General features: G+C 44.8%; 14 protein-coding genes across 39 annotated transcripts; 6 read left to right on the forward strand and 8 right to left on the reverse strand.

The window, feature by feature from the left end:
* Positions 1-297: 297 nt before the first annotated feature.
* cfap300 (cilia and flagella associated protein 300) lies at positions 298-2,053 on the forward strand. The gene is made up of 7 exons (XM_037475023.2): positions 298-494; positions 576-657; positions 836-905; positions 1,039-1,196; positions 1,282-1,454; positions 1,598-1,664; positions 1,741-2,053. Exons 1-7 carry the CDS (start codon positions 385-387, stop codon positions 1,870-1,872), a joined length of 792 nt encoding a protein of 263 aa, XP_037330920.2. The 5' UTR covers positions 298-384; the 3' UTR covers positions 1,873-2,053.
* Positions 2,054-2,127: 74 nt separating this feature from the next.
* On the reverse strand, positions 2,128-38,485 carry LOC119219683 (potassium voltage-gated channel subfamily KQT member 4). Of its 2 annotated transcripts, XM_037475022.2 has the most exons (15): positions 37,628-38,485; positions 16,813-16,903; positions 16,021-16,147; positions 15,725-15,900; positions 15,034-15,159; positions 14,498-14,608; positions 14,285-14,380; positions 14,116-14,204; positions 13,185-13,310; positions 12,122-12,178; positions 10,210-10,439; positions 10,021-10,120; positions 5,953-6,084; positions 5,688-5,826; positions 2,128-5,337 (listed from the first exon to the last, which is right to left on the reverse strand). In XM_037475022.2, the coding sequence occupies exons 1-15, from the start codon at positions 37,927-37,929 to the stop codon at positions 5,140-5,142; spliced, it is 2,100 nt and encodes a 699-aa protein (XP_037330919.2). In that variant the 5' UTR covers positions 37,930-38,485; the 3' UTR covers positions 2,128-5,139. The 2 variants fall into 2 exon arrangements, with proteins under 2 accessions (XP_037330919.2, XP_037330918.2); XM_037475021.2 differs by lacking the exon at positions 12,122-12,178.
* Positions 38,486-43,082: 4,597 nt separating this feature from the next.
* nfyc (nuclear transcription factor Y, gamma) lies at positions 43,083-63,244 on the reverse strand. 9 transcript variants are annotated; one of them, XM_037474935.2, is made up of 12 exons: positions 63,135-63,244; positions 52,960-53,066; positions 52,714-52,782; positions 51,396-51,509; positions 49,707-49,802; positions 48,635-48,811; positions 46,890-46,931; positions 45,654-45,722; positions 45,246-45,404; positions 44,828-44,932; positions 44,679-44,738; positions 43,083-44,274 (listed from the first exon to the last, which is right to left on the reverse strand). In XM_037474935.2, exons 2-12 carry the CDS (start codon positions 53,056-53,058, stop codon positions 44,155-44,157), a joined length of 1,110 nt encoding a protein of 369 aa, XP_037330832.1. In that variant the 5' UTR covers positions 53,059-53,066; positions 63,135-63,244; the 3' UTR covers positions 43,083-44,154. The 9 variants fall into 9 exon arrangements, with proteins under 9 accessions (XP_037330832.1, XP_037330829.1, XP_037330831.1 ...); XM_037474932.2 differs by having other exon boundaries at positions 52,714-52,785; XM_037474934.2 differs by lacking the exon at positions 63,135-63,244 and adding an exon at positions 59,979-60,102 and having other exon boundaries at positions 52,714-52,785.
* Positions 63,245-63,686: 442 nt separating this feature from the next.
* On the reverse strand, positions 63,687-71,324 carry si:ch211-13c6.2 (uncharacterized protein LOC100000125 homolog). 2 transcript variants are annotated; one of them, XM_037474929.2, is made up of 13 exons: positions 70,952-71,324; positions 70,529-70,597; positions 69,053-69,077; positions 67,078-67,164; positions 66,853-66,992; positions 66,614-66,733; positions 66,464-66,509; positions 65,169-66,093; positions 64,963-65,056; positions 64,804-64,869; positions 64,601-64,702; positions 64,226-64,478; positions 63,687-64,103 (listed from the first exon to the last, which is right to left on the reverse strand). In XM_037474929.2, the coding sequence occupies exons 1-13, from the start codon at positions 71,003-71,005 to the stop codon at positions 63,862-63,864; spliced, it is 2,223 nt and encodes a 740-aa protein (XP_037330826.2). In that variant the 5' UTR covers positions 71,006-71,324; the 3' UTR covers positions 63,687-63,861. The 2 variants fall into 2 exon arrangements, with proteins under 2 accessions (XP_037330826.2, XP_037330827.2); XM_037474930.2 differs by lacking the exons at positions 69,053-69,077; positions 70,952-71,324.
* Positions 71,325-71,436: 112 nt separating this feature from the next.
* LOC119219634 (regulation of nuclear pre-mRNA domain-containing protein 1A-like) lies at positions 71,437-79,217 on the reverse strand. The gene is made up of 7 exons (XM_037474942.2): positions 78,788-79,217; positions 75,870-75,999; positions 75,266-75,372; positions 74,938-75,032; positions 74,603-74,729; positions 74,031-74,206; positions 71,437-72,453 (listed from the first exon to the last, which is right to left on the reverse strand). The coding sequence occupies exons 1-7, from the start codon at positions 78,936-78,938 to the stop codon at positions 72,355-72,357; spliced, it is 885 nt and encodes a 294-aa protein (XP_037330839.1). The 5' UTR covers positions 78,939-79,217; the 3' UTR covers positions 71,437-72,354.
* Positions 79,218-79,407: 190 nt separating this feature from the next.
* On the reverse strand, positions 79,408-85,052 carry LOC119218732 (uncharacterized). The gene is made up of 12 exons (XM_037473331.2): positions 84,970-85,052; positions 83,662-83,731; positions 83,273-83,350; positions 83,049-83,191; positions 82,835-82,957; positions 82,682-82,739; positions 82,484-82,576; positions 82,260-82,396; positions 82,034-82,150; positions 81,867-81,924; positions 81,510-81,575; positions 79,408-81,394 (listed from the first exon to the last, which is right to left on the reverse strand). The coding sequence occupies exons 2-12, from the start codon at positions 83,684-83,686 to the stop codon at positions 80,457-80,459; spliced, it is 1,836 nt and encodes a 611-aa protein (XP_037329228.2). The 5' UTR covers positions 83,687-83,731; positions 84,970-85,052; the 3' UTR covers positions 79,408-80,456.
* Positions 85,053-96,530: 11,478 nt separating this feature from the next.
* Positions 96,531-121,578, reverse strand: LOC119219254 (uncharacterized). Of its 4 annotated transcripts, XM_037474320.2 has the most exons (50): positions 121,398-121,578; positions 120,999-121,067; positions 120,091-120,115; positions 119,957-119,974; positions 119,397-119,462; positions 118,882-119,009; positions 118,689-118,805; positions 117,298-117,355; positions 117,166-117,213; positions 116,833-116,901; positions 115,727-115,866; positions 115,000-115,131; positions 114,850-114,907; positions 114,669-114,749; positions 114,265-114,327; positions 113,450-113,484; positions 113,248-113,316; positions 113,132-113,153; positions 113,009-113,032; positions 112,801-112,869; positions 112,569-112,708; positions 112,238-112,354; positions 111,996-112,053; positions 111,783-111,827; positions 111,641-111,697; positions 111,413-111,558; positions 110,939-111,040; positions 110,810-110,858; positions 110,654-110,734; positions 109,628-110,173; positions 109,457-109,534; positions 109,105-109,238; positions 105,618-105,701; positions 104,525-104,582; positions 104,317-104,399; positions 103,648-103,780; positions 103,111-103,452; positions 102,893-103,014; positions 102,706-102,819; positions 102,457-102,514; positions 101,507-101,638; positions 100,969-101,136; positions 100,580-100,747; positions 99,980-100,054; positions 99,743-99,894; positions 99,507-99,662; positions 99,027-99,084; positions 98,859-98,939; positions 98,668-98,736; positions 96,534-98,572 (listed from the first exon to the last, which is right to left on the reverse strand). In XM_037474320.2, the coding sequence occupies exons 1-50, from the start codon at positions 121,422-121,424 to the stop codon at positions 97,080-97,082; spliced, it is 6,417 nt and encodes a 2,138-aa protein (XP_037330217.2). In that variant the 5' UTR covers positions 121,425-121,578; the 3' UTR covers positions 96,534-97,079. The 4 variants fall into 4 exon arrangements, with proteins under 4 accessions (XP_037330220.2, XP_037330216.2, XP_037330217.2 ...); XM_037474323.2 differs by having other exon boundaries at positions 96,531-97,624; positions 103,111-103,780; XM_037474319.2 differs by having other exon boundaries at positions 96,533-98,572; positions 103,111-103,780.
* A 1,114-nt stretch (positions 121,579-122,692) lies between these two features.
* Positions 122,693-130,980, reverse strand: fkbp9 (FKBP prolyl isomerase 9). The gene is made up of 10 exons (XM_037474359.2): positions 130,621-130,980; positions 129,495-129,640; positions 128,315-128,504; positions 128,059-128,204; positions 127,474-127,663; positions 126,534-126,679; positions 125,925-126,114; positions 125,403-125,548; positions 124,984-125,147; positions 122,693-124,880 (listed from the first exon to the last, which is right to left on the reverse strand). Exons 1-10 carry the CDS (start codon positions 130,821-130,823, stop codon positions 124,704-124,706), a joined length of 1,698 nt encoding a protein of 565 aa, XP_037330256.1. The 5' UTR covers positions 130,824-130,980; the 3' UTR covers positions 122,693-124,703.
* Positions 130,981-131,565: 585 nt separating this feature from the next.
* On the forward strand, positions 131,566-138,851 carry crtap (cartilage associated protein). Its single transcript, XM_037474360.2, has 7 exons — positions 131,566-132,420; positions 132,879-133,028; positions 134,004-134,175; positions 134,365-134,493; positions 134,579-134,724; positions 138,002-138,085; positions 138,427-138,851. The coding sequence occupies exons 1-7, from the start codon at positions 131,956-131,958 to the stop codon at positions 138,502-138,504; spliced, it is 1,224 nt and encodes a 407-aa protein (XP_037330257.2). The 5' UTR covers positions 131,566-131,955; the 3' UTR covers positions 138,505-138,851.
* A 731-nt stretch (positions 138,852-139,582) lies between these two features.
* Positions 139,583-149,646, reverse strand: susd5 (sushi domain containing 5). Its single transcript, XM_037474358.2, has 5 exons — positions 149,295-149,646; positions 148,369-148,546; positions 145,644-145,753; positions 144,611-144,799; positions 139,583-143,983 (listed from the first exon to the last, which is right to left on the reverse strand). The coding sequence occupies exons 1-5, from the start codon at positions 149,374-149,376 to the stop codon at positions 142,110-142,112; spliced, it is 2,433 nt and encodes an 810-aa protein (XP_037330255.2). The 5' UTR covers positions 149,377-149,646; the 3' UTR covers positions 139,583-142,109.
* Positions 149,647-153,961: 4,315 nt separating this feature from the next.
* fbxl2 (F-box and leucine-rich repeat protein 2) lies at positions 153,962-168,296 on the forward strand. 2 transcript variants are annotated; one of them, XM_037474751.2, is made up of 14 exons: positions 153,962-154,576; positions 158,721-158,782; positions 161,483-161,537; positions 162,085-162,159; positions 162,591-162,685; positions 163,163-163,327; positions 163,603-163,729; positions 164,259-164,333; positions 164,417-164,547; positions 164,986-165,046; positions 165,160-165,204; positions 165,400-165,456; positions 165,567-165,779; positions 166,165-168,296. In XM_037474751.2, exons 1-14 carry the CDS (start codon positions 154,547-154,549, stop codon positions 166,270-166,272), a joined length of 1,299 nt encoding a protein of 432 aa, XP_037330648.1. In that variant the 5' UTR covers positions 153,962-154,546; the 3' UTR covers positions 166,273-168,296. The 2 variants fall into 2 exon arrangements, with proteins under 2 accessions (XP_037330648.1, XP_037330649.1); XM_037474752.2 differs by having other exon boundaries at positions 164,420-164,547.
* A 369-nt stretch (positions 168,297-168,665) lies between these two features.
* Positions 168,666-211,069, forward strand: clasp2 (cytoplasmic linker associated protein 2). Of its 6 annotated transcripts, XM_062558356.1 has the most exons (45): positions 168,666-169,585; positions 172,839-172,917; positions 174,843-174,946; positions 175,472-175,563; positions 176,995-177,070; positions 177,868-177,965; positions 180,705-180,775; positions 187,902-188,042; positions 189,611-189,684; positions 189,777-189,869; positions 189,962-190,107; positions 190,294-190,429; positions 190,558-190,628; positions 190,739-190,798; positions 190,901-190,978; positions 191,146-191,313; positions 193,058-193,098; positions 193,475-193,627; positions 194,188-194,202; positions 195,431-195,532; positions 195,691-195,717; positions 196,791-196,817; positions 197,883-198,056; positions 198,319-198,363; positions 199,307-199,414; positions 199,734-199,796; positions 200,376-200,482; positions 200,627-200,650; positions 200,820-200,975; positions 201,195-201,286; positions 201,372-201,435; positions 202,145-202,204; positions 202,462-202,464; positions 202,937-203,100; positions 203,366-203,444; positions 205,217-205,360; positions 205,499-205,642; positions 205,740-205,846; positions 206,273-206,414; positions 207,842-208,037; positions 208,127-208,320; positions 208,410-208,538; positions 209,041-209,247; positions 209,375-209,491; positions 209,628-211,069. In XM_062558356.1, the coding sequence occupies exons 1-45, from the start codon at positions 169,388-169,390 to the stop codon at positions 209,703-209,705; spliced, it is 4,647 nt and encodes a 1,548-aa protein (XP_062414340.1). In that variant the 5' UTR covers positions 168,666-169,387; the 3' UTR covers positions 209,706-211,069. The 6 variants fall into 6 exon arrangements, with proteins under 6 accessions (XP_062414340.1, XP_037330084.1, XP_062414339.1 ...); XM_037474187.2 differs by lacking the exons at positions 202,145-202,204; positions 202,462-202,464 and adding an exon at positions 194,727-194,744; XM_062558355.1 differs by lacking the exons at positions 194,188-194,202; positions 200,627-200,650 and adding an exon at positions 194,727-194,744.
* Positions 211,070-211,804: 735 nt separating this feature from the next.
* On the forward strand, positions 211,805-223,521 carry ubp1 (upstream binding protein 1). 6 transcript variants are annotated; one of them, XM_037474205.2, is made up of 16 exons: positions 211,805-212,334; positions 215,813-215,964; positions 216,494-216,570; positions 216,660-216,765; positions 216,906-217,012; positions 217,142-217,294; positions 217,387-217,497; positions 218,788-218,895; positions 219,212-219,315; positions 219,389-219,485; positions 219,725-219,818; positions 219,907-219,997; positions 220,236-220,354; positions 220,440-220,582; positions 221,140-221,191; positions 221,310-223,521. In XM_037474205.2, exons 1-16 carry the CDS (start codon positions 212,267-212,269, stop codon positions 221,345-221,347), a joined length of 1,620 nt encoding a protein of 539 aa, XP_037330102.2. In that variant the 5' UTR covers positions 211,805-212,266; the 3' UTR covers positions 221,348-223,521. The 6 variants fall into 6 exon arrangements, with proteins under 6 accessions (XP_037330102.2, XP_037330097.2, XP_037330098.2 ...); XM_037474200.2 differs by lacking the exon at positions 211,805-212,334 and adding an exon at positions 213,512-213,643; XM_037474201.2 differs by lacking the exon at positions 211,805-212,334 and adding an exon at positions 213,512-213,643 and having other exon boundaries at positions 219,728-219,818.
* Positions 223,522-225,240: 1,719 nt separating this feature from the next.
* Positions 225,241-237,466, forward strand: pdcd6ip (programmed cell death 6 interacting protein). Of its 2 annotated transcripts, none has more exons than XM_037474588.2 (18): positions 225,241-225,562; positions 227,801-227,855; positions 227,940-228,009; positions 228,627-228,754; positions 229,331-229,484; positions 229,984-230,084; positions 231,122-231,253; positions 231,359-231,581; positions 232,040-232,163; positions 232,509-232,686; positions 233,873-233,984; positions 234,089-234,258; positions 234,668-234,916; positions 235,050-235,184; positions 235,302-235,396; positions 235,600-235,717; positions 235,812-236,002; positions 236,380-237,466. In XM_037474588.2, the coding sequence occupies exons 1-18, from the start codon at positions 225,357-225,359 to the stop codon at positions 236,618-236,620; spliced, it is 2,682 nt and encodes an 893-aa protein (XP_037330485.2). In that variant the 5' UTR covers positions 225,241-225,356; the 3' UTR covers positions 236,621-237,466. The 2 variants fall into 2 exon arrangements, with proteins under 2 accessions (XP_037330485.2, XP_037330486.2); XM_037474589.2 differs by having other exon boundaries at positions 231,137-231,253.
* Positions 237,467-248,162: the final 10,696 nt, after the last annotated feature.

Raw genomic sequence — 248,162 nt, forward strand, 5'->3', positions numbered from 1 at the left:
GTGGAGGTAACGTTAGAAATTCGATACATTTCGAGGACAAAAACCATGCAGACAAACCACAAGGATATAAATAAGTCAAATGTAAGGACGATGTCAACGCTAGATTAACTTTCTGTCAATTTTGCGGGAGAAAAGTGTCCGTTGCCTAGGCAACAAGTACACAAATCTTCTGAGACGAGGGGAAAAAGCAAGGCAGCCACTTCGCCAGCATTTCCGGGTCACCGGAGCAAACCGTCCGGACGGGACGCTGATTGGTCAATCGGGAGCACACCTGCTGCTGATTGGTCCGCAGACGCCTAAAACTCTCCGCTTATTTGCGAACATGAGTGTGTGGTCGCTGTTTTCTCTGTAGGTGAAACAACAACTAGGAGCAAGAGTTCAAACATGGCAGGAGAAAATTGGCCGTTGGAGAAGAATTTTTCTTTTAATCACCTTCCCTCAAAGACGCCGTCATTCCTACAGGACCGAGACGTTTTAAAGCTCCTAATGAAATGGTTAGACGTTCTCTCCTTCCTCCGTTATGCAGTAACAGTAGCTGTAGGTCACTATGATCTCGTAACGGATGTGTGTTTTAGGTCCATGCTGGGGAGGATTTCAGCTCAGTCCTACAGCTTTGACCAGTGCTTTTACCCCTACGACAGTGAGACATTTGTACTGGTAAGACCCTTCATGAGCTGCAGTGTAACCAGCCGCTGACCTGAAAAACTGAGAGTGAAGCGGATCCTATATTCCACCGTCATCCATGTGTCTAAACCACACGTTGCCTCTTCTGATTAAGTGTCAGTGTGTGTTTGATCATTGTTGAACGCTTCTGATGTCCCTCCGTATCATGCAGTCTTTCTTCAGAGATCCCAACGTGGTATCCACTCTGAGGAGGATGGAGGCCGGAGCCTGGCTGCCCCTCGGTATGTCATGACCCCCAGAAAGCCTTTCATTACTCACAGTAGGAAATTCATCTCATCTGCTGGATATCATTTTCCGTCAAATCTCAGTGGATTGTTTTGGACGTGTGTGTGTGTGTGTGTATTTGTTGCGTAGACAAGCCAGTGGTGTCCGTCGATGTGGAGCCGGTGCAGTGCACGCAAGTCTCCATGGAGCTGTTTGACCCGTTGTACTCTTGTGGGATTGTGAGGGCCTCAGGACATCTGGTTAAATGCTTTCATGATGTTTACCCCGACTACAATGAACTAAGACTGGTCCCTCTCTCCTATTACCAATCCACTCACCTGTCCCTATCTTATTAGACATGGGGTCATGGAAAGTCTCCCTCTGTTCTCCTAGATGTTGCACGAGGAGGACTCTGAGCATTACCATGTGGTCGGGAGAGAGGAGCGAGGGGAGTTTCTGTTCCGCCTCTTCAAGCACCTGTGTGTCGGGGGAGAGCTCTGTCAGTATGAAGACAACATAGAGCCTTACATCAACACAACAAAGCAAATCTACAAAGACCTGATCAGGTGGGCCGAATCTTACTGTGTATTCGCTGCCTCACTTCAATACATTCTGTCCAGCAATATAAACACTTGAAGCATTATTGATCATGTCATTAGATGCGTCAAATTCTAATAATAACACTGTAATTCTGCCCGTTACTCTGCAGTGTTCAGAAGGATCCAGAGACAAAAAAGATCAGCGTTGTCTCCACAGTCTTTAAAGTCTGTGCCTACGTAAGTGACTGATTGAACGCTGTCCTCAGAGGCTTATTATTTACTCCGGTTTAAGGCATTAATAATCCCTCTGCAGGATGACTCGGGACGATGTTTTCCCCAAAGACGAGAGGAGGAGCAGACGTTCGCCTTTGCGATTGTCGACCCCTTCAAGCGACACATGACTTTGTTCTACCACTGCTACGGCGTAGGAAACATGTGCACGTAGAAGCGGTTGAGCTGAGGAGTTGGAGACGTATCCAGAAGCAATGAATTCCCCGGTTGAGTTTTAGTAGTTTTCTTCTATTGAAGTTTGTCAATGCAATGCGGTTGAAAAGCCATAAAATGACTCTATGCCTGATTTTACAGGATGTTCAGCATGTTGTTTGTGATTAAAATATTTAAAAAGATACCACCAGCAAAGATTTCACTCTAACCACATGTTAGAAACCTTAACGTCACAAAACAGTTTCAGGCTAGGATTTAGAATGTTTTTAATCATATCACAATTTTGACACAATGGTCCGACATATGGATTGACACGTCGTAGCGGGGTTAACGGGTGTTATTGATCATCTATTTGTGTCTCGCAGCCACCCCGGGAACGCAAAGACATGTCAAACGGCTTCTGTGAAAACAGGCTCTTTATTCACTGACAAGAAGAGACCAAAGTCAATGTACAGTCCAAAGAACTTTATTCAAACAAATAAATTAATAAGTTAGTCAGGTGAGCTAATATTATCCTCAGTAGATACTCATTTTTGTTTCTCTTTAAAAGATCAAATTGAGGTGTCCATTTGATTAGAAAATAACATATGCGCCATATTTCATCAACCAGTAGCTACATCGATTGGAAGACTTTGTTGGCTTTAGCATTTTTCTTATTGCTTTGATCAGTTTCATTATACAACAGTTCCAATACCTAAAAGCAGTTAAAGGTCAACGAGCTGGAATGTCAAATGGCAGCAAGTCCGTGAATGATGGATGGAAGGGCGTCATGAAGAAGGAACAGCGTGACAGAGACAACGTGCAGATTGAGTCATGCATAGCATTTAGTCAGTTAGACATTCAGTTACTGTTTGTCATACTGGGTTTTCTAGACTAGCGCCCCCTAGTGGCCTCAGAGGTAGTTGTGTGGAAGCCTTACTTCTTTCTCTATGTGACATGCTTATGAAAGGACGCATGCCTGCAGAGTTCCCTGTGACCAATGCTGTAAGGGCCTCAGTGCGACAATGATGTGCCGGACGTACGGTCAAATTCCCAGAAAATATCAAAAGTTGCAGCAGTCATGAAAGACTAATTCCAACAACAATTACGTCATGATCAAATCAATGATGATCTTTCTTTAGATAGAGCGACGTTTGGGGAAAACAGGAGCACGGCGGTTCTTGTGTGAAACTCCTATGAAACGCTTCTTTTCAGTATGAGACAGGAAGCTGCACCATGTTACAGAGCTACAGAACAAGGACATAGAAGGCACAGGTCATTTCCTCTTATCTCTATCTTTTCTTCTAATACTGGGGCCACCACTAACATGCAATTCAGTGGTCTCATAGTTTCATGAAGCTCAACATTCCAGGTGACAATAAAGTGACAGCCCTGGTCAGTCTAATAATGCCTCTATTGAGTTTGCTATAGTTCAGGCTAAAGAATAAATTAAATGAATGCAAAGAATGATGTTCCATTGGATTCCCCGTTGCATGAATAGATCTAAGGAGATCAACCAAGTAAGTACATTCACTGGAAAATGGAGCACCTGAGTCAACTGGTCGGACTGGAACATATAAATGAATCACTTCTAAAAAAAAAAAAAAAAAGGACTGCTCTTACTTGTGAAAAGCTGGCATCAATTATCTGATGATGGGAAAAATAGTGATGAGTGGTGAGCTTGAACCTGATCAGCTGTGTGTAGATACAGTTGTGTCATCCATGATTTGATGTGTTAATCAATATAACTGAATGAAATATATTAACAAAAATCCTACATTCACTTTAAGAACCAAAAAAACAGCTTTCTGCCATTATAGTTTACAAAATATGGAGTGTTTAACATAATTACAGTAATTAAAATCAAAACAAAAGGAACATTTTCATCAAGTGCCAAAGTGTTTAAGTAAAGGAATTTCTTTCATTGTGAATGTGTGTATGTGTGTGCATTTGTGCACAGTCCAGTTTTGTCCATAAGCGCAGAGCGTTAACTGTGCTTTAAACACCTCCAACAAAGAACCAGAACAAACAGAAGAGAGGCTGGCAACGACAGTCCGTGACACCCGTGGGTGTCAAGCTTGCACCCTCTTATAATAGTGGAGCTGTGAGGCGGGAGCATGAGGACAACGGCCTGGGGTTCATGGTTAGATCCAGACACCTTACACCTAAGAGTTTCTACATCAAGTCCAGAGCTGCTGCGTGATCACAGAGGGAGGGCTATCGTGAGGGAGACCAGCTGACATGGAAAACCTGACCCGAGGTTAGAAGTGATTGACGAGGAGCGAGTGCAAAAAAATGTGACGTGAATGGAACCAAACTAAATTGGGAAGCCATGAGGTTTTATCTAACGTAACATGCATATCTGGGGAGTGGGCTGCAAGACAGAGAGGTTTAAAGTGGGCATGTTAAAAAACACTATTTTAGCATTTCGTGGGATTTTGGACCTGCGAAAAGCTCCATCAAATCCTAAATAAGCACAGGCCTCCCTTACTAGCTATGGTAGATAATGTCTTTGGGGGTATTTTTGCAAGTGGGCTCATTGGAGAAGGAACTTCTGTGCGAGGGGATGGAGATAGTGACACACAACCACGTGCACTCCACATCAGTCACTCCGACGCATTCTTCCAGCTCAGGTATCACATCACCATTTGGAGCGATCAAAGCATGGTGTCAAACCCATTCTTCCCGCCGAGCAGATCGCCTCCGAGTCTACGGCTCCGTCTGATGCATAACCGTTTATCTGGTGGGGGGGGGGGCGAGGGGGGTGTTTGCAGGAGGGACCGATTACATTCATCAGAGTCATCCTAAGGTGGACGGATGACTGGCGTGGCACTTGCAGCACTGTTTATGACAACTGAGTCAGCAGACTCATTCATTTCATTCAAGCAGCCAAGAAAAAATACTAAATGACAAAGTGTGGGGGGGGGGGGGGGGGGGACAAGATTTCCCCAAAGATTTAGAAAACGTCAAAGCCTAAAGTCTGATTATCTACAGTTGACGAAGGAGAGGAAAGTGAAGGTGGTTCAGTAGTCAAGTCATGTGCCGTCTCTTTGCATCGTCCTCCTCATCTAGTGAGAGGTGTGTTCGGGGGGAGCAGCTTTGGCTGAGGCTCCTTGACAGGTGGAGCCCCCTGGTGGCCTCTGTTTGCATCAGCTCTGGGAACACATCCGCTCTCGGGAACAAGGTTCGGGGGTGAAAGATTTGAGATGGAAAGGTAACAACGATCCCGGACGGATATGAAAGGGTTGATGCCAGGAAGACGTACTGTAAAGGGTCTGGTGTCTCACTGTCACTCCAAGTTGCCGCTCTCAGAGATGTTGAGCGTGTTGGCGGAGGGGAAGAGGTCTCTTTGGTCCGTGGGGCTGTGGTAGTCAGATGTCAGGTCGGGGTCCAGGAGGGACGACAGGGTGAAGTGGGACGAGCCTTTCTTCAGGCACTGGGAGTAGAAGCTGAGCAGGAGGTCCAACTTGTTCTCTATGGACTGTACCTGAACAAACGCATAGATGGATGTGTCAATCTCCTTTGGTACTCCACTTCATCTTTTCATGTCCAAGTCTTTTACTGTTGTAACTGCACCTTTCAGTTGTGTAACTATTAATACTACCACTCTAAATAAATATATTTACACTACTTCTATTTCTATTTCTGGTCTTTGGTTTTGTTTCTGTTTTTTATGTTTCCTCCTTATGTTCATTCTTTTGTTTTACACCGACTACCAGGAAAACTCCACAACCTCTATGCACTGTAATGCTGCATATACATGATTGGCAACATAGAGTCTCAAAACTCTGGTTTTATCTAATGAGTAGGCAAACTTAAGCACCGTTCCTCCGTTACCTGTTTCTCCACCTTAACAACGCGGCCCATCATGCTCAGCTCATCCAGTGGGTCCAGTTCTGGAGGCGTTTTCTCTCCCTTTTCAGTACGCGCTTTCTTATCGGGCTGAACGGCTCCTCGCCCAATTATCTGATCCACCCTTTCACACAACAGAAAGCACATTACCATAAATATAATGAAGACATCTATAATCATAGAGAAAGATGACCGTTTAAACTGTTTATACTTATACGATGTCTACCATTTCTTCAGCACTGAAACATACCGCATCTGCAGGCTCTTGATGCGGCCCAGCATGTCCAGGTGGCCAGCCGAGTACTGCTCTATGACGTCCTTCACATCGTACGGACGCAGCGTCTCCTTGAACTTCCTCTTGGCCACAAGGAACTTCAGGATCCTGCACGGCACACGGGACACACTCGCTGTAATCACTCCTCTGAACACCACCAACACGCATGGATCTACAGTAAACCTTTGAAAAATGCAGGAGCAGGACAAACGATGCAGGAGACCCTGAAAGTAACATGATTAATTACCGCCAGAGTGACCTTATCATCCGCCAACAGCCCCACGAAGAGAGCAGAGCCTACTTAACCGTGTGAATGTGTTGTGGTGATGACACATCGCACACAGGCAGATGCTTTTCAGTGTTTGCTGTTTCAGCAATTAGCGTAAATGAGAAATCAAAGAGAAGAGCAACAGTTCTTGCTCTTTTGTTAGTTGGTGCCGCTGGTGGACCACAGCTGCTCCTTCTCCCGGTGCACACCCACAACCCCCCCCCCGCCACCCACGTCTCAATGCGGGGGGAGTCACACCGAGGAATGTTGAACCGGCACCAAACTACCCGGCAAACATATCAGTGACGTCCTCCTCAGCCGGAGTACGTCTGGCTGGGCGTCATGCTGTAGGGAGTGGAGGATGTGCAAGAGATAATGGTAAGGGAGGGAAGGAACGTCTGGGTAGTGTGTGTTGGCGTCATTTCCCTTTCTTATCATCACTTATGACAGTAAGAAGCACCAGAAACACCAAAATGCATGCGGGACAAAACGTGCACACTGCAGCTGTCACCTCAGCGGGTGAAGGACTGTGCTACCAGTCAGCTGGGGGAGACGGAGCGAGTGGGAGCGAGTGGAAGAGCAACGGAGCAGGGGTTTTATTTTCCTTTTTTTAAGTAACAAATCGTATCTCACACAACCAGAGGACTAAATCCACTACGACACTCCCACTTTCCTTCACAAGAGGAAGAAAAGGGATCACATCAAAGGTCTGGCAAGCAGAAGAGATCAGGAGCACTCAGCTGTTCTGAGGCAACGTCACACTTACACACACCTATCTGTGTACACAACTGTACACACACACACACACACACACACAAAGTGAAATCTGAACTTAACAGTGGGGTCAGCTTCTGAAATAATCATCGTAACCTTTGTTGAGGTCTGCAGCGCTTGCACACACAGCAGTCACTTATAGCGCACAGTTTTGTGTGGTGACCCATGCGGCAACAAAGAAGGAAAGAGGGTGTGACGGGAAGGGGGTAGAGGACCGAGAGGGGGAGGAGTGGCGGTCTCCTGCCGGCGCCATAACGGCCGTCAGCGCACTCTTCCCCTCAGCACTCGCTTTCTTGATGACTTCAGCATATGGGGTATTTTTGCAGGAGGTCTTATTCTTATTTTGCTGGTAGATGCATTTTTCTTCAGCCAGGGAGGGTCTCAGGTGCGGGTAAAAAAAAGAAAGGCGAGGGTTTGATTTGTTTCCTCCGAGGGTCTTTTTGAAACACGGACTCTTTTTCTCGTATAATTGAATGGCCTCTGGTCTGAGTGCCATCTTCCTCGAGAATACTTCCACCTGTAGTACAACAGCCATCAGCAGTTGTAAAATACAGCTCACAGAGACATTTTATACCTTCCTAATGAAAGGAAGTTGAGACGTAAAAACACATCAATAAATCGGGGCACAGCAAGTGTCATATGTGCACCAAAATGCTTACATGGCTAGTGCAAATATATTTTGCAATTCAGCAACGGTGGATCCCTGATGGTCTCCGATGTCAGGGTTTAATCTGCGCCTTAACGGTAAATGTTATGCTGACACCGATCCTGAGGGGCAGGAGCTGATTCTTCGCCCACTGACCTGCTAAGAAAACCACACCTAAACAAGCTACAGTGTGCGTATTCAATCCTTCCGGCAAAAACTGATGACTCAGGCTGGAGATAAAAATTGTTATAAATGCTAAGCATGTTGAAACTATTAGTTCTATAAAATATGACCTTCATTCAAGACTACAAACGTTCAGAAGGTGTGTGTGTGTGTGTTTTGTGCGGTATTGGATTTGTGCTTGAGGGGATTCACAGTAGAGAGAGCACAGACAGATGTCAGGCCCTTGGTTTCCCATCCTCCTCCACTTCTTCTCTTGCTCCCTCCGTATATCACCAGAGCACTGTACACATTTATGCGGGAAACCAGGCACTGATAAACCACGTGTGCCCTTTTCAAAGTGAAGCCTCAGCACTAAGGCCTGCATGCGAAATTCAGTGTTTCACGAACATCAATCATGGAACTCGCCGAGGCGAATGTATGTGCGTGTTACCACGGTGGAGCACCTGCTGTTTACACACCTGAACTATCTACAGGAACTCCCTCTCTTCTATTGTCTGCAGCACAGAGCAGCTGAGGTCATAGATATCTGCTGAGTCAAGTGCAAACCAGAAGTGAAGTCATATTATACACTCTGTGGCGTAATAATGAAAGCAAGCGATTTTATCAGGCCCGAAAATATCTACAGTACCTCCCGGGTTTCCACGAAGAAGAAACGTTGGCTTAAAGGGATAGCTCTGATTTCTCTGAAGTATTTTTCTTTATGTGCACTCAACATCCTGCCTGTGACATATCAAATAAGTGTATGGATTCCTATGTTCTTATAAAATTGCCTGATTTTTAAAAAACAGAAACACTAAAATCCCATTTTTACCTCACAGGAGACAGGACATAATAGTGCCTCAATTGCTTGGTTACTTTGTAGTATTGCATGAATATGATGTTTTGAAGTTTTTTTCGTAGAGCAAAACAATCCCACATACTAAGTGAATGAATGAGGCCGCCGAGGAACAGCAACTTCCTACGAGGGAGGACAGGCCAGCTGACTTGAAAAGACAGACATGGAACGATATAACAGCTTCAGTTCCGAGATGTTCTTATTGTCTCCACCAGAGGGAGGGATGATGATTCTGCTGCTGCAAATTCCATAATATTTTGGGTGCCGGGTGCAGCTGCATGCTCGAGGACCTCTCTTGTTGGCGGTGACTTACGCTGACGGCAACACACACACACAGCGCATCGCTGGTATGAGAAATGCTTTGAGGGATCAGATGTGACATCAGGGACCCAGAAGAAGGTCCATATAGGCCTAAGCCATTCTCATTAAACCTCCCTGGGGACCAGCGTGGCCCCAACACCAGATGTTTGCTACCAATTGTAGTTTTTTTCTGCCACCATCAGTAAAAAAAATACTCTACACTACTACTCTGGGAGGGAGTGTATGTGTGTGTGTAGATGTGTGTGAATGTGTAGGGTTGGGGGAGGCTGTACTTGTGATATTTTTGGTAACCAAATGGGAAAGCTGCACATTTCAAACAGTAACTTCTGTATTTTTTCATTTTGAGTCATTACTAATTATTTTGATTTTGGTGTAGATTTGCAAACAAAGCATTTCTTTCCTCGCCGTGCATGATTTATGAGAACCAAGTTTATATGTGCAGAGTCTCTGCTTCTCTACATGAATGTACGCTGAAGGAGGAAGGTCATCCATCACTGACACGCTACTGTGTCATTACATCAACGCTTGTAATCGAAAAAGAGATGACACAATGGCAGCAATCAACGTCCAAATCAGCAAAGATCGGTAAAAAAGAAAGACGGTATTTGCCCGTGTGCGAATCACACCACATGTCCGGTCTGAATGAGCTATGCTTGCTGAGCCACAAGGTCACCCAAGGGAACGAATCCTGCCGGCACGAGGGCTCAGTTCCCTCTCCTAAGATTTCTACCTCATCAGCCGAATCTGCTCACGTCGCCCGTGTCTAAATACTTCAAAGTGAACTTATTCTTTCAACAACTACACGGCCAGCAGCTCCAGCTGTCCAAACCTAAGCAGCCAGGTGTTCAAAAAAAGGAGAGAAGGTTTTACTGCCCCCGAAAAAATTATTGTACTGTTATAATAATTAATTTTAGTTTTAGTTTTTGCTCCATTGCTTTGACCGTAACAGAGTAGCAGAAGGACCACGACATGTGTCCACCTTTATGACAATAACAAACTGTTGATGGCAGCACTCACCTCACAGCCCGAATGAGTGTCTTCACTGCTGGGATTACCTCCTCCATGGACACATCACAAAACGGTTTGTCTTCCACACTGTCCTCCCCGACCCCCTCCACTGAGCCGAGACAGAAGGAGAAACATTACCATGCAGGGAACATCCTCGAAAAGTGCTGAAAAGTGTTTGGCTTTGTGTGCGTTGGCTACCGTCGACAGGAGGGCGCGTTTTGAGGCGAAGGGAGGTGCGAAAGCGCGTGCGGTCGTTGAAGCTCCAGCTCTTCTGGACCTTCCCCGGGCTGATGGCCTCGGGGACGTTCTCCTGGCTGGGAGAGCCCCGGACCCCGGAGCTCGTGGGCAGCGGTGACCCTTTGCTCCTGATGGTTTGGGAGGATCGGGAATTGTTCATCCTGATCCGATCCCGGAAGCCCATTTTACTGCTGATAGTGAAGATGAGAGGGTCAAACATCCGTAGGGGGTTGTAGTGTTCTTTTTGGATCAATATAGGTTCTTCTCAATGATCACAATGTCCATGCGTTTGACCTTTATGGAAAACTAAGCTGTTAGTTTAGTGGAGCAGCAGAACGGAGCCTGAGTTTGTTAGAAAAGAGTTAGTTAGTTAGTTAAAGTGACACAACAAAACACGGCCTACGACTTTTACAAAAATCAGAGAAACTTGTCAACGAACACTCGAAATAGGGACACAAACAGAAATCTATATTAAGTGTCAACCGAGGACAGACCAGCTGACTTTTAATGAAGGCAGTGTGACCACAGGGACACGCAATATTGCAAAAAAGAAAAATTCTGCCCTGCAGATTTGCTTATTTAATGTGCCTATCAAAGCACCTGATTCAGCAAAGTCCGATTGAAATCTGATTCCAGATTGCTGTAGTGCTGGACCGGCGGAAAATATTTCACTCACCATCACACTAAAGGACACGCTTTCTTAATCCCTTCAACGGAGCGAAAAAGCGTGAAAACATCAGCTTCAAAGTGCAGCCGTGCAGAAAGTGTCTCTCATTAAGTGCTCTGTGCCACTCACAGCCGCCCCATTGACGGCTGGTAGGTGATGTCATCTATTTACAGGAGGAAAGCTATTTGGCACCCATTCTCCCCAGCAGGCTGCTATAGCATCCGCTTGAGAACACTCCTTTTCCGTAGCCACTTTCATGTGACACATGGTCACGGATCCGTACGGCGAGGCGAACATCATGCACCACGGAGCCGTTCCTGTCCAGTTGTTCACTCCCACATGTTTACGATGATATACTCTTTGTCGTGCGTGTGTGTCAGCTGGCCATTTAAATTAAAATTTAAATAGTTATGGGGGCAGGGGGGGGGTTAGTGGTAGTGGCATTTTATACAAGCAAGCTGAAATGTTGCAAGTAGACTGGAGGAGAAGATATTGTGAAAAGGCTTTGCATGCAGCTGGGAGCGCAAGCAAATTATTTGGATGCATTCGGGACGACGAGCTTGACTGAATCTTTCCAAAATAAACAATGTTGCATGCAAACAAAAACATTTTTGCACTTAAAAACCTTTTAAAAATACACAGATTTTATTGAAAGGTTACATGGATAATCTGAAATATGAAAGCATGCTGAATCATTTAAGCCTTCTCTCCAAGAAGGCACTATGAATGAGCCAAAGGACTGTATTGAAAACATAAAGCAAGTCAAGAACGTGGAAATTCCTTTAAAGACGCAAAACATCGAATGTAAGTTGTAACTAGGAACAGATGTTTTAGTCACATTGACATACACCATTGAGGACTTCCGTTGTGTTTTCAACACATGGCGAATCCTGACTTTCAAGCAAAACCAAGCAAAACCAAGCAAAATCAGCTATAGTTTGTCCAGAAGTAAAGACTTTACTGGAAATGGAGATCAGAGCATTTCTTCATAGCGGAGGATTCACTCAAGTATTTGTGCACCAGAGAACAGCGCCTGTTTGAAGTATTTCATTGATAAGTGCAGGATATGGTTGAAAAAGTAAGATATTTTGAAAGCTGCTGCACCAGTCCACAAATGTTTAAGTGTATAGGATGTGCGCTCAATGAGTACGAGTAGTGTTATCGATTTCTAGCGTGCCGCGTGCACAAGCTTGTTGCCATGGATACCTCTGCTTGCGGCCAGCGTGAATCCGGAAGAAACCCCGTTTTTTAGAAAGGAGTTGACTGAGAAAACACACAAGGCAGAGGGAGAGAGGGTGAGGGGATGAGAGGAGTGGAAGAAGGGGGATCTGGGATATGACCTGGGTACGTGTTCATCCCGGGACGATAAGATGGTGGAAGCCAGGGAGAGAAGATGAGGTGCAGGGGTGAAGTGTGAGATCTCAATAATCCTAACAGCCCTTTTCCTTCCTGATCTCGTTCCTTTACCTTAAACCGAATAATGATCTTGTGAAAGGCAGTTTTGGATTATGTGAGGAGGTGGGGTTTGAACCGTAGGTGGGGAAGATCATGCAAAGGCAGTGGGCAATGTTTCAGCCGAGTATATTCATCAAGACAGCTGATTAAACATGATGGTGTGACAGCAGCTCCTCAGATCAGACAATCTTTTACCGGATAAACGTTTTTTATTATACCTTTGCATGCAAAGGTCTGATACAATTTACATAATCAGCCCTTTACTATCCTTTTTTTGTTTCAGGTTTATGCTAAAGATTTTATGAATCCAACAAGAAATACCCTTTAACACACAAGCACAGCTCATGACTTGGAGAACAAACCTGCATGGAACTTCTGCCTTCCTGAGAACAGATGGAGGATGGATGGCATAGAAAAGACACAATGGAAATAAAGGGAAAGAAAGAGGAAGACAGGAAGAGGCAACCAGTGAGTGAACAGCGGGAAGCGGCGCAGAAGAGTTTGAGCTAAGCAGACAAACAAGTAAAAGGGAGGGGGGAGGGGAGGGTAGGGGGGGGAAGCCTGCAACACAGTGGTCTCAAATCAGCATTAGTGAAACATTGTTAGTTACACAACTCATCCGTGCAGAAAGCTCGAGAGGCAGTCAACGTTTATTCCCTATGTGCACCTGTTGAACGTATTCTGCTGCAGGCCCCTGTTGTTGTGTTGAGTGTGTGCGCGTGTCTGTGTGCGCGGGGGGGGCTCGAGTGTCGTCGGACGTCCGGCCACCCGTCTGTGTGTGCTGTGAGGCTGTAAGAGGTGGCGGGGTGCGTACCTGTCCCCTGACAAGTAGGGGAGGCTGTAGGGCCGCAGCCCAGACAGCAGCGTGTGGTAGGAGTTGGGGAGGACCTTCTTGGTGTTACGCTGTCGCTGGAGGTGACTGAACAGGAGCGTCAGTTCTCTGACACCCCCACATGCACAAATAAACAAAAAAAAAAAAAACAAATGACAAATGTACAAAAAGAAACAACATAATATGAAAAAACACACAAAAAGGCCAAATCAATGGTCCAAATATGCTCAAAAGAAGAGGAATGATTGAGTGAAATATAACGTGTGTGAAGACTTTTATTCCAAGTAATGCAATGTGAGTTTATCATGTTCCCCTCCTTTTAAGCAAACGAAAATTAGTCAAATTAATAGATGAATGCAAAATATACAAAACCACTGCGTACATTGAATGTAAAACATAATTGGATAGTGGTGGCAGAAGCATCAAAAGGGCCCAGAATTAATTAAGAATGATTTATAAATTAGAGGAAAAACATTCTATTTTACTTATCATGCTCATTTTCTGAAAGGCTCTCTTTCAGTGCACCTTTGCAAAGGCAGTCCTCAAGCCGATGTACACAGGAGGTATATATACGAATGAGACGGCATGTGCAAGTCAAAAAGGCTGGTTGAATATATGTTTGCTGATATGGACAACGTGCAAAATGGCTAATTCACCGCCACAGTGAATGGGGTTCTTTAAGGCTATAAGGTTACATGTCTAATATGTGTGTATGTAAGTTTGAATAGTATAACAAATGTACACGCAGTAATGACAAAACACTGCTTATTATTCAGAATCCACTGTTGTGATGCTGCTCTCAAATCACCGTCTGCATTTATTACACACAACACGTCAAACAATTGACCAAAGACCACGACCTAATTCTCACGGTTGAATCCACTCAGCTCTGAGCATGTAGACGGATGCTCACCTGAAGGAAGGCAACATGCTGTCATAGAAGTACCATGTAGCTGTCAAATAGGAGTGTTTGGCATCCGTAGAGTAGAGACGCCATGCGGCCTGAAGAAACAAAAACATAGTGGAACACGTTAGAGCGTTGCCATATTACCACAGAACAAATGACTCACTGTGGCTGTTACCTGTATCAGGTTGGCCGCTGGCATCCTCCTCTTCTCAAAGTGCTTCTGTCGATGCTGCTCTTGAACCTTCAAGGCAAAGCCTGACCCCAGAATTCCCTGAGGGTCAGAGGTCAAATCGGGTCAAGTCAGGGGAGCGACGGTCGCCGGGCGCAGAGGGACGCCACCGACAGGGCTGCGAGTGGACGTGTGGATGTGGACATACAGGGGACTTACAGCAGGCAGGGCAAAGAAGGAGACTCCCAGCAGAGCGAAGCCGGCGGCGAGGAGCCGTCCCTGCCAAGTACGAGGCGTCTTGTCGCCGTAGCCGATGGTTGTGAGAGTAATCTGGATGGATGAAGACATTCTGTGGGCACTTTGTAGGAAACTATAACTACAAATAGAGACTTGCGCTTTGTATCATTCGAATTCTACAGGAATATTTTGTCCCGTGTTTTGAGTGTGTCAAAACTAAAGTAAAGAAATAAAGAAAGAAATACGGTCATGCTTTTCATTGAAATTTCTGGCAGCAGAAATGTTTTCCTCTTAATGGAGACTTTATTTTAGGTGATACTTTCCTTACGCCCGGCAACCCCTCTGTGCGGACACAACACAACTGCGATCAACGTTTTTTGTCGTCATACTCCCAAATGTCTTACGCACATTATTTGCATCTTTGTATTTACTTTGCCTGTCTACCTCGCTTTATGTTAATGATACAGTGTTGACGACCCTCGGCCCTCAGGATCCTGAGGGCAATATGCAGTACTCACCGTCCCCCACCAGAGGGAGTCTGCGTAGGTGTTGAAGTCTGAGTTGATGTCTTTCTCAGCCAGGTACACCAGAAAGGAGGCAAAGATCAGGACCAGGAAACCGATGTACCAGGCGGTAATCAACTCCTGAGAGAGACAGAGAGGAGGAATCCATCATTTGTCATCATTCGGCCAGCAACAACAGCATATCCACCATCATAATTATGGCTGCCGTCATTATCACATTTGGAATCTACTTTGACTCGGCTGCACAGATCTGCTGAGACCGCTGACGCGTCAATTCATCATCATCACCACAGTCGCTCGAGTTCTGCAGCTGACCGGAGGAGGTCAGCTATCAGGTGTTAGGCCAGCACAAAAAACACCAACTAATTACTCAAAATGCAGCAAAAGGAGAGCTTGGTTTTTTGAGGGCAGTGAACGTAATCAAGTTACAGATGGTCATCAGTTAATGCAGCAAAAGTTATTCATCCCATTAGCAGCTATTATGACCATCATCGTCAGCTTTTTAATGAAAATCCCCTTGGGCGGAGTGTACAGATGGAAAGGTATGAGGCTATTATGACTAATCATACTTTCTCTCTATATTTCCTAAATGTAGGCATTAAGAATGTAATGTAAAATTAAGAAAGTGTGTCTTCGTAGTGGAGCATGTGCTGAAGGAGGGCTACGTTTATCAGGTCATTCCCACCTTGCTGTGGGCGTAAACCACTGAGCCCAGTAGTTTCCAGGTGCCTCCGCGACGGTCCATACGAACCATGCGCAAGATCTGCAGGAAGCGCATGCTGCGCAGGGCCGACGTGGCGAAGATGTTGCCCTGCGTCCCGGCCGCTATCACCGCCAGCGATGCCACGAACACTATGAAGTCTGTGGAGATGAACACACACTAAGCATTCTATACACACACAGGACTTTAAGGTGGGTTTTTATACTGCCCACCCACTCACACGGTCACACACACACAAACACACACACAGAGACACCAACCTATGACACAGAAGGGCTTCCTGGCAAATCTCAGCCGTCCCTGCCATCCACGGTATCTGCAGCAACAGCCAGCCGCCCAGATCCTGATGAAGTACTCCAACCCAAACACCACGATCATCACAAACTCCTACAAATCACACACACACACACACACACACAGGTCAGTGACATGCAGCTGTCAAGTGACCGTAGACTTTGACAGATGACTCAAACAAATGAATAAATTCAAGTTAATAGTTATATTCAAAGCATCACGTTGGTATTTATCGAGAGAACGTGCAGGTGAATATGGCAGCATAGAAAGTAACACAGCGAGCATCAAAGTTAGAAGGTACATTTACAAATAACTGATACCATTTTATTGCATATTATAGCATATTATTTCTGTTATGCACTTGTTGAGCATTTGTCATACCATCATTTAGCTGGTGAAATAAAGCCTCAAATATACAAAGCAAGGACTATGCTGTTACATTTTTATAAAAGATGACCTTTACCTTCCACTAAAGCAACTGGATTACGGAGTATGGGGGGAATCTATGGGATTGCTATCAGGATTACGTGTGTGTGTCTGAGATTTCCTTCACAATCAACACCTGAATCCTCCCACTCGCTCCCTCGGCCGACTGCGCCTCCACAGACACGCGGAGCCTCTCGTACCCGAGCACATATGAACGCACTGCAGCGGGCGAGACGCTGTGTATAACAGGGAGGCGTATGGATGGGAAAGTTGTGCGTGTGTCTGTGTGGGTGCGTTTGTGCAGCTTAGGAGAGGGAGGTGCAAGGTCGTACCAGGATGAAGAGGCCTTGGTTGGCAAACTTCTGGTGGTCGGGGATGGTGGAGAACACAGACAACACCAAGCAGCTGAACACCAGCAGAAAACTGAAACACAGAGTTACAGACATTTCAATACAACACTCGCGGGGTTCATAAATCCCTGCAGGGCAAAAACAAACGGACTAATTAAGACTCGTTAAGATATTGTTTGTTTGATTGAGTGATTAACAAACAGAGAAAAACAAGGTTGCACATAAGCAGGATAAGATTTGTTGATCCGTAACACCGAACACAAGCACCCTGTGTCTAATATGTTGCACATGGATCGGAACAATGTCGACAAGTTGAGTTGTTTTACGCGACTGAATGTCAAAGGGTCTTGTTTTTGTTGGATAGGCCTATAAATGACTGGAATAGATTACCGTTAGTTCTTTCGCAGGAAGACTGGGACAGTGCGTCTGTACTGGGACAAAAATAATAACGTCCCTCAAACCTAATGGCCACTTCAGTTTGAGAACTACTCAAAAAAACACAACATAAATTCTGGTAAAAGGGGTCTTACGTTGGAGGTGCTTTTACGATTGTATAAACACTTTTACCTCTTCCGTGAAGAGAGGGAAGTCTCGAGTAGACAATCTTAAATTGTCAACATCCCTTTAAATGACCAATAGTGATTACACACACAGCTCTTGCTAACAGTAAAAGTCTGATGTACAGCTGTTCCATGATGTGAAATATGTGCAAGTTCACTTGTGGTTCAATCTTTTTAGGATCAAACCACAAACCTACCTCAAATAAACTAGGGATGATGCATTAAGTACAACTTCAAACTAAGAACATTTATGTTAGAAAGAGTGAGCTGCTGAAATAAAAAAAAAATGCTGGCACTTATGATGCAACCGCCACACTCTGTCCCACTTAAACAGTGGAAACGGTTTTTGGGAGAGGATTCAGAGGAAGTAAGAAAGAGGTACCAGAGAGCAGGGTTCTTTTTGCAGGATCAATTGAACTACAGACGGCGAGGATGTAAAGTCCACCTTGAATTTATGTTAATAAAGGTATAATTTCTGTTATTTCTGTTTTTTGTGAATTCAAGTGTTTTATCTCATCAACTTTTGTGAGAATCATATGCGATGATAATTGCAACAGTAGATAGATTTGTTTGGTCTTTTCCTGTATTTATTTTTCATATAGTCCAGAGCCTTTATTCTTTCGTTACATCACATCAACGTGCTGGCTTTGGTTTGGATTAGTTTTGGAAACAAACATACTGTGAGAGATGCCCGTCCGAAGCAGCTTAACAGCATATCTTTGACCGGTGCTGTGGCACGACAACATGTTTGGTAAAAAAGATCAAGAGCCGAGAGAGGGCAGGGAGTCTCACAGAAACACACAGAAGCGCTTCCCGTCTTCGGTGGCGTGTGAATAGCTGACGGGCAGAGGGGATTAGCGGGGGGGCAGCTGCCGGTCCAGCTGGTCTAGATGTCACAGCCCAAAATTACAGAACACTTGCTGGACGCGGGACCATTTCTCATGCCGCCACACAATGGTGCCCTTTCTCTGCGCTTAGTAATGCGATCAACTTACCATTACTTGTTTGTTCCTGTCCTCTAATACGACCCGCGGAGGGTTTCCTAAATGCTGCCCCCCCCCCCCCCCCCCCCCTCCCAGTGGCAGGAGATCAGCGTGCCTCATTTACGCGTCCTCGAGTTCCAAACACGGCGTCAACATTGTGAAACTGTCCCACAGCTTGGAAAAGATCATGAATATATCCCATAAAAGATCTCACGCTGTGTGTCTTGTGTTGAAGGACTAAAATCAACGTTTCGTTATTTTTAACCACGTACATGAATACATACGCAAAAACATACTTAACTTGCAACATGTAAGTCACATGCAGAGCTTTTATCAGGTGCTTAACCAAACTCAAACTGGGGTTTGTGAAATAAATTAAAAAACTTATTTGGTGCAAGTCAAGAAAGCAGAAGCTGCTGCTGGGAGAAAAAAAACGAAATACTGGGCTGTCGGTAATCTATGAAATAAAATTCCTCAATTTAATAGACAAATGTCCATAGAATAAATGCAGAAGTTACAGAAAACCAGAAGTGAAACTTGCAACTTACCGACGAAATACTACACGAGCAATCATTTAGAAGAGAAAACATCAAGAAAGACTCTCAGACAAGCAACCACGATCGCCGGTTTGTTTTGTCTGCCCGGCTGCCACAGTTTCCAGATGGCAAGTCACAATTTAGGTAGATTTTAAGCCATCTAGAAAGATACCTCATACAAAGCGTGAATAAACAGACTGCCCCCAAATCACTACCTCACTGTACTGTCCTCAGCCCGGGGCCGCATGCACGGTGGATGGTTTCAGCCGCAGAGGAGTTAGTTTGGAAAAACACACTCGGATAACTCAAACAATGCATTTTGGTCGTTCATCAACTGAGTAATGTGCTGACTAAACTGTCTGTCATTTTCCTCTCAATTAACTTCAGGCGCTGTGTGGATTTCCATAAGGAGGTGATTAGTTGGAGCAGCATCTTAGGTGGTTTCTTTCATGCGAGTTGTGCTTTATGACAGGAAACGAGCCGCAGCACAGACAGAGCGATCGACCGTTTGGCTTTTACAAAATGCAGACGCAACATTCCCGTAGAATTAAGTTACAAAAAGCAACTTTACATTTTCCTGAATGAAGTGCTATTGCTTTCTTGCAGCTACTCCAAAACACAGTGCTGAGTTGCTGCCGGCGCGGGTCATGATGCATGAATAGTGCAGCGGGTTTGCATGATCTCAATGTAGACATCTACTGGTTTTCGTTTTTAACAAAGCATCCAAACCTCATCTCACAGGCCACAGGCCATCCTCAAATCACCATAACTGGCACATGTGGCTGCAAAACACGCCACCATTTATGTGGAAGTCCTCCAACTCAGTGCGTGTTGGTTTGAAGTATATCGCAGATGACTTTGGATTATTCATCTGGTATTCCTGTCACTTCTATTTCATTATTATAACTTCAAATCATCCAAACCAACCATCTCTCCTTATTTTAAGGATTGGTTGCTAATGAAACATCCGCCAATTCTAACCGAATGTTAAATTTGGATTTAAACAAAGCGACCTTTCCACCGTTTATGAACGGATATGGCACATATGTGGACCCCTTTTAATTTGTTAAGCTGAAGCACCTTGTACTGAATGTAGTTAATTCCCAATGAATAAATATATGAAGAAAAATACATAAATTAATAATAATGAAATAGATAAATAACTGAAACGGCAAGATGATACTCAAGTCAATTACGAATGCATCTGAAGAGGGAGTCACATTTCTGCTGAGGGCACACTTTCACCCCAGCACACCCGTCCACCACCCCTCCCTCCGAAGTAAAAGCAAAGCGTCAGTCAAAATCCACCAAATCAGCGAGGTTGGTCTCAAGGGGAAAAATCGGAGTGCTTTATGACGCGCGTCAACAAAACGTATTCAATCTCAATTAAGACATCTGGAAATGAATCCCAATTCAGGATTTAAAGATGAGAGAACAGATATCAGCATGAATAATGCGCTCAAGGCCAAGACAATAAAATAAACCAATGAATATCTCCTTAGAGTCAAAGATCACAATGCCTCGGCTCCTGCATATTCAATACGAGGTGCAGGGTATCATCCGCTTCAACTGAACATGTGGCCACACCTGGAGTGAAGGGAGGGTAAAGTGGGGTAAAAGCCTCTTTCTTTATACGCATTCTGAATGGACACGCTGATGTGTGGATACACTTTTGGTCATGTAGCAAAAGATGATACGATGAATAAAATAAACATTCAGCAAGTTTACTTTTAGAAAGATGAATGCTTAATCTGCGATATCCACAGAATATCGGACTTTTCTCCAAAAAGCCGGCAGAGTGTAATTTGTCTCATGGACACTGTGCAGAATCAGGAAAAGTGCACAGTGAGACGAAAAGAAAGGAAGAGAGCACATAACTCTTCATCCGCACCATGCAATTGTTTCTCATGTTACTCATTCACATCCCAGATACAGTATACAGTACAGTATCAGTAACCGATCACTGCCACAAATCCCAACACTCTGTGTGGAAAAAGTGCACACAACTTAGCTCACGGCCCCTGAAGCTCCAGAGGGCCATCGGACGGCTTGTGGGGCAGACAACAAATACATGTAGACTAACAGGGCGGCCTGATTGCTGTTAATGGAGGCTGGGCTGGGTGCTTTTACTGCTGTTTTCCTGTAAGGGTTCATACGTGAGACAGGGAGCTCTCTTCTACATTACTTGGACTGTGAGATGAATAGGCTCTGTGCTCATACACATATATGACATTGTGTATTGCCGCGTTGCACGCCGTGTTTTTCTCTGTGTGTTTTTCTCTGTGTGTTTTTCTCTGTGTGTTTCCAATGCCGGGGTGAAGCGGAGCTGCATTGTGGGAGAGTGCACCTTTGATTCAATCAGCTGTGGATGATAAAGCAGCTATCAGTTACACACAACAGAGGAGGTGGAGGCAGAGGAGAGAGTGACAAAGAAAGACTGAGAGGGGAAAATACAGAGAAACGGATGAGACCCAGGTGGAGAGGTGTGAAGACGGATGGTCGACGGGTTCCAAGAGGAAGAGGGAATGATGCCATGAAAAGAGCAAAAGAAAGAGCGGGGGAAGGATGAAGTTGGACGTAAAGTGAAAGCGGGGGCTGCGTGGGGGTCATGTGACTTGCGCGTGAACGTGCGGGCCAGATCAATGAGGCTCTGACGACCGCTCAGGGATTGACCCGCCACCTGTGCACACGCTGCAGACGCACAAAAAATAAACACGCTGAGTTATCGAACTCACACTTGCAGTGACACCTTCCACAAGGACACACGGGGGTAAACACATAGACCCGCAAACAGCTCAATTACAACAGGAGCGCTTCTTTATTGGCACAGTCTGACAGACATATATATGTATGGACCGATGTCAAATGTCACCTCGGGAATGCAGGACTTCCAACACACTGTGTTTACAAAAGTGTGACACTTTACAATGCTGACAGCAGCTAAGTGCTAACAAACCAGACATATAGAGAGATACTGTTATGCTCTGTCCCAAGAAGGGGGAAAGGGGGGAAAGCGGGTGAGCATGCAGAGAGCGAGGAGGACGAGTGAGTACGTTGAGCGCAGAGAGAAGAGGGAGGGAGGGAGGGAGGGGAGAAAGAGGGGAGAAAGGTGGAAACAGTAGAAAGATATTAATAGCATTCCCCTCGCCCCAAATAGGAACTGCAGGCAAGATGTGCGCAGGTATACCTGCAGAGCACAACGCAGCACAGCTCAAAACGGGCCGGCCCGTTAGTGCCCCCCCTCCCCCGTCCCCCGCCCCCCCTTCCTTCTTCTTCTGGGACAGCAAACTTTTCACGGCGAAAACAAAAAGTCTACACACAAACAAATATGAGATGAAAGTGCTTTTTCATGAGGAAATAAGCTGAGTAAGCAATTCAGGGGCTCTAGTCGGAAGAGGGAGTGGGGGGAGGTGGGGGGGGCGTTTTCCTCTGAATGCCACGCACTTCAGAAATATGACACGAAGGGATCAATTATTCAAAGAAACGAGATAAACAGTGGTGCGTCTCAAAGGTGCGACCCCGGCAGTTTGCGCCACAAAGCAAATTATTTGCTTTATGATATAAATGGGATTTTCACTCGCCACAAAAGTGCCACGTGCTCTCCATCGCAGGCACACTACTACTACAGACGATCTCTCACACACACACACACACACACACACACGTATTCAGACACCAAAGAGCCACACACTGCCACGCTGTTCCATTTTCTGTCTGTAGATGATACATTTCAAACAGAGTGCCAATTAGACTGATACATTTTCCTTGCTGGAGAATGTCACCATCCAGTCGCACGAAAACATCTGCCCCAACGCACACACGCACACACAAAAACACAGTGCCTGCATACGGTCAGCCGTTCACATCATAGTTGAGTCCTGTGTTCCTGTTTTTTTCATTCTTTGAAGCTGTACTTTTACCAGGTAAGCGAAGGGCTGGTTGAGTGCTTGTTGTGGCCTGACCCTCGTGCGCTGCCATATTGAAGCATCAAACACAATGGATCAGGACTAGAGTGCTGAAAAACAAAGTTCCTGGAGTCGTGCGCAGCTGTGAGGATTTTGGTGATACATTGGTGCTTTTAACCATGTTACTCAAGGAACCAGTAATAATCGTTCCAACTGCAGTCAGAGCCAATGCATGCGTTTAGAAGCCTCAGCAGCCTCCACTGACAGCGTAAAACATCCAATCCCGTGTGGACACAAGTCCACAAGCTGGACGAAAAAAGACAACTGGGCCAATGGCCAGTGGATCTCAGACAGAGACGTTGGAAATTGTTTAGTTTTTTTGCTGCTTTCTGAAAACGATAATCCTACAAACACACACATCCAACACAGCGACTGTCCAGGTGAGTGGATGCGAAAACAAGTCAGGGTTTGAATTTTTCAACTCATGTGTGTTCATAGGCGGTGAAACTGTGCACGCTGTCATTCAAATATATACTGAGATTTAATAATATACTGTCATTTAATTGATTAAAAAAGTCCTACACCACAAACTGCGGCCTCAGAAATGACAAGAGTCTCTTTGGCCTGTGGCACCATTCACTGCATGTGTTATTGTATCTTTTATGTGCATCATGAGTATATAATAAAGCCCTCTATTATTGAGCAGGATTTATGAATCATAATTAAGCAGCATTTCATAGCTTCTTGAAACACATACCTTACATGTTTGTATTGGTGCAGAAGGCGCCCTGCACACACAAATAATATGTACATTTTAAACTTTCGTACTACACTCATTGTGAGTGCTCTTGTCGATGGTGGTTTCCTGTGCCGCAGTGACATGACTAAGTATATGTGGTACAGATTGTTAAAGACGGAGGTAATCTCATATCTATCCAGTAAATGGGGCAAAATGAAAATGTAACCACAGAGGAAGGATAATCCATATTGTAAGGAAGGTTTCATGGTTGCTTGTGTGTCCAACGGGAACTGGATTAATAGCAACAACACACAATTCCTTGCTCGTTGCTGTCGCTTTGACCTGGTGGGAGGGTCAGATGGGGGAGTTCAGGACATGAGGACAATTTTGTGTAAAACTGTACACATAAATGATGTGGTTACGGAAAGAGAGGCTAGGAAAATGATTTATTTGCACAATATTGAAATCAATTGTCCACTAAGAAATAGTGTCCCCTGTGAGGACCTTACAATCAGGCGTAAGCAACCACACACACACACACACACACACACACTGTCACGGTGTGGGTTTGTGTCCTGTTTTATTTAGTAGATTCCTGCCTCCCCCTGATTGTTTCCACCTGTGTCCAGTCACCTGCACCTTCCCAGTGTATTTAATGTTTAATGTGTGTCTCTTGTCGCATCATTGAATGTCTTGCGTCTTGAGTACGCAGAGTGTCGCGCTACATTCGTCATTTTGATTTTGGAATTTTTTATTAAAGTACCTTATTGTTAACTCTGCATTTGAGTTTCTGCCTACCCAACACGCTGTGACACACACACACACACACACACACACACACACACACACACACACACACACACACTCACACTCCATTGTTTCGGATGCCTTTTGTTTTTACTTCTACTCTTCAGTACTAATGGACTTGAGAGCTCTTGACATTTAACTGTGGTGTTGTTAGCCTCCTTCAGTAGGTGTCAGGGCCCACACTGTACACACCAGCCTGCTCGTGTAGCGCTGACATTTCACCATTGAACCAGTGAGTGAGCTCAACCTTCACACAGTGCCGGAGGCTGGGGACGTTCTTTGTGGACACCAAAACGGAAGCAGAGAGATTTTCGGGTACCCCTGGAAAAAACAGACATATTTTGCACCAGCTGAACAACTTGAAGTTGAAGAGATACACCAGCAAACCCACCACAGGACTTTGTTGGAAGTGTTGGGATCGGCAAAACTCTGTTAGCTCCCTCCTTGAGCAGAGCTACACCCTTGAGTTTCAGGCCAATCATCATTACTCTGCAGGTCTAACGTTGTTACCATAGCAGCGGGGATCTCCGGTGATGGATTGCAGAGGGTCAGGGGCATCTCTCGAGGATTAAGAAACAACAAAAAGAAAACGGTGACTGTAACATTTTAACTCGGGGGGGTAAATGGGATTGTGACCACCAGTTTGGAGCAAGGGGTGTGTGAAAAAGTGAGCGGGGGTCACGCACAATCCTGCTGGTCAGCAGATCTCGAGGAAGAGCGGGTGTGATTTACTGAGGAAACAATGGTTGTGGAAATGTTAGGGTCAATATTACTGATCCCAAGGTTTCAGATAGTTGACTATACAGAGACATTAATTATATGATAAAAGAGATCAAATTCAAACTAAACCACTTTCATTTTTGCAGGTTCCATAAAATCCTGGACGTTGCATCCACATAGCACCCAAGGACAAGAAGATCCTCAGGCATCAGTGCTTTTATCTAACCCTATACAAACATTAACTAGCAGTACCTAAACAGTCTGACTCTTCCCATTGTTCTCACTGAGCACACTTAATCTCAGGGGCTTGTGTGGACCAACAGTAACTAAACAAGGCTAAATGTGAAGCTAAAGTCTAAAGTGGTTCCTGTGGACGGATAACATCGCATTCCGTCCCCACTGAAAAATAACATCTCTTAAAAAAGAAAAAACAACACCATCTCTACCAGATCCCTCTGTTGTCAGCTGGTAACCAAGGCAACAACCCCATGACCTCAAAGCTGGCGTTCCTTCCTCGATGGTGGACGGTAGGTTGGTACGGGACAGATATGCAGTAGCTGTAGGGGACTTCTGTGCCTGCTTATCCGTCCGCTGAGGTTATCTCTGCCGTGATTGAAGCCAAACACTGGTACCCAGGTCACATGACACGGACGGGCTGCTCCTCCTCGGTGTCTATGCTGCACGCTATCCCTCCCTGACGGACTAACTGTTGGAGCGCCTGTCCCTGCGTGTCTGTGTGTAACTGTCAGTGTCTTTATGCTATGTGTATTCATAAGACAGAGTCCAGATCCACGTGAGAAAAGCTTACACCACCCAGAGGACCACTGCAAACACCGCCACTTACAACCGGACCAATTTTCTCAAATGCTTGAATCTTACAGGTTTTTTCAAATACCTTAAATTGTGAATCATTTCTCCTTATCTGTTACTGGACAGCAAGTGAATGAAGCAAAAGTTCATTCTAATTGGGATATTTAAGCATCTATTTCTGGAATAACATTGTAATGGGAGCTGTTTTATATTACATGTACTAATTCTACACTTTTTAGAGGTTTTATGACACAATTAAATATATATACAGTATTACAAAAGTTGCAAGAGTAGTGATTCTGTGTAAACCTAATTTGTACATTTGTATGTAATGTCATTTAGAGTACACAGTACATTGAGTTGTCATGAATGGGAAACATATCTAAGCCTATGCGTGTGATGTCATTTAGCTGACGCTTTTATCCAAAGCGACGTACAATGGGTGCATTTACACATAGAGATACAAACCCAGAAGAACAAGTAACAAGAAAGTACATTTTTCATCATGACTACCTACGGATCCGCAGCTATTGGTCAACACTGACACGTTGAGGCTGGGAAGGTGGATTTATTTTTTTATTACTTGACTACTTTCACAACATCTAAGACAGTGTGCCAAAGACCACAGCTGAAAAGAAAAAGTATTGGGCTAAAGGGATGTTCTCCCCACGTACCGCTGCTTCCGCTTACAGAAAACACGTAACAATGTTTTTATCAAACGCAAACTGCACCACTACGGTTCATCACCCTGTTGACCCTTGTTCAGTTACTGAATATAGCACAGGAAGACGTGGCCTTCTGTTTGCCGGCATGAATATCTCATCCATGACCAGTGTTATTTTTCCCCCTCTGCCTCATGTAAAAACGAAGCATATTTGCTTTTACACTTTTCCTCTTCAAGTCTTTACTTTGAGTTACTGGACATGACTCATTGCTCACCACACAAGACTGCAAACGTCAACATACGCCTTCAAGGTTCTAGTATTATTCCAGCCCCACAACAGCTGATTATTTGGAGATTGTGAGTAAATTACAGAGATAATAAACAGAACCTTTGACCCTTCACTCGACTCACATCATGTTTTTTCCTGTGTAACGTTCCCCTTCTCACCCTAACTTCTCCCCTCTCTCCTCCCGTCTTTAGTGTACCTTAAGCAGAGACAGGACCAGAGTGGACCACTTGTGGTCCTCTTAGACACACCCTCTCCCCTCTTTAACTCATTACAACCGATTATTTGACAGGCCATGGAGAGGAAGGAGAGATAACGCTCTTCTGAATTATTCATCCCTCTGCTGAATCTCATCGTACCTGCTGCTCTCTCTGTCTGCGCAGACGTCCCGGATCTTAGATTCAGTCTCTCACTTGACGCTTTCTTATAGACAGACTACTTACACATTGAAAGATACTGAAGACGCTAAAGTTGCTCCTAAGCAGCCCCCCATTTCAACGTCTCCAATGGGGTTTTATACCGCAAGAGCGGCTGATTATTTTCTCTTTGTTTGCCTTCCTATTAAAACTAAACTGATATTTCTCACAACTGATAAAAAACGGGAGATGAAAATTAAAAGCGTGTTCAGACACAGTTGGCCCCCAGTAAGTCACAAAATTGAGGAAGGCAACGTGCCGTCGCTCCCTCTGTGATCATCAAACATCCGGCATTGAGATGAGTTTATGGCATTTGTTAAACCCGCAGATTGTAAAACGGTGATTTGATCGTCTCATTTTCGATTGTTTGCTAGACGTGGTCGTAGTTTGGTACACTCCATCTACACTGGATGCGACACGCGTTAATCTGGCATTGTGCTCCCATGGCAACGGCGTGACGCCACGGTGGGCCAGAGGGCGGCGTTATCAGTGCTGACCTCTAAATGGGGGCTGTGCAATGCTGCGGCGATTTGCTGGCCTGTGGGACACACACACACACACACACACACACACACACACACACACACAGCTTCCATTCACGTGAGGTATTATCAAGTACTCTATTAGCAACTGTAACACTTTAAAGGGATCAGTATTGGCACTGGTATCAAATTGTTTAAGAATAGATAGTCCTAATCATTACAAGCCTCCTCTACCGTACAGGAACAGAATGTCTTCCTTACTGCTTCTTTCAGTTTTATTGGCCTTGTCTAAGGTGCACGGGACGCTTGGACATCAAAGGACACCACGGGCTCTGCCAGCCTGTGATATTTGGCAAATAGAGAACAAGGAAAAAGAGAGAGAAGAAAGAGAGGTGAAGACAAAAGTGTCCGTGGCCACAAGTAGCATCAGTCTGACACGGACAGAGATAATGTAAATGGTGGACAGGAGACAGAAAGAAGTGGTTGAATAATGTATTGGAAAGACGAGGGGGACAGTGAGTCGAGGAGAGCCAGAATGGAAAAGAGCAAGAGATGAGGTATTGTCTGTGAGGTCTCATCACACACTTGCTGACATTGCTTTAATCTCAGGGCCAAGAGAAGACTAGCTGGCCCACTGACACACACACACACACACTCAGTGTTGCCGAGTGAACATGGTTGCTGGCATGCGGGGACAGATTTACTGTGTGTTCGTGTGTGTGTGGAGCAGCTGGGTTTTTTGCAAAAGGAGATAAAATAAAAAAAAGTGTGACAGGGCTCCTGCATGACATCAAAACATACAAAAGTGAGGACAGTTTGATGTGGCAGGTGTTTGTGTGTGAATTATATATTCAGCCAAAGTCAACTTTGTATTTTCAAAAAAGAAAACATGCTTCGACATTGACTGAAACCTTCTCATCGACAAGGACCGTTATTATTTTCAATACTCGTTTTAAAAGGAGAGGCAATTACTGAGATGTGAGGCCAGAGTTACAACAGAAGCGCCAGCAGCAGATGTTGGGGACATGGGGGAGAGGGGCAGCTAGTTTTTCCCCTCCTTATCGCAGAGCCTGCTGTCTTCAAGTAGATATTAACCCGGATGAAGATAGAGAAGGAATAAAGATACGAAGAGGAACAGAGGGAGGAAGAAAAAACAAAGAAAAGAGAAAATAGTAGGCCGAGAAAGAGATGAAGAAAAAGTTCTGATGTAAATAGAGGGAGGAAAACCAAGCAGAAAAGCGGAAAAGAAGAAATGACACCGGCTCAAGAGAAGAAATTGCGTGAATTAAGCATTAACAGAAAGAGCGGACGCAGTGTAGACAAAAACAATCTCACAAGAGCATGATTATATTACAGCTCTGTCGTTAACATTTGATTATTGTTTAGGCTCTGTCCACTAAGCAACTGGCCACGCGCACACAAACACACACACAAACACACAATCTCCATAAACCGACACATGCATGAATACACACAGGGTTTGCAAATCGCGGAATGCCAATCGAGGCCTCACCTGACAGCATGCACCATCAGCCACGTGAGCAATGGCACAGCAACACACACACACACACACCTATATGTATACAAACACTGCAAAGCGCTCTCTGCCGGCGAGGCAGACCTTGTTAATACGCTCCCACATTGTGATTTTGTTTGAGCTCTGTCTCCATGGTGCTGCTTCCTCACATGTTTATAGTGACTGCCGTTATAAATTAAAACGATCTTAACAACACTTAAGATGGGCCTCGCATGCTGGTGCAGCCCCGCAGGGACAACAGGAGAAAGGCACAGAGACCTGGGCTATCCCAGGATCTGGAGAGACGAATGACAGAGACAGACAACAAGCACAGAGAGCAGGAAGAGAAACTGGAAAAGAGGAATAAAGAACAAGGCTTGCTGCAACCTGCAAGTGGGACATGAAGCAGCTCTTGACAACGGTGTGTCGCCAAACCTGAAGACGCCTCCACAACCAGGAGTACACTGCAGGTATGCCTGCACAGTGTTGCAGCCTGGTCCTCATCCTAAAAAAAACTCCATGCACAGCGCTCACATGCCAGATGGGTTAAAGTTACACTACACTAACACTCGGAGAACGGGGAGAACAAAATCCCATACCAGAAAAATAATAAGCCAAAGAGACGGTTTGATGTACGGAAGCTGATTGGACCTGAACCCACCAGAGAGACTGAGGCCAGCTTGCAGCCTCTTTGGTGGTCGGGAGCCACTGCTTTATGGCTTCAGACTCGCTGTCATGTACAAAGGTGAATGAGACAAGAAGGAGCGGGCTTTCCCACGTTGAATAAACTAACGCGGTATGTCCTTATCAGCGCTTAGCTACAGTTAGTTTCAATATTATTCAGCTTTGGCGGTGTGCAGCTGCAGACACCCATTACGGTCAGGCCTTAAGTGTGCTGCATGGCTAGAGCTATTGATTTATCTTCAGCACGCCGGTCTGGGCTTCCCAGCCACTTGGGACACACAGACCCGGGTTTCCCGAGCCCTCTTAGTAACTCTTATTCACCCATGAAAACCTTGATGAAGGCGTACACCCTGCTTACCTCATTCATTCAAGGCCCTGAAACATCCTTTCACTGATAATAAAGGTTAAAAAGGTGGACGTGGATCATGTCAAGTGATTGTGCACAGAGATCCGAGTGTGGTGCGGATCCTGGATGGTAACAGTACAGACGGAGGCACGGTGCTGCAGGCTGAGGAAAGTTCTCTGGAAACGTAAGATTTAATAGAGGAGCACTCGGCAGGGCAACTGCGTATTTACAGAGCGGGCGACGTTACAGGGCAGCCTTCCCATTGCTCGTGCCACAATCCCTTTCCAGTCACGAGACAGGACTTTACCAGCAGAGCCGTCTGTCGAGAGAGAGGTGTCTGATGAAATGTTGCAGTGAAAGAAGAACTAACTATGCCTACAAGCTCTCGCTAAATTTGCAAATGAGTGAGCATAGCCACAGACATTTGTACAACTGGAAGTGGAAAAAAAGAGTCCTTTGTTGATTTTGGTCTCTCCTCTGAGAGCTGACTGGGCCGCTCACAACGATAATTACATGAAAATAAGGCTTCTGATGCGCATTTGATTCCTGGTTTCAACCCGTTCCATTCATCTCAAGTATCAAAGAACATTTCTATTAAATCATTTATGAATTACAACCATAATTTTGGAAAACAGGCTGTGACATTTAGGTGTTGTAAACCCTTTTAACATTTCTGTCAAAGAAATCATTTATCCCAAGCAATTTATTGCAGCACTAATGATTGCAGTAGTTGTTTATTTCTATCCTAAAACCAAAGCTAGATTTATTGCACCTCCTCGGCGTCATTGTATACATGGAAATGTGTCAGCAGCTAAGAGGAACGTGTAGTTTGAACAATATAGTCTCCTGAGGACGCCCAGGGGGACACTCTGGCAAAAATCCCAGAAAAATAACTAAAATCCCCCACCAACGCTGTTTTGTTTAAACGAGTGACTGCTACGAGAAAATGACACAACAATTTGTCAGTATATACAGCACCTGTTGTGCATCTATTCGAGCAGAATTGCCACCTCTGCATAAATCACAGCTGCTTTATATTGCAGAGAGACACAGAGCCGGGGAGCAGGGACACCGCTTCTGGATTTTTCAGATTATTAAAGTAGATTTGATTTTTAGAGGGCCTTGGCTACTCAAAATAAACTCTTGGCATTTCCCTCTGACCCTCCCGAGCACATGCCACCGTATTCCTGGCCCGCCTCAGCGACAATAACATTACATAAACACAGACTACTGCAGATTAGATGGTGTCAACACCGCTGCTGATCGGCCATCTACAAGAGAATGAAACAAGACCATTATCTGTGACTCGGGGTCTCTGCAGTTTCCATGTTTCATTTTTTAATCTTTCTTTTACACTTTCTGGGCTGTCACATAAATAAACACCATCATGATAATGGTGTGGGTGTGTGTGTGCGCATGACCTTTCCCTGTATAAACGTGAGCAAAGAGAGCAGGACTGGATAGTGAGGGGGAACCTGATGCCGGGTATCTCAGGACAGACGGTTCCCTCTCCAGGGAGACATATTTCGCTCTGAAAGGAGAAATGAATACAACAACTAACCTCGACTCCCTTCTCTCCATCTTACTCAGATTCCCCTGCCCTAACCTTCCTACCCACCCAACACAAATCACTCGCACCCGTCCCTCCTTTGCAGGACGACGAGGCCATCGACGCCTCCAAAACGCATGTTTTCTTTATTTCTGAACACGCTGTATGTATGCTGAGGACCTGACAAATCCTTCTTCTCTCCCTGTTGGCTTTAGAAATGCACACATGTGTATTTTAAAATAAAACTGAAGGGCAATTACAAAAATGTTCAGCCACAGGAAAATGCAGCACCAAGACATCTAGACCCAAAAATGACCTTCGGTCTGTATCCAAACGCATGTCTGTAAAATCTGCCCCCTTTACGTCACTCTGGACTTAATCTCATTACCAGCTCGACTGGACGTTGGTTCCTCCTTCACTCAAATCAAAACAAAGGCTTCAGATGTTTTACTGAAGAAGAATGGTGAGGGCACTACTGGGTGTATTTACTGGGTAAATAAGTATGATCCTTAAAGGTTCTCCAACTTTTCTCCAATCCAATCCAAGTGACTGTTTAGAGTAAGTACCAGTCAAAGGTACTACTACTCGTAAGCGTCAATTTTTTTAAAGACTTAATAAGAATTAAACGATTATTATAATTAAAATGATTATTTGCAGGAAAATAACTAAAGAATAATTCCAAGCCAAACCCAAACAGCATCAATATACTACCGCATCAAAAGATAAATAATCTGTTCTAAAAATAGTTTACAGTAAAATGTTTTTAGATTTACTAACTTGTAACTTAAATGAATTCAACCAATAATTAATTTATTTTTCTATTTTCTTATTTGTCCATCCTCCATGTTTTCAAGGCATGGCTCATCTTACCTATCACACACACACAGACCCTTCTAAGAAAAGACATGACCAGCCAATGAGGGCGGAGAGGAGGAAAGGGGAAGAGATAAGAGTGCCATGGAGGGAGGGGAAGTTAATTAAACAAAAGAGAGATTACATTCCCGCTCAGCAGGAAGGGATGGAGGGAAGGACGGAGGAGAGAGAGAGAGACTGACGGGAGAGCGAAGGCGTTTGGGCCATAAATGATCCTTAATGGAGCAGAATTTACACGACCCGCTGAGGTGAACAGATTAAAAAAAAAAACAGCCGTGGTAATTGAACAACAAGCATGCAATCTGCAGCCCTGAGCCGGTTAGAAGCCCCGCACTATGTGCCGAGTGGCTTTCACCCTTCACCAATTCATTGCGCCACCTCTTGCTCCACTACCCCCTTATTTTCTGAGTCATCAATAAAAACACATTCATGCGTGGACGGAGAAACAAACGACCAAACAGAAAGCTATTTTCTGACACACTGACATCAATAATTAAAAAACTTCATCACCAAATGCGTCATGTGATTCTTGTTTTTGGGAAGGATATCAAGGCGATGGATTTTTGTGAGCTTTCAGTCGCGTGGTTGAAAATCGGGAAAAAGCAGACCAGACTGTTTGCATGACCGAGGTGAGAAAGTAGATCAGCTGACTTAAACCGTCTACAGTGGGTGGGAAAAGTGCAAGGATAGAGGGAACACATTCTGCATACTAGCTGCCTGGGCCAGATGAGTTTAAGACTGACAAAAAGGCTCTTCCCCTTTTATGCAAAGATTGCAAAGTGTGTTTAGTGTGCAGCACCGTTAGCACCCAGGATGCATGGAGAGTTAACCACCTACAGTAGATACGTCAAACTGTATTTTCAGTAGATCAAGCAAACTATTAGCAGGCTGTGGGTCTTGTTGTGGGTATCTCCCTCCACATCTATAAATAATGTGGCTTTAGGCTTTTCATAAACATTAAATGCCATAAAAGGTTAAAGTGAAGGGATTCCCACACGTCATGGCGACTCTAATCTGCGTCCGGGCAAAGATACATGGGAGGCTTATTTTGTTCAGCCACTGTTCAGATTCCAGGTAGGTATTCCTGCAATTACTGCAGATGTTTTACAGCCAAATGTGCAGCTTAGAATACAAGCAACTCATTTGAAAGAGAATGAACACAATCAAACCAGCGGAGTCTGAAGATATTCTCACTTCTTGCCCCCCGGTTTTGGATAAAGCTCCACTAGCACCTGGTCCTACATTTTCTTTAATGCTCATTTAGGTCCTTTTCCTTAATATCCTACTTCCCTGGTATACGCAATATTATAACCCATTTTAGCACGTCATCACAAGGAAAGAAGGCCCTCTAAAGCTGTAGTTTCTCAAAAGCCTCGCAACTGGCCCCTGCAGGAGGGTGAGCACAGAGCTCCTCCTTGTGAAGACATTTCTCTCCACGTCACTAATTCTTATGCTCGAGGTCATGTCTAAAACCCTAAATAATACATGACCGGTATATTTTCACCCTCCTTAGAACCATCAATCATGCCGGCTGATCTGAGCTCGATCCTTCATTTGGCCTATGCGTCCACGCGCACTATTACTGAATATTTAAGGCCGGGGGTGCAGGGGGGCGCTCCATAGAGCCGGGGACTAAGATGGGGGTGTGACAGCATGGCGTGCTGGGTGTTCATTAGCTGGCACAATGCACTGCGACCTGATTGGGAAGTAATGTTGGACTGGAGTTCAACGGCCCCAAAGGACCTCCTTCACGGGCAAAAAAAAAAGAAAACGGGGGGCCTCATGTGATGTCTATATGTGGCACTGCCTTTGGTGGGAGGGGGGTCAGAGGTGAGGGGAAACACTGAAATCGATCCCTTTGAATCTTGTCGCTCATCTGGGAAGCTCATCTGGGAAAGGTCTACGGACGCGAAGAGCAGGGGACCAACAGTAGAGCCGCAACGATTATTTGATTGATCGATTGGTGCACAGTTCCAAGAAGCAATCATTCATTTAGAGTAATGGTTGAGACAAAATTGCTATCACTCTTTGGCTCTTTTGTCTTTTTCATGTCATTGTAGACTTAATTTCTTTGGGTTTCAAATTGAAAGTTGGACAAAAGAAGACATTTGAGAATGCAACCTTTCCTGTGGGGAACGATAATTATCACTATTTCACACTTTTCGTACACTAAACGATGATAAATTATCAAACAATCAATCATGAAAATAATCATTGGAGGACGTCCTTGACAACGGCTCCTCAGAGATGTAGTGTTGACATGAAGAACAATACAACAGAGGTCCAGACCGTCTTGCCGGGCAGACATGCCAACCCTCACGATTTTTCCGGGAGACATCCCCGAATTTCAAAGCCCCTCCCGAAAATCTCCCGGACCGACCTTTCTCCCAAATTTCTCCCGATTTCCACCCGGACAACAATATCGCTACACCATCCGTCACTGGGCGCGCCGTTTCAGACCGAACAATAATAAAGGTTACACCTGCAAAGAAAAAATAGATCGTGGGCAAGCCCGGCCACCGACCGCTCGCACACCCCCCCCCCTAGCAGCCGGGTCGCTGCTGGCTCAAACCGCTCGGACAAACAGACCAATACCTCCTGCCGATGTTGTAGTTTTACAGCAGGTGACTAAAAGAAGTGATTCAAAAGCTGACAAAGAGCGATTTTACTGTGAGTGAGTAAAAGAACCATAACAAGACGAGCGGCACTTAACATTTCACGGACCATTTGAACAAGAGCATCGGCAAACGCAGGATCCTCTCATGTCGTCTAGGCAACGGGCCGGTCTGGAGACAATAGGAATTCTTGTTAACATAGATTTCCAGTAACACTTTTTAAGTTACTGCAAACTTAGAATTCCTCCACCCCTTTTTTTCTTAGTTTTTTTTAGTTGAGTGTCTTTATCCAGCTAATGCCAAGGTTCCAGGAAAGGAGGTGAGGAAATGAGAGGAACCGAATTAGCATACTGTCTCTTTGAGGGTGCATCGTTGTGTGCAGCTGTGACAGCATCGAGGAGTCGGGACGGGTGTGGAGGGACCTAAGTGGGCGCCCGTGGAGACACATTACATCGGTGAGCTACTTCACCCGTTTTCCCCCATACAAGCTCCAACACACACCTGTGACGATAGGCCCTCTACTGTTTAAGAGTCCCCCATTACAGCGCAGGACTAATTAAAGGTTCAGTGGAAGTTAGCAAAGCGCAGCAGTGTACGGCTTAATTTAATTACAATAGATCAACGCCGCCTTAATTGAACTTCACCACAGTTCATTTTCCTCACATGTATATACGGCTCTCAGCATGGCGAGCGCCTCGCGTGTAATTAACCAAAGCAACTGCAAAGCTCAGGATGATACACCACGACGGGAATGATACACTCAGATAGACATATGTGAACTTAACATAAATTATGTCAAAGGAGGATTATTTTGAAATGGCTGGTATAAGATTTTAGACATCGGTGAGGCAACTCACTTTCAAAGTCGGCCCCGGCTCGCTCTTTGAGGCCGAGGCATCTGAAACATGATCTGGGCACCTCAGAGGGCCTGCCCTTCCTCTCTGGGAGAGAAATAACAATAAATGCCAGGGCTCCCATCCACTGCCAGACGCCCGGCTACATCAGGGGGAATGTCACCCGCAACTACGCCGCAAAGGCCACGCTCCTAGTGAGAAACACACAGACACGGCACAGCATGTTGGGTTCGGTGTCCGTGCGCTTATGTGTTCGCGGGAACCTGAAGAAGGCAGAAACAAATTGAGAGGCATGAAAGAGCTGAAGGGCAAATCGAGGCTGGCGACCGCTGATCTGCACTCACTAATATGATGAGAACACATACGAGACATCCGCAGTGGGGTTTCCCTGTTATAAACACATGATGGCATTGGCAGGGTGGACCGCTGCTCTTCTCTAAACAATGACGGTGAAAGCACAGCCCGCTCCAAGGAGCTCCCACACATAATGCTCCGTCCGTTATATGCCAGATGCAACCGCCAGCTGCCGGGGCACAGCTGTCCTGGGCTTTGCTTGAAAACAGAGCGACATACAATGACACCCATTAAATAATCACTGAGGGAACTGAGTTTTTTTCCCCTTTTCGCCGTTCATACAATTGTTTAGATTCAAATTTAAAATCCGACCAGGAGTACACGTTCAACCAAATAATAACTCAGTGCAGTTTTGGAAAAATAAGCTCACATGTTAGTGTGGGCCCCTTCCCGTGAGCTCATACTTTTTCCAGTGTTTACATGTTGTATACATTATGGAGCATGTGGCACACGGGTACTTTAAATAGTACACGGACTGCGCTTGTAAAGTGCTTCAACACAGTATGGCATTCACCCTTCACACTTTAATACACCGATGGCAGGGGCTGCCATGCAAGGTGCCACCTGCCCATCAGGATATCCAACATTCATACACTTCCTCTGTCTCTTCATATAGTCAAAAAGCTACCGTGTAATAATGAATTCTGAGGGGATTCAAGTATTATTTTTCCACCAGCGCATTTACTTCACTCGTCATAAAAATGCTGCAACGACAAGTTTAGTAATAACGTTTTTAAAATTCCCCTTCACATGACCACCCTGATGTCGTTTTTCAGATTGGGTTCATATAGTGTTCTCCCGATGATTTCATCACACAAAAGAGGGGAAATGAAACAGAAGACCGCGTGTTGAGATGATGTATGTCATGCAACTGTGCAATCTGCCGCACGAGCAACTCTGCTCGGTTAATTGGGAAATACCTCAAGAGACGCCTCGCGCATCTGTTTGCTCACTTTAATACACCTTTTAGTCGTTAGAAAGTCCAAATGTTTTGGGGGTTTTTTAAGTTTTAAAACTTAAAACTTAGCTTAATTTCGTCACTCATCAAAACGATGACGAAGAAGAAGAAGAAGAAGAAGAAGAAGGTGGTACACTTACATGAACGCGTGGTAGATGAACGCCCATCCCCTCGGTCTCTCCAGCACGTTGTACAGGCAGTTTTGCAACTTTCGGTAGCGCTTGTTGGAGGCGGACGTGTTGGCCCGGGGCCCGGGCGGCCCGGGCAGCGGGGTCCCCAGCAGACCGGTGCGGTTCGACGGGTGTCCGCGCTCCGGGCTGGACGGTTCGCTCCTCTCCGTGTGGACGGCGGTGAGAGCCACGAACTCGACCCGCCTGTCGTCGCTGGAAGTCGGTGGCGCGAGCATTCTGACGCCGCCGTTGTTCGACGGGCTTTCTATCATCCTCCGCGGGGGCTCGGTTTAACGGAGTGATCGGACGCCTCTCACTGGGTCGTCCGCGGGAGCGCGCGCCAAAGTTTTGACCAAGTCATAGTCCGGTTTGTCTCGCCTGTGAAGTGGACTGAAACTACTCTGCTGGTCAGAACGCACGAGTTATTACCATCACTGCGGCCTCGGTTTACTCACTCGAGATGTCAAAGTTATCTGTGAATCAAGTCACGGTTGCAAAAGAACAGACGCACATGACCGAAATGAGTGCGTCGCACAGGCACGCGACCTTCGGCGATCATTGTTAATAGGAGGAGGTGAGAGGCAATCAACGCCGACTAATGATTACATCTGCGATTAACTCCGAGACCAGAGGGAAAGTCCCGTCTTTCCTTTGCAGAAGTGGCCCAAACTGGACTCAATCATCAAGCATTGCATATTACCATAAACACTAGAAACGTGCAGCAGTAAATCCCTAAAAAGCCAAAGAGCAGGTGACGCGCGCGTGCGTTCCCCCGCGTGTGTCTGCAGAACAACTACATCCAAGTCTCCCCGATGAGCGCGTCTGAGCTGGTCTTGTACTTTGAATTTGTCTGGAGTGAGACTCGCCCAGTCGCTCACAATCAGCCGTCTCCCCCTCTCTCTCCCCTCTCTCTCTCTCTCTCCCTCCTCTCTCCCCTCCTCCCGGTGCGTCTCTCTGGTCCAGCGCTCCGGCAGGCGGGGTGGAGCGCGCACCAAGTGGAGACCATCGGCACGGTGCCAAGAACCGCAAGATCGCCAACTCTTTTAAAACTGGTGAAAAGACAGATAAACGCGCACCTTGTCCGCATGGGGGAGAGGGGGGGGGGGGGGGGGGGTAAAACTCTCTCTCAGAAAGAGAAGCGCGTGGTGGGTGAGTGCGTTGGACACACGCATTGACCGGGGAAAGGATGACCGGACGGGGATTTTCTGGTTTCACGAAGCTTTCCACCGGAAGGATGGGGTGTCTGATAACTAGAACTGCTGCGTGTGCACACGCTCAATGCTAAAACTATCCAGGCCGTTTAAAGCACACTTTTAAACGGCACCTTAGCCCATGGCTTGGCTTCCATACCCTAAAACACATCTGTTACACAGAGACAGGTGCAGGGGGCACATTGACAGGTCCACAGCAGCTTTCTGGATCTGGGCCAGTGCGTTACGGAGAGATCAGAGGGCCTCCGGGGAATGCATTGTCGAGGTGAACCCCAAACTCCTGCTGGCCTCAGTGAATGATGCCCACCAAAAGTGACATCAGCATCAGCAAAGCTAATTCACAAGGATGCGTGTCTTTAACCTGATATCTTTGTTCAGATCGAGCAGACGCACTCAAAAGTGATCCGGTCTCTTTTTAGACTTGGTCTACTTGTCCTTATTATTATGAAAGTTAGTGCTGAGTAGATATACACATTGTTTCTACCTATCAAACCAAGAAACGGACCTGCGTTCAGCATTGGCAACGTTCTACAATGTGACAGAAGAGGAAGGTCACTCATGTTGACTATGTGCGTTCATAGTGGTGGCCGCAGGGCTGTGGAAGGGCGAGCAAAGGGGAATGCAAAAAAGATAACCATGAATTATTCCCAGGGCCCACTCGCATTACATAACTTAACATCACTAGTCCTTAACTCTTCACTTAGACGACTGATAATTCAATTGGTGGTTATGAAATACAATCAACAGCTGCAGTATTGAAACAGCAACGTTTAAATAAAGTTTGCAGGCTGGTTCAACTGAAACTTGAAAAGCGAAGATGTTGTTAGCTTAATTTCATCATCTAGTATTTTTGAATTTGGAGAGGTCGAAAAGCATATAAACTGCTGATATTGAATCTATAAATTAAACTAGTTTTTGTGAATTAAGCTGTAATTTCCTTCTGCAGAGTCCTGCAGAGGCCAACAAGCCATGGATGAAAGGCGGAGGTCCAATCCAAACATCTAATCAACACAACTGCATCCTGTACGGGGGGGAATCCCCCGCCACCACTCTCTCTCCCTTTGCTTGGTTTCCTCTCTTCCTCCAGTCCAAACCAGGCTGGGCGGAGGAGGTGGGGCGGGATGAAGGTGCCGACGGACAGGTCGACCCAACTCTTACCCTCCGGGATTTACATCAAAGTTCCAGCGAGGCAACACCATGCACCCCCCCCCCCCCCCCCCTTCGTTCTATAACAGTACCACCCCTGCTGCAGTGTTGCTTTCACCCAGTAATCAACACTCAGAATCCGACGTGGCCTCTGGGACAACGGTGACAACACGCAACAGCTGAGCAAGGTCAGACTGTAAAATATGGGAACGTAAAACGGGCAGCCGGCTGTGCAGATGTATATTACCAGAAGACGAGGAGGGCTGTAAACTGTCGTGGACACAGATCTGATGGTGTTCAGGGTGGAGCCATAGTCAGCGGGGGGGAGGGGAGAGGGGGTTTAGGGGTGACCCAGGGGCTCAGCGGTAGCAGGCGGGCCGCTGTGTTCCCTTCGCGCCCCACCTTTTACCCCCTGGCCGTGGTTTTTCCACTGCACTTCTCACTCCGAGCATTCACTCACGCCCCAAAGAGCCGGCTGAGCTGAGAGAGTCGACAGCCACTCAGGGAATCTATGGGAACTTAAAAAAGACTCGCATCAGCAAATGGGAGCCTGCACATAGTACAGTACACACCCGCTGCGTCCGACCCCGACAACCTTTGGTTTCCGCTGTGCCCTCGGACGTTTGTTTACGCCACTTAATGACTTTCCCAGAACATACTTGTTTGCCTTCATTTCATGTCGTTCCTCTTCTTTTGTAAGCGGTTTCTACATGGAAAACATGGGCATGACTAAAAGAGCAGGAAGGAACTGTCGATGTAGTGTTTTTGTTGTTGCGATACAGTCAACCTGCCATTCATCGATATATTAAGTGTCAACCACTGCAGCCAGTGAGCGAGGCAGGAAATTGCACTGGTTCACGCCGTGGCCCATTCACGAGCAGTGAAAGGATCCTTTGTGGCTCCAGCGGCGTGTGGTTAAAAGTAGTTTTAGGGGGCAGACACTACCTCATTTCCGTCAGGCGACAATCGTAACCCACACAACCCAGAGCTGTACATGTGTATTCATTATTATATCATAGTGTAATTATATATTATAATATGTAATACAATAATATTCTGTATAATATAACACATATCTAACTGTCCCTGTTGTTTTTAAAAGCTAAGCATGGGGAGTATGTCGTTAGCATGAGCGCATCAAGCTAGCCGAGCTGCCCTGGTGTGGTTGGACGTCTCCAGAAGCTTCTCGCTGGTCCGTCTCACTGTGAGCTCACGTTGATCAGGGTCCTGCTCTCTCAGCCAAAGTTTTGCATTCAATTTACTCGCACTTGCCATGGTCATTTGGGGCCATACTGGTTTGTCCCCGAAATGACGCGTCATCGGCGCGCTGATTGGCCAAATTGTATGTCACAATTGAATACCTTTAGTCAGCAATTGGCCGAGCTGCTTCATTGACCCGCCTCCTTTGGGAACGTGCAGGAAAGGCATAAGGCTTTTCTGAAATGAAAAGAAAGAGATTACAAAATAATCCAGAGCAGAAAGTTACTCAACTGCTAGTGTAAGTCTTCCTGAGCGATGTATTTGGGGCGGGTTTTGCTTTATGAACACAATGTTTTTTATTGTCCTGAATTAACATGGATGATGGAGGCAGTGGTGCATTAAGAAGGCCACAGTGGACTCACCGTCAAGGCTCCACGTCAGCGGCTGCAGGTTTATCGTCATTCACCATTGTGCAAAGAATATTATCACTTTTGTATCCAAACTAAATTCAGATACAACGTATTTGTGTTTTTATCGAAGGAAGTGACAGCAGCCTCCATCTGCATGAATACATGAACATTCAGTCCTTTTCTTTTCAGTCGAGAATCAAACTATTTCATAACCCCGTAACCAAAGTTTGAATTCATTGCACTGATTGATACACATGTTGCGTATCTCTTCCATTAGGGAGCTGCCCACTAAGAGGATTCCAGCACGACGTGGATCATTGGACATTACGCTTACACAAACGTGAAATGCCAGGACCTGGGAAACGCTTACATTTACGGTTTTATCGTGATTAAAACAAACTCTCCTGACACCTCAGCGAGGCCGAGAAACCAAGTGGACGTCCACTCCTGTTATGGGCTCGTCTGTGACTCTGTGAGACCGGCCGGCGGTGAGGCCCAATCACAAGGTCCGGACTGCAGCCAAGGCAGCCAGCACTAATTCATCTCGCCAAGGTTGCCTTGATCTGACCAGACGAGCCGGCCAAGAAAAATATCAGCAGACAATCCTTCTCATGCTCGACTTAAGCTCAAACATTCTCACAGTCCCCGCTGCTCCTATTAGAGAGAGCCGAGCCGGAGTCTGCCCTCATTAATGCCGTTATTGTTCGGTGATTAAGTCCATTAGGAAAAGGCCCTCTGGTTTGACAAAACTCGTGGCTCCCACCACCGTGGCCTAGCCAGACAATTGAGTGGTGAGCGGGCAGGAGGAGCGCACACACACACACACACAAAGTGATACTCCACACTGACTTTTCTTGAGGTATCTCCCTTGGTGTGAAGTGATCCCCCTGCCCATCTACATTTCGGTTTCACCAGAAGTATTCCTCCTCCTTTAAAGCCTTAGGTTGGGTACGGAATGCAGCCTGATCTCGCAGGGGCTGAGCCGTCTCCAGCCAAATAACTCGTGACTACTGTAACCGCTTGTCCTTTGTTCCAGCGCTCGAGGAGGGAACAGCAGTGTTCAAAGGGTTCGGCTGCAACATTAGTTACTTATTGATTGCATATTTTTGCTAGTGCCTACAATGATCTTTGGGAAATAGTTGGGATTCAGGCGCTCTGAGACAGTATTGCAGAGGCCCTCAGTTTGCTAGATCAGTGCTGCCCTCCTCTGGTCATTTGAGGGAACAACACAAGGCTCACACCAATGCTTTTGGAAGCACCAATATTTTCTTGAACATTTAAAATACTCAACTATAAGAGCATTGGTATTTGGGTGGCTCCTGCAGAAGGTTTCTCTCCTGTCTCTGTCTACACACCATTAAAGTGCTTAATTCATCGTAAGTAAAACAGATGAAAACAAAGATTAGTTCTCGAGGCTGGAAATTCAGAAAAAAAACAGACAAAAACAGACAATTTGAGTTGTGTTTTTTTAATTTTTTTTCTCACAAACTGTTTACAAAAAGGAACATCAAAAATAAAATTGTACCTATCTATTGCATGTCATGCTGGCAGTTTAAACTACATGCAAAAACAACAATAATAAGAACATTGACAATAATCAATTACTGTACAAAAAAAATGAGCTGGAGAATATGAGGCCAAAACATCATCTTGAAACCAAAAGACAATCAATTGTATTGAAAAAAGGAAGTTCCATGAAAAGGTTTTTTTTGGTAAATGAGACTTAAAACGGGGCACAGGACTCAAAAAGCACCCGGTCAGAGAGGGCTGAGTGAAGCTGCATAGAGGCAGAGAAGAGCTCCCCTGCTCTGAAGACCCTCACATACAGTGAACCTACACAGTTTAAAGTCATGCTTCATTGTCAATGTGTCGGAAAAAAGACGAACGAAACTACATGAAATCGTTGAAACGTATTACCTCTTCTCAAGATCTGAGGTATATGGCTTCACTTCATCCGTCAACTACATGGAAAACAATATGGAGGGTTTGATTCAGAAGGTCAAGGATTTTAAGGCCTCCATCAACCACAAAAAGACCAGGAGCATATCATGGAAGAGAGAGAGAGAGACACACTTTTCCCAATTAATTTCCAAATAAAGCAGAAAGAAAGGGAGTAAAACACTTTCTTCTGTTTGAGAGATCTTTGAAGGCTCGGCATGGCGGTATCGTTGAGTCGGTCTGCAGAGAGACGGCTATCAGGGGCCGCGGCAGTGGCTGCATATTTTCTCCACGGGCGGTTGGTCACAGAAGTAAGAAGAGTCGACCGCATCTAAGTATGGATGCAACTTTACATGTCGATTTGAGACCGTCAATCGGTGTCCTTTGGTTTCCGTGTTGAATCCCGCGTACCAAGTTTATTAGAAAGAGTGTTATAAGATGTCAGCTCCCCCCGTCTAGATGAGCAGGGCCTAATTGAAGTTTATCGAGGGTCCTTTCGTCCAGGTCTGTGGCATCTGTAGGCTTCGAATGGGCTGGTGTGTGTGTGTGTGTGAGTGAGTGTGTGAGTGGAGAAAGGGGTCGCCTGCTGGCCTCATTCGGTGGTGACCTGCGTGACCTGTGCATCGACTGTCTGGTTGGTGGACTGAATGAACATCGGTTGGCTTAACTCCTGTCCCGCCGGCATCGTCACCTGCTGGATCTGATACAGCTGCTGTGAAACGGAGAGACGGAAGGTCTGTGTGCGGTTGGATTCAAACGAAACCACACCATTGGGCGCAGGTTTGTAACAAGGTGCTATTTAGGTTGTAGCTGAAATGACTGTTTTCAACTTTTATTCATGAGTAAGACATTTCTGACAGTTTGGGTCTCCAGTCTGACGACGTCTGTAGCTCAATGTTATTGCAGCTTTTTAGCCGGTTTGGTCTTGAAAAAAAGATTTATATTAATATCTTAGCAAGGCTTTAGTGGTTTGATTAATTGCATTTTACTTTAAGGAGCCCATGTCAGCTGATTTATAGATAAATGCGTGCACTAGTTAAATATTAAAAATACATTTAGTTTCAAATGTTACGGCCATTGCAACCGCTGTGATACAATGGACATCAAGTGTGTTACCTGTCCATCAGTGAACTGGTTGAATTGCTGCTGTCCTTGCTGTACCTCTGCCTGTGTGATCTGGAAACGAAACAAGAGGAAAATACAATAAAATAATGAAATGAGATCATTTGCTTTGTAAATGGTAGTTTTGTCACCGATGTGATTACCTGCTGAGCGTTGGCGAGAGTCTGGATCTGTCCTTGGACCACTTGAGCCCCGGACACAGGCTGGGACAGACGGATGTATTGTAGCTGACCCGTGTTTAGCTGCACCTACACTCACCCGACGCAAGGGGGAGACAACGTTTGAATTGGAGCAAAGGTCATTCAAACCCAGAGGTCACAGCCATTTTACTTCTCAGGAGAAGAGGAGCGAGAATCGGTCACCCGCCTCTGATGAATAGTTAACTTTGTAAGACTCGATTCCCATCAAGCAGCGAAGGATGGATAATCCAATAGAACACCATGTTTGTGTAGTACAACAATGTCGAACATGCAGCAGCAAACAAAGCGATTTTAGCCATTTCATTAACTGATTTAACCTCTTTGTCCCCCCCCCCCCACACACTTGAAACTCATTTCTTACTGGGATTTGCTGGATCTCCCCTGTGTTGGTGATGATCTGCTGCATGACCTGCATGGTCTGACCTTGGGCTTGAGCTGTCTGAGCTTGACCCTGGGCAGCCGAAGCCTGGACAATTTGTACTTGTTGGCCCTCACCCACCTGCATCGCCACAGGCGCACTCTAAGAGGAGGAAAAGACACGGGTGAGCCAGAAGTAACACATTGTGATCTTACATTTAAAAAAGTCTGTAAACTGTTATCATGCAGGGACAAAAGATGTGGGGGCTGTGAGGTGGCAACGCAGTATTCAAGACCTCCGTCTGTCATGGTACCAAGGAGAGGCCACCCCTCGGTCAGCTGAGCAGGACACAAGTAGCCGGCTTTGCTTGTGTTTGTGAACATAGAAATGCAAAAGTCCATGTGTGTTTACCGTGATGGGTGTGCCCTGTGACTGCAGCTGCACATGCTGTAGCTGCTGCATGGTTGCACCTTGCAGCATCTGATGGCCCGACAGTAGAATGAGAAAATGAGAGAAAGACACAGTGAGAAAGCAGCGATTGCAAACAACTTAACTAGTTGACATAAGCATGTGTGGAGTGTGTGCGGGAGGGGGGGGGGGGGCTTTAATGTTAGAATAGACAGAACACAAGTGGCACATGACATGCTTATGAATGATGGAGAAGGCAAGGAGAGAGTCAGAGGCAGGTTAATTTAAGTTATGGAGGAGTTTGGACAGATTTAGAAAATGCAAAAACGTCACAGTGGCATTTACTGCAGCTTGAGTAAAGCCAACCGTGGTTTCATAAGCAATTATGAGAGAGTTGATGCCTTAAGAAAAGAGAATCATTACAACAGACACCTGGGGGCAGTGAAAGCTCTGCACACGGACACCAGGCGCATAAATAAAGTCTCTTAGCGGGGCTTAAACTCCAGGATCTAACGGAATGAATCTGCGCATTATATTTTCTCGGCCTGCTTTTCCTTCCATTCTAAGGATTTTTCCTGGCGACATTTTACTTCATAGACCAAACATGGCATGCGACGGGTAGGTGGCGTAAACCTAACACACGCATGTGTCTGTAAAAGCCTCACAGGTGTGATCGAGCTAGTAGACCAAATAAACATGTCCTACGCAGAACTGCAGGAAATTATTTAAAATAAACTAGCAGGAAGGATTTGAGGTAAAGCGTATGACAAGTACGAGAAGTATTTAATGTCATCTCAAAAGCACTTCAACGAACCAAATGACCTCTTTTGGAAGAGTCACGTTTTCCACTTTCACTCATTCCCTCTGGGCCCACCTTCTTAAGTGCTACGTTGTAAATAGCCTACAGTCAACGTGAGGTTCAAACTGTGACCCCCCCCCCCCCCCCCCCCTCTCTGCTCTCAGCTAAGACTGCAGCAGTAGCAGGGAATCAGACAGGGCCCCAAACGAGCTGACTGCTGGAGGCGGACCGCTGAAGCAGCACGGCTACATGACATGCAGCGACCACGTTGGAGAAAGACAAGAGAGGCAGAGAGAGAGAGAGAAGAGAGAGAGCACTCGGCAGCAAAAGAGTAAGGTCATTAGAGAGAAACACAATGGAAAGGTTTTCCCCAAGTATGCATGTTCATTATCTTACGGACTGTCGGAAATGGGTGTGATTGTTGTGCCCTGTGACTGCACCTGCAATTGCTGTAGCTGCTGCATGGTGGCCCCTTGCAGCATCTGATGGCCCGACAGAATAGAATGACAAAATGTGATCCGGAGTTGGAAGCACACTCTCCCCAAAACTCATGTGCATGTGACTGAGTGAGCGTGTGTGTGTGTGTGTGTGTGTGAGGGGGAGAGAAACTGTGTGTTTTTGTATGTGTGCTAGAGATCATTAAGAACCTGCGTCTGCATTTTTGTGACATTGTAATTAAAGAAATAAAACATACTGTAAAGTTGGGAAAGGGTAGTAATATTCAGGGAAAAACCCAAGATTTAAGTCATAAATTTACAAGAAAGATTATCTGAGATTATTGTGTCAAATTTGCATATTACGCAAAATCATAGATGCACCAGCCACGTTTACTCTTATGTACTCTTATGTTAAGTTTAAAATTATTTCAAACTTAATGCAGTACATTTTATTTTGAAAATGGGGCATCGGATAAATCCTAGGAATTTCCGATGTCCGCCGGGTGCAGGGTGAAGAAAGAAACACAAACAACTTCTCTTTCATGTTCTGCATCCTTTTATGAACATAATTCAAGTGGATTCAGGCGTCTGCAGTGGGATGAGGATGATCCAACCGTGCAAGCTTTATATTCTCAGTTAATTGACTTTTTGTCATATATTTATGCTTTTTCTTCTTGTTAATTAACCTCTTAAACTCGGGAGGATATCCAAGCTTTTCTATTCTCAGAATATTAACCCCCTCTCCCAGCTCAGTAATGCCTGAAACCTACAATGGATCACTGAGGACATTGCAAGAAACATTTGTTGATTCAGTTTATGTTTCTTTCGGCTCATTTCTTTGCAGCCAAAACCAATAGCACCATTCTGAGCATTTGATAATGTTGTTTTTAATGGTTAATGCGTTTTCTCTGTGTGCGTTACGTGTAAAAAGCCAAATGTACACTACTGACTATAGGATTTCAGTTGACCATGGGATGACATGTTTAAAGTTGGGTGATGAGGTGCAAAATTAGACAAGGAACAGAAATGCATGAATTTCAATCAATCAGTTACAGAACATGTATATAAACATCTCATTTGATCATGATCATTAAAAGTCATACAAGTAAAATAGTTCAGTTCAAGGGTTTCAGAAGGTGTGTGCACCACTAACTATGCATCCTGAGTGTGTTCTGGGGCTCGGATGAATGTGAGCTAAGGCTACTATCAATAAAGCCACGTGTGATGACTGAGAAACGAGCCTTTTGCAGCACGATTCCAAAAACAAGGTGGAGTTGAGAATTTTCGACATAATCCTTCATGCGATACCCATCCACAGAAACCCAGTATCCTAAAGTTCAGGTTTCATGTAGCGGCATCTTTTGTGGGAGCAGTTAAGCCCATCGGCTGAAGTCAACATTACATGTTATTTAGCTGACGCTTTTATCCAAAGCGACTTACATTGCATTATAACCCATGCATTACATTTTTGTCTGGGGAGCAATTAGGGGTTAGGTGTCTTGCTCAAGGACACTTCGACATGGCACATGGGGCAGCCGGGATTCGAACCACCAACCTTGCAGCCCCCAGCGCACTGCACTACTCCATGCGCCAACATGTTTCTCCACCTCGCCATTATTATCCCCAAAACCTCCCAACCTCCCTGCTGTGGATTCATTTCGGTGTGGCGGCTTGATTAAATCTCTGTGTTGTGTGCTTAGTGGCAGAAAACCCTGTGCTAGGCTCATCAAACGGGGCGTCGGTGCTACCTGTCCTTGCTGTGGCTGAGCGATGATGATCTGTCCGGGCTGGATGGTCGTGGCCGTCTGTGCGCCGGGCTGCTGGCCCTGCTGCGCACCCTGCACCTGCACAGCGCCGGGCTGCTGGGCCAGCGTGAAGTAGTACTGCACCGGCTCCGCTGGAGCCACTGACTGGCGCATCTCCTCCTGATGGTGAGAACAGCCGCAAACACACACCGGAGAAGGCCTATCAGTTCATTACATCTCCATGAATTATTTTTGCAGGTGTAACGGTAGAGGTCTGATGAATAACTGATGGGACGTGGGTGGAGAAGAGTAATGTAATCTGGACGCATGATCCATTACAAGCTCTTCTGGACTGAAGGCCCAAAGGAGAGAACAATTTACACCAGAAAACAGCATCAACCCTTTGTGACTAATAATGCGACAATGACGACAAACATAAAAAAAAAAATCAGCAGCATCAGGGTTTGTTTGCTTTCGTTTTAATTAGAGGTTTGGTCGGGTAGCTGCTCGCCGGCATGGGGGCTTGGACCCAGCTCTGACAATTATTACAAATCATCTTAAGACTAAACGATAACCCATGTCCTTCTGTGTGATAATTGACTAATGGGCGGTGCTTCGTCTTGATGAGGTTTCTCCATCACCAGAAGAGTAAACACCCTTCTCCCAGCTCCATGACAACACAGCTGAGAGTGTAGGATGTTTACATGCCTGGAGACAGTCTACTTAAATACCACTTTTGCATGAGAAAAATGTTGGTGCAATGTGCCAAGACTGCAATTGACTCGAACCTCATTGAAGTGGCGCCTCTGGTAGGGGACGTATTCAAAGGCTTAACAAAGTTGTGCTTTTGTCCGATTCCCGTTCGCTGCAGTCGGAGGCAATAAGATGCTGCAAACATCCGACTGAAAGCCCTTGACGTCCAAAACCACAGCTTCCAGTCAAGGATGTTTACAGCACCTCCAGGTTGCCGACAGCGGGGAGACCCTCGCTCTCCTGCGCTGGCTTTAAAAACTCTGAGCGCCTTGGGAGAAACCTGCTGCTGCCCCACGTCACTGCGCAGCGTGAGATTGCGTACCTGTCGTTTAGGAGGCTTCAGGTCGTCTCGGGGCACGATGTCGATCAGGAAGTCAAACTGGTCGAACTTTGTTATTGCCATGGCAATATCGTTCCTCTGAAAACACAACAGACGCAGAGATTGTCGAGGGATGAGGTCGCACTTCAATGATGCCAATTCGATGTATGCAGCTATAAATGAACATGCCTGGGGGCCTACGGACAACTCTCCCCAAAATAGCCACACGAGAGGCTGCTGTGGAATTGAAATGAAGTTCCCGGTGGATTCAAACAGGTATTATTAGCTGTTTGCACAGAGCCTCTACTTTTTGAGCTCAGTTATGAGCTAAATACACCAACATTAGCTCGTTCCTGTAAGTGTGAGCATTTCTCTGGATTTTTTTTTTCCCCCCCAACAGTCAGTAAAGGTTAAAGGGTTCATAAATTACAATCAGGGAAGCATCACAGTCGTTAACGTGGGTATGTGTAATGTGTAATGGGTGGAAATGAACGAGGATGACGCTTCCTGCCCTCATAGGCCGAGGCTCTGTGGCTACACGCTCTCCCATGACAGCAGCAGTGTGCCGTCTCCGTGGAATTTTCCACAGGATATTGGCTGTCGGGACCCCCGGTTATGGCCCTCCCTTCACTAGAGTCTATTATTAGCAGCTTGATTAATATCTAGTAACATCAGGTCACATCCACTCTTGGTTCTATTGATGAGCGTTGCTATGGTGACCTATTGGCAGCCCTTTCAACAATAGGACTAGGGCTCTGCGTGTGTGTTTAAGCATGTGGAAATGGAGGACGCCGTTTTTCCTCGTTTAGGGACATCTCACATCCACGCGGCTAAAGCGTCATTTGGGGTGTAAATTGTAATTTGCATGTAAATCTGCACCGTAAATTAAATTTCTATTTATAGCATGCGGTGTAAAGTTTTTACACTTGAGAGTTTACTGCTAAAAGAAAGTACTCAGATAAAGATTAGCCAAGACAACAGAAAAGGGAACACACTTCCAAAGTAGGCCTTCAATTTAAGACTCTTCCCAGACCAACTACCGTGAGGGAGATTAGACTGCCTTTTATCCGGTCTCTTTTTCTACCTGCTTGGGGCGCACACACACACACACACACACACACACACACACACACACACACACACACACACACACACACAAAATATCCATGGGCTGCTAATCTCTCAGAGGTATGTGAATGGATAAAGTAGACTTAAGGGCTTTCATGTTCTGCTCCAGCGTTCTTCCCTCTTGACGTCCAGGTGAGACTCTTGTCTACATTTTCTCCCTCACATCATCCCAGAGTCCATCTTGTTCAACTTTGGAACAACCGAGCAGGCAAAATGGCACCGCAGGGAAAAGTGGGTCACGGCAACCCGGCCGGCTTTGCTTTCAAAGTCAGCAGAGGGAGAGAGAACTAAGCAGAGGAAATAGTCCTCGGGGGGGGGGGGGCTCCGCTTGTATGTACGTACACAGTCCTAGACAACCAGGGAACAGAAAGTAACGAACAGAAGAGACACCCAGAGGAGGCAAAAGTGTGGGAGAGGTGTTAAAAAGAAAGTCACAACAGGAATTATTACACTGGACGGATGCATCCTAAGCAAGAAGAAGACACGAGAGAAAGTGGGACATTTTTGGTTTCCTGATGCAAACACGGGTCGCACAGGGCTCGCGCGTCTCGGCGGGTGTCTGACCTGTAGCGTGCGTCGCTTGTTGTCCTCGGTGTGGATCCATGCTCTGAGGGTGAGCTCTGTGATGAAGATCTGAGCCGCTTTGGCGAACAGCACAGGAGCCTCTGCACTGATCATCTGTACGGAAAAGGGATGACGTTACACCTGCATGAATACACCCACGGGCCATCCAACATGAATCACGGCAGCTAACACATGAATCACTCCGGACCGAAGAGACACGTGAATTGCATTCATAGGATTCAAACGTCGAGATGATAGTTAGTTAGTTCAGAGCCCGACGCATCAGCTCATAAACAGAAGTAGATTGCTCTGCAGGTTAATGTCGTTATTCACCAAACCACTTGTGTTTGCATTACAGCGAGTTAACTTTAAACCTTTGCTTTCCCCCCAACAACGCCCCGTCAGCTGGCCTCTGGTGGCAAATAGCTCAGCTTGTCACGCCACGTCTTCATATCGAGCAGCAGTGAACCCCCGGGCGGAGCCACGCGATCACGGGTTAAGTACACGGAGATATATGTGAAGGCTTAAATGTAATACGGCACCACTCGCATGTACACATGCGGTCGAAAGCTGCTGTGTCAAGAGCTGACAGAAGGGTCCTGTCCCCAGATACGCTACTGATCTCATGATCTCTTCACCTCTTTAAGCTACAGCTTAACTAAAAGGATAGTGCTCTCGCCACGTCACATTCAAAGGCAAACACACACAAAGGCTTTCTCGTTGCAGTCGTGGATGCTGGTCGGGTGTAACGGAGATAAAACATCACTCCCTGTGCCTAAACTGTTGAGTTCAATGCACAAGTGTTGGGAGATGAGTGGATTTCTCCAAATGAAGTTTTAAAACGTCAATAGCCGATCTGAGAGATTGGGATCAGTATCATTTTAAAATTCAGGTGATTGATATTTGCTATTATAAACCCAATGAAATTAACATTATTAGTTGATTTTTAAACCAATCGTAGTAACTTCTCTTGAATATAATGCCTGTGTTTCACAGTGGTTTTAGCAGCTATAAAACTTGTTTTGTTATCATGGCCCATAATGCGCTTGGATGTACACCCATTTGATATAAATAATTAACTTCTTATAGACCCTGCTGGATCTGTTGGAAGAGCTGATATCCATTAAAAAATAACTGGTCTGACCACCAAGTCTTAAACCAAGTATTTGACCACATTAGTGACCATTAGGCAATAAACAAGTATTTTAAAGAACTAGTTTGAGCATCTTTTGGTCCTCAACATGGAAATATGATTACAACATTTTGTGCTAAGTGTCTTATGCTCTTACAGTCACACATTTTCTCAGAATCTTCTTACCTTGACGTCCTCATCCAGCTTCATGATTTTTTTGATTCGAGCGAGAGGCAACTCTTGCACACGGAAATCCTTCTAGAGATAATGGACGGATGGTCGGTTAGAGGTACAGAGTCGAGCAAAAGGAAGTTGGGCTTTTTTATTTGCATGCATGTATGTTTGAAAGAAACCAAATTAAACCACTGAATCGTTTGTTCTGTGTGTGTGTGTGTGTGTGTGTGTGTGTGTGTGTGTGTGTGTGCAGCATACCACAGTTAAGTTCCTGATCTCCTCCATGACGCGAGGCCAGAAGGACTGCAGGGTCTGCTGGGCATCGCTGCCCCCGGCTCCGAAGGCTTCTGCAGACATCCTCTACTCTGTTTAACCAGGCAATGACAGGGGGAGAGAGGTGGGTTAATTCTTTACAAAATCACAGAGACGTAATGGGATCATTCAGACACTCAAGGCAGGTCATCCCTTTAGGCCGATAGGACACGAAATACAGGGTGGGTCCATGCCAGGCGAGCCTCACATTCCACCAGGGGCTATCATTAGAATACAGTGAACTCTAAAATAACGCCACAACAGACTTCTATTCTTGTCCTTGTGGGATGTTGACATGCCCGCGAAAACCCCAGCGGACTGGCTGCACACTGCCCGATCACGAATGGCCCGTCCTTGGCACAACGCTGCAGCGCCTTTCGCGTTTAAGTTGACCCTGCGAGCCGAGGACAGCGAGAACGTGACACGCGTGTTTTTTCCGTGATGGAAAAAAAAGAAAAAAACTCCCGACAGCAGCGGGATTCCATGGGTCCACGAAAATAAGTGAACGCACCATGAGCTTTGAAGTGAAATAAAACCAACCGCTACAAAAACAGACCCACGTGGACATAAAAGCCAGTGCTATTACAGGGAGGGGAGGGGAGGGGGGGGGGAGGCGTCTGACGGTTTGAAAGAGGACCCAGCAGGTTACTATGGCATGCCAGGAATCTGCTGGGGGAATATTGGCCTCCCTGTCTGAACACGCGGGGCATTGGAGCGTCGGGATCGCACTCCCTCACTCTTTTTCCCCTCCACCTCAGTTGAAAGATTTGCCAGAAGGAAGAGGAAAAGAAACTCGCGGGGAGGGGAGTCAGCATTAATCCAGCGCTAAGACAAACGCCGGAGGCTTTAACAGGAGGAGGTAAGAGACAAACCGGCCCAGAGTCAGACCGCTGTGCAAACTCACTATGTGGGTCAAACAAGACGGAAAGATCTCTGCCTCTCTGACAGTTTTGGGAATAATATAAGAAGCTCTGCTGCATCCCGTTCTGTCATTCAGTTTTTTGACAAAGAGTAGCCTAAATCAATGAGACAGGATGGCTGTGGGGGGGTGGGGGGGGGGCTTTATATAAATCAATCAGGCAGCTTGTAGCCATGGCATGCCAGGCTAGTGATTGACCTTGACAATGTCTCCATTTCTCTGCCCGACGCTCCAGTGTCCAGTTGCATTTCAAGGTTGATTGAAATCCTGCAGTCACTAGAGCAATCCCAGCATTCCAAGCGGCAGGGCTGACCGATGGGAATTGTAGTTTTTTTTTTTGCCTCTGCCTTACAGGTAAAGTGACCTCTGCGCACTGTGCAGCACTGTGACCATGCAAAAGGGGGGAGAGGCTCTTTTCCAGCTCACTTGATCTTGTGATCGGTGACTCGTAAACGCCACCCGTGTGCATCCGCCGGCGCACTACTGCCTCCCATCGAGTTGACATAGTGAATAAAATAAAAATAATGAATCATTATTAGACAACAGGCTTCTTTCCATGGTAACAACAGTGTGGCTGAGAGCAAACAGGACAGGAGTTAAAATAGCAAAGGATTCAATTAATATTTTTTTTTTAAAAGGACACTTAAACTCTTAAACAGCTGCCTTTTCTTTTTTGTTTTTGTTCAACACTTGTGGCGAGAGAGACGTTATTAAGTCACACATCCGCCCAAACCCCCTCGCTCTGACCCTGCGACCTTCAATCTAAAACCCACAGCCACCCACCCACCAACAAACAGCAGCAGGCGGGGGGCGGGAGGGAGGGGGGAGTGCATACATGAAAAGAAATGAGAAAGAAAGTGTTAAGCAGGCTGAAACGTGAGATGGGGGGGACAATGCGAGTGCCACCTACTGTGCACCAGCGTCGTCTCCCAGGGCTTCGGCTCAGTGGAAAGTTTGCGTGGGAGCCGTTTTCAAAACTCAGCGAGCAAACGCAAAACCTACAGAGGTTGCAAAAGGGTCTCAAGGTTGACACGGGAAAAGTGGAGAAAGATTGATTATTCCGTCAATAATTTTTGCTTCTTCCTATCCGCTCTCCGATCTATAGAAGGCTTGGAAGTTGAAATCTGAACTTTAAAAATCTATTAAAGCTTTTAGGCCCTTTTCACCCCTTCATGCTCCCGGTCAGCACTGCAGGTACAAAATGTAATGGCCGTTTTGTACTTTGATGTGCGCTTGCTGTTCTGAATAACATTGTGAATCATTGCGTTGTAATGAGCCCGAGCTGCTACTGTGTGCTGCATTAGTGTACATTGCGAGGTGCGCCCTCCTCCTCCTCCTACCCCTTCCCCCCCCTGCGGCTCTGTTGTCCTTCATCAGGCCATTGAGACACACAGAGATGCCGGTGTTGGGTTTCCTTTCCAACTCCGCTGTGCCTGTCTCCGAGGACAAATGTGATGTCTGAACTTTGTCGACAACACAGCGACTTACTCATCCTCCTTCTCCTTCAATCTTCTCGGTCTTTTAAACAGCACTTATCATCTCTCTCAGTCACCCAATGTCTCTCATGTTCCTTCTTTCTTACTTACTTACTTACATACCGCCCCCCTTCTTAACCATTTCCCCTTGTCCACAACTTCTCGGAGAAAGTCAATGCTGCTCAGCTTGCTGCAGCTGAATCAGCGCTAACGTTTGTTCAGCCAGGACCGGTCCTGCATCGTGTGTCCTCGCTCACTCGCTCCCTCAGTCTCGCTAACTGACGCGTCACATCAATTGGTCACTCACAGCAGCATCAGCAACTTGGACCAACTAACATCATGACACTTACAAAAAGACGTCAAGTTCCTGTTAGCCGTAAAGTCATAAGATCAAAACTAAATCAAAATGAACAAATAAAAGATCACGTAGTCTTCTGCCGATGTATGCTCTTTTAGATTAGTAAAATAAAGAGTCAAGTTGTCAGTGCAGTTGAGCAAATTAATTGGTCTCAGATTAAGGCGTTAATTGCCCCCTTAATGACTCAACGGTTGGTGTGAATTGAGGTTAATTTTGCCGAGTGCATTTCATAGGTAATTAGGCGAGGCAGCTTAGGACAAACTGAAGGACCTATTTGAGGCAGAAGCGTGAACCTTTCCCTGAGGGGTTGCGGTATCACACTGTCATTGTGCTGAAGAGCAGCTCATCTCATCCCACATCTTTCCCCGAAGCAGAGCTGACACTTCCCATTGAAGCAGATGTGCACTGAGAGGATCTGACCTGTACAGAAATAAAGCACCATATTGGGTACCAAATCTAATGTGTTACAATCTGAAACAAGTGGGGTCTTTTTGGTCCTGGAGGACCTTCAGGTTACATCTCAGTTAAAACAACCATTTTACCCATTTCATTTGATTAGTTTCTTAATCTACCCGTGTGAAACGCTGCAAGTGCAGTTTGGGTCATTTCAGATAGATAATAATCAAATGAATTGAATTTTAAAATTAATTGAATTTTATTGGAAAACACTTTCAATTCCATATGGCTGTTGGTTAAAAAAAATATTAAAAACGATGGAGGTCATTTTTGTTGCAAAAAGACAAATGGGTCCATAAACAGGAGATGCCACAAAGTAAAGGAATTTATCTTAACATACCGTGACCTTAAAGCACCGCTATGACCTTATACATTTTTGCCCTTCAAAGTTGCCAACGGTCAAAACATCAGGCCGGAACAACAGCAAACATGTAACCACATAGACGGTCAACTTTCCAACTTCCCACATGCTGCTGTGTGAAACTGTCAATGACGCAGAATGGGCAGGTCTGTAGGAAGGTCAGTAAAGGTTTAAGTCTGCTAGGTTTTACGCAGAAAGTTACATAACGGACGTGACCATAAACCAGGACTTATCATTGGACCACTCGATGTTTAACATTCCGTGTGGCAGTTTTATTCTTATTTATTGTACATGAAGCGACAGTATGAATAAAGCTTTGGTGACAAACGTCCGACTGTCAAACATAAACGGCGGCACTAAATCAAAGGGGGTTACAAATCCTGAACTATTACAGTGTTCTCCTTGATCAAAAACAAACAAACTGGCAGTTACAGCATGCAGGGTAAATGATCTACTCAGGCAAAACAGAAAAAACAAGAAGTTCCCGGGCCAGGAATTACAGATTAACTCCACGAGCACATACACAGACACGCAGAACAGTTTTCACAGATGTTGGTGCAAATGCCTTGTGATTAGAGGAGAACCGACAGGGTTATAATGGTGGACGTGCTCGCCGTGACGGGCGATACAACATTCCTTTCTGGCGTGGCCGGACCGAACCAGCCAACCAACCAACCAACCAACCAACCGGGCCTGCAAACTTTGCCCTTGGTTCTGCTTCAAGCCAACCGCAGGAAGTGCTAGTCACTGATCTCCCAAGGTCATTCGACAGTGGAGGGAGAGAAACCAGAGAGGGAGGAGGGAGAGAGAGAGAGAGATGAAAGAGAGAAGCGGAGGGAGAGGGGAGGAAGATAGAAAAAGGACAGGCTTTGCAACTTTCACTGCAGCACTTAAGTGACCCCAGTGGGCCGGGCTATGCACTTTCCAAGAAGCTTAATAAAAACACCACATACTGTACATATTAGCGATGGTTCGGCATCTCCCTTTGGGTTTTTTTCGCTTCCACTCATCTCCCTCCACATGTTTCTGTGTCATTGCTGACGGAGAGAGACCGCATGAGCCAAGCTCACATTCCTGTGACCTTCATCCATTGCTAGGCCCGGTCCCCGGCGTAGAGGTAGGCAGGGCTAAAGCTACCTGCATATTACGTGCTGGAACACAGCTGACACCAGCCCCCACACCGCCTTTACCATATTTAGTGACAGTGTACACACGCAATAGCAAAAAAGCGGCAAGGGCAAAAAAGCCAATGTGCGGAGGCAGTGGTCACCTTAGCGCTAAGCTGACAGGCCTAGCAGTGTCCAAGTGGTTCTTCTTCACCCCGGTGTGTCTTTGATACGGAATGGGGCACAAATATTCAAATCTCATGCAGACAGCAGCCAACCCCTGGGATTTGGCAGCAATGGCTTCGACTTGGGTTATTTTTAGTCTCCCTCTCTCACTCATGCTCCCCATTGGGACTTCCTTTGTCGAAGGCACCAATGGAAACTTGGGGAGCAAGTAAGGGAACAAATAAATCCAGTTCACGCAGCAAGGGAGAGAAAAGGCACCGTCCAAAGAACCCATCAGAAGAGATCAGCTCAAACAATTAGCCTGCTCCGTCTACGAAGCTGACAATCTGTCCCATCTGGGCATCTGCCGCTGTCGGGGCAAGAGGGGGGGGGGGGGGGGTGTAAGGGGGTCCTGAGGTCACCGCAACCAGCTGCCCCTCCACCCCTGGGGGTAGCTGCAACAACAACAACCGATATGCTATGCTCGCAGAGCTCTGCGATGCACAACATCGCATTTTGACGTGGTTGCCATTTTTGGCTCCTAGCTCTGCGTCACTGTCTGGCGCTGGCGTGTAAACAAGGACGTCAGTGGGTTGGAGGGTGGGAGGGGGGCGGGAGACTGAGTCGGGACAAGCGCCGTGTGCACTGAAGCCCGGAGGCCCCCAGGACGTCGACACCACCGAGACAGTGAAGGGCATCTGACCGCAGAGTCAGGAGTCTGACAGCCGTGCAGCTACACGCCGTCGTTAGCGGTGGGCAAGTGTTGACGGGATTGTTAAAAAGGTGATCGACAGTCAGAACTAGTGGCAAACAGACACGACTCTCTACTCACAATTTAATACATTACATACAAGATTTTAAAGTTTTTATAGATGGCCTATTTCTTTTATAAAGCATCAATGCCTTGCTGAAGTGACAACTGAAGGACACAGATGAGAGAGACACGCGCACACACACACACTCTCTCTCTCTCTCTCTCTCTCTCTCTCTCAAATCTTCCAAGGAGAATACTAAAGGAAAGGGAGGGAGGATTGAGGACAACTGTAAAGGACATGCAGTCCCTCATCGCCGCAGAGCATGATGGAGAGATTACTCAGAAAGTCAAAGCATGACCAACTTGACAGGTCTTCTCTTGGACGGTGTTTTTCGGCAGTCGGACTTACCGCTGTGCCCTTCATGTGGAGCGCTCTGTCGTGGCTGAGCAGAATGCAGGCAAACAGACGGCCCAGCTCAAGTCTCCTCGAGATCAACAGCAGCAGCAGGAAGAAGAGTCACAGAGGTTAAGAGAAAGACTCTCTCAAGCTCCTTCACTTCCTCCGGTCCCCTGATCGCATCAACAGACAAAAGGCATTCTAGTTCCACTGGACTGCTCTTTTAAAAAAAGGGGGGCTCAGCCTGGACAGAGCAGCGCAAGGCCCCCTTCTTTTACCCCTCCCCCTTCTACATTGCCCCGTATCCTTCAGCAGCGCCCCCCCCCCCCAACGTTCTCCTGCCAAACCATGCAGCCCGGTCTGTCCTGTTTCTCTTCTGACCAAGTCCCCTCAACGAGCTGACCTTCTCTTTTCTTGTGCACTTGCACTCTCTCGCTCCTCTCCCCCTCTCCAGTTGTGACCCGTGCATTTGTCTTTGAGATGACCCCTGGCCCAGCGCAGAGAAGCGGGTGAGAGAGGGAATAGATCATTTGAGGGAAAAAAAAACAGCGCAGCAGCAGGCAACAACGCAACAGCAGCCGCACTCCTGACTCTCAGACAAAAATCTCTAGCCTCCTTCCCCTTTAACGTTCAAGAGTAATCAATCTAGCATGCTACGTAAAACTCAAATCCCGCCTCACACCGGGCTCCCGCCTCGCTCTCACACTTGCAGCCAATGAGCAGAGACGGTCCTCCCGTGCCATAGGACGCTGCGCACATCAATCAGGACAGACACATCCCCTGCTCCTCCCCTTCCCTCCGCTCAACCCCCTTTCAGCGACAGCCAACTTCCTGCTCTAAGTTACCTTGAGCTGCAGGATAGGGGTCAGGGAAAAGAAAAGGGGAAGAGAGAGTAGAGAAGAGAAGAGAATAGAGGGGGGGGGAGACTATAAAGTTGTTGAAAGCTCTTCAGGGATTATGTGAGGGTTGCTTGCCTCGGCATTGCGTGTCCTTGGGCGGTCCGTGCGTCTCCTGCTGCTGCTGCTGGACGGATGAGAAAGGTTCCACGGGGCTGCTCTCTCTAACAACTGCTCTCTGCTTATTTACAATGTCAAACTAAATGTCTCCCTCCGCCCCGCCTCCTCTCTGCCGCTACAGGCTGACAGCAGTGATGCAGGCAGCCGCGCCGGCACTCACTGGCTAAAACAGGTGCCAGAATAGATGCCGCATGTTGCATCCACACGATTTAAAGTACAAAAGCAGACGAGGCAGACTCGCTGTCTCATACGTGTGCACAGGTGTACATGCACATCTCCGCACCCACGCGTGCACACACTTTGTCCTTGCTTTCTCATTCATCCTTGCTCACAGTCTCACATTGCAAAGGTCAAGCCTGTAAGCAACCAAAATGTTATGATAATGGTTGTGCATTCAGGTCATCATTTGCACAGTTCTAAGTAAAACGCACACTTTGACCTATTGTCATTTGCTTAGAATATGAATTAGTTGGCTCTGGCTTTATTCAACAAATGCCCGTGAGTCACGGGACAGGGGTCAGGAAAGAGAAAAGAGGAATAGTAAGCAATAAAACATTTGGTTTTATTGAAACCACAAAATGAATAAACTATTGTGTCAATCAACATTACACAAAATCTAATTGCTGGAAACAAGATCATCGTAGAGCCTTTGTACAAGATGAAGAAGAATCAGCTGACTGGTGAGCGAGCAGCCACAGGGGATGGAGAAAAAATAGTAATAAAGAGATTGCATTTGATTGCTGTCCTATTTGTGGATAAACAAGACATAAGATAGGGGTGAAAGTCTGTAAACAAAGACAATGTTGTCTTGACCCCAAAAACGTATGCGTACAGCAACTTTCACTATTAAAACGTCATCGGAAAACGTCAGCAATGTCATACAATGCCCTTCCTGTTAACTCACCACTGCAGTCGCCCCGACACCGTAACCTTTTCTTTAGAGCACCAAAGCACGACATCACTGCTCATTTGCCTAACACATTGTGCATAACATCCTATTGAACAAATCAGTATTTGTACATTGAGTATGCAAGCTCATCAAGACATCAATTTTAGGACACAAACCATTGGAAAGGCACAGAAATGGTCAGAACTGTGGCCAGTGCCTTTAACTGAAGTCTTGGGCCAAGGATAGAGGTACGACCTGAAGCTGTTTGCTGCAGTTTACTGCAAATCCCGACTGTAGTGAGGAACACAAGATGCTTGTGAGAGAGAGAGAGAGAGAGAGAGAGAGAGAAAGAGAGCAAACCTGCCCCATCAATGAAAAACTTAGAAGGGGGAGGGGAACCGGAAGGATGGAGAAGGACAGAGAGGAGAGCTTTTATAGGATGGGAGGGGTAAAACAAGGGGAGAGAGAGAACAAGATAGAGACTCAAGAGAAACAAAGCGATATGTTCCCTTTACTATTTTTGTGAAGAGCACAGGGACTGGGAGCAGGTACCACCGCCATCTAGTTAATGATTAGAGCAGAGCTGCACAAAGATTAATCTCTCCAGCAGTTCTCCATAGCAAATGGATTCTGGCTACCCAGAATGCCTCAGTAATGACACCTGGCAAGGTCACCCGTACAAGTGAGACCTTCCCATGACCTGTGCTGCTCGCAGGGACATGTTTGCGCTCTCTGGCGCTGTTTAGAGACAAACACACGCGCGCACACACACACACACACACACACACACACACACACACACACACAGGCCGTGAGTTTCATAAACACACAGCAGCATAAGGGTAGCTGGGCCACAGCGTGCATTCACCCAGTAAAAAACCGCCAAAAACACGTGGACACCTGCATGGACAAATGGTAAACAGACTAGACTTGCTCACGGGTCATTCAGGTCGAGCTCCCCATGGTATAAACCAGCCTCGTCCAGTGTTATTAAATGCTAGATTAAAACGTACAACCGTATAATGTGCACAGTGAAGTAATACTATTCACTGGGGATGAAGCAGAGGCGGTGCGGTATTCTTGTGAACGTCTTATGAAAATAATGTTATGGGTTAGTGTTATTTGCGGGGGAAAAAGCATAATTAAGAGGGGTGGGTTTTTTTTGTTTTTGCATTTTGTATTTGAGATTGTAGTTTAAACTCTTTCAAGCATGAATAACAAGGTTATTTAAATTAACTTTCTTCAAGAACACGAGTGTTGCTGGCACTGTAAGGAAACAAAGAGCCGGTTGATACTTGCATTTAAAGATGCTCTTTGATTCACACTGGAAGCAGAGCACCGTTGCTCTATAAAATACTTAAACGTTATATAAACGGACTCATAATCTCACACTTTAACTGGGTCGCTACAGCAGTCATACGTTAACCAGAGAGCACGAACAAAAGCGGCTAGCGTGAGACGTTAACCCAATGCCACATCATAGGGCAGCAGACGGTTATTCGTAAAACTAGGCGCGATAAAATAAAATTACAAAGCTAAAATACACCGTAGCGTTAAACTGTGAGCAATCGGATGGCTTAAGACGGGACAACAGCGATCGACACGCACACTTAGCACCAGTGCCTATCGGCATTATAACGCGTGAGCCGAGACTTCGTGCTAACGTGAAGTTTATGTTAGCTTGTTGGTGCTGCAACACTTGTGATTGTTGCACAGCTTAGGTGCCCCCCGCAACGGTTCTGGGGATTCTAATAACCAGCGGACGACCAGTCCGGAACATCAAGTGAAAGTTTTGCGAGGCTTTCCAACGCGAGGAAGAAGCAGTCTAACCAATAAAGGCAACGTTTGGATCTGTCCTTCAGACCAATCAAACCTCGGACTAGATTCCACCAATCAAGGTTTTTAGGGCTAAGTTCGTTCTGCAACTGGCGCCATTCGGGCTCCAGTTGAAATGGCCAGTCCGTCTGATAAGAACTCATACAAGCGCCAACATGGCGGACACATAACGTCAGTTTCCTGAGCGCCCGTGATCCCTTCAGCGGGCCACCAATAAGCGCCTCAGAGAGCGGGGAGGGAAATGGCGCCTATGTTCATCTTCCAAAACAATCGTCTATTGGTCAAGAACAGCACACGACAAGAAGCTAAATATTCCTTCAAACTTCCACCAACCGGGCTCATTTAAATTAAACGTTCTACACACAAACTGCGTCTAATTTCTTACTCACTTTGTTTTACGGGTTCGAAGTGAAGTCCGGATCAGCGTATTATTTATTTTATTTAGCAAGCAGGGGGAAACAAGATGGCTGCAACTTGAACCGGAAATAGTTGGATGCACGAACGTGATGACGTAGTCGTTACGTTCCCTGGGTAACGGCGTCAGTCACCAACCGCAGTACATTACATTAGTAATTACATTAATTGTTATGTGCTATCGATTAACATAAGAACTAATAGTAAAAAAAATAACGAGTAAAAAATACAATGCCATTTTTACACCAGCCAGTTTAGCAATTACACCATATATTTGTAACAATTATACAATAAAACATGAAGGCAGTATGCAAATGATATTGCTGCTAATAACATAAGTAGAACTGCTGTGACTGATTCCCAAACAAAAAATTACAAATGTCTGCATGACATTGAAACACAAATTAGGTTCAGTTAAATTGAGTTGGATATAGTCAAAATAACTGTACGGAATACTATCGCAATGGGCATTATCACTTATTGCTGGTGATAAATGTGATAGGTAGAGAACAGAATGACGTGGCAGCTGCAGTAGACAAATGTTTTAATGTTCACAATTAGACATTTTTCGAACCAAATGTCAGTAACACTTAAAAAAAAAAATCAAACACTGCAGGGAAGAAGCAGTTTGATAACATGTCTGCAAACCATAGAGTCTCATCAAATCTATGGAAGTATATGCTGACAAAACTTTAATGTAAATTATTTCCTCGTGACCAGCTCCAAGAGGGTGGAGGTGATTTTGTCTAAGTTGTTGGAGTACCGAAGGCCCCTGTCCATCCTGTGTCCTCGTTCCATGCGGAGCGGAGGTGCAGAGGATCGGGAGTCCATGAACTCGTCTGGAGCATTTGGGAAGTCTAGAGGGTGCCTCGGTTCTCTTTCAGGATAACGTGCTGGCTCATCCGGATAGCTGGCATGTTGCATCCTGGGCAACCCAAAAACCTCTGGAAGAAAAACAGCAAAAACATTGTAAAAATGTATATTTATATAGTTGTTAGAGTTCATTTTTGGTGATGGAGATCTTCCATTCAAGACTTTGAACCATATATGTATATAAAAAGCATACCTTCATAATGTCTTCTGTTGGACTGTCCAGGCACCCTGCGTACAGGATGGTGGTATTCATCCAGCTGCTCCTCAGGTGTTTGCTCATGCTGTCGCCAGCCTCTTCCTCCCTGCTCTTCATTAAAGTAGAGTTCATCTGGTCGTCTGCGGTCTAAATCTTCTCTCTGCGTTGTGTCAAACTGATGTTTTGGGGACAGCTCCTGGTCAAAGCTGTTGCAGTTTGAGGAGATGGCCACTCGACCATGGCTATTTTGCTAGAGCAACAAAAACATTTTTGTCTAAAATCAGGCTCAGTAAAGTTCTTCAAACACACTCATTTAAAAAAAAATGTAGAGACAGTAAATTAAACTACACGCAGTTAGATAGAGACCCATACCAGAGCATTCTCTGATTTTTTGTTCTTGAATTCCTTCAGAAGATCGCAAAGTTTGTTATTCAGGAAGTCGGCCTCTTCTGCATTTTCAATTTCAATGTTTTTCTAGCGACAAGGGAAAAAATACATAGTTAAGAGACCCTTTAATAAATGGCTGCATAACAAACGCATTATTGCCACGTGGAAATACAAAAACACAACCTTACCAGCATATCAAAGACACCCTTAGACTCAGAGCCTTCTTTAAGGTGGCTTTCAGCACAATGCGAGCTCTAAAAAATACAACATTTTCCAGATTAGTTGACATTTGAACATTTTGACAGTTAGTTAATCAAAACAAATAGCCTAATTTCCTTATTAACTACCTGCAGTTCTCTGTAATAGTCAGGATGTTGAGTTCCATAAGCTGGTCCAGGACGACTGCCAGCTGTTGGAACTGAAAATCCGTACTCGCGAAACCTTAAAACATAAAACAAATATGTCCACAAAAAAATGGTAAGACGCAAAGCATTCAGTCAGTTTCATAGAGATCCATCTTTACAGGAAAGGCAGGAGGCGAAATATCACTCACATCTCCTTTGTGGTTTCTGCCTCCTCTGCAGTGGCATCAGAGAAGCGACTCTTTCTTTTTCTTTTGCCGTATCCCTCATTATTAGCGGCCCCTTTTAGGAAACGCCTGAACGGCTCTGGAATGTCCGACAGGGCCCGGCTAGCTTCCACTTGTCTCTGGGCGGTGAGGCTTCCTGCTCTGCTCTGCCTGGGGTTCACGACTGGCTCCTCCTGATACAGTTCTCTCATTTCCTGACGATATTCTCTGACAAAATTAAACAAATGGCCTTCGGTCGTCTGGTCCCTCTCCAAAGACGCGGGAAAGCTCCTTCTCTTTGCCTCGGGTTCGCTCGATCCCTGCCGGCCGGCCCCATTCAGGCCTCCAGGGCTGCCGGGTTCCCAGTCCAGATGACGCCGCCCGGCGCCTTCTGGGTGCACCGGCTGCGAGGCCGTGGACTCGGGACCAGCGAGCCCACGCCTCCTCACTTCGGCAGTGTAGAACTCCCTCAGTGGATCTCTTTCCCGGTAGTGCGATCTGAAAGGAGGAGCCTCGTCTGGGTAATGGTCGGCGTGGCCGCGCGGCATCTCCTGCCTTGGATCGTACCTGGGATCACCGGCCGGATCCGGTGCGGCTCTCCTTTGTGAACCCTCAAAATATTCCTCCTGGTACTCCGTACGATAATCTGGCTCCATGTACTCCCGTCGGTTTGTGAGGCGGCTCCCGCGATCGGCCCTCTGCAGGTCCTCCTCCATGTGGCCGTGGCCGGGAGGGTCCCCCTGTTGGTACATCGAACTGTCCCTGGGCGACATGTAAGCGTCTTCTGGGCGGAATGGGGCTGTGGCTGGGCGACCCCTCGCAGGAGACCCCTCCCGTAGTGGTGGCCCACCTCGTTGGGTCAGACTTTGTAAAATGTTCTGATTCCTATTTTGCGTCTGCCTTGGGGGAGCTAGTAGAGAAGTAGAGGAAACGTAAAATATGAGGTACTGTGTTTCTGGTATGAGCTGTCATTTTCTGTTCATGAGGTGACTTTGATGTATCAGATTGGCGTAAAAAAAGTATTAAAAGCAACTTTAAAACACTCAAATCACAGTTTAGCACGGAGTAAAATTCAGTCAAACATCCTGCTGCGCACATATAAGAAAATGAGAAGGATTGGCTAATGCATATTGGATGTATATGAACATGTTCAGGCTGAAAATCATTAATGTAAACAAAAATACAACACACTACAATAATATAAGTGAGAAAACAATAACGTATATTATATGTGGGCATGTCATTATCATGTCCAATGTCTATTACGTCACAGAATTTACCTCTTGACATGTTCAATTGGGCCTCCATCCCTTTTCCTGACATGAGCTGAAACAAAAAACAAAAGGAACCCCAAAAAAATGATGTCACTCTCAAAGAAGTACACATCACTTTAATATATTTTGCAGGTCTAATTGCCAAAATTGTCGCACCACTGGCGTTCCTCGTCCATCCTGCCTCTCGATTATCTCCGCTCTGGCTCGTACGGTCTTTCCCCCGTGGGTTACTAAGGACTGTTTATTCCAGGTCACCAAGTCGGGCCGTTTCAGTTCCTACAAAAAAAAAAAAAAAAAAAAAAAAGATTATGGCATTCCTCAATTTGTTTCTCCTTTTCAATTAAAACACTCAAAAAAGTTTAACTAGCGTGCTGTAAGCATTCACTATGCTTTACCACATATTTCTGCCGGTGTTTACGTCCAATCACATGATGGACCATTTCCAGCAGGTTTGCCTTCTGATGACAAAGCCTACATGTGTATTTGGGGCCCGTCTGAGGGTCATTACAAGGCAGCTCCTCCAAATAGTTCAAACCTATGAAATTAAAGCAGAAATAGGTAAGTAGGATTTAAATCCACATGTTAAAATATCCTTTTTTTAATGGTATCAACTTAATAACCAATGATGGGCTCGTCCAGCTTCATGTAATCCAGATATTGTAATATGTCCTCAAATTCCGGTATGCGGGGATATGTGACAGGATGCCCTGAGGAACATAAACACAGTTAGCAAAATAAAACATTACAGCAGGCAGTGTTTTTAAGATAATACACATGTAGTGCACTGTTTACTTTGAGGTAACTGTGAGGAGCTTTTATCCAAATATCAAACATGTATACAATAGTGGTGCCTTTATATGACCCGAACAATTAACCGTGACCATCAGTGAAGGGATTGGCTGAATCTATGCAGTGATTCTCAATGCTCGTGGTCCGGGTCGCATTCACCGCAACATCAGATGGAATCCCGCAAAATCCCCAGAAAGTCCTGGGACTCGCCCTTCGACAGCGGATACACTCAGATGCTGATCCTGCCGCAGAAGGTGTTGCAAAGAAAAACCCGGGGCTCTTAACCGCTACAAGGGTTCTCCCACCCTTTGAGGTTACGTCACATCATAACGGAAACTTAACTTCCCGTGTCGGTTAGATCCCTGTGCTGTACAAACAGCACCGCATCGCTCCATTATCTTTAGTGTAATTCAGTGGTTCATGATGTAACTACACCACCATTATATTTAAAATGCCAACCCATCTTTTGGGTTTCCCTTGCTGCAGAAAACCGTAACCTGTAGGACGAAGGACTGAGGTCTATTAGAATGAGATTGGTTGAGAACCCAGTTTGCAGCATGAGCATCCAAGACGGACTAAGCAGCCAAAACGTGTGGAATTCTCCACTTGACGTACTGACGTCACGAATGAGTCACCAAACATGTTATTTTGTATGAACTCCAACGCTTCACCTTTGAACGCTTCAGTCTCTACTTAACTTCCGCTCTACTTAAATCAACAGAGAGGTCGTCTCTCGTGATTCTTTGGTGCCGCTTTGCAAATGTGGAAACGAGGAGGATTTTATTGTCAACAAAAAATGACGTCCTCGACATAATGTGACACCTCAAAGACAGAGGCTGTTGCCTGCTTAAAAAAAACACAAAAAAAGAAAAATCCCTTTTCCCCCTCACTCCCAAAAAAAAAAAGAAATCCCCAAAAAGAGTGGCAAATGGCTGTGTTTTGACCTTAAGCATGAGCACGCACAGCGCTTGGCCCAGTCTAAACACAAGTCCACCTTTGGAGCATGAAACGCATTCTGCCACAGCTAAAAGTGGAACAAGCCTCCACACGCCGAGTCTCTTGTAAATGCAGCAAGCATAAACACACTTTTCTTGGAAGTTGGATTAAGCAATCGGCTCGTTAGATGTGTGGGCGGCGTGCGTCCCCGCAGGCCTCGGCCCCCTGCAGTGACCCGTGACACCCTTCTGTGCGTTGAACCTCGGAGGCGGTGCAGGTGCACTCTCTGAGGATCTGCCACCACGCGGATTTCGGCAGCCGCCATATTTGGTACGTTTTTGGGGCGCCATGAAGGTATTGGTGGCATGCAAGTGCCCCCTTCCACACCCCCTCCTCTGCTAATAATGGGTGAATTAATTTCTGTTGACTTCAAAGGACACCAGAAGGTCGGATGAAGGCCCACTCGACAAAGTGAGGAGCATTCTCAGAGTCCTCAGAGTAAATCGAGATTCACCTGAACTGGAATCAAGAAGCCTTATTGAACGCATGACAACATCTGAGGACAAAAAGAACACAACTTAGTTGTGTAGCGTTGTTTGGCAGCTCAGCGACGAGATCAAAAACCTGATCGAAGTTCCTACATCTGACAAACTATTGCTTACATGTCACAGAAAGACGCAGTCCAACCAGCAGCATCTCTTCTGATTTGAGCGCATAGTAATTCCTAAGAGGATCAGAGTCATTGACGCTGTCCGTCACAACAAGGACACAACCAGTGACCGTGGTTACTTTACCAATTCCCCTGCCATAGACAGGCAAATATACTCCACGCCAGAATAGAACAGAATGCGGAAGATGAAGTCTACTTACCCGAAGCAACCAGGACATCCTCTTTCTGCCAGGGATAAAAGGAGAGCAACAAAATTAAGTCAATCAGTGGTTGGCGAACAGGACATTGGCCCACAACTGCTACAAACAGAGAAAGGGTTATATCATGGGTGAATATTACTTGACCAAGACAACAGCTCACTCTAGGCGCAATCAAAGTAGGCCTTTAAATCGTCGTGAAGATCTACACGCAGAGAAGCAGTGTCTGTTTTTTGTCGACACAACCAAAAACAGCAATGTCCGAGAAACTATTGCTGTGACTGTCACTTCAATCCCGTCCAACACTCTGTCTTCCATGAAAGAGTCAAGAAATTCTAGTAATCCGCAAAATGACCCACAGGAAACGCAAGATCCACAGAACTCTTGAAAAGTACGTCAGCCTCTTGTCTGAGGGCATCCAGTGTAGACAGTAGAAAATGGGTCTGTACAGGATGGATAATGAGTTAGCATCTGCAATGCTTAACTGTCAAAATATTCTGCATTTTCATTTTCATTCATTCCCAGCCTGACTCCATGAGGTCGCAGTGTGAGAGAATTGAGTTGGAGATCAGCTGGGGAAGCTTCCCAAAAGCACATGAATATCCAGAGTTGCTTGTGATTGGCTTCCTCGCACACAAAAAAAAAAACTTCTACTTGTTTTTCGTGGGAGTGCTGCAATCTTTAGTGAATTAAAAGCCATAGAAGATTTACAAAAAGTCCTCGAGCTGGCGGGTTTCTAGAGGGAACTGGAAAAAAATGTTTTTCTGTGCAAGACAGGCAAAGGAAATTGCCAGAATATGTTTACATAATAGTGCAGTGAGATGTGCTCAATCAGTGAGGATTGAGCACATCCTCCAGGTGACGTCACAGAAAAGGACTTGCCAACAAGATGCTCACAGATGATTGTTTCCAAAATGATTGGACCAGACTCCAGTGAAGATAGATATCAAGCTCATATCAGTCCAGTGGTCAGTGTGCAAACCATCAAAGGAGTGACTTAAAAAAAAGTTTTTCAAAAACAGGAAACGTGCTGCTCCCGTTAAAGCAAAGGTTGGGTCCATCAAAGTCACCCACAAGTGATGATTCGAAACAAAAGGACAAAGGAAACGCAGATCAAGTCGTATACTTTTTCTTATTTGCCAAAACTTTACTCCACAAAGACACAAGAGTGAGCTTCCAGCATGACCTTGACAAAGTCTTCAGAAAGGTCGACAAAGCATTTCCCCTGGTTGCTTATTGCTCAAGGAGAGACTGAACAGTTTACATTTCTGCAGTCAAGATATGGTTCAGCTTCCAGTCGACCAAAGACAAAATGTAAAATGAACACCTTCAGGCTACTTATAGCCTGACCAGATCATTTCACTTTTGCTTGCTTACTACCGATTAACTTATATGTTTTTATAAATTAGTGCTACATTAAAATGAACAATGTTTTTCCATATTTAGTGTGACTCTGCCACACTAAACTGTGACGTGTACCTTTCTGTGTCCTGGTGTGGTCAGGTGTATCTTGAACAAGGTTTCACCCCTTATGGATTTATCACAGACCTGGAGAGAAAACACGAATCAATCAGTATCACAGCTGCTGAATTGATATACAGACTGTTACACAGAACCATAACCATAGCCTGACTCCATGAGCCCATCTACAAAGGTAGATGAAATATTAGAAACATGTAATTTTGCAACGCTGTGCCAGTCCGTAGCAACATAAACTGCAGCCACAGCAACCGGGGGGGGGGGGGGGGGGGGGGGGGTGTTCGCGCAGGGGTGCATTGGGTACATTACATCTGATCTGATTAGACCGGAGTGTAGACAATTATTAAAATGATCGTGATCTCTTTCTTCCAACATTGGGTCGGCAACTTGACGAAGTGCACGAGTAACGTCATGCTAGCTTACCCTGCACACAATAAATGTAGACTCCTCCTCGTATGGTGTTTCGAAATGATCCATTGTCAGATGACTTACGGGTTGTAGCGTTGTATCCTCAAGAAACCACGTAGTTTTAACAAATCTGAACCATAACGATCGAAGCTAACGCTAGCTGATTGCTAAGCTAACGTACGTTTCACGGAGTCCGAAAGCTAAATTTAGTTCGATATTCGCTCAGTTTTATCTTGCCAAACACAAGCGAAATCCCGTGTTTTTTTACTGGATATATTGTATGAACTTAAGCGTAGTTTGTTTTTTCTCAGTTGACGAAATTGCTTGAAAGGGCTGCTGACGGATGACTACAGCTACTTCCGGTGCTTGTGCATATCTGTCCGTCGGAAACACGAGTTAACCGCTTTCTGGTACCGAGCCTATTGTCAGGCGCCCGTTCCCGCCCCCTGTTGGCCGGGACCAATACGCGCCACCAAACAAGACCACACACTGTCAATGCGAACATTTTCACATTTTCTATTTATTTGGTTCTAAGAAGAATTTGCTTCAAATGTACAAAAACAACAGCTTAAGTCTGGCTTCGGGTTTTGGGGGCACCTATTAAGCTGTGTGAGGCATCTGCACAGCATTCAGTAGAGTTAATGATACATCTATGAAGCAGTGTGATACAGTAAACAGGACAACAAGCTCCTTCAGTCATCATTTCAGTACAGTGGAAGTCTGAGCAGCAATGGAGACGTAGATTACAGTGAGATACCGCAGTATTTTGTGTGAATAACCATTTCACCACAATCCATGGCAACATGGACACATATCGTTCACAGGCAAAACTCCAGTCATATTTACATGCAGATGTGAATATGTACATTGACCCATGACTTACAAACCCCTCTCAGAAGAAGGCTTTAAGTAAATGATGATTACACATTTCAGTTTGTTTTTAGAACATGACTCACTGCTCAGCTTTAGAATATGGTTTCCAGTTTACATCACACTGCATTAAACAATTCTTATATAACCAAGAGTTAGACTTATAGGTTTACTGGTAAAATAATTACATGAAAACAATCCAAAACACTGAACATTTGATAAATCATCACACTCGGGGTGTATTCTCTGGTGCATTATCTTAAGTCACTTTAAATACAAAAATATCACACCAGCATCACCGATGACACCTTAAAGGGACCAAACCAAGAGGGGCTTGAGTCTGGTGAGTATGAAGCTATGAACTCACAAAGAAGACATTCTGTTAACAAAAGCGACAGGGATGAACAATATGTTAAAAAAAGACTGAGAACAACAGACACCTTCCAAAATCATGAGAAGAGAACTGAGGCAATGTCCATGAGCAGATATCTAGAGACGGGTTGAGAAGCAGGACGGTCAAGTTATCTGATCAGGAGATGAAACGGGAGTCATTTTGAAGAATTGTAGAGTCCTCCTGGAAGATTGTTCAGACGCACTCGCAGCTCCTTCCGGACCTGGGTCACCCTCGCCAGTTTGCGTTTGTACTCCTGAAAATGCCCACAGCAAAGAAACAAAAGGTCCATCAGGGATTAAATATCTCATAGCTTGAATGACACTTTTCTCAACAGCCACTCTGGTAAAACAATTTGTCCAAATAAACAGATGTAAGGAAGTTACATAATCCAATTGGAAAATGTCAATACAGGGAGTTTAAAAAAAAGGTAAAAAAACAGAAATACAGTCATGACATTAATGCATTAACTTTGTATTGCATTGTGTAGAACATAATGGGATGTTGGTTAAGTCTAATTTAAGTCTAATTACATATTTAATATTGTGCATATTCGGCCAAACAAGTTGTGTTGCCACCCCCCCCCCCCAAGTTCAGTCTAATTAAAAAAATACACCATTACACAAACATAAAATATAAATTGTGTGACCACATTTAACACATTTAGCCTTCAATCTTTATTCAACTCTTTCAAAACCCCCCCAAATCTTATATTTGTCAGTAATGCCACAACTAACTTGCTGCATGGTTTACTTCAATTTGTAAGATTATCAAAAATGAAATTAATTTTCTACCTCGGAATGTTTTTGGGAATAGAACATAAGGCGGGTTCAAGTTTTCAGGTTTATTTTTAGTGTCCGTACAACACAACAAATCTGTGGGGAATTGAGTGGACGATTGAACTAGAACAGGATTTATAGATCATGTTTTACTCCTTAAAAACAACATAACACGTAGTGTCTCCCAAATATGTCATATTTGCTACATGCTTGTTTGTTTTACATCTTTACAGCTGATGAATGCAGTGGATTTGTGCAAGAAAACACATTTCCTCACCAAATTAAGGGTGTGGTCACACTGCATAATGGCATTGGTCTAATAATAATAATAATAATATACTAATCATTCAAATTGTCTTTGTTTGACTTGTAATAAGCGGTTACCCTGTATTTGAGTGATTTTAATGTTCATTTAAATAAGCTCAATTTAACTTAAGAGTATGTAAATAACGTGTACTGTTTAAATACTATTTAAAAAAATGATATTATAGAACATCTGAAATTTTAAATGTAATAGCAAAATAAAAGCACTCACAAAATCATTTTTATTTTTTATTTTCAGTGTTTGTTTTATTACAAAAGACTTGACTTATCATAAATACAAATATAAAATACTTTATCCTCATGGTATCCTGTGGATAAAAGGCTGGACAGTTATGGTCAACACAAAAAAATTATTACTACAAAAATAATTATTGTAATTTATGTGTATTTGAGTTTTATCAAGATCAAATGTTTTGGTTGATACTTACCGTTAAGAGTAAATATTGAACTGGGTTAAATGGCAACGGCTAAATGAACAACATCTACTACTAAGTGCATCTAATCAGGAATCTCTGCCTTTTGTAAGGCCGACAGGCCTGACCACCAAATGGAAACCTACGGTGTGAAACTAAAGTACACAACATGCTGAAATACATTCAAACAAAAAGGGTTAATCAAAAGAAGTCTGGGCACACAGCTACACAACACAGATGAACAATAATAAAAGACACAATAAGGCGGGGTGGACAGGACGTTTAGTCATTGAAAAAGAAAAAATAGATTTACGCACGTCAAGTTTCTGCTCGTTCTGGGTCAGCCCGTCTTTCTGGCTCTGTAGGAAGACCGTTAGCGTGCGCGTGAGTTGCCTCCGATCATCGATCTCCGCCGCCAGGCGGCCACTGAAGTCCGCTAGCAACATGCAGGCCTCCTCCACCAGCCGGGAGAGACGCTCCCCCGATTCCTTATCTGAAGCACAGAAAGCACATGGAGAAAATAACCAGTCCAGAGGGTTCAACTGGAGCTCAGTTACGCATCAATACTGCACAAAGGAAACAGCTGCCGTTTACTCACCGGCAAAACAAACACTGTTTACAATGCAAGATAGAAGCCATTTTTATCTTTGGGCTTGCCGTTTCCTGCTCGAGGGCCCTTCAGTTTGTTTATAATGGGGTTTTTCTGTTTTTAGGTGTAGGCAAGGAAGCTGTTCTTGGTGCGCTCTTAGTCTACGGTACGTCAAAGCGGTTAAACAACGTTGTCTCAGCCTCCACAAGATACGATTCTCCAGACAGATCATTACTGCATTTTGAAAAAGGACATTTGAGTGCTAGTTGGGCCATGAGAACAGAAGTGTGATCCTCCTACCTGTAATTCTGTGAAGCAGCGACGTGTCCTGCACCTCAGCAGGAAGGGACGAGATGCGCTGCCGCAGCACCGAGTCGCCAGAGGCCGCGTTCTCCAGCTCCTGAAGGGCTCGGATCAACTCTGCCGTCTGAGGGAAGGATGAGAAACAGTGAGAGGGGGGGGGGGAGGAGAAAATTTAATGTGTAATAAATGTATTTGTCAAATACAAAACACATAGCACAGCAGAGAAAGGTTGTGCGGTACGAATCCATCCAGAGGGAGCTGTGTATTCTTAAAGAAGCATCCCTTTTTAAACATTTTTAAAGGACTTCTTCGGGGTTCTGAGCATATCTCACCTGAGGGGGCTCGGCTGGGGAACTCTGGGAAGCAAAATCTTCATCATTTGGTCGGATCTCCTCATACGGTCTCTTCTTCGCCTTCTTTTCTCCATCTAGGTTTCCAAAGAAAACGGAGCTTTCTAAAAGAGTCGGCTGCTAGCCGTACAGCCATCCAGATACTTGATTACGTTCATTTTGTACTCTAGTAAGGGAGTTGTTTCTTAAATCAATACGAAGACACTATGCATGTAACATTTAGTTACTAATCATAACTGGACTGATGCTTTTTAACGCTCTTATGACTCATGCTCTTACAAACATGACAGAGAAGGTTCACACAACTTACAGAGGACTTGGGAGAGCTGCTCCAGCAGGTTGTTCTCATACACAGCTCTCTCCTGCCAGATGGAAAGAACCCGACCCAGCTGTTTCTTACAGCCCTCCTCGCCATCTCTGGACAGGAAAACACAAGACAGGACAGGACGGAGGTCAAACCACTGTAGTACATTATAGGGGAAAAAATGAAAAGGTTTATTATTCCTCTTGTATTTTATTATTAATTAATAAGGTTAGTCCCATCCAAGAGATGGAAACTACATTAAAGCTTTAAAATCTCTAGTTTCCACAATCAGACTTGCATAAATCTGACAAGTCTTTGTATTAATCATTTTGAGAGACAGATATGTGTGCGACAAACGACGCACATTCGTATCTCAGCTTACTTTGCATGTTTGGTAATCAGGTTAAGTGATCAAGTTCCTTGTAATTCCACATTTTAGTACTTGGATTAAGTAACTGAGTACAACAGACGGTTAATAGCTGTATCAGTAACCCTCATAACCAGTTACTAACCCTATAAATACATAAATTACAGTTTAACCGTAACCAGGTGAGCCGGTCCTAGCTGAGTGATTCATCAAAATGTAGCTTAAAAACGATGGGAGCCTGACCTGTATACATGTTTGAATGCGTCCACGATGACCGGAGCAAAGTCCTGTGTGAACTCTGGGCCCTTCTTCTTGCTGTTCTGAATGACGTCATTGGCCAAGTAAAGGAAGGTCAGCTTGCGTGATACCTGAGCTGCGTGCATTGAAATGTACACATACACGTATTAAAGGGAGGCATTTGGTCAGTATTTACACGACTGAACTTAAAACACAATGAGATCAGTAACCAAACTAAAATGAAATGATTACAATATGAACATTTTAAAAACGGATGATGAAGCAAACCAGATCATTGTATATTAAGTTACTCTTGCATGACTCAAAGCTAAAAACAGCATCTGTTGATGAACAACCACTAAGTCACACAGGTCAATGTTCCCTGTAGATTCACTACGTTTCAGGTTAGGTTGGGAAACAATTACATTTCACACGTCATTTTTATTTTCTGTGGCATTTATCCACCAATCATTTTGTAATAGTCACATTCTAGAACAAATGGAGCACATCTCTTTGTTGTTTCAGGAAAGTAACATTCAACAGTGAGCAGAGCGTAAAGCTCAAGAGAAATGTGCCACGTCTGCGCCCAGCGGTGTTAACACTACACACTCCATCTCTTAGAATACGTCCATCTCATGAGATATCATTAGGCTGTCAAATGGCACCAGAGGGAAAAGTGGGCCATTATTAGCTACAACAGTAATAACAAAAATTAAAACGATACGTTGAATGTTTGATGTTGCAAAAAGGAGTGCATTTACACAGTGAATAATAAAGCGGCATGTTATTGGATTAGAGGTATGGTTAGCAATCTTAAAAAGAAAAAAATTAAAAAAAAGTTTAGATTTTTTAAATCCTCCACACTTTCCAACGACAATAAATGAAAGACATGCTGACCAAATGATCTGTTGCTGTTGCAGGACTGCAGCAGACCCAGCCGATGAATCCGTTCGGCCCAGATCAGTTGCGTGCTCATTGCTCATCACTCAAGCGGCGAGAACTGACCACAGCCATGTTTGCTGCTTACATTTATTACGATGATCATTTGGAGGGGAAGGCCTTGGAGTGAGGGCCCAAGGATTCGGCTGTGAGTGTTGCAGACTTTGAAACGTCCTGGTTAGATTTAGGGACTTTTGGAGGCATTGCTGCTCACTACTTTCATTGGAAAAGAGGTGGCGAGACAGGGCCAGATTTTTTTTAGACTTTGTTTTTTCCTTTTATGTGGCGTGTTCTCTCTATTTTCTCAGGATTACCAAACTTTAACAAGAAAAAGAAGGGTTATGATAATACAATTCAAACAATGCCTTGGCCTTTAAGTGTCATGACTTTAAGTGTCAAAAGACAGTGTAAGTGCGAGTGAGAAAGAAATAAAAGGAAAAAATATTGATTGAGAAACCTCTTTTGGGCTAGCTTTTTTTTTTTTTAGCATCAGCTATCCCACATGGGTGACCTAGTGTTCATTGTTTAACAGACAGATCAATGATGAACTACCCAGCAGACCGTGGGAGAGAGAGAAAAAGGTCAATGTATGGTGAACATGAAACTCACAATAATGCAACTACCAAGGTTTTTTGGGCCACTCAGAAGCCTCAAACACACATACAGTGGTTACAGAGCAGCATTGTCTTTTATTTCAAGTGGTATCAGGCAAATGTAAGTCCAATAAACATTTCCGACGTGTTCACTAGCTGGCCACCAACTGGGTCTGTCTGCTGAGTCAGTGCGAAGCGGGCTTTCAGATACTAAAGCGAAAAAATGAGCAGAAACTTGCTAGAAAGACCCATCGAGTTAAGGGGCACTGCAGCCCAGCGATGATTCTCAGCAGGTGCATTGCTACGAGAAATCCACTTGTAAACAAGTTGTGCAATTGTTTTCACAGTGCATTTTATTTTATAACGGCGATGGTGACGCATGGAGTAGTGTGATGCGCTGCGAGCCGCAAGGTTGGTGGTTTTAATTCTGGCTGCACAATGTGCCATGTCGAAGTGTCCCTGAGCAAGACACCTAACCCCTAATTGCTCCCCAGGCAAAATGTAAGCCATGGGTCAAAATGCAATGTAAGTCGCTTTGCATAAAAGGGTCAGCAAAATGACCTGTAATGTAATAACAATAGATATAAAATACGCTGAATTGATTTGTGCGCACATCTGGAGGCAGTAAAACAAGCTGTAACTTTCAAAAGACACTTACACATCCCACAGATGTGGAGCAACAATCACATTGAAGGTGGAGTCTTGACACTGAACATCTGGACTAAAGTATCAGACACATGTTAATCGGGGCTACAGTTCATTTCATCCATTCATTCATTCATTCATTCATTTAGAAAGCCACACAGAGGGCGACTGAGTCAGTCCTAACGCAACCACTAAGCAGGCCAACATTAGACTGATATCGTTAACTAAAGTTAGGCCTAAACCGAGTTAACTTATACCTCAAGTTTCCGTTTGCCGAGGCAGGGGAGTCAACACCTTTTACAGCTGCGTACGTTATTGCTCAAATTCTAGCACTTTAAAAATTGTACTTATAATGGCTCTTATCTATTGTAAATCGGCGTATTCGATGCAATTGCACTCTTGTTCTTCTGAGTTTGTATCCTTATCGTTGAAAAGCACTTATTGAAATTCCCTTTGGATAAAAGCGTCAGCTTAATGGCATGTAATGTAATGTGAAGCTCTAAGTGGGACTAGCGTTAGCATTAGCTGTGCTCACAGGGACACTATGCCCGACAGCTTTAGAGTTACCGTAGCTCTGAAAACCTGGAAATTAAAAATAAGCCTTTAGCCATAGCCAGTCGGCTCCTGCAGCCAAAGGCTACACTCAGAGGGAGGTGCGCGTGCGTTGCAGAAGCACGTCGTCCTGTATTGACGTTACTGTGGGGAACTAACGTTAGTTAGCTAACCGTTAGCTTTAATCGACCTTACCTTTTTTTAGTTCGTTGATCCACACGTTGACAATGGTCCTGGCGTGTTTTCTATGATGAATGAGCCACAGCGACAGCGTCTGCACACTTTGCTGCGAGTTGCTGAGCTCGGACAGTTTCTTCTCTAAAGCCGCCTCAGAGAAGGCTGACATCTTGACGAGATTAATTAACGTTAAAACGGGGCTACGACACTGGGAGACGGGGCGCTTTACGGTTTCTCCCCAATGTGTTCGGCAAGTTAGCCGGTCACTAACCTGACACAAATTTTAGCCATCCAAATTGAATGTAATACGCCACCTCCCAGATATAAGGACTGGTTTGTTAATGCTAACTGCTCACCGCCGTCCTCATGAGTAACATTAGCGGTGAAGAGAAGCCGCCTTTCTGCTTTAGCTTGTGACAAAACCACAGGAGCGGCGCGCTGCGTTCAGGTCAAGTTGGACTTTACAGATGAAAAGCCAGCTCCATACAAGATGTATATGTGCTTAAGTGCTTCATATAAAACCTTTAAAAGATAAGGCAAAAAGAGATTGCAAATGAAACATTCAAACAAGCTTAAAACAGATTTATGGAATCAACAGTAAAAAGCACCCATTCCATACTCTTATCTGGTTTAATTAAAGACGGCAGCATGAAGAAAATCATTCAGTCTCAATGTTAAGCTGCTGAGTTTCAGCAGTGTAAAGACCTCAGAACTTGTGATATGATCCACTTTCTGGGACTCAATCTGCAGCGTTCTAATTTACGTTTTACAGAGACCAGTGAACGCACCGTTACAACATACCAGTCATTGAAGACGAATGCATGGACAAGTTCATTTAATGCAAATTCTGCTGAGACACAAGTCTGCTTATCCTGCAGCACACTGGCAACATGTACACATTTGTTCCCCCTCATGTCTAAGAATGTCCTCTGGTGAATATGACGGCGTCGAGATTTAGCAGATAATAAAAGTGAGGCTTAAATCTGTCCTAGTATTAACATTCCATAACCGTAATAATGTCAACTTTGGTTTAAAATCTTACAATTTTACAATTACACATGTCAAATTACTAGACATTTAGAAAATATGTTTGCACATCAGCATTGGACATTTGAATTGTCATAGTAGCTGCTGCTTCCTTAACACAGACATTACATTAAGTGTTTTACCCAACCATAGAATATCAACTGATAATGATAACAGGTCATACAAAATAAACTGAGAAAATATACTACCTCATCAAAACCTTTAATGAAAAGATAGTCAGACACACAGCTCGTACATAATGCAGTTGCATTTACACAACGGTCCAAAAGAAACAAAAAAATAAGTACATCCAAGCAAATATGTCACAATCTTGGCCCATTTCAGTTTAGAGGTACTCGTTCATCATGTGTTTTCACATTCTGACTTTCTGAAAGAAAGTAAGGTTTCACAAAAAAACCCTCATGTAAATACTGTTGAGGATGAAAAGGGGCCAAAGGTGAAAGATGAAAAGGGGCCAAAGCTGCATAATGACCTCCACCAGGCTCTGAAGGTGATTTTCACTACTGGAAAAGCATCTGCCCATTTGGAGGCTCTGGCAGGTACCAGTTATTCTAGAGGAAACCTTAAGTAGGGGACGTGTGGCAACAAAAACAGAATTAAACTTTGGAGATACGAACGTAACCTCCCGGAAATCATCAAATCACGACCAATGGTGACCTCCCATGTATGTTGGGTAGAATCTCTGTTCCCTCTCCAGTAACGGCACAGCAGGATGCGGTGCACCGCCGCCACCGTGAGCGAGGGGATCCCCCTGCCAAGGAGGAACGCTGAACCAAGCAGCGTCCGAAGGAGCAGCCGGTTCCCCAGATCGACCCGTGCGAAAACCCGCGTGACCTTGTGTCGCCGACGGACGTTGTTGGTAGCAATAGCGCTGACTAACGTCCGTCGTGCCGACGCCGCTCTGTGGGGTCCAATCGTACCACTGCTCAGCGCGGCTCGCCTCTCGTTCGCAGTGATAGTTCCAAGGGGACAAGACTTGAGCGTGGGGGACAGCGGGGGACGGCCACTTAGTCCGCGGCCCTCTATTTTGATGCCCGTCGTAAAACTCCTGCCACGATCGTTCTTGATAACCGCGTCGTCCGGTGCGATTATCTTCCCTTTTAACCTTTTGGTATTTTGATACAGCCAAGTTTCCCGCCTGGCTGAAGTACTCATTGCCCTTGTGATACCCGTCCACGTCTCGATGCGGAGGGAATTCAAAGTTACTTTCCGGACCCATGTATGGCCCGGATGCTGCGTCTCCACCGCGGAGGTCGCGCTGAGGTCGCGAGGTGTGTTGGGTGGGGTCGACGTCAAACAATCCCGCGTGATAGTCCAATTCACAGCGCTCCCACTGGGACTGTGGAACGGGGGTGAGATCCCAGTCGGGTGAGGGGGAGTAGGTAGACGACGCAGCGGGGTCGTTCGTGTTGAAGGGGCTCCTCTCCAGCAGCAACGAGCCTTTGGTAAGAGGCAGTCTTACACTGAACACAGTGTTAGTCCCTTTCCTTTTAGCCGCCAACGTTTTGGGCCGTTGGGACTGCAGCGCAGCATTTTTTTGGGGCATCACCTCGTCGGAAGTCCCGCTCTCACTTGGCCCTTTGAGGAAAAGTGTACATTCGAACCACAGAACTCGAAAAAAAAACGACAAGAAATTTAAAAAGAATATTGGTTTTCATCCCCGTCAAATGAGCGGCTGCTTCCAAAGACAAACCTTCAACAGCTATTTTCCGCTTCCTGATGTCAGTGTGTGCCCATCCGTTAAATAGGATCTTTATACCTGTAAAGATAAGAAAACCATACAAAGGGTATACAAAACATCCATAAGTCTTTGCTCTAGAAATGCAGTGGATGAAAAAGAAGTTAGATGTAGTTTAACATTGATGTAGTTGAATAAAAGGTAAAGTACAAGACTTCGGCAGCATCAAGAGACCTTCAAAGAATGGAGAAGACAAAAGGCAGTGAATAATACAACAATTGTTAATGCAAGTTGTCGGTCAACAAAGTATAAATGGCAAATGGTTGTAAGGACCAACAACCAAACAATGGATGGGCATGCATGTGTACTCACACCAGTGGTAACTTTTGCCAGTCAGGAGGTTACAGAGGGATCCTGGTGCGTTCACCACCTGGGAACATTTTGATGTACAGATAAGAGCAAGTGAACCCCTCATTTACACACACACACAGGAGCATAACCAAGGCAGGATGGACTCCGTTTTAAAGTGAATTGGATACCTTCAGCTCTCCTCTGCCCTCTTCTTGCTCCACTTTCTTAGCCAGTGATTGGAGAAGTGGATAATTGGCATTGATATCTGCAATCATTACCCCGACTTTGTCCGGATGAGTTTCCATCTAAAACACAGACGTTTTCAGGGAACGTAAAAGTAAAAGTTTCCATGTTCTCTACAGCTTTCGGATGCTTAATTGATTATTTGTAGTTACTTATTCAAAACAAACTGACCAAGTAGTTCGCAAGATGGGAAGATTTGGTTAGGTGATCAATGATGTCCTTTTTGTTGGATCGGATGCGGCAGCAGTGACATAAGAAACAGTACGTGTGGCCTTCTTCGCTTCTACACTCAACCACGCGGAAAAGACCTGTTGCAAACATTTTGAAGCAGCTTCTCTTGCTGTAATGCTGTTGATACATTCGGCATTCTCTTTGTTTTGTTTGTCTGTGCTCACCGATCAGAGGCTCAGTTCCCGGGTAGCTGTCAAGAAAGCTGGCGGGTTCACCCCGGCCCTGCCCATCTTTTAAGATTCTTACCAGAGTAACCGCTGTCGGGTTACAAAGAAAAAAAGATAAACGTGTCGATATGAAAATAATTTGCATTTAATAAAAGCCAGAGAACGACCGTTCCAAACAAGTAAATAGTCACTGACCTGCATTCTCACTGTGTGTTGCCATCATCTGGTACACAGCTTCTTCAACCTCTAACCACTTCATATAGAGGTGTAAAGACATATGAGAAATCAAAAACACTGATCTGTTTGAAACTACAAACCAAAACATACACAGCCCCAAATATAGCTTACCTGGACCTGTCCGGGTCCCTCCTCACCCTCGAGTACCCTGGCCATGTCCATCAGTGGCCAGGCCAGTTTAGAAAGGTCAGACTTCTCCTCCCATTCAGACACTAAGCGGGGGTGCCAGACTTTCTGTTGAGCGAAAAAAAAAAACATGTGGCAACAAACTCTAATCCAGGGCAGCCCATGAACTTTCCATCCCTTATTTTACAGTAATACTTACAATGTAGTTGTATCTGTGGAGGCTTCCCATAATGTGGTTCCGCGTGTCGGCTTTACTCAGTCGACACACGCACACTTCACATAGGTATAACAATTCGTTGTGTTGCGTACCCGCCTTCACGCATTCTGTAATGCTGTCGAGACCTGAGGGTAAATAAAACAACATGTATTTAAAAAGACCCAGGACACATTCAGCATGCACCAAAGAAAGTAGTTTTAACATACCAATAATGGGCTGCAGTCTGTTCTTGTTGTTGAGATACACCTTCAAAGAATTGAACAGCTGGCTTTTGGTAGAAACTCCTAAAAACAGAGAATGCGTTAGACCAACTTAATTACGGATTACAAACCAATTTGAGATGGGATAGCAACAGGTGTGACCTGTTGTAACACCAAATGGGGCCAGGGGGATAAAGCGGAGCCTAATCACTAAATACCCTGCACACATTATATACACCTGGTGAAGTACTCAAAACCTATTTGACGGTTCTCCCCATTACAGTAGGTTCCCCCCAAGCCACATTGACACACACAGACTTGCAGGGTAAAAACAATACTGGAGTCAGGGATGGTTAAAGGTTGAAGTCAGCATGGCGGCCCACATGCAGACATACCTCGTTGTGCTTGAAGCGGCCGCATGCTGCAGATGTAGAATCGCCACCTGCATAGATGTAGAATCGCCACCTGCATACAGTTGAAGTTTTGCAGTTGAAGTTGCAGTGTAAATATGCAACGCTCCCAACAATGAAAAAACGCGAGAGAAGATGGAGTAAAGAGATTGATTTAGTGTCAGCAGGAATTCCACAACACTCCCACTGTCCGTCATTATACATCTGTCCCTGTGTAGTCATGTATATTTCACTTCACTTCATACATGCATAAATACTGATATGCTCGTCTATTCCCCTTAACCAAAGCTTACCGTAAGATTACCGAATTCCACAGTTCCCGCAAAATCAAGCTACAACTGTAATATTCAATACATTTCTGGGTAGTATGTAACAAACACGTTTTGCCACTACAATTGCAAACAAACTAACATTTGTCACAGGTATTATCAGTCATGATAAGAAACATTTATGTATCTACCTACAGCCAATAATGTGTGGTTAAACCCATCTTCGTTCCTTTAGAACTAACATACACTTGTAAACTGTTAAGACAATGTTCCCTTTCCAAACTTGACTACATAAACATACTCAATTGGCTCATTTATATGTCCTGTTGGGTTTGTTAATACAGCAGCTATTTCCCCTAGCAACAACATAGCAACGAAAAACGTCTATGAGGATCTGGTCACCATTGGTTTAAAATGTTTAGTTTTGTTTCCCTGTGTCAACTTGTATTTGCTGGACGTTAGTTTTGCCTCCTATTTCAAATAAAACCCTTTCTAACACCAACGCAGTAAACTGCCTAAATCACAATGACCGCTAGATGACGCCGCCGCGTCATCACACGTCACGGGGCTCCTCGCTGAGAGGTTGTTAAAAGAGAAGTTTAAACCTAACGTTAAATAAGAACTGAACTGGCGACCAAACTAATCATTGAGGTACTATTGTTTCGGTGTGACATTTAAACATAAACGACAAATGACATAAACGCTGTACAGGAATCTTTAGCCAAAAGGTAAAACGATAAGGGCTTTTCCTGACGGAATAATATTGCGGAAAAACAACAACTGTACAACAATAAGTTAAGACGAGTTATTAACAACGGTTAAAAATCTAAATCGGGAAGTTAATTTTTAAACTAAACTTTTGCCACAAATGAGTCCTGCTGTCGTCATCTAACTAATGCAAAAATAACCTTCTACGATTTTAAGCTCTACACGACCACAAACTCTCCCGTTTGAGTTCAACTCCTCTCATTCATCCCTCAAGCGGCTAAAGTCACGGACCACCGCCGGGGAGTCGGTAGCTCACCGTCAGGAGCGACTCGTCCGTCTCTCCGTCGCCAGGTCGAAAATGAAAATGTTTGAAATCCGCGGAGTAACGGCTGAGGTAAAAGTGTGGCTCAAGTCACGGTTCGTCTTCCGTTGTGACAGCGGGGAGCGGCGCAGACCTCCGGTGTCCAATCAAATCCGCGGGTTCCTCTTCTGCGTGCGTGTGCGTGCGTGCGCGCGTGTTTGTCTGGGACCATAAAGTCAGATTCAAAACTTTCGTTTTTTTTTCTTCTTCTGCACATCATCTGATGAATTTGTGAAGGCGTCGGTGTGTTTGGAAGGTCGGGATGACGTCAGTGGTGCTGGTTGAGGTCAGAGGTGTAATGGCAAAAATATATGTAACTCTTCTAAAGACTTCATTTGTATGGCCAGTTTATTAATTGCAGGTGCTGAGATGGCAAAGGCCATGGTATAAGAACTGACGTCTAACATGGATTAGATGTCTCCAGCGCCCTAGCTGTAGAGACAGCAGAATCTCAGAGCACCTCTCCTCTTTGATCCCATTTGTCTTTGCATAACACCGCTGTGTGGAGGAAGAAGAAGGTGTGAATCTCTTCAGACGGATCTAATCAAACATTTGTTGTAAGCACCTTGAGTTTTCCTTTAGGTCTGGGACCTCCTTGCCCGTCTCAAACTCTTTAGCATAAGAAAACCAAGGTGTTAACCCTGTCGATGTATAAATCTAGCCGTGTTCCTCTCAAACATTAAGAAGAAGCTTGCCACTGCCTGTCCATGTATAGCTGTTGCAGACCTCTTCTTCCTTGGAAGAAATAAACGGAAAATGAAACTTTGATTCACAAGAGACTTTACAACCGATTCCCGATTGCATGAGAAAATCTTCCACAACACCCTTTAATTATTTTTTATTTAAAAACAATGTGTATAATGTCAGCAGACATGTCTGTGTCCAATCAAATGAGGCCCCAAAGTGGGTGAGACCTTTTCTCTTTGGGTGAAGCATTCTTTTATGGCTGCCAAGCTGCATCGGACACAATGCCCCAAATCGGTGAGACAAAAGTAACTTTTTAACTTGTTTATGAAATATCTTCAATAAAGAAAATGTTTTTGTGTGCATGAGTCTGTAAATAAATATATTTGATAGTTTAAATAGTTCATTTTTTATTTCTTTACTAAAACTGGGTTTTTTGGTTAGTTGCCACAAGGCAACACTGTGCAATTAGGTGATTGACCATAGTCAATATTTTTCTTGTACCAACTACTGATATTGAATGGGAATGGAAACAGGAACATTTAATGGGCGAAAGGTTTAAAAATCAAGCTGTTAGGGTTGATCCATCTGACACTGAGGACAGTGACAACGAGGACAGTGAGCTTGAAAGGAGTCAGGAAGATTACATCCCTGAAACATGTTTGCCAGACATTTAGGAGATCAGGGGTCAGTCTGGGTTCAGTCAGTAGAACAATGTGTGTCATTCATTCAATCATAATCATTCATTTTAAATATGACAATCTAATTTGTACTTTTTTAGGATAACGCACGTCTGATGACAGCGACAGTGAGTCTGTGGATCAAGATGAGGATGAAGACATATTAGAGTTGAAAATCCTCCCCGGTGAACCCCCCACAATACATTCTGTGCTCGTCCTGGCGTAACATTTCTAATGATATCATGTCCCCCCCTTTAGTATTTTAAGACATTCTTCAGGTTATTGTAGGCCAGTCTAATGTATATGCCATACAATGTGACACAAACAAGCCCTTTAAATTTATGACTTATTTCACTTATTATATTTACAAGTTGCCCCTCTGGCAGTTTGAGAGGGAGTCAGGTTCAGATCCCTGGACCTGGAGTGGTGCAAGTTTTCTTTTCTTTGTGAGGGGCTCTTAAAAGTGTCGCGTTTCCTGCAGCAACCGGTATGCTCTTAAAAATCCAGAGGAAAAAGTGTAGTTCTCGTGCCAGGCCATACCCATATCTGCAGCAGGTCTCCAAGGTGAACAGCCTCCGGTTGGTGAAATCAAGGTAAGTAAGGGAAGTTGGCAAATCAGATCCTTAATGTGCAGTGCAAATTAAAGCGTCATATGGAAACCAAAGATACAACGCTAGAGGGAAAGCATGTTTTTTCAAACGAAAGAAAAATGGGCTACAGATGCAGAAGAAGTCCGTCATTTCACTGACTCTAAATCTGACTAAATGTATAAAAGACAACACGCCTGTGGACAAACCCCAGGAAATGACAATTAGAATTTCAGATCTGTGGCCAGATTGGGGAAAAGGGACAGAAGGACAGACTTTCATACACAAATCTGACGCACCGGATTGAGAGAGGCCTAAATAAAGGACACAGTGAAAATTACATTATGGAAGCTGTGATCAAGTCCATCAATCCAGGTTTGAATATTAGGGATATGCTTGAGATTAAAAGTGACCTCACCCTGCCACAGTTGAAATCCATCTTAAAGGGGCACTTTAAAGAAGACAGCCCTACTGACTTATACCACAGGCTAGTGAATATAACACAAGAGAGTCATTGAGCTGAAAGAAAGACTGTTACTTGCTGTGTTGTTAAGCGACCATGTTAAGTTTCAGCTTAAGTCTTATCTTGATGAACAGAGCGTGACAGATGAAATACTCATCGACAGAATGAATGAAGCAGCAAGTGTTGAATCAGAGAGACAAGCAAAACAGAGGAGGAACATCGGTAAGTACCAAAAGTGAATAAACTACAGACAGAAATGCAGAATTCTTCTCAGCATCAAGGAACAGCTAAAGCCAGGGTTGCAGTTCAGGAGCAGTCAGCGAAAGTCATGAAGCCAAAAAGTCATAAAACACCAGCTACGACCAGTTCAAGAGACGCTGAGACCACCACAGCTCGAGACAAATTCAGGGGAAAACGGGAAGCCTGAACAGACATTTGGGGCAATCTATGCCAGCCATCTCACCTTACGTCACCAAGCCAAACTGAATGCTCTTATTGGGAAAAAGTGTTTCGTGGACTGTTTCTTTGAAGGGGTAGCAACGCAAGCACTTTGGGACACAGGTTCACAGGTCACAATTATTAATTAAGAGTGGAGAAGGTCTCGTCTCCCACAGATACGGCTACGGAGCATGAGCGAACTGCTGGGTGAGGATGAGACTATTGTCAGGAAAGCTGCGAATCAAACACCCATCCCTTTTGCTGGCTGGGTCGAGTTGTCGTTCCAGTTGCAGTCAAACAGGGGTCCACGGTCAGAGTTACTTGTGCCAGTTCTTGTCTCCAACGAGCCAGGTGTAGCAGACCCACCGATTGTTGGATACAATGTAATCGAGCAGCTGGTAATGAGTGGAATGGAGCAGCATCCGGAAACGACACCTGCAGTGGTAAGAGAAGCACTCCATAGACTGTAAAAAAAGCAGATGTGTTGACTCATCTGATGCAGGGCCGTGACCAGAGAGGTGGAGTGTAGTGTTAGGACCGGTCCCCTATCCACAAAACAGGAAGTTTTTTTTGAACCGAAAGACATCCCAAAGTGGCCCGAGGGCTTGAACATCACAGAAAACTCATTTGCCTGCAGAAAGGAAATTTATCTAGAGTAGCTATCCCTGTCTCTAATGAAAGCGACCATGCCATTATTCTCAACCCCCGTACAAGTAAAAGCGATTTATCCAGCGGATATAAGACCAGTTAATGTAAAGGATCCCACAGTCCGTACAAGCGATAGTGAAACCAAAGTTAGTGCTAGTGATCCCAAAGTCAGTCCACTGGTAATAGGAACACTGTCAAGCAAGATTTGTGGGACCCTCTAGTGTTGGTAGATCACCTGACGGCGGACCAGCAGGAAAAGGTGAAACAAATGCTAAGGGAAGAATGTGCTGCATTTTCAAAGGACGATAATGTTGTTGAATGCATCCCATCTCTGCAGTTGAAAATCAGACTGAGTGACACAACTCCGGTAAGACGGACGGTAAGACGGACGTCTCTGTACCCAAGCCGCTTCACAGGGAGGTGAAAGAGTATCTGGAAGACCTACTGAATAGAGGATGCGGAAGTCAGAAAACTACGTCTGCATAAGGATCAGGCATTTAGGAGTGGGGACAAAGTCTAAATACAGGTTTAGCAAGGCGGTGAGAGACGCTAAACGACTGTACTCTGAGAGACTCCAACATCAGTTCTCAGCTAACAACTCTGCTTGTCACGGTTTGGTTCTCCTTCCTGTTTTATTTTGTAGTTTCATGTCTCTTGTGTCCCTGGGTTAGCTTCACTTCCTGCCTTGTCCTGTGATTGCCTGATTGTTTCCACCTGTGTCCAATCACCTGCACCTCCCTAGTGTATTTAAGCCCTGTGTGCCTGTTGTCCCTTGTCGTGTCGTTGTCTATGTTGTGTTGAGTGTTACTCGTCTTTGGAGCACGTCTCGGTTTCGTCTTATTTGGAATAAAGAGCACTCTTGAAATCCTGCGTTTGAGTGCTGCTTCAAACTGCACCAGCAGCAACTACGAACCCTGACACTGCTTTGGTTTGGAGAGCCTTCAAACACCTCACAAACTACAACCCGAAAACCCCCGACTCCATGAATGACCTCCGCCTGGCAGATGAGCTGAATGAGTTCTACTGCAGATTTGAAAGACAACGTCCTGACTCCATCCCCCACAACTCCACCACCTCCCCCGACCCATCAGGTGCTCACACCTTTGGATTACTCTCCCCTCCCCCACCGCCACTCTCTGTCTTGGAGAGTGACGTCAATCGGCTCTTCAAAAGACAAAACCCCCGGAAAGCAGCCGGTCCGGACTCAGTCTCGCCCCACACCCTGAAGCATTGTGCTGACCAGCTGTCTCCTGTGTTCAACGCCATCTTCAACACCTCCTTGGTGACATTCCACGTCCCAGCCTGCTTCAAGGCCTCCACTATTATCCCTGTTCCCAAGAAGCCCAGGATCACAGGACTGAATGACTACAGGCCCGTCGCCCTGACCTCTGTAGTCATGAAGTCCTTTGAACGGCTAGTCCTGTCCCACCTAAAGTCCCTCAACGACCCCCTCCTGGACCCCCTGCAGTTCGCCTACAGAGCCAACAGGTCTGTAGACGATGCTGTCAACATGGCCCTCCACTTCGTCCTCCAGCATCTGGACTCCCCAGGAACCTACGGCAGGATCCTGTTTGTGGACTTCAGCTCTGCCTTCAACACCATCATCCCGTCTCTGCTGCAGGACAAACTCTCTCAGCTGCACGTGCCCGACTCCACCTGCAAGTGGATCACTGACTTCCTTTCCGACAGGAAGCAGCACGTGAAGCTGGGGAAACACGTCTCTGCCTCTCGGTCCATCAGCACCGGTTCCCTCCAAGGCTGCGTTCTTTCCCCTCTGCTCTTCTCCCTGTACACCAACAACTGCACCTCCAGTCACCAGTCCGTCAAGCTCCTGAAGTTTGCTGATGACACCACCCTCATTGGACTGATCTCAGGTGGGGACGAGTCCGCCCTGAAGACAGTGGAGATGGTCGTGGACTTCAGGAAGAACGCAGCCCCACCTTCCCCCCTCACCTTGTGTGACTCCCCCGTCACCACCGTGGACTCCTTCCGTTTCCTGGGCTCCATCATCACCCAGGACCTCAAGTGGGAGCTGAACATCAGCTCCATCACGAAAAAGGCTCAGCAGAGGATGTTCTTCCTTAAGCAGCTGAAGAAATTCAACCTGCCACAGACGATGATGGTGCACCTCTACACGGCCATCATCGAGTCCATCCTCTGCTCCTCCATCACCGTGTGGTACGCTGCAGCCACAGCCAAGGACAAGGGCAGGTTGCAGTGCTTCATCCGCTCTGCAGAGAGGGTGATTGGCTGCAATCTACCATCTCTCCAGGACTTGTTCACTTCCAGGTCTTTGAAGCGGGCCAGAAAGATTGTAGCCGACCCCTCTCACATTGGACATGAACTATTTGTGCCCCTTCCATCCGGCAGGAGGCTGAGGTCCATCAGGACTAAGACCTCCCGCCACACAAACAGTTTCTTCCCTTCGGCAGTCGGGCTCATCAACAGAGCCTGGGGGCCCCCTGACTGACTCTCACTCGCATGTTCATTCACTTTGTCACTTTCACTTGTCACTTGTCACTTTGTTTAGCTGGTGCACTTTATCTTTATTTTTATTTCTAATTTTTATTTCTAATTTTATCTTATCTCCTCTTACTTACTAACCCATAGCCTTAGCTTTAGCGTATTAACCCATAGCATATATTTTTATACCTTATTTTTATCTTATTGCTGCACTGTGTTGTCATTATTGTACTGTCTTCCGTCATGCACCAATGGCCAAGACAATTTCCATGTATGTCCAACATATTATGGCAATAAACGTTTCCTGATTCCTGATCCTGATTCTTGATTCCTGATTCTGATGGATTAAGAAATCCCGGTCCCCATGCTCCTCACTCATAGTCTGTGTGTGCAAGAAGGATGGGACTCTGTACGTGGATTACAGAGAGCTGAATAAAAAAAAAAAAAATCACTTCACACGCTTTCCGCAGGCGTATGCGTGCACCAACAAGTCAGCAAAAACTGCAGCTGAAAGGATATTCGGTGAGTTTGTGCTCAAGTTTGGATTTCCTGCCAAGTTGCACCACGACCAGGGCCGGGAATTCGAGAATAAGTTATTTTCCAAGCTGGAAGAATACTGTGGCATTCAAAGGTCACGTACAACACCTTACCACCCGGCTTGCAATGGTCAGGTGGAGAGGTTTAATCAAACACTCCTTTCCATGCTCAGAAACCTCACGGAAGAAGCTAAGTCAGACTGGAAGAACTCCTTGGCGAAAGTTGTGCATGCGTACAACTGTACACGTAGTGAAGCAACAGGATATGCCCCCTACTACCTTCTCTATGGTAGAAACCCCAGACTTCCTGTGGATGTGATGTTTGGTCTGAAATCAGCTGACCAGAGCGCTTCTCACAGTGAATATGCAAGTAAGTGGAGAAAGCGAATGCAGGAGGCATACGAGCTGGCATGACAGACCCACAAAACCACTGAAACACCGTAGGAGCTAGCCGAGAGCTGAGGCAGAGGAATTCCAGCCACAAGTGACGATCGGAGAACGGGAGCAAAGTGGTCAGGAAGAAGAGTCTCCAGGTGAGGTTGAGGAAGACGACTCTCCAGGTGAGGTTGAGGAAGACAGAAGGGAGGCAGAAGTGGAGCACGAAGGAACAGAGGGAGCTTAGCAAGAGGAGTCCTCCTCTGAAGCAGCGGTCAACTCCGGACAGGGGTCGTCATCTGATGAAGCAGATGAGAGGGATCTTGAGTTGCCTTCAGCTTCACCCAGAACATATCCTTTTCAACAAAGAAATCCACCCAAAAAACTCACGTACAATAGATTAGGTCAACCGTCAGTTATGTAGACACAAGTGAATACAAAGAAAGGACTAAGTGTTGTGATTGTAGTAGACACATGTTCATGAGTGTTAGCTGTTGTTTGATAATGGTAAAATTGATGCAAGATAATGTGAGTCCAGGTGTGTTGATCAAGAGTACTAGAATGCAGACCCCTTACATGTAGATTAATACTGGAACATGTTTGAAAGATATAGTATTGCATGTGGGTGGGTGTGTTGGGTTATGCAGTAGAAATAAGGTCAAAACCTTTCATTGCAGGATACATGAATCCCGCATGAATAGCAGACTAGCACTTGCGAAATCACCTGGCCAGTGGTGTCTGGTGCTAACATGTGACATGAGAGGGAGATGAATGTTATGTGAATGACTGTTGCTGTGCAGAGAATATCTTGATAGGATGACTCCCATACCGCCTACTGTCATAACGCAAGAGTTGAGGACACAAGTACTCTTGGTGAATCTGTAATGTCGGGTTGGCATTCATTTTGGAGGGGAGTAGTAATAATAAGGCGGGTATGGGGGGGAGGGGTGTGAACTGTCAATCATAATTAACGACTGACAGTTTTATGACTGTGATAATGTATGGCTCTGTGTGTGTGTGTGTGTGTGTGTGTGTGTGTGTGTGAGTGTGAGTGTGTGTGTGTGTGTGTGTGTGTGGGGGGGGGGGGGGGGGGTGAGTACGTTGATCAAAGAGTCTGTTAAAGGTGTTAATAGTGATATATAGTTGGTTTTAGAGGAAGAATAAACATAAGTTTTATCAGAAGGTGTTTATACGACCGGTCACACCTCTGATCCAGATAGAAATCAAACACTGGGGGCTAGACATTCAGGTGACCCCTAAGACATCAAAGGGCAAAACCTCTGTAGGAAGTTTGGGCAGACATTTAGGTGTTATCAGAAGATGTTTCACAGAAGGGTCCCCCCATTGCTACAGGTAGAAATCAAACAAGGCTCCTAGACATTCAGGTGGCCCCTAAGACACCAAAGGGTAAAACCTATGTGTCACGGTTTGGGTTCTTGTCTTGTTTTATTTTGTAGTTCAATGTCTCTTGTGTCCCTGGGTAACTTCACTCAAGGGAAGCGGTTTGTTCTCGCCTCTCAGTAAGGTAGCAGAAATACCTATCAGAGGATGAGTTTAGGTAAAGAAAATGACCATGAAGAAAGCCAGAATGATGAAGAAACCGGTCACTGGTTTCACAATAAGACAAGATAACAAAATAATTGTGGAGGCTCATATTAGGGTTATCAGACCTGAATGATGCATGATTGATAATCCAACTGGAAAAAGTAGGATCATTTAAGTTGCCCATCCCTGATGTAGACAAAACAAAAGCAGTTTTGCTTTGTGCAACTGACTTGATCTTGGTAACTCCACCCGAGACGTGTAAATTGGGTACTTAGACCAAACTTGCTGATAACAAATACACATCTTGGGTGCTGATAAATTCAAGGCCCCTTGTCCTTCCCGAGAAGCTTTTCCCAAACCACAACTTTTGTTTAACTAGTTCCTGAAGCCCTTCTCAGCAGAGAGACTTCTACAGCTTTGCTGTGACGTAGCAAGTCAAATCAAAGTGACCAAAATAACTTTACGTGTTCAACTTTAGAAGTCAATCGTGCCACGGTTATAAAAGAGGATGCATCATACTACATTTTTAAATGAAGGCTGATCACATAAATATGATACAAATTAAACTTTGAGATACCACTCCCTGTTGATTTATGAATTAGTTGAGCCCTACATAGAGACCAATGCAGAGAGAGATTTATTTTTCTGTGTTTTTTTTAACCAACTGAATATACTTAATTAATAAAGTGAAAGCTCTTCAATTTTTCCCTATGTCGGGATCCCCGAATCCCCCAGGGTTGGTTTGATGAGAGGCATTACGACACGTTCATCAATTAAAGTCAAAAGCGACCCCTCAAAGGGGCTGTCAGACTGTGACCATTTTTTAAATATTTTCCCTACACCTTAAGAACTGGTCTAAACTGGCTTGTTTTAGGCGGCTATATATCATTCCATTTTGCCGTATTAGGGGCACTGCAGCCGTTGCTGTTAGTTATTTGTCATGCTGTCGCCCCTGTCCTGACCGCGTCGCGCGTATCGTACTTCTCCATTCCCCAGTATGCATGTTTACCAGTTATTGTCACGCTATCGTTACGGCTAGAAAATACAAAAGACTCATACAAAAAAACATACATCTCACAATAGAAACAAAAGTTTTATTTTTCTGTTTTTTGTTAAACCAACTGAATATACTCTGAATGAATAAAGTGAAAGTTCTTCAATTTTTCCCTCCTTTACTTTTCTCTTAAGACCAAAACCCAGATGTCCCACTCCCCCAAAAGTAGGATTATTACTGATAACACACACACACCTCATTCTATTGAGCAGGATAAAGTGACAGTTGTAATGGTAAAATATGTTATAACATAATCTTATGCTAAAAGATTGATTATTGTCTGTAATGAAGCAATGTGAGAAGAAAAGGGACACCCAAAAGTTGTTTTTTGCAGCTGTGTGAAGGAGGATAGTCAAACTGGCCTTCACCCGAATGCTCGTTCAAAGGAACCCTGTTACTCCCATCTTTGCCTTGATTCATTTCCTGCTTGATTTATAACTTTTCATCTGTGTTATCTCACAGGTGGTTTAGAGTTTCAGGCTTCAGTAGCTCTCGTGTCTGCATACCACTAGAAATGACCTTCATGTGTGTGTATAAGAACTCAGCATTTTCACTGCTCGGAGACGCCATCTCCACAGAGCACCGTGATACGTGCCTGTGTGGTTGACCTCCTGCTTGCAAGCAATAAATGGACTTTCTGCAACTTTGATCATTCATCAAGACTCCGTTTTATTAGACAAATCATTCTCTTCTACCGAGCTTATTGAAATATTCCACAACACAGTTCCAAGCTGGGCCCCAAGCCGTTTAAACCCCTGCTCTACAGATAACAAACAGAAGTATACAATGGGAGAGGGGAGAAGTCCATGCAAAGTGTCAGGATGATAAACTGTCTGTCCTCGCACCTAGTTGCTAGAGGATGCAGATATTCGTAATGGTCTTGTTTTCACAAACAAAAGAGAGCTGCCATATCCTGCTCCAGGAGTTGAGTTTAAACTATCCATGCAAAGTAACAAAAATCAACACAATATAATTGTGAGAATATAACGGTGTGCACATTGTTTGGCTTAAGATAAATACACATCTGGATAATTTACATAATACATAACACTTCCATGAGCTTCAATTTTTTTACAAAGTCTACACTGTTCTGTTCATGATAGTATTCTACACCTTTATGCCCATGGATCACGGCTCTTGATTAGATTTATGGCTCATTCAGCTGTGTTTAATTATCACAATACTCAGCATTACTTAGAAATGTATTAATCAAATTCTTGATCAATGCAATGTTTATGAATGTCGCAAAACTATGAACTAATGCATGAATACAACGATGAATGAATCAATTTGCATTTCACCACATTACATTTATTAATCAGATTTTTCGGTTAAACTGAGGTCTTTCCAGCTGTTGACTTTCATTACACTATAGATATAAATATATCATTTCATCCCTGTGTATTGATGTGTGCACTCACACCGCATAACTTTTACAAATACATGAGGATGCATAGAGTCTAAAGGGACTCATGGGATGAACGCTGCTCACTTGATGTCCTGGAATATTTTCACAGCACACTTGCTCCGTGGGTCCAGATGAAGGTCGCAGCTGCACCAGTGGAATGTGGGGGTGTTGCCGCTATCAGATGGGTGCAGGTCTGTGGCAGCTTAAGTTCCTCACCATCCGGCACTATAAAAAAAACCTTTTGGTCGTTGAGTGAGAGACAATGGTGAATACTAGAACACCGACAGGAATGACTGCATTTAGATTGTGACTTTTAAGTGACCAAGAATACGTACAATTTAAAATGAATCTTAGACTTTGTTATTTAACCTTTTTTAGGTTCTCTCCCTGAGATTAAGATCTCAACCAGCGAAATAAAAACAACCATAAACAGGAAGAAGCGTGCCAAGTACCCCTTAATCACGTTAGCTACATTTTTAATGGATTCATTTTGTTTGTACACAAAGTTTACTCCGTCAAGGGTGACAACTCCTGGAGCAGGATATGGCAGCTCTCTTTTGTTAGTAGTTGAGGACAGACAGTTTATCATCCTGACACTTTGCATGGACTTCTCCCCTCTCCCATCGTATACTTCTGTTTCTTATCTGTAGAGCAGGGGTTTAATAGGCCTGGGGCCCAGCTTGGAACTGTTACTTTATAGAAAATAAATATATTGCACATTCAAGAACTTTATTCTGGATTTTATTAAAATTAAAAAACATTAATATAAAACAATCAGTCTGCTGAAAAGGTTACAATATAAATGTTTAAAAAAATCAGCTTTTTGAAAAGGTTTACAAAGTCACATTCATATTTAAAGCAAGAAATCATTTCAACAGTATCAACTTCAACAGATAGTGTTTAACACTAAAAATGAACAAATGTGAACCCACACAAGCACACCTCCATCGTGCCATGTGACATCTCACTGATGACTCGACACATCTGAACTTCATCGTGTCTACCAGACACACAGCAGTAATTAGGGGATTAACTGCAGAAATAACTTGGTCTTGTCATTCAGATGCTTGTACAGGTGGTTTCAGGGAGGAGTACTACTGATCGTAGGGGGAGGTACGTTTAAAAAAGCCTCTGGCGGAGGACTTTGCAGAGACACAACTTGAGTGTTGGCAACAGGAGGACGGTTAAAACCTGGATGGTTGAGGTAAACCTGAGGCCTGTTCTGTGACTCGATAGTCGTAATCGGAGAACGAAGGGTTGGCTGGAGGGGTGAAGGCCGCGGCGGCGCCTGTGTAGGCAGCCTCATTGGTCACTTTGCCATTGCTCGCTGCCCAGGCGGCGCAACGCTGCTGTGTTAGCTCCTGCTGTGTAAGTTGTTGCTGCTGCCCAAGTTGCTGCTGCAGTATGCGTTGTTGCTGCTGCACGAGTTGCTGCTGGTGCATTCCCAGCCTTACCCATTGTGGCGCCATTCGAGTCGCTAGACCGTTTCCAAAAGATTGCAGACTTTGGCTGGTGGTTTCCTGCGTGGCTTGACTCTGGCTTGGGAAGTAGAGCTCCCCCGCAGGGTACCCTTCACATTGAAAGGATCTCCCAGTTTGTGCAGGACAGTAGCCCGGTGTTGTGTAACTTCCAGCAGCCCCAGAAGAAAAATAACCAGACGGTGTGTCGGCGACATAAGCCATCCGATTGTACTGACCACATCTTCCTGAAGCGTCAGAGGGGCTTATTTCTGCAACAGAGGAGAAACAGGGAGTGATCAGATCGCCCCGGTTCAGCTTAGTGAAGTTCTCTTTATTGATGCCACCTACAACCTGGTGTCCAGGCTGCTCTGACCGGACACTGACGATGGCGTTAATGGGCAGCTGATCAGCCCCGGGGCCCTGATCCTCTGGCCGTGCCGTGTTGCCTGGGCTACGGCTGACGGCTGCACAGTCAACGGGACCCGGGGTGGACTGACTGGTGCTCGTCTGAGCATTCATACATGCTTGGTCAGTAGGGCTGGCGAGTGGTGACTTGGTACCAACTGCTTTGGCTGGAGCCGCGCAGGAATTGGTACTTTCACCCTTAACTGGAGCAGAGGTGCAAGGTAACACATTTCCCTTAGACTGCCTCTCTCGGAATAGAGCCATTATATGATCAAATGTTGCCTGGTCCACAACGGGTATGTCTTGTTCATAAGACACAGTTTCAGGGTCTTTGTCCTGAGGCGGCAGGGGAAGGAGGTTCACAGAAGTGGACTGAGAAACGCTTGGCTCAATGATAGGCTGCAGTGCAGCATATGAGAGTTTGCATTTGGCAGGGAAAGGGTCTGTGATGTTGGGGTTATTAGTGGAAGATCTGATCAATGAGCCAATACATTCAACAGCTGGTCTTTTCTTAATTGGAATGCTCTGATCTCTGGAAGACGTGGGCAGGGTTTGAGTGGTTGGAGGACAAACTACAGAGGAAGATGTGGTTTCTGAGTGCGCCTCCGCCCGTTTCCCTGGCAACTCTGGGATAGGCCTCTGTTGCAGAGAGACTGCGGGTCCGGGATTTGGTTGCTCTCTGTGACGGAGACGTGGGTCAGCACTGCAGACCGGAGACACAGAATTTGCCTTTGGGGAGACACGGGTCACATCCAGATGACTGAAAACTCCACTTTGTTTGACCCCATGCAAATTGTCCTGGACAATTGGTTCTAATAAAGACAGTGGAGAAAGAATAAGAGAACTCAAGAAAAAGAAGCCTAATTTACAAAAATACACTTACTGCACTTTCAAAGGAACTACTCACCGTCACTTCTCTGCTGCGCCTCCATGGGCAGCGATTCCTCTGGACTGTGCTGGTCATCAGGCAGCTGGCCTGTGCAAAAGAAACCACAATGCATGCCTCACACTCATAATCCGCCTGTATTAGTCACTTTAGTTAAGCTGTGCATGAGAACAAGAAATAAGTTACCCTGTAACCGGGCTAATGGGACTTACCCTTTTGTTGTGGATCACAGATGGATGGACAGCAGACGCTCAGCTTGTGCTCTCTCTTGATGTTTTTAAGGATTTGTAAAGCTACCAAAAAAAACAAATTGCATAGTTGATACAAAATGCTATTCACCCTCATCCTCCATAAACTCTGAATCATTTGCTCACTGATACCTTCACTGAAGGAAGCGGTCAGAACGCGTTCATACAAATCCACTCCCAGCAGGATACTCTGAGAAGAGAAACAATTAGCATAATGGCTGTACGTTTCCACTATACACACATCTTTTGCTTCATCTTATTACGATGCAGTGAATTGTAGTAGGCCTGTGCAGATTCTGCCTGGATTTAGGTAATTATTATGCAAGATGTATGTTACATCTTGCAAATACAGCTACTAAGCTGTAGGCCACAATAATACCAACTGGGAAATGCTACAATAAAGGAGGTGGTTGTATGTGTTGCTTCTTTAGTTGTAAAGCCCTCTGAGGCAAATTTGTAATTTGCGATTTTGGGCTATTAAAAATAAAATGAATTGAATTGAATTTAGTTGTGAAGTCTTGAGATCATCAAGGCGATTTTCAAAAAGAGAACATAGACAACTTATGTCTTGAAACAACAAAACACGCTTGATGCATGTCCCTAACGGTTCACCTGCGCATCAGTCTTGTGGTAACGCTCCCCCTCTGAGAGCATCTGGGCAATGCCGTTAAGAATGTCGAGTTTCATCCAATTCTCCAGAGTAAGATCCGGGTATTCGGGCGGGTAATTTTCCGGCCAGAAATACAGAAGGTCAGGGTGCTGACTCATCTGAGAACAAATCATTAGGATATAAAAATGTGGGACTGATAGTCAAAAACCTCTGTATGCGTTATTGAGGCAACACTCACAATGTAGTTGACCCGGTGGTCAGTGCTGACCATGTGTTGACAGATTTCCCTGTTCGGCAGCGTCACACTGCAGCTCTCACACAGGAAGAACGGGCTCCTGGACAGCCCTTGAACCTCCGACACGAAGCGACACTCCCACACAAAGCCCAAACCTGGAGACCGCGCTTACGTCTTTAACATATGGTCATGTGAAAATAAATGAAATAATGCGCGTGAAAAGCGTTTGTTAGCACTCACCTATGACTGGTTCCCGGTCGGAGCCCATCACCTTCAAGTAGCTCGACAAGTGACTGCTGCCTTCAGTGCACTCCCCTGTGTGCCCATACAAAATAACACGTTCATTTAGAAACTTGCCTTTATGCTTGGCTCGTGGCCCGTTCAGTCTGTGTGAGAGCAAGGAGCACGATGCACGGGGCCTGGGAAAATATCAACTCACTACTTAATAAATCAAAGAGCTACTGAACAGATAATAATCCTTTATCCTTCCCGCAGCCGGAACATTTACAGGATAACGGCAGCAAAGTCAGACATAGTAAAATATAAAGATTAAAACGAAGAGATGAAGAGCAGAAATAAAATAAAAAACAATAACTATTGTTGGGGGAAAATTGATTAATATCTTGTACACTACGAGTCTCTTTGAACTTAGTGACCTGCATCCTGGACCAAACTGATTCACAATGGCACAGTGTTTTGTCGTCTTCTACCCGTCTTTCAAACAGTGATTGCCTAAGAAATGTAGTGTAGTAAATGTAGTTTAATAAATAGTTCTGCTACTCCCCAACAACAAGTACATTGGATGGCAAAGACGGTAATACATGAATGACTGACGCTTACCTATCCTAATCTTTGAAAGCACAACTGGGTTTAGAGGTGATGTTTTCAGGGAGACCTCCAACACCTTCCTTGCTTCTTGTGTCTCTGGGTGACTTCTCTCCTGCTGCTGTCGCCACTCTGGAGTCTCTTTGCTTGCAACATGAGTTTGAGGATTCATATTTTTGGCCACTGTGAAGTTAATAAAAGGGATTGCGCACTTGTGTAATTGAGTGGTGATGCAATAAGCCCATTGCAGGACTAACAAAATAAAGACGCTGTACATTAAAATTCCTGCACTGACATAATTTCACCCAAAACAATACAAAAAGGCCATTTGTATAACAGCTTCTATTGACAGGAACATTGATGTCTAATGCATTATCAGTCCAGCTGTGACGATACGGACGTACCTGCAACGTCTTGAATGAGAGGATTAGAGACGGGCTCGTTTTTATTCAAGAGGGAATGCAGCCTGTCTAGAATCTGGTCGTCTGCTTCAGGCTCTGAACTCTCCAGACTCTGAGCTCTGATGACACGGCCCACAGCGAGGGATCCTTCTTTAAAACTGGATTCGATGTCTGAAATCAGAAGAGCTACCATTATTCGACTGGATATTTCATGACCGACCTAGAGTCAGCAACAAATCTTGCACATGGCCTCTCAGCTGGGATCTGGACCAATTAAGACCAGCACACACTTGTTGTTCTCCTCGGATTGGTTATCTGAAGAAATTCCCTCATTCTGTGGCATCTAATGCGTAATATAATCACAACCGTCAATGCGTCTCATTTACAGGCTTCTAATAATAACGTCCGAGTGGCTGAGTTATCAAGAATCTAAACAAGTTAAAATACCTCTGCTCATTCGGGGCACACGTGCATGGAACATTACTATTTACACAACGATACACTTTAAAACATGTTGCTGAGAAAGGGCCCATGAATTCACCATCGACCGGGCTCCAAGTGTCGCTTTGACTGGCTCCAGGAAATTCCAGTCTCAAAACCGGCACAGGGTTGGCGGTGGTGGGCGATGTGACCCCTGCGCCTCTTTCCAGCGTGGCTTTCAATCGCTCTAAAGCTGCCAATCCAGAGAGAAAATGTTATGCGCTTCATTCAACTTCTCACTTCAATAAAATTCACTACAAGCACAGTTGTTGTCGTCGTCGTCGTCTGTAGAATATTGTTAAAGACCAAGATAATGACCACACATTTAAAAAATCCCCAATTTGAGGTTTATCATTTTTTACAGGATCGAAAAGACATATCGATTAGCAGATGTGTGGTCACAAAGTCGTCCTGAGAGATATTTCATGAGTACACCACGTCTGACATGCATACTCATCATAAAAGGAATGTCTTTTGTAAAGTAGTCAAGAGACAGAATTCACATGACATTTCCCCATACACAGCTGATGATTAAAAGGGAGACTGAGCTTTTGGTAGAAATGGAATATGAAGAAAATAAACTCTTTCTTATCTAATCATACAACAAAAAGAGCTTGTGTGTTTTTGTTCCACAGAGATGAAGCGTTTTATATATCGACACTCTTCATGTCGACGCCTGCTGCCACTCACAGATGCTGCAACATCTCCCAAACATGCCATTTTTGGGGAAAACTTACTGTATAATATGTTTTGACTTAGTTCATATTTCATTTATAGAGTCTGCGATCCCCACACAGAGACTCAAGGCGTTCTGTGGCGACACATGTTCAGGATGATTTGGGAGTCAGTATCAGGATCCCAAAACACTCATATTTTGAGAAATTTCACTGGCATATTGTGTCTGCCAGTATTTCAGTTATTAACTTTAAATGCTACACAATTAAGATCTGATTCTTTTCAGGATATTCCAGGAAAGCCTAGACAGACAGACAGAGTTATTTGGATATTTACCCTTTTCTGCCGGGAGATCAGCAAGTTCTTTGTACACGTCGATAGTCACCACCAGTCTCTAACAGAAATAAAACCAAAGTCATTAGAAACTATACCAGTTAAACTCCCTTTCTAATCTGCAAGATCTTGATGTTTGCTCTCATGCAAATGACATTTTTGTACATACTGTAACAACGCCGATTAACTAGACCACACCGAGTGCAAGAAAAGGTTCATTTGGAAGAGTGTGAAGAGACTGGAGCAGCTCACCGGGAAGGGGATGGATCCTCCTTTTTTCTCGTCCTCGGCCAATTGGGCCACTTTGTTGGGCAATTCGTTTAGCAGCTCTGACGGCTTGCAAGACCATTGAGGGAACTTCATTCTCTGGAGAGAAAAAAACATCAATACTTGCCCTGCTTTATGGGTTGTCCTACAATGATAGTTATAAAGCACGCACCACATAGTTAAACTGGTGGGTGATGCTGCACGTGTGTTCGGACTTCAGCAGCCTGATCGAACACAGCCGACAGTAGACCTGCTTCTTCTGTCCACACGACACTTTAATCAGCTGGTTCAAGCCTACAAGGTAAAAAAAGCAAAGCAGGCCCTCGGATTAAAAACAGACCAACTGACAGCGACTGACCGAGGAGCTTTGCCGGTGTAAATAATACCGACCGACTGTTTGATAGCTCGCGTCTGGCCTCTTCACATTTCTTAACAACGCCTCGGTCGTCCTGGGACCGGCAACGGATTTCAGAAGAGTTCTGCAGGCGGCTTCAAGCGCCGCCGTGGATCCGGTTTGGGAGGAGGAGCCAGACTCCAAGGAAACCGCTCTGACTAAGGTCGCAGCTCTACTCCTGCTCTGCGTTGTGCACGACGCCTCGGAGGTGGCTGCAGGCGAGGCGGAGATCGTCGCTGTACATTTGGTAGCAGATTCTCTGGAGACGGTGTTGGCTGTAGTCGCCCTGGAGAGGGCGGGATGAAGTTGGCAGGTGGGTGCTGTTGATTTTGAGGCGTCTGGGGAGGATTTTGAAGACTTGGTCATCAGCGTGGAGGTGACGGGGTTGGTTACACAAGAGTTTGAAGTTGCTGCATTTTCAGAACTCCACACATCTTCGGAAGTGGTGGGGTTTTTTAACGGCCCCACAGTTGTGTTTGAAATGATTTTAGCTTGACCCTCACTGCGACTGGAAAAAGTTGTCACCGACTGACCAGGTGAGTTTGACGCTCTGATTTGGGGATCGTTTGATTTAGGGAGGGCTCTGGTTGTATTGGAGGTTGTTTCAGTCATTGTGGACATCAATGTAGTTACTGAAGAGTCTCCTGAATCATCAATCACCAACATCTATGAAAGGAAGGCAAACAACCATATTTAGCAGACCAGCATCTAGTCCCACTTCTGAATGACAATTGCTTATGAGCAGTCCATTACACACACACACACACACACACACACACACACACACACACACACACACACACACACACACACACACACACACACACACACACACACACACACACACACACACACACACACACACACACACACACACACACACACACACACACACACACACAGATTCACTCAGGGTGACCCCCTGTGTTGTGTCTACAACTGCATACTAGTCTAGCTTGCAGTACTTAGATAGTCCATTAGATATCCTTCTGAGGATAGGTCTATAGCAGGGGTGGGCAAACCTTTTGACTTACGGGCCACAATGGGTTCAAAAAAAGACAGAGGGGCCACGAACAAATGGATGCATTTGTGTGAGCTAATATAAATGACATGTGAAAAATCAGATGAAAGGATTTGGCTTAACGAACATTTTTCTGCATAGTTTTTGTCAAATTAACACTTTGGAAAGCAAAAATACGGACCTGGGGATCATCCTCCATAGAACAGACCGGGTGTTGAGCTTGAAGGGGGACCGAGGTGGCCACAGGTTGAATACTGGACAGAGCTGAGGGTGAAGAGAAAATCTTCTGCTGACCCTTTAATGCTTTCAGTTCCCTTGAATCGAATGAGCTTTAAACCAAAATGAGTACAAATATAAAAAGCAATCTCAAAACTAAGCAGTATCCTCACCTGAATCAAAGTCCTGTTTAAAGACCTTATTGTAGGTTAGATAATCCAACTCAACAACCTGGACATAAGAAATAAAACAATCAAATGAATGAATTAGATATAGAGCTGCAACTAACGATTATTTTAATAATCGATTCATCTGTCGATTAATTGATGAATCGGATAAAAAATTTAAACATTAATTTCCAACCCTTTATTGAAAAATAGAACTGACAGTGCAAAACATTTAGAAAGTGCACAGATTGCTCCTTGAACATCCCTAAGTAAGCAAATAAAATGGACTAACACAAAAAACACACCTCGCATGATGTATACTTTACAGCTGTCAAATTAAATATATTAGGCACAAACAATATTTAGATTAGATTTTTCCAACATGTTTCCGTTTAAGGTGCTGAATCATCGCGGTGGTGCTCCCGTGCCAGGCCATGTCGCTTTTGCATATCTTACAATCAGACATGTCAACCCTCCCGACTTTTCCGGGAGACTCCCGAATTTCAAAGCCCCTCCCGAAAATCTCCCGGACCGACCTTTCTCCCGAACAATATTTCTGCACCATCAGTCACTGGGCGCGCCGTTTCAGACCGAACAATAATAAAGGTTACACCTTAGAGTCAAGCGCGGACAATTAGAACGGAAAAAGATGAGACTGGCGCTGCTAAGAAAGCCGCTATCACCACCCCCCCCCCCCTCCGCCCCCATTTCAGTGTGAAGTATCCCCATACCTGGGAGGATTTAGGTCGCATTGGTTTCTCTTCCTCCGCATGTTTCACAGTATTACGGGTCTCTCCGGTGGTCTTTCCTCTACCTCAGCTCTGCTCTTTTTTATTTATTTTTCTTAGCAATGCTCTGCTGGGCGGAGCCTTTTTTCTTCCCTGTTCTGCTGCGCGAGCGCTCAACTTCTTCTTTCTCAGCTCTGCGCGGCGCGCGCAACTTTTTTTTAATACTCAAACATAATAGTCTCGCGACACAACGAATCGATAATGAAATTCGTTGCCAACGCTTTTAATAATCGATTATCGTTGTTGCAGCACTAATTAGATATCTTTTTTAATCTTAGTCCATGAAGTCACTATTCTAAGAAGAACCAAACCTGAGCGGATCCAAATCCATGTTCTTGTTCAGACAAAGCAGCAGAGTGTCTGACCGTCTCCCCTCGGGTCTCCTGTGCAAGTTTCTGTAAGAAACGATGTCAGAAACATACAGGAGCAGCCATTACTACAACAAAACCCAAATGCAAATGTACAGAATTTGGTAGAGTCAACAGTAATGTGAGCTGCTGTGTTTTTAAAGTATAGAAGGCTTCACTAATACAAGCGCTGTCTCCCATGGTAGAAAAATGAGTGTGTTTATATATGTACATATTGAGTCATATCAATACAATGGCAAAGTATATACTCTCCCCAAATTCGGATTTTAAATCTGGCAGGTCAATGTGGTACAACAAACAACCTACATTCCATAAAGTATACAAACATTTAGGAGACAATGTGAAGCTGTGTCCTAAAAAGGATAGGTGTGGATTTAATATCTTTATAAAAAATAAAAAAACTCACTGGTATTAGTTTGTTAAAAATATTTATTGATCATCAGTAATCAGAAAAAAAAATGAAAAGGAAATCCAGTTTCCGATGAAATAAAATTCCATATCACTGTCAAAGTTCAGCTTTGAGTTCTGGGGAGATCGCAGAAATAAAGATTGTGAAAACCCAAATGGTTTAAACTTGTTTGTTCGTGGATGAAGCAGCACACCGATCAAAGTCAGTTTGTCAACTGAGCGCACCACTACAAACCCACTTATTGTGCTTAAAAAAGCCCTTGGGGGTATTGCACAAAAGTTGAATAAAGAAATCCAGGCTTTCTATTTCTTTTTTGTGGCGGAAATGGGTTTCCATACGAGGCGGACTTATGCTCGCGAATGTTTAATTTACGCGCGCGCGTGAACCTTATTTGCGCGCTCAAATTTTGACTGTGATTCAACTGATTTAACACACGAGATTGCGGGATTAATTTTAGCCTGGCTTTTAGCCTGGTCTGGCTAGCTTCAAAGAATAAATCGCCATGGTTACTTTGCCGGGTTTAATTCAACCTGCTTTTGTGCAACCATGTCCGAGCTAAATTCCTCCAGGATAACCTGAATATCCCGGCTTAATCCCTTATCCTGGTTTCGTGCAATTTCCGGGCAGTCCTATGAGTTTAGGCCTCGTACACTTATAGGTCAATCCTGATGATGACTTCCAATTTGTTCCCCTGACAACCGTCCAAACGAACAAAACAAAATGTACCCGACGTTAACAGTAGATTTTCACAAACACATAACGAAACATCCAGCAATGACTGATGTAGATTTTGTTTGTTCTGGTTGCGTTCAATAAAAGCATACAGGTCTGCCACAAAATGTACTATGGGCACATGAAGCCCAGGGACACAAATGCCTCCTAGCGTTTACCTTTTTATTTGGCCGTGGTTGAGGTGCTCGCGTTGTTCGTCACAGCTGAAACAGATCTGCCATCTGATTGAAGCACAGATCTGTCCATCAACGTATAATTGCTTGTTTGTATTTTGTTTTCCCCGTGGAGCAGTGTCTTATCCGTTGTTTGCTGCCTGTTGGTACAGCGCTCGTTATCTCCCTCTCCCTCCGCTGCGCGTGTGACCCCGGGCGGGGCTTGAACGGTGCGTGAACCTTTTGATCCTCCCTTTTACTGTAAAAACCATCAAACGAAAACAATCGTTTTTCGTTTTTTTAAATTCGTGCTTCGTTTAGAACCAAAAAACGACTTCTTCGAACAACTGACAACTTTTTACTCCGTAAATTCATTTTGTTCTTTTTCCCATAAAACGAAAATACGAATCGTAGCCGCTAAACAGGCGCTCTTCTTCGCCCTCCATTGTCTAGCACGCACGAGCAGACGATGTGAAACAGCGCCCTCTGCGGTCACAGTTCCTGATGGGTCACAGATTTCGGTGTAACACCGGAAGTACGTCGATTCAGTCAACGCAATGGAACGTGTGTATGCTAGAAATCCGTCTGCGATGCCAGAGCTTAGCATGGTAACATACCAGAACCAGAAAAGTTAATGTAATAATATAAATAAATAATCCTGGTCATACGCAATGTGTTAGCAGCAGTAGTTGACTACACGCTGATGTATTTTCATTCATCAATGTACACAGCGATACTCACCTCCGCTGTTTGATGGAAAAATAGAGCTAATAAAATAATTACTCATATAGTTTAATCAAAGTGCTTTGTTATCGCACACTCGCTGCTCTTGGCTCTGATATTTATTTTCCACGCATTGCGTCGCTTCAGACGCAGAGTAAACGTGTTCACATCTCCACCACTAGGGGCAGAACATATGTATTTAAACCATAGAAAATGTTAAAGTTATGATCAGTTATTACAGAAATATTTTATGTGGTTTATTTTATGTGGTTTTTAGGATTAATTTGCAACCATTGTTGTACACATCTGGTGTTATTTATTTCATTTAAAAACCAAACATACCACTTTTGGTTTCTTTATATTAAACGTTAAGCATAATGAACCTACATAATGTCACACTTCAATCCTGAATTGAATGTTTAAGCGGAAAAGGTCAAAGGATGAGAAGATCTAATTTTGGACTGTGTTCCAAGGAATTTTACTTCAGTTTTATTTTTACTATTTTGAAAAAAAATAAGTCTCAAGTTACTACTGATTGCGTCCATGTTAGTTCCACCTCAAAGACAGATTTTAGGGCAAGTTCTCGGCTGCACAGACATTTTATTTCCAAGAGAAAACCATTGTAAAACATTTAATTTCTATTTCAGTCCCAGTTAAGCCTAGTTTATGCTTTTTTTCAGCGAAACGCAAGGACATGCAGACACAAGGGCCTCTTGCGTGCCTTTTCACCCCCTCTTGCGTGCGTGGACCAATTTTCTAGACTTGCGTCAAGAGCTACGCGAGCTCGTGCAACCCGCAAGGCTGTGATTGGTCTGCTAACTACATCCTTTCAGGAGTCTCACATTACGGTTTCATAGCATAATTGCCCACTTCAGTTTTCCCGTTTTGGACCTAAAACGAGAAACGAGTGTTTTAGTTTTAACGGTAAAAGGGACGATCAAAAGGTACACGGACCTGATGAGAACGTCAGGTCCTCATGTCAGTTTCGCTTTTGTTTTTTTTCCCCCAGAGTGCCATGCTAAACGAATTGCCCTTCTCATTATTCTTCTGCAAATTTTGTAAATTAGATGAATCAATGTTGTGCATAATCAAGAGTGACTTACATAATCTCTATAAAGCTGATTATGTGTGTGCGCACACACACACACAGCAAGTTATGGTTAATTAATAAGTACATGTATCACTAACAACACAATATTATGGGTGAACAAGCGCACTGTAGCAAGATGGCCGCCATTTGCCTACACACACGGACCAGACATCTATGGCTACAACAGCCTGAGAAAATCTCGTATGTCTTTAGCTGATAGCTAGCCTTTGTGGCTAGCCTTCACTAGCCTCTGTGGCACTGACTAATGCCTGGAATAATGAAACTTGCTAATTGGTCTCAGTCCTTTTTAATAACAGCACTCACCAGATACATCCTCTGGTGGTCTACCCCAGTAACATGGCTGATGATGTCCTCCTCTAGGATCTTCAGCGAGCAGCACTCACAGAGGTAGATGGGGGCAAGCTCATCACAATTGCATTCAATGAGTGAATCCAAGCCTAGAAGACGCATTGTTCACTTAATATTGTATTTGAATCCAAATAATCAGACAATTAAAAAACACTTGGTAAATTGTCACAATATAACAAAAAGGGTATTTATTTGACCTTTATTGACATGGTTAAATAGTGAACTCTCAAAAAATAATGAAACAAGCAATGCAATCATTTATGCACATATTAGTTGGAGGTAAATTGGCTTAAAAATAAACACTGACCGACCACAGGCTCTCGTATCTTCCTCTTGACATACTGCCACAGATGAGCCACTTGCTGCAGGTCGGCCTCAGAGGATGCTGCACCAATCACAGATTAAGACATAGTCATCAAAACGTTGATTAAAAAAAAAAAAAAAGGTACAATCACAATTAAATGTGACATTTACAAACCTTTGTTATTTGCAGTCTGGTCTTTTGGTTTTCCACTTTTTCCCTCGTCAGGTGTGTTCACCTCCATCTGCGTGCTAATCAGCATGTTTTGGGGGTCTGTTTTCGGGGTGAGCCGCTGGCGTTTATTGCCGATTTCCTGCTCTCCATCATCCACAGGACAGGTGTCGGTCTGCGAGATGTTCCTCTTCTGTGCCAAAACACATTTGCTTCTTTCGCTCTGCTCTTTTTCGTTCGTGTTCTGCCCGTTTTCGACAGCCTTCCCACTTGGTCCGGTTGTTGTAGGCTTTTCTATCTTCTCTTCCTTTATCACCAGGCGTGTCTCGCTTTGATTCACCTCGTCTGAACTTGTCCCTAAAAACTCCTCCTTTATCTTTAGCAATTCCTTTCCACATGACGGCACAGTTTCCTTGTTGTCTCCCATTTCGCCGCCTTTCGGACATAAAGAATCGGTGACTTTAGCACAGACTCCCACAGTCTGTTCCAAGGTCGTCTCACCGCCGTCCCTCACTTTGTCCTTCTCCACAGCTTTCCTTTTTGGTCTGGGGACTAAAATGGCAAACCAATGATATGAAAAATGATCCTATCAAGTGGCCACTCCGTAAGCAATCGTGCAAAAGGAAACAAATTAAGAACTGTCGGTAACCAGAACTATCCTGGTTACCAGGACGTCTGTTGACATCTTCCGTCAAATAGCAAGGACCATTAAGCCATGTGGCAAACACGTGTTTATGTTGCTGATCCTGTGAAGGCAGATCCCTAAAATGTCCCAAGGCAGATCCCACCCAAAACATTTTTTTTGTTACTGCTACTGTTACGCAAATTAACTGTTAAAAGCCTCTGCAAACATTTTTGTTAAAATATGGCAGTAAAACCAAGAAACAAAACGCTTTAAGCTATGGACGGCGCAGATGGAGAAGCATTAATAAATAAATAAATAAACCAAGACTACCAAAGCCTCAACTAAATGCAAATGTTTCCATTCCCACACTGGTATGGGGCTAATATTGAATGATAAACATGACTTACCCAACTTCATTTTGGGGTTTATTTGTGGATTCAGGTTTGCGTTCCCACTTTTCCTATTTGCAGATGTCAGTATGGATAATGCTGGAAAAAAGAAAGCAGTTAAAAGATGCATGTGTGGCGCTTTTATTAACACAATAAATAAACATAGTCACTCACCTTCAGAGTAGGTGCATGTCTCCCTGACAGGCTGGCTCAACTGAACTTCCTTTTAAGGCAGAAAATAGACTTAAATGCATAATGGCCTGCTAAAGGTGATACAGAAAATCCATGTCAGCTACAGAATACCTGCACATGTGATATGGGGTGATAACGTGCTGCTTGTTTTGCCAAGTCCAAGAAAGTCTCTTCATCTGGGTTTGAATCCAGCGAGCCTGGATGGAAACGCTCCTACACAAAAACACACAATGAACATTTTTTTAAATTGTTTAAAACTGTAACCATTTATAAATGACAACATACAAATTAAAACCAGGAGAACTGTGGCTGTTGGTAAATATAAGTTGTTAAGGAGATGACAGCGCACAGATACAACAGAAAGACACACATTAAAAAAAGCTTTCAAGACTTGATTGTAAACTGTTGCATTCGGTCAGAAGTAAATATACAAATTTAGACTCTTTGCAGGCTTCCACCACACATATATGCCACTAGACAATAAGTCCATCCGTTGTCCAATGTGCCCCAATTCTCCCTGATTGCAAGCCCCCTATCTGAAGACATACTGAGATGAGAGCACAGCAGTTATTAAAAAATACTCACAATGAACGTTGCAATGTGTCCCCGACTGAACTCATGAGCGTAAAATTCGTCATCGGACAACTTCCTCTCGCAGAGCAGGCACAAGAATCCCTTCGTTGGCAGTTGTCCTTGGATACAATTGTTGTGCATGACCAGGAACTGTCTGCCTGCAACCAGGAGGAAAAGTCAAAAACACCAAGTGTGCACTTGTGATTTCTGTCGAGACCGTTCTAGTACGACGGTACTCACCTAGTAGAGGAAATCTATCGTTTTCTTTGAGTTTACTGTAGGTTTCACAGGGTGGTACTGCAGACAAACACGCACAAGTCAGATCAAAGTGATCAATATGAATTGATCTTATTTAACGGCGAGAAGTTCTTTAATCACTAACCGTCTCGCTTTATGATGCTGTGTTGTAGTTCGAGACACTTCATCACTGCAGACGCAATGAAGGATGAGAGAACAATGTCAAACCAAGTTTGTGAGATGAATCTCAAGAGCACATATCACAGGTCATAATGTTCACAAAGACTGGGGCTTAAGGGCAGAGAGGAAGGATGCAGTTAGCTGTATCTGAACCATTTCACCTGGGACCAATTCTTACATTTTAGGTAACCAATTGCGCCGAGTTTCTCAAACATCGTTTTAGGCATGTCAACTACCTGAGAAAGCAAGAATTCTTAATTAGTAACGACAGAAGAAAATTATTAAGTCTACAGAACAGGTCAGTGCACCAACCTTCTTGTTCTATGACAGTAACAAGCTTCCCTGTGGTCAGTTTTTGCCTTTTAGCTTGCATGCTATGAAACTATGAAATTCATCTTTGACATGTGTTCGGCATTTTACCTTCAGTGTCATCTGATCTGGTTTAAGCTTCTCCTCTTCCCAGGCAATTGATCTCAAGGCTTTCAAATCCACACAGTTCTCCCACGCAAGTGTCAGCCTCCAGGGATTCTGGTACAGCTGAGAATTTAAGACAAAGGCCAATGATAAACCGAGGTACAGTCCAGGAAAGGCAGTTGTACGTTAACGCGTTTCTGGGACTGGAAAGGATTTTTTTTATTTCTTAAGTCAACCAGACTCCTTTAACAGACACCAAATACCGGTACATCAGCCCTTGAATATGAAAAAATAGTAATAATAACACAAACCATGTAAATAATGCTTGGGGACTCACCGACGTGTGTATGAGATGTCTCTGTGAGTCAAAGTGTTGCTCGAGAGCAGACTCTGTGAAACAATCCTGACATGCAAAGCACACATAAAGAGGTTCCTTGTGGACCTCCGAGCAGACGCACGTCACAACCAGGGAAACGCCTGAACAAACCACAAAAAGATGGAAGTGAGGACATGGCACATTATTCAGTTTAACATTGCGACGAAATGCGTTGATGAGTGGGTGCACTCACCAACAAGCGGTTTATTCTCCTTTGGGTTCTTGAGAGCTTTCTCGTACAAACCCAGACTGGGTTTCCATTCTGATGTTCAAAGGAAAGTGTGTTTAGAGCAAGAGTTTAATACCTAGATCAATTATTAATATATTAATATGTGTTTTTTCTAACATTGTTTCAAACAAAGTAAGTGTTTGCAACTGTAACAATAAGATTAAACGTTTACCCGGTTTGTCTGAACATCCATCACCTGTAGCAAAGGTGTAGCAAAAAAAAAAAACACATAACTTATGCAAAAGAGCAGTTATACACAATCGTATTTATGTATTAAAAGAAAAGTGAATGGTACCTCCAAAAAACTTCTTGAGCATCTGGAGAACAAAATTGAAATGTAAGGTTTTATTTTGTTGCGTTTCATGAATAATCATAAATATTTGCTGTGAAGCTATGAGAACATTGATATACCTGTTTGTGCTTGTAGTTTGACAAATGTGTGCAATAATGAAACATGTTCTCAAAGCCCACACTGCAATTCTGCCAATAAAAAGAAACAAGTTTATTGTGTTAAAATAAATGGTTCTTAATGTTCCAACAAAATACATAGTACGAGTAACAGTATTAATAGCAAGGCTATCGTAATAAAATGTGTAATTGGGAGTCTATTTACCTGACAGTGTAGTTTGTAGGATCCAGATCCCACATCTACAAAGAAAGTAGATTAAAGTGGTCAATTATATATGCACTATATTTAAAAATAGAAGAAATTGATTACCCAGATAATTACTGTATTATAATTAATTCAAACAGTATATTTGAATTCAGAAGAACTAATCATTGTCTCAGGAGGTTTACATTTGTTTTACTGCCCAAAGAAATTCCAAATTCCATAAATTTTAATAACTCAGCGAAAACATGTTGGGCTCATAAAAATAAGCATAGAGAAATACACTTTTCCCCCTTCGGCTATGATAGTAAAATGTCCCATGTCTGCATACATGTCTAGTTGGTGTGTGGAGATATTTCATTTCTCCTGTTTATGCAGGTTTGAATTGATAACATTCTATATAATATTATAAGCTTATGAGAAGTCTCAAACAAACGATCATACAGATTTCATATAGAACTGCGTGTAACTGGAGCCAGTTGAGTGTTTCTGGTTGACCCTGAAAGGGTTGATTTGTGTACAACAAATGTTGTTGTTCAGCATCTCTGGAATGTAAAGAGCTGACCCTTCGGTTCAGACTGAGCCATAAACTTCTAAATACCCATGAAGGTGACATCCATCCTTCCTACACCCCCACTTCTATGTGATGGGAGGATAGAGAAAATGTTCCACTTTTTATGACAGTTGAAGATATTCTGCAGGCGAGCAAACTGACTTTGTTCAAATTATTTATGTCCATTAAAAGAATTCTGTTAAACATCGTACGCACTTATATACACATGTATAAATATACACACACATACAAATATATTACTTACTAGTGACAGGTAGTCTAGGATCTTTGTACCACAGACCACGAAATACAGTCGATGGCAAGTGGTCTGCGAAGTAGAGAACAATGAACAATCTGAATTTCTGCAGGTGGAACATGTCCCAAAACTGCGTTTGAGACATAGTGTATCACACAGTACATCATCTCTGGATTGTGTAGATTGGAAAACAAAAAATGAAAGTATGGGGGGAAAGTCTGACAAAGGGCATATGAAGTCAGTGTGGGCATGATGTGATGCTGGTGGGATGACCACAAAAAGGTGTAGAAGACATGATGAAAGGATAAACATGTTGGATTTTGCTGTAAACCCGTCTGCAATAAAATATCCCGCTGGTTGCCAAAATCTGCGGCTCCGCATTGACTTGAAACACAAATTAAAATTAAACATACCCAACTTGTCGCCTGGTTTAACGCTTGTAACCAAGCTGCTCTCCTGGTTTTCCTTTCTCATGGATTCAAGTTCCTTCAAAGCTACAAGAAACCACATGTTCAATTAATAAACTCCATTGAGGCTCCAGCTCATTTTAGAGGAGAAAAATGTAAAGTGTGGCATCAAATATTATATACCGACCATCTGCATAACAAGTCAAACGCATTGCTGTGAATTTTCCAGCCTCCAGTCTTACTTGCTGCAACAGAGTCATACAGATTCAAATCAATGCAAACAAAAGCATACGTTGGGGAACTCTGCATGAGTTACTTTTTTGATAGGATGTATTACCTTCATATCAGTGTTTATAGCAGCATGAATATTCTCCGTCTGCTTTGCAAAATCCAGCATCATGGAGGCAAAGTGACAGGAGTATTCCTTGTAGGATTCCTTTGCCAGCAAAGTAGACGGGTGCCACACTTTCTGCAGATTAAAACTGGTGTGAATTACTAAAATAACCACGCAAGACGACAAGTATAGCGTATATATTTCCAGTTTGTTGTGAAATCACACACACACTGGAATTCACAGAAGTGGCCGGACACACTGGTTGAACCTGTACATCACTCTTATCTGTATAGAGCCCACTATCAGTCAGTTATTTCTACACTGCTTATCCTTAGAGCGGCGGGGGGTTGCTGGGGTCAATCCCAGATAACGTCAGCCGAGAGAGACGGGGTGCACCCTGCACTGTGACAGAGGCAAACAACCATTCACTCACATATTCACACACACCACTGAGGAATTTAAAGGCACCAATTAACCTAACCACCCAGAGCATGTCCCTGGACTGTGGGAGGAACCTGGAGAACGCAGAGAAAACCCCTCTTATCTATAGCAAGTTGTAAATCGGCTTGTTTGATGAAATTGCACTTTCTTGTTCTTCCGAATTTGTATCTTTATGGTTGAAACGCACTTGTATTGTAACTAGGCTAGGCTCTTTGGATAAAAATGTCAGCTAAACGGCATGTAATGTAATGAATGGACATAAAGATAACACCCATTGATCACAACTTACAAAGTAGCAAAAGATGTGGTCAAAGCTCAGGACGTGTTTGATGACCGCGTGGCCCGTCAAAGTCAGGTGGCACAGAGTGCAGAGGTAGTGTTTCTTCTCAGGCTGCCCGACACAAACGATTTCAACAAGGTGCTGCGTTCCTACAGGAACAAGATCAGAGAAGAAAAAAGTTCAAAGACAACAACGTAGTTATTTTTAGCTGCAGTATGTATGTGAATGTCATCCAATTGATCGGGGAAATCCTTTCTTGGATCTAATAATTAAAATTGGTATTATATAATATAGTAAAGCAATAGTGATAAAGCAAGCTTTCCCACATTATTATTTGTTCAATGTAGTTTGTTGTGCACAAAAATGTTCCCCCGTTGTGTCTCTGTCTTTCTTGTCCTCGGTCCTTAAAGCAATACGGACCCTCAGTCTTAGTATGAATAGAGAAGCGGTAACAAGACAAGAGTCCGCGAGAGTCGCTCAACAGGACAGCTGGATTCTCAAATTGTGACAGCCTACTACAGCTTTAAGGAACTTTAGGGAAAGGACTATTTCCCCTGCAGCCAAATTCTGCACCGAAAAGATGACATTTTGAGTGAGAGTTGTGGTGGAAATTTGTGGTTTGAAGCCTTGTGAGAAATCAAAAGTATCTTGAACTCGCTTTATGATTAAATATTTATTACTAACTAGAATATAGAAAAATGATAAAGATTACAGAAATCATCAACACAAGCCGTAAGTACAGACAGAAGGGACAGATTGTTCCTTCTCCCTCAGAGGAGCAGGAAGGATCTGACAAAGGGACAGAGAGTCTTATAACTGAGCTAAGAAGTGACCCCTCTCCTTAACCCTCAGGACAGACTTGAGGAAAATTCCAAAAGGTCATAAGTCAACATTCCTGACCCCCCCTTGGTGGCGCCCAATCAATCGCCAACCCCAAAAACAAATAACACACAGGATAAGAATTAGTCAAGGCATCAGTTGGCTTCTTGGTTCGACTGGAGGCTATCCTAAACTCGGACAGGTCACAGGTTTCCCGAGAAAGGTCAACCCACAGTCCTGAGGGACTCCCACACAAATGCTGCTCATCAAATTCTTCCCCAACAAGAGTCACTGACCAAGGAGTGGGTGTTCTCTGCTGGGGTCTCTTTGGTACGTTTGTAGTGTCGTCCGCTGTGGCTTGACAGCTATAGAGGAAACAAGATTGCAGCGATCAAACGTGGACCGAAAGATAAATAGTGAATCTAGTCTCCAATCTCTAAATAGTGAAAGATACAGTGTGAGCCGTCGAGGCTAAATGTGGATAGTTGAGTATCACTAAAAGTACCAGAACAGCTACTTAAATGGACTTTTGAAAGCTGTAGCAAAGTGAAGTAGTTATTACAAGTCAAACAGACTAAGCACCACTTTTTGTTTATTGAACTGCAGCCCTGAGAGAACTATGCACACACCTTCGAGACTGTCGAGAAGCTTTTCATTTTCCCCGAGAGCGCGCATCACTGGGGAGGAGAATGAGATCATGAACATTAACAAGTAATTTAATACACAATCCCTAAATATTTCATAGAAAAAGAATTGTATACCTTCATGGTAGGTTTTCATTTTGAGCGGTTTAAACACCTTTCCAGGCAAGTCCAGCATCTTCGAAGAGAAAATATAATGAAAACTTCCTCGCTTTCATCCCATCAACCAAATATTGTTACAGCCTCTTTATCTGAATGGAGATGTTTTATATCTCCTATGCATGTCGAGATTGATAACACTGAATGTAATGGTAGAATTAATATTGGTATTGATTTCACTTGTATGTTGAGAAATTACACACAGAAATGAACCGTTTCTTGTTGGCCCCGAAGAGTCAACTCCTTCTTCCTGTGCAGCACCATGTATGAATTTGTGCAGCTCTTTCATACATCTGTGTTCTCTCTGTGTACATCATGCATGAAGTTGTATATGTTAAGCTTGTATCTCAGTGTGTTCAACATCGAATAATGAGACTGAGCTTTAAACTGATAAGTGCCCATGAAGTTGCCACCACGCATGTCCTACATAGCCACCCCCATCCACTTCAACGTGATAGAAGGGTATCAAAGGCTTGAAGTTCTCTCTCAGCCAGTGCCATTCTGTTTGAGATACCACATCTGGCACTGCTGTGAAACCGTAATACATCAAGAAACAACAGGGGGGTGGATGCAAGCAGTGTACAGAGCGTTTTGAGAGCTTTATTAATGACAAAAGCAAAGTGATGAGTTGAAATGCTAAAAGCTGCAATTAATTAATTTGAGAAAATTGCTGAAAATACAAAAAAGAAAAAAGTAGTACTATTGGTCATAGTAGTATTAATAGTAGTAGAAATACTATATTGATAGTAATAGTAGTTTTATTGTAGTAGTAATAGTTGAAGTATTAAGCAGTATAAAATACTAATATATATATATATATATATTAGCATGGTAGTAGCAGAATGAGGGGGGGAGTTAAAGTATTAATAGCAGTAGAAATACTACTACTCTTGCTACTATAAAAAGTACTACAAGTTGCAGTGTCACTACTACTGGTAGGAATAGTATTTTTAATAATTCAACCAATACTAGTGGTGGTAGTAGTAAGAGTAATTTTAGTATGAATACCAGTTGAAGTACTACTAATTAAAGTAGTATTAGTAGCAGTAAAAGTAATTTTAGTATTAATACCACATACTAGAAGTACTAGCAAAATTAGTAGTACTATTTGAAAGAGCAATAAGTATTCAACATAACAGATTTATCCTGAGCTTCATGGTTAAAGTACAGATAATCTTTGCGGCTTCTATTTTGAAATAATGGCATTGGGTGAGGAGGGAGGAGAGATATTGAACGATTTTAATAGCTGAAAGTGTGAAGTAGAAACTAGCCACGGAAGAAATAGAAGAATAATTCTGGTAAGATTTAAAGAACAATTCCAACAACACGATTTCAGTCCTCCGGGTACAAACCTGTAGTTGTCCGCGACTTCTTTCATTCAATTCACGTTTGTTCAGGCGCCTCAACATTTTATCCACCTTCTGGGTGGGGATCCAGGAGAACTTCAGTACATTTGGGTTTTTGTAGCTCTAAAATAAAAAACATCAATGAAATTATTATTCAGAATTTCAAATTTGGGTTCATTTTTTTATATTATGCACTTACAAAGTAGTTTGCGCAGTGGTCCACAGATGAGAGGTGGAATAAAATATTATTTAATTGATGCTTTTCCTCACAGATATGGCACAAGTAAAAAGATGTTTCCGTCTCTCGACTGAAACACAAAGACAAGCCTGCAGGAAAACACATTCAAAAAATAATTACTTCAAACAGTCTATTTGAATTTCTTTAGCAGAACAGTACCAGGTAACCACGGTCTAGGTTTGTTCAACGCATTACATATTCCACAAATTTTAGTTAACTTGCAAAAAAAATGTGAAATACTTTGAGCTCATAAAAAAAAAATATACATTATTTTCCCCAGCAGCTTTAAAACTAAACCATAGAGCTCACCGGTAAACAAAAATCTGCTTAAACTTAAAATGTTATCATTTTGAAAATGTTCCCTCTTCCTCACTACATTGTCCTCAAACTGTGTTACAGTAAAAGCACTCAGTGGTTTGGCTCCTGATGGGACGCATGAGAGAAAAGCTCAACAATTAACCAAACACTTTACTCACCAGTGATGGGTTGTCTGGGGTCTGGTTTGTACCGTTTGCCAGCGACTGCAACCAATGGAAATTGGACTGTGGAGTAGAAAACAATGGAAGAAAGGGCAGACCATGTGACATCGGGTGATGAAATTTAAATCCGTTAATAACTGTGCGTTGTTATTTCAATCATGTTAGTCCACAAATTGGAATAAAAGCTTGTTACTAGTTTTTTTAAAAACTAAATTGCTTAATGTGACACGGTGCCATAGATACAGACCACTGATTTGTGGTATAATGTGTCATTTTAAGACTAAAATTCATGAATATATTTTAAAAAACATATTTCCATCGCATCTTCTACATTATTATCAGTGGTTTACTACGTCATCTTGTTCTGTCTTCTTCTGCCAACACTAACACCAACACTAATGAATGAATACGCTAAAAAGTTTCAGCAAAGTGGTTTCAATGTGAAAGGAAGAACTCAAAATATCTGTTAGGCATCAAGGACACAAGATAAAAAGTCCCACTGAAGCGACAGGAACGCTGTTTAGAAGCATCAACCATACAAGGAAAAGAAGGCTTACCCATACTCCGAAAAATATCTACAAAACAAAACAGATTTATTTACATAAAATGTACATCATGATGACTATTATGCAAGTAACAAAAACAATGCTGTGAAAGTTAAAATGTAAAAACAAAACGAAAACACTACTACCTTGCTTGAAGACATCTGTGCTTTTCTGTTGGTAAGAAGAGAGGAAACGTGCAGTGGGATTAATTGAGGTCGAGGTAAACATAGAAAGAGGACTTTGGGAACGCCCACATGAATCAGAATAATCATTAACAGGAGAAAAATACAGGACTGATCTCTCTCAGGGATATACAAGTAATCACATTCGGATATTTTATTTCTCTTGGTCTTGTTAGATCATTTAAAAAAGAGAAGGAGCAAACGAATGAATCAAAGGCACGTGTTCGAAAAATGGAAGCCTGGATGACCCCCTCTCTAGACCTACAGAGAAGCTTCTGATTGTCGGTGTGTGTCCTTGTGTCTGCCTGCGCTGCACATCCTGCTTGCCTTGAAATCTTCAGCAAAACAGGGCAAAGATTCTCTAACTCAGCGCTACAAAAAAGCTTTTGATTATCAGTCTCATATTTTTGAATCCACATATTCTTCGAGATACTACTTAAAATTTCAGCTGACATTATTGGTTGTGTGCCTTTTTAGTGTTTAACTAATTGTCGGATTAAATGTTTGCGTCCTCGGGAAAGTTGAAACATAATAATCTGAGTGGTTGTGGTGAACAATAATGATACCATTCTTTCCGGTGTAAAGGCTCCTGTGTAACCTGGATGTAGTGGAGGGTGAGCGAGTGTACATGAAGATGTTTTTTTTTTTCAATGTTTGCAGTCCACATTAAATGACAATGAGGCTAGGGAAATGAAGACTCAAGTACAGTCTTTTCTGAGAGTTAAAATAAACAGTGCAGAAGGGTTCACTTGACCCCGCCAAGTGGAATACAGCGAGAAGTCACTCTCCTTGTGCTCTTTTCCCTCCGGACACCCGGGTTTAATTGCGGCGTTTTATACCAGATGGCAGGAAACGGAAGGTGAAACACCCACCTGTAGATGTTCAAGCGAGTACATATGGTTCTTAATATGACAGACCTTCTCAAATTTGGAGAGGCAGACCTGCGAGTAGATAAAATAAAAACATACAACTTAGAACATACACTTGTCATATATATATATATATGAGTTTTTCATCACACTACAAATATCTCGTGCCACACCCAAGAGTAGGACGAACTCTTAGAAACCATGTGTTGAAACGTTTCGTCGACCCAAAATAAAACAAAAAAGGCACACTAAATTTAAAAGCATTTAGTTTGAGCGAAGAGGCAAGCGGCAACACGCGCGCGCACACACACACACACACACACACACGCACACACACAGACACACACAAACAAACACGAACAAGGCCTGCGCGCCGTTACTTTGAGCACTGAGCCGCGTTACCTGACAACCGAAGCGGACGCCCTCCATGTCGGGGCGGGGGGGCACCAGCTTCCCCCAGACCGCGTCCTCCGTCCAAACCAGACCGACAGCCAAGCGGGCTCCGAGGGGAGGAGGAAAACAACTCTGAATCACTCTGTGTCTCCGCTCGAGTCACTTTGAGTTGCGTCTGACTGCTTCCGAGTGCGGGTGCGACAACTGAAGTAAAAAAAAAAAAAAAAGCTGCAGCAGCTGTGACGTCAGAGAGCCAAACTCCTCCCCTAAGCGCGTGCCGCCAGGTTTCCGGCTCACTGCTACACCTTAGTGGTCGAGTGGGTATTCATTCAGTGCTGGGAGGATATAATAATAAAGCAACTGTTGATTGCCAATTCCGCGTTGGCAATGTGGCCGAGGGTTTATAACTTTATTCTCACTCCAAAAACGCATGAACACCTTCCTTCACATTAAAATCACTATTGAAATGATAATTTACACATTTTCAATGTGTTAGCAGTTAGCATTTTGACTTCTATGGATGATAATGACCCGCAAACATGTTGGATGCTGCGATCAGGATGGAAACCGAGGCGTTTACATGCAACAGGAAGTACTTCAGCCAGCCGCCACAATTCAAGATTTCCCTTTCTCAGTATTTAACACAACCTTTAAGTGCTTGTACTTATTGTACGTATTTTAAATGTTTTCAATTATTTGATGCTGCTTTATACTTCCACTTCTCTAGATTCCAGAGGGTTTTATTGTATGTCTTATTTTTCAAACGTCACATTATTAAGGTTTACGTTGTAATCATTGTGCAACTGTTCTGCTCAGGAATTTGTATAACTGCTGTCGTGTGAAACGCCTTTGCAACTTGTTGCTGTATCTCTCCGACCAGAAGAGAATATCAACACACACCAACATGTGGACAACACTGATAAGTGACCAGATAGCTAAATAAAAGGAGTCTGAAGGAAGAGCCCGGTCGGAGTTGGCTGTGATCAGGTGTCTAGTACCGGGCTCCCCTTGCAGCAAGTAAAACTTGAAGTTGACTGAGTGTCTTTGTTTCTCATGCTGTGAATTACTCTCTGGTGTAATCAGCAGGTATCGCAGTCTCTGACTGAGACCCAACACACATATTAATACAAACTAGGATCAACAAATGTATTGAGATGCATTTTCATCCATTAAGATGATACTTTATGAAGTTGCAGATGAAAATTCAAGAGGTGTTGTATATAAACAGTAGACCTAGTCCACCTTCATCAAGTGCAACATCAAGATGTACAATCTGTGAAAAAGTTAAACTGAGAACATCAGAATTAGTTTTCTTATTGTCCATCTTCAAAGTATTTATTCATTCAAATATACACAATAAATGCAACTATATAAAAACAATAGTCAACTGTGGACAGCGTGAGAAATTATGCAAAGAAGACGGTGAACAGTGTCAAAGAATTACGACATCAGATGATGAAGATGTAATTTCCTTTGGTGACAGAGGATTGACGTGGGTGCAATGACCAATGTGCTTTACGGAGACAACAATAAATAGGCTATTGTGTGGCAAGTCTAAATTACGCCAAAGAGTATAAGGAGAGAGAGAGAGAGTGGTCTTAAGTCGAGACATTGATGAGTCACTTGGCTTTTTCTTTTTGAAACTTCAGCCAGGTGGCTCTTCAAGAAATTGACCTCCATCAATGAGCTAAATGAACGCCCAACTTACATGTTGAGATCCTCAGAAATCCTCAGAAATCGTGAAATAAACTCTCATCACTCATAAAGAACCGTGATAAAAAACAGTGAAGAAGACGGAAGAAATAACATAAAAAGCTTAAACCAGCCTGAAAACATGATAATGCTTTTGGTAAAATTAAACGGTAGACAGACTCAATCTAGGCTTATAGTTAGATGAGGTCTTTTAATCAAATTAAACTTTGTGTAGACATTTTCAGCAACAGACCTCTGTATTCTCCTGAATAAAAAAGTAAAACAAAATGCAACAATTACACTATGTCTCTTTCTCACACACACACGCACACAGAATCTTAAATTGCATCCCGAAGTCGACATTTGTACGCAGACAAAACAAGCAATACTTGACCAAATGTGATTGAAAGACTCCAAACCCCAGTCATTTTAGCATTTGGAACATTTCAGAGTTATTTTAGATGATTTAAAAAATAACAGAAACACTGAATGCATCCTCACATTAAAAAGGTATCAGCTGTCAACCATGTTAATAAAATATCATTCTAACTGCTCTAAATCAATAAACCAGTTGCAACTCTAAGACAAAACGTTAACAACAATAAATGTCACAATGGAGCTTTGAATGCGGGTATCGTGGAGTGAGGACACGGTTTGTTCTTTCAAACTTTTGTACCCTTCAAAAAATAAAACAAATGTTACGTAACACAAGACAAAAAAATAACGAGAGCGGAGGTAAAAAGAAACCGTCATCATTGACCTCAGATGAGTATTTCCAATATTTAGAACTAAATAGTGTGGAAATGTCTTGTATCCCCTGTATATGCATGACGGGATTGACGTTTTTTATGAAATATTAGTCGTACAAGTAGTGTGGGAGACAGTCGAGCTTAGCACGTGTTTCTCAGTGACCCCGGAGGGTCAACAAAAGGTATATTGAGACCTAGGTCATGCATTCTTTCTGTGAGACTGTGACTCTATCATGATTTGTGTATGACAAATGTGGTTCAGCACCAATCTTTGGAATGAAAGGAGATGACGGGACTGAGCAGCATGCTTGTAAATGCCCGTGAACGGACATGAAGATGAGAAATGATGCCTTTACCTCAACTCTGAACCAAACCCAGAGCCAGCAGCACTCCTGTTTAAATCTGTCAGACATAAGGACGTTTCAACCAATGAGAGGCGCCTACATGTTGAAGCGTAGAAAAACTTGTGTTCGAGGTTCTCGGGCGGAAGAGGAGACAGTAGTGGACTGTTCATTGTGAAAGCCCAGGAAACATCTGCATCACAAGTTCTATATTAAAACCACTTTATTACAACTCAATGGGACCTGGAGTTCTTCGTCCTAGCCTAAAAGCTTTTGAACACAACAGTACTCAAAATAATCTCATTCCTAAATCTTCACGCATTCCTCTCACTTCCCTCTTAAAAGCCGAGAACTCCTTCGAACATCATCCAATTCTTCCAAATTGAAAAATTAAATCTCTCAGCACATTTCTCGCTTCGCACCGGATTACTCTTTATACACTTGCGACCCCGTCTCACTCTACTCTACCAACCGCAACAACCCCCCCGCCCCTCCGACCCTTCACCCTGATCTGAGTTTCGCACTCAGTCCCGTCATAGTTCGTCGTGGGAGTCTTCGTCCGCTTTGAGCTTGAACTCGGCCTCCGTGATCTTTCCGTCTCCGTCGCGGTCCTGGTTGGAGAACATGTTGTCGATGATGCGATACGGGTCGAAGCCGGGAGCCAGGCGGCCTTTGCCCTCGTTCACCTGCTTCATGATGTAGTCAGTGAACTGTGGGAGCAAAAAGGCGGAGCGCATTATGGACGAGCGGACGGCAGCAAACAGGGGAAAATGTCTGAAGACGTTCCAGATGTTGTGGGAGGTCGTCACGTACCTCAGAGGGCTCCACCGCTTTGTTCTGGTCTTTGTCCATGTCGGTGAAGAGGTCGTTTGACACTTCGTCGTTCCAGATGAACATGTAGCCTTCGGGAAGTCCGTCCTCCATTTCAACCAGCTCAATGTCGAACACCAGCACGGCGCTCCCTGGGACTTCGTCAACTACACACATAAAAACACACACAAACGGAATTAGCTGCTGGAGCGAAGGTGGTTGAACCTTAGAAGTGCTGAGGAGAAGGGAAGAGAAGTCCTGTCCCAAGCAAGATAAACGTTTAATTTACCCATCTGTGTTATTGATATTATACGGTTACCTCAAAAAAAAGAGGGTTGATGGTAGTTAAACATGGTGTCTCAACATGGAATGGAGACAGCTGGCCCCATCAGACTCAGTTTAACGGTGTGTGTGTGACTTACCGACTCCTCTCTCCCCGTAGCCCAGGTGAGGAGGAATAACAAGGTGCCTTTTCTCGCCCACACACATGTCCATCAGTCCCTCCTCCATCCCTGGGACTACCTGGTTGGCTCCCAGGACGACGTTGTATGTCTTTCCATAATTAAATCTGAAACAAAATGATACGAAGTAAAGCAGAGGCACACACACACACACACATATTGTAATTTATTTCTTAAGCGGGCACACATTTTACTTCCACAGTGTCCTTTTTACTTATCGTTCACTAATTCCTAAGGTGCTCTGTGTGAACATAAGAGGTGAAGCTTCTTTCTTTTCCACAGTTGTGATGATAATGTGTCTTGACTATTTGACTTACTTTGTGTACCACAATGGCAAAAAAGTGAGCTTTAAAATAATAGATCTTAGTAAAGGTTTCCCTCTGTATAGGACACCTATAAACAATGAGGGACTTAAAACCTAATCTGAAATGAGGAGTTTGGATTTACAGGAGTCTGGAAAGCGTCTCACAGACGTTTACTCACGTAGAGTCGATGGACGAGCCGTCCATCAGAGACGCGTTGTAGTGGTATTTGACAAAGTCTCCCTTCTTGGTTTTCTTTTCACACTCTTCCGGCTTGTGAGTGACGTTGACCACGGCGTTGTCCGACGGGTTGTGGAAGTCGATGATGTGAACGTCAAACACCAAGACTGCCGACCCGGGGATCTTGGAGCCTGGGAGAAACGTGGAAATGGAAAAAAAAGACAAATGATAAAACGTTAAAGCTGCAGACCAGAAGGAACTGAGTCCGAATCAGCTTTTCTGCATTTGGAAATGTGACTCTTATTAATTGCAAAGCATCTCTGAAACATCACATCCATCGATCCATCCACTTACAGTAATACAGTAGTGCATTTGTGTAAAAGAGGCTGAAATAACTAGGAGATGATTACTATAACAGGTTGTTTTATATGCATGAGGTATATTACTATTACTATTGAGTAATAATCAACATATAATATGCTGTTTATACACTATAGGACTGATGCAAATGGCTTGCAAGAAGAGACCGTTTTTGTGTCTGCTTCCTTGTTTTGGCATTCAGTAGTATGGATATTTACATGATAAAAGGAATCTAAACATTTACACACACCTGTGCCCTCCTCTCCGTAGCCGAGATGTGGCGGAATGGTGACGGTGCGTCTCTCTCCGATACAAACTCCGATCAGGCCCTCGTCCATGCCGGCGATCACGTAGCCCCGACCCACATAGGTGTCATAGGTACGATTACGAGAGTAGCTGTGGATCAGAAAATATAGAATTGTTGTTATCAGTCTGAGGAATAACAATAGTTTTTTGTCATACCGTGAATTGAGATGTAATTTAGATCACACATACAGATAGAGCACATTTGAATATCACATGAAGACCTAAAAAACGTGAATGTAGGAGTCCTAAGAAATCCATAAAAGCGATGTGATTGTGTTTGTTTTGGAGGATGCATTGGTGTTTTTTGCTGACACACGCATACAGAATGATGGCCATCTTAGAATATCAAGAGATTCATATTCCTGGCCATGCAAGAAGAGACAGAAAATGTGAGCTGCAGTAAACTCACAGATCGGCCTATATAGAGAGCTTTGTTTTTTTGACATATCTATATGAAATTAAAACTCTGCAGACAGCCCATCCAAAGCATTAGGAACAGTGTGCTGTCCTTAAGCGCCATGTTATTAAAGGATGAGCCACTCTATGCTCTGGAAATTAACAAAGTAGTATCAAGTTCTAATCAAGTTCTTCCAAAATTGAATTATTTGCTCAAATTAGTTTCTGTCGTCCTGGCTTTTTCTAAAGCGATAGCCAGGAATAGAAAATGTCATTGATACTTGAATTAATAAAGCAGCATAGAACTGTCTGAACGAATCACAGGATGCAGCACTGTCTCCTGCAGACAACAACGTTTCAGGTCACCTCCCACAACATCTTCAGTGATGAGGCCACAGATACAGATAGTAGACATTTATTTCTTATTCATAACCAAATGTACCGTGAGCTTTTTCTGCCTGATGAAGACTAAACACAGACACACACACCTGGAATCGAAAAATGTGCCATCGAGGAGGCTGCCGTTGTAGTGGTAGCGTACAAAGTCTCCGGCAACGGACTTCCTCGTGCAGGACTCGGGTACAATCTGATTGGTCACTGCGATCCCGTCTCTGGGGTTGTGGAGGTCCAGGAGAACCACATCAAAGACCAGGGACGCCTGTCCTGGGATGTCAGTTCCTGGAGCGGGATGATAGAGTAGTATTAACCAGGATCAAGTATTTATAGTGAAAATGTGATGGGAAGGTTACAAAAAAGGAAAGAAATATTTTTTTATCTTGTTTATTTTTGTCCTTAATTTGTTGGAAGGTATATCAATATGTTATATTATACAGATGTATTGAAAGTAATGAATAGAAAAACTGTCTTCTATAAGTATTATAAGGCAAACACCTGTCAACATAGGGAATATTTCTATTGTGAGAGTCATTATTTGCATATCTGTAAGAATAAATGGATGAGAGGATCAAGGCCAAATGTCTTCAGTAAAAAAAAAAACATTTTTCATTTGACTTTTAAGAAGAACTTTGAAATGCAAACAAAAAAAAAAGAGTAAAGAAATTGCTCGTCCTCACCGTCTCCATTCTCTCCGTATCCAAGGGACGGCGGCATTGTGATGATGCGTCTCTCTCCGACGCACATTCCCAAAAGGCCCTGATCCATACCGGCGATCAGCCACCCAATCCCAACGTACGTGTCGTAGGTACGCATACGGGTGTGGCTGCAGCAAACCGGGGGGGGGAGGGGGGTGGAGAGGTTACATATCTGTGTGTTTGCTTTTGTGCGTTGCTTCACGTCTGTGTGAATGAGACACTAATGCACGGGACAAACCTGGAATCAAAGAGCGTGCCGTCCAACAGGGTGCCGTTGTAGTGGTAGCGAATGTAGTCGGACACCTCCACCTTCCTGGAGCAGTTGGAGGGTGTGTGGTAGCTTTTGATCTGGACGCCATCCTCCGGGTTCCACACGTCGAGCAGCAGGACGTCGAAATGGAGGATGGAGTCCGCAGGGATGATGTCTCCTGGGGGGGAAAAGAGAAAGATCAAGTCAGCAGACAGTACTTTGTGATCTGAATCTCTTGTATTAATCCCTCTCACAATAGATCGATGTTTAAATATTTATTTGTTCTTTCCTTTCTTTTTGCACGAGGAAACGTGACCTGCAGCCTTGTCCTGCACAGTATGTCCACTCACCAGCATCTCATACATGGGCACGAGTCACTGCCTTCAGAGTCTTTATTAGCTCAACAGGCATTCAGCAGACAGATACGGTGAAGTTTAGGAGGTTGGAGTAGAGGAAGGCGGGGGAGGGGTGCAAAGAATGTGTCGGCGGCGGCCTTTCAACCTTCACTACTAAGAGGCGGGCAGGCCTCTTCGCAGTTAAATCTCCATCCACCTCCTCCGAAAATTCTCCCCTCTATGTATTTTCCTCGTCCTAACTAATCTTCCGACTTGTTTTTACCTGCCCGCACACGTCCCTCCTCTCCTCGGCGCTCTGCTCCCTGTCCCTTTATCCAAATATTTCATGCAAACACAAGTGACACACTGCCCTTTACAGGTAAACAAGCGCGTCTACATTATTATTATCACTGCAGTCACAAGAAAATATGTCAACATTTTGTGACACAAACACTCTGATTTCTGAGAGGGGATTTGTAAAGTTTATCTTCTATCTGTTATTGCTGTGACATCTGCAGCGTAGTTACTAACAGCTGAAAAATCTTGATGCGAAGCATCTTCCTCTGACCTGCTTCCTGGTTTGTGATCCTCTGACATCATTAAACATGGACGCTTAGGAGCAGCCCACTTCCTCTCCCCACTGCGACTGGCTCAATACGTTACTTTTCTGCAGTAGCATTTCTGTCCCTTTTGCTCCTGCTACTGTCCCACCAAATTCCTCTCTGGTCTGCATATTAACAATAACTCCCCGGAGGAATGAACACGTTGGAGAACATGTTATTTTGTGTCCTGCCTGATTCAGGGGCTTACGAGGCAGGAAGTTGAATACACACCGTATCCCTGTTTCCCATACGCGAGTTGAGGTGGGATCTTGACCAGGCTTCTCTGGTTGACACACATCCCCACCAGAGCTTTGTCCATCCCTGCAATCAGCTGCTTCTTGCCAACAAACACATTGTAGGTGCTGCCACGGTCGTAACTAGAACACATAAACACAGTATTTCATGTACTTGTAAGGACAGAAATGAGTGTTTCATATGGCTGCATACTTACTCTTAGCATAAAACAAACCAATTCACAATGTTCTTAAAGTGGTTTGACCACTGACTTTTTCTTGTTGAAAAAAAGAAATTTGGGAGGAACAATGAAATTTCTCGCCTTGCTTGTACAAATCAATACAAGGAATTAGTATTTATCTAAAGGGCCTCATTAATGGAGTATTAAAGTGTCTTATGCAAATTATGCTTCTATTTATACAAACTGTAATTTTGTCCCTGCATAGGATGTGAGATTTAAACGTCACCATTTTCCTTTGATGTGCTGAGATCAAACCCACATAATCCTGGTTAGATACAAATGATACGATTTTACTTTATTTAGGAATATATATGTGAGCAAATGGGTCCTCTATATAACAAGGTGATAAAGTTAGCCAACACTTTACTTCTAATTATTTAACAAATATGCTATTCATCAATTGACGGAAAAACAAATGAAACTTTGGCTTTTGGGCCCTCCGGGGTCAAGGGGCCCCCGGTTGAAAAGCAGAGCGCTTTGAATGTTACACCGTAGAGGGTCCCAAGTGGAGATCAGGCACCTTCGGATATCCTGAGAGCAGGTAGCCCATTGAGAAAGAGGACCTGGTCCTCGGGTTTCAATGAATCCGGTGGGATCTAGCATATATATTTATAATAATAATAATAACGATATGTTAGTAGCCGGGAAACTCTGGATCTGAACAGCTGCAGTCCAGTGGTTATGAAATAGCTGCGGGGCCCTTGGGCTTAGCATACACGCATTCAGAGTTCAGGCAGCTTGCCTGCGTGGCCAATAAGGGCGAACCACTGAACGCGCACTTTTACGCGTCGCGCACGCCTATTCCCAGCGTGCACCCGGGTCTGCTGTGCACGCACCGACCGAAAGTGTGGAATATACAGTCCCTCCTCGCGTGACACTCACCTCGAGTCGAACTTCTTGCCGTCCGGAAACATGCCGTTGTAGTGATACCTGACAAAATCGCCAACTTTGACTGCGCGCACACACTGCTCTGGCACGAAAGTCTTCTCAATGAAGATGTCGTCTAACGGTACCGGAGGAGCGTCGCAGGCGGCGAACGCCACCAGAACCGACAAATACAGCATGCCCTGCACGCACTGGGTCATTTTCACTGGCGACGGAATTCTCGGACGATGGAGATAACTCTGGCTAATGGGATGTGTGTGCTGGCTCCTTGTTACCCGCTGGTTTCCTCTACTCCGACTTGGATAGAAGTCCTAACCCCCGCCCTCTCCCAGTTCCCTGAACAGGCACAATCACGCATCAAGCTAGACGGAACTGTAGAACTTCCGGTTGAAATGTAACGCGTAGAAGTCGATTTGTTAATGTATATTACCTCTATTTGTAATTCAACACAGCTACAAATGTCTGGACAATAACACAGTGGATGCTTCTAGGAGACAAAAGCAAGTGCGAACCAATCTTCGATGGCATGTTGTGCTTTTATTTTGAAATTGCCCTTTCATATTTCCTTTCGCATCCGGCCTCTCTCTAGTTGCGTGGACGCCCCTTGGGATTGGATGGGGTAGTTTTGGGCACCACGTATTGCTCCTGCGCAGTGCAGCCTCTGATGTGTGTCAACGTGGAAAAGTAATTAGAGGTCTCCGCACAACTTCAGACCCCCCCCCCCCCCCCCTTCCGCCATTTAAATCACAACGATGCAGACACAAATACTGTATAACATGTTAATAAGAGCAGAACACAATGCATGTGCATTGATGACGTTCCACGTTTATCCCCGTTGCTGTGCTTGAGGGGGTTCAGGCCTTTTTGGGGGGGGGGGGGGGGGTTGGGGTGAGGGGGGGTGACTGGACAGGAATGTCTCTACGTGGCAGTGGGAGGGCCCCATCATCCTCTGCCTGCAGGGGTTTAATTGGTGACGCAGATGAGACGAGTTTAAAGAAGTTATTTCGAGTCATACACTATTGGTCATTCCTGAAGTTTAAAAAATACATCCGTTATCTATATGTAGAACAGGATTCCCTCCCACCCTTATGACAAGTGAAACATAAAGTTATATTCTCTGTCAAATTGCTACAAGAGCAGTGATTTATTTTTTTGTTTTTCAGTGGGAGGAGCAGCTCCACCCGCTGCAGCAGCCGTTCCGACCTGGCGCCCCCGGGGGTGGGGAAGCTTCGCCCGGATACGTCGTGGAACTTGAGGCGGTCCTAAAGACCCACGCGCCCGACTCCGGGATTCACCGCCGTCCACCATTAAACTTGGAAGAACAAAAAAAAGATGGCACCTTCCGCGTCTTCCCAACTCTTCTCGGCGCTCGTGCTCGCAGTTGTTTCCATCTCCGCGGTGAACTCTCAGTATGAAAAATACAGCTTCAGGAGTTTCCCCCGGCACGAGCTGATGCCTCTGGAGTCCGCGTACAAGTACGCGCTGGACCAGTACACCGGAGAGAAGTGGAAGGAGACCGTGGAGTACATGGAGGTGTCCCTGCGGCTGTACCGGCTGCTGCGGGACAGCGAGGCCTTCTGCAACCTCAACTGCAGCTCCGTCCGGCTGGAAGAGGAGCAGAAGTTCGCGGAGTTCCCGGAGCTGCGGGCGTTCGGTAACGTGATGAAGAGGGCGCAGTGCCTGAAGCGCTGCAAACAGGGGCTCCCCGCCTTCAGGCAGACCATGCCCAGCCGGGACACCATGGTGGAGTTCGAGGAGAGAGAGCCGTACAAGTACCTGCAGTTCGCCTACTTCAAAGTGAGTTCGGCACGCGTGGGTTTAAATATTCGACACGCGCACCTGGACCCGAGGTTGACAAGCCACGCTCATGTGTGGCTATGCGTGTTTGTTTACCATGATTGTTTCATTCTGACGTCATCTACGTGCCACGGATGCACAGGTCTGTTAGGGTTACTTCTGCCCGGGAGGAGGTCCTGGATTGTCCTTGTCTTCCCGATTTAGAAGTCAGTTAAACACAAATAAAATAAACGTTTATAACTGGCCTCTACAAGAGGTGGGAATCACAAGTTAGGAAGTTACAGGTTGGATAAATAATTAAGGCTTCTGTTTCCACGGAAACAAAGGTGTGGTAGGTCATGGTTAAAAAACATATATACTTAAATTGTTTAGACCTGATAATTGACGAAAAACAAACACTCATTTCTAATTGTCCTTCATTCAGTTATTCTGTCATTTCTTTGTGTTATTTCCCCCAGTCCGACAATCTGGCCAAGGCGGTGTCCGCTGCCCACACCTTCCTGCTGAAACACCCAAATGATGAGATGATGCAGAGGAACATGGCTTACTACAAGAGTCTGCCTGGAGCCGACGAACACCTCAAAGACCTGGAGACCAAATCCTACGAGGTGCATGGAGACACACAGGCACCCCTGCTCACGTCTTTGTTAAGCCATATAAATATACACAGACCATCCTCTTATTGGCTCGGTGGGTGTGCTGGTGGAGTTGCAGCCTGTGGTGAACAGGCCAAGTTGGCCACATCATTGGGGAGAGTCATTCATAGACACCAGTGATTCCCAAAATGGGGCCTGGGGTTCTCCAGTGGTTCTTGACAGGGCTGAAGTGGTCCCAGCAGGGATGAGTTAAGTGGCGGTTTGACAATGTTGCCCAGACTACGCAAAAAAAAGCAGGAACACAGCAGACATGCACTAAACACTGCGACCAGTATCTGATAGATGTGCGGAACTCTCTGCAGAGCTATCGGCACCCGACCTTTTGAAACTGAAAGTGGAGCGACATCCATCACATATTAAATAAGGCTGAGACCGGTGCAAGAATTGATCAAAGTCATCCTTCTGACAATGGACAGTTTTCAGGCTGGTTTCACAACAAATGGCAAGATTAGCATTTTCAAATACCACAGCGCCAATGTCAACGACAATCAACTTTTCAAGAAACAATACAAACTTGATGCTATTTAATTAAAAAAAGATTTCCAGTATATGTTTAAATCCAGTTAAATGAGAGGGGAGGAGTAGTCTGACAACATATGCGCAAAATAATTTGCAATGGGGAGTTTTTAAGGTTGAAATGTCAACCTTCATTCTGTGGGGTCTCAGAGAAATGGAACACGGTGGGGAGTAGAAAAAGAAACCGGTGGGGTGTGTGTGAGGGAGTATCGAGTTCAGGTGTCACTCCTTCAAGAGGTGTTTTGCCTTTGCAACCATTGCTCCTGTTAGAGGTCAGAGAAGCATGACGGATTATTAGCGACGCCAGTGGCTTTAATGAGAAAGGGAAGTTTAACCTTGTGGAGCGCTTCAGTAATGCAATCATGTCTGCCATAAACAATATTACCTGTGTGTGTGTGTGTGTGTGTGCAGACCCTGTTTGTGCGTGCAGTGCGGGCGTACAACGGAGAAAACTTCCGTACTTCTGTGTCAGACATGGAGCTGTCCCTGCGGGATTTCTTCAAGGTCTACGACGAGTGTCTGGCGGCGTCGGAGGGCCCCAGGGACGTGAAGGATTTTAAAGATTTCTACCCCTCCATAGCCGGTCAGTGCATGTGTAGCCGGCTACCTCTGTTCTCACCCTGTTCCCTCTTTCCACCTATGCCTGCATATACCTTCAAAATGCAACTTTTTGCATCCTGATGAAATTAAATGAACCTTTTATCCAACGCCTTCTCCTTATGCCCTAAATTGAACCTATTTCTGTCTCCATCATAATATTTCTCCTCCTCAGATCACTACATTGAGGTCCTTGACAGGAAAGTGAAGTGTGAAAGTGAGCTGACACCTGTCGTAGGGGGCTTCGTGGTGGAGAATTTTGTCGCCACCATGTACCACTACCTGCAGTTTGCCTATTACAAATGTAGGTACCAAAACATTGTCCCAGCGGCTGCTGTATTATTATAGACTTCATTCCCTGGATTAAGTCCTGTAATCCTGTTTTTCAGTGAATGACCTGAAGAACGCAGTGCCGTGTGCAGCCAGCTACGTGCTCTTTGACCCCAACGATGAAGTTATGAAGAATAACTTGGCCTATTACCAGTTCCACAAAAGCCGGTGGGAGCTGACGGAGGAGGACTTCCTCCCCAGAGCTGTGAGACATACCAATGACTACAAACGCCACGCACTTAATCTCCCTTTAGATATTAATGAACTCAACAAGACACAACTTCGTGAGATTTGGGGTTTCAGGCAAATTCTGTTGCCTTTAGACTGATCCAGACCGATGTCAATTCAATTCAATTCATTTTATTTTGTATAGCCCAAAATCGCAAATTACAAATTTGCCTCAGAGGGCTTTACAGTCTGTACACATGCAACATCCTCTGTCCCGAAACCCTTACATCGGCACAGGAAAAACTCCCCAAAATATGAAAAAACCCTTCAATGGGGAAAAAAGGGAAGAAACCTTAGGGAGAACGTCAGAGGAGGGATCCCTCTCCCGGGATGGACAGACTGCAATGGATGTCATGTGTACAGAATCAACAATGTAAAAGATGTACAATACATTCAATTTCTCTAACTGAAATGATACAAGTAATTGCAAGTAGCAGAAGAGGTGTACGGCAGGACCACTGCAGGGACAACCACCATCAGGTCGAACCACCATCCACAGAGGCTTCTGTGGGGAGGGAGAGCAGAAAGATGTTGGTTTTTGATGACAGTAATATGAATCATATTTAAAGTAATGATGATGGCAGCAGCAGGTGTCAGCAGAGCCATGAGCCAGGAGTCAGAACCGGGGTCCGCACGAAACTATGATCCACGGAGACCTGCTAGGCGAGAAAGCACAAAAAACTCCCGGAAAGAAGCTTAATTAGTGATGTACATTAATAAAACATGGATGATTGTGGGAGGAGAGAGTGAGAGTGTGAGAGTGAAAGAGGGGCTCGGTGTGTCCTAAGAAGTCCCCCGGCAGTCTAAGCCTAGAGCAGCTTAACTAAGGGCTGGTCCAGGCTAACCTGAGCCAGCCCTAACTATAAGCAATATCAAAGAGGAACGTTTTAAGCTTTATCTTAAATGAACTGACCGAGTCTGCCCCCCGGACTGAAAGTGGAAGCTGGTTCCACAAAAGAGGAGCTTGATAACTGAAGGCTCTGGCCCCCATCCTACTTTTTAAAACTCTAGGAACCACAAGTAGCCCAGCATCTACGGAGCGTAGATGCCTTGTAGGGCAATACGGTGTAACAAGCTCTTTAAGATAATACGGTGCCTCACCAGCAAGTGCCTTGTAGGTGAGGAGAAGTACCTTAAATTCTATTCTTGATTTAACAGGAAGCCAGTGCAGAGATGTTAATACAGGAGTTATATGATCCCATTTCTTAGTTCTTGTTAATACACGTGCTGCAGCATTCTGAATCAGTTGGAGAGGTTTAAGCGATTTACAAGAGCAGCCTGATAACAAAGAATTACAGTAATCCAGTCTAGAAGTAACAAATGCATGAACTAGTTTTTCTGCATCACTTTGAGACAGGAAGTTCCTGATTTTCGATATATTCCGTAGAGGAAAAAAGGCAGTCCTTGAAGTCTTCTTTATATGAGAGTTGAAGGACATATCCTGGTCGAAGAGAACTCCAAGATTTCTGACGGTGCTGTTGGATACCAGAGCAATTCCATCCATAGAGACTGTATCACGTGACAGCTGACTTCAAAGGCGCTCTGGGCCTATCATGATAACTTCCGTTTTTTCCGAGTTTAACATCAGGAAGTTGCAGGTCATCCAAGTTTTGATGTCTCCAAGACAGTCCTGAAGTCTAACAAGTTGGTTGGTGTCTTCTGGCTTGATCGATAGATACAGTTGAGTATCGTCTGCATAACAATGGAAGTTTATGCGGTGTGTTCTGATAACGTCGCCCAAAGGAAGCATGTACAGGGTAAATAGAATCGGTCCAAGCACAGAACCTTGTGGGACTCCGTGACCAACATTGGTGGTCCTCGATGATTCACTGTTCACAAACACAAACTGGGATCGGTCCGATAAATAAGATTTAAACCAGCTGAGTGCAGTTCCTTTGATGCCAATCAAGTGTTCCAGTCTCTGCAGCAGGATACAGTGATCGATGGTGTCAAATGCAGCACTGAGGTCCAGCAATACAAGAAAAGATACAAGTCCTTGGTCCGATGCAAGTAGAAGATCATTTGTAATTTTCACCAGTGCCGTTTCTGTGCTGTGATGCATTCAAAATCCTGACTGGAAATCCTCGAACAAAGCATTGTTTTGTAGAAAGTCACATAATTGATTCGCGACAGATTTCTCCAGGATCTTAGCGAGGAAGGGAAGATTAGAGATGGGTCTGTAGTTAGCCAACACCTCTGGAGCTAGGGTAGGTTTCTTCAGAAGAGGTTTAATTACAGCTACCTTGAAGGACTGTGGTACATGTCCTGTCAACAAAGACAGATTCATAATATCCAGTAGGGATGTGCTAATTAACGGAAAAACTTCCTTAAGCAGCTTAGTTGGAATCGGATCCAGGAGACAAGTTGAAGAGTTGGATTTCAAAATTGTAGAAGTCAGTTGATCAAGGTTGATGGAAGAGAAACCATCCAAGTAGGTATCAGGGCCCACGGCTGCATCCAAGGATCCTACATCCGCGGACGGGTTGGCTCCGGTTGGGGGTAGTAGACCATCAATTTTCTCTTTGATAGTCAGAATCTTATTATTGAAGAAGTTCATAAAGTCGTTACTACTGAGGTCCACAGGAATACACGGCTCGACAGCGCTGTGACTCTCTGTCAGTCTGGCTACAGTGCTGAAGAGAAACCTGGAGTTGTTTTTATTTTTCTCGATTAATGATGAGTAATAAGATGCTCTTGCGTTACGGAGAGCCTTCTTATATGTTTTAATGCTGTCTTGCCAAGTTAGTCTAGATCCTTCTGATTTGGTGGAACGCCATAACCGCTCAAGTTTCCGCACAGTTTGCTTTAGGTTCCGGGTTTGAGAGTTATACCAAGGAGCGAACTTCCTTCTTGTTGCCATTCTTCTTTTAAGGGGAGCAATACCGTCCAGCGCCATTCTCAAAGAGCTTGTGGCAGTATCGACAAGATGGTCGATTTGTGACGGACTGAAGTTTTCACAGGAGTCTTCTGATATCTTGAGACAGGACACTGAACTTAGAGCAGAGGGAATGGTTTCTTTAAATGAAGCTACAGCGGTGTCCGATAAACATCGACTGTAGAAACCCTTGGCAGGAGGAGGAGATTCTGGCAGTAGAAATTCAAAAATTATCAGACAATGGTCGGACAGGAGAGGGTTCTGTGGAAAGATTGTTAAGTGTTCTATCACAATACCATACACAAGAACCATCGTCCTATTTTGTGTCTTCTGTTCCCTGTGACACACGTTTTACCTGCTGCGCGTGTGTCTGCTACAGGAGGCCCTGCGGTTCTACAATCAGACCACCATGCAACTACAGATGTTGGAGTTCTCCAAACAGCGCCTTGTGAGCGACGATGAGGTGAGCGCCTGAGTGTACATATTTTTTTGTGTGTTAGCATCACAGTCTCCATCCTCCTGTAATTTATGGAAATGATGGATTCTTCAGTCTGATCACACGACGCCCTGCAGTACAAAGCAGGCTCTGTGTTTATTAAGCTGCAAAGTGACAGACGGCCATCAGGTGGCAGCAAGACATCGGCCCATTGAGTTTAAACCAGGATTACATGCGGTCACTTCTGGGCTGTTATCTCTTTAGTTATGGCAGGTGACGTATCCTAAATAGAACTGTGAGTCAGATGTTTAATGCTCTTCAAACAGACCCTCCTGACTCCCATTTGTTTCTTTTTCGTGTGTCTGCAGGGGGAGGTGATGGAGTTTATAGACGAATTCCTGGATGAAGAAGAATTTCCAAAATTGGAAATGCCACCGAATCACTGAAAGACTCCCAAAGAAACAGCAGCAACTTCCCCCACGCAGTCCCAACCCCAGCCCACCTTCTTCCAGTTTGTATTTATTGGGTTTTGCAAGAGGCTGTGATTGGTCACTGTGTTTGTACTGGCAGAACACATCCTGATTATGTTTTTACTTCCAATTTTGTGCACTAAACATCCAGTTCAGTAGTATGGACATATAGCACAGTAGAAAACCAATTTAAACATAATGTTCATGTTAACAAAGATAGAAATATTTTTACTTAATGTTAAATGGCTACGTTCCTCCACTGTGAATCATGTATGTTGTCAGCCAATGAAATGATAATAAAACTCAACAAACATGTCTTTCAAGTAGACATCACAGTGTTGTTGTGATACTACAGCTGGCGCTGTTGGAGATGTGATTGGTTGTGAGTGACATCTTTTTAGTCGAGGACGTTTTTTTATTCATGAAATGTCAATAATGAATATGGAATCACAGAATAACAAAACCTAAATCCTCAGGCTTTTCTTGAAGACATGTTCACTATTACTCAAGACAAAAGTAGCCAATCATCCGAAGTGAGAAGCTCAAACCAGGATATGGTCTGGTGTTTGTGCTTGAAATATTAGATTACATGTCATTTAGCTAATATATATATAATATATATATTATTAATTTATCAATCGAATAATAATGTTTCAGTTTATTGATATTTGACTTGAGCCCTATACAGCAGAGATGGCTATGAGGGTCCTTTTGGGGGAAACCCTGTCTGCTGAGCATAGAGACATCCAGAAAAAACACAGACTTGTTTAATAATGTTTGAACATTGAGTCTCTGTGCAGTTTGTCACACGGTGATGTAAAAACCCCACAGGGGAAAATTCTCGCTGTGCTACTGTTGATCTCTCTCTGACTCTGCGTTCTCATTTCTCTGCTGCCTGCATTCACCCGTCCCTTTTCACCGCCGCTTTCTCTCCCCTTGCCAATGCTTTCCTTTCATCTGACCTCTCTTTAAACATTCTACTTTGTTCTGTTAAAAAAAAAAAAAAGACATTTTGGGAAACATCACACAGAACTGGGGGATAGCAGCAGGCAGGGGTGGGTTAGGTAACAGTTAACATAAAAGGCCGATTGTCGGGAGTTACGTTCACGGGTCAAAGTCACACCCGAATAATAAACGTTGATCACTCTCACACACAGCCACGGGCGGAACAATGGACCATTCAATCAGAGATCGAGACCACAAACCGTGTAAAAGTAGATCTCAAGAATTAATACCACATGTTAAGGAGTTTATTGTGACACAAATACAGTACACATTTCTTTCTGACATCGCACACACATCACGCTGTTTGAGATGAAGGAGAAACAGACAGGGAGCAACATGTGAATGAGGACCAACAACGCAGAGTGCTCTGCTCTCTTATATGTTTAGATTTTGCACATAACTCAGGGGCTCTCAAACCCAAATGTGGTGTCTGATTATGGTCAGTGTTCACGGATCATGTGGCAAACCTGGTGTGTGCGACCAGACACTCCTCCATGATCGACCATTCGGGCTGCTGAGGGACAGCTTCAGTTGGTGAAGTGAAGGGCGTCTCGACTAAATTGGAGTTGAGCTGTGAGAGACATGAAGAGGTAATACATGTCAGCTGTGCTTGAATGTCACCATGGCCAATGAAGTATTACCGTCAAAGATTTATAGAAGCATACATGTGCTTTATTCCCTTTTGCCTGATTCAGTTTTCGGGCACGACCATACGAAAATCCAAAAGATAGGTGAGATATCTTTAACCCGTCCACATTCAACAACATTTTACGTATTTCATTTCTAAATATGTTACAAAATAACACCATAACAATTATAATTTTCAGAACTGAGAAAACTGGATGAGAGGAAAAATAAAATGATCATTTTATCAGAGTGCCGTCAAACGTTTTTTACATTAATTACAAGTGAAGCACTTTCTATTTAAGTTATTGCAGTACTTTAACAGTCTTTTAAATCCCCAGAATAACACACTCTAATATCTCATTTTAAATCCTCTTATGTCTATTTGAATTTATTTACAATTGTACCAGGTTTTCTATTTTCACCTTAGTTCTTATGTATTTGGCACAATACAAAAACAGCACAAACAATTATCACCAAATCACGCAGAGCTGTGGTACACTGTCAAATCATTTTTTTGAACAAGGACTGGAAAATTAATCCAATGTACAATTATACCAAAAACTTTAAATTTGTAAGTGTTATCAGATTCTCCTCATTCCAGTTCAGACAATCCACTTAAACCCCTTATACTATATTTTATCAGGACAAACAGAAAAGAACAAAGTAAAGAATAACCCATTGATTCATTAAAAACATGTAGGGTTACAATTTATATTTCGCTAAATCTAACAATATCATTAGGGCCTGAGCCCTAATTTTAACCCAAATTTATTGATTGCTTCAGTTCCATTTAATATTAGCAAAAGTACATTTGAACTTAAGACCCTAAAACGTCAACATATGTCAAACTGGTATGAATCCTTTAAAGATGCAGTAGACAATATGTTTTTGGCAACAATGCCATTATAACCTTTCAGCCTTTTGTCATTCCTATGAAACCCCACGGCAAGCACTTTTTGGAAAAAGCCAAAGAAATCGCCAGGCTGAATAATTCAGGCCTCCTCCTGCCCTCTGCTCCTCTGTCCTAGGCTCCTCCCACTAGGAGAGCGTGAGCATATGCAGGTTCATACACAAACCGCTTGAATAACAGTATCCTGAAAGGGTGATATGGATTTCATTGCCCATTAGGGGCAAAAAATAAAACTTTATTTTAGTGTCTCTCTGTTGCCATGGCAGCCACACACTGTTTGATCTCTGGTTGGTCTGAATCCCATCAGTAAACAAGACATTATGCTGACCGGCAGATTGCACGGACCTGAGACACACACACACACACACACAGACACTAACACACATTTACCCACACACAGACATGAACGGTGGCTCAATCTGATTGACTGATGCCACCTGTCAAAATCTACTCATTTACTCATTTAACTTAACCATCATCATTGTCATCCTTTTTTGTTATTGTTGGTTCGACAATGCAGTTCTTATCAACACAATACTCCGGGACAAAGAGAAACAGATGGGGAATCGAGATCAATGCAGCTTGATCAACCTTCAATAAACATAAAGGTAACAATGTCCAAGAGCTTTGAGGTCTCACTTCATATATTCAGGTGGGCAGGCAGCCTTCTTGTGGTTTTCCTACATGGTTATTTCCTTAATGTCTCCCTTCTCAGTTCCCTGGAGTTAAGTCCAGTCCAGATACCCCGGTCCTCATGTCCATCCAGATGTCAGAGCATCATTTTGGGTAAGTATAATGCAGATGACCAAAATTCCGTAAAATGGATCTAGTGTCTTCACTGTTTTACACACGTTTCTGCATCACACAGGTGCTCTTGAACAAACTCATTCATTCACACCCATCCAAAATCTCAAATTATGCAGTAGTTTCTAACAAGTTGAGGGGCTGTGCTTTCCTCCCAAAAACTCATCCAAATATTCCCACCCTCCCTAAACGTCTCTGCCCTACGTTAGTGTCCCACTGTCCTCATTCCTCACTCTTACACTTTTTGCTGCATCTCTATGTGTTGGCCCTGTCTGTCCTGACTTTGGCCCTTCCCATTCATCTCGTACATGGAGCTCTTCTGCTGTTGCCGTCGGTAACACCACACCCCAACGGCAACCGCCACGGCGACGGCACATAACGCCACTATTATTGCCGCCACGGTAGGACCTCGGCTGGAGGAGCTCGGGGGATGTGGAGGGCAGTCGTCTCCTGTACAGGTCGCCTCCCCTACCTCTCCCTCCACCTCACCCCTCTCGCCCACCTCACCGGGCAGATTGTGCACACGGTCCTCCTCCGTCACCACGCCGTCGCGCATCGGCGGAACCGGGCCGCGAGCGAGGAAGGGGCGCTCGGTGAGGTCGCCCTGCCAGAAGTGGGTGGGGGCCGCCTGTTGGCTGTCGTAGTCCAGGGAGTCGGAGGACGAGGGAGAGTCCCAGGCCTGCGAGGGGGCAGCGTCGATGGTGAATCCATCCCACGCCTCCTCTGCTCCTCCCCGGTTTGAGGCAGTCATCATGGTGGGAGACTCAGCCACCTGTGGTGGGCTGGTGTAATGGCCCGGTCCACGAATTTCCACCTCATTGGGTTTGTCCGTTGCCCTGACAATTGTCCCCCTCTCTGAATCGTCTGGTCGGAGCCTTTCTGTCGTGGAGTCACCCATTTCTTTCCCCCCCGGAACGACAGGGTGGCCGTCCAGCCAGGTGTCGTCCTCTCCTTTCGCTCTCTTCAGAGTGCCGTTCTGATGTCCGTCCGCCGCCATAGAGGATACGACGCGCTGACGGCTGTCATCATCCTCTTCATGGCTATCATGGTCATCGTAGCTGTCGTGGTCATCGTGTTCATGGTCATCGTGATCGGTGTCGCGGTCGTGGTGATCCTCGCCTGGGTCATAATGCTCCTCACGGGCATCAGGCTCTGGGTGTTCCTCGGAGCCGTCGGGATGCTCTCGGTCCTCGCCACCGCGCGTGATGTTGTCACGTTCTTCGTAGCTGTCATGTTCGTCGTAAGTATCGGCGTACTCATGGCTGCGAACGCGATCGCGGCCTCCTTCGTGTTCGCCCATGTCATAGTGGTCGGCGTGATCATCGTGATCGTCACGATCGGAATGACCTTCGTGGCTGTCACGTGTGTCCAGATCATCGTGCTGAGCTGGAATCTGGTGCTCCGCCCGTTCGTCATCTTTGCGCCGGCGGCTGTCATGGTCGTCTACATCATCTTGGCGGCTGTCGTCGTGGCCGTCCGGTTCTTCGCGGTCCCTGTCGTCGTGGTCGTCTCGGTCATCCGTGTCCGGATCATCGCGGCCGCCTCGGTCGTCATCGTGGTCGTCGTCAGCTGGACGTTGGTGGTGACGCGTTTCTCGGCTGTCGCTCTCTTTACTCTCCTCTGATTGGGCGCCCGGGGCCCTCTGTGTGGTCTCGGTAACTGGATTGCCGGAGACAGGATGTCCCTCCTCCTGGAAGGCCTCGGGGAGGAACCAGAAGAGGTGCTTTTGGGAGAGAGAAGAGACAGGCGCTTCTGTGGCGACACTGGTCTCGACCACCTCCCTCGTCTCCTGCTGTCCCCGCGGATGGCCTGCGAAGTCCTCAACAGCCCGGTACTCTTCTTCTGCTTCTTCTACAGCTCCTTCAAGTGGTCGGCCAATCACGTCTCTCCCAACACCGCCAACACCGCGCTCTCCATGGTGGTCTTGATGCTTCTTCTCTACACTGAAGCTCGTTTCCTGCTGCTCCAGACTCTCCTCCTGCTCCTGGTATCCGGCTCTGTGCACCTCCTTGAACACCTGACCATGAGCCTCCTCCGGTTTCTCGTTGTGGCGCTCTGCCTCTCCGTAGGAATACTTTTCCTCGTAGTCCACAGGACTTTCGGTCTCATCTGGGGAAACACAACATGGACACATTTACTCAATTGGCGGACGAAGCTCAACTGTAAATGTCTAAAATCAACAGTCAAACTGTTACTTTAAAGTAAGACATGATCGGCTTGTGGTGCTTTATCACAGGGGTCACGTGCATGTTTGACAGGTTTCTGACGGCATGAGAAGGTGAAAGTATCCCGTGTATTATATGAAATAAATAGTAGTGGAGTGTCTTTAAATGCGGAATAGATTGTGTTTTTTCTTTTTGTCGATTTGTTCGATTTGTCTTTTGATCTTGAGGCAGTTGAGGCACGACTGCAGCAGCACACAAACATGACTGCCACCCTGTCGGCGTACCATGGACACAGGTCGGGCATTCTGCTTTCACATACAGCTCTTCTCCCTCTGCTATGAACTGGTTCCACACTATGGCATGTCACACTGGGGTGTCACAGCAGCCATTCTCAACTCACAACAGAGACTCTGTTTCCCAAAAGACCAGGAATGAACCTGAAGGCTTTTTTTTTTTTAAAGTCTAAAACATTCAGCCATTTTAAGAAAACAATTTGGGCCGCAGCAATAAAAGCTTGTTTCATTTCCGTTCCAACCTCGAAAACGATTAACAGTTTTGAAGGTCTTCTTACCTTTGACGCATATCTCCACGAGTCCATACCACTCTCCACAGCTGTCGCACAGCAGGCTGAAGGCACTGTGTCCACTGGGCATCGCATGACCCGGCACGCAGGTGTACATCAGCTCGTCTCCCATCTCATACCCGCTGTGCCCCTGTAGATGGACGTTAGGGAAGGACGGAGGGTCACCGCACGGCACACCTGTCGACAACAAACACAACATGCAAAGTGAAATATAAATGTTTTAAGTTGCAAAAAAGCTATTCGATAGTGACGACGCAAACCTTGTTCAGTACTGCCGAGTGTGTTTAATGAACCATGGCCTATAATTACTATCCAGCATCACTATCCCATTTGTAGACAGAAAGAGATTAGAGCGACTCAAGGGACAGGAAGTAATGTGCTTTGTGGAAAATGTGGATGTTAATGGGACAAACAGGACGCCAAAAAACTCTACTGGGACGAGATAGAGCCCATGTATTGTCCTGACTGTGGTCTCATTTTTCATGGTAATTTTATAGAAGCAACACAGATTGTTTGACGAATAATAACATGCTGATCCACTCAAAAAAAGCCACTCATTACATATTTTTCTGTTTTTCAGTTAGGGTGAAATTAAAACCTTTTGAAGGTACATTTAAATGGTGTTTTTCAAAATGCAGTGTTTTTTTAAATAGGGTGATTTGATGCAGTAAACTTTTGGAGAGTTAGGAAATCTCTCCCATTATTTATGGAATAACAATATACTCCTCTCTGAAATGTGTCGGCAACGGGAGCTGCTTCATCAACAAAAGCCCTCCAAAGGCTCTTATCAAGTTTTCTCAGGGACTCAGGGTTTTTATGTATGAAAGTGTTAATGGGAAACATAGAAATGGAAACATGGACAAACAATATAACAGGAAGAAGAGTGTTGAAAGTGGAGGACGTCAAGAACTCAAAAAACCTAGTAACGTGACTTAATTACGTACTTTAGAGATTTAGAGAAAGACTTATAAATGATGAGTGTACGTGTGAATATATCTGTGTGTAGTGTGGCTTTACTGACCTTTGTCTTTGATACAGAAGGCGTCCAGGTGTGCAGCGTCTTCTGTGGCGTTTTCTGTTCTCACATCCACTGCTTTCCGTGCGCTGCCCACAACATCACACACCGTGGTCCTAGATATCAACACACAAATAATCAATACTCTACTACATATCCAAGGAAAATATGGAACTCTTCAACCCGCATCCAAGAATAAGAGTAGCCTAACTTTGTTTCCCTTCCTTGCCTTCCTTCCTCTCTCATTAATCACTCCCTGACTCCTCACATTTCTCCTGTGAACCACAAGGACAACAACACCTCACAGTTGGTAAATTAGTTCAAACTAGCATTACCTCGGGCAGCTACAACAATAAAGTGTTGCTTACATGTTAATGCACTAATGATACAAACAAAATAATGATACCTTAATGAATAAATGATTAACAGGGGACATGCAGACTTTTACTTTTTGTCATTTTTAAAATGTTGTTATGAATCAATTAATTATGAATACCTAATATGTGTGCAGAGCTTTTAATTGTAATGGAGGTTTTTTTACATTCATATATTGGTATTTTAAGCAAGTAAAGTATATCATTTTTGCTCCTCTGATCACACTAAGGAAATCAGTGAAGTAAGATTCTTTCTACCTATTCGATTCTGCTGAATAAAGTCCCAGCTCTGGTTTTCTCACAGATAATACGACGCACACGGACAGATATTTACAGTTCTGGCTGCTTTCTCGGGCCCTGCCTGATTTGCTGCTTGCTTAAATATTATTACAACGTGACATCAGAGTGTAGAAACACGCATCATGGCTAAGCCATGCTGCCGTGCTATCAGCAGATGCAGCCTGCGGCACAATGCTATCACACTGCAGCACATTACGAATCCATGTTCCCATGCAGAGGCCTTAAGTTACCGTCTACTTTAGAACACTCATAACATTAGGGAACTAATGTTATGAGTGTTCCAGACCAAATGAAGGACGCGGTCAGGGCACAACGCCTACGCGCAGCAGCAAAAATATATTCTAGTTCTATTTTTGTTGCGACGTTAAGGTTTATAGTGGTATTTGTCATCTAAAAGCACCAGATTAGACAGACTCAAACTTCCCAGGGCAATGAGATCATGTTCCCATAGCAGCTCCCAACACCAATCCACCTCACTTGGAAAGAAAATTTAAAGCAGGGTTCAGAAACGTAATTAAAAGTCTGACATATTAGAACTTTCATATAATATTGCACGGTAATATCCTTAATCAAGCTTCATCAAATGTAAATGGTGTGTGTGTGTACTTGTGTAATTGATTTAATCAAACCATCAGTAATTGGAAAGAATTTGACTGGCAGCGCAGTGAGAATGTGAGAGTTGGTGTGAGTCATACCGCATGCTTGTGCCATGCTAACTTCAGCTTATAAGGACAAAACTCTGAGCGAGAGAAACAGGCAGGAAAATGACCAGAAAACCCTCTGAGAGACGTAAAAAAAGGGACCACGACTGTTTTCACAATAAAACTACCGCCTGCGGGCATCTGTGCGCGTGTGTTTGTGTATGTGTGTGAAAGAGAGAAAGATTGGCCTCCATCAGAGACACTTCACCTTTCCGAAGAACCATTTCTCAAAACCCTCACCTTGCATGACACAACCATTACCGGGAAAACCCAAAGACAAGTGTGGGTCCGTAAGAGTTGGCTGGTTGCATTGTGTGGTTGCCGGGGCAGCAAATGTTTGATTGACAGGTAAGAGGAAGACGATAAGCGCTTGTTATTATGCAACAGACCTAAAAATGATGTCATGGACTACAGGATTTACATGACCCCTACACCAGAGTGCTACCTCCTGAAAGAAACCCACATTTCTACAAGAAGTTCTCTTTGGGTGTGACGGCCAGACGCCATTTTGGAGCAGTTTCAGTTTCATTACACTGACAAGTCCTCTATTGAATAACCATTTATATATATATTTATTCAAATTTGATGAAGACAATGAATTGTAACGACTTTGGGGGGCAATGGGGGGAGAGGGCGAAATAAATTGGTTAAAGGATTCCCAAGTGTGTAAGAGAACTATGGGGACTGACTCAAAAATGTAAAATGGGATTGGCCCTACGTACTAATTGTTATTATTTAATATGCTTCTTAATCCTCTTTCAATATCCTTATGTTGCAATAAAAGCCACTCAAGGCAGTTTTTTCTAACTCAACTCAAGCACCACACAGCCTCCAGTGTGACGTTGGATGTACCTTGAAGCACTGAAATCCCCTTATACTGAAGACCACGTGCAGGTGATACCCTTTGAGGTCACTCACCTCCCTATGAACTAACACTGGATCTTCTCCCTCCATCAGATCAGGCCCGTCTCTTTGTCTGCTTCTGAGTCCGTCTGCTTCCGGGTGCTGAGAGCTAGGTCTCATGTTACCGTGGAGATGAGAGGTGTAAATGGAGGCAGTTGTCGACATGACACCCCGACTCCGAATTCCCTCCTCTTCTAGCAGGGAACACAGGAATCTTTCTCCGTCTCTACCTCTGTATTTTGTCTCCCCGCCCACCCCCCTGACACGTGTCACTCTCTCCTTCCATCTCTTGCCTTATTTCCTTTCTCTTTCATCCGTTCCCGCAAGTGTTGTCACACACGCACAGATGCGCGCACACCAAAATGACCTCTGACCTCTTCCGAAATCTAAAGACATACAACACGTCCTTAGTGAAGCCACTAAGGAGCATTTAACGCTTAACGTTTTTCTTACCCCACTGTGCCCCCATAGAGCCACCCGCGGGTGCACGGGGAGAAGAAGCACTCCACCACTGCGTGATGGAGCTCCTGAGCCGATGCCAAGCGGGCTTGTCGAGAGGCACAGGCCCCCTCGGCAGCTCTGAAACCATGCAGGCCGGAGGAGTTCCTCAGGTCCAGCACGAACACGCGACCTGAGGGGAGAGGGAGAGAGAGGGAGAGAGCGGGGAGTAAGAGGAAGACCTCTGAAACCTCCTATTTCCTCCCACCAAGCTCTTATGTTGAACAATGGCACACAGGTTTGACCAGTGAGTTTCTGGGTCTGCAAGAAGACACCTCACTTAATTCACAAGTGTTTTGTGAAATGGGATCAAATCTAAAAAGTGCTTCTTCACCTGTTCTGTCATACTTAAAAAAATATTTATTTTTTATAAATTTATTTTGAGACGTTTAACTTCTGCTTGTCTAAATCATTAATAAGACATTTCTATGCTTATTGGAATTATGACCACAGGAAATTCCAGGTCCAAACATATTCCACGATTTAATAGATATAATTATATGTCGGCAGTTGCTAAGAGATTGGTAGGTAAATCTGATGATGTTGCAGTATCACTCTAAATAACAACAGCATCACACTTGCATGTCAGTGCATTGGAGCAGATTTTGACGGTATGTAGTATTGGCAACAGGGGAGATTAATTTATCACCTCTCTGTCACACCACCAGACCAAATTGGAGGATGAAGCCTGGACTCTAATTTGAAATCATATAGAAATAAAATAAATCAATATTTAAATGAAGCCATTTAGTTAACTATTTTCAGTTGCTGTTCAGAACCACTAAAGCAAATGTTCATAACTTAACTTGTTCATAACTTAACTTAAAATTTGGAAACATTATTATCATGTTCTAGTGCAAAAGCTTAAAATATGAACTTACCGTCTGCGTTTACAACAGAAGTCCCAACAAGATAAGCCAAGCATCCAAAGAGCAAAACTGTGCTCTTAAAACAACCCAGCATCTTTTTTTGGCAAAATCTCACTTTTTTTATGTTAAAAAAAGATGTGTCCAAAAACTTCCAAGCGACTTTATGTATTCACACAGACTGTCAGAGGAGAGCAGCGAGGAGGCTCGTTGAGGAGGGTTAGGGTTACACCGGAGAGAGAAAGCCGCTGAGAACGGCCCACTAGCGAGGCGCAGCTTGTCTCCCCCAAATAGTCGCCCCTCGCGAGCAGATGAAGCGTCGGTGAGAAAACTCGCATGTCCCCGTTAGTAAATACGTCACAGATCCAAATCTAGAGGGTGGGCAAAGGCGGTCAGATGGACTGCAGTGTTGCTCCTTTATGGAGAGGGAGAGAGAGGGGGCGAGAGGGAGAGAGAGGGAGGGGGTGGGGGGGGGGCTTGCTAAATGTCATACATGTGAGGTATACACGTGTGTATTTGTGTTGAAGAATAACATATGGACACTGCATCGCTATTTAAAGACAATTTAACATCCAACGGCTAAAAAGGGACCTCAGGTTCAGAACACTCAGCAAGAGCTGATCCTTTGTGCATTAAATCTTAATTAAGGTAAGGCCCTATTTCCCTCTATTGGACGGTGTGTGTTAATGTGTGTGTCCCATTGGGTGAGGGAGACAAACTTCACCACAGCGTGCACATATGCTTTCCGGCAAATTCCATATGCATTAACAGGAGAGTGTTAGGTTGGCACCACAAGGCCCATTTAGAGGATGTTCTGTAGCTTTCTGAGAATTGAGAGAAAATGAGAAAATGGAGATTTGATCATTTCATGACACCTCGGAATCAGAGGTGTTTCAAAAATGTTTTAAGAGTTTTAATCCGTTTTAATTGCATGCAAAATTCTATAGTGTTCAAAATCATGTCTGTGGATAATTATTTAGTGGGCAAACAGCATTTTATTGTTGAATTTTTTTCCTGTGCTGCCAATAATAATAGATAAATCTGATCGTAATTTTTCTCCATTAGTTTATTCATTGTTTGATCTTTAGGAGAACCGTCCCTCATGATTAGCCAAATGTTAAAAGCAGAGGAGGAGGAGAGAAGATGAGAACACGAAGAGGACAGGATATTTTCCTGCTTAATAAAGGTCATGACTGTGACTTGCAAGGAGAGGGAACAGTTGGAATGACGTTATTTTTCATAACTCTCACACATAAATTCCATAAGAAGATACACTGCAGTTGGGGACTCACACATACGCATCCCTCTCCATTACTTTCTGTCACATCCCACCTTTTCCATTTTCATAATTGTCCCAGTGGAGTCCGACCACGATGCTGCATCGAGGCTTCAAATACCCCACCGATGTTTTTCCATTTCACTCGCCCCTCTCTGTGTTTCTCTGCCCTCATGAACCTCTCGTACATTCAATTCAATTCAATTCAATTCATTTTATTTTGTATAGCCCAAAATCGCAAATTACAAATTTGCCTCAGAGGGCTTTACAGTCTGTACACATGCAACATCCTCTGTCCCGAAACCCTCACATCGGCACAGGAAAAACTCCCCAAAATAATGCGTATGTGTGAGTCCCCAACTGCAGTGTATCTTCTTATGGAATTTATGTGTGAGAGTTATGAAAAATAACGTCATTCACCTGCCGTTCAGGGGGGGGGGTTGCATAAGGGAGTTTTAGGTGGGCCGGGATCCTGACTCACGCTACAGGGGCTATTTCTGGAGAGCTGGTAGTCAAACAGGGGAGCGTGATGGCGTGGAGGAGAGAGACAGTGATTCACACTTTCACCGTCTCGGATGGAGTGGCGAGAATTATGTTTGCTGCAGGTGTCCTTCACACAGGTGTGTAATCTCACAGCACTTCCAGTACACACATCCCATCAGACAAGTAAACACACACACACACAGCCACAGGATAGCTCTGCATATGTGTGAAACCAGTGACTTCCCATGTGAGACACGTCCTGTCAGAAAGCGGTGTGGTGCAGGTGTGTCACTGACTCAGAGGAAATCATTGGTCATACTGGTGAAGCCCAGGGACAGAAGAGGGTACGGGGTTGTCACCATAGCAACAGCCTCAATGAGAAGCGGGGGGGAGTGGGGGGGGGGGCAAAACGGGAACAGCTTCCAAATCCAAGGGTTGAAGCTGCAAGCAGGGAAAATTGCTTTTGGGAAAGATGATTGAAATATGAGAGTGTGGGTGTGTGTCTCACTGTAATTCTCCAAAATGTCAACTTTAAATGGGAGAAGGAAAAGCTTTTAGCCTTCTGACAACGCTTTTTAAATTATATTAGATGGTTTGTTTTAGGTCAAGGAATTTCCAATTGCATGGCAACATGTCGTCCTTCAGTTTATCTGAATAATATTTTGGAAATACATGATTTTCTGTGGACAATATCGCCAGTAGTCAGTGTGTTTTGACAGAATTGTTTTATATACCACTTTAAGAACAGAGAGTAAACTGCACTAAACTCAGGAGTCAACATGTTTATTCAAACAGCAATAAAATGAACAAAACAGTAAAAGTCGAGCAGAGATGGATACAAAATAGGAGCTGTAAATAAATACGGATCATGACAAATTGTCTTTCACGGCATTGTATCATCAGCTGGGGTCTGTGAACAGAGGTGTCCTCGCTCCACATCAGTGGAGCCACCGCGATCATCAGCACACATTCAACACCGAGCTGCCAGCCACAGCAGAGTCAGGATGAGAAGGGCACGGAGCTATTCAAAGAGCCGAGTTAATGAATTTGACTTTTGATGAGAGATGTTAATTGCCATGCAATGCGGTGAGACTGGATGGCACAAGGATTGCAAATGTGCTGCGTGCAGATGAAAGATTACATTTTAGCACAAGAACCATGAAATGTTTGTGTTTGTGCTCACATGCGCACACAATGCGCAAGTGTGTCTGTCTCCGTTCTGTTAAAGAATCAAAATGTGTGTCACGACTGCTTTTAACCATTTGCAGAATGCAGAAATTTAATCTGTCAGTTATGTATAAATTCTGACTCGCATTTTGTTTCAAATATTCGCCACTAAAATTAAAGAAATACCTGCCATCGAAATATTTATATTATTCTCTGGGTGGACGCAAACAAACAAGGGCGTGTTGCATTTTAGTACCTTTTTTTGTAATTGTTAGTCCAAATAAATGCCAATAACTATGTTATCTTATTTCAGTTGTTATTGTAACCTTTTATTTTTAGCAGCAGCAGCTTAATAATAACAAACCTTTTTCTAAATATTCCAGGTGACTTTTATCAGGTGGCAGCAGGGCTCAATAACTCCTCAAATAAACCTTCTTAGCAACAGTCGTGATTTCAGTTATACGCTTGGGTTCATCGTAGGTTTAAAGTGTTTATTCATGGCAGGAAAGAGCACAGGTGGACCACTACTCAGCCCAACGGACACAACAGCAGGGCAGAAACCCTGAATGTGATTTAGTCAATTACCTCCTCATGGTTTACAGCTACAGGATGGACCAAGAGAAAAGGTTTGGAAGGCGGGAACATGCTTCATAGAGAAGAAAAGAGGAGAAATTGTTTGGTTAATTCACCAGGGGTCAACCTGCACCCAGACAGGTGCGTTCACTTTGCCTACTTAGACATCTTGTCAGGATTTGACAAGTGTGACTGACATATGGCTCACACCAATAACAGGTCCCTGAAACTGACGGAAGTGGTTGAGAGTATGTATATCTACTCAAGTAATGCGCCGCAAGTTGCCTTGAAATAGTTTACTTAGACCAAGAAGCAGGAGGGGGGCGATATTTGCTATAGAGATACTGTGAAGTGGAGTTATGGATTGAAAGAAAATGCAAACATAGTGCAACGCTCTATCCGCTTCCCTCAGAGTAATGCTATAGGTCAGAACAACATCTATGAGGGATCATCCCTCAGCAGTTCAGAATGGATCATATTGCATAAGATTGCCCTCTAGCTGTGGATGCTGAGAGCACCTGCAGAGATATATTTTATTCTGGATGTGCAGCTCACAGTCTCCTCAGCCATTTATACAATAGCTCACGTTGACTTTAGTATTGAACAAAAAGGAGGGTAAAGTAGGGCTACTTGAAGGCGAAATATTTTTTGGAGATCAGACGTCTTGACATTGTAAAGTAGTTACGTTTAGCTATACCTCAAAAAGCTGCAATACGATGCATTAGGGTTAGTTATATTCCACATATAACAAATAATTCATAACACTTCGAGATGGGGCATTTATTGATTTATTTTTATTTTTATGTTTTTTTATTTTCCTTAAGGAGTTCCATTTTTACCACCGATGACATGGACCTCATAGTGGCAGAGACGCCAGTCATGTTTTTCTTGGGGGGGGGGGGGGGGGGGAGGTTGGTGTCTGCAGACAAAGTCTTTGCTCCTGGATCTGGTGTCCACGGAAGCGAGGTGTCTTCCTTTCGTTCACTCAGACCCACGGGTTCGTGTCAGGTCACCGTCTCGGTTTCTTCATATCCGCGAGCGCCACAGTGAACGCGGCAAAAAAAAAGCACCTTTGTCGTAATTTTAAGACACACCACAATCAAAACATATCGACCACGCGTGTTTTTCCCGCAGCAATGACGTCACGTAAGCCACTCCCCCCTCCCCCAGTGCGCGAGTGAGAAAAAGAAAAACATTGAGAGAGAACTGGGTGCCTGGTGACGGGAGCGCGCCGCGAGGGATGAAGGCGGACGCCACCGCAGCGCTTCCCCGGTGTTGTTTCTTCTTCAAGCGAACCCGGGAAGACTCGCAGCCAGCTGACTCGCACCGGAGCGATGAAGGGAGAGGCGGAAGTAGAGTCACTTGACGGAGCGTCCGTGTTGTTATTGTTATCTCGGTAGCACCCCCCCCCCCCCCCCCCGTGATGAGACGGGCTCGGGGAGCCGTTGGTCTCCCGAGGCAACGCCACCGTTGACGGTTACCGCAGGCCGCCGCGGACCGACACCACCACCACCCCGCCCCGCCCCGCCCTCACTGACCCGGAGGGACGGGAGCCCCGCTTGACAGCGGGTGGGTGGGGAGGGGAGCCAGGGAGGAGAAGGAGGAGGAGGAGGAGGAGAAGGCGGGTGTGAGGACCCAGCTCGGGGACTCGGCTCTTACACTCCCGGCCGAGACCAAATAATAATTAAAAAAAACAATAACGGCGTTCGTCCAACGGGCTCGACGGGTGTCCGTGCGGCGTGTGGAGCAGGGACGTGCCGCCGCAGACATGAACGGTATCACCAAGGGCCGGTTCGAGGTATGACAGAGGGAGTGGACCACCAATGGTCCAACTGTTTGCTTCTACTAGACGTGGGAGTCCCTGTGTTTGTGTGTGTGTGTGTGTGTGTGTGTGCGCGCGCGGGGGGTAAAAGCAAACTACGTGTGCGTGTGATGAACCGTACTCCTACGTGCAGCCAAGCAGCCGAGGCGTTTTGTTGTTCAAGGGTAATCCGAAATCACGTTGTTGTGTCCTGTCGCGCCAGTAGACAGCGACGACACGCAGCTCTGGACTGCGGGACAGAAGGGCTGTGGCTGGGGGTAGTCAGTATATTAGGGCGGGTGGGTGGGTGGGGGAGCTGTGGCTGGCAGGCTCTGTCACCAGAGGTGCCAGGGGGGGGGGGGGGGGGGCTGCAGATGCAGAGTAGTGTTGTAAATAAAAGCACTGAACAGCATTCAATTAGTCCTCCCTTTTGGGGTTTTGGCAGATGACACCGTGACACTTCCTGCGATGGCACCCTGCTGGCGGCCCTTCAAGTGTTGAAGAATCTCTAACATCACAGTGCATATGAATGACCATGTGTCCTTATACAACCTTTCCCAGGAAAAGTGGTGTGTGTGTGTGTGTGTGTGTACGTGTGTTAGAGCTTGGTGCAATGGTGGAAGTACCATTCTGTTCCTTTTACCTCAATACCTTAAAAAAACACATCATGCATTCTTCATACATTTGCCGTGTTTTATGTATTTTTCCTATCCAACATAAGCTCATGTTGCGGGGCAGAACAATCCATGTCATTGTTATACTGCTTAATCTTATCAATGACACGTTGTGTATGTAGCGGCGTATGTTGTAGCAGCTGGAGGGAGACGATTCCTTTTTATCACTGGGTAGTTTAATCCATAACAACATGACATATTTTAGAAGATAAATATATACTTGGTGTTTAAAAAGTTCCTTTTCCAAGGGACCAGTCAACTGCATGTAAATTATTGTAGTGCAGTAATCTGAAATGTAGGGGCTTATGGCATAGCTTGAAAAAAAAATTGTGGAGTACAGTTCATGAATAAACCTACTTTCCAACGCTGTTTCATTTGAACAGATTGCTTTTAAAGTGCAGTTTAGCTCACATGCACTCAATTCATGCAAATGACAAGCGGTAATATCCATGTTTCACAGTGTCAACATCTCTATTTTTGTACAAACCATCAATCAACTCCGGTCCAACCGGTGATCCGGTCCTCCTGAGCTGGAAGCCCTCCATATCTGAAATATGATTCTCACGTTGTTGAGATGCTTTTGGGTTGAACTGGACGGTACTTGACTCTCTCTGTCATGCGTTCGGCTCGCCCTCCGGAGAATGAACCCACGTGTCTCTTTGTGCGTTAATGGGAACAGAGGGGGGTGGTGACGCTGATGTGTGTGTGTGTGTGTGTGTGTGTGTTGCCATATCAGTGGATTTTCTCAACAGAGCTGTAAGCTTCTTAGATTCAGATGAACACCCGTGTGTGGTGGGAATCCAGCCGGTGTGACCGTGTGTGTGTGTGTGTGTGTGTCAGAGAGGGTGCTTTTATAGCACCCACCTGGATCAAGACCACCTGTAGTCATTGCATGGCTCAGGTTTAGAGTTGACACATGTAGGCAAATGTATTATATTGTTAGCCTGCAATACAAGTTCAGAAAGCCAGTTTCCATATCCATCCAGTTGTACAAAGTCTAGGAATAGGAGTATGACTGCAGCGAGAAACGTCTTGCATGGGAATGCAGCTCTGCTGGCACAGGGTCGAAGGCCCCAGAATGATGAGGTGATAACTTTAATGAAGCATGCGTTCCACAGATGAAGCTCCCCGTCATGATTTCCAAGCTATGGAGGAGATCTCATAACAAATACTTCTCCATCCGGTCTGTGTTACACACCATCCTATTTTAACTTTCTGCCCATTGACCGGTGAATCAAACTGATTAGAAATAGGGTAGAAACCAATTGATTATGTATTTTTGTTGATGAGTTCTCAGAAATGATGTGTTGTGATAAGTGGAGTATCAGTAGTGGTAGGTGAACCAACCTCAGGTCTCCAATATCAAACAAAAGCACCCCGTCGTCCAAAATATGTCTGAAGTGCTGTTATTATGAAATATCTCTGACTGCAGGTAAAGAGGACAGGGGGTCAGGGTCTTTTTCTTCTATTTTATCCTCCAAAATGAGAAAAAAGATTTAGATTTTTCAAACTAGTCACATATGGAGCTCACTAGGTTTAAGTTGTTCAGATTGTGTGTTGCTCTGATGAAGAAAAGGTCAAAGGTGAGTGATGTGTTACAGAGGTGGTTTGGAATTAAGTCTAAATTTAGTCCTAAATCCTAAGCCACCTCTGGCTCCAGAGAGACACTGAGTCAATGAACTGAAGGCCTTGTCTCTTCCTCCCATTCAGCACACACAGTATTATACAACTCACTTTCAGATCACTTCATTGACCACTTCATTGATCATAAAGATGACTGACACGGAAAATCCCACCAATTTGATGAAGGTTTTATTCTGAAGCGTTTATTCAGAGAATTTGTTTTGTTTGAACCTTCATTAAGTAGTTGAAGCTAACCTTCATGGGAAGATTGTGAGAATGTGTCCTTCTATATACAGGTATGTGAGAAGCAATAATGGAAAAGGTTTGACTTGTGTTCTGCAGCTCCTATTGGATATGGTTAAAGAATGGGTTTAGGTCGGTTTTCAAAGCTCTTTGTCTGCTGTGTTGTTGTCACCTGAGCGTGGACGTATACATTCAAACCTGTTCAGCCGGACCTTCACTCGACCGACTCCATCTATTCTGTCTTTTGGACCCATTTCCTCTCAAGTGACTTTTACTTCCTCCTTCCCTCGCCCTCCTCTCTTTTCAGCCCAATCTTAATGACGTTCTTCCATATTTTTTGGCTGGAATTTCCCGACTGTAGCGACATTTTTTTTGTTTCCCTCTGAAAGTTAGTTCTTCCTCCTGCTCCAACTTCCTGTCTCCCCCTCTCTCTCTCTCCCCCACCATCTCCCCTCTCCTTTTTATTGCTTCCTCCTTCTAGGAGCTTGCATCGGTTACAAAGATAACACAGAGCCAGGACTGTTTCCAGAATCAACCTTTGCTCCTTTGGGTGCCTTTCCCTGGCTCCCCGTTTGTGTCCTAACATTTCGGTGTTTGTGTTTTGCGTCTGAAACAGCAGGGAGTCCCCCCCCCCCCCCCCCCCCCCCCCTTCATTAGACACGGTTTCTGAGTCTTTGAGGATACAAGAGTATCACTGGCAGAATGCTTGTCTGCAGATCCGCACAGCGAATGTGGGTGTTTGACGCAATTTAAATTCATGGCTGAATGCAACCCACCTGATCTAGAATGCTCTGCCTCTGTTCTTCACACAGCGAGATCTGACTTGAGTCACCTGCAGGTGTGTGTGTGTGTTTATATCAGCAGATGGCCAGACATTTAGCGAGTAGACTAATTGAGATAAGCGTGCCAACGAGCTGACCAGGCTAATGGAATTATAAGCTTTTGTAAGGAGCGGACGTGGAAAGCTAAATGTAGCTCTGGCTTGTTTGTTAGCATGGCGTAAGGATTTCTTATTTCGTTATTTCTCACTGGTAGCTGCAAAGATGTGAGGTTCTAATTTCTTATTAAAGGATAGGTTCACATTTTTTGAAGTCTCTCACAAACTAAGAGACTACGAAGAGATGCCAAAGCTTTTTCAACTGCAACAGCAACTGATGTAATAAGTTGCTTCTCCCTGGGCTTCGTTGCTCGAACACAGTGGAGGAATTCACATCATTTTTTTACTAAAAAGACTAACTTTGAATTATACCATTCTCCTTTCAATAACTGCTTCTACTGATGCCTAATTTTACTGAAGCATCAGTTAAAATTCCACAGTTGCAAAATGGCTTTTGTCCCCATTGTAATAACACAATGGTGTGCGATTAAAGTGACCAAAAATTATTTTAATGTACAAAAGGGTGAGGATCATTTTAACACAAAAATGTGAATCGAAAATGTAACCAAAACAACAACCTATTGCTATGTATGTATACTGTGTCAAAGTTTTGATTTCTGTTGCCATTGTACTCACAGCCCGTGTCTCCTTTTGGTATTGACCGCTTAAAGGGCAAAACACACACATTAATTGTTGCTAATGTTTATCTTGTGTGTCCTGGCAGGTGTTCTCAAACAGCGATGAAGCTCCAATTAACAAGAAGCTTCCCAAAGAGCTTCTACTGAGGTAAGATTTCGAATAAAAAACCACACACACAACATATCTTGGGAAAGGGCTCGGGTCAGGGTTACTTTAGCAAAACTGTTATCTGTAGGTGTGTGTTTTCGCTTGATGTTTGTTGATCTCTAGTCTGAAATGAGCTTTCGTAAACGATGTGAACCACGGACCAATATTACTGTCCTACAGCAGCAGTGACCCATAAATCTGACATGACGCACGCCCTCACACGTGTCCATCCTCCACGCTTCGTAAAGGATGCATCTGCATGTCTCTCTGCAGACACACAATGTGCACTGTTTGTTTCTGTGCGTGTGTTATCTGTGTCTGTGTGTGTCAAAAACACTCCTGCTAGCCCTATGCAAACTGTACCTGTGTGTGTGTGTGTGTGTCTATGTGTGTATCTATAAATAGCCCATCTTAGCTGGTGGGGAATTCCGCAGTGCTGTGTGTGCTCTTCTGCCACCCCAGCTGTGCTCAATAGAGACCACCAATACGCCCATTACCACCAGCCCTGCTTTCACTAGTGGGAAGAGAAACACATACTCGCATGATGCACTCGCTGCTGCAACACATGATCTACTGTCACGTGTGTCACATCGGGACACTTACACAACATCAGATGTGAGGAAGACTCATTGTTATGGCAGTTAATCTTGTTTTTAAACCATGGAAAGTGGGTTGGCTGGAGCCGTTTGTTTTAGTATTTTGTTATCCCCAGTCACTGTGTTTCACAGGAAAGGACTATCTTGTACCTGGTTTCTTTCATAAGTCTTCTTTCGAAGTAATGGACCCTTTTACCTCTTCAGGCGTAACACTTACAATTATTTTTGTTATCAATAACAATGATTTAATCATCTTATCAATTGAAATGAAAAGTCAGGAATTTATATTTCTTTAAAAAAATGATGATATGTAGGTAAGGACAGCCATCAAATCTTCACATTTGAGCATCTGGAAACAACATGTGTCTTTAACTGAGTCTTAAAGGATTATTCAATTATCATAACAGCTGCCGATCTTCGGTGGATCAACCAATCGATTGAAGGACTGTTGTTGTGCGTTTCTACAACACAGTGGCTTAATGGAGAAACTGTGTTGTTAAACTCTTTACATCTCATGGACCCGAGAGAGAAGTTAAAGCCCGACACCGCAACACTGTACGAGTCACCAGCCCAAATAAAGGTTCTGTGTAGATGACCCATGTGCTATGCAGTACCAAGGACGTTGCCACGTGGAATGTTTGTTAATCAGTCAGTTAATTAGCCTTCTCATTAGCATTACTGCTTATGTTTAATGTACGAGCGCGGCCGTGTACCTGGCTTGTTTTTGCGTCGGCCTGCCTTTCAGCCGGTGAATTGTAAACAGCTGTTATCTAGGCCATGCAGCATGGATATGAATTGAGTAAACTGTGACTGTGACTCAGCAGCTTCCTCACCAACACACAAATTCAGGTGCCAATGGGAGTTACTCAGAAAGTAGAAAGTTTGACTCTTATCTTGCCATGCTTTAAGAGCCAGATGAACATTTTGTCTGCAAATGGGACTGCGCTCCATCAAAATCCTGTATGAATGAAAAAAAGGCAGCCTTTGAGGAAGCAATCAAAAGCAACATTCATATGTTCAGTTCTGTCTGTGTCGGGCCTTTCCTTGGAATTTTCCCTCTTATATTACCTTTGAAGTGAGTGATGCAGCTACAGTAACAGTCCGTCTCCATTGAAAAAGCATCAGGTCTCTTCTCAACCATTATGCTTTAAGCGTAAATGCCAAACAGGTTTCACCGAATAAAAGTGACTTGGCTTTCCTCTGAGTTTGATTAACAGAATTCTTCTGTGGTCAGCAGAAGTCCTCCCACGCCGCACAACTAATGGAAAGCCAGATTGCCTCAATCAAAACAGTCTGTTGGTGAATGATCAGCGTCACAGACGTTAACCATTCGTTAGGAGGGAGATCAATGAGCGACTGCTTGATTGGTCGGCTTCTCTGGTGTCCTGCAATCACTCCGAGGACTTTGTTTGTGTGCGAGCGTGTGTGTGTGTGTGTCTATGCCCCGCTTTGTCGATCATGTGTGTGTGTGTGTATGTACTCCCCGGTTGGCGGCTCCGGTATAGATTATACGGACATGTCCCAGCATGCCCTGGCCCAACGCACATCAAAACACACAGCCTTTGTCCACCGTCTATACGGAGGAGACAATGGCCGGCTGCTGTTTCAAAGGGTTAAAAGGACATTCAGACCCCAGCTGCACTCAGAGCTTTGGCTTCGTGACAATTCTCTGAATAGCCCACATTTTATGTAGGTCTGCCCTTTTTAAGGCACCTCCTATGAGCGCTAGCTGTTTTGTGTACACGTTGGGTTTCGCGTAGGCCCGTCCTTCTGTACATGTACGTGCGTCTGTCCGTCTGTCACATGCTGTCTGTGGCCCGGGCCTGTCTGAGCGCCAGAGATTACTCATTGGCAGATTAATGGATTGAGCTGACCCAGTAGCCGGCTGCATGCAGCCCTTTGTGGCCGGCCTGCCCCACGGCTCAATCACTGCCTGTCTGTGGGGCTCTCCGGCTCCCAACCGAACACCACGGGGGATTGTTCTGCTCTCCACACACACGCACAGAAACACGTCTTTAATCACTCCAAAGAAAATAGAATGCAGCTCTTTATGTGAAAGTGATCGTGACAAACTCACACACTGGTTTTTTGTGTCTATTTCTAGAATATTCTCCTACCTAGACGTGGTAACACTCTGTAGGTGTGCCCAAGTTTCCAAGGTAAGCTCTTCCTTAACTATACCTCCATTGTGGACTAACATACTTCTACATATGGTTTCAAAGAATGGATTATTGTACATCCAAATTATGGTACAATTTAAACTGGTTTAACCATCATTGCATTCTCTGGAAATGTTTGTAACTATTCTGCCACCTGCTGGATAAGTTTTAGTAGGCCGTTGTTTAGCCAAAGTGCACCACAGCTGAAGCCATTTATGAATGAGCTATCTGTGAATAATAACAAGCCTTGCCCATGCACTGTGAATGCAGAATGCTTCTTGTACAACTGCTCTTACAGTTGAGCTTTTTTTCATTGACCTTAATGAATGTGTTCGGTGCATCTACATTTCCAGTCTTTTTATAATACACAGTTTAATTTCCTTCTACCAGTTAAAATACTATTAGTTAACATTGATCCAAAACGGCAGCTTCGGCACCTGCTCCTTGAACAAAGAGACCAAGTTAATTAATTTGTCCCGGATCAGCATTCACCTCTGTCTGACCCACACGTCTGTCCCTGTCGACAACCTGTCCATCACCCTCTCAGGCGTGGAATGTCCTGGCGCTGGACGGCAGTAACTGGCAGAAGATTGACTTATTCAACTTCCAGAAAGACATAGAGGTGAGCAGTGGGTAGAGTGAAGCAAAGAGAGTATTTGAGTGTACCCGTGTCCTTTCCTATGCACAAACACACACATACACACACACACACTCATACACATAGGGGAAGAAGATGCGATCATTTAAACTGAGCAATTATTTTGATCTACAGTAGGGACTCAGGGTTACAGCCATTGCTGTCTTTGTGTGTGTGTGTGTGTATGTGTGTGTGTGTGTGTGTGTGTGTGTGTGTGTGTGTGTGTGTGTGTGTGTGTGTGTGTGTGCGTGCACGCTTGTTGAGTAGCATTATCCAGCACAAGGCTTAACGCTGGGTCTTCAGGCATTGGTGCAGACTGTGACGTCACAGCTGATCCTCCGTCCTGTGGCCTGAGTCATGTCGCTCTCTTACTTACTTTCTCCCCATCTCTCTCTCTCTCTCTTCCTGGCTGTCAGGGACGCGTGGTGGAGAACATCTCAAAGCGTTGCGGAGGGTTCCTGAGGCAGTTGAGCCTCAGAGGCTGCCTGAGCGTGGGTGATGCCTCCATGAAGTGAGATTACCACTCTGGCATACACTCATATACTAAGTGTGGTCCTGCTTTTATCTCTAGGTGTGATTACTTGCTTTTTAGTTTCATGTGATTATGTTCATGTGGAATTATTCATGGTACAAGCAGTTTGGCCCCCTTCAGTATCAAGGGACTGTGATTCTGTTTAATCTCACTATGTACAAAAAAGAACAATAAGGGGGTATTTAATTGAAGCAGGTCGTACATCTTGATCTGTTCTATGGTTTCACTTGAGGGTATCCACCTCCTCTATAAGTAACTGAGTTAAAGAGACACACACTGTTCTTTTGTAGTTAATCTGTCTTTAAAAAGCAAAGCTTCAGTAGCGGTACAACGACCTCAAAAAGGCCTGAAGATGACTGTTAATTAGCTCCTTAGCAACTCTGTGCATCTGACTTATTATTATTTATTCAATGACTCTTCCCTCCCTCCCTCTTTGCGGTTGTGACTGTTTCTCAGGACATTTGCCCAGAACTGCCGAAACATTGAAATGTTGAACCTGAACGGCTGCACCAAGATCACAGACAGCACCTGTCTCAGCCTCAGCAAGTTCTGCTACAAACTCAAACAGCTCGATCTCACTTCCTGCGTGTCCATCAGCAACCATTCCCTCAAGGCTCTCAGGTAGCACCTACAGACTTTGTGTTGTCACGGTTACCCACACACACACATTATTCCTTAAAGAAGTTTTTTCTCAAGTCCTTTCTTAAGCCCCCACACAGACAATATAAAATAATGTAATATATCATACAAAACACAGAAAAGTTAAAATAAATTGACCAACATCTAATGTTAAAAAGGATCGGAGTTCTGGTGTTCCTTATGCCGAGGAAGCCAAATCTTCCTATGGTTCTCATGTCCCGTGTGTTGTTCATTTTCACTTGTTTGCAATTGCTCAGTGATGGCTGCAGAATGCTGGAGATGTTGAACTTGTCATGGTGTGACCAGATCACACGTGACGGCATTGAGGCTCTGGCTCGAGGTTGCAATGGTTTACGGGCTCTCTTCCTCAGAGGTTGCACGCAGGTACGACTAATTATTTCATTCAGTTGCCATTTTAGGCTTTCTTTTGGGGAGTTTAAAGCATTGGAACATTTCTGAACAATATTTTTTCACCTTCTTCTAGGACGTTGTTCACTACATTTTACTACCCACCTGGGGTAAAGAAAAAACTAATGGTTCAACTTTAGAAAACTCAAAAAAGATGTATATGATGCCATATTATTTCAAATAAAAACCAAACCACATCATGACCCACACACGTCCATTGGTGATATATTAAAGCAGGCCACTGAAGAGAATGTTGCCCTTTTCCCTACTTACTGTTCTAACACAGTACATTCTTCAGCCCATGGAATTTAGGATTTAGTTTTACATAATCTATGCTGAGTTGTTTTGATTTTTTTAACAGTCACACGTGAATTGATTAAACTAATGGGCAGAAAGGGACGTAATAGAGGAAAGATTTCTCCCTCTCAACAGACAAAAACACATATATCGGATTGATCCAGGTGTGTTGTTAACAATACACTTCATTCTTTTTATTTCAACCCAGCTGGAAGATGGAGCATTGAAACACCTTCAGAAACACTGCCCAGAACTCACCACCATCAATATGCAGTCTTGCACGGTAAGGGGTTGCTGGATGATGATGGATGTGTCTGTATGCCTCAAATTGTTCTGTAATTTGTCTTCTACCTCTGTTGCCTCCAGCAGATAACTGACGAAGGCCTGGTCAGTCTGTGCCGAGGATGCCACAAGCTACAGATCCTTTGTGTGTCTGGGTGCAGTAACATCTCTGATGCCTCCCTCACTGCGATGGGACTCAACTGTCCCAGACTGAAGTGAGAAAAACATACTTCTCCCTCCTTCCATCACAAGTAATCCAAAAGCTTGTTTCAGTGTCCAAAAACGATGCTACTCAGGGAGATTCACTATGGTCAAATCCAAAAAGGGTATATAATCAACATGGGTATTTGATATTTTAGCTTCATAAAAATGACAGAATCAACAGAGCAAATTTGTCATCAGTGTTGTCCTTCCACGCACTCGTAAACATGAAAAGTCTTAGGCAACAGGGGCACCAGAGCATTGAAATCATCTTAAATTGACTGCCCAAGCCGTCCCTCCTAAAGCTGTGAAGTAGATAATACATTCGGTTGAACAGATAAGATTAAGATCTGACAACGTCTAACATCTCACCAGGCTCAAACGCGCCCTCTAAGTTCTATTGTCTAAGGGTTCTTTACACATTGTGTTTTTGTGCGTCTGTGTATTCTCAGGATCCTTGAAGCTGCACGTTGCTCCCATGTTACAGATGCCGGCTTCACTGTGCTGGCCAGGGTGAGCTTCATTTAGCTCTCTTTGTCCTGTCTCCTCGTCTTTTTTTTTTGGGCCACCCATTTCACTTCAATTTCTCTTCAGTTCAGTTGAACAATTTCTGCTTCGCTTCACAGAATTGTCATGAGCTCGAAAAAATGGACTTAGAAGAATGTATTTTGGTAAGAACATTTGTTTCCTTATTTATTCCCCCCCTCGTTCTCATGGTATTTGTTTTTGTTAAATCTGGTATTTTTGTTGACTTTGATCGATTTGTCTGGGTAGAGATTAGATTAAACAGAGACAAAGCAATCCAATTTCTTAATATTGTTAATATTATACTTAATATTTGTTACTCAAGCTACTCCTCTCCTCAGGTGACGGACAACACCCTGGTTCAGCTGGCCATCCACTGCCCTCGCCTGCAAGCACTGGTAAACATTTACGTCTGCAGTTCTGATAATGTGCCAGGCTCCGCCTCATCCACGGAGCTTGAATCCATCTCTCTGTTTGTCTTCTACGCGGTTTGCTGTGTCCCGGGCAGTCTCTGTCCCACTGCGAGCTGATCACAGATGATGGCATCAGAGCTCTGAGCAGCAGTACCTGTGGCCAGGAGCGCCTCACCGTGGTGGAGCTGGACAACTGCCCCCTCATCACTGACGTGACCCTGGAGCACCTGAAGAGCTGCCATCGTCTGGAGCGCATCGAGCTGTACGACTGCCAGCAAGTCACCAGGGCCGGCATCAAACGCATCCGGGTGAGTGGTAATCATGGGGGGGAGAAAATAACGCCAACCTGCTCTTGTTGGGGATTGGATCGGTGCGTTCTTAAAATTGCTATTCTTTATCTTATTTGTTTTTTTAAATCATACACTGGTGTTCATGCTAGATTGAGATATGCCTTTCAGCATTTTGGGAAATACACGTATTTGCTTTCTGGCAGTTAATTGGATGAGAAGATCAAAACCACTCTTTCATATACTGTGAATAGTGGAATTGATTATGTCACCTAACTCTTGACAAGAAGGCGAATCAAATGGGTTTTCTCAAAACGGTTGACTTGAAACAGACTATAAAATGCTTTTCACTGTTTCTTCACTGTCTCGTTTTACTCTCATAATAATATACCGCCTCCCTACACAGGCCCACCTCCCAGAGATCAAAGTCCACGCCTACTTTGCCCCAGTGACACCCCCTCCCTCTGTACATGGAGGTGGCCAGCGTCTGTGCCGCTGCTGCATCATCCTCTGACAGTGGAGGGCCAGGGGTGGGCACCTCTGTCTACAGGTCCTGCTGCTCTGATATGGGCTGATGGGATTGGAGGAGGGAGGGGGAGGGACTGGGGTAGGTGTAGGGGTGAGGAGGGGCTGGACCCACTCACTGCTCCTGATCACTGATCAATACATAGACTGATCACCCCTGATCAGTTGAACCCGCTTCTCCTCTCTCCTCTTGCTCACCAATAAGGATTGCTGCTTTGGGGTTGGCCGTGGAGGAGCGGGTGGAAACAACATGGATGCACTCTCTCTCTCTCTCTCTTTTACTGTAAAGACAAAGTTCTCCACTGCACCCTGCTCCTCCCACCCCTGACCCCCTCCATCTCTGGGAGAAGACGACCGCCTCTGGACAGCTGAGGAGTAAGGGGGTCTGAACACTGGAACTACACTGCATCATTTTCAAAAAACAAAAAAAAGACTGTTGTTATCTTGGACAATAGTCTTCTCTCTGTGAAGTATCATCTCAACCAATCACATGACACGTCTATGCTACAATCCTGTGATTCATTCTGCTTTGAATAAAAGACACGCAGCACGGAGGTAGAGGACAGTTGGCCTGTTGGAAATGGCGATTTTCAGTGAAGCTTTTGATGAGCCACCTCAACTCTAGTGTGGAAGAGAAAAGAAAACGCAAAGTACAGAAAGGGACATGTGACATATTTGTGCATCTGATCAAATTTGGTCGAGATTTAAATTTTGTTTGTACAGAGAATGTTTTGCAATGTTAAAAAAAGACTAAGACTTCTGGCAATTCCCTCAAAATTTTGGGGGAAATATTTGTTTTTCTTTTTTTCAGTGCTTATCGTAATTGTACATGCCTGTCGATGCAGAGAGGAAGATTTGTTTGTCATTGTTTTTAAAGTGGAGAAGAAGCAAGTGTTGTAAAATAAGGACTTATGATTCTGACCCTCAGCGTGTTAGATTGACTGTATGCTGCTGGGATGAGGTGCCTCTCCTGTGCTCTACGTGTTAATGTTGGCCCTGAACCAATCCTGTCAGGAGCCTTGTGCACTAGCTCCTATTTGACCACTTAAGCATTTGTTTACAGCCAGGATTAGGGTTAGCACTGCAGACAAACTTGTTTACATCAGTAGGTTTCCAGTCTCCCTACTAGTCAGAGTGAGTTTAGTAACACTGATACAACTGTGGTGTCCCCACTGTTTTATGTGGACTGTGATTATTCAAATTAACTGCTGTGTGTGTTTGGATATCAATCAGGGATAATGTTGGTGCAAACTTTCTTTGAAATTAAATGGGAATTTGCTTAAAGCTGAGATAATTGTTTTGAGAATGATAGCAAAGGCACCTCAACTTTTTTGACAATCAAATGTATCTATTTGATGAAGTTAATTCAGTGAAGTGTTTGTGCAATTGGCAATTTACTGATGATGTAGGATATAAAGAATTGTCTGTATTTAATAATCCATTATATTAATAAAGCAGCACATGAGAATAAACATTAAATTGTTTAGAAATAGCATTTGATATGGCAAGCCAGTCTAATATATTATCAATGGATAAGTTCAAAATTCCCACTCCTCCAATTGTACAAAACGTGTGACAAAAGGAAATCTGTGACTTGAGAAGGCCCAACACCTCTGGTCTATTTCCCTCTATACTCACAGTCCCTCTGATCAACAGGATCTCGACATCATCTATCTTGCCTTGCAGAGTAACACATGTATAGGGCATGACTTACTACTGGAAGCACTGAAAATTCAAAGAACTGAAGCTGCTCCGACTTTGCGCTTAACAAAGAGACTGGCAAGTGCTGTGTAGTGCTGAGTGCAAAAAAACTGTGGAGATTGGCAGGAGAAATGACGGGACTGAAACAATGAGAGCAGACAGGGAGATGAGGAAAGACTGATGGATAAGTAGCAGGCTGAGTTACTAATGTCCTATCTTCGACGGCTGTTATAACAGTTGTATGTATAAGAAAATAAAAGATATTGAGAGAGAAAAAATAAATGAATAAATAAAGTGACTAATAGTAAATGTAATTTGTCTCTCATGTGTAAGATTGTGTGTTCTAGTATCTTACGGAGTGATGAACAGTAACGTAAACTGCGGCAAAATCCATGTCGTAACGTAGAAAAGCCGCTAGATGTCAACAAAGAGCCGCGTAGACCCGCCCACATATAACGTGCAGTTTGTTCAATTCGTGACTCTTTTGCAGAAAACACATCTTTTCTGGCCAGGAGGGATGAAAACATAACGCATGTTAGTACTTAGTCCATCTATATTCACATCTTAGCTTAAGCAAGGTCCACAGCAAATCTGATAAAGTGTAATTTTACATCAGGCATTATGCTAGCCACCTGTGCGGTGCCCAAAGACCCGTCGGCCTCATAGTCGATCGGTTGCTCCTCCTGGTGGACCGCAGTCACCGGCAGCGCGCAAGCTCTCAGCGCCTCTTAATGGGCTTATAGGTAGCCGCGGTTATTACCGGATTAAAGTGAAACCAGTTGCCGCGGGACTGGAGCTGAGCTCTCATTGTGGAAGTTTGGTGCAACTTTGCGACGTAGGAAGTCGACAGCTGAAAGCCCGGCAGACTTTTCAGCCCATGGTCATGGAATAAAAAGGCGAAGTGGAGCCGGGCGCTAGGCCTGCGGAGAAGTAGCGTTAGCTAGCGGAGCTAGCTGATGGGAAGCCGTTTGGGTCGCTGTGCTAACTAGCTAGGTGCTATTTTTGTTACCATAACAATTAGCCAACCCCGGTTGCTGGCTTGTTTTGATGATGATATGTTGAAGGAACCGGTCCGTGTGCTTCACAAATACACGTTCATTGAACTTTTTTGAAGTTTTAATTCAACCTTCCGCGCGGACATTGTACAATAAGGAAGCTACCGAGCCAAGTCTTTGTTGTACAAAGTGAAGCTTTTGATTTGAGCAGAGGGGTGATCTGTGCGTCAAATAAGGCAGTATTTTTTTCTATTTGTATGTTGATGATCACACATCGGCCAGAAACAGTCCAGACCACTAAGCCTCTCTCGCCTCGTCAAATTCATTCCACACCGCCGCGTCTCACCGACCCCTGTCTCCTGTCTTCGGCCGGCTCCAGTGGCTGGCCCCACGGCACCCGAGTGCCCAATGGAGGATCATGACAACATGGACTATTTTTACCAGCAGGTGTTGCAGAAAGATGTTAGCCGTAGGTTGCAGGTCGGCCAGGATCTCATCGACTATCTCAATGACCCGAGCCGCTCCCCGGACGTGGAGCAGGACAAATCCCGGCTGGATAAGACGATGGACGAGCTGACAGGATGGGTCAACTCCAGCAATTTCAAGGTGAGCGATCTCGGCCGATCATCATTCGAGGGCCATCGCAGTGTCACTGCAGCAGACATTCCTCCCGAGCTGCTCATGAATTATTTTATCCATGGTTCACCCATTGAGCTGAAAGACACAGGCCAGGGATGTGAATAGTAGGACTCTTGCTAAGCGGTTGTTGTTGTTGTTGTTTTTTTCCAATGTGAGGAACTTTTGGAAGAGAAACGTCCTTTCAAACGAGCTGTCATCACCTAAGTTGTCCCAAGAGGACTTTATGATCTCCCTCAATCAACCCTGTTTTTCTAATCTTAAACCCAGTCAGAAGATACACATTTTGATTCACCCTTTTTTATTGTGCAGCACATCTTCTTACCAGGTCGAGAAACGGCTTAAGTGTGTCTCCCAGTCTATTCCTGGATCACACAAGCCAGGCATTAAAAAGGTCACCCCGGTGACGAAAGGACTTTTGCAGGGCATTCCTTTGGGTTGTTGTGGTTCGTACTGTTTAATTCGCCCAGGCCCGTGTGTCAGTGGCGAGGGGGTTTCATTGTCAGGACTGTGTACTGTAGCACTGGATGGGATGGGGGAGGGGTCAGCGGGCTCATTGTTGTACCCTCTGCTTTCTCTCCATCCCTCGCTCGCTCTCTAACATTTACAGACACTCTCAATCCCTATTTTTTTCATTTTCACACCTGTTTTGCATATAGTGTGTGTGGAGACATGTACGCATTTGTTTTCATATCTCAGATACTTAAGCATTCTCGCCAAAGGCACCCCACGGACAACAAGACCAAACAAACTGAAGTTGTTTTCAAGGCAGGCTGAAATTTGAAGCTTAAGTCCTGAACTGAAATTGAGGGGGAAAAAAGGGTGGAAATTGTCCATTCAGCATGGAGAAAGCATCCTCGCTCAGTATCTCTGTTTAAAGGGTGACTGTTGTCCTTTTGTTGTCATGATTTTTTCAATACATCATTCTAATTTCTATTTGCAGCGAGAAGTAGATAATGTCTACTATAATTTGATTGGGTGGTTACGCGATGCAGTTTTTATGCATCCTCTCAATCAACTCATCAGACACAAGCTGTTGTTGAATGTGAACCTTTGCCCCCTCGTAAATCCACGTCCGAGAATGTCTTCTCCGGCTGTACCAAGTTAAACTCTCCCTTTTTGTTCTGATTAGTTCCTTCATGTGGCTGACACATACAGTAACATGAGCTCAGTGTCTGGCAGTGATGAGCTGTAACCCCCCTGAGGCCACATCCAGCAGGCTTTTAGTGGAGTCGAGTGTCTTCCTGTCAGGCCCAAGGACAAGCATTTGTCGCTGTGATTAAGATGCCGAGTCAGCGCGGAGGGATGAATGGAGAGATGATGCAGACAAACAATGGAGAAGAAGAGGGGGAAGCCAGAATAGGACGACTAAATGGGCTCCTGGGGAGTGAATGGAAAACACAAGTAGTCTGGACTCATAAATACATGAAATGTTCGTGGAAAAGACGACCATCGCACCGAAGTTCCCCTTCTAGGCTTTGAGTCTGTTCCATTGCCCTCCTCCACTCCACATTGTCCCCATGTGTCCTTTTTTCTCTCACAATAGGTCATTTTCTCCTCCTCCTTTCCTCGTTCACTAGGAAGAACTGCAGATTCCTCTCATGCTCTTTGCTCTTGCGTCATACCCGAGTCACACAGAGTGCATTAATATTCCATGCTGAATTTATGGGCAGCAGAGCTTGAATACGGCACTGACCATGGGTTGATACCACCGGGCTTTTGTTTAGTTCTTCTGTCCTGTTAATCTGTTAAGATAGTGTCACATATGCTTCATCATTTCACATGCAAACCATGATGCAATAATTACCCCAAAACTTGCAAGCTGCCAATTTCCCATTGACTGTTGTTTACAATGATTAATCGTTTAATGTATTACATTTTTATTAAGCAGTGCAACATTATCATCACAGAACATCCCTCAAATAACTCATTTTATCCAACAAGCTTTCCAGAAACCTTCAATTTACAATCATCAAGAAATGTTGTTATTTTTGCTTCTTTGTCGTTGACTGATTTATTGCTGATTGATAAATTGCTGGTGCAATCCAGAATAAACCCTGTACACGGAATGCAAATTAGCAGGCTAAGCCCACATACGCACCAACCCAAGTCTTAACAAAGAGCTATTCATGGGCAAAATATTCACAGGTTGTCTTTTTCCTCCTGCATACCTCAGTCACACAGAGGTATGTTTTGAATGAGCTGCTTCCATCTCTCGTCTCTCCCAGTGAAGAGGACATATGCTTGTGGGCCCAAGCTTGTTTGGGGGGGGGGGGTTCTTGTTTTTCTGTGGTAACTCTTGGCTGCCGTCAAGAGTTTTTTTTTTTTTTTTTTTTACTTAAAAGGGGAAAAAACACCTCCTGTAGTCTGACTCTTCTAGAGGCAGAGGAGACTGGAGAATGCCGTTTTAATGGCTCTGCTTTTCGGGCCGTTCGGTTTCACCACGTCGCTGCCAAAGCAAGCATTCCAGCGGCACGGCGCGGTGTGGGTTGTGATCCTAATCAGAAACACAGTGGAAAACTCCACTCTCCCACTCTGCAAAAATCCAGTCTGCCGTCCCGCTAGGGGGTCGTATAGCGAGCCCGATTTTTCCCTGCTGACTGATGAGAGACACCGACGATACGTAAGAGGACTGCCAAGGAACACATGACTTCAGTGCACCGATGTTGACATCTGGAAGTCATGTGTCTTGATAGCCTACTTTTATGAGAATGTCGTAGCCTGCTGTAATGCAGATGGTGTAAAGAGGGCTCAACAAGGTTACATAGTCAAAGGGCGCTGTGGACAAACAGGTGTTGACCCACAGTACACCTCAGTAGGACATCTGTGTTGGCTCCTGAGTCTGCTTTTCTTGCTGTGAACTTGATTAATAATAATATTCATAACATTTGCAGCTGCCAGTCTGAGTTGAGTACAGAACTTCTGTAACTACACAGCACACGCTACATACGAAGAGCTTCATCTGGAAAGATGGTACAAAACTACCCTTCAGAGCCTGTTTCCCCCCCCCCCGCGCTGAGTCAGGAAACCTCAGAGAAAAATAGTTTCAGCATTTGTTAAACCCCATTTAGGCGGCCAACATCAGACTTCATATTTTGTTGAAACAATGAGAACCTGAATTGATCTATCGATGCCGCCTCGCTCAGATTGTTTACATGAAAAGTACCGGACGCCGCCCTGAACTAACGCACACGTGGACCGTTTCTCTGTGTCTTCTTCTTAGGTGGCGTTGTTGGGGATAGACATCTGTGCTGCGTTTGTGGAGCGCCTGGGAGAGCGATTCAAAGGATTCCTCGGCACAGGTGAGATATCTAACCTTTCCCCCCTCCTGAATGTCCTTTTATGTTGTCCTCTGTGTACAGGGAGGTGTTGTTCTTTATATTATTTAGTTCTTAAGCTAGGTTTGCACACTTTCTTTTCATTTGTCCTCAACAAAGCTACAAGTGTGATGGTTTGTTGTTTTATTTCCTCCCTGTGTGTGTCTGTGTGTGCGAGAGATGTCTGTGCCAACCCTTGCATGTTTTTGTGTGTGTGTTTGTGCGCCCACTGAAGGTGTCACCAGCTGTCTTTGTCAGCCAGACATGTTCTTGTCACCAACAAACGCACTCAATTTGGCAGTGCAGCTCTGAGGGCACTGGAACTGTCACACTGCAGAATCTCCCACCGTAGACAGAAACACACACACACACACACACACACACACACTGTATGCCGCTTACTGTCTAGGCCAATGTTTATGATGATAAAAGCGATAAAAACGTCTCTGAGAGCCACCGCTGGCTCTGGAATCTCGCTCTCTTCATCTGACTTTCATTTCATCTCTTTCCTGTCTCCTTTTCACCCTCCTTCTGCGCACACACACACACACACACACACACACACACACACAGAACGGAAGAAGATGAGATCATTGAGGCCGAGCAATTGCATTGATCTACAGGACGGACTCTGCTGCAGCCATTAGTGTGTATGTGTGTATTCCTGCTCACTAGAGCAGATGACGTGGGGGGGCAGCAATGTCACTCTGTCATTTTTCTGTTTGAGGGTATTGTGCTTGTTGCCAAGGCAACCAGCTGTTATGGTAACAATGTACACGCACAAATATATATACACACACACAAATGCGCACACACAAGGAAATTACCGATTACATCATTCCCCCTACTTGTGTGTGTGTGTGTGTGTGTGTTTTATCTCGTGTGAATGCCAAAGGTTTAAACTTTTCTGTAACTCAAATTTTGACATTTTCTATCCAGTGGCTCCGCAGAGACCGAATCACCAGATTTGTCGTTTTGTGTGTTTTAATTTTGGCACTGTATGTTAACAATCCATTTAAACCCCAGGACACTATGTTGTGTATATTTGACTTTGTAGAAGAAACTATAACACTCATGTTGCTTTTTACCTAAGAAACTCATCGGCCATTGCGACAACTTGGATCATTAATACATATTTACTAGTTTTATGAAAACAATGGCGGCCTGTGGCACAGAGGGACAAGCCATGTCAGACTCTTAATGATCACAGTCTCTTACACATCTTTGCTCATTTTAATCTTTTCATGGGATGTGTTGATATTGAGAAATGTTGAAATCACCAGACTCCTCCAAATGATCTCTCAACCAAACATGATTCCTTCATTGAATACACCCACACATGTTTTATGTTAAATTGTGATATTAAATCAGAAACTCACACCTAAAGCTGAGTTCTGTTCCACATTTCCTAAAGGATTACAGGAACCATCTGAAACATCAGTCGTTATCAAAATGCTTATTAATGCGGCATTTAAAGGCTTTTACCCTCCAGTCTGTCTGGTGTGCGTAGGCCGCTGTAGTCGAGCAGTTGTGTGTCCGATGAAGTGGAACTGATGCCAAGGTGTTTGATGAGCTCAGGCGTTATTTTAGTCACGGCCCATTTCTCGTTTCCTCTCTTTCTCTCTCTCCTCCCTCCCCGTAGCTCCTCAGGGCCACATGTTGGTGCTGTCTGAATCCTTTGCAATGCCCTTATTGTGTCTTTGGCTCTCGCGTACCGACAGACAGCCGCTCACAATTAACACAAATCTCTGTGTTTATGTTCTTTGAGTGGCGCTCCACTTGGGGGCAGTCTTCATTGTCTCTGGGCTCTGAATCCAGAGGCTCTGTGTCCTGTGCGGATGTTTCATGCAGCCGACTCTGATTCCGACTCCGCCCTCTCTTTCTCTCTACACCTTGTTTCCTGTGTGTAGTTTTGCCAGCTTTGGTGGACAGGCTGGGCGATGGGAAGGACCAGGTCAGGGAGAACAGCCAAGCTGTCATCCTTCGCTGTATGGAGCAGACGGCTTCGCCCATGGTGAGAGACACACACACACACACACACACACGGCAAGATGTCAGCCAAACGCATGTGTAATATGGAACTGATAAATAGTCAGATGAATAGTAAGCGATTGAACAAAATGATTTGAGGGATTGAGGTTCATCCTCCGCAAGTCACACACCACCAACACCTAAACTGAGTGAACAAAGATCATTTAAATGTTGATTCTTGATAAAGGATCAAGCCGTGTTGTATTGTGTGAAGCTGTTGGAACAACCTATAGATTGTAATTATTGTTATTAATATAGTATTAAACCTGGTGACACGGACATCTCCACATAAACATACTGAGAGGTATACTATGAGTTAGTGGGGCTCCCTCTCCTGGGGATTAATGGAGTTACACAATTTCCTTCAAGTTACCTCCACAGATTGTGACCTCGTGTGAGCTCTGTAATCTGTTGAAGCCCCCCCCCCCCCACCCTCCTGCTGGGTCTTCTGCTCGATCCTACTTACACCTTTTCCCCCACTCTGTCTCTCTCCTTCCACCCCGTCCAGTACGTCTGGGAAAGGCTACTTCCTGGTTTCAAACACAAGAACTTCCGCAGCCGAGAAGGAATCTGCCTCTGTCTCAGCGCCACGCTCAGCACGTGAGTAGCTTCCCTCTTTGTGTGTGTTGCCCCCAGGGTGAAGTGTCCCAGAGGACAGTGAGGTTTGTGAAGCTGTTAAGAGTCTGTGTACTTCCTCATCTTTTGGGCAGAGGGTCGTACCTTTTTTCTGTACAGTAGTCGTCCTTGAAGAAATTCTAAGTCGCCCATCACTCATGGGATTTGTCAATCGTTGATCCTTGTTTTCACCAAATTACCAGAGAAGAGCTCAGCATGAAAGATTATCAACTTGGCAGAGACCAAAGTGACCAATTGTACTCTTTTTAAACAAATGCAATGATTTCTCTTTAGTTTTTTGTTAATTTTCCATTCATTTAAAAAAAAAAAAGTATTTTTATTACTTATTTCCAGGAGCATGCCAGATATAAATTGTTTAAGAAACACACGGTCTTCTTAATCTTCTTAACTGTCTGACTATAGAGGCGACATCACATGCTGCGTATGGCACTACTTTTTTCAGCTAACTTCTGCTTTTTGAGAGATTTAAAAAGTCATGAAATCTTGTGTCGTGTCATTCTCAGAAGTCGGGCTTGATGGAGGACTTTCTTTTCAATCTTGTAATTTATTTGGTGCTTTATTTTCCTACTTTCTTTCAAAGTCTTTTTTGACACCGGTCGAAGGAATCACTTCTGAGAAAGAAGAGAAGAGCCCTGTTTATTGGTCGAGCTGGACCCGGTCTTCCCCGTCCCATATTCCGATATTACAGCGTAAACCTGAGCATACCACTCAGTTATAGTTTTATATATATGTAGCCATATGACTGAGCAGATGTGTGCTTTTTTTTCACTCTCTTGTCACAACACAGCAAGCCTGAGCTGTTAGAAATGCAGTGCTACATTTAACATGTTTTTGCCAATGGAAAGCAAAGCTTTTATTTTGAATGCTTAAGAGAAGTGTTTAGTGGGCAAACACAGTTATGCATAAAGATGTGATATTTCTGTTATTGCTATAACTCCTGAATCATTGTGTTTGATACATCTCTCTATGCAGTGCACTTCAGTAGAAGCTGAGTGACATGGTGAAAATATAAGGGAATGAAAAGGCTGTCCTCATTAAATTAAAACCAGTATAAAAATAAATATGCACTCTATGTACAGACTGCAGCTGGTGTGTTGATTTCCACCTTGATAAATCTATTTAATTGTGTCTCTACTTTCTCTCAATCGGTGTGTTGAAGGTCTGTTGCCTTCTAGTCGTTTTCCTTTCTTTTCTTTTTTCAGGTCACATTGCGTTAAGCGTTCCATCAAACCTTAAATGCAATCCTTTATCATAAATGCAATACAATGCATGTTGTTATTTGTGGCACATGAGGTTCTACATAGCCTGTGGTTTAAAAACCTTCCTCCCGGGCATACAAGTTTAAAAAAATATATATATTCCTGGAAATGTGATTGAAATGTTGGTGACCTTCAGGTACGGAGCCCAGCCGCTGAGCCTCAGCAAACTGGTTCCTCATCTCTGCGCTCTGACTGGGGATCAGAACCCACAGGTAAGAAAACAATGAAACACAACCAAAATATCTGGGTGTATGTTTGTGCTGTAGCGTCAGCGTGTGCTGGAGTGGGTGGAGGTCTTATGTTGCATCAGTCCGTAGCTCAGCCTGTGGTTTAGCTCTCGGCATCCAGAGTGTGTTGGCAGGCATTAAGTCAAGCTCTGCGATTATTACTGTTATTAGTGAGGAGATGTGCTCCGTAGAGACTCCACTGCTCAACCATGAGCTCCAACGCTCATTAACCAACACAGCAGTGGCGTGTGCATGTGTGGTTGGTTTTAAACCTCCTGGGGAGTTGCACCCCAAAGTTGAAATCTGCTCCCATCTTTTACCCAATGATTATGCGACCACATGCTGTCCCGACCAATCACCTTCCGCAGTAGGCCCTCCCAACCTCAGCTGCAAGGAAATCTTTTTAACGGCATCCCACTTCTGAATCGCAGCGGGGCTCACGGCGCAACTAGAAAATCTTCTCGATGCTTTACGTTTTGCAAGTCACCTCAGACAGTGTAACGCAATCTGTGTAGACAGACAGCGCTTTATTAATCGCGCAAGGAGACATCATTTTTGCTACATCAGCGCGTGTGTGTGCGTGTGTGTGTGTGGGTGTGTGTACACACGACTAAAGCAATTGCCAACTGAGCAGAAACATGAAGCTGCACAAGAAAAAAATGGAATAATATTAAATTGACTAAACAATTGCGCAAAGATTGGAGTTGGACCAAGCAAGCAAACAAACAGGGTAACCTGTTGTGATTTTATTGTAAAGTCTTACAATAAGTGTGTGTCTGCAGGTACGTGAGGCCTCCATAGCAACGCTGGTGGATGTTTATCGGCACGTTGGCGAGCGGGTTCGAGCAGACCTGGGAAAGAGAGGCCTGTCTGCTGCACGGTGAGTTCTCTTCTATACGTCAGTGATCGATAAGCACTCTTTTTGATTGTGTGTGTTTGCCTGCCCAACAGGGGGGCTGTTGTATGGGTGGGGGCGCTAAGGGTCCCGTGGCCTTGGCACTCTGTTTGTCCCAGGCCACACCATGCACCGCTCTGCCCTACACACACACACACACAGAGGGCCACTTTCATCCAGAGCACAATGCTGACTGACTGTGTTATGAGGAGGAGTGGGTGGGTGGGTGGAGGGAGGAGGGGGGGGGGGGGGGGGGTGTACAAAGGCGTTGGGCTGAGTTAGAGTTGTGGAAAAATTGGAGAAAGTGTGTTTCATCTCATCGAAAGAGGTTTGCCAAGTGCTGTTGTCCTTCTTTGATCGCCGTGGTTACGGTTGAAGGTTATTCTAAGCGCGCGCACACTGACCCCTCCCTCTTCCTGCCGCGTGGGATATCCGAGCAGCGGCCAGTGTCGAGTGCTGACTGCTCAGTATGAGTCTTGCGTCTGTGAATGCTGGCCGTGGCCACGTGTCGTGTGCTGCACACATCGGGCCCGTTTGTCCCCGCCGTAAACACGCCAGACACACGGCTGTGTTTGCAGGATTCACACCGTGTGTGTTTGGAAATGTATGTTTATAGTTTGCCATGAGTTGCGATGAGCACTAATAATCTGTTTTGTTAGTGATTTCATTATTAACCTTGTAGCTCTGGTGTGACGGATTGTATGTAAGTATTGTGTGGTTGCGGGGGCCTCTGCGGTTGTTCAGTTACAACATGTTTTCCAAACTGTGTCAATTGAGTGAAACGCAGCGTTGTTACCCCAAATTAGGTCTGTCCCTGGAAAGGTCCCAGACTGTTCAGAATAGGACCGGGAAGTAGTTCATTTCATCATCCAGGTCAGTTAATCTGGTCGACGCTGCACAGTGTCGCATGGAATCGCTCATCCTACAGTGAACCGGTCCTCGGCTCAAAGCCTCTTTGGCAGTCAGTCCGATCGAGTCATCCGACCCGACTGTAAACCCGGATCGACCAGTGCAGCATTCAAACTGGGTCAGAGCCACTGGGTTTTGTTGTGTGTGATTGTTTGCAGATGGTAGTGTTGTTGTTGAAGTTTAAATAAATAAATAAATATTACTGAAACTTCAAAGAAGTTGTTTATCTTTCTGTAAATGTCTGAGGTGTAGCAGTGATTTATGTGGAAGTTCTGACACTTCCTGTTAACCTGTGACAACATGGCACATGCCACATTCTTTGTTTGACCATAGAAATGAGGTACTCGTCAAGGTGCATGTCTCCTCCGCTGCAGCCGGACTGACCCGAGATGGCATCCTGGGATTAAGAGGGGAGGGGTGTGGGAGTAAAAAAAATAGAAATTTAACTTTGGGGGGGATACAGGCAAGTAGGGGGAGAAGGAGTTGACTTAGAGGACTTAGAGAGGAGGGGGGAGGAGCCTCAGCTGTGCTTTCAGTCTACAGCTAGTTTCACAGCCCCTCCCCCTCTGATACGTGTGTGTGTGCGCAATGCATGTGTGTGTGTTTGTGTGTGCGTCTTGGAATGGGGGGGAGGTTATGTAAAGGGTAACTGAATCTCTTTGCTGCGGGTCACACAAACCTGCACACACACACACACACACGAATTGCTGTCGCTCTGCTGAGATTTAACTCCTTGTACACTGTGGATGTTTCTTGGGGGGGGCGGGGTGGTGTGTGCTCAGCATACAATATGTCTGTGTGACAGTAGGTGGTGCGTTGTATGCCCAAAACATGATGTTTGGGTCTTTCGCTGTTTGGATTCTCTCTCTCTCTCTCTCTCTCTCTCTCTCGCCCTCCCTCCCTCCCGAAGTCACTGCACCATGTTGGGTACAAAGCACTGAGGGAAGCAGAGCACCAGAGTGTGTCACTAGCATGGGAGCTAAGACAACGTTGCGCAGCAACCTACTGATCACTCCACTGGGAAACCCTGAGGCAGACGAGTGTAGAGGACTTGAGGCTGGCTGCTTTCTGAACTGAATAGGCAAATTATTTTGCAAATGAGAGGGAGGGAAGTCACGTGACGACGCCGCGCGGCAGACGAGCCCATTGCAACGCCGGGCGCCCCTCGCCAGGAGCTGCTTAGCCGTCTTGTAGCTGTGGACGAGATAGAGAGAGAGAGAGACAACGGTGTGTGATTCTTGAGTTCTCTCATGCGTGGCTAACCTTTTTGGAAGGGAAATGTTACAGGACGAGGGGGGGTGTGTGCGTGCGTGCGTTTTGTTATTGTCGTACCAGTCCTGATGCGTACCCAGTGTGTAGCAACACTGCTCAGTGTGCAGGAGGCGTCTGAGGCAAAGATTTTGTCTGCACTCGATCTTTGTGTTGTTGGGCTGCAGACGGTGCTGTCTGTACGTCACATGCATGGCGTGTGATTCTGCTGGTTTTTGTGCGTTTGGTGCTGAGCATTGTGCCAGGAGGACTCTAGTTGTTTGCTGCTGCAGCTTCATGCGTGTGACTGGCATGACGGACACACCCACCTGCAGACCGACACAGGCAGGCTGTCCACATGTTGCTGCTGAGGATACTCTCTATGTCTGTCTCTAGGTTAAATCTGCGTGTGTGTGTATCCATCTTGTCAGGATCCTTTCCATGAAGATAATTGGGTGTATATTTACTAATTCAGTCTAATTGTGATTTATCTGATTCTGCTGTCATATGTATTACACAAGCTTTGTTCTGTGTGCTTCGCTCTAACCTTTCTTCCTCTCTCTCCAGGTTGCAGACGTTATTCGCCCGTTTTGATGAAGCCTTGAATTCAGGCAACATGGCTCTCAGCCCGAGTCACGGTCAGTGCCATCTCTCATTAATTTTGCCACAGTGGTGTCGGCCTCTGAATCCCACTAAGTTTTAATGTTATCCAGATGGTTTTACTGTTGTTGGGTATTGGGTGTGTTCGGGTGGGTGCTTGTGCGTGTCTCAATCTGCATGTAGTTCCTGTAAGAGGACCTAACAGGATTAATGCTTTAATCTGTCTGTATTTGCCTGTGATTTGGGGTGCGCTAAGCCAGACTTGAGCTGAAGGCGTGTGTGCGTGCGGGTGCGTTGACCATTGACAGTTGTGCCATTGACACCTTCTCTTGTTTCCATCCTCATAAATATATAAAAGCTGGTACAGTTGACCTTTTGAGATTTACTGACATGTTTATCTACTAGAATTGTCCTTATGCCATCACAATGCCATTTGTTATGAGTAGATAACTGAACTTGGTACCGTAGAGAGTTTGTCCTTGGTGTCATCGGCTGCAAGCGGTCGGTACCCGGTTGCCTGGTGCAGCCAGTTTCCTCTGGGGGGGCGGGTGGGGTGGGGTGGGGTGGGGTGTGTGTGTGTGTGTTGGGGGGGGGGGGGGGGGACGTGGCGTGTTGTTGCCATGATGTGGTCTCTGGTGGTGGCAGCAGAGAGGTGGAGGTGCTGCTGCTTTTGACTTGGGGTTTTTTTCGGGTCCCTGATTATGCTCTTATAATGAAGTTGTAACGTGATTTGTTGCTTTTGCTGTGTGTTTGCTCTGTGTGAAATCCCTGCCTGATATGGAGTAGGGTTCAACTCTTCAAAAATAAAAAGTACCCACATGTGATCGTTTCCTCCTGATCAGAGGGAATAATGATTTCATTTAAAAATATAAAAATATATTTTTATTTTTGCCGCGATCTGTACCAAAGTCGGCAATAGATGCTGCGTAGGCCGGTACTTCTCTGCAGCATGGCCGTACTTTATATAAAAGAAAATCTTGACACACATAAATAAATAAATGCACCTCATGTATAAGTTGCAGAAGGCCATATTGGTAATTGTGCAGCCCTTTCATCTGGGTGAAATAACTTCATTTAATATAATGAGGATTATAATGGGTGTTAACATTGCAACAAAGGGGAAAGATTGGGTCCAGATGCTCAATAAAACATGAAGTGATCCTTGAGTCACTTCGGCCTTCATACCTGAGATTCTGAAACAGACCAGAAATCCGTCCACAGCCACACTGCGTCTCTGAATCCTGTAATTCTCCCTAATCTCGCGTCATGTTTTGATCGCATATCCAAAAATCCCTGAGTAACCGCGAGGGCAATGCAGCGCCAAATGCTTCGAACTTGGCCGCGTGCCTGACGACCACCAACTCGAGTGCACTTTATGCGTCTAGTCGCACGAGGAGGGACACAATTTATTCCGTTTTTCCATCATTGATGGAGAGAGAGGTCAAAGTTGAGGGAGGAGGAATCGCCACCGTTGTCCAAAGCCCAACATTTCCTCTTCACATGACTCATTTTGACCGACCAACAGTCCAGCATTTTGATAACAAATGGATCTTTTCACTCCACTAACGGCTTCAGCTTGTATTTCTCCACGCCTGTGTTTACTCCATGAATATACCCCTCCCATGAAGGGCAAAGGATGGAGGGAGGAAACTGACAAGAGATCCCTCGCAGTGGGCGAGTGGCTGTGCCTATCACTGCCTCGCCCTGATTCATCGTGACAGAGAGCGAGCGAGAGAGAGAGCGAGAGAGAGATTGAACGAACAAATGAGGGAAAAGGACCTAGAGGAGAAAACAAAGGGGACGGCCCGAAGGTTCGGAGCGCGGTCACACAAAGACCGCCGCAGACCTCTATCCATAACACGCTGTAACCATGGCAGTTGGGGATGATGGCGATGGTAAGTGTGTGTGTGTATGTGTGTGTTTAATCTTATCCGACTATTAATGTTGGCACTCAGACAAAAACTCGTCAGCCTATGGTTTTAAATTCAAATCAGCTTAAAATCCAAACCCTTTCACCCCGACTGCACTTGATCAGATGTAGTCTACGTTTGCACGTGCATTTGCGTTTGTTGTATGTATGATTCTTGATTGATATCCATTATCTACACTTTATAGAGAACATACGGAATGATACTATGAAGTAGCCTCACTTGTCTCTTCCACTATTTATAGTTGCAGTAATATTAAGGGAAGTGTGTGTTGTTCTGCGCCTTCCTTTCTGCTTCTATCTCTTACTGTCAGTGGACAGACATTTAAGATAAACTTCATTATAGCTCCGTCTGTTGAAGACAGTCTTTCCCACATTCTTTATAAACATCCATCAGTGTGAAGGCACAACGAGGCATTCTTAGTTTGATGGGTGTTAAATTTAGATGAAGCGTGATTAACGCGTCTCAGAGAATTGTGTCTCTTCTCCGCAGCGTTTTTTTGGAAACGACTCCTCTGGGACATTCATTCGCTTAATATCATCATCATAAAAAATGGACCAACTGGTATAACCTTTGCACTAATCGTAGTTTCTATTTATCTCATCCGGGAGCAGTTTCATTTTTCTAAACCATCTATTTCATGGTATATTAAAACACGTTCTCACCTGAAATTCAGCATAGAAAAACAACTTTTCTTTCAGACCGAACAATTCAATGTTGGAAAAAAGAAAACAACTGAAGCTAATTAGAATATATTAACAACTTCTAAGACTCCTATTCTTGTATGAAGGTACAGTGTGTTGGTGCCTTCCTTCGTGTCATTTGGTCCTGTCTAAAATAATGCACACGCACTTGCAAACTGACCATCAGTAGCAGCTTTCATTGCTTGCATAGCTCAGCGTTGACAAGGACACACACACACACACACACACACACACACACACACACCCCTCTCCCTCTCGCAGACATGCTCCTTCTGCTTCAGTGCATCTCCGTCTCTGCAAAGGAATCCGTGACCCCGTTTCCAGGCTAGGCTGGTTGCCATGGCAAAGCCTTCCTCTGAGTATTATGGTTCATCCCTCTTCCTGACTTTGAATTGGGGCTCAAGGTGTGTGTGTGTGTGTGTGTGTGTGTGTGTGTGTGTGTGTGTGTGTGTGTGTGTGTGTGTGTGTGTGTGTGTGTGTGTGTGTGTGTGTGTGTGTGTGTGTGTGTGTGTGTGTGTGTGTGTGTGTGTGTGTGTGTGTGTGTGTGTGTGTGTGTGAGAGAGAGAGGGCTTTTGGACTGAATCATTCCAGTACAAGTGCGGTTTAAATCATTTGTGCTTAGTTCTCTTCACCTACTTTACTTCCCGGGTGCTTTACCTCGTCGACCGCTCACCCAAAGCGTTCTCGTGTCAGCCTGTGAATGGGACCCAGTCTCGTGGTTCTTAGTGGGGATATGTCACGCTGCCGGTTACCCAGCAGATCAGCACAGTTGCAGTGAATCTGATTCCTCAGAAGATGTGCTCTGGGCGCATGTCCCGTTTTTTCCCACCGTGGTTTGGTCGTTTCGTTTTGTCTGCAGCACTCCGGCAGATCTTGAAATCTCTTCAGTATAAGTAAGCTTCGCATTGAATAATAATAATGGTGATGCTGACAGAATCGCTGTGTGGACTTCCGGCCCATGTCTTCAAATTTAGTCTTGCACTTCACCTCGTGAACTTCACGTCTCACATCAACCTGTGCTGTGTCGCAAAAGGATACGTGAATCGTATTAAAGGTCAACTGTTTTTGGTAAGCAGTATTTTAAGCGGTGCTCCTTTCTTGGCTTCGAAATGTTCAGGTTTCTGAGCATTGCGGTGGTAGCAGATTATGATTTGCCATCGTATGGCACAGATTCCTGTCTATGATATTGAGTCCCTCTGTGTTTTGAGGTTGTTGTTGTCTTTTTTGATTGGTTGAATAATTTGGTTGGAACGAGGTTGATGCTGCCCCCATGTGGTAACAACAGAATGCTATTTTATGGGTTAGTAGTTACAGATCGGTTATTGCTTTGTATTTATCATTCAGTGCTCCTCTTTCCTTCCATCAGTTTCCCTTTTGTAAAAGAAACGGACCCATTTCCCATGTCTCAATTGTAGATAACACTGTTGTTCTTGGCTGAGAAGAACAATATGTGGGATTATTTACACATAAATGAATGATTGGACTATTTTTTGCATATTTGTTCTCTTCTTTTAATATCTTTAACATTCATATTTGTGAGAAACAACTATAAGATCTGTATATTTAAAGCAGTCGCCAACTCTCCTTGTAACACTCCTTACCTTTCTTTTGAAATGGAGAGAGGAGGAAATCTCGGCCCATAGTTTCCATGGCAACGCTGCCTGGTACACGATGGACCTGAATTCTCACTGTGCTTCTTTCTGCAAGTGTATACAAAACTTGTTTATTTGTTGTGGCATATTATTGTGTAAGGTGGCGTATCCTAGGAGACACTAATGGGAGCAAATCCCAGCATCCTGTTTTTAAAACACAGTTAATAAACCGTAAATTTAATTGTTCACGAAACCAAATTGGATATGTCTCTGTGTGCTTACTGAACATTCTGTTTTATGCCTGTTCGCTGCTCTATTCATTTGAAAAAGCTGTTCTGCACAGGTTGCCATGGCAACAGCATGTGTGCAGTCTGCTGTCGCTCGCTTTCTCTCCCTCCTTTTCGTGCTCTCTCTCTCTTCCTCCTTCCCTTTTACCATAACTCTCTCTCTCCCCTCCAGTATCTTTGGCCTGCCCTTCACCCAGTGGCATTTACTCCCTTGGGGTTTGACTACAGACAAAAGAAGGGAGATGCTAATCCTGCAAACAGTGATGCTCATCAGCGCTAAATTCGAGATGCATGACCGAGCATTGCTAATGGGCTTGTGGGTTTTGTTAGAAAGCAAATGAATGCACTAAACTGGTATTTGACACTGAATGCATCAATGTATGCATTGAATCAGGGTCTTTGTATGCCCATGTACCCGTACACATGAGAGTATTTTCTTTAGCATGTTTGAGGTATCTTGATAACCCGCCCAAAATGGTGCTTATTTTTCAAAGGAGGTCCTTATATTTCACGTGATCCTGATTACCACCCATAATTTTACAGTTTAGTAGGCATTGTGACCCTTCTAAATGATATTGCACATATTTCAAGACTGCAGCTGGACTAGTAAGTCACCTGACAATATGTATTTATTTCTCTGAACCAGACAAATGCAGAAAATCCCCTAAAGATGGCTGCAACAATGGCATGGCAGAGTAATATCACATTTCTTCTGATGTTGTTTGCTTTAGGATGGCCTCTAAGGGGTTTATATTCTCCCACAGCTCATCTGCATTAAATGGTATGTGCTTCCTACACTGCTGGAAGTTGGAGCTACAACCTCACAGAAGTTATTTCATTCAAATTTGAATGCACTGTGTTTGGTGTGTCTGTTGTTGGGTGTGAGTGGGAGGGTCGAGGCCTCAGATGGAGGGGTGTGGTCTCCCACCCCCCCACCTCCCCCTTCCTTCACACACCCCACACTACTACCTCCTTTGATTTTTCAATAATCTTTTGCTAATCATCCTTTTATTTTGTGTGAAGTGTATCGTCTCAGTTAAATGTAGCAACATTAAAAAGTGTGTTACAAGTTTGTTAATAAAAATAGTGTGTGAGAGAGAGTGTGTTAGTCAATACTAACGAGTTTAGGTTGCTGGTTTGGCAGGGACACCAAAAAGCCCTGTTATTATTCCTGGGTCTGGGGGTGGGGTGGTGTGGTGTATGTGTGTGTCCATCCCCCTTCAATTCTCATTACACACTCGTATTCCTGCCTCCGCACTGGCTGCAACACAATGATGTCATCTCTAGTGTGATTGGCTGTGAGGCTGCTGATGGAAGGAGGAGAGATGGTTAGAGGGGAGGGAGGGATGGAAGACAGAGTGAGAGAAAATGCCGGCACTTGAATGGGTGCGGGGGGTTTTGGATAGCGGTGTGAGCTGTGTGTGTGTGTGTGTGTGTGTGTGTATTTGTGCGGCTTTAGCCTATCCATGAGGTGTGTGTGAATGTGTCTTTGGGTACGGCTCGGAGAAGAGGGGGGACCCCAATACCACGCCCTCCCAGAATCATGAGACGACTTATCTGCCAGCGGATCTGTGACTGTGAGTGCTGTGAGGTGTGTGTGTGTGTGTGTGTGTGTGGTAAATATTGTTCCATGGCAAAGGATGTATGTGCCGGCTTCTTTCAATGGCTGCGTTACATTTACTGTTCTTGACTAAAAGGCTCTGGAATAACTGAACGAATAGCTTGTATGTTCACACACACACTAACGGCTGTCAATTCAGTTTGCATGTCGTGTGTGTGCGTTGGTGTCTGTCTCTGAATTTGATGTACGATTCGAGGTGTAGGGTGGTGGCTTTGGCGCATTCCCCAGACGGCTGGTTGTCACAGCGACCGGGGCGCGCTTGCATTCCTCTGCCAGCCGTTCCCTCTCCACAGGGTCGACCGGTGCGTTTTCGCGTGCCGTCTCCCTTCGAGGGGTTTTGCCCGTAGTTGCACGTTCAAAGCGCTGCGTCCTGGCTGCACGCGTGTCTCGAGATTCAATGCTAGCTTTGGAGCTCTCAACAGCATGCAGATTGAGGGGTTCTTTTGGGCCGTGGAGAGTTCTGCAAGTCACAGCTTGCTTGCTTGGAGGGGGGGGGCATCTGGATCGTTGTCTGTGTTTCTGGGGTCTAATAAGAGATCGTATACATCTGTGTGTACGTGTTAGCCTTTAGCTTCTAGCCAGATAGAATCAGTATTGATCCAGTCATTCCTGACTAAGCATTCTTAACAACCTGCTCTGTTCTTTGCGTCTCCCCCGTACTTTTCCTTCTAGCATTCGGTGTCTTTGAGTGAATGAACACAAGCTTTTAATGCTCAATATAGAAAAGGAGGAATAAAATCCAAGCTGCTTTGAAAGTATTTCAGAAGAACCCTACGGTTTGAATATTTCACATGGTTTTATTTAATGTTTTATAAACCAGATGTCAACATACTAATTGGGAAAGTAGAATAATCAGTTATCATTATGTTGTTTCTATTGATTACCCCCGAGCAGGTACTGAATGAATGAAATCCCTAGACTGGTTATGGCCTGTGCTTTATGATAATGAGCACGAACAGTCATTTTCCAACCATGCTTTTCCTCGCCTGCAGGGCGGACGTTAACGCTCTCCTCTCTGTCCTCTCCATCCAGATCGAAGTTTCGACGATGACGACAGTGTGGATGGGAATCGCTCTTTCTCGGCCCAGGCTGCCTTCAAGGTCCCAAAAGTTCCCAAGAAGCCCGCGGAGTCCTCTGCTGCGCGCAGGCCCAGCGCCACCGGCGGCAAGCTAGGTATTTAACACTCAAACAATGAATGCACCTGAAAAGAAGACTGCGTGAAGTGAACTGACCTTTAACATGGACGTATGTTCCCTAAATGTAAGAGATAAACAGAACCGTGCCCATCCAGCATGTGGGCGCGGCCTTCTGTACAAAGGTTCTCTGACATCATCTTACGTTAGAGAACGTCGCAGTGAGACTGTCTCTGCGTCCTTGAGTCTTCTTCCTGCAGCACGTGGGCGCAGCGCCGTGTTTCGCTCAGTCTTTGTGCGTATTGATTATTTTTCTCTGTATTGGAAGACGTGTTCCCGTGACCGTGCGGTCAATTTTCTCCTGCCCTGCTGATGGATCCCTGTCAGCAATGTTGTTAATACGTGTGCATGCACACACACACACACACACACACACACACACACACACACACACACACGTTTTACAAGCAAGCAGTCTGCTTGCGTCTGGGTACCTCTCTTCGTCGGAAACAAGAGTGGCATCTCTTGTCACTTGGATCATTACAGTCTTATTGATTGTGAGGCTGCTGTTAGATGCTGTAGTCAACTGAATGCTGGGTATTTTTTTTGCTTGCACTGAATAACGGGTCTTAAGCATTGGTCAGATACATGATTCTGAATCTGATAAGTGATGAAAACGGAATACGAGGATTCAGATTCCGTCGTTGTGTTTCTAAGTTTGCAGCTGTAAACATTTTTTTTTAATTTTTTTTTTCGTTTTCAGGACTGAGTCCGTCTAGCTTTCACTGTTTGTCGGACTAGTTTCCCTCGTGGCGAAGCCTAGAGGCCTGTTCATCTGTAGCTGAATCGAAATGGCAGCACACCCACACACACTGACAGCAAGACTCAGACGCAAGACGGATATTTCAATTTTGCCAATGAGTGGCAGAAACACCTGACTTTGCCCAAAGGACGCTGTGGTTTCTTCAGCTGTTTTCCATCACAGCAGGACACATTATTTTAATTACTGCAAGCATAACAGCCTCGCCCTTGACAAGATCCTATTTCACAAAACTAGCAGTAAAAATAATTTGTGATGGAAGGCTGCCCATGTGTATAGCGGATACAGGGTGATGCTCGCGGGCTCTCTGAGGGGGTCAGCTACTATACGTGTGGAGCATTGAGATGACCCATCTATGTGGATCAGCCTGAAATTTGATCAAACCGGGGGGGGGAAGAGAGGACGTATTCCTCTGCGTTGACTCCACCAACTCAGTCTGGTCTGTGCTGTGAACGTCTTCTCTAGCCTGTGTCACCTAATATAATCCTTTAATATTCTCATCCTCTCCACTTCTCCTTGGTCCCTTTTGTCATTCTCCGTCTGTATCACTCCTCTCTCTGCTTCCCGTGTAAGGAGTTCTAGGCTCCCCCCCCCCCCCCCCCCCCAGAGATATATGATTGACGTGCCCCTTAGATACACAGGCAGCTCCCACTCAATCATATTTGGGGTGCTGGGGATTTTCTGAAATCAAACCAGAATCTCAAGACCAACCGGAACAGAGATCTGACGTGAAAATTCCTGAACGCTCACAGACGCGCTTATTAACAGACTCCGCCCTGTTTTTCTAGTGTCCAAGGAGAGCGCCGGGGGAGTTGAAGAGGAGGACTTCATCAAAGCCTTCACAGACGTTCCTACTGTGCAGGTAGGCGACGCGCAGCCGCATCAACGAACCAGGCCAGACTAGTCTTGGGACTTTCATCGGTGCTTCATATGTCCGCTCCTCTCCTTATTTAGATTTACTCCGCGAGGGACCTCGAAGACAACTTGAATAAGATCCGCGAAATATGCTCCGACGACAAGCACGACTGGGACCAGAGAGCCAGCGCTGTCAGTACCAGTTCACCTTGTACTAATGCAAAATGACCGTCTCTCCTGTGACACCCATGATGATCGTTTCCTTCTCGCTCTCATCGTCGCAGATGAAGAAAGTCCGCTCGCTGCTTGTGGCGGGCGCGACCAGCTACGACTGCTTCTACCAGCATCTGCGACTACTGGACGGAGCCTTCAAGCTGTCCGCCAAAGACCTGCGCTCCCAAGTGGTCCGAGAGGCCTGCATCACCGTAGCGTGAGTGGCGATGATCCAAGATCACGAGAACCTGTAGAATCCAAAAGCTCACGCACCGCTCCGTAGTTGAACCTTATTGATTGTGTGTTGGTCATCACTGCGTCTTGCCAATACGTCACTTAAAAAAAGTCCAGGACTACTGGCTTTTTGCTCCTAAAATATCTGATGGTTGTTGTGTCTTTGTAGCTTCCTTTCGTCAGTGCTCGGGAACAAATTTGACCACGGAGCGGAAGCCATCGTTCCCGTCCTGTTTAACCTCATCCCTAACTGCGCCAAAGTCATGGCCACCTCCGGGATGTTGGCCATTCGCATCATTATACGGGTGAGTTTGAAAAAAAAAAGAAATTGTTTTGCAGAACAAACCTATTCCTGGTCAGTGTTGTCTGATCATTGGATAATTATTCCCACTTTAATCGCCTCCTGTGGCTCGGCCTCCTCTCGACTCTGCAGCACACCCACGTCCCCAGGCTCATCCCCCTGATCACCAGCAACTGCACGTGCAAGTCCGTGGCTGTTAGAAGGTGAGATCAAGACAGTGCTGAAGGGTCTCAGAATTGATGGAAAAGCTTTAAGCTTTAAGTGTAATGTTGGTTTTGGTCTTGAGAATGATAAAGAAAATGTCATCCTCCAGGCGCTGTTATGATTTCCTGGACCTTTTGCTACAAGAATGGCAAACCCACTCTCTGGAGAGGTGAGGGCTGATTCTCACAACCTTTTAAACAGGCCTTCTTTGTCTCCCTGTTCAAACTTAATGCACATTCCATTTTTGTACATCTGCGGCTCTCCCTTGCAGGCACACGGCAGTTTTGGTTGAGAGCATCAAGAAGGGAATCCGAGATGCGGACTCGGAGGCCAGAGTGGAGGCTCGCAAGTAAGACGCGCTCATTTCACCAAAATCAAATCAAATGCGATGAAAGACGAGTGGTTTTGAATATCACCCTCAGTTCCCTTTTCTGAATCCCTTAATTCCTCTCTTTTGCCTTGCCGCCATCATCATCATCATCATCTAACCCTTCCATTGTTCTCTGCCTCTCTCAGGGCTTATTGGGGCCTGAGGAACCACTTCCCAGCGGAGGCCGACGCTCTCTACAACTCCCTGGAGCCGTCGTACCAGAAAACCCTTCAGTCCTGCCTGAAGAGCTCCGGCAGCGTGGCCTCTCTTCCCCAGAGTGACCGCTCCTCGTCCTCCTCTCAAGAGAGCCTCAAGTAATCAACGCTCGTCTATAATATGCCCTCAATAGTCCACTTCAGGTTTTACTTGCGACTACCTCTGACTGTTGAATAAAAGAAATTAATGTTAGTTTGATTGAACGTTTAGAGAATAATATTCTGTCTTGTTTTTATTTTACATTACATTACATGTCATTTAGCTGACGCTTTTATCCAAAGCGACGTACAATAAGTGCATTTCCACATAGAGATACAAACTCAGAAGAACAAGTAACAAGAAAGTACATTTTTCATAAAATAAGCAGTTTCAAAACATGTTATAGAAAAGTACAATTTAAGTGCTATCATTTGTTAGTGCTATGGTTTGCTAGTGTTTTAGTCAAGGTAGAGTCTAAAAAGGTGTGTCTTGAGTTTTCGACGGAAGATGTAGAGGCTCTCTGCGGTCCTGATGTCATCAGAGAGCTCATTCCACCATCTGGGAGCCAGGACAGCAAAGAGTCGCGATCTCGCCGAGTGCTTTTCTCTCAGTGAGGGAGGAACAAGCCGCTTGGCAGATGCAGATCGGAGTGTGCGGGTTGGAATGTAGGGTTTCACCATGTCCTGGATGTAGACTGGTCCCGATCCATTCACAGCATGGTACGTCAGTACCAATGTTTTGAACTGGATGCGGGCAGCCACTGGTAACCAATGAAGAGAACGGAGAAGTGGTGTGGTGTGGGAGTATTTCGGAAGGTTGAAGACCAGTCGAGCTGCTGCATTCTGGATGAGCTGCAGTGGTCGTATGGCGGTACCTGGGAGACCTGCCAGCAGAGAGTTACAGTAGTCAAGGCGGGAGATGACAAGCGCCTGAATCAGTACCTGTGCCGCCTTCTGAGTGAGAAGGGGTCGTATTCTCCTGATGTTGTAGAGCGTGTATCTACAGGATCGTGTCGTCGCTGCGATTTTGGCAGTCAGGGAGAGTTGGGAGTCAAGTGTCACGCCGAGGTTCCTGGCACTCTGAGTGGGCGTTAACATGGAGTCGCCGAAGTTAACAGGTCCTTAGTGGGCGAGGTTTTTCCAGGGAAGAAAAGTAGTTCGGTCTTGTCTGGGTTGATCTTCAGGTGATGAGCGGACATCAGTCCGACAGTCAGACAGGCAGAGATCCGTGCCGCCACCCGAGTGTCCGAGTCGGGGAAGGAGAGAATTAGTTGGGTGTCGTCGGCATAGCTGTGATAGGAAAAACCGTGCGAGCGAATGACGGAGCCAAGAGAGTTAGTGTAGATTGAGAAGAGGAGGGGACCCAGGACGGGGCCCTGAGGAACTCCAGTAGTAAGGGGACAAGGTTCCGACACTGATCCTCTCCAAGTTACCCGGTAGGTGCGACCAACAAGGTAGGATGAGAGAAGAGACAGCACGGATCCTGTGACACCAAGTAGGAGTATTTCCATTACAAGATAAATCCAGTTAATGGAAATACTAATAATTAGTCATCTGGATTATTGATTAGGATAATTCGATCTGTGTGGAGCACAGTGTGTCAGGGCACAACTGACCTCTGTCCAAAATATCGTTGAACTGCTGGTGTGCAGATTGATTTCTTTAATGTGAAAGAAAAAGATCAATACCCTTGGTTGAATGACGTCACATATTCTGAAACACCCAGTTTGGCTTTGCACGCCCTCACTTGCGTTTGGATTTGTTTGCATTTGAAAATGATAAGCTAAGCTTTCTGGAGCTGTGAGAAAAATAAAAGAATGATGTGTTGCTGTGGACTGACCTCAGTTTCTCTCCCCTCGGTCAGTCGGCCCCTGACTTCTAAATGGTCTGCAGCTCCAGGGCGAGGTGAGTCTCACACACACACACACACACACACACACACACGTGCAACCTCTCTCCAACACGTACATCCTCATGCTCACTTGCACCTGTGGACACACACACACACACACACGGTGGCAAACATCCGCTCCCACAGAGCCATCATTCTCATTCACATCTGCCTGGGTCCGTACAGCCGCATCCTGTCACGTTGTTTTTATGTTTCTAGACACATGTACGCACACACCCACGCGTATATGTGTCTGGCTGTTTGTGTACCTCTGTACGGTATTTGGTATCGTGTGGTGCCTGCATGTGTTTGTGATGTATCTATACCCTCATCACCTGCCATCACTCCTCCTCCTCCTCCTCCTCCTCCTCCACCACCTGTCCCTATTAGTCCCCGCGGGGTCAAAGGGCATGGCGTCGTCGGTCTCGCTGCAGCGTTCCCGTAGCGACGTGGATGTTAACGCGGCGGCAGTCGCTAAGCACCGGCAAGTCGGACAGACCAGGGCGTCGGGGCGCCTGCCCCCCGGCTCCTACTCCTCACTGGGTAAGGGTCCCGGTCGGACGAGCAGTCAGACGTGACTCAAAGAGTCTGAGGAGTCGCTCTCCAATCGGCTCAGACGCGGAGCTTCTAAAGCTGCCGAGTTGTCCTCTAAAAGCCAGAAACCTCCACAGAGGGATCGGCTGGACACTCTCGCACGCTCCAGCGCTCGGACCGGCCTCTCCTCTCCTGCTGCCTCCTCATTGCCCGTTGATGTGTCCCGTACACGCGTTGCTGTGCACATTGTCTGTGTGCATGCTCTGTTGGTGAATACCGTCCCAGTTTCGACGTTGACCACTGCATCTGCTCCCTTTTGACCAGATGCTCTGTAACTAATACAGACTGTGCTCCTCTCTTCTCTTGTCTCTCTTCCCTCTTTTCCTGTCTTTCATTCTGAATACTTCTTTTTTCCTGATTTGAACGTTTTACCCTTTTCCGTCTTCCTTTTGTGTCTCCTACTTCCAATGGTCATTCGTTTCAATCCTTTTCTTTTCTTCCATTTGTTTCTTCCCTTTCCTCCACCTCCCCCTCTCTCCTCCTCTGCCTTTCTTTTTCTGCCACTAAAGATGATGCCTCGGATGGTAAGATCATCTCACTCTGCTTCACCAGCAACAAGCTACTCATACTTTTCTTTAATTTCCTTCTTTTCTTTTCCCTCACTTGATTACAGTCCAACAAATCCCATCAGCTTTTGTTGCAGTGTGTGGCCACAGCGCCCCCTGCTGTCAAACGTACACTCAACCCTCATTTGTCTCACCTGCCTTTTCATTGCATCATGAATCCAATTAATTAAACATCAGAGAGATCATCTTCTGCTTTGCTCTAGTTAAACCTTGTGTTATTACAGAAAAAGGTCTAACCATTAACACTTCTATTAAACTTTAACATTTGGTTATTGAAGCTTTATTAGGATATAGTTCTATGATTTAGAGATTAGAACTTTGTTGTTATGCACAACGCAAAATGTTAGATGTACAAATCAGTACATGAAGAACACTATGTATTTAATGTTTAGGAAAGGTATGAATATATGCAAATATTTACAGAATGAAATGTGCAGGTGAAGTGTACTTTTTACAACCTGCTCCTTCTTGTCTGTCTGTAGGCACCAGGTCAGACAATGGTAAGATTGCAGTTAGGTGGATAGGTGTGTGTGCGTGTGTTTTTAGGGATGTTCTAGTAGTGAAAGCAAACAACACTTTGTTCAGGGGGAATCATTATATTGAAAGTTGTACAGCGCCACCCTCATTTAAAAAATCCACACATTTGATTTTTTTTTTGTTGATAGAATAGCTTCACAAAAACATAAATTGCAGCTTTAAGAGGATTGTATTCATGAATAATTTGCAGAAAAGGTTGCACTTTTTACCACGTTTTTAAAAAATTTTTTAAAGCTGGTTATTTGGATGACATGACTTTACTGTAAACAAAATAAAAAAGCTTCCGTTAATATTTAAATTTATTACTAAATATATCAAAATCACTATTCTACAGTCTCAAATCCTCCCTGAACCTTTTTGAAATGGAGAGTGGATCGTCTCTGTCCTAAGAAGTGATATCTTGCTGATCCACTAAAGCATCCCTGTTGCGTGTATGTTGTGTGGCTGAGTGTTTAGATTAGGATCCGACGTTCCTTCTGCAGCTTCTAGCCATCAGTGGCTTTTTCTAAGCTCTCGTGCTTCTTCTGGGCTTCAGCTGCCAACTAGATGTCACTAGATGTGTAGGACGTGTAGCACTGTGTGTGTGTGTGTTTTTTATTTTTATTTTGTGTGCGTACTCAAACAGTACTTTTCCCTCCGCGTCATACAGGCCGTGTACGCACCAAGCAGCCCTTGTCCACTGCCAGCTCCATGTCCAGCCAGGTGGATTCGCGAGGGCGGAGCCGCGCCAAGATGGTGTCCCAGTCCCAGCGTATGTACCCCGACACACTGCATGACCTAAAGCCAGCTGTGACTGGAACAAACTGGGCTGCGAGTCCACATGTTTGTATTAACTTAGGCTCTTGCTGCTGAGTTATTTGTTGCCCTCATGGTGACAATAAGCTCTTTAAAATGTTTTTGTGCCTTCAGGTTCCGACGAATCCGATTGCACACCAGGTATTGTGTTTGTGAGTCGGTGTGTGTGTGTGTGTGTGTGTGTGTGTGTGTGTGTGTGTGTGTGTGTGTGTGTGTGTGTGTGTGTGTGTGTGTGTGTGTGTGTGTGTGTGTGTGTGTGTGTGTGTGTGTGTGTGTGTGTGTGTGTGTGTGTGTGTACGTGTGCGCGTTTGTCTATCCATCTCCCACGGTGGGTAAGGTGAATCATCCACTGTCGCTCTCATTCTGATCAAGGTGTTTTGCGTAAAGAGGAGTGTGTGTTATGTGTTTTTTTGCATGCTGTGTCTCATCACTGAGTATGGTGGGGTGGACACTTTGTTTCCTCTGGCTGTCATGTAGGTTATTACAACAAGACATGAAGGAACACAATCCACTGGGCTAGCTTCAATTGGCAACACATAGAGTGCGTGCGTGCGTGCGCGTGCTTGCTGAGGATATTTGCATCTTAAAGCCTGTTGGCTTTGGGGCAAGTTTGAAGTTCAAAAAAGAAGATGTGATTGGACCGCAGCCCCTCTGCCTCAATTCTATCTGGACATAGATTAGAAAGGGAATGGAAGGTGTTTGATTGAGGGTTCAAAGCCGAAATCTCGATTCTACAGAAACTCGCTGGTGGCCATCGTCTGCCGTTGATGGGACACGTTTATCTCAGAATCAGGCGAGACAGCAGCTGATCGGAGTTGTGTGTGTGTGTGATAGTTGTGTGTGTGTGATAGTTGTGTGCATATCCTTCAAACGTATTTTCCTTTGAGGCATTTCCTTTTCCTCATTGTGGACGGTCTTGATACTTGTTTGATACATAAGCCAGCTGTCCCAACATGCACTGCTTTTCCCAGGCTATCATCTGCAGCTCGTTCAGTTTGTGTATTTTCTTTCAGTGAAATATTTTCACTTGTTTTCTCTTAAATAAGTTGACTGCTTCAGCTTTGCCTTCATTCTTGATGTGGAACACCAGGATGCGCTCCCATCGTACTCTGTGTTCTAACTCCCACGACGCTTTATTTGCGCTAATACCCATAATTCATCTGGTTTAATCTGCTTCCCCCCCATCCTCTCCACCAATGGGCTCAATGGCTCAGGATCTCAGTCTGCTACCCCCGTCGGTGGTAAGGTTACAACACTACTTCTTTCTGCTTTTTAATAAATAAATAAAAAGAAAATCTTTACTTCTCTTCCTCTGTTGCCCCGACCTCCCCCTCCTTCACTTGCACCCAGAGCTGTCCCCCCCCCCCCCCCTGGCCTGCTGTGATTACCAGTCACTGGTAAAGTGGCTGTTCTATGATCATGCTAAACATGTTGCTTTTGGAGCCTCGGCCTTCTGCTTATTATTCTTATGTGCACCTGGATTGTCCAATGTCCAACTGGATTTCAGTTATCCCCAAAAAATATTTTGAGATCTTTACTTGGTTTCAATTTCATCAGTAGTTTATATGAAATTGGTTATTATAGAAAAAATATAAACTTTGTGTAAATTTAAAGAGGGACAATATATATATATATATTCAAATATGAATGACTTTATATCTGTTATGTCACGTGGTATTATATGTAGCAAATAGCCATTAGATGTGTTTATTTAGCTCTGTGTCCTTGGATACTAGTACATAGAATCCTTTATTTACGTGTTGAGTTTGTGTGTGTGTGTGTGTGTGTGTGTGTCAGAGAATCTGATCCGCGTCCTCATTTTCAGTCGTGTTGACATCCGTTTAGAGCTCAGCTCTGTGTGCTGAAGCTTGTTCCCCAAAAGCCTGATCGCACACTTCACCTTCAGCACCGTGGAGCAGCTTCTCTTCCGTGGTTTAGTCTTCAGGTCGCGAGTAACGCGAGTCACCGTAGAGTCCGACGCACCGTGAGCTTTGCAGTTGGAGACGGGATGACGTGGGGACGTCAAATTGATGTATTTATGTATCAAAAAAAAAGAAGACGAGAGCTGTCTGTAAATCATGATTTTGTCAAAATATCACTTTTTTAATTCAAATTGAATTGTTAAATGTATTTTTTTTTAATATATATATATATTTAGATATGACAGATTTATTTATTGGTTTTCAACTCGCCGAGCCCCATCGGTCCTCTTTCCAACATCTTCCAGTGAAATTCCTGTCGCGCCGACTTCACTTCTCGCCGCCTTCAATTTTTGTCCTCTTCTGTCTCTCTGCCTCCCTCTGAAGCTGGCAGTCGCAGTGGCTCCCCGGGTCGCGTTCTGACGAGCACGGCCTTGAGCACCCTGAGCTCCGGGGCCCACCGCGTGCTGGCCGGGTCCAGCGTGGACAAAAACAGAGGCAGCCGTATCCCCCGCAGCCAGGGCTGCTCCAGAGACTCGTCGCCCACCCGCCTGTCCGTTGGTAAGCAAACAAGCACCGGTGTCCGTTTGATAATTGTTGGGGGGGGTTTCTGCCTCTGCTTTTGCACAACAGCTCAAATGTGATGGTTTGGTTAAAAAAAAAAAAAAAAAAACACGCCGCTTTTCGAACACTCAGCCGTCCCTCAGGAGCAGCAAATGCGCGCCATCGTCCGCGTGTCCTCGGATCTCAACTGTTTTCTCTCCCCTCCCGCTCCCTCCCCGTCCTCTTATCTTTCCGCTCCTGGTGCTTCTGTCCCTTGTAGCTCCTTCCAGCATTAGTTCCATCTACAACGGAGCAAGCAGAGGAGGTAAGGCTCCGACCTCGAGCAGACCACCCAACTATCCACCTCTTAACCTGCAAATTCTCATCATCGCCTTAAACCCATCCCTCATTCTTTATCTCCATCCGTCACTACAAATCTCCCGATCCCCGTCCCTCCATCGGGCCTCTCATAGCCGACCTCTAACCTGTCCCTGATTCTATGGCTGTGCTGTTTTGGTGATGGGTGCTCATGATCAGCAGATCCTTCCCGTCGCCACTAACCTGTTCTCAGTGGGTGAAAAACGAGCCTTCCGGCGGGACAAGCCAAGCTGCATTAGGGCTTTGTAACCCCCCCCCCCTCCCCTCGCAGGCTGTGATTAACCCTGATTGGCTGGGTTCATGCTGCAGCTGACCAACGGGAACGTTTATTGTGATACAACTGGATGAAAAGTCAGATCCTCCCCTCGATCCCGTTTGATTCATCTCAAATCACTCTCCTTTCTGTCCTGTGTGTTTGTGTGCGATCCGCGGGCCGAAGGCCTGAGTGCATGGGGGTCATCACACTTTGTTTGTTCCATTTTGAACGTGAGTGCAGCAGTCCTGTGCTTCCGCTAGGTGCATCTCAACTGGAGCTGAGACGACTGATAGTTCACTAGTTAATTATCAGAAATTATCACATTGAGCCCAAATGTAAAATGTGGCCGTAGTTAGTGCTGAAACAATTGCAAGACAATACTTAAAATCAGTTGAGATGCTCCCTGAGAGCCAGTTGCTTGTTTTTCTCAGTTGTTCACGTTTGCTTGTTCTGTCTCTTATTTGTGTCTTTATGTACCGTCTTCTCTCTCCTTTTGTCACTGCTCACGTTTGTCTTTCTTATGTCTTTTTCTCGTCTTCTTTGTCGTCCCTTTTCTTCCCTCCGCTGCTCTTTTCCTGCCCTCTCCCAACTCCCCTTATCTTTCCCCCTGCTGCGGTAACCCGGGCGACGTTAGCCCGCGGCAGTCGTATCCCTCGGCCCAGTATGAGTCAGGGCTGCAGCAGAGAGGCCAGCAGGGAGAGCAGCCGCGACACGAGCCCTGTTCGCTCCTTCACGCCCCTCGGTGAGTAGCCGGTTGTCGACGGATACCCGCTGCAGGTAGTTTAACTCGGAATGATCAAATACACAAAGCTAGTTCAGAGACAAAGCCACATAGGCCTTTTATTGACACCCAGGGTCTGATTTCCACTAAATCCCAAAAAGTTTAGGGATGACAGTCAGAAAAACACACAATCACATGCACTTTTTCAGCCTTTCTTTCCACACTTTGTCCAATCAGTGTCAGGCTTGTGTATGTGTGTGTTTCCTTCTTGTGTGTGTGTGTGTGTGTGTGTGTGCGCGAGTGTTAAACTCTGTATGTGTGTTTTTAATCTTGGTTGCAGCGACGCGGAGCTACTCTCGCTCCACCGGAGCTCTCCACACACCCGATGTGTTTGGTGCAGCAGGTGAAGGCTGAGTACATTGATTTCTCCGTACCTCACCCACCTGCCCACGTCGCCTTAACTTGTGTTCGCTCACCTGTTTTGTTTTTGGTTCTCTTTAGTGCCAAGCATCTTCTCCTATATTATTTAAGTTGTTTTTCCTTCTTTGTCCATCAGCTTGTTGTTGTTGTTGTTTTTTAAATTCTGCTCCAGGATGTCGACCCTCCCAGTGGAATTGCATGTTTCCGCCCGTTAAGTTGCCAGATGACCTCCAGTTTTACCATTTTGTTTTTCTTTATTCAGCTCCGCCCCTTTCCTGCAAGTCCAACACGTTCCTCAGTGTTTTCTGTCAATCATACTTTCTCCCCCAGCAGCACCTGCAATGTCAACCTAACAAGTCATCACATCAACTTACAGGGCTGGCTCATGGGAAATGTGGTGTGCGTGCGTGTGTGTGTGTGTGTGTGTGTGTGTGTTTGTGTGTGTGAGAGTGGATGGGGAGGAGGATGGTGGCCCATCGGTGGACGAGTGAAAGGAGGGAGTCCAGTCTAACGTTTGTCCCCTCTGTCCTTCCGCTCTTTCCATCCTTCCCGCTCTCTGCAGGGTCGGGTTTTGGCATCAGCCAGTCGAGTCGTCTCTCTTCTTCAGTCAGTGCCATGAGGGTCCTCAACCCGGGCTCCGACGTAGAAGAGGCTCTCGCAGATGCTCTGGTATGAAAACACGCGCTGCACACGACAAATGATAAGTGCTCACATTCCAGTAAGCTGTCACCATGTGCAGCTCAAATCCCCTGGAGTGTGTTTGTGTGTGTGTGTTAACTAACCCTTGGTTTTACCTCTGTTTAACGCTGTCAGCTGTTGGGAGATATCCGGTCAAAGGTCAGCCTCTTCTCCTGCCTCTTAAGCGTGTGTATGTGTGTGTTTAGCCGTGTTTGTGCTCTGTAAAGCAGGTGTGTGAGTGCATGTTTATCTACCTGTGCCTGGTATTACTGCGTCTTCCGGTTCAGCTTAATTTCATCTCCTCTGGATTCCTGTCCTCTACCCGCAGAAGAAGCCCGCACGGCGGCGGTACGAAAACTACGGCATGTACTCAGATGACGACGCCAACAGCGACGCGTCCAGCGCGTGTTCGGAGAGGTCGTACAGCTCCAGGAACGGAGGAGCCATCCCCACCTACATGAGGCAGACGGAGGACGTAGCTGAGGTTGGCCACATCATTAGGCAACAGAGCGTCAAAAATAAACCCTTTCCACCCTAGAATAATGGCAGATTTACATATTACAAATCTATACCATATCCATATCTAACCTTTTATTGTGCATAGAAGTACTCTGGAGATTTTAAGCCCTGAATTTGCTCATCCTGGCACAGATCCTCTGTGCCCCTACAGTAAGTCTTGACGGGTCTCTGTGGTTTTTGCCAGGTGCTGAACCGTTGTGCCAGTGCCAACTGGTCAGAGAGGAAGGAGGGGCTTCTGGGCCTACAGGCGCTGCTGAAGAACCAACGCACCCTCAGGTGAGCCGCAAAGCGGGCCGCAGCGTTTTATTCGAGTCGATTCGATGTGCATTTAGTTCTGACCGCGTTTGTCTTTGATCGGCAGTCGGGTGGAGTTGAAGAGGCTTTGTGAGATCTTCACCAGGATGTTCGCGGACCCTCACAGTAAGGTATGAGTCCATACAGCGCAAGTATTCGCACAGAGTCACACGGTGCGCACTCTGTGACGTTATCACGCCAAATACATTCATCATTCACCCACTTTTATTATACTTTGTTTCCAAATATTTGGTTCATCACCACCAAACCTTCACTGTACCGGATTCTGCCGCAAGCATCTATTTGTTATCACACACACACACTTCTATCAACGTAATAATAATGCGTGTAAAGATAAAGACAGGATAAACAGCTCAAACTATATCCTCAGCTCGCACTCGCACGGATATGCAGTAACACTCGAACATGATCACGGGCATGCAGAGTGTGCATGGATTGTTTTTCTAACGGCATGCCCACGCCTGAGTTTGCGTGTGACCTCACACCTCTCCGCCCGGGCCGCTGGATTGCTCCGTCACTGCGGCCGATCCGCTGGCCTCGCTCACCTCCCCCCCCGAGCCCCCTCCCTCTCTCTATTTGCCCTCTCTCGCTGCAATCTGAAGCGACAACACCGAGGCCGCACGCACACCCTTCGCCGCACTTTAAATATCAACGCACATTCGGGGCTCCCCCCTCCAGAATTAACCGGCTGCGTTTCGTCGCCCTTTAACATCGCCACTTTCTGAGCGCCGCGTGGCCTCCCGCATGTGGTGAGGTGTGCAAGCTCCTCCGTTCGCCTCCGCCCTCGTTTTTGACGTTTGACGATTTGATGAATTTCAGCGAGATTCCGGCAGGGTGTACGGCACGGCAGAATCCGGTATAAGCTCAGCCTCCTTCAAGGTACTGCATCTCACCCTGGATCCCTCTCCTGCCTCCATCTGTCTGTCCCACACCATCCTATCTACGTCTCTCTCTCTCTGTCTCTCTATTATTTTCCTCATTGATTCGACTCATTTCCATTTTTTCCAAATTTTGGATTGAAGGTGTGAACTGAAAGTTGGGGATTCGTGGCCCACACAGGTATTCTTTGTCAGGATGCTAACAGATGTCTCTCTCTCTCTTTCCCCCATGCCACCTCACACTGGAACTCTCTGTAGAGAGTAAGTTTGGTCCACCAGTGTCACTGTACTTACACTTTGTGTATCTGGATGAAAGTCTCACTCACTAACCTACCTCGCGTAAAGTGGCTCGTAACAACACTTTCCCCGCTGAAATCTGCTGCTGGCATGTTAACACGGCGACAACGCACAGTCTGATTTTTATTGTGTGATTAACCGTCTCCTTTTGGTCATTTTCTAATATTGGTCATAATTTGGGTGATCTGAGTTTAACCGGTGATTGGGAATCTGAAAGCGCTGCTGCATTAGTGAGTGAATAACCACTAACGTGACGAGGTGAATGAACGCCACTCGGACGTGATACTTCAGCGTAACCTCCCTGTGTCCTGTAATAACTCGCAGGACTACTCAAAGGCATGCACGAACGAAAAGTGAATTGTGTGCGCGTGTTTCTCAAACTGTGTGTGTGTGTGTGTGTGTGTGTGTGTGTGTGTGTGTGTGTGTGTGTGTTCAGGTTTTCAGTATGTTCCTGGAGACACTGGTTGATTTCATCCTGGTCCAAAAGGAGGATCTGCAGGACTGGTTGTTCGTACTACTCACACAGCTGCTGAAGAAGATGGGGGCTGACCTGCTGGGCTCCGTACAAGCCAAAGTTCAGAGAGCCCTGGATGTGACCCGGTGGGTGGCACACTATCACAGTACAGACTGACATTAGGGCGCAGAAGGCTCGTCCCATGATTACGCAGAACAAAATGGTAGTTTGTGCTTAGATTATTTAAATATGTAAAATCTTGGTGATCTTTAGGGGGCAATGACCATGATGTAGGGCTCGCTGATCTTAATGTTAAACATACTGCCAACTTAAGTTGTTATTTTTTTTTATTTTGTACACAGTAATTTATCCTTATACTCAAGAGATGTGTTTATTTTCTCCTTCTGACAGAGAATCTTTCCCCAATGACCTCCAGTTTACTATTCTCATGAGGTTTACTGTGGACCAGACACAGACGCCCAATCTCAAGGTAAGTGATGCTGTGTGTGTGTGTGTGTGTGTGTGTGTGTGTGTGTGTGTGTGTGTGTGTGTGTGTGTGAATGAGAAAGCGGGCGCAGTGTGTGAAGGACTGAGTAGGGGAAGGGTGAGAGGGAAATGTGGTGATAAAGCTGGAAAAACGTAAAGCTCGCGTAACCATGGTAACTGCTGTATCGATGTGACCTCACCAAAACCGTGAATGCCGGGCTGTGATTGGACAGCGCTGGGCCGAGCTTCCACAATCCTTCCTTCCTGTTCAGCTCCAACTCACGCTTTGCCTCCCCCTCCTCGCTTTACATTACACTACATGTCATTTAGCTGACGCTTTTATCCAAAGCGACTTGCATTGCATTATAACCCATGTGTTACATTTTTGCCTGGGGAGCAATTAGGGGATGAGTGTCTTGCTCAGGGACACTTCAACAGGGCACATGGGGCAGCCGGGATTTTAACCGCCAGCTTTACCTCCATGCGCCACCATCGCTCGCTCTCCACACCCCTCTGTCGCTCTGCCTCCTCTCACTCTCTACCCCCCCCACCCACCCCCCCTCCTTTACAGAAATTGTACATTTTCTCTATGACTAACCCACTGCTCATTTAACTGGCAAAATGTCATGGTTGTCATTGAAGAGATCGCTTTCTGTTGTTTTTTATTATTACTGTTGGCTGTAGTTTTTTCAGTCATTATTCCATTCAGTAAGAATAAATGGCCCCTTGAGGAAACTCTTCATAGTCATAAAACACAACACAACAAGTCTGTTGACCCGTTGCGAGACCCATACTTTAATATTTCTGATTTGCTCTTCACTGGATTGGATCTGCTGGTTTTATCTAGAAGCAGTTTTTGCAAATTCATTTTCATAAAACCATTTTAGTATTAAAAAAAACAAAGAAACACCCGAAAGGTACTACCTCGGGGCACTTGCAAGATGATGTCGTTTCCTTTCAAGCGTACACATTCGAAGGATCTTAACAATGTTGAGCATCTTATGTTGCAAACTGTTGCATGAAGCTTCAGACCAGTAGTTAAATTCAAATAATGCCCAAGCCTACTTTCCAAACGTTGTACTTCCTTCCCTCCTTCCATCCCTCCCTCCCTTGTCCTCGTCTTCTTCTCTTTCTCCGTTGATTGACGCGGTGATTCTCCTCCTTCTCCCTGAAGCCCGTGCGGAGCTCGTGTTGCGGGCGAGGGCGAGGCGGGGGAGGGTCCGGGGTAAAATTGTTCCCCCCCAGAGCGCGGCGCCACGCCTGCTCTCTAGACGAGCAGGCCGCAGCCTGGAGCCAGTCCTCCCAGGTCAGTGCGCTCTGGGGGGAGCAATCATATGCGCGCAATGCTGCTAAGTGATTGGGAGGAAGGTTCTGGTCCTTGCGGTGCATATGGAAAGAGACGGAAGAGAATCAGGGCGGGAGTTGGTTGTTGTGGCGCTTCGGAGCCCGCAGTGAATGTCTGCTTTTATTGGTTCTTTTTTTTGTTTTTCACCATTTTGTCTTTTTTTTTTTTTTAATTTGTTGTTTTTTACTGTAGTTTGATCCTCTCTCTGATTCGTCAGATCGTTTGATTTTCAGACCTGCTAAGAGATGCACAATTGGCTGCGGTTGTACATGTTGCCTGTGAACATTGGTGTGTGTGTGTGTGTGTGCCTGTGAGTTTTTAGTTTCCTTATTACTCGATTTGTCTTTTCGCAGGTTAATATAGTGGCGATTCAGTGTCTTTGTTACCGACTTGGTAATGAGCTGTTGCATTTGCACACTTTTGTGTTCCAGGTGAAGGTGGCCATTTTGAAGTACATTGACACGCTGACGTTACAGATGGAAGCGCCAGACTTTGTGAACTCCAGCGAGACTCGGCTCGCCATCTCCCGCATCATCACCTGGACGACTGAACCCAAAAGCTCTGACGTCAGAAAGGTGCAGACACACAAACCTGCGCCTGCTCAAAGCGTTATTCCCCGCGTGGATTCTCCCGACGTTGCAACAGAAATACCACACACTTGATTTTACTCTTTCTGACGGAGGAGGGGGGGGTTTGTATTTTGTGTGCCACAGGCGGCCCAGTTGGTGTTAATCTCGCTGTTCCAGCTCAACACTCCAGAGTTCACCATGCTGCTGGCAGCGCTGCCCAAAACCTTCCAGGACGGAGCCACCAGGCTGCTTCAAAACCATCTGAAGAACACCGGCAACGTTGCACAGGTGACGAAGGGGCTGCGGTTGTGATTCATTACACCGCGGCATTAACCACGCGCTTCTCTCTAGCTAACGTGCGCTTTTTTCTCCGTCACTTCCTCAGGCACCAATGGGCAGCCCTCTGACTCGTCACACCCCGCGGTCTCCAGCCAGCTGGTCCAGCCCCGTCACATCCCCCACCAACACTTCCCAAAACACCCCTTCACCGAGGTAACGCTCGCTCACGCTCGACAGAATCTAACAATGATTGAACCCAATATGTACACAGAGAATGGGAGTAAAGTCTACAGATGTGCGCGTAGGTTAAACCAGGTTACTCACAGTGTGGCTCAGTGGCCTAAAATAATAGATCGCAACACAATTGGCATCGCCCAAATAATTCTGGATAACAATACTTGTTTTTATTTAAAGGCATGCAATTCAAATGTAAATACAATGTTTTATCTCTTGAATGAATCAACCCAAAATTCAAGTGCAGGGAGTTGGAGTCTGCAACCTTAACTTTACAAAAGTCAGAAATGTAAACAACGCACCTGCTGCCTGTTTTTATCCTTTGGGTGATGCAATTAGATTTTTCACAACATGTACGCAATCGTGCAGCCCTGGTTTCAGTGTCCTCTTCCTTTGTGCGTGTAGTGCATTTGACTACGACACAGAGAACATGAACTCGGAGGATATCTACAGCTCTCTGAAGGGCGTCACTGAGGCCATCCAGAACTTCAGTGTCCGCAGCCAGGAGGACATGAATGAGCCGCTGCACCGGCGAGAGGGAGAGGAGGTGAGTGCAGCAGACCGACCCGACTGAGTGAGAGAGAGAGAGAGTGCTGTTGGTCACGTCAAATGTTCTTTCAAACCTAACGTAAATGTTTTCTTTCTGCAACTCTTGGAGACAGCTTTTGGTTTGAGGACAAATTTACACTGCGTGACATTTTCTGGGGACAGTGACATGACTTTTGAGTTGAGACAGTTTTGTGTAACACATTTACAGAGGTTTTGTGTAAAGCATTGCAGAGGAGACTGGCGAGCAGAGGGGTGTTGAAGAGTACACATAAACTCAACCGAGCTGCCAACTTGTAGGAGATCCTTCATGAATCACCACAAAGCTCCTTTCTCACTTGTTCATCTGTTTGTAAGCAAGCGGACCATCGAAATCAGACAGCATTTTTTGGTTTGAAACGCTGTTGCAAATCAAAAGTTTTAAGGTGTTGACGAAGACCAAGACTTGCAAAGGTGTAAACACACACAGACGCACGCACAGAGACACACACAAACACAGCTAGCTGCATTAGCTGTATGTGACCCTGAAATGTGATCCGTCCCACCACTCCCCCTGCAGTGTGGGAACTGAGGCACATACATTAGGTGTTTACGAGACCGATGGCCATGAACTTGATCCTCCACAGCCACTGATAAAAAAACATGTGTATCGTCTGTTATGATCCCAGTGGCTGAAAAAACACACCTTAACTTCTCTACAATAAGCCCCTCTATCAGTGCCGAGTTACTTTTCTTCATTCAAAAATGTATGACTGCAGGCGTCACATGAGCTGTTTTGACATTCCCCTTTAGGGTACACGCTGTACTCTCGTAGGTGTGACCCCCCCCACCCACCCACACCCCCTCCTGACATTTCCCCCACGAGATGCATCAGAAATGTAACCAGCCCACATGACCCCACCCTGGCAGGCGATGCACACCGGACAGATACCGGCATTAAGTGGGCTGTGTGCAAATATACACAGAAATAAGAGCACCGTATCCCTCCTGAACCTGCAGCGGGTCTCACTGGGTGGTCCATCCAGAGTACGTCTTCCCGGGTCAGCCCACTGTGGTGTTCCTTTGTCTTGTTTAGGATGCTTTTACACTCTGTTGCGTGCACATCAACGCATTTCTGCTCCTCGTCTTGGTTTTGTCCGGTTTGAAAGCGTTCCCTTTTACCCTGGTGCAGAGACATTAAACAGGGTCACGGTCTGATACAGTGTGTGCGCCATGAAAGCAAAGCAGACTGTCAGGGGCCAACTGAAAGCAGACATAAATTCAACATGAATTTAGAAAAATCTCTGCGGCCAATATGTTTAGTTATGACATAGTCAAAACAATTTGAATGAAGTGATTCATCTGATAAAATCCTTTTTTTTTTACCAAGGTAGGCAAACCTTTTTTGACTGTGACTGTGGCAATGTTAATGTTATTTTTTTTCCGCAGGGCGGCAGCGGGACCGACGGCAGAGTGTCCGACTTCGTGGACGGAGGCCGAATGGCCCTGGACAACAAGACGTCCCTCCTCAACACCCCCCTGCTGTCCTCCAGCCCACGAGGGGCCCGCGACCACTTCTCGGATTCTCCCTTCAAGCACAGCCGCAAAGACACCAGCATGGACGACTCTGAGCACCTCACTGATGGTACGCAGCACAAATACACAAGCGGGAACAACAAACAACACAGGAGTGGTCCCGCGTGTGTTGTTTCATCGGCCCTTGCCTCTCCACAGACAGCGGCCTGGACCAATCAGAGCTGGTTGCCGAGCTGCTGAAAGAGCTGTCCAATCACAACGAGCGCATCGAGGAGCGGAAGGCGGCCCTGTGCCACTTGCTGAAGCTGATTCGTGAGAACACCCTGCAGGTGTGGGACGAGCATTTCAAGACCATCCTGCTTCTCCTGATGGAAACGATGGGTGACAGAGAGGTACGCACGCCGTCCTCCTTTCCTGGGATAGCACCGCAAATGGAGCAACTGCAACTCCTTATAAAACGTCATCCTTGTGATTCCCCCAGCATGTGATCCGGACGCTGGCTCTGCGGGTGCTGAGGGAGATTCTCTGCAAGCAGCCCTGGAGGTTCAAAAACTACGCAGAGCTCACCATCATGAAGGCCCTGGAGGCTCACAAAGACCCCCACAAGGAGGTACTTTAGAGAGTGGGAGGAGATATTTATGAATAAATGATCAAAGAGTTCACTGGGATAATAATCATCTGCTACATGACTATGAGATGATATTTGAAACCTGACTAGGAACGGCAGATCCAAGAAGTTGAACTAAGAGGAAAAACTGTACAATAAGTCCTCATTTCACTGAAAAACAAAATAAATACGGATTACGGGAAGGAGAACACCCAAAAGAAGCCTACTTGATATTGGCTATATTGTACTTTATTTCCAGTAAACGTTATGCTTGCTGTTCAGACAAGTGTCAAAATCTCTGCGACCGTTTTCTCCGCCATCATTACAGTTTTTTTCTGTCTTTATCTGATGCTTTTAGTGAATTCAAGCTAGTAAAAGATGCATTATTACTTTACTGTTGAATTATGCTTTTCATATCCAAATAGCAGTGTTTCTCTGAATATACACAGCCCCAGCACTGATGCACTTTGTGTGTGTGTGTGTGTGTGTGTGTGTGTCCCTGTAGGTGATTCGAGCAGCAGAGGAGACAGCGGCCATGTTGGCATCGTCCATCAGTCCGGACCAGTGTGTCAAGGTGTTGTGTCCCATCATCCAGTCAGCCGACTACCCCATCAACCTGGCTGCCATCAAGATGCAGACCAAAGTAGTGGAGAGAGTTCCCCGCGAGGGCCTGATGAGCTTCTTGCCCGAGATAGTGCCAGGACTCATACAGGTAGCACACACAGAAGTATAGAAGTATGTTGTCTGTTAAGTTGGTAAAACGAATGCACCTCCTGTCCTCAAACACCACCCACACATTCATACATGACCACACTCATCGTTTGTATCTGGTCCAACAGGGATACGACAACTCTGAGAGCAGTGTGAGGAAAGCCTGCGTGTTCTGCTTGGTGGCCATTTATGCAGTGATTGGAGAGGACCTCAAACCGCACCTCAACCAACTCTCCAGCAGCAAGGTAACTGGATCTATACAACTGTTCTATTAAAGCTAATATATGAAGGAGATTTTTAGGCAACAGGCTTGCAATCCAAATTTTCACCAAGTGTGACCTCCTGTTAACCTGCATCCTCCGTCTGTGTCTCCATCCGCAGCTCAAGCTGTTGAATCTGTACATCAAGCGCGCCCAGTCTGGCTCGAGCGGCGGTGAACCTCTGCCTGAGGGCCTATAGGAGACGCTGCGCACTACCGCGGAACTGCCACGCTGCCCACCGAACACAAACATTGGTTCATGAACTCTCACCTACACAGACCGAGAATAAAACATCCTAAAACTCAGTCGCTGGAGCTGCACTCTGGCCAGCAGATTGAAACACACACACACAGACACACAGATACAGGTACACACAATCCTCATACACGTCCTGCCCGACTACAGGATGGGGGGTTGTGGTGCAGAAAGAGTGTCGTAGTTCTTCCCACCATCGCTGAACCCTGAAATATAAACCGATAACACGCATTCAGTCACACCCAGGTTCACTAATCACTCAAGGATGAAGATATGAAATGTCCGTCCTCTGTCCCGAGCACTACAGTATCCCCACTGAATAACGTCCTGATGTGGACAGGAAGTGCGTCTGCATGGTTCTCATTTCGTAGGGGGTCTGGTTGGAGCAGAGCCGAGACAAACGTATGGTGCCGTCTTGTGTCTTTCTGGGAAAGTGAGTAACTGGGGCCAGGTAGAGAGGAATGTAAATTTACAGTGTGTCATAGTTTTGATTTATTTTACGCGATGCGGTTTTACCGCAGCGGAATTCAATGTCTGCAGGTTTTTCCCTCTCTCTCTTTTTCTCTCTCTCACATACACACACATAGACACACACTTTCTGTCTTTCAAAAAGGTGCTGATTAGCCTAAAAGGTACGACCGGCCGACCGTTCAGAGCGGGTCCCGCCTGCTCACGGTGAAGACGGCACGTGCGTTGATTCCAAAGCATAGGAGGTGTTTAGTGCTTGGCTATGCATGTGACTAACTTTAACAGAAAAAAATAAGAAGTTTTTATTGGAGTTCGACAGTCCATAGTGGGAATGAGGTTTTAAATCAATGTAAACAATGTCCGCCCCTTTCAGAAAAATTCATGGTGTCCTCCGTTTCTCCCGTCTCATCTTGGTTCTCTCCACTTTTGGGCAACAACGGGGGAAGAAGATGAGTGCGCGCTGCTCACTTCATGAAGTATGACAGGACATAAATTATTATCACATAGTGGATATGTATCTATGATATTAAAATGGAATACCCAATAACTGTCATTTCGGAGAGTTCCCCGGGGTGGTGCCCATCCTTGTTTTTATTTTCTCTCTCTGTTGCGCTAGCCGTAGTGGGTCTTTCTCTCTCACTTATTATTTTTTTCTCTGCTGAGAAATTTGTAGAAATGTATTATTTACAGCTCTGAAAACAAATCGTCATGTCACCTGTTTCTCTTCTCTGCATTGTGTCTCTTTCCTTCCTCTTGTAACATTCTAGTTTTCACAGTTGTGTTTCCTCCGTGCATTTACAAAGTTGTGCTTACATTACAATAAAGAACTTGTACAGGTCATGATGAGCCCGCCTCCTCTGGTTTTTGCAGGAAACGATACCTCCGTCATTGTTCAGATCCTTTGATTTATTTTGGTATTTTCCTTATGCCTTTCATCAACCTATCATTGTCCATGTATAAGAAAGTGTTATAAAGTTACCATCTCAATCTCAAATAACTTCAAATTACTTGTTTTCCCAAACGACCTCAAATGTAACTTACTATGGCACAACTGTTTTGTTCGTAGTCGGGATTGTTATTTAATCAGTCAAACGGAAAGCTGTGGTCTTGAAATCAGGACAGTTTGGTTTGGAATTTTATATATATATAAAATATTTTATATATATAAATACATAACACATGTTTAGCATGTGTTATGTAATTTACAACATATGAAACCGGTGCTGAATTTCATGTTTCCATCTGTTCTCTAAGCTGTAAACTGAGGAGCTGCTAAAGAGGATCTCTCACGGCAGGGGCCTGCGATCCCTTCCCAACCTACAGTCTGTGCACTTAATGTAAAAAGATTTTAGGATGCTTGTAGCCTACTTCAGTATTTGCATTGGATGTTACTTTATACTTCTACAATTCTGGGATGAATAACCGCGAGAGTTCTATTCAACACAGAGCAGTGCGCAAAGGATGGTCCACTGTTGTGAAACACCCAACATATAAAGAACTTATTAACCAGCCTTCCAACTAATTAACTCCCCCCTCGACCGGCTGAAACCCGAAAAGCGCAGCTTTCACATTAATGCATAACAATCCAGTAACACATATTTAATGATACAACACTGACATGGGTTCAAGTCTTATTTCACTAGCTTTGGTCTGGTGGGTTTTTTTTTTTTTTTTACACATGAGCGACTATCGTGTGCTGACCATGTGGTGAATAGTGTGGGACGTCATTATAGTACTGAGGTGGGTCTCCCCAATTGGACATAAAATAGGGCCGGTAACCTGTTCGGTTTAAAAAAAAAAAAAAAAAAAAAAAACTTTACCACCCACAGCCCGCGCGTCACGTTCAGGGTCCGACCGAGTGGATCATTATTGATAAGCCTGAAAACCGACGAATTCAAACTCCTCTCCCACACTGACATGGAACAGACACCAGCTCCTGTTTGGACCTACTCGGATTCGGGCTGAGTTTTTTTTGTGTGTGTGTGTGCGCGTTTCATTTTGTATTCATATATTAAAGTGACAGCTGTTTGAGACACGATGTTGTTCTGGCAGCCTTACACTGAAAACTTCAGAGTGCCTGAACCCGGCGTCAGCAGTTACACAAGGTAAGAACCTCACGAACCGACATGTGAACGATTTACTTATCGACCTTGGTTTTGTCTTAATTATCTGTGGTATTCCCGAAATGGTCACAAAAGTAGATAGTCAACATGCATATAAATTATTCTTTTACGTCTGAAATAACAACCCCTGACTGTGTGCGTTCATGACGTAGGAGGTTTGCATATGTCTATAGTGGTGCTTTCGGTGTCTCTATTTTTTGTTTACAGTATTAACTTTATAAATGCATGTATTATACTTTCTGGAAGGCAGAGCGAAAGTACAGTCGGACACAATGACGGAAGCTTCGAGGTTTCTGATTGGCTAATCCACCTGCGCTGGTCACAACCTGCGCCTCTGATTGGCTGAGCGCCGCGCCTGGCATCCTTCCGGAAAAGCTTGCGGTGGCAGCAGCGCTGCAGGCTTCACGGAGCGACAGTCTGTACGCCGAGGGAGCCATGTTGATGCCTGGTTCTGTGTCGACCGCTGCACTTTGGATGGTTAAAGGACTGCGTCTCAAGGCCGGGGAGCCTCATCGGTGATTCCAGCATCGCTATGAGAAGAGAAGAGCGGGTTGGGATGGTACACGGAGCGTCCGAGGAGAGCCTCTCTTAGGTCACGCGATTGATTCATAGCAAGTGGAAGTTGATGCTAGTTAGCCCGATAGCTAGGTAGCAACAGCTGTGCGGACGCAGACTGCGATGAGCCGTGCGGGCTAACACAAAATCATATTTTGTTTTTGTTGCTTTTGGTCGGGCTAACGTTAGCTAGGCTGCCCGGGGACTTGGTTAACAGCGGGGTCGATGGATTCAGGGTAGGCTCGCGTAAGTTGCCACCGTAAAGCTAGCCAAGTGCTAGCTAACGTTAGCATGCTGCCAATCGGCTCGCATCTTTAGTCACGACCAATATTTGTTACCCGAGTAGACAGCTTACCACTGGAGCGCCGTGCTGCGTTGTTCAAGAGCACCCTGGCCCCAAGTGGAGCAATGGCGATACACCCGGACTCTGTGGAAAGCTACCGATTCGCTCGCCCCGCGGCGGCTAACGGGCTAGCAGCGTAACTTTCCTCTTCACGGAGTCACTCGGAAGCTGCGGAGCCCCCTCCCTTCCTACTTACCCGTCGTTAGCCGACCTCCCCGCTACCCGAAGCAAGCTGGCGGCCCTCCGAGTAGAAGCCGAGGACAAGGAGCTGGGGCCGATGGCCTGGGTGCTGAAGATGGACGACGCCAGCATAGAGTCGGGGCTGGTGCACGACTTTGACGCCAGTCTGTCCGGAATCGGCCAGGAGCTGGGGGCCGGAGCCTACAGCATGAGGTTAGAGTCCGGAGTCAACATGTCAACCCCACTCTCCTCGCACATTAGCGTCGATGGAGAGCACTCTCTCGTGTGTGTGTGTGTGTGTGTGTGTGTGTGTGTGTGTGTTTTCCTCTTTGTACTGAGTGAGATGGCTTCTTTGTTTTGGGATTTGGAAGGCTATCATCGCAGGGTGCCATGATCAGGGGCAGAGATTAATTCCTCTCGACCTCGTCAACGAGAAAGAAGGACACGTGTTGTACTGTGACAGATGAAAACATTTGATCAGTTCATGCTGCTGCTCAGATTGTGTATGTTGTCTAAAGGAGACCTAAACTTTGTACCTTTTTAAAGATCAGTGGTTTATGAAAACAATGTTGTAACCTGTGCAACTTGATGGTGCAGAGTAATTATGTGACAGATGTGGGCTTTTTTGGTGATCCATATTCATTAAAGTTAAGCAAACAATCTTACTACTTAATATAATAAGTTATTTTTAAATAACATGAACTTTACCCTAAAAAAAATATCTATATATTTTTGGAAAAAGAGTGTACGAATAAATGTGTCAATCTGAGCAGGCAATTCTAACTCTGACACAAGAGTTGAATGCGCACCTTTTGGATTCTTCAACAATAAACAAGTCAATCTTCCCACAAGGTTTTGATCTCCGGATCCTCAGAAAAGTAGTCTGTCCAGCTGTGTTTTAGTTCACTCAAATTTACATTATAACACTCTTGTGTACAAACCACAGCAGTGACAGGGGCATCATTATTGACAGTACCGGTATGTTATTGGAACACAATGTTATCGCGGGTTATCACATTCTAATCTGCTCTAGTAGTCACACACATCGTCGCTTTTCTCAGTAAGCAAATACGCCGCCAGTTTCTGGTCGCTCCGGTTATTCCAACATTTGTCCCTAAAATGTGGGATGTGTTGAATCAAGGAAACTGGTTATTCTGCATTATGAATGACAATGGGCTAGTGGAGGACGGCAATGTTGCTGTCTTTGATTAATGGTTTATGGAGGACTGTTCAGTTAGTCACTCCTGGGTGCGTACTAGGTTATGTGAGGTGTTGACATTCAACCCTACGGGACCTGCATGCGTCTTATCAGCTGCCTCCTGGGCCATCTGCTTTTAGTGCACATTTATTGGGGTTTGATGCCAGCGTGGGTCGGTCTCTTGTGCGGGTATGCATGTTTGCGAATACTCGAGCGGTGTGTTGCATGTACGTAAATGAATTATTGCAACGGGGTCAGTGGCTTCAGGAGCAGTGCTATCTGCTGTGTTTGGAGTCAGCAGCTGTCAGGAACAGAATGTCTTGGTGTGTTGTAGTGGGACCAGCTTGGCTTTTAGGAAGCAGATGTAGATTTCTTGGGTAGCAGCGGCTTCAGACTACTGGGGCTTCAGGGGATACCAACTCTGCAGAGAAAACATGGCAGCAAGTGACTTGAGGCACAATGCATCTCGCTCTGGGAAGCTTCTTTAAATTTTAAGTTTAATTTATTTTATATGGGCTTTTAGAGCAGCATCTTGACCTGCCAAAAGGTTTACCAGGTAATGGAGCGCCATGATATTCACCTTTGCATGATAAGGTCTGCCTTTTTGCACAATCACTGAGATACAGAAACACACACTCCAGGTCACTGTGCACCGTGTGACCCTCTTGCAGCATTTGTCGGGGTGAGCCGAGGACGGGTCGGTTGTCTAGAGTGGCTGCCAAGTTGTGAGAGATAGTGAGTGTGTGTGTGTCAGCAGCTCGGGCTGTCTCTGGGTGTTTTTGTTCATTAATCCTACTGCAGCCTCATGCATATATAATAAGAGAGCCATTTGATCGATGGAGAGCCTTCAGCGCTCCTTCTAAAATAAGCCAGTCCAGTTAATAATTCGACCCTGGAGAGGTAACGTATTGTCCCGCCGCGAGGGGAGAACGCAACAGTTGGCACGGAGCAATTTGGTGTATTTCTTTTAGAAATGGCTGCAAAGTTGGAAAACCTTTTGCTTCAATGGAAGTTCTTGGTGATTGTGTTGCCATCGGGAGGTTTATTTTTATTCAATAATGACTTCATGTAACGGGCCAAAGATGCACGCGCTAGGCTGCTTTGCTTTAATGATGTTTTTTTTTTTTTTTGCGCTTCTTTTACGGCATCACACCCGCTGACGTCCTCTCCTCTGTTCCCCTCAGCGATGTGCTGGCTCTGCCGATCTTCAAGCAGGAGGACTCCAGCCTACCCCCTGAAAGCGAGACCAAAAATCCCCCATTCCAGTATGTGCTCTGCGCCGCCACCTCGCCGGCTGTCAAGCTGCACGACGAGACGCTCACATACCTGAACCAAGGTGAGACGCACAATACGTGCACCATGTTAACACAAATGTATTGCAATCAGATGGTGCGACGAATACCTGTTTCACTATGTGCATGGAAAAACAAAAAACACTACATCAAAAAGGTCTTTAAAGAGCAGGAGTCGAGGCCTGGGAAAAGAGGGCCACTTGGATCTGCTGACTTTTTTTCTTCCTCGGCTGTCAGTCTCGCAGATCATTTGGAGAGCTCTTTCAAATTGTTGTCTTCACTCTGTAACACCCCCAAATCCCTCAGTGTGAAGGGCCTTGTCTGTAAAGCAGTTCATCGGAAACGAGAGAGTTGTCATCTGCAGCTCTACAATTAAAGTGCCACAAAGCGGCTCCCTATGTTCGGATATTGGAGTCTTTTTATAATCATACATTGTCACACCGTATAATATGCATTAAAACCTAGAAAATGGACTACAACCAAATTACACCACAAACTAAAAGAAGATGAGGGGACAGGTTTGAGTTGTCGGTAGCTCTTTCATTGGTTTTGATCATGTGATCTCTTTCTCAGGCCAATCGTACGAGGTGCGCATGTTGGACAACAGGAAGCAGGACGAGCTGCCGGAGCTCACCAACAAGATGGTGAAGGTGAGCACATCCTAACTTTACTTAACTAACTTTACATCACATATAATTTATACCTAACCTGGTTTTTGTGTGTGTGTGTGTGTGTGTAGAGCATAGTGCGTGTGGTGTTTCATGACCGCCGGCTGCAGTACACAGAGCACCAGCAGCTGGAAGGTTGGAAGTGGAATCGTCCGGGCGACCGTCTCCTTGACATCGGTAATGAAAACCTGGCGAGACATGTTGACCTAAACTGTCTGGCGCATGTGTGACTCGGACTTCAAATATCTGTGTGTGTGTGTGTGTGTGTGTGTGTGTGTGTGTGTGTGTGTGTGTGTGTGTGTGTGTGTGTGAGACAGATATCCCCATGTCGGTGGGCATCGTGGAGCCGAAGACTCACCCCTCCCAGCTGAATGCCGCAGAGTTCCTGTGGGACTTGAACAAAAGAACTTCTGTGTTTGTGCAGGTAACACACACATACACACCTCGTCATTCACACACGCACATCTGCACATGTTTCTGCCTTCTGTGAATGCCCACACACCTGATACATATGTTCCTCTCACTTGGACCCGCGTCTCCCTTCTGTATGCAGGTGCACTGCATCAGCACAGAGTTCACTCCCAGGAAGCACGGCGGGGAGAAGGGCGTCCCCTTCAGGATCCAGTTGGACACGTTTGCCCAGGGAGACGCCGGCGAGTACACAGAGCACCTCCACTCCGCCTCCTGCCAAATCAAAGTCTTTAAGGTACACGCTCAGTCTATCATTTGACACCCCGAACATGCTACGGGCCCCTCGCAGCCAAATTTAAATCTGCTCCTCCACTGCTTCCGGTTTAGCCAAAGGGGGCGGACCGTAAGCAAAAGACGGACCGGGAGAAGATGGAGAAACGCTCTCCTCAAGAGAAGGAGAAGTACCAGCCTTCTTATGATACCACTATTCTGTCAGAGGTCAGTATGCAGCTGCTCCGGATTGTCATGCCATACAGATACACGTCTTTAGCACAAACTAAGCTGAAGTACTAGAAAGCATCCCGTTTTTAACTTTCCTTTGGGTGGTTATTCATGTTAAAGTGTGCGCACCCAAGGAAGCAAAGTGGTATTTCCTTTAAGCAGCCCACCAAGTTATGGGTAAAGGGCCGTACTGGGGCTCTACATCACTGCCAACCATCTTGTCAAACACGTATGAATGCTTTAGATTTCTCTTGCCCTCCGTAGCAGAGCTGTGACTTGACAGTTCAGGGTCAGGGTCTTCAAATTGCTTTGTCAATAAAACCAACCATATTCAATTTACAAGTAAGTAAGTAAGTAAATCCCTCACATATCAAAAGCGGAAACTAGTTTTTATCTTATTTCCTGATGGCTAATAACCAATGATTGGATGAATCCATTAAATTACAAAACGGCAGTAACGTGTTTAATGGTGCTACCAAATTCACATACCTTTTTATTCTTTCCCTTTTCTTAATTTCTTTCTTTTATCCCCCCCCCCCCCTCCCTTGCCTGCCTCACAGCACATAGCTCTTGAAGTAAAATGCCGGTATTAGATGGGGCAGCTTTTCTTTGTAACATCAATGAAACGGCACCGCAGTGCCTGAGAGTGTGATGACGATCGAACTTGACATAGCGGTCAGAGTGACAGATGGGATGGATTACCCGTGTCTAGGAGACCCTCCTCTCGTGTATTTTAACTCCGTAGCCACACCAACGGAAACAAGTGGCTGCCTTGGAGGACGGTTGGTTGTCTGGTGGGATTTGGGAAGTGGTTGGCAGTAATGTTGAGATAGAAATCAGGGTTCTTCCAAAGTATTGTTCCGGCGCGTTTAGATCACCTGGATTGTGTCTCGTGATCTAGTTTAGCTCTCAGAGGAAAGTCTAAACAATAGATGCAGTCAGCCGGGCCTTCCCCGCCCCCCTAACCCCAAAGCCTCCTCCCACCGCCACCCCCCCCCCCCCTTCCCCCCCAGAAGCAAAGGTGGTCTTTTTGTCCAAAAAAAGGGCAGCAGAGCTGACATTTAAAGTCGACAGGAACAGTGCTCCTTTTTGATTGGTCTTCATCAGGCTTCATCATTACAATGTGTTCTGTGTCCTCAGGCTTTTATTGGTGGAGGGGAAAAAAACAACAACAACCCCACGAGCATAAATTGAAGTTTCAAATTGTCTAGCAATGAGCGCAGGTCATTGGTTGTGTTTGTGTGTCGGTCGCTGGCTGGCTAACCTCTGCTGTGTGTCTGTATGTAGACGAGGCTTGAACCCATCATAGAGGATGCGGGTGACCACGAGCTGAAAAAGTCCAGCAAGCGGACACTTCCCGCTGACTGTGGCGACTCCTTGGCCAAGAGAGGCAGTGTAAGCACCCTGCTCCCCTCTCCTCCCCATCACTCCATCCACAGTCCGCTCCCTCCACCCCACCCCCACCCACACCCCCCCCCCTCTCCTGTAGACACCTGGCTGCAGCCTGAAGCTTGTAGACCCTCAGCTGCTGCGAAGGAGACCTTTTCTTTTTTGTTTTTTAAATGCCATGTATTTGACATCCGGTGGGATGGAGACGAAGCTAAATTCCCAAATCCCGGCATAACTTTTTTTCGGGGAGTGGGGCCTGCAATGTTTATTAACCCAGTGAGTCTGATTAACTGTGTATTTATATATCTGTGCCTCCCCGCAGTGCTCGCCATGGCCAGACGCCTACGTCAGCCCCAACCAGGCAGCTACTCCCTCCTTCGCCTCCACCCCCCTGTCCACCTACACAACATCCTCCGTACCGGACAGGTGCGTGTGTATGTGTGCGAGTGAGTGTTGATTTTGGTTTTGCTTGACTTAATTACAATGTTTTTCTTTCTAGTGAATCGTCCTCACCCAATCACCAGGCAGACCCTGTCAGCCTCGGCAACTCGGAGGTTAGCCTCCACTCTTCTCTCCTGTATGACTTGGCAGAAAGGGTAAATCATTTAATGTTTTTTTTCGATATAGACGTTTTTTGGCATTTTAATTCTTGACTCGGTCGTGACCAAATGAATCGTTGGCTCAGCCGGTGGCTCAGAGATGTCGCTAGTTCAGCCCTAGTTGCATCAAACATGTGACAAACTGTTCAGTACGCACGATTCCACCACAAGACTGGACTCGCTCCCCGGCGTGGAAGTGTGTTGACACCGAGTGCGCCGCCTGTCCTTCTCTGCAGCAGTTGAGCCCCACGGCCACCATACAGGACGCACAGAAGTGGCTGCTGAAAAACCGCTTCAACTCCTACGCACGGCTGTTCTCTCACTTCTCAGGTAAACACGCGCAGCCTCACACTGTTGTACTCACTAAAACACGGATGTGACGTTGTAACCGCTACAGTGGTGATTTCTCGTTGCACAGGTTCTGATTTGTTGAAGCTAACCCGGGATGATCTGGTCCAGATTTGTGGGCCGGCAGATGGGATCAGACTCTTCAATGCACTTAAATCCAGGTGTGTGTGTGTGTGTGTGTGTGTGTGTGTGTGTGTGTGTGTGTGTGTGTGTGTGTGTGTGTGTGTGTGTGTGTGTGTGTGTGTGTGTGTGTGTGTGTGTGTGTGTGTGTGTGTGTGTGTGTGTGTGTGTGTGTGTGTGTGTGTGTGTGTGTGTGTGTGTGTGTGTGTGTGGATGCACACACCTGTATAAGCAGAAAAGCCAACAGTGTTTGGCATTTATCCTTATGTTTGTGTGCAGGTCAGTGCGCCCCAGGTTGACGGTGTACGTCTGTCAGGAGTCCCCCCAGGAGAGCCCCCTGCTGAAGAGACACGCCAACAGTGAAAATGGAGAACACATCATTCCCTGTAGTTTACACGGTAAACCAGCGCAGTGTCACACTCGTGTGAGTCCACAGATGAGTGCATGCCTGAAAATGTTAAGGCCTCTTCCGCTTCTGCGCAGTGTATCATGCTCTGTACCTGGAGGACCTCACAGCTGCAGAACTGATCCGCAAGATGGCGTGTGTGTGCAACCTTCCACTGGGAACGATCAACCAGGTGTACAGGCAGGGTCCGACGGGCATACACATCCTGCTCAGTGACCAGGTACTCCGCTCCTCTCCAAAACATGGAGTATCACAGTCCAGTCTAGTGTATTAGGATGGGTTTTTTCGATTGTTAAAAGGTAAAATCTGGGAAGCATTCAAAACGCTTTTTTGTAAGGAGGAAAACCCATCACCATGGATACCCAACGACCCTTTGCCTTTTCATCAATTGAGATTAATAATTAATTGAACACCTGCAAAATATTGCACTTAAGACTTTACTTTTAAAGTAAGAACTTAATTCTATGTGAATATTGTCTTAATCCTCCTGTCCAACACACAGATTGCCTCTGACCTGCTGAAATACAATGAATGAAAATTTGTTTAGCATCTCTCTTGCTCGTCTATTGATTTGGCAAGATCTCTTAATATAGGTACAGGGGCAATACTCTGTAATCATGAGACCACAAACAACAACTCCTCTGTCCCTTTTTTTGCATGTGATTTACATCTGTGCCGTAATGTGAGTCACCTCTAAAGCACCGAGGAACCGCCGTTTATTCATACGTTTTTGGTCTGATGAAAAGCCACATTTCACATTTGTTTTGTTTTTCCCAGATGGTTTACAACTTGCCCGACGAGAGCTGTTTTTTGATCAGCACTGTCAAAGGTGAGCTCACAATACCCCCGCAGCCCAGCAATGTGTCCCACGATCTGATTTGGCCCGGACCGAGGCTCAGTAGAATGTAATGTTCCTCCTCTTTCCCAAAACGTGTCTTCCCATCCAGATGAACTGGGCGAAGGACTCCATCTAATCCTGAAGTAGTGCGGAGGACAGATGGCATCACTAATACTCCACCCTCTGTCTTGGAGCAGAAGCCTCCCTCTATCCCTCTCTCCGCCTGCCTCGACCCGTTCCTCTTACTTCCTCTCGCTCTCCAAACGATCGCTCGATGGGAGGCAGTCAGACTGCGCTAAAGCCATGTAAATGTTAGAATCTGACATGGGTGTGTCCACTGTTTCATATTGAAAACACTATAATGGAGGAGTTTAGTTATAAGGGGAGAGGCAAGGGGAGGGGCTATGATGTTTGGGGGAAGATGTATGTATTTTGATTTTATTATTTGTCTTTTATATGGTTTCCGCGGGGACAGGGGGGCGTTCTGGCCGGCGTGAGAAGGAAAGAAAGCAGAGTTTCCTTATCGCTCGTTTTCCGCTCAACCAGCACGAGGCCAGTATTTTGATAACCTGTACTGCTGCACAGCATGCGATCTCAACGTACTAACCCGCTTCAACGAGAACCCCGCAATTTACTCTGCTTGTGTAACGTTGTGGGTCGGCTTAATGAACCGTTTGTTAATAAGTTGAGCCTGGTGACCCGCGGGAGAAATCCAAGCTGAATCTAGGGAAGTGGCGTCGTTGGTGTATTTTGACACCAACATTATTTTTTTTGTTTCCTCTGACTGACGGACTGATTACATTAGCTATTGTCACATAGTCGTGTTATTTTAGACTTCCTGCCATGTCTCTCTGTCTGTTGATGTGACACTCGGTTCAAACCCCTTCATGTTCGGCTTTTACCGTTTTGTTTTTTTTAGTTGACACTCTGTTTGAAGATCAGCTGTTTGAACTTGTTGATGGTGCCATATCGTCTTTTTAGCCTGATCTTTTACACACAAACACAGTGCACATGCACCTCATCTTTGGCCCCTGTGCTGACTTTGAAACACTGGTTTAGAGGAGTGCGGTTTACTCCTTCTGGTACCTTTGCAATAAACACGAAGAAACGGAAGAACAAACCGTTGTAGAAAACTGACATGCAGAGCAAAGCGCCTATCCAAAATGCCCTATAATGTGGACCAAACAGGTTTAGGATGGATAGTCTTTTATTTATTTTGAGGAAAAGCCTCATTGATTCTATACATCTTGGTCTTCTAGAATCATTAATAGAATTGATCCGATGCAAAGTGTAACCGTCTCTTCTGATGTGATCTGCATGTACGTAGTAATAAACACTCCCTTCCAGCATCTCCCCTGCGAGAACCCACCCATCACACAGCGGTAGCCTGGTTTTTAATAGTCTTGTACTGTAGACTAGAAAAATCATGGCAGCTCCTCATCCATCTTAAGAAAACCTGTTTTTAAATGTAGCTGAACACAGGAAGTGCAGCTCACGTGTTTTCGAGTGCCGTTTTTGAAAGGGACAGGAAATCTCTCACAGGTCCTCGGAGTCGCGGTTGGTTTATTTGACCCCCCTTTTAAGTTCGATACACAACGTCTGGCAGTGTTTCAAGTGCATACAGTTTGCACGCTTCTAAGTGTCAGAATGTGTGTGCATGTGTATCAACCTTTTTGTTCTTGCAAAGAAAACTTAATTATGTCAGTAGTTGGTATGATGAAACTGTGTTTAGCTTGCTGTTTAGTAAAGAGCATGTGGAAGATGTGGGGGGGGGGAAAAGGAGGGATAATTTGGTTCAGTATAACACTTCTTGTTTTTCCTTGTTAGAGACCAAGTCTGCACTGAGAAATCACAGCTCAATGTGTGGTCGGTAGTCCTACAGCCACACCCTTTCTTACCCGCCTATAAGGAGAACAAAAAAAAGAATGTCAAGACTTTGAAAAATAAAAAATAAAAAAAAGCATCCATGTTTTGTGTCCCCGTGCGCCAGAGCCAGCACTGTAGCTCTTGTGGTTTTTACAAGGACCGTGTGCCACAGCACATTTAGTAACGGAACGGATGTGACACCGAGTCAGGCTAACTCTGGTGAGCAGTTTTAGTCCCCTGAAGGCCTGACCAACCATTCGTATGTGTGTGTGTGTGTGTGTGTGTGAGAGTGAGTGAGTGAGTGAGTGAGTGAGCGAGAGAGAATGGAGGCAGGAGAGCTGACCACTGTTCATGTACAGCATAATGTCAATGATGATGCTTCTCATGTGCACAGTATCGTATGCTGGAGGTGTACACAACCACATGTGCTGGGAATAAATGATTTCATAACTTTCTCTGGTGTCCTGCTGTTCTTGATCCCTTTCCTTTTTAGTAGAGTTTCATAGTCTTTGGTGACTAAAGCTGAGAGAAAAGGGATGGCTGTCCAAGCTCTACTTATTTAGTTCTGGACAAAATGCAAGTAACTCTTATGGTCCTGTCTTTCCAGTGCCTCCAGTTTTTTCCAATGCGCACAAAGAAAAGGTTTCTTTCAAATTGTGTCTACTCTTTGTTACTGTTAAAGGAGCATCTTGATATCCCATAACCGTTTAGTTGTTAAGACAGGTGTGCCCACAACAAAAGTCCAATTTAAAATGTAGTTTCATCTCGAAGAACTGACAAGTTTCACATAACTATAGGGAAAACTATAAAGACAACCAATGGGATGTTTAAGCTTCAACATGCAGCCGTGCATACTCACGAGGTGAGGTGTGGGCAGCTGGACTATGGGCTTTGGGTCTCGGTTCAGTGAATGCATTCAAATGACCACCAATAACAAGCGCTGGCGTTTGATGTCTGGAATAAAACGCACGACAAGCAGGGTTGATTTCTTTTTTTTTCTTTTTATTGTGACTGGATTGGGAGCACCTGTGCCATAATGATGCTGTTAAATCAGCATATAAATATTCCCTCTGTGCCTATCAGGGGGATTGATTGTCTCACTAAAGGAAAAATACTCAACTACACGTTTCACATCAAATTTGAGCAATACGATGTGTGAAAGATGGGAGCAAAAAAGAGTTGTGTATATTTTTAGACAACCCTGATAACATCATCTGGATTATTTCCTCAGACTTGGAGCTATATCAAACCCATGCAGGAACATTACACAACAGGTTGAGAGCCTCCCCTTCATTGGAAGAATCTTTTTTAAACATCTTTTATAGGCAGTTATGAATGAAAGGACCTATTTTTGTCTTAATCCATAAGTGTTCATTGGCAATGAAAGTTGTTTTCAGATTTCAACCCCTGTTGTGGTATTGACATAACAGGTGACGGAGTCAAACTGTGGCCTTTTGTTGTATTATAACTAACTTACAGGGCGGTGGCTTATAGTGTTGAGCACAAAGCAGCTGCTAAAGAGATCTCCCAAAATAGATTTTTAGGATACAGAAACATGTTCACCTTCCTCCCGGTAATTGTATAGTCTTATGTACATTTACATGCTATAGTGGACTGTAAACAGCCAGTAGAGCACCCCTGACCCCTGAATGTGTTGCTGCTTTTGCGTACAGCCTTTTTACTTTCCCATCTGGTTTACCATTCACATTAATTGTATGTTGTGCTGATGTGGTTTTGCTCAATCCCACAAACTTGGAAGCACACTGGGACTAGAATTCCCTGGGTTTAATTAAAAATTAAAGTTGACACATTTGTAGGAACAGTTTACATTTTAAATGAGGCAGTATCAGCATAGGAACACATACAAGCAGAATTAAATATGTGGCTGTTGCTTTGGGCTTTAAGCAAAAATATTAAAATACTTCACCCACTTTTTTCATGTTTTAACGCCATGTCATGTTCTTTTACTCTTGATCGACATTGCACACAGGTGGTGCTTACTAATTCAACCATTGTTGTTGAATTATATGACCCACAATAAAGATAATTAAGATCAAATGGCCGGTCAATGTAGTAAGCATACTGTATTGCTGTATCATGTATTTTGTTCTATATTCATGTCATTTCTCCTTAGACCGTACTGATTCTGCGCAGTGCGCCAGTCCTTTCCCTATGACGTAATTGGACGTAGCCTGTCAGAAACCAGGAAGTGGGTCGCTCGCTGTTGTTTGTGTTCGTTGGTCGGTTATCGTCTGTTTTTCGATTTTATATATCGTTTTCGCGGGCCGAAATGGCGACGTTTATTTCAGTACCGTTAAAAAAGTCCTCCGAGGTGGAGTTGGTGAAACCACTTTCTAAATTTATAACAGCTACGTACCCAGCGGGCGAGGAGCAGGGGGAGTATATCCGTGCCGTGGATGAGTTGAACAAGCTCCGTAAGAACGCGCTGGGAAGGCCGCTGGACAAACACGAGAGCTCCCTGGAGATCCTACTCAGGTAGAAAGTGCTGCTTTAATAACATGCTTGAGTTAGTGACCATATTATATCAATAGTAAGATTCTTACCTGTTGCGGTGAGTTAGCACAGTCATTGCCGCACCCTGATGTGTTAGCTTTTAGTTGCTAACCTGGGAGCTAGAGTTAGTCAAGCTAATCTGCTATGGAGCATTTCTCACTATAATACTAACTGACTAATTTAATATTCACACCAACTATCCAACACAGTGTTAGCATGTTGAACTCTTCGACTGACCCGTCAGACGCTTCAAAATTTAATTATCCATCTTGGCTTTAAGCTTTGCCTTATTTATAGAACTAAAGTCGTTACCATATTATATAATAATATAATTTCACCGTTCAACATGAACTTTATCCTCCCCAAGGTGGAACACAGAGCACTTACAGAATCAAACATTATTAAAAATGCTTAAAACATGACTAACATTTCTTTGGGTTAAAACCAAACCAACACAAAAGCTCAATATGAAACTGTACCAAAAGTACAACTTTTATCATTCAACATAATAATAACACAATCAAACAGCCATCTTCACTGGCCAATTCCTATGTGTATGATTGATCTTCAGCTGGCTCATACTGTTCCTGAGGTTGACTTAGCAAAAGTGAGAGCAACTAATATTAACTTGGAAATTCACCAGGAGATCCGCAGCCAACAAATCCATTCATACACCGGCGTTTTCAAGCTAATGGGCACATTTGATGTATTTACAGTATCTATGTATCCACACAGCGAGATCTCCTGTCATGTCTCATAATCAATTTACATATAGAACAGCGGCCTCCGGTCCACTGGTAACCACGTGATCAGACATCCAGTGTGACTAGGGAAGAGAAGTACAGCTTTTCATATCAGTAAACAAGGAAGAATATAATAAAGCATTACAACTGTGTGTCGCTGAGACCCAGAAGCAGCATTAAACACGGAAACATTAGCTACAGTAAAGGCCTGTTAATGGATTTTACATCTATACATACATAGGATATATATAGGAACTAATCCTACTAAAACCTCCATTCAAAAGTGACACACAGATGCAGACTGACTCATTAGTTATTAATGATCAGGGTTTGCCCAGATGACGTCAGCCAGGTATGCCCTTTTCTTCTCACGTTACCCTTACATTATGATGATCTCAATGCAGAGCTACGTTATGGAAAAGAATATAACTGATGTCACATCTATTCACCTTTAACGTTCGTTGAAGTATAAACGTTTGTATTTAGAGACAAGTTGTTGGAAAGGTGCATCCCTGATTAATGTCAATGGTTTATAGGAAAACATTTGGGAAGTATTGACAGGTCATAAAGAAGAATATGATCTTGAGAGGAAAGATTTCTCACAGGATGTGACAGCATTTAGACCCACTAACCTGGAAGCTGTACAGTCAGTAAATAAATGATGCATTATAGATGCATGAAAATGGCCAACTAGCAACGGGATTGAAGCTAGCATGTCTGTCCATTGCTGACTGATAGCATTGCCACTCCCATGTCTCTCTGCACGCCGTCGGTCAGCCATTTGCCAGGTAGCCTGGGCAACGGCACTATCCTTTTCAAAGCCACGCTGACACACAGCTATTTAAATGCCACGGTAACGGTTGTTTTTCCCAGGGTTTTTTTTCTTACTTTAGTCAAACAGTAGGCCCACATAGTCTTGAATTTCACAATTGTTTCTGAATGAGAAACACAAGAATATCAATGGTTTTGTTTCCATATAGAAAGCCAAAGTTTTCATTCCGGCATTTCCCGTCACTGGAAAATTAGAGTGGATGAACTGGTAACAGGGGCTTCCCCAACTGGCCCTTCTGAATGTTGTCATTTCTATTAATAGATTATTTACATTTCACAGACTTTGATAAGAGCTGAGGATCCCTCACAGACTGTGTGTGTGCGTGCACAGTGCATTGTGTTTGCTCCTCTAGATATTTTCTCCTGACTCATTGTCAAATGTCTCTGAAATGTCAGAGCTTACTCAGACCTCAGCACTGCGGTTATGTCATAATAATTACTACCATTTCAACATGATTCCCAGTTATGCTTTATTGTTCATATTCGCTATAAATCTTTTTTTTTCAAAACTCGACTAACTAAACATCAAGTCAAATGATAATTAGAAAAAAGCCATCTCTATAGAAAACAAACAGAGCAGAAATGTTTGAGTATAGGTCCCGTATAAGAACCTGGTTTCAATTCTCTCATTTCTTTCTCTCTCCAGATACTACGACCAACTGTGTGCAGTCGAGCCCAAGTTTCCCTTCTCTGAAAACCAGGTAAGTGATCGGACGGCACACCTAGGTCACACTTAGCTCCCATACAGAAGAACTTGAACACAACGCGTCTCTCTGTTTCCACAGCTCTGCTTAACCTTTACCTGGAAGGATGCCTTTGATAAAGGATCGCTGTTTGGTGGCTCAGTCAAGCTCGGTACGTGCAACGCCAGTGTGTACACGGGAGAAATTCTGTGAGCGCTGCATATTAAAAAGAGTTAGCGCCAATGTAGGACTTTGCCTTCAATGGTACATGTCTGTCATTCTCTCTCTCACAGTCTATATGCTACTATCTGTTGCTTTGTGAGTCTATCTGGCTCCGTCTCTTGTGACCACAGAAAACCAATAACAATCAAAGCTTTTTCAAATAAATTGATTTTTGGCCTAATTTTTTGCTCAATTCATTCTTCCCATTTATTTAGTTTTTCCTCTAGTAAAATTGTGGGACTAATATAGGCAATAAAAATATTGAAGTCGGAAGTGTTGGCCAAAGAAAATGCACACCCCGCACAAAAAGCGAGTAGTCAATAACAAACACAGTACTCAAGGGATGAAATATGTCACTTTCCCCCCCCTTTGTCACCACTTTTTAGCTCTTAGCTTGGAACACAACCAAAAACGGCTTTAATTGGAAACTGGCCAGTACCCTTTCAAAGCATTTTTATTCTGCAGTTCAAGTTGTCCCCGATCAACCAGGATGCATTTAACATTCAGATGAAGGTGACGACAAAGAGGCACTTTCATGAGGAATTTGTGTGTTTTTGTGTGTTGCAGCTTTGGCTAGTTTGGGCTACGAGAAGACTTGTGTGTTGTTCAACGCAGCCGCATTGGCCAGTCAGATCGCCTCCGAGCAGAACCTGGATAACGATGAAGGACTGAAGAATGCAGCCAAGTTCTATCAGGTGGGCAGACGCACACAGAGATGTACTGTGGGGGAAAACGATCCGTGAACTATGACTGTTGCATTTTGTTATGGCTTCGCAGATAAACTCCTGCTGTCGGTCTGATGTTAAGTGGAAGCAACTTTTTACTTTTCACACTAGACTCCCACAGAAGTTTTTCTCCTCTCCTTCAGCAAAGGCTGTCTAGACTTTTTGAGCCTGTTCAGCAAATCGTTGCAATTTATCGTTTCCTATGTCAGACTGGAACCAATCCACCTTTTGTGGCTGGATATTCTAAACCTTTGAACAGTAATGTTTATGAAGTATAATACATTAGCATTCATTTTAGGTAAAATATCTGTAATCTATTCATTAGGTATGGGAATTATTTTAAGTGCATTTGACAGCCCAAATGTTTTGTTGAACATGCAAATTCATTCCTTTCGTGTAAATGTAGGTATATTTTACCCATCAAAACAAGCTTCATCCTTGTAACACAGGCCTGAGCCTGCGAGAGGTTTTCCAGAACACTGTCCGTCTTGGCAGCAGTGCCTCACCTTTCTCCCCCTCCCCTCCTCCACCTCCCTCCCTCTCCAGCTGGCCAGCGGGGCGTTCGGTCACATCAAGGACACCGTGCTGACGGCGCTCAACAGGGAGCCCACCATGGACATCTCTCCTGAGACGGTGGGAACCCTGAAGCTCATCATGCTGGCGCAGGCCCAGGAGGTCTTCTTCCTCAAAGCCACCTCAGGTACCAAATGACGGACCCCACAAGGGCCTCTTTGAGCCTTTTCAGTGAATCGTTCCACTTTATTGTTTCTTATGGAAACTATTATCACAAATCTGACTCTTTGAATAGATAGTAGCTTTAATAATGCACATATTTCATAAGGTTTATTTAGAACAATGGCAGTGGGCAGCTTTAATTCGGCACCACCTCTGTCCCAGCTCTGTTGACAGAGTTGCTTAGAGTTTTTAAGTACAGTTTTATAGAGTTACATCACAACATTAATAACTAATGAGTCAGTCTGCAAATGGCCTACATGGCGGTTTATGTTGAGCAGTTTTCAAACATAAAATTGAAAGAGCAATTTCATCATGGCTCTATAGAAACTTCAGACAGTCCTGAATGTTTGATCAAATGTCAGCTAGCAGACCAGATGTTCTGATGTCTCTAAACAACATAATGCTTTACCTTGGATGTAATTTGTTTGATGTGCATCCTTAAAAGTGACGTGTTTACCCCACAGACAGGATGAAGGACGCTGTCATCGCAAAGTTGGCCAACCAGGCAGCCGATTTCTACGGCGAAGCCTGCAAGCAGTGCCAGTACAAAGACAACCTTCCCAAGGTATGTGAGGGACACACCTGGGATCCACCTGTATGTTCAGTGTGCTGGAGAAGCCACAAAGAGTTTTTGGGGTTCTGGGTGGTTTGGCGTGTGCATTGTCTGATCGTGCTTTTTGTTTTGAATGTGTGTGTTTCTGATAAATACTCTTGAGGAGTGATGAGGACTGTCTAAATTGCAACTTCTCTCCGTTCTCATTGGTCCATTTCCATCCTTTTTTTTACTCTTGATTGGTCGGTTATCCCCAGTTTTCGTTCTGATGGTGGTTTCTTACGATCTAAACCTGGGTATAACTGGACTGAAACACGAACACACATAAAGCCACACTACAGTTCCCTCGACAGATTTAACATTATGATGAAATCAGATTTAAGTGGAAGGCAGAAAATAAGTCATTTGTTCCTTGCATTACAGAATTCACCCATTTCTAACACCACATCCCAATGTCACCCTAAATTACTTCATTTACATCCCCTGGTCGATGTCTGAGGCTGCAGACACTCAAAATGGTGAAAGCACTTTGCAAAAGAGGACGTTAACGGACGACACCAACAACCAGAGTCCAGAAATGTCTCACATTGGACACAGGAAACAAGGCCATGGTTTATCCATGGACAGTGTCTGTTTTCGAGAAGATAAAATCAAATCCACCCAACCACTGTCAAAGTGTCTCTCTCTCTCACACACACACACACACACACACACACGTGGCTATGGAACATTTAATAAAGGTGCAGCAGCTTTTGATGAAAGATGAGACACTCATGGCCTGTTCTGTTTTCTCTCTCGTTGTCTTCTTTTCTTTCTGCATCCCTCGTGGTGGTGTTGGTGTCGGCATTGGTTGTATGTATGTGTGTGATTGTATGTGCACGTGCGCTCGTACTGCATTTGCACACCTTTGACCGCTTTTGCCGGTTTGTCGTTGGCTTTTGTGACGCAATTTGTGACCTGACCCCTTTGGTGTGCGTCTGCCATGTTGTGTTTTGCATTGCCGTTGTGCGTGCCTGCGTGTTGCTCTGTGGTTGCCTCTCCCTGGTCAGTATTTTTATTTCCAGGAAGTGCTGTCGGTGCTGGCAGCCAAGCACACCATCATGCAAGCCAACGCTGAGCTGCACCAGAGCATGGTGTCCAAGCAGAAGAAGCACTTTGGGGAGGAGATCGCTCGCCTGCAGGTGCGCACAGCTTTCACATAGATTCCTAATTATTTTATTGCAACCTTCCAAAACTGGGGTTTCGACGTCGTAAACTCCAAAACTTATCAATATCCGTCCCTCCAGCGCTCTGCAGAGCTGGTGAAGACGGTGGCCTCTGGTTACGACGAGTACGTGAGCGTCAAAGATCTGAGTGAGAAGATCAACCGAGCCCTGACCGCAGCCAAAAAAGACAATGACTTCATCTACCACGACCGCGTACCTGAGGTCAAGGATCTCGAACCAATCGGCAAGGCAGCGCTCGTCAAGGCCACCACCATCACGCCTCCACTAAGCCAGAAATTCGCAGGTGAGATAGACGAGACATTCAGCGCGGTTTGGAGAATTACCAGTAAAACCAGTCTTTATGTTTAGCTAAGGTAACAGCTGGCTGTAACTGTATTTTCAACCGCCAGATTCAAGTAGTATTTCTATTCTTGTCTTACTCTTGGAATGACATAAATAACTGTATCCTAAAACCTAAAACCTTGTATATTTTTAATGTTGATCATTTGTCAACAACATTCAGCTTTGTCAGAGCTCACCAACTTTTATATAATAATGGGCTGTGCTGAGAATTGAAGCAAAGTCTCATTCAAAGACATTACTGACGGAAGTTTTATCGCTGCCCCTCTTTGTTCCAGCTTGATCTCATTTAAAATTTTGAAATATGATCCCGAACTTATTGCACGACTCCAGACTATAATGCACACGTTGTCTTTTTTTTAATTTCTCAATTGGTTGTTTTTATTGTTCGTATCTCTCCAGACTTGTTTGAGAAGATGGTGCCCATGGTGGTGCAGCAGTCCATGAGCATTTACTCCCAGAGGAAGTCTGAGACTGTAAACAGACTGGTGGGAACAATGAGGGAGGCGACCAATCTGTGCAACGGGTATGCTAGCCTGTGTCTCTATGGACACATCTTACTGTGCAAGTGTGCGTCAGGGACAATGCAGGAGAAATTGTCTTCCTGTGGATGTGTTCACGAGTGCTTGTTTCTCCATGCATTGCTGTATTTATCAAATAACTGCATAACATAACGGTGTATGGGGCACCATTAAGATGTCGATGGAAGTACTTGTGTTTGCTTCTTAGTGCCTTAAATAGCAGCACATGTATCTGTTGGATGGCACCTGCTCACCAGTTTGGGCTGTTTTTCTAAAAAGAGTAACGTGCACTAGTTGATGTTTGCAGGGAGACTTTAATACTTGACAGATTCTTTGAAACCTCCCATCAGGGTGTTGGCGTCCCTCAACCTGCCGGCCGCTCTGGAGGACCTGTCAGGAGATTCTATCCCACAATCCATTGCTGAGAAGGCCCGGGCCGTCGTGCAGCTGGGAGGACTGCAGAGCATTGAGCAGCTGATCAGAGACCTGCCTGAGCTGCTGACCCGCAACAGAGAGATCCTGGATGAGGTCAGACACGTAAACACACTGAATTATAGATCAAGATGTATCACTTTGCAGATCATATAACCGTAACCACCAACCTATTTAACAACACACACAACCCTCAGATGATCACACCTGTATTATTTAGTTTTTGGTATTTCTTCAATGCATTTACTCTTTTATATACAAGTGTATTATACTTTTATTGCAACTGTAGACCGTTATTTCAGCCGACAGTGGATCTTAATGACTTATCAATGAATCATGTTTACAACATTTCAGTAAATACCAAAAAAACATAAGTTTAGGGGAGTGAATAGAGATGTCTTCTTTCCATTATTACTTTACATGTCATTTAGCTGACTCTTTTATCCAAAGCGACTTACAATAAGTGCATTTCCACCGTAGAGATACAAACTCAGAAGAACAAGTAACAAGAAAGTACAATTTCGTCAAATAAGCAGTTTCAAAACATGTTATAGAAAAGTGCCATTATAAGTACCATTTAAGTGCTACGATTTGTTAGTGCTACAGTTAGTGTTTTATTCAAGGTAGAGTCTAAAGAGGTGTGTCTTGAGTCTTCTTCAATTGCTCATCAATTGTTTGACTATTTCCTGTGTTTATTCAGTAGTCTTTCAATTAATTGATGAATTATTTCAGCACTACTGTCATGTGTGATAGGATCCAGAAAGGCTAGTGAATAAAAAAAAGTCTACGTTTTGGGCAGCACATCTATACCTTATGGTAATGTCTCTTTGTCAACATAACAGACAACTTTTTGGGGGGAGAATTAAGACATTATGGGTTTAAACTATAACTCTGCCAACAAACTGGAAGCAGTTTGTTTTATGTTTTTACTCCCGTCTGTTTATCCGTTTGTTAGCAAGATGTCTTCAAAAATAATAAATGGTTTGGCTGAAGCTGGTGGACAAACCGTCCTTGGCCCAGAGATCAGTGGATTACATTTCACTGGCGATACTAATTTGGGATTTGCGCCTTTGGGGACAAATAGGATTTCTTTCTCCAGCATTCATGTTCTCTTCTGGTAGTGGTAGTGGGAAAGCTATTGAACAGCAATCCATTCATATTTCTCTTTGTCAGGGAAGCAAAGCCATGTGACAAACAAGCTGTTACTAAAGCTGCAGTTCTGAAAGTACTTAGTTTACTTTTTGAGGCCCTACTTATGATCGTGTGTTGTGTTCGTCTTCAGTCTCTGAAGATGCTGGACGACGAAGAGACGACGGACAACGAGCTGAGAACCAAGTTCAACCAGCGTTGGAACAGAACCCCCTCTGGAGACCTCTACAAGTCCCTGCGCGCAGGTACACACACACAAAAAACTTCTTGATTTTGTTCATGAAGTTTGTCTCCATGTTCTCCACTCCTGACAAACCGTACCTCCCTCCGTCCCTTCCCTTCCTACCAGAGGGCGCTAAATATCGCACCGTCTTGGACCAGGCCGTCCAAGCGGACCAGGTGGTGAAGGACCGCTACACCACCCACTGTGAGATGATCGCCCTGCTGTGTAAACCGGAGAACGAGCTTAATGCCGCCATCCCCTCCGCCAACCCGACCAAGACCCTACAGGGCAGCGAGGTCTGTCTGCTCGCTCTGATGTCTTGATGTTTGTCAGCTGATGTCGAGCTTTTTTAGCGGCGTGGTTCGTTATAGAGCCGATGATGTGTCCCCTCCATCCTACGAAATGTTGTTTTCCACGTAAGCATAGAAACACCCGCTTGCATTAATGGCCCTGTCCCTCCTCCCCACAGTAGCTCCATTTTTCATGTTGTTTGCTGACTTGGCATCGTGTGCCACAGGGGAACTCTAAATATCTAAGCAAGCAGATCTGGGAAAGTGCTAGAAGCCACACTGTATTCAGGCCAAAGTGGTGAGACTACAGTCCATTTCAGTTGTAATAAGGACTCAAGGTCAGGCGTTGGCGAGATCACCGAACAGAGCTCCAGGTGTCCAATCCACAGCGTCACTGTGTCCATCTTCCCCCCAGGTGGTGAACGTGCTGCGCTCCCAGCTCGCCCAGCTGGACGCCATGAAGAAGGAAAGGGAGACCGTGGAGGAAGAGGTCAAGGCCGTGACCTTCGACATGTCCACCTGCTTCCTGACGGCGCTCTCCCAGGATGGAGCCATCAATGAGGAGCAACTGTCACTCTCCCAGCTCGACAAGTTGTACGGCGCCTACAACCAGCGGGTGCAGGCCACCCTGCGCACGCAGGAGGAGCTTCTGGGACAAGTGCAGGTAAACGTTTACACACACACACACACACACACACACACACAGTCTCAGAAGATTGGCAATGGGGGGAAATAAGTGGTAAGTGCGCTGTTCTTAAATATACTTTAGTTCTATAAGGTCTGTGATCCCCTTCCAGACGTCCCACCAGGAGTTCAGCAGTCTGAAGCAGTCCAACACAGAAGCCAACCAGAGGGAGGAGGTCCTGAAGAAGCTGGCTTCAGCCCACGACAGCTACGTCGAGATCAGCAACAACCTGCGCGAAGGCACCAAGGTACTCGCTCAGCACGGCGCACCGGTGCCTCAGCGGAAACGTTCTACTTTTAATTTTTTCGAGCTGGTTTGCAAGCCGGGTGATTTATGTTTGTCCTCTTTTGTTCCCCCTCCTCAGTTCTACAACGACTTGACGGAAATCCTGCTCAAGTTCCAGAACAAATGCAGCGACATTGTTTTTGCTCGCAAAACCGAGCGGGATGAACTACTTAAGTGTGTACTTTTCTGTTTTTTTTTTAATGATATATTTGATGTGTGTAGCAGTTATTTCAGCTGGCCAGGGAGTTAAGGTAGGCCATTCACGAGTTTTGTGTATACACTTTCTAGTTTTCTAGTCAGATTTCAGATGCAAGCATGAATATGAAGGAAACGTTGTGGGACAAAACCGTTTTGTGACGCTTGATTTCTTCTCTCAGGGACTTGCAGCAGAGCATCGCCCGGGAGCCCAGCGCTCCATCCTTCAACGTCCCTTCCTATCAGAGCACCCCTGCTGTCCCTGCCGGAGGCCCAACCCCCGCACCCAGGACCGTCTTTGTAAGCACCAACGCAGACCAACAGGCTCAGAGCCCAGTGCAATGTACCGCCAATGGTTAAATATTGATCCGTTCTCTCTGTTTGCTGGACCCAGCAACCTCAGCAGCCCCAGGCCAAGACCCAGCCCCCAGCCAGGCCTCCTCCACCGAGCGTCACCCCTCAAGCAGCCTCCAACGCACCCGTCAATGCGCCACTAACGAGCCCGCCCAACAGCAACCCACCACCTATGGCCCCACCAACCCAGGCCCAGGGCCCGCCTTACCCCAGCTATCAAGGCTATCCAGGGTGAGTTCACGATCACAGCATCCTGAATTCTGAGAACAAATTGACCCTCATAACTGAGTATGCTAATGTCATTGTTGAGATTGTTGTGGTTTTATGAGTTGCATGTTGTAACTTAACAACGCGTATTAATGCTTTTAATGGCATTTTTTAAATGTTATTTAAACAAACAAGATACACTGTTAATTAGTGAACTTTAGATCTGCTGGTAGGTAGTTTTTTTTGTTTTTGTTTCCCCCCACCCCTATTGATCGATTTTGTCTTTCTCTCTTACTCACTAAGTGCAACGTTCTGGCAAATATCTTATTTGATTAATGAATACTATCTTGCTGAGCATCAATCTGATGTGTTCTTCTGTCTCTGTTGTGGTTCCCATGCAGGTACTTCCAGATGCCTGGATACAATCCCTATGCCTACGGACAGTACAACATGCCCAACATGCCCAACATGCCCACCATGCCCACCATGCCCACCATGCCCAACATGCCCAACATGCCCTACATGGCCTATCAGCAGACTCCAGGACAGGGAGGCTACCCAGCAGCCCCTCCTCCCGGACAGCCCTACTCTGGTTACCCCCAGCAACCCCCTCAGCAGCAGCCCTACTACCCTCAGCAATAAATCCCCTCTCCATCCTCTCACTCCTTATCTCACCAAATAAAAAATAACCCTCAGCAATAACACTTCATCTCCGTTCGCTCCTCTGTCATGTTTTTTTTTTTTCTCTCTTAACAGCAGCTATAGAAAACCTAGTGAGAGTCGACCTTTGAGCTGCTTTCCACTTCTCTATTTGCTACATCTCATTATTAACCCCACCCATTTTTTCTATCCTAACTCATGTTTACTGGGTTCCAACTTCACTTTTCCTAAACACTCAACTTTTTTCAATGCACTAACCCCTTCTTTTTTCTGTAGACTAATGTTTTTTGTTGATTGTTTAATTTAAACCCTGACTGGTTTCCATTGTCTGCTGTACAACACGCATGGAGTCGCACAGCATCCTAGGATGGCTCTTCGTTTCCTGGTTTTGGTGTGTGTGTGTGTGTGTTGGGGGGGAGGAGTTTGTCATTGCTAGTCATGCCACATCGTCACTCCCCCCAACCCCCCACCCCACCCACTCAATCAACCCCGAGTGATTCTATATCAAGTATATTCCTATTTTTGTAATGAATACTGATGCCTCGCTGATGTATAAACCTATAAAAACGAATGGCCTGTAGGTTTTCTAATGTAGACGACTGCTTTTTTTTTTTTTCACTCTTTTCTCTCTCACCCGGGGAATGTTGAGATATTTCTGTGTTACAATCAGACGCTATAGACATGGGAAAAAATGGCTCTATAATATAAATATATGTATAAATAAGAATCTGTACGTGGTTAACCGAAACACTCTGTGTGCAGCACTCATGCTCTTGGTGTTTTTTTTTTATTCCTCAACTCTAATGGGATTAAAAACATCAACCGCCAGCCATCATTTGTCAGTCTTTACATGCCTGATGTGTTGATTGCGTGTTTTTATCAAACATTTGTAAGGCCGCCAGGAGAGGGCAGTCCTGTCACTCACAGAGAGCCGGAGCAGCTGAGCGCCGGTTCACCTGCCATCGTCTCTCCTTTCACCCAATTGAGGAGTGAGTTGTGCCATCCGACGAATCGGACGCCTTTTGACCTCTCCAGCATTGGGATCAGATCCCATTTAGATGACATGCAAATTATGTTCCACCGAGGTTGTGATCTCATCCAATCATATTTCCCCGCAGGTGATTTCTCCTCAGATTTCATCCCCAGATATTTATTCAGTGTTGGGAGATGCTAATGTGTGTGTGTGTGTGTGTGTGTGTGTGTGTGTGTGTGTGTGTGTGTGTGTGTGTGTGTGTGTGTGTGTGTGTGTGTGTGTGTGTGTGTGTGTGTGTGTGTGTGTGTGTGTGTGTGTGTGTGTGTGGCAGATGGCAGCACAGTGTGATGTCTGGAAGGATGCATGGAGATGTTGGCAGAGAGCTGCTGGTCCCCTGCCTGCATCCATCACTCCACCTCTCACCATTTTCCCCTCTATTCTTTCCGTCTAATCTTTCTTCTCAAGCTCCTATCTTCTCAGAACCCCCCCTCGCCATATTTCACTTTTCCCCCAGCGCTCTCCCATCCTTTGGTTTCCTTCCTATCCCACTCTCTTCATGATATGTTCCTTTGCTGTTAAGTCTTTTCCTGCACACCACCTGTTTTTTTTGTTTTTTTTCAACCTCCATTTGTTTTCCCTCCCCCTCCCCCGGCTCGCCTGTTGTTGCTTACCGCTGGTCTGTCCCCCGTCGTCCAAGCCACAAATTGTTGCCAGTGACTTGTCTTCACTGGTCAGTATCTCTTGGCTCATAAACGTCTCATAACATCAGTGTGTGTGTGTGTGTGTGTGTCAGCTAGAAAGACTCACAAGGAAACCTACTTTTAATCCGATCTAAGAGTCCACATCTCGTACCGCAGGTGACAACAACGACATCTATACAGCATGCCGTTGCTGCCAAAGCCAATTGCAGCTCTGGATGTGTTTATCAAAAGTGTGTCTGCTCTCAGGCGCTTAATTTTAACAAGACGCTCTCCACAAGAGGAGTGTCATATTTTAATTGGTCTGAAACCGAATAAAGGCAGCAAACAGAGCACTACGGTGACAGGTATTAATTACCTTCTGCCTAATGGCTCCCAAACTGGGCGCACACTATTCTTACTCCCCCACTCTTCCCGCTCGCTGCCGATCTCTCCTCCTCGCCATGTGTTTGGTCGCTATAGAGCTGAAAAGAGGGCTTTCTTTGGCCGAGAGGTTGACAATTACACAAATGTACTCTTATTAGAGGAGCATATTTTCAAATGCCCTGTGAGGTTAGCGATACCGCAGGTGGTTGGGAAGCAAGTTGGCTCAATTGATTATTGCGTTACGTTAAAAAATACCTTTCAACAGTGGTTCTTCTCTGTCGAGCCCCCCTATAATGACACAAGAACATTGAAGGCCTTTTTTGTTTGGAATTATTTATTATAATATATAAGCTCTAAAAAATATTTTTCTTTTTGAATAAGTACATATTACATCATGTTTCCAAAATAAAATGTAAATGTTATGGTAGATTTTCTTTTTAAGTGAGAATAATGAAGTTGAACTGTATAGAGACTAAGAAGCTGTCAAATCCAAACCAAACTTACAGATCTTTTGTATGAAACAGAATTCCAACAATCCACTTTAAGAATGTTGATTGTTAGAGATATAACATTGTTCATTGTATCATCATAGTTTTAAATTAACGGAAATGAATTCATTAGAAGCGAGTATTGTCAAAGAGGGGCACTTTATTTCATCTGACGGAGCTGATCAGGGAGACAAAGACAAAGATACACCCGCTCGAAATGAGCGCATCGACGTGATCACTTCATCCTCCTCTGGTGCAGCAGTGCTGAGCCTCTGGCTCCCTCTCTGCGTACCACTGTGAAGTTAACAAATGTTTTGAATCTTTTTAAAAAAACGGAATGACGTGGTGTTAAAATCTCATTTATGGTGTTAATTTGATCAGTCTATCGGTTTACACGTTGCCAGTATACGTGTATGTGCATCGGCTGATGATATTGCCTCAACGCCTGTTATGTGAGTTTTTCATAGAAGCGAGATGCCTGAAATAGCTCTGATTGACAGGTATAGAGACTCAGTTACTATAACAACTACCTCCTGGCTCTCATGAGCACTTCTCTCTCTCTCTCTCTCTCTTTCTACCCCCCTCACCTCTCCTCTTTTTTAATTTTCCTTTACCAGCGCTCCTTTTTTTACCCTCGCTCTCCCTCTCACTCGCTCACTATGTGCATGTGTGGGTGTAGAGAGAAGAGATTATGAAAAAGAACTCGACTGCAATATTCCTTCACACAGGGGTGTTTGTGTTGCAGGATTCAGAGTCCTGGCACTAGCTATTGGATCTAACCTGTGTGGGTGAGGGTGGGCGAGAGTGGGAAGATGAAACATGCTTATACAACACGGGCAAATAAGCCCTTTATATTCTTTTTGGGTTTCCTTTTTGGTGCTTGTTCCTCTGTCAGGTTGCGCTGCTCTGCTTGTATAATCAAGCCGGTCCAGACCGCGCTGTGTTCGTTCGTGAGTGTGTGTGTGTGTGTGGGTGTCTTTTTCATGCGTGTACGCACTTGTGTCAGCATGCTGCATAGTGAGGCCACCCGATATGATGAGTGAATTTCAAGCACGATAGAATCTAGTGCGACTGACACCCGAGAGCACAGAATGGCAGGGAGAAAGTGTGTGAGTTGGTTTGTGTGTGTGTGTGTGTGCACGCACACGCAGGCTGCTGGGAAGACGGACGTCATTGCTGCCACCTGCTATAGTGGGATGAAGGCCAGACGCGCGCGCACACAAACACACACACACACGCACACACATCCCCCTGCCCATGCAGACATGCGAACAGAGGTCAAAGCAATCTCTTAACATAGCATTAATGGCATGATTTACTGAACCTTCGTCATGCTGAAATCATCTCAGGCCCTCCGTCCCCTCGCGTCAGGGTGCACTTCTTCTCCGCCCCCTTGTCCCTGCCTCCACTTTCATCTCCCCGTCTCCGAGTCATCAGGCAGGGTGAGAGGTCTGAGGGAAAACAAGCTGCCAGAGTTGGACATGCCATAACAATGCCGCACCTGTCAGAGTGTGTGTTTGCCTGTGTGTACCTGTGTGAGTCCATGTGCATGCAGCTGTCTCCGAGTGTCTGTCATTAGGAGAAAGGAAGGAACGGTTCCAAGTCTTACTGTAAATATAAAGGCACCCACCATCCGCACACACACACACACACATATATATATATATATATACACCACTTGCACTGCCACTTTATTGATCGGTTGTCTCGCTCGTTGGCAGGAAAAGGGACGACGGGTCTCAACACCTGTGTGACCCAGACGCAGAGACCTCCTCTAATGATCTGAGCTCGGCTGCCTGGGTCTTCAACCAGCTCCTCACTTGGCTCAAACCTGATCAGTATCACACCCATCAGACTCTCACAACGCATAGAAGTAACTTACTGCTCCTGTGTGTGTGTGTGTGTGTCTGTTTCTAATCAAATAATGGCACGTGTAGTGGTCATTGGTCCATTCTGCTTGTTGCAGAAGTTGTCCATTTAAGAAATTGAGCTGCACGTCAGATTGCGTCCCAAACCGCTTTGATCTTTGATCTACTTAGTCCTGCAAATTGACCACTGCACCTCGTATCTGTGTTCTTGGGGTAGAATAGTAGTGACGCTGTCGCCGTGGTGGTGATTTGAGGGCATTTCTTTACCGTTCGCACAGAGAGATCTGATAATTCAGAATTAATTAGGCTACCATACACAGGGGAAAACACAGCCCATAATAAGACATTTAAAACAGGATGGGATCTGGTATCCAAGCGCAGGGTATCCATAGAGACCGTTGCTATGGCGTAGAGAAATCTCGCCTCATTAGGAACAAATATAAATAGCCTTGCGACTCAGCTTATGGTCACGATGCCCACGGCTGAGAGAACAGGCTCAGAGGCGTCCAGGTCAACAATACAGAACCACAGTAAGGATGCAGAGAAACGGGGAGTGATGCGTGTAGGAAACGATTGGAGATCATTTGTAGGACTGAAACGAAGGTTTGGACGGAGAAAGGGAAAGAATTGAGTTCCCGAGGATGGAGGAGGATGTGTGTTTGGGGAAGGGAAGAGAAGAAGATGGATGAGGGAGATATCCACTGTTGTCTGATTCAATTCTCTGAAAATGTCAACCTGTTTGTTTTTAATACTTGAATTAAATGTGACAGGGAGCCTAATGACCTCAACTTTTTAGTTATAAATGGCACAATGAAATCAGTTTAAACACGTCAATTTGCATGCAGTGTTCTCCACAATTAAATCACCATCCAACCAACATAAAAGAAAGATGAAGATAAATCTCCAAAACGGGCAGCGGGGGGGGGGGGGGGTGACAAAAAAAGCATGATAATGACGAGGTATAATGAGATGGTGCAAACGACTTGTGCGACACGGGGCTGCTTTCTTTTTATTCCCCTCCAAGAACTGACTTTTGCACAACCGGCATTTTCTTTTCCCCAGCGACGTACATAATGAGCGAGGAGGGGACGGCAGGAGTTGTGGGAGGAAAGATGGGAGGTGGGGGAGAGGTGGGGGGAGGGGAGGGGGGGGGGTGTTGTGAGAGAGGGTGACAGCCAAGTGGAGAGGAGACAGATGGGAGCAAAGAGAAAACTTGAGATATCCACCACTGATTGCATCAACAGGTCTGAGCCCCTCCAGGTATGCTGCAGTGCACCACAGTCTTACCACAGTGTTGACTCATCCCACCGTTGACGTCCCCGAGGTGTCCTGCATGGATGGACGCCACCTGTCTCACTGCCTCTCACTTCCTGTGTTTTTTTTTACTTTCCCTTTCATTTTGGGTTAGTGGTTAGTAAACATGAACATTAGAGCACCGCAGCAACTTCTTCTTCTTCTCTGCTGTCCTCCTTAATTGCCTTTAATAAACTGAACTGTAACCCTTTTTTAAATATGAGTTTATATTTACTTGGATAACACAGTCAGAGACCCATTTGCGGTTTGAAAGCCCCTCACATCGATGGCCCCGCTCGTATGGCCTTTGCATATTTTCCTGGCAAACTGGTCAATTAAAGCAAAAAAAAAAAAAGAGCGAAAACGCAGAGAGACTCCCTCTTCTCAATGCAAATACACCTTAAAAGCTTTCTGCGTCTTTCTGTTCTTCAAAGCTAAATGGCTTTTTTTCCCTCGTTTGTTGTGAACAGTGTGTTTTCAACTGGGGAACAAAGGTGTCTGCGCACTGAAAGATGAAAACCCGCCGCGGCCGATGAAGATGGTGCAGAGTTCAGACGTGCGCTTGTGTGGGCTGTCTAATTGAGGAGATTGTTTGATTCCTCTCCTCCCTGCGTTTCTCTGCTCTGAAAAACCTGTCAAACTCGCAATCGGCGCAAACAACATGCATAGAATCTTTGGATGAGCGAGAGGGAAGAACAAAAAAAAACAAAAAAAAATAGAGTGGAGATGGAAAGACAGCGTTTTGGAAGAAAAGGAGGGAGTTTTTACGCCCACCTCCTAAAGAGATGAGAAGACAGGCAGAGGAGGGGAGAATGTGTGGAGGAAGCAGTGTGCGAGTTCCAGAGCTCATCAGCCTGTCAAACATCCGTTATAGACCACAAACCCACACAGCCAGCGCTCTGCCGAGGTCTATCACTTAACAGGTGTCCTCCTTTCACCTTCACAGACACTTCTCTTCTACACTCTACTGTATGTGTGTGTGTGTGTGTGTGTAGGTAGCCGCACATATGCACAGTTTTAGCCTTGTCCACAGGGCACCAAACCCATCCTGGATGAGTCCCATGCAGCGGGAGTTGATCCACAGTGAGTCACTCACTGATTGATCAGAAAATAAAAGCCAGGAGTCAGGAGGATTCTTCATGCCGATGCTTCCTTCACTCCTCGAGTCCTAACTGTTCGGCTCCGTTCAGCCCTTCCCACGTTTTGAACCCGTTTTGTTCCTCGCTGTGCTCGTAGTTTTGTAATTCTGACTGCTGACGCACTGCATCTAAATACATCACCCACTTTCCCGAGGGGGTTACATCAGGGCTTAGTCCAATTTTAGTTGTTTTTTTTCCACCTAATGTACCTCCAAATACAGGTACAGTTTAAACCTCAGGAGCCCATCAAAAAAGGTTGGTTAGTTTCTATTGTAGCTCTAATTAGGATACTCAATCCTCATAAAGTCTGTGAATTTCATCCTTCTCAATGGGTTCCTGGACCCTACGCTGTGATCGGTGCTGCTATATTTCAATTTCAGCAGTTTTAGATTCATTTAGGAGGAAAGGTTTCATTTATGATGCAAAACGGCAGTGACATCTGCCCACATCCAACCAATAAGAACAGCGATGTCTGTGTTACTAATGTAAACACTGTTGTGATGCAGAGTTGTGACTCTGGGAAGATTATGCACTATTTTCGGATCCTTTCAGAGGATATTTCTTAAACTGCGTGGCATATGAATAAGCTTCTGTAGGGATATTACCAATAGTGATAGTACTCTGAAATCCATTAGATGTAAATTGCCCTGATTTTGTATTACTTTTTGAATCATTATAGAGTAATAGGTTTTCTCACATAAGCACTAATGATGCTTTATCATTGGGATTCAAATTTTCCTTCATAAATAATATAAAATAAAATATTTTTTACATAATAATAATGTGATTAGATTAGATTGAGCATGTAGTCTTTCAACACAGTGGGCTTCATGCAGGAAGTGAAAGATGGAAAAGCTTCTGTTGTTTTGTTCATAACCACGTTTCGTTCTCATTTTGATGACACACGGGTATCTGGGATTCACCAATAAACCAACTTTCAGAGAGCACTCTTTAATATGATGACAAAAGTCTTCTTTTGAGAGTCCACGAAATGCACAACACGAGGAAAGTGTTCCATTTGAGGTAAAAATGCATAAATATCATTTAGATGATTATAGACTAAATGTAATTATTGGATTATTAAATGTGTGGGAGAAAGAAACACTAATGGTACCTTGATACTTATTAACACTAAAGTCATATTGTGAGCTGCTGAATGTGATGCTTTGTGATGCTCTTCGATTGTCCTGTAATGACATTACATGAAAACATGTTTACCTCGTTTAGGTTCCTTTGACTGAACCATATCCTCACGACTGCTGAAGTTACTCTCCTTCGTTCTTCTTTGCCTTGTTGGAGACATCGCTCCATGTTCTTGTAGGTGTGATGAGTATTTTAGGGGTGTCTGCTACACCCCTAAAATACATGTTTTCATGTTTCCAGGTTCATGATCAAGTTGGATTTATCATTCACTTGGATGGTGATGGATGTTTGGTGTATCCGGAGTTCACTTTGCTTCTGTTCTCTCCACAGAACGTTCAGCAGCCTGTTGGTACATGGGCCGAATACCAGCACAACAAAATGCAGGTTAGCTTCTTTTATCACTATATACAAATGGCACAATATTAATAAATGCAGCCATGATATGGGGTTAAATACAGCCATGTTAATGTTGTCTTTATATAAGACATGTACGTGTGGATATCTTTATTAGGACCACATCTTCAAACTGATATGTGTATTTGTATATTATCCTTAAGATTCAGACCCTTCGCAGCACTTGAATTAGGAGGCCTCCCCTGGTAGTCCGTTGCAACGCATCATGAAGACCATTATTCTTATCCTGAGCCACAGTTCACATGAAAACAAAATCATGAAAATTATGCATTCTTAATTAGAATAAATGTAGCCCAAAAGAGACGGTGCTGCTGCGTCTCACGGAGGTTGAGAAGCAAAGGAGAAGGTCTATTTATCTGTTTCTTGTCTGTGGCTGTCTAGTCACCCGGCCACATGCTCCATCATGGTTTAAATATTCATAGGCCAACCTCTGAATATTCATGAGGTCCACATTAATATTTATGAGCCTCACTTGTTGAGGTGTCACTCGATCTTTTGTACACACATACATGCACGCACAGACATTTACACACGCTGATCAGAGGCGATAGCTGTGTCCACGCGGGTCGGTTCGTAAGCAGTGGTGTGAGTTACTGTGGAGCAGTGATGTCATGGTGAATTTTCATTCACATGGCCTCAATCAAGCAACATGCATAAAACTAGTTACGGAGTGGTGACGTCAGAAGTTGTTAGAGGTTATAGCAATAATAGATAATAATGTATTCATAACGCACTCTTCATCAATCTCAAAGTGCCACGGAGCCAGCAAAAAACAAGTTAAAACATAGTTAAAGCTAAGCAACGCAAACTAGAGTAAACACAACTGATTAAGAAGGTTTTTAGGGCAAGTTTGTTTTAAGAGTCCAGTGACTGTGAATCCTTGAGGTGGTCAAAGAGAGGCTATTTATTTAAAAAGCATAACAATGACTTTGTTACATGGTGAAAGGGAACTTATAGGGAACTGATCTAAAGAACAGTGCCCTCATTCCAAAGCCATTACAATGTACAATAAAAATAGACGTCATAATGCTAAGTCAAAGCATAAAATGTCTAGCGCCTGTGTAGGTTTATTTAAGTCCACACAGCATTGTAACACCGGCAGTGTAGTATTAAGAATAATGCGTTGTTCGAAAAAGATTTAATATCATATGGATTTAATTCATGTGTGTGGCAGAAGAGATCCTGCGTTTACCCTTCCTGGCCTGGAAGAGGGACTCTCCCAGTTCCAGTAAGGTCTTTAAACAGACATCACTAACTCTCAGTGAGGCTCTGGGACCAAGGGTATGACGAACACACGCACATAAACACAGAGTCAGCTGTGCAATTTCTAATGAGCTGTCTTTATGTAACAAGCCACAACAGTAGCGGTATTACTGTGCAACGGGAAGTGAGCGCCACAGAGTCTCTGTCCTTTGAACACACATGCCAACCATAGCGCTAGAAACCAGCAGACAGCAGGTGTGTGTGTGTGTGTGCGTGTGTGTGTGTGCCCTTCTGTAGGACAGATTTGAGATTATATCCACACCAGTTGTCTGTGGATGACTCCAAATTGATTTAGCTGCATTTCATCCTTTTAAGTAAATGGATAGTCACCAAAACATGACAAACCTGTGTGTGTGTGTGTTTGTGTGTGTGTGTGTGTTTGTGTGTGTCCGAGTGTGCAGCGATACACAGCATGTCTGCTTGCTTTTGGATGACGCACATCCTGAGGCACGCACAGTCATTTCTGTAGTTTGTATCTGTAATATTCTTTTTTTGCTTCACCACATGTGTGCAGCAGCATCACAAAAGCGGAACACATGTAATACTGTGTTATTTACTTTTTGATTTCAATAAAGTAAAACAAAACTGCTAACTACTTGGGGGCTAAAACCAAAGTAGTACTAATTTATGAAATAACAATGAATGCAGTCCTATGGGCTCAGGAGAATTGTAACATGTGACATATGAGAGAACAATACTGTTTGATAAAACTTTTCATAAGAACCACACTCTTTCAATTTCTACAGTTTTCTTTCATTTTTTAATTCTATTTCAGTTGAAATCAGCGCTGATATTCCCAGAACTATTTAAACATCGTCTAGTTCAATCTAGCTATTAACTACTTCATAAAGTACAGAGCAGTAATTTCCTATCTCGGGACAAGGGGTGAAGCCGTGGAGTCGGTCCCCCTCATCCAGGCTGCATTTATCACAAATCGGAGAGATCTCGCCGCAATTTTGTCTTTGAATAATGGAGTCTGTGAATGACTTTGAAATGAATGAGACGAAGAATTAATGGATCTAGAAGGAATCGGCTCCGGACTCGATGCTCCTATCTCCCCATATATCTGTGATTTCAGTTTATCCTCCCATTAGGTCTTCTTACGAAGAAAAGCACTGCCTCTACAAGGCATGTTTATAAGGTGAGAGGATCGGTGCAATCAAGGCCGCAGCCATCACGGCACTTGAACACATGGCCTCTGTATTTTTATTAATGGAAGGGAACTGGCTGTGGTGTGGATATATGGTTTTGTGACATTCAACCAGATGCCATCCACGTAAAAAAAGATATCTCATTACTTGTGTCTGCTGTGGTGAAACCAAAGATAGAAGGCTTGATGGTGGAGCCTCAGATGAGCTGTAGGTAAGAACACCTCTGTCTCCTGCCCAGAGGTCTGGTTCTCTGAAGCACGCATTACACATGTTGGTTCTTCAGCAGCATTCTGGTCACATTTAGACAAACCATCTTACATCCTGACTGTTTGTACACCTGTTAACAACACTGATAAAAATGTATATGTATATATATATCCTACAGCAAACTATGCATTGTATTATATATACAGTGTATGTTGAGCTTTTTGCTCCAATGCAGTCAGTCATCAGTTAAAAACTCTGGTAAAGGTTCTTTTTACAATTAGATGTACCAATGTGTTATTATTCAATGTTTTTGGCTCCTGCCAATTAAATGACATTGCAATAGTAATCGTCAGTCATAACAAAGTAAGCCTGAAATGGAAGCGACATTTACATAACATAAATGCAGTTATTGATACCATGGAATGATATTAGGTCTCTAGGTAACAGATGAGAGGCTGCCAAGTATCACACTGCAAGGATGTCCTTTAATATGCTTTCCCTGTTTGTTCATTTGTCATACT

Source organism: Pungitius pungitius, chromosome 17 (assembly GCF_949316345.1).
Source record: "Pungitius pungitius chromosome 17, fPunPun2.1, whole genome shotgun sequence".
In the NCBI taxonomy this organism is placed as follows: domain Eukaryota; kingdom Metazoa; phylum Chordata; class Actinopteri; order Perciformes; family Gasterosteidae; genus Pungitius; species Pungitius pungitius.

Bases quoted from the DNA above. Each gene is read 5' to 3' on its own strand.
- cfap300 (XM_037475023.2), top strand. From the start codon at position 385: ATGGCAGGAGAAAATTGGCCGTTGGAGAAGAATTTTTCTTTTAATCAC. The intron at 495-575 runs GTTAGACGTTCT...TGTGTGTTTTAG, and splicing joins TTAAAGCTCCTAATGAAATG to GTCCATGCTGGGGAGGATTT. The intron at 1,197-1,281 runs GTCCCTCTCTCC...CTGTTCTCCTAG, and splicing joins ACTACAATGAACTAAGACTG to ATGTTGCACGAGGAGGACTC.
- LOC119219683 (XM_037475022.2), bottom strand. From the start codon at position 37,929: ATGATAGAAAGCCCGTCGAACAACGGCGGCGTCAGAATGCTCGCGCCA. The intron at 10,440-12,121 runs GTATCCATGGCA...CTTCACTATCAG, and splicing joins CACGCTGGCCGCAAGCAGAG to CAGTAAAATGGGCTTCCGGG. The intron at 6,085-10,020 runs GTGAGTGCTGCC...TGTGCCGTGCAG, and splicing joins ACACTCATTCGGGCTGTGAG to GATCCTGAAGTTCCTTGTGG.
- nfyc (XM_037474932.2), bottom strand. From the start codon at position 53,058: ATGTCTGCAGAAGCCTTCGGAGCCGGGGGCAGCGATGCCCAGCAGACC. The intron at 45,723-46,889 runs GTGCAGTCACAG...TCGGGCCATCAG, and splicing joins AGCAGCTACAGCAATTGCAG to ATGCTGCAAGGTGCAACCAT. The intron at 44,739-44,827 runs GTAATCACATCG...TTTCGTTTCCAG, and splicing joins CTCTCGCCAACGCTCAGCAG to ATCACACAGGCAGAGGTACA.
- si:ch211-13c6.2 (XM_037474929.2), bottom strand. From the start codon at position 71,005: ATGGATCATTTCGAAACACCATACGAGGAGGAGTCTACATTTATTGTG. The intron at 64,703-64,803 runs GTAAGGTTGTGT...CCTTGTCGCTAG, and splicing joins AGGGTGTCTTTGATATGCTG to AAAAACATTGAAATTGAAAA. The intron at 64,104-64,225 runs GTATGCTTTTTA...TTTTTCTTCCAG, and splicing joins CAACAGAAGACATTATGAAG to AGGTTTTTGGGTTGCCCAGG.
- LOC119219634 (XM_037474942.2), bottom strand. From the start codon at position 78,938: ATGTCAGCCTTCTCTGAGGCGGCTTTAGAGAAGAAACTGTCCGAGCTC. The intron at 74,730-74,937 runs GTGAGATATGCT...TCCTTCCCTCAG, and splicing joins CCCCAGCCGAGCCCCCTCAG to ACGGCAGAGTTGATCCGAGC. The intron at 74,207-74,602 runs GTAGGAGGATCA...TCTGTGCTTCAG, and splicing joins GCTGCTTCACAGAATTACAG to ATAAGGAATCGGGGGAGCGT.
- LOC119218732 (XM_037473331.2), bottom strand. From the start codon at position 83,686: ATGCGGCCGCTTCAAGCACAACGAG. The intron at 82,958-83,048 runs GTAAGTATTACT...TTCGCTCAACAG, and splicing joins TCCACAGATACAACTACATT to AAAGTCTGGCACCCCCGCTT. The intron at 82,151-82,259 runs GTCAGTTTGTTT...TCTGTGTTTTAG, and splicing joins CCCATCTTGCGAACTACTTG to ATGGAAACTCATCCGGACAA.
- LOC119219254 (XM_037474319.2), bottom strand. From the start codon at position 121,424: ATGGAGGGCGTCCGCTTCGGTTGTCAG. The intron at 113,317-113,449 runs GTAAATAGACTC...TTTTATTGGCAG, and splicing joins CCTACAAACTACACTGTCAG to AATTGCAGTGTGGGCTTTGA. The intron at 100,055-100,579 runs GTAAGCGTCAGT...ATGGGCACACAG, and splicing joins GCTTTCAAAGATTAGGATAG to GGGAGTGCACTGAAGGCAGC.
- fkbp9 (XM_037474359.2), bottom strand. From the start codon at position 130,823: ATGACCCAGTGCGTGCAGGGCATGCTGTATTTGTCGGTTCTGGTGGCG. The intron at 126,680-127,473 runs GTGTGTGTGTCT...TCTGATCCACAG, and splicing joins GGCACATTTTTCGATTCCAG to CTACTCTCGTAATCGTACCT. The intron at 125,148-125,402 runs GTAAGTCACACA...TTATGTGTGTAG, and splicing joins CTACGGGGAGAGAGGAGTCG to TTGACGAAGTCCCAGGGAGC.
- crtap (XM_037474360.2), top strand. From the start codon at position 131,956: ATGGCACCTTCCGCGTCTTCCCAACTCTTCTCGGCGCTCGTGCTCGCA. The intron at 134,176-134,364 runs GTCAGTGCATGT...TCTCCTCCTCAG, and splicing joins TTTCTACCCCTCCATAGCCG to ATCACTACATTGAGGTCCTT. The intron at 134,725-138,001 runs GTGAGACATACC...TGTCTGCTACAG, and splicing joins AGGACTTCCTCCCCAGAGCT to GAGGCCCTGCGGTTCTACAA.
- susd5 (XM_037474358.2), bottom strand. From the start codon at position 149,376: ATGCTGGGTTGTTTTAAGAGCACAGTTTTGCTCTTTGGATGCTTGGCT. The intron at 144,800-145,643 runs GTCAGTAAAGCC...TGTTGTCGACAG, and splicing joins CTTCTGTATCAAAGACAAAG to GTGTGCCGTGCGGTGACCCT. The intron at 143,984-144,610 runs GTAAGAAGACCT...GTGTTTCCCCAG, and splicing joins CGTGGAGATATGCGTCAAAG to ATGAGACCGAAAGTCCTGTG.
- fbxl2 (XM_037474751.2), top strand. From the start codon at position 154,547: ATGAACGGTATCACCAAGGGCCGGTTCGAG. The intron at 164,334-164,416 runs GTAAGGGGTTGC...TGTTGCCTCCAG, and splicing joins TCAATATGCAGTCTTGCACG to CAGATAACTGACGAAGGCCT. The intron at 165,205-165,399 runs GTAAGAACATTT...TCCTCTCCTCAG, and splicing joins ACTTAGAAGAATGTATTTTG to GTGACGGACAACACCCTGGT.
- clasp2 (XM_062558356.1), top strand. From the start codon at position 169,388: ATGGAGGATCATGACAACATGGACTATTTTTACCAGCAGGTGTTGCAG. The intron at 189,685-189,776 runs GTAGGCGACGCG...CTCCTTATTTAG, and splicing joins CAGACGTTCCTACTGTGCAG to ATTTACTCCGCGAGGGACCT. The intron at 201,287-201,371 runs GTGAGCCGCAAA...TTTGATCGGCAG, and splicing joins AAGAACCAACGCACCCTCAG to TCGGGTGGAGTTGAAGAGGC.
- ubp1 (XM_037474200.2), top strand. From the start codon at position 213,528: ATGGCCTGGGTGCTGAAGATGGACGACGCCAGCATAGAGTCGGGGCTG. The intron at 217,498-218,787 runs GTCAGTATGCAG...GTCTGTATGTAG, and splicing joins ATACCACTATTCTGTCAGAG to ACGAGGCTTGAACCCATCAT. The intron at 220,355-220,439 runs GTAAACCAGCGC...GCTTCTGCGCAG, and splicing joins CATTCCCTGTAGTTTACACG to TGTATCATGCTCTGTACCTG.
- pdcd6ip (XM_037474588.2), top strand. From the start codon at position 225,357: ATGGCGACGTTTATTTCAGTACCGTTAAAAAAGTCCTCCGAGGTGGAG. The intron at 228,755-229,330 runs GTGGGCAGACGC...CTCCCTCTCCAG, and splicing joins ATGCAGCCAAGTTCTATCAG to CTGGCCAGCGGGGCGTTCGG. The intron at 235,718-235,811 runs GTAAGCACCAAC...TGCTGGACCCAG, and splicing joins CCGCACCCAGGACCGTCTTT to CAACCTCAGCAGCCCCAGGC.